The sequence below is a fragment of the Ambystoma mexicanum genome, chromosome 5q, assembly GCF_040938575.1.
Source record: "Ambystoma mexicanum isolate Mex_15411 chromosome 5q, UKY_AmexF1_1, whole genome shotgun sequence".
In the NCBI taxonomy this organism is placed as follows: Eukaryota; Metazoa; Chordata; class Amphibia; order Caudata; family Ambystomatidae; genus Ambystoma; species Ambystoma mexicanum.
The window spans coordinates 649,990,338-650,278,695 of NC_090933.1; the positions used below are offsets into that span (position 1 = coordinate 649,990,338).

General features: G+C 46.3%; 1 protein-coding gene across 1 annotated transcript; it reads left to right on the forward strand.

Moving 5' to 3' along the window:
• The first annotated feature begins 29,864 nt into the window (after nt 1-29,864).
• On the forward strand, nt 29,865-154,979 carry LOC138498618 (lectin-like). The gene is made up of 6 exons (XM_069622337.1): nt 29,865-29,921; nt 73,366-73,438; nt 101,304-101,401; nt 107,160-107,300; nt 152,768-152,879; nt 154,540-154,979. Exons 2-6 carry the CDS (start codon nt 73,378-73,380, stop codon nt 154,623-154,625), a joined length of 498 nt encoding a protein of 165 aa, XP_069478438.1. The 5' UTR covers nt 29,865-29,921; nt 73,366-73,377; the 3' UTR covers nt 154,626-154,979.
• Nucleotides 154,980-288,358: the final 133,379 nt, after the last annotated feature.

Below are 288,358 nucleotides of genomic sequence, written 5' to 3' on the forward strand. Positions count from 1 at the left end.
GTCTTCCGGCCCAGATGCCACCAGGGCCCCCTGTGGACCTGCCCCGACCAATGCAGCCACCTCGGTGGGGATCCCATCCCTGCCACAGTCGGGAGTCGGAGGTCCAGCAGGGGTGGACACACCAGCAACTGGACCCCAGCAGATGGAGGATGTGACGGCATCATCAGGCAGGGCACGTGCACGACGCCGTTGGTGGTTTCCATCAGCCTGGATGCCGTCGTGCTGGCACAGGCAGTTGCGTCGGAGGCAGCGGCAGGCTCAACGTGGGAGGCATCATGGCTCGGGGCCATCAACATCAGGGGTGCAGGCATCGGCCGGAGGGCAGGAGAACCCTGGAATGGGAGTGGCTTCCGTGTGGGAGCGGTTGGGCCAGCAAATAGGTGCGGAGCGGCAGCGGGCAGAGGAGGAACAGCTCACAATGGTCAGGGAGGAGAACTCCATGCGGAGGGCGCTGAGGCGGGCTGAGTGCCTCGAGGGTCTTCGCAGGGAGTTGGAGCTTGACACTGCATTATCCCTGCGGGACCTCGGGGCCAGGGAACATGCCCGCCTCCAAGCCATTGAACAGGAGTTCGATGATGCCCTGGCCCATGACAACAACCAGTGAGCCATCGGACTAGCCCGCTGCCCTTGTAAATAGTTATGTAGTTAGTATTAGGTTTCCTTTGCTTTTTTTATTTATTTTGGACCTTTTGGACAATGGGCCACATTTTTGTATATAGTTTTATTTTATTAGGTAGTATTTTTATGTAGGTTTCATTTCTTCAGTTGGGATCATGGACCCTGGTTTGTTTATCTGTATATAGTTGACTGTTGGATTTTTTTTTTTTTGGATTTACCCATGGAGCAATGGTTTTCGGTTTTGTTTTTACCTTGGATTTACTTTCTTGAACTGTGACTTTGGACACCTTTCCTTTGGATTATGATTTGTCGTTTTTCATTATTTTACGGACATGCTGCTTTTGGTTTTTGATTCCCATTGTCATTTGTTTATTTTTAATTCCATTTATGCTGTTTTTAATACATTTTTTTCATCAAACTTCAATGTGTAGTATCATCTCATTGGTATCATGCATATCATGATATGGGTTTTGAGATTCACTGACACCCATTGGGTGTATGTGAGGGCCATGTGTTCATTTCCAAACTTGCTATTGGGGTTCTATCATGTCATTGCCATTTCTAAGTGGGTGGATGCAATACTCGAGTGGGTGTTTTGCATTTGGAGGCTGACCATAAGGGCCAGGGATCTAGATTGTGATGACATGTTGGCTGGGGGACATGTGTGGGGGCCTGCTGGCAGGTGCCCCGCAATGCTGGGGGGTTGGGGTGCAGGGGGACATGAGTGGGACATGAGTGGGGGCCTGCTGGCAGGTGCCCCGCAATGCTGGGGGGTGGGGGTGCAGGGGGACATGAGTGGGACATGAGTGGGGGCCTGCTGGCAGGTGCCCCGCAATGCTGGGGGGTGGGGGTGCAGGGGGACATGAGTGGGACATGAGTGGGGGCCTGCTGGCAGGTGCCCCGCAATGCTGGGGGTGGGGGTGCAAGGGGACATGAGTTGGTGATCAGTAGTGCAAGGAGACATGTGCCTTTGCTGGGGGGCATGCCCATGTTGGGTGGGCTGCCTGCGGGACATGACCAGGGATGCAGGGTAGTCCCCTGTGGTGTGGGCTGCCTGCAGGGGCCGTGGAGGGTGTACAGGGGACACCTGGGAGGACCCACACTGCCAAATCACATGTAGGACTCCCCGGCACCCCTGAAATACACGTACCCTGCTGAAATCGCGTGTGAAAATTCTCACGCACCCCTGAAATACACGCGCCCAGGCCAATCGCGTGTGAAACTTCTCGCGCACCTCTGGAATACACGCGCCCAGGCCAATCGCGTGTGGAACTTCTCGCGCACCTCTGAAATACACGCGCCCAGGCCAATCGCGTGTGTAACTTCTCGCGCACCTCTGGAATACACGCGCCCAGGCCAATCGCGTGTGGAACTTCTCGCGCACCTCTGAAATACACGCACCCAGGCCAATCGTATGTGGAACTTCTCGCGCACCTCTGAAATACACGCGCCCAGGCCAATCGCATGTGGAACTTCTCGCGCACCTCTGGAATACACGCGCCCAGGCCAATCGCGTGTGGAACTTCTCGTGCACCTCTGGAATACACGCGCACAGGCCAATCGCGTGTGGAACTTCTCGTGCACCTCAGAAATACACGCGCCCAGGCCAATCGGGTGTGTACCTTCTCGAACTTCTCGCAAACCTCTGGAATACACACGCCCAGGCCAATCGCGTGTGGAACTTCTCGCGCACCTCTGAAATACACGCGCCCAGGCCAATCGCGTGTGGAACTTCTCGCGCACTTCTGAAATACACGCGCCCAGGCCAATCGCGTGTGGAAATTCTCGCGCACTCCTGAAATACACGCACACGCTCCCCCAGGCCCGATCGCGTGTGGAACTTCTCACGCACCTCTGAAATACACGCACCCAGGCCAATCGCGTGTGGAACTTCTCGCGCACCTCTGAAATACACGCACACGCTCCCCCAGGCCCGATCGCGTGTGGAACTTCTCGCGCACCCCTGAAATACAGGTGCACAGGTCAATAGCGTGTGAAACTTCTCGCACACCTCTGAAATACACGCGCCCAGGCCAATCGCGTGTGGAACTTCTGGCGCACCTCTGGAATACACGCGCCCAGGCCAATCGCGTGTGGAACTTCTCACGCACCTCTAGAAAAATACGCGCCCAGGCCAATCGCGTGTGGAACTTCTCACGCACCTCTGAAATACACGCGCCCAGGCCAATCGCGTGTGGAACTTCTCGCGCACCCCTGAAATACACGCACACGCTCCCCCAGGCCCAATCGTGTGTGGAACTTCTCGCGCACCTCTGAAATGCACGCGCCCAGGCCAATCGCGTGTGGAACTTCTTGCGCACCTCTGAAATACACGCACATGCTCCCCCAGGCCCGATCGCGTGTGGAACTTCTCGCGCATCCCTGAAATACACGCCACGTGTGAAACTTCTCGCGCACCTCTGGAATACACGCGCCCAGGCCAATCGCGTGTGGAACTTCTCGCGCACCCCTGAAATACACGCACCCAGCCCGTTCGCATGTGAAACTTCTCGTGCACCTCTGAAATACACGCACACGCTCCGCCAGGCCAGATCGCGTGTGAGACTTCTCGCGCACGTGTGTTCCTGAAACCCGTAATACACGTTCCCCGCTTTGCGTTTGCTGTTTGCCAGTCCGGTAAACTGGTACAGGGTTGGCGCAGCCCTTTGCGATGGTTTTGCGATCTTGATGGCTTTTCCTTGCGCGAGGGCGTTCTTGGGGGCGTAACTGACGCTGCTGCAGGGTCGCTGCGCCACTCTGCGCCATGTCTGCTTTTGGAGGCGAGAATCCATGAATACGCTGTGCGTGGAGATTGATTTTATCGCACGCGGCTGGCGCAGTCATTCGCACGGGCACGCTGTGCGCCAGCCGCGTGCGACACTTTTGTGAGGAATTACATGAATCGGCCTGTATATCTTTTCTGACTGATATTTTTACTTAGTCAGCAAGAATATGTGCTTACGTGGGGATTCTGGCATACATTGGCAGATCCAGCATGAAGATGTTTTCTCATAGAATCATTATTGACATTATGGGCAAACAATTCATGAGTATATACTTATGTGTGAATACTTACATGTATTAGTGCCACCAGCATGGCCATTTATAGGTGCAGACAACATGAACATGTTTTTATACACTGCCAAAATACTGCGATGTGGTAGGCAAACACATCATGAAAATGCAGTGGACATGCTCCTGTGCAATGCTGCTGACTTTTTCAAATAAAGTGTTCTGTAAAATGCACCATTTTAACCCACTATTTAAAAAAGAATTTCTTGGGGGCGACCCCCTCAAACCTCCATTGGTTGGCCCGACTCCTTCACTAAAATCTATCGCTACTCATATATTTGGCCAGGGTGAGTACAAAGCCTCCTTCCTCTACATGCTCCCCTTTGGGTGGGCCCAATTATATTAGCTTCAGGCCCCTTTTCAGGTTAAACAGTCCTGGCCACGCATGATATGATATGATATGATATGGCATTTGTAACGCGCCTATACACAAGTGTTTCAAGGCGCGACGAGGCAGGGAGGGGGGAACAAAGGGAAGACAGACAACGATCCTACTAGGACAGGTGTCATTCAGACCGTGCAAGTGCAGGGGTAGGGGGAAGGGAAAAATGCAAGGGGAAGGGGGAGGGGGGAGTGCAATACAAATAGTAGAATAGAAATAAAATAATAAATAAATAGGGCCAGCTGGTGGCAAGTGCAAGGTAAGTGCAGACAAGTGCTGGGGAGGGGGTGGGGGGGCTGTAGTGATACAGAGACAGTCCCGCAGTGCAGGGGTTGCCAGGGAGGCAGTGCAAGTGAAGAGTGACTGGGTCCAGGACCGAGGTCGGTGAGAGTGGCCCAGTTGCAGGATCAGTGCAGTTTTGGTGAAGAATTTAGCAGGGGAGAGGGAGAGAGAAAGCAGAAGCGAAGAGGAAGGTTATGAGGTGCTACCGGAACCGGAGATGGTTCTCCTCAAGTTTCAGGGAGGCAGGAAGGCTGTTCCAGAGGGAGGCACCTGCCGCAGAGAGAGATCTACCCCCAGCTCGTTGCTTCGAGAAGCGGCTGACCCTGAGGGAGTTGGAGACGGATGAGCGTAGGGCTCGGGAAGGAAGATATTTAGGAAGAGAGAGTTGAAGGTATTTAGGCCCCAGGCCCCAGAAGGCCTTGTGGACAATGCAGAGGGTTTTGAACTTAATCCTCGCAGCCACTGGGAGCCAGTGTAGAGATTTCAGTCCTGGAGAGATACAGTCCCTGGGCTTGAGGCCAAGGACAAGTCTCGTAGTTCTGTTCTGGATGAGTTGCAGAGGGCGGAGAGTGGAGGCAGGCAGATTAAGATAAAGGCTGTTACAGTAGTCCAGCTTCGAGAGAACCAGGGCTCGGGAGACAGTGAGCTTCTGGGGGAAGGAGAGGAAGGGAAGAATACCTCTGAGGAGGTGCAGCTGGTAATGTGACTTCTTAGAGACGTCAGATATATGAGGAGAGAAGGAAAGTGTGGAGTCGAAGATGACCCCGAGGTTTTTTGCCTTGCAGGTAGGAGCAGGAAGAGGGCCAAGGGAGGCCGGCCAGAGAGCTGCAGGGAAGGAGGGAGTGGGTGTGCCGATGAGTAGGATCTCAGTCTTACTAGCATTAAGGCAGAGGTCATTGGCAGCACACCAATCCTGGATAGCAGACAGACAGTCAGAGATGAGGGAGGGAGAGGAGGAGGCCGAGGGTAGCCTGAAAATGAGCTGGGTATCATCCGCATAGCACTGAAAGTTGGGGCAGAGGGCGGCGATGCGGTGGGCAAGGAGTGCCAGATACTGGTTGAACAGCCAGGGAGAGAGATTAGATCCCTGGGGAACGCCACAGGTGGAGAAAAAGATGTCAGAGAGGAAGGACCCAAGTTGGACCTGGGAGGGTCGATTGGAAAGGAAAGAGGTCAGCCACGCCAGAGCCTGACCAGTGATACCCAGGTTATCACGGAGACGGTTGAGCAGGATGGCATGGTTGACAGTGTCAAAGGCAGAAGAGAGATCGAGCAGAATGAGAACACACGGAGTGTTGGAGTCGAGGTTTAAGAGCAGATCCTCACGGATGTTCAGGAGAGCAGTTTCCGTGCTTATGGCCGCTCTGAAGCCAGATTGATGGTCATGGAGACTGTCAACAGCTTCAGCATGGAGGTTAAGCTGGGAGATGGCCAGTTTCTCCAGGAGCTTGCCCAGGAAGGGAGTGATGGAGATTGGGCGATAGTTAGCCGGACAGGAGGGGTCGGCAGAGGGTTTCTTAAGGAGAGTGCTTGAGGGGGGATGGGAAGACTCCAGAGGCGAAGGAGTGGTTGCAAAGGTCACCCAGGGCAGGAGCCAGGGAGTCGATGTGGTCCTTGATAGTTTTGGAGGAACAGGGGTGAATCTGTTTAGACGAGACTTTCATAGATCGGACTTGTCTGGAAACCTCGTCAGCAGAAAAAAGAGGAAAGGCAGAGAAGGAGGGAGGAGGGGTGGCTGCAGAAGGGCCAGAGGAGGAGCAGGGAAGAGAGGGGGGGAGGTGATAGGAGGAGAGTGAGGACAGATGTCCTGAGTTTTAGAGATGAAGTGGGAGGCCAGTGCAGTGCAGAGGGCCTGGGAGGGGACAGGAGAGGTAGAGACTGCAGCAGGGTTGGCAAGCTCCTTGCAGATTTTAAAGAGCTCAGCCGAGTTGTTAGATGCCGCAGAGATGCGGGCTTGGATAAGGGCTCTCTTCTTGGTGAGAACAGAGAGACGGTATTGCCTTTGGAGCAGGCGGCAGGCCAGTTTGTCAGAGGATGAACATGAAGCACGCCATTTCCTCTCTGCCACCCTGCACTTGCGTTTTAGGGTGACGAGATCCGAATCATACCAGGAGTTACATTTGGCTTTGGGCTTCAGGCGGATTTTCATGACAGGGGCAAGGATATCAAGAGTATCAGATATAGCAGAGTGGCGCAAGGAGAGGGCTGTGTCAGGGTGGGAGTCAGCCAAAGGGGGAGGGGGGGCGAGAAGGTGGCAGCGAAAGCCGCAACTGACACGCGCTTCATGGGTCGAATGACCGAGAAGGTGGGTGGCAATGATGAGGGTGGCTTTGCCTGTGGGGTAGGGAGGGTGAGGTGGGAGGATAGGAGAAAGTGATCACTCCAGGAGAGAGGAGTGGAGAGAGGGACAGAGAGGGGAAGGTCAGAAGAGATCAGAGCATCAAGAGTGTGCCCTGCAGAATGAGTAGGCCCAGACGGGAGAATAGAGAGTGAGAGAGAGTCGCAGAGGTCACGAAAGAGTCCAGTGGGGGGACAGGAGGCATCCAGGTGGATGTTGAAGTCACCAAGAAAGAGGAGTTGAGTGGTAGAGGACAGGAGTGAGGAGGAGAGGTCAGCCCACTCAGAGAGGAAGGAGGAAAGTTGACCAGGTGGCCGATAGATAGTAGCCACGGTAAGGGAATGGCTAGGAGAGAGAGAGAGTCGGCAGACAAGACATTCAAAAGAGGAGTAGGTCTGCGTAGGAGTGACAGTGGCAGGAATCCACTCCGGGAAGATAAGGGCTACCCCGCCCCTGCACGGTTGGGTCTTGGCAGGGAGAGGATCTTGTAGCCATCAGGTAGGAGTGTGTCAAATCTGGTGACAGAGCTGGCCGTGAACCATGTCTCAGTAAGACCGAGGACGTCAATGTCCAGTTCCTCAAGAAGGCGGCAGATATCAGAGGAATGCCTGATGGCAGAGCGAGCGTTGAGTGTGGCAATGTGGAGAAGGTTGCCATCCTTGAAGGATTTCCGGGGAGGGGTACAGATCAGAGGTACGCCCTGCGGCGGTGTAGAAGAGGGAGGTGAAGAAGGAGCAAGAGAGGGGGCAGGGAGAGAGGGTAGAGGCAAGGTAGCCGAGGACAGATGAGGGGGGGCAGCAGGAGAGGAAAGGAAGTTGATGAGGCGTGGGAAGCGTCTATCAAAGAGGTGAAGGTTGGCCTGAGGACCTTGGACCAGGACAGTCCCATTAGCGTAGACATTTATGATGGCCTTAGAGGAGAGGAAGGAGGCCAAGAGGACATCCCAACGGGTGCCACCATTAATGGGAGAAGAGGAGAAAGGAGAGAGCACAGAGACCATATGAAGGGTCCATAGGTCAGGCGAGGGCACGAAAAAGAGGATGTCGGTAAGAGTTTCCTTGGAGCAGGCACTAGTGTAGGTGTCAGCGATAGGGAGGCCTGGGTTGGAGACCAGGATGTCCTTTTTAAACTTTTTCCTACCAGATTTAGTGAGGAGAGCAGGATAGTCAATAGAAAAGCAGTTAGAGAAGATGGGCGAGATAGAGAGCACCATGGAGTAGGGGGGAAAGGGGAGGGGGAGACAGACGAGACAAGAGCTCGCAGGCAGGAAGTGAGCGGCAAGCCCAGGTTTATCACATTTAGACAGTGAGTGCGTATTAGGTACAAATGCCACCTAAGTTTGAGAATCCTGCGAGGGGGAAGAAACCAAGTTTACCACATTTAGACAGTGAGTGCGTATTAGGTACAAATGCCACCTAAGTTTGAGAGTCCTGCGAGGGGGAATAAACCAAGTTTACCACATTAGACAGTGAGTGCGTATTAGGTACAAATGCCACCTAAGTTTGAGAGTCCTGCGAGGGGGAAGAAACCAAGTTTACCACATTTAGACAGTGAGTGCGTATTAGGTACAAATGCCACCTAAGTTTGAGAGTCCTGCGAGGGGGAAAAAACCAAGTTTACCACAGCTATGGGACACGAGCAGTGGCGAGAGAGTCCAGGCGCCTGGCGTCCCCTGCGGACACCTGCAGACACACAGGGAGCCGCAACCATAGGAGCCGCCCTTTGCCTAAGGGGCCCTTAGCCGGGGTCTGCCGGGCAGGGGGGCTGCCCAGGAAGGGGAAGGATAAGGCGGAGGAAGGAGGGGAAGGGGATGGGGGGTGTGGGCGGGCACGAGGCGGGAAGGGAGACCAGGACCAGGAAGTGGGTGGGGGGAGCAGGCAACACACAACGCGCGCTCAGAGCGCGAATGCCCAAATTACAAAAACAATTTGAAAAACCAGGCAAGGACTCACGGAGGCCCGCGGGGGCCTGGCAAGGGCTTGCCGACGTCTACTGATCCCTCAGGCCACCGGCGACTGCTCTCCAACGCTCACCTGCACAAAGAAGTGAGCGGGCGGAGCAGCCGCCGAGTAGGCCTGGGGGAGGAAGACCAATCAGCCAATTAGAAGGGGGGTGTGGGCGGGCACGAGGCGGGAAGGGAGACCAGGACCAGGAAGTGGGTGGGGGGGAGCAGGCAACAGACAACGCGCGCTCAGAGCGCGAATGCCCAAATTACAAAAACAATTTGAAAAACCAGGCAAGGACTCACGGAGGCCCGCGGGGGCCTGGCAAGGGCTTGCCGACGTCTACTGATCCCTCAGGCCACCGGCGACTGCTCTCCAACGCTCACCTGCACAAAGAAGTGAGCGGGCGGAGCAGCCGCCGAGTAGGCCTGGGGGAGGAATACCAATCAGCCAATTAGAAGGGGGGTGTGGGCGGGCACGAGGCGGGAAGGGAGACCAGGACCAGGAAGTGGGTGGGGGGGGAGCAGGCAACAGACAACGCGCGCTCAGAGCGCGAATGCCCAAATTACAAAAACAATTTGAAAAACCAGGCAAGGACTCACGGAGGCCCGCGGGGGCCTGGCAAGGGCTTGCCGACGTCTACTGATCCCTCAGGCCACCTGCGACTGCTCTCCAACGCTCGCCTGCACAAAAAATCTAAATCAAAAAAGAGCATCACCCTTCTAGTAGGCATCCTGCCCTTAGAAGGATTGTCTGGATGAAATAACCAAAGATCAAGGGGGATAAACAAAGGTTTTTGGACCTCCAGTGATGAAGGGAGGGAAGCCATGCTTTTGAGATGGTTACTCATCTCACCCATGGCATGACAGGGTGGTGGTGACAAAGGCTATAGTATGCTTTAAGAAACCACAAAGGAACTTTAATTTAAAAGTGATAGTGGCAGGTAAAAACTGAGGGAGAATATAATTGGTTAAAACATGGTAAGGTGGAGTCCTTACCACAATGAGTACAGTAGCCAAGGCTACACTGAGGCTCTCAGAATGGGAAAATGACCTCTACAGGAACACCATTAGGATACTGGCTTTTTATGGCACTGGAAGAGGGGTGACCAGTGGATTTCGTTAAATCAGTTCTTCATACATTTTAAAATTTGCCACAGGGTAAAAATAATATGGGTAGGACTCACAGATCCTTAACTCCAAGACCCACCATGAAAAGGGAAGTGCTTTAGTGAGTCCAAAACAAGATTATTGTCTTAAATGGCATGAGTAAAGATCTGGTGAATCAGAGGACATTGGGCCAACTGTCTAATAATGCGGACCATGGCAATACTTTACATGCATCATTTCGCGGCCAACAGCCTTTAAATTCAATTCAAGAAAGGAGTTCTGGTCCACAGTTTCACTGAGCATCATAAATCTTTAGAATGCATTCAAGAGTGTCACAAAATGGAGTGAGTTCATCCATTCAATACTATCTTTTGTTAATTTATTTTCGTTTCTGGGTTTTCATGGTTTGTTCCTGATAATACTGGTATATTGAATGTTTGTGCTTTATTTGTACTTCTGGAATCTTAATCACTTTCTATGGCAAGTCTTCTTTGGTGCGTCATCAGATTGCATTGAATACTACAACTTAAATTAGCCACACTGAATATGGCCAAAAGTCTGCAGTTTCTTTTTAAACTTCTTTGAGAGTGTGTTTCGACTGCTGACATAGCGGCTGAAGTAATGGGGTCTCTTCTGGAAAACCTGTCCATTAACGTGGAAAGAAGTGTCAGCTTCTGTTTGCTGCTGCATGCCAAGTTTTGAGAATCTGTCCTGGTGCATATTGCAGCTTGTACCCGGGAGCTTCCTGATCCAAGCACAGCTGACAACTGGAGGTATCTTTAAGAGTTGTTCAAGAAAGAGAACAATGCAATCAGGATGGTCAGTTCCTTTCATTCCTTCAGGTAATCCATGAATCCAGAGGTTTCTGTTTTCTTTTTTTTTATCTCTAGGATTTTAAGGAGGCAATGTCACTCACTGATTTTGGGGTCTTCATGTTGGAATCATCCAGCTAACAGATTGTTCTAGTCCCTATAGTCTTATTAAAAAGACATTATATCAATGGACTGTGCTTAGCATGATTTCAGTCTCAAGTGGTGAGCTGGAGAAAAGGGGAATAAATGTCTCCTATCCAGGGCAGGGCAGTCATTATACACCAGCTGAGAGAGTACTCCAATGGATAACCGACAAGTTCAATTGCAAGCAGATATCATTTTCTGGCTCACCCCCTTATCTTGCCCAATAGAAGTGTTACCCATCAGGGGCAGAGTTGCGCCCTCCTCTGCCACTCTCTCTACAGCTGTGTTCACGGTAACTTTCATTCACCTCAACTCACTGCCTGTTTCATCAGAGAACTATAACATGCCTGGGCCTTTAAGGCATATCAACAGGGAGATACATGATATGATGTGGTTTTCTGCTTGTTACTATGGAGAAATTGCTAACTCTGCTTGGGTTCATTGCTCAATTGGGGTGCACATCATCATATGTTGTGGAAAGTGCTCCAAGAAACATCACGAAGAAGAAGCAGAAAATAATTGCTGAATTGGGGAGACATTATTCAAAGAAAAGCCACCATCTCTCTCTTCGCTCACTCCTCTTTCAGGGCTCTTTTACTAAAGTCAATGTCAGAGACAAGCCAGTGGACAATGAACTCAAGACATTGTGACTAATCACCTAAGTTTATCATAATGAATCTTCCAAAGGCTTAAACTATAACCAATAGAACACAACCTGATCCTCTATGAACTTACTCTCATGATGGACAGACTAAGAACGAGGAAGCCCTACTGGGTATTGTTCCTGTGCAAGGTAGCGTGATCTATATGACTACTCTCTAATGTACCTTGGAGATTAAGAAAGGAGAAATGGTGTTCTGTATTTTTCATATCCCTCAGAGCTCTTTCTCTCAACTTAAAAGTCATTTGTCTACCAGAGAGACCAAGCAAGATAACCTAGGGAAATGATGGAGGTTTCCAGGCAACCTTCCTACCTCTCGCCTACCAGTACCTGATCCAACAATGATATGATATGATATGGCATTTATAATGCGCCTATACACAAGTGTTTCAAGACGCGACGAGGCAACAGAGGGGGAACAGAGGGAGGGCAGAGACAACAATCTTACTAGGCCAAGTGACATTGCGATTGTGCAAGTGCAGGGGAGGGGAACAAGTGCCAGTGGAGGGGGGCACTGCTGTACATGGTATCAAAACAATAACACGAAGTGCGACCAGCAGGTGGAAAGTGCAATGAGTAAGTGCAGGCAGCGGGTGTTGAATAAGTGCAGCTAAACGTGTAAATGTTTAAAAGTATGTACTTGATAGAGTGAGAGAAAAAGAGAGAAAGAATGAGAGAGAGGAAAAGAGATAGAGGGACAGAGGGAGATAAAGAGAGAGAGAGAGACATTACATATGCTGATGGACCTTCACACCCACCCTCCATCATCAAACATTCAATCTTTGGCTTTGCTATGGTATGCTATGCCATATTGTATTATGCCATGCAATGTTCACAACTGTATGCATGCTTTGAAAACTTTTATCATGCATGGGATACTAAGTTATTAACTTTTTGTGATGTTTGTGACTTCATTCTGTAACCAACCAAACAATAACTATCATCCTGTTAGCCTGTCAACAACGTGTCTAGTGAGTCAGTTTTGGAGCAAACAAATTCATAGAATCGGGCGTATAAAAGGTGCAAGGTCCGCGTGTCGAGAAGGAGGCTGCGTGAGCCGTGGCACAGAGAAATCTTTGCGCGGCACGCGTATTCATGGATTTCCAGAGGCATCAGTAGCCGTCACGCAAGTAACAGCAAGCTGTGTGACTAACGTCCCCAACACGCCTTCATGTACAGTAAAAAGCAAGTGAAATGCCTAACACGGCGCAAGTCTCCACTCCTTTCCTGGACCAGCATACAGCTCATCCACTAGCTAAATCACGCAGAAACACCCCGCTATCCACAGGAATACAACATTGAAAAGGCGTGCCCTCCCACTCAAGGCCTGCCCCTACACTAGCAAAATCATGTGCTAACACCTCTCAATCCCTGGCCGCACCCCAGCATAATTGCACAAAAACACCCCACAAACTCTGAGCGCACCCCATAGAAAATGCGTGCCCTCCTACACAAGGCCAGCCCCTACAGCAGCCAAATCGCGCGACAACACCTCGCAATCCCTGGCCGCACCTGAGCGTATTCGTGTGAAAACACCCCGCGATCCTCGGGTGCACCCCATAGAAAATGCATGCCCTCCCACGCCAGGCCAGCCCCTACATCAGCAAAATCGCATGACAACACCTCGCAATCCTGGGGCTGCACCCCAACATAATCGCACAAAAACACCCAGCGATCCGTGGGCCCACCCAATAGAAACATTGTGCCCTCCCATGCAAGGCCAGCCCCTCCACCAGCCAAATCGCATGACAACACCTCGCAATCCCCGGCCGCAACCCAGCGTAATCACGCAAAAACACCCCACGTTCCCCAGCCGCACCCCAGAGAAAAAGTGTGCCCTCCCACGCAAGGCCAGCCCCTACACCAGCAAAATCATGCCCCAACACCTCGCAATCCCCAGCCACACCCCAGCCAAATTGTGCCTGTGCACCTCGCAATCTGCGGCATGCAGCCCCTTCATATGGGACACCCTTGCCCCTATAATCCATGACACCACCCTGCAGGCAGTCTCCTCCAGATGGGATACCCCAGCCCCCATCACCAGTGACCCCACCCTGCAGGCAGTCCTCTCCAAAGACGACACCCCCAGCCCAGCCCCCATCACCCATGACACCACCCTGCAGGCAGCCCCCTCCAGACGGGACACGCCAGCCCCCATCACCAGTAACCCCACCTTGCAGCCAGCCCCCTCTATATGGGACATCCCAGTCCCCATCACCCGTGACCACACCCTGCAGGCAGCCCCCTCCAGACGGGACACCCCGTGACTGTTTTTTACAAGGAGGAGATCCAGAAAGTCAGAAAAGACCAACAGTGAGTTTATAGAATCAAAAAAGTCATAAAGAGTAAAGGTTATGGAGCCAGGAAACAGTATCTAGTCAAATGGCTAGGGTGACCTGTCAAATTCAACACTTGGGTGCCCGTCGGATCCCTAGAGGCCACAGGCGACATGGAGTCTGCACCTTTCTATATTATGCTCCCCAGCAACGCTTCAGCCAAGACATTCCCAGGGAACAAAATATCCAACTTTACTGTGAAGCTGGCCAAACCCATAAATTTGCAAGGGCAATGGATGGTGGCGCTCACTGAAGTTCAGTATGTCTGATTGTGGGACACCTTTGCCCCGGAGGAAGCCATGTTTATCATAAAACAAACAAAACCTCTTAGGCTCTGGCCAGGCAGGTTCCCCGAGGGGCATTACTGAAATATACAGGAACTTGTAAGAGTCATCAACAAAGCCATATAAACCATACCCGAGTGCAGCGATACAACGTTACACCTAGACCCGCACCAGTGGAATGTCTTTTTTACAGGGTCTGGACACATTTTCAACAGCAGGAAGATTGTGCAACATTTTGGGAAGTTTGCAGCACATTGGAAGTAAAGAACCATGGGACAATACCTGCGCCATCATTAACAGGGGTTTTTATAGCTTACTGTTTTACAACAATATCGTGGAGTATCAAAGGGTGCGGGATGGCATCACCCCACTGCTTAGAACTAGGCAGAGTAAAGGGAAACACAACGATATTATAAACATTTAATACAATAAGCCTGATTACGTCCCTGTGTGTAAAAACCATTTTGACACCATCAACATACAGATGAGAGGCCACCAGAGGGAGTTTGTATCATTTAAATACAGAAAAATCTCGTTACCTTTGCACATCAGACCGCTCCTGCTGAAAGACTAGTAAAACAACCTTATAATGGCTGTGGTGAAGAACTATGGAAACCCCGGGGCCTATATGGAATATTGCATGAACCTGGCCGGTTATGGCGATCAGACGTATTTTAGTGGAACCCCCGTAATGTATGGTGCAGGATTTGGTGGTATCTTTAGAAGTCTTTCCAGGCGTGCAATTCCCTTCCTACATTGCAGATTTGAACTGGCTAAACCACACCTGAAAATGGCAGCCACCAATATTGCAAAATATGTCATGGGAAGCATGACAACGGTGGTTGCTGAGCATCTCGTCAAACAGAAAAAGTAGGGCCAGGATGGATCAAGCCTCATTTATGAACCACAGAGGACTGTTAAGAGGAAGAGGTCAGCGTCCCTGGTGCACGGCCCCCAGAAACCAATCCAAATAAGCAGATCAAAAGCCTGATGCAGAAAGTCGAGTAAGAAGAAGCATGTCATCACTAGAAGACACAAGGGTGGGATATCTTTTATAAACAATGACCTTCTAACACCGATCCTCTTTGGAATGTGTGAAATCAGAGATCAATCTCTTCACTGTGCCCCGACCCAAACAATCATCGATAACAGTCGCTACATGGAAATTCTCACCTCTTGTGGCTCTATCATCTTTGTATTGGTGTCGACTGACATGTATCTGGATTTGAACGACACGCAGCAGTATCTAACCTGTCAAATAACAAAGGCGGATGCGACTAACATTGTGGGTACAGCGTAAGTGGCAACTATTACCTACCGGATAGCCACTATGTTCAACCAGGTGGACATAACGATGGGTGATCGAATGACAACGCAAAGCGATAAAATGTACACCTAGCGGGCCTTTATACAGAGCCTACTACATTATAGCTCCAATGTCCTTTAAAAGCAGCTCTTGGTGGGACTATTATATCACGACAATGCAGGGCATTTCGACAACACCGCTCTCGATGGTGATAACAACCGGTTTGTGAAGAGATCCCTTCATGCCAGAACCAGTGGAGTCGCTGACCTTTTCTTCCAGGATAATCTATTGATCAACAGCGTTGACCTTAATTTGTAACTATCCAGAAACATGGACGCTTTCTGTCTTATGAACCGAGATGCTGAACAATACAAACTAGTCATCATTTCGGCTAGTTTATTTGTCAAACATGTAAGCGTCTTGCTGACAATTAGACTGGTGCATGCAGAGGTGCTGCAGATATCTAACGTGAATTATCCTGTGGAGAGAGTCACCCTTAAAGTCTTCAGCATTCCTACTGGTAGCCGCGGCACCAGTCAAGACAACCTGCTCCTGAGCCAGATTCCAAAAATAATCATCATGGGTATTGTTGAAACAGTATCAATGACTGGCACGTACGATCGAAATCTATTTGACTTCAAACACTGTAACATGAACTATGCTGCGCTGTATAAGGATGGTGTCCTGATACCTGCCAAAGCATAAACTTCTAACTTTGGAGTTCCGAACATAATCAGGGAATACATGGGCTTGGTGGCTGTCACAGGAAAGAAAATGTGTGATGCACCGGTCTCAATCATGTGCAACACATACTTTTTGATATTTAATGGATACTCTACAGGTAAAAGGATTTTTGCGTAAGCACAGACGCGCTCTGAAAACATTTAACAGTGTGTGTGCCAGCGTTACATATCCCAAGCGCCTACCCAGGAATCGTCCAGTTAGCCTGGTGGTGAACACCGATCTGCAGACCCATGGTGGAACACATTGGATAGCTTTGGGGTTGGAGGGGGATATGCTTATGGTGATAAATAGTTTGCTGCACTTCCTGCAACACCCCATATACGCCAGAGTTTTAATGAACTATGTGAAAAGCCTTGCAAAGTATTTATGTCACACCACTGTGCCGGTTCAAGACTCTAAAGCCGTGACCTGTGGTCAGCACTGTATATTGTTTATCAGTCACATTTCTGAATGGAGATCGCTGTTGGCTGTTTTGAAAATGTATTCAAGCAATCGCAATCAAAACGATCAAATGGTGGCCAGATTCATTAACAAGAAGTGTCCTTATGTATATAGATAATGCAAAATGTTCACAATGTGTCCAAAATGTAAATTCAGGTAGTCTATCTAGTGATACATGTATCAATAAAATGACCTTTTAAAACAAAAAAAGAATTCATCATGCATTGTGCGTTATTATACATAATAAATAATACGTAATAAAGAACAAGCCGTGTTTTATAACTGAAAACATTTTTTAATAAAAAAGACATTAATACAGAAAGAAAAAGAAAGGTATACCACAATATAGCAAAGAAGAAACGTATACATTCAGCAATGGGTGTGGGTTGCCCACATTTTTCGAATAACCATGTAGGTCTGCCGCGTCTTCAGCATGACCTAGATGTTTCAGAGTCATGCATGATGGGAGTGGGTAAAGATTCTTTAAACCAGCTGGTATTCCATTCCTTTTTGGGGCTGCGGATGCATGGACTGTTTATAGGCGTGACTAAAGGGCTGTGTTGTTGGCGAGGATTTGCTGAAGCACCTGTTTTTAGTCACTCCAGAATGCATTGTCGGGTGACATTACCCACGACCAAAGTCGGAATATTTAAATCAGTGACCGCTTGCATAAACTCTTTACAGCTGTTGGGGGCATTTATTAGAGCAGCGGGGTGGCCGTACGGAGCCCTGCCTTTCATTTCCATGGTGGCCATCTTTGTAAAGGATTTTCCTTTGTTCAACGGGACAGGCGTGGCGTCCCGTTGAAAGAAGGAAATTCCTTTTTTCTAGCACTCCGGGTTACTGCTTTGGTAGTCTGGGGTGTTAATGGCTTTAAGCCCCCGTTACAAGTGCTAAAATGGGGGGTCATTGCCCAGAGCCATTCTTAATGGTTATCGCTTTGCTCAGACCATTAACTTGGACTGCCGGGCCATTACCCTCGGTTCCAGACTTTGGAACAGAGGGCTTAATGCCACATTACTTTTCATTGGTAAACATTGTTCATATGTGTTCACATGGATGGTTTGTTTATACAGCTGGCACAAACACCCTGTATTCTGGCGGTCTAAATATAAACCCCATCTGTGCTTTCTGCTGATGCGGCTAGAATACCTCTCTATGAGTCACGCATTCCTAGGATTCCCCAGGCCTTGTCTTGTCAGATGCTGTAGACCCCTTAGAAACAATAGTTTGACTTTTGCATGCGCTATGGGAAGCACACTTTACTTATAAAGTAATCTGCTTTTCATTATTTACACTCTGTATCAAAGCCATTAACATTTAAGATTGGTTTACATTTTTATATCAACATTGATATAAAAGTTGATATAAAAAAAATGTTGGTAACATTTTCAGGGAAATGTATAGAAACAATGTAAATTGATATTTTATATTAAAGACATAATGTTTATATACAGTTCTATATCAGAAAATATGATTTTTAATATTTTATATACATTTCTATATCAAAGAATATGATTTGTAATATTATTGATATACATTTCTATATCAGAAAACATGTTTTTTAAATATAAAATGTCATATCAAAATAGGATTTTTAATATTGACTTTTTTATAAATCTATGTTTCAAAAATATGTTTTATATTTCGATATTCATTTTTATATTGAAACGATATCAAAACTGCTTGATAGCATTTTCTGCTTTCTATAAAGTGTATATAAAAATCATTGGGGTTCAATAAAATTGCTATAAAAAACTTTCGGGGGGGCTTATCAATTTGATATCAATTTTGTATCTGCTTGCTATCACCTCAGGGCGCAACCCCTCCGTGATGACATCACTGCGTCACTCTACAAAACCGTAGATTCACAGTGCCTGTCTTCAGAGCTCACTTTGCTTTCGGCACTCGATCAAGCAACATCGGCGAGAGCTGCTCCCAGCGGTTCCCATCTATATGTAGATTTTATATAAAATGTATATTCACTTCATATCAAAACTGATATAAATTAGAAAACACTTTATAGCCAATATATATTTGGTATAAAATCGATATCAAACATTTGTGATATCCTTTTTATATCAAATTTATATTAAGTGTATATCAAAGCTCATCAAAAGGGGGAGGGACTAAGACTGGAAGCAGGGGGCGTGTCCACTTGTCAAAATGTAACATTGTACAAAATGGGACGCCTGCTACTACTCTTGTCTTCACCACAAAAATTCCAATAGTCTATTTCTGGATTTGTATACCCCGCCCCCCCTTTCCCATAAGGCAAAGCACTTACCAGACCACTTCCTGATTTTTTCTGTCTTCATGCTGAGATTGCAGGAAGGCCAACTGTGCTCGCCTTCTCTGGGAGGAGATCTGCTGCACCTGCTTGGCTTCCCAAGGGTGCCATGCAGCCCCATTTGGCTGCGATTTACTATTTACCATTTTACCATAACAATTTGGCACATATTTATTTATGCCGTGCTCCACCCCAACACAATAAGTGCTTCTTGGTTTGATATTTTCACCTGATTATACCAAACTAAAAGAAACTAAAAATGGAAATGTCCATATATATATATATATATATATATATATATATATATATATATATATATATATATATATATATATATATATAAAAACACAGAAATATTACATTTGCCAGTGCCTTCTAAAGTTGCTAAACATTGACAGTCGTATAGAAAACGCAGAAACGTAGGCCGCAATGGTAAATGACATGCCATCTTTGCGGTCCCCTGTGGAATTGACATTGAAAAGGAAGGAAATCATGTGGGAGTATATGATTAATGACTTTCCTCGTTTGTGGGGTTCTCTGGTGGTCTAATAGAAGAGAAGGGATGCAATTGCTAATTCCGACCCAGTGACTCAACCATGCTTTTAGGAAGGTCGGATTGTGCGAAACTAACAGTACTATAGCTTGAACAGGAGAATAGCTGCAAATACACCAATAAATGAATCAAGAGTTGGCCTGTCTTTTCCTCCCTTATCACTATCCCCCACCTGTAACCCTCTCTATCCACTGGCTCCCTGCCCTTGCAAATGTACCCTTTAGTCTATCCTTTGCATTGTATCCTTCACACCGGCATCCCATTCTTGTACAGTTCACTGTTTCTTTACAGATATGTTTCTGCTATCCAAAAAACAGGCCATACGCTTGTAGATACAAAGCTCTTACTGCAACTTAATTGACGTGGTCTTAGGCCAAAGGTCTTCAAACTGTGGGCCTGAAGGATGGCCATGGGTGGCCCAAGGCTCTTGAAATACGGTTAGTGCTTTCCATAGAAAATATTAGCAGATGTGGCATCTGCGGGCCCGGTTATACTATTTGTAATCGGGGAGGGGGTCCACAAATATATCTTAACTCAAAGGGGGGCTCAGCATTAAAAAAAAGTTGGTATACCACTGTACTAGGCAATACCAGGACCTGCAAAGTGACCAGCTTTTGCAAATGGAGCAGGAATAAAATTGCACATGCAACACAAGTCGGTGAGCTAATGGACTAATCTATGGTGTCTCCAAAGGCACAACATCTACTAATTGCAGAAGTAAGATTTGAATTTAGAAAATCTATTTGATCAGTGATAGTAGCTGGAATATTTGACAGAAGACTGTGGAGAATTATTGTGTTGCAAAATAAACTGCTTTTACATGTGTTCTTTATTTAAGGATATTAAGATGCATAGCAAGAGCCCATCCTGTGCACAGTAAGGAGAATAATGCGCCGAATGAACACTCGCAAGGCAAACATGAAGGCAATAGCAACAAGACAATTCAAAAAGGCTCAGGGAAATCGTAGTAAATTAATAAATGCGTCCTTGCAAAAAGTGAGCTGGTGACTATTTAGAGTTTAAAGGTAGACACTGACATTGGCAGAGCAGATGGAAATGGCGGCTTTCTGTCGGTATTTCTTTCCTTTGCTAACAAGAAGTGGAGGCAGTCTGTACCACATAAAACGCCAGGGACAAAGGGCCCAACGCCATATGTCTTTAGAAGGGAACTGCATGCCTATACACTGCCACCATGCAAAATATACTCTCAAATAAATGGCAAAACTCATAATAGATTGGCATTGGGCACACAACATATGAAGAAGAAATATGTTTAAGAGACGGTACGAAAGGTCGTAGGCAAAAAGGCCTCTTATATTAACATAATAATATGTGCAGTGACTGTTTTGTAAACGGAAAGTTTAGAATCTGCGAATTAATCATTCACTTGGCTGTCCACCCTGGTTTTAGCCCTTTTCTTGACTGCTGTATGCCACCTTGCCGTGTACATAACTGTTAATATTGACAGATTGTGAGAATATCACCTGAACGGGCCTTAAAAATAATGCTTTTCTCTCTTACAAATTGACTCTGTTTGTAGAAGGGGTGCTCCAGTGCTATGTCTCTTGTAAAATCCCTTAACAAATATAGGATGGAATACAGCTGGCTTTTATTTATATTTTGGTTTAACCAATGAACCACCCCCGCCTTCGGTGGCCTTTCACTCTAAATTGTTGAAGCGCCGGCTTTCCACCAGTTCATCTTTGCAGCACAATGCTCTCTTGCATGAGTCATCAACATGGCGTTCCCAATGGCGTATTCTCACACTATCACTGGTGAGGAAATGACAGAATACAGTGCTTACCAAGTAGCAGAGGAATCACCGGAAAACGGATGCAGCCAATCTTCCTTCACTGATCCCCTTCCTTCTCTGGAACAGAATACATGCGGGGATGAAGCCAACGTGTAGCTAAAAAATCTAACAGATTAGCCAGACCAAGCCGGTCCACATACAGGTGTTAAGTGCCAAATGCTAACATTTGTATTTATATTTTGTATTTATTTGAAAGACAGGAATGCCATTTTCTTTTAAACTTCTGTTTATTACATTTTCAACATACAACATATGGTGACATCGAACAGGTTCTCAGTCCGCATTCCATGTTTAGAGTAACACATGTTCGTAGTACCTATTGTATATATATTTTGCCAAGCAGTGACTTGTCTGCCTCCTCCATCCAGCGGGATCACGTGCCAACAGGCACACTCGCAATCCTGTGGAGCACACTCCACTTTGATCCAGACCGTGATTGATTCCACGTGAGGCCGAATGAACCAATCCACCATGCGCTAAAGCACAGAAGCCCAATAATAGGACCTGAAATCGGGCACCGCTATGCCCCTCTTTGCCCGCAGGTAACTTTAGGGTAGGCAATGCAATCCTCGTTGAACACCCCTTCCATAACAGTTTGGACGACATCATGTGCAGCGTACGAAAGCATGCTACTGGTATTGGCATATGCATCATTTGAAAGATGTACATCAGTCAAAGCAATCATCTTCACTAGCGCCATCGGCCTCATAACCAAAATTGGGAACACATGTCAGAATTCTGCCAAGTTGCTGAATGCCACAATCATCTGTTCATTATTCTTCTGTAACACCCATTGCCGGTTGGCGCTTCCCATGATACCAATAGACCTGAATCCCCACACTGGGAATTCCATATGTAAGTGCACAAGGTCTTCCCCCATCTTTACCGGTAAATTTACCACCAATCCCGAGAGCGTCCCAAATTCTTCCACTGCTGCCAGAACCTGCTCCAGATTGACCACTGAGTCTCGGACACACAGAAGTACATGATCTGCATACAGGGATATGCAGTGCCTCCCACCCTCCCCCATGGGCAGGCACACTGCATCGTGCCTCTTACAGATCACCCGTGCAGGTGGTTCTAAGACCAGTTCAAAAATCATTAGGGAGAAGGGGCAACCCTGCCGGGTTCCCCTATACACCCGACAAGGGCTGGAAATGGTCTCATTAACCTGGACCTTAGACTTTGACCCCTTGTACAGATGTGTGACCCAGTCTATGGACGGAGATCTCAGTCCCATCCGACCCAACACCATCCACTGAAAATCCCATTTATTAGAGTCAAAAGCCTTGTAAGAATTCAAACTGACTACTGCCATTTTATTTCGCAGAGTCCCTATATTTGTCCAGAATTAGGAATAACCTTCTAAGATTCTGCATTGTGCTCCTGTTCACAATGAATCCACTGTGGTCAGGGTGCCTTAGGTCCTGCATCACCGAACTCAGGCGTTCAGCCAAAACTTTACACAAGATTTTCACGTCCACATTAATCATAGATGAGAGCCCATAAGAGGTACACACCTTGTCATCCCTGCCCTCCTTGGGGAGAGAAAACCACCAGCTCTTCCAACATGAACACAAGGAGCGCATCACGTAATCCTAGCTCCTACAAATACCTCCAATATTTTAGGTAGAAGTAGCTCCTTTTAGTATTTATATACGGTAAGTGTCAGACCATCCACCGCAGGGTTTTTACCCTGGCTAAGACTCTCTATAGCCCATTCCACATCCTGCATCCCTATCATCCCCCAGTTGTTTGCCTTGCTCTTCTGTTAGTCTGTACAAATCTGCCTACTCCATCCATGCAGCCGATCAGACTAAATCACACCCTCCTTTTTAGCATACACATCACTGTACAATGTGTGGAACACTTCACTGATAACATCTCAGTCAATGACCAAGCGGCCATCCCCATCCCTGAAGCCTTTGCACAAGTGCTGTCCACTCTCCCTCCGAAGCAACAAGGCCATGGGCCTACCCACTCTATTCCCTTCAGAGTGTTGTCTGGCCACATATCCAGCATAATAGTGATTGCTCAGTCTATCATGCGCTCCCTGTAACTCACCCACTGCATCTGCCAATTGCCCTGCACCGCCTTCTCACTGGACAGTCTCTGTTCCAGGGAAGCCACTGATTGTTGGAGAGCTAACACCTCAGCTGACAAGATTCTACGAACCCTAACCTTGCTGAAATGCATACCCCCTTGATGAACACCTTCAGAGCTTCCCACTCAGTGCATCTACATTAAGTTGAGCCCACTTTTTGTGATCCAGATACTGTTGGATCTTTTCCTCCAGAGAGGACTTAAATGCAGCGTCCATCAGAATATTGTTGTCAAATCTCCACCGACAAGTGGCCTGCTGGTCCTATGCAAGATTCCCAGGAGCAAGGGCGCATTATCCGAAAGGGTTCTACCCAGAAACTCTGTTGTCACTACCCTATTCAGCTCCTCTTCCCCCACAAAACCCTAGTCTATACATGAGTAGGAGCCATGCACAGCCGAATAATATGAGTAACTACACTCCTTTTCATGATTCGTACTGTATAACTGATGTTATATTTGCCAGCTCCTTAGACGCCATTCCCAAGGGCAGAACCACTGCACTTCTAGTGTCCATCTCTCTACTAAGCACACAATTAAAATCCCCATCCACACTTTCCAATCAGTACAATGTTTTATTATCAGGCCCTGCATTTTCTGAAAGAGTTTAGCCTGTTCCACATTAGGAGCATAGGTACCCAGTAGCAGTATGGAGCGTCCTAACAAAGAACCCACAATTCCCACATACCTCCCTTCTACATCCGCAAATGACTGCCTTAACAACAGTCTAGCAGAATTCCTCACCCTAAGCAGGACCCCCCTGGCATAGGAACAGAAGGAGATCCCCACAACCCACCCCCTCCATCTTGCCTCTAGCTTTCCCAGTACTTGAGTATTCAGGTGGGTTTTCTGTAAGAATGTACTTTACTCCTTATCTCTCTATTGATGTTTCCCCGTATATTCAGCTTACCCATAAAGTAAACACCATGTAATATAATCCACACATCTACCGAAGAAGTCACCAACTTGCTCACCACATGCCTGAAAAAGAACCAAGAGACCAACAAGAACTCAAAGAACAATCCCATCTCCCACCCTGCATCCAAATCCCAAACCAGCGGATGCCAATCCTCTCCCCAAGCCAACTGTCACAGCATGTCCACTCGGAAAAACCTTTAACAGAGATTCCACCCCACACACCCAGGCCCACCCCCCCAAGAGGACCAACTAATATGGTCAGAGGCAGAACACTAGGGTGAGCAAAAGATCTGCTGCAAGACGACAGTGCCCCAAAGAGCAACCCCTGCTTTCCCCCATATGCAATTAACAAGACATTGTACCTGCATGACCCTCTCCCATGCAGATGTAGCCTGTGTTTTCCGGCCACAACCTAAGCCAAGGAGCATCCATTCCTGGCCCAGGTCAGGGACAGTTCCCATAGAAACCACCCACACCACTACTCAGCCCACTGCGTAGGGAGGGGTGCTGCACCTGCTAGAATATAATCAATGTTAACAGCAGATGGGCTACACCCTAAGTTCTTGGATCACTAAGGGAAACAGACACCAGATAGAATTTTATAGGGATGCCAAAGGGGACCCCTCTTTATTTAATGAAACCACTTATACCCTTAAGGTGAGTCTGGAGCAACAGACCCCCTTCCTAAACTCAGGTACCAAACTCTTGGAGTGTGAGGTCAAAGGATGGCCTCTGTGGGTGGTCCCATCTCGCTAGGTGGCCTCATGTAGGCCGCCATACTATCCCACTTCCTCACACCAGAGTACCTCCCCTCTACCCCCTATTTTAAATATTGGCCATCTGTACATATTGGGCCTCATTACAAATCTGGCGGTCCGGAAATAACGGTGGCGGTAAACCCGCCGCCACGTTTCCGGACCACCTGATCCCGACTCCTGCAGGCGGAAGGTGATGTTCCCGCCAGGTTTGACCTGGCGGGTTTAACACCGCCCGCCTGCAGGCAGACGAGGAAACACCGGCAGCATTACGAGATGCTGCCGGTGTTTCCATGATCCCCATTCCCATTGAGTCCGATAGGACTCAATGGGAATGGTGATTAACACCATTCTGCCTCCGTGATTCCCGGAAACCCGGGGTTGTAATGCCCCGGTAATTCCGTGAATCACGGAGGCGGAATGGTAATATGAGTCCGGCGGTAACCAGGCGGTTTTACTGCCTCGGTTACTGCCGGACTCGTAATGAGGCCCATTGTCCTATACCTACTTAACTTTTAACTCTACTTAACATACCCCCTAAAACCCCACACACTATGCTCCCCCTACATATCACTAATACTACATAATAGTTCTTAAATATATATAAATATACATACACAAACTTATATACATTGAATTACAACATTGAATTACAACATATATACTACATAAAACCTTGCCACTAAACGAGAAGATTTACGTTCAAAATGTATTAAACTAGAGAGAATATCTAAGAAAGAAATTGATAAGTATTGGGAGAAAGTTTCGCTTGAAAACTATGTTGCAAATGACAGAGTTCCAAGGGGTTTGAGGATCCTCATTTTTCCGTACTTCAACAATGAGTTGGATAAAGATCTAGCTGAAGGCTGGGAAGCCAATTTAAGCAACAGCTCAATGAAAATGATGGACTTATTGATAGAACATGCGACCAGGGAACATCAAAGAGCAGTAGATGGAATAGAAATTATCAAAAAAGAAATTGCGGCAATGAAATCCAATGAAGCTACTAAGATCAAAAATTATGATAAGATGTATGAACTACTCCAAGTCTACCAAGATGAGGTTAAAATTAGGAAACTAAGAAAATGTTACAGAGATGAGCGTGACTATAAGGAAGATCGAGTGTACACATTTCAGACCAAGTATGATCTAAGTTCAAAACCATCTTCAAGGAACTCAACCCCCAACACTTCATCAGCCAGTTCAGATGCAGACTCTGAACCATACAATCAAGCTAGTGAGAGTGCCAGGTCACAGGAACAAGGTGGGTATATGAACCAAATTAAGCGGTACAAGAATAGCAATCACAACTTCTCACAGAAAACAGTCCGTTTTCAATTACCAGTGACCACGAATATTCTGACCCCTGTGCAAGGAGGAGAGGAAGCAGGGGGGCAGAAAACAGCAACAACTCAGAAATCCTTCAGAAAAACAAACGACACACAAGGGCCAGCTCCAAGGAAAAGAGCGGTACCAAGTAACGGAAGATTTGGTTCTAAATCTTTCCAACATAAATATATCTCGAGATGAAAGGCTACTTCTTAATACGGGTCTCTCTTTTTCACCTGCATGCAGCTTCAGTCAAGTGGATATTCACATCGATGTGTTTAAATTTATTAGAAAATTGAAATTTAAAAAATTCTTTGCGACTAAAGCTCCCGTTTAAACCTAAGGAACAACATACACCAATCAGGGACATGTCAATTAAAGACATTGAAGATACCTTTCTAGTACGATCACTGGTAGAGGATGACCAGTATCAAGTACTGCATTTGTTGGATGACTTACAAATTCAATCCGACACGTTGACAGTGAAAGAACTTAAAGCCCAATCGAAATTTGTACCACAATTGTCACCTGATAATGTTATTGATACATTCTACAAAGCAGTTTCACAAGAGTTTTACAATCTAAATCAAGAAAAAACCAAAAATGTGAGAAGAACCAGTAATTTGACAACTGGAGAGAGAAGAGCACTTGAGTCACTAAAATCAGATACACAAATAGTGATCAAAGAAGCTGATAAGGGGGTAACATTGTTATAATGAACAGAGACGACTATCTAGCAATGGCATTTCAACATCTCACAACCTCCGGTTGCTATGTCATAAGAACAGATAATTACAAACAAACAGCACTGGAACAAGTTGAAGCTTACATCTTGATGTGGCACAGGAAAGGTCTTATTACCGATGAGGAACGTGCCTTCTTATCAATCAAAGAACCAGTGACCCCGACCATGTACTTTTTGCCAAAAATACATAAACACTATGACAACATACCAGAGGGACGCCCAATCATGAGTGGGATTGGGTGGACCACTGAGAATATATCGGAATATCTTGATTCCTGTCTCAAGCCAAGAGCCAGCTTACTACATTCGTACCTTCAGGACTCTACAAGTCTCATACGGAAACTACAGAGTTTTACATGGCACAACACCTTCCTTCTAGCAACTCTAGATGTGAAGGCACTATATACTTCTATTCAGCACAAATGGGCAATGATTGAAATTGACTACACTTTCAGGAATGAATCAATTTCCTACTACAATCATATTCAGTTGATTAAGGAACTGTTGCAGCTTACATTTGATCTTAATGTGTTCACTTTCGACAACCAGGTATACCAACAAACCAAGGGAGTGGCCATGGGCACGAAGTATGCCCCAGCCCATGCCAACATTTTCATGGGCATGCTTGAAGACAAAGCTGTTTATCCGGAACCGTTCTACAGAGATAAAATCAAGATGTGGACATGGTACATTGATGATGTTTTTTGCATTATTTATGGGAGCATCGATGACTTTCAGGACTTTGTGACATCTTTAAACTCGAACTGCTTTGATATTCAATTCACAGGGGACTGCAACCAATATGAAATCCATTTTTTGGATCTAACAATACACTCAGACAGCCAAAAATTACAGACATGGACATACAGGAAACCAAACGAAGTGAACTTGACACTACATGCTAACAGCTGTCATTTTCATCCGACTATACACAATATACCATTAGGTGAATATATTAGAGCCAGACGTAATTGTCAAAAAGAAACAAAATTTGAAGAGGAATGCACTCTACTGTAACAACGCTTCAGGAAAAGAGGTTACTCTGACAAATCCGTAAGAGCTGCATATAAGAAAACAACATCTATGAAGCAACAAGACCCTTTGGAGCACCGACCAAAGGATAATTCAGACTCAAGCAGGGCAATAAGTTTCATCACTCAGTATTGCTCTGATCATCATAAGAATCAGAGAATATTGAAAAGACATTGGTATCTATTGAAACTGGATGACCACATTTGCATTTTGGTGGGTGACCGCCCATGTATGATGTACAAAAGAGCAAGCACTCTCAAATTCATTCTCAGCCCATCTCTCCTGCCAGATATCGTAAGGGACAATCAAGTCACATGGTTACATAAGAAAGAACTTGGTTTCAGGAAGTGTGGCATATGCCCGCAATGTAAATATGCACATGATCAAACCACGGTTTTTGTAGACATCAATGGTAAAAATTGGACCATCAAACAGGGGATCAATTGCAAAACAAAATTTGTGGTTTATGGTATTATTTGTGTATGTATGAAAATATATATAGGGAGCACAAAAAGAGAGTTGAGAATCAGAATACGCGAGCATCTGGCAAAAATTGGTAGCCAGGACCCATCTATCCCACTAGCTGAACATTGGCAGAAGATGCACCAATTACATAATAAATTGGAGAATAGATTTATCGGTCTACAACAGGTTACTCTTAACAAAAGAGGTTGGGACAGGTTGAGAATCCTAAGACAAGCTGAGACACGAGCAATTTGCTATTTCAATTCAACAATCACAGGTCTCAACAGTGACAGTGAAATGGTGTCATTCCTGTAGTGTTAGCCCATTGTAACTTAGCGACTCAGCTCCTGATTACCTGTAGCATATAACAGGCTAATGGGTATGGTCACTTTGCCTGAAGTTTCCTATAACAGGTGCATTTTTCAGTACTCATATTACAATGTATCAGTACATGGTGATTTTCTTAACGATTTCCAGATCTAGGTTTGACAATTCTGAGCACTACTGTATGACGTGATTGGGTGTGAGCACGTGTTGGGGCGGTGATTAGAGTTGTTTCCTACACATTAAAAAGAACATTGTTTATCTTGCTGAGATATTTCCAATATTAGATTTCTACAAATTGGTTTGTTGAAATCACAACGTTTGAAATAATCAATCCAGGGTAATTATAGCCACTTTGGCTTTGGTTGTGAACTTTAGACACCACTCAATAATGGCGGACTCCATCTACAAGATGGACGATAGCCACTGACGCTCTTTTTGCGTCGGTTGCTACTGTAGCGCACAGCTTAACGCGGATCACCATGGCGACGTGACTCACGTTGCCATGGTCACCGTGCTCAACAAAGTTATCAAGATGGCGTACGCAGACGGCTCTGTACTTTGCAGACGCGTGTGACTTTTTCTGCTCGCAGGAATCGGGTAAGCCTAGGAGGCTTTAGACTGGCATTACTTGTATCTTAACAGTTGATTCTGTTTACTTTGCAAATTCTGATTATTCATAAGCAGGGCTATACGGGCTCAAGATTTTTCATATGTAACGCCAGTTCTCTAGTTTGGTCGTAGTCTGTGATTATTTCGAACGCGCTTAATGAAGGATGCCTATCACAGTGCTTGAACGCATTTACAATATGGTCCGTATATGACGGCAGGATGATATTTAAGATTGTGCACACATTAGCTATATGCCCCACACACCCAAGCCCATGGCTAGTTTTATACAATGATGTACTTTATTAAGAGTCAAAACAATACTTAACATGAGTCAAATGCAGGGAGATAATTTTATTTTGTGGATTTTCATTCCAATAATGAGTTTACATTTTATAATTATACCATGACAAACCTGATTTCACATTTATTTAATTTCAGACTCTATACTGGGGATATAACCGCGTTACTACTACAGGGACATCAGTCCTATGGATTGATTATGTGCAAATACGGGTAAGGACACCTGATTGATTTTTTTCAGGATATTATAAGGGTCAGTTGACCAGTATGGATTTGTTACCATGATTTCAAAATAACGATTAATTTTCGATTTTTTCTCTTTTGTTCTGTCTATTTATGTTTTGATCTTTTGAAATTAATATGTATCTATGATGGGTTTTTTGCTTTTTCTACACCCTTGAATCCTCCCTTTCACCAATCCTTGTTTCTCTGTCTACTCGCTATACGCTTATTACTATGATATCTATTGTCTTATTGCAGCATGATGGAATAATGCAACGTGCAAAATGACCTAATAATTGTTTGTACATTTATGTCATGTTTTCGTGTGAATTATATATTTTTTATTACACTATTATGTTATTTATGTATGGTGATTTGTTGTGGAATATTATGTAGCCCAGATTTGAAAAAGGCTCAGCAGAGCCGAAACATGTTATCATACATGGGCTTCTTTTTTTAATGTGTGATTATGCAATATTATTAAATATACACACATTTTGATGGCGCGAAGTCCTGCATTCTTTTCTTTTTTGCACTACATTAAACATTATGTCACAATGGGGTGACTGCTGCAGTCTGTCACCCGTTCACAGTACCTTGATGTCTGTCTCTGATGGTGCTGGCTCTGGGTGAACTGGTGCAGGGCTGCTCCTGCTGCCAAGCCTCAATGGTTGGTGTTCAGAGGCAATGCTTGACTGCGAGCTGGCAAAACTGGCTGCAGATTTTGCCTCACACCTGATGACTCCTGATGGGGCCCTTGCCCCTCTTCTTTCTTCAGGGTGACCCGTCCACCACATGGGGCCACCTGCTTTCACCGCACATGCCTGTGTCTTTATCATGTCCTGGGTGGCCCCTGCCTGAGTGGGGGTTTGCTCTGACTCACCACTGTGCTCGGCGTCCCTTCTTAGTATTGTGGGTGGGCCCTGTTGGCTGGGGGCCATGGCATTACTTTAATAGTTTGGGTGGGCTCAGTTGCCTTGGACCCACCCGACATCACAGCTGCACCCACAGCACGATTTTGTCTTCGGGCGGTGTCCCCGTTGTCATGGAGATGCTGCCATGTTCATCGCCACACTCCCGTGGCCATTTTGGGTTGGGTGGTGTCCACATCACCACAGAGATCTCCCTGCAGCACTTTGAGGCCTCGTTTGCACTTTGGGCCTGCCCCCTCTGCAATGCATCATGAGACACAAGAGGTGGGCCATTGCCTTCACTTTGGCTGCTCCACTCATCCTCCCAGGGCTTTCTTCACCCGGGCCTCTCAATGGAGCAGCCTGGGACTCCCTACACCTCCGCCTCTTCACCCACGTTGACCACTGAGGTCAACCCAGGACCTTATGCTCACTTTTCCACCCTCCTGGCTCCTTCACCTCCTGGACTGCACCTAGCATACGCAGCCCAGGATCACTTCAACGAAGGGTCCACCTCGCTGGCCACAAGGCAGGCCATCAGGGGGCACAGAAGGGCAGCATGGTCTGTGCTACCCCCACATACATTCCGACTGGGGTGCTGTTTCTTCGACCCAGGACATATGGTCTGACCCCCTTGTATTAGTCTCTGCAGGTGCTGCCTGATGCCATTAGTGTGACTTAGGCCCAGGTGACACCCACACACACACACCCACATGCACACACACACACAACCACACACACACACACACACACACCAAATTAAATGCTTTATTATTACTCTGTGTCTGCATTTGTATTGCTAGGTGTTCCCTCAGGGGAAAGCATGTAGCCACACCAGCAGTACACTGACCTTACAGCACCCCATGTAACTAGGTACATTTCACCTTCCACGTTAAATTCTCTCTTTCTAGTCTTCCAAACAATGTTCAACAAATTGTTCACGTCAGTCGCCCTCTGTTGTGCTCAGACCACTTTAAAACAAAAAGTTCATATTGGTCCCCCTCTGTCGGGCTTAGACCTCTTCAATACAAATGTTCACGTTGGTACCACTCTGTCAGGCTCAGACCTTGTCAAATGAAGGTCACGTTGGTCACCCTCTGTTGGGCTCAGACCTTTCACATCAAGTTTGCATTGGTCCCCCTCTGTTGGGCTCAGACCTTTCACAACAAAAGTTCAACAATATTTGCAGGGGGCTCCCTTCCCCAAACATATTAGACTTCAGGTCTCCCTCAATCGGGTGCAGACCATTTCTGGATATCGAAGACTTCCGAATGTGCGTGGCTTTCTCTACAGAACTCTGCAGGAACACTTCTACTGAAAGTTCAACGTTCAGCTTTTTACTCTCCCCTTCTCTCAAGGTAAATTTGTTCACTTCACCTTTACTGTTCATTCACTTTATTGCTATAAACAATTCACCTTTCACAGAGACTTTCGAGTGGGCTACATCCTTTCACCGGACCACTTAGTTACTCAGTATCCCTGGTTACACAGCTGTTTGGACTTCAAAGTTCATTCACAGGTCTGCCTTTCTTCACATCTCATCCACACACACAAGCAGGCAGACTTCATTTGTGATATAATGTTGCCACTTCAATCTTTTCTTAACACAAACGGTCTCTCAGGTTGCTTGCCAACTCACCGGCTGTGTGCATCCTTTTCTTGTCTTTCCAATTTTCCAATTCATGAGTCAAGGTTAGTACCACAGGCTTGGCCTCGCCTCCCCAACTCTTCTATTCACCTGGTAAGGTCGCTGGCATCCTTGAAACACAGTGCAGCCTTCTGCTTTGGGATTTGGCCTTCTCCACATGTCTTTCGCAGCCTTTTGGAGGCAACAACCTCCTGTAGGGAACTCCTAGGTTCTTGACCCGACGCTGTCATTCCTTGATCCGTCGCTCTGCTCTAGTAGGTTTGTCTTTGCCTCGGAAGTGCTGCTCTTACTCATGTTCCACCTTGCTCAGAGTTTGTCTCTATGTTCCGCCTTTTATCTGTGTGTGTAGAGCAAATTGGTATCAGCTGTATACACTTAAAGTCAATTGCCTGACTTTCCCTGACCAGATTAACTGGACATGTCCAGTGCGATGTGTAAGAGTTAGTCTTGTTACTCTCGGTCCCCCTCTTCCTCGGCCTAGTATTTGTGTAGAGTGGGACAGGGGAGTTGGGACATTGGAGAATTCTAAAGAATAGGATGGGTTAGGTGTACACAAAAGAGTGGAATACCGCACCTCGCCATTGGCTGCCTTACCCCCACTCCCTGAAGAACCCTCACCCAGGTGATCCAAAAGTGATGGCTGCATCCTGGCCACCTGGATGACAGGTCCCTGAGGACCAGCGGGTGAGACACCCTTTGGTTTCTCACAATGCGGGTATCATAGTTGAGGACTTTGTCCAGAGGGAGGAAGGCACAGAGAGGATGGAGGAAGGAGTTGGCTTGAGCAGTAGTCTAGTTTGCAGAGCACAAGAGTGGATATTAGAGTTTTTGTAGAGTAGTTAGAAAGAAAAGGACACATTTTCAGAATGTTAAGAAGGTTAATACTAGTGGCATAGACAGTGGTAGTGATGAATTGTTGAAATCATAGGTCGTTGTAAAAGAGGATACCAAGATTGTGAGAGATGGGTAAGAGAGCAAGAAGGTCAGACAAGAAGGAGAGGGAAGCGGGAAGGCTAGGAATGGCATTGGAAGCTGGGAGGAAGATGACTTCTGTTTTTGAAGTGTTCAGCATAAGGCAGCGGATAGAGCCATCCAGTCACGAAGTGCAGTGAGACAGTTCATAATCTGTTAGAGTGATAGCAGGGGTGAAGGAGGGAAAAGAGAACAATATTTGAGTGTCATCAGCAAAAAGATGATGGAGAAAACCAAAGGATTTGATAGGTCTTCATACGGCAGTGGTACAAAGGGTGAAAGAGATGACGCAAATGCAAGATGTGTTGGCTCTGTGAGGAATGGCTGCGATTTCAATAGGAGAGGTAGGGGAGAAGTAGTTGACTGTAGAAGAGGTGGAAGAGATGTGGTTGACAGAAGGATGGTTGGGGAGGGAGGGAGAAAGAGAGGAGATGTGGGAGTGTCATTAATTGTAGAGATTTTAAAGAAAAATGAGTGAGCCAAGTCATTAGCAGAATGGAAGGTGTTGGCAAATATTGGAAGGTAGATTGGAGTCCAGCAAGGTAATCTTTGTAGGCTAGGAGTAGGGACGGTGTCCACAATTTGCACCAGCAGTGTAGGTCAGGGTGCATGTTTGTTTTGAAAGTCTGAATTTCTGAGGAGTCAGAGAAAGCATGGTCAATGGAAGAGGCATAAATAGGGGTAAAAGATCATAGAGGTCTTCACATCATTAAGGTAAGGGGCAAGAGAGGCCTGCCTGAATTTCCTCTTCGTCATTGAAGAAGATGGATGAGTTGTAGGAGGTGGAGGCACCGAGAAGTTAAAGTGAACAATGTGGGGATCAGAGGCATAGGCTACAATGGAGAGGTCTGAGGAGGAGAGTGAATGAGAGAGAAAGGCAAGGTCATGGGAGGCCCAACCGGAGTTCCCACCTTGGACCGTATAAACAAATGGTGAAACAGACCAACTCAGACTAATGGCTGTCGACTCTGTAAACAGACTGCCTGCACGGAAACACTTAACCACTTAACACTTTTTTGCTCTGCTTTGATGGAGCGAAGAATCCTACATTGTACATTGTACATTATCTCAGGACTGAGGGGGTATCATTGGGAGATTCTTTTTGGGCTGGATTGATGGGGGGAGACTCTGCCTTGCTAGTTTTAGGTCTTTGTACATTTTTAAGAGAGATAATGGGATTACTTGAGGAATTAAGTGGATTATTTTATGATTTTTTAAAACAAATCTGTTTCATGATGTCTTGATGTACTCTGTGTATCGCATGTATTGTATGTTTTAACTTGAAGTTTTTTCTTTGTGATAAGCCTGTTCTGTATTATTTTTTTATTTTACATTGTCAGGTCGAAACACAATAAAAAACATAAATAAAAAAATGGCCAAGGAGTCTAAGTTCCATGTTACCCTTGTGAGCAAATAATGAGAAGTGTCATAAAAAAACAATGCTAGATTTATATCCTCTGGGGCCTCATGCCACCAAGACCATGAGAACATTTCCTGATAGCTTATAGGTTTCCCAGAAAACCTGTCATCTTGAGTGAGCTATCAAATCCTCACAAGTATGAGCAAGCCCGCAGGCCCCAGGCAGGTTTGGGGAGGTACCAAATAAAATGTGTTTGTGGGTCAAAATAGTGCATTTTACAGCATAATTCTCCAAAGAAATCAGCTAGAACACCTTAGGAATTATAGTCAGTTTTGAAGAGGTATTACGAAGGTAGCACAATACAACAAATGCCATTGCTTCGACAGTACACAACTACATTTTTATGCAATTAGTTGTGGCCATCATAATATGATGTTACTGATAGAAACAACAGATGTCCAAAAGAAAGAAAAAGAAAAAAAACACACACACACACCCCCTCTTCTACTCCTGCATTTTAAATACTATACTCACCTCTCGAGGCCATCTGACACAGGCCAAGTGGAGAAGTGATATGTGTTTGCAAACTGAGTGAGGTTTCCATTCATCTAATTTGCCACTTTTTTGCAAACCATTTTTATTGTAAAATAGAATCTTGAGTGTGCAGACTAATAAAATCCCACACTTCCAACCCGATACCTTTGGTGCACATGCAATAATTCTTCTGTGTTACCCCTTAGATTTCCTAAGTCAACGTTGACAGATGATTCCATGTTGCTAGGATCATATTTATCCAGTACAGGTTGTTTTCCCAGCAGTACTTTGCATGCTGGCGTTGGGTGTAACTATGAGCCTAAAAGCTCGTGCATGAACAGTGACACTGGACAAGATATTGTACGCTTGGTGACCAGGGACCAGTTGGCAACTCAATATAACATGATGAGGAATAGGAACATTTTAACATTAGAACAAATGGAAAAAATATTCTGCTATCAGCCTTTTATGGCCTACAATGATGATAACTCGCAGCTTACGACAGAGGGTCTGGATTGTATTAATTGCAAGGAAGAACGAATTATTCACCATCACTTTTTTTTCTAAGCTCCGCTGCAATAAGAAACATTAAAAAGAATTACAAATCCCAGCATTCCTCCTTTAGCCCTTTGTTCCTGTCACCAATAACTCATGGTTCCCTCCCATAAGAACTTCCCCACGAGAATTCATCCTCTTTACTTCTTCAGCAACATCATCTTGCGCCCTCCAGACATCCCTGCAGAAGGAAGAGCACCTATCAGTGTTGGTGTTGTAGCCTCAGCCAAGATAGAGGACAGACAGGGCCGGATGAAGATTCCTGGGGAATGCGGCCCATCACACAATGATGTTTCGGGGCCCCTTGTCTACATCTTGGAAAATCTTTCTGTGGCAGCAGTGTGGTGCATAAATTATAATTTCTTAATGCAAACTCCAATGGGTGAGTTCCCTGGTTTTATTCTGAGTGCGCATAACATGAGGCTCACCTTGCAGTTCATTAATCTTCAAGCATATGCACTGCCACAGGCCAAAGAGCTAAAAGCGGGGGAAAACATGTCTGTGACAAGTTCACACCTTTTAAATAGGTCAGTCTTTAGCTGGCAAGAATAGATTTAAAGTGACACAGCATTTAGTTTGTGAAGACTGATGCTTCCTTGGAAAATGTGTGCATACCATCAGCCCCACCTTGTGGCTTAGTTCTTAGATAAGGAAATGGAGGGAGGGGGTGAATAGCTGCAGATTATCATTCGACAGGTTTATAGGCCTCTGCAAAGCAGAAAATAAGAAAGACAGCCAGCCAGAGGGGCAGCGTTTGGGGGGAAGGTGGTGGGAAGAAGAAACCCTAAATCAGGACTCTGCAACATTTGGCTTTGCAGATGTTTTGGACCCCGACACCAGACCCGGGTCAGAAGGAAACAACTGAAGTGCTTTATCCTTCCATAAAAACCCAAAAAAGCAGTAAAAGATAATTTTGGCAATTGGTAGTTTCCCCACATTTCAGCCAAAACTCAAATGCACCCATTCTCTCTACCTTTGCAAGCCAAATGTAAATTCTGCAAAACATAATCTCAGGTTCATGGCCCCTGGCTTCCGATTACAATATGTGATCTGTTTCTAATCAGTAAGGCACACAGTACTCAGAGCATACACTTAGTTTAAGGCAACCAAGGATCTCTGAGTGCCTGAAAGGACAGGAAGTGGTGAAGGTGACCGAAACTCCCCTGGTCTTTTCAGGCACTAAGAGAGCCTTGATGGGCTTTCCAAGGGAAGCCACAGACAAAAGACCCATCAAGACCTCCCGCACCCAGGGAGGAAGAAAGAAAAATTCATCAAGAACAGGGCTTAAAATTAGGAAAATGCTGACCCATGTGTTCCTTACCGCAGCTGCAAATGCAGCCTGCGAGAGAAGTCCACAAAAAGACATTCAACAATGTACACTGCCACCAGCCTGTCAGATGAACTTGTAACAGTAACTAAATGTTACCGGAAAAGCGAGACAAGCGAGACGATTGGGCTCATAATACACTACACATTTGCTGGTGGGGGCTGCCTGATTTACCTCCAGCAAAAAGCTGGAGGTAAATCAGGCCCCGACTGCCAAAAAACAGCCGGTATTACCGGCACCAGTATTACCGGACTGGTAAAACTGGCAAATCCCTCATGGAATGGGGATTTACCGGTCTTCCCACTGACTGTAAGATGCTGGTAATAGGCGGCGGGAACAGTAATACTGTTTGGCGGATTTACTGGTGGGATACCGGCCAACCTGAAATGTTTCCCTCAGTACTCCACTTAAGGTGGGGTCTGCTGATCTCGCAAAATAAGATACAGGTGGGACGAAGGGTGTCCCCCTGTCCTGGTAACATCCTAACCCAGGTAAAAAGGGAAGCTCAAGGAGCTCCCAGCAACACTGCTCAGAAAGTGCTGAGTGCTGCAATAATAAAACGTAGATGCCAGAAAATATGGAGGAAAACATAACTACATTGAAATGCACCAACAAGAGGTAAAAAGGGGTTCCCATGATCAGAGAAAGAGAAGGAGTGAATGTGGATAAAGGTTCCCGCTCACTCAGGAGAATCAGTCCCAACATCCAATAGTCCAGCAAAAATGCTGGCGGTCTCCCAAAGTGCGGAGAATTTCACTCAATAATTAAAATCTACCTAAGACAAGTCGACAATAATAGCAGTTATTAATACAATTGTGACTGTGGTTGGAGTTTGGAGCTTAGTGGGCCAGACAAGCAGCTGAAGACAGGACTTGTTTGGTTGTAGCCATTATTTGGGCTTCATGAACCACAATGAGTAATAGGACTGCATTTGACTGCTGTTGAATTCCTTTACGTATTTGATTTGATTTTGAAAATAGTACACCTTCCCCATTGTAACATCTTGAAACTTATATTTGCATGGATATATAATATATTCAAAAACATACCAACAAAGACAGATAGAAAATAAGATACCACATTTTTAAAAAAATATTTTTTTATTTATTGTGTTATGGCTTCATACAATACAATTCATTGACACCGTTCACATTGTCATAAAAATAGAATAAATAAGTTATTTATACAAAAAAGAAATGTGGATCAATAAAAGTTCAAATTTACAGAAAGAAAAAAAAAACATAATAGAGAGAGAAGAAGAAAGGAAAATGTAAATGTGAATAGGAACCAGGGAATGATATCTAGTCACATTGCATTGTGATTTTCATATTTTTTACATTTAAGTGAAAATGTAAAGTGTCCAAGATCCTCAGAATAATTAATCATTACAACTAAGGAGGGACATGTTCAACTACATTGGATGCATCACTTTACTTCAAATTTCATGTAGCTTTGTCAAAAATCTAGTTACATTTTAAGTAAGAGATGTCAATTGTCCCTTCATTAATTGATTCAAAAAGATGTTCAACACCACTGCATTAGTAGTATTCACAAATGTTGAGAAGTAGGTTAGTCTCAGTTCCCGGGGGCCTTCTCACTCTAAAACCAAATGCCAAAGGGTCTCTATTTGATTGCTGTCATATAGCCAGCAGGCATGGGTTGTATGCTTCAATCTCGTTCCTGGCACTTCCAAAGAAGTAACACGATTACATTTAAAGCACAATTAATTTTGATATCTCTAAGAACATGTATATTTGAGCAAATAAGGAGGAACATCACCCTGCTGAAATTCACATATTGCAAAAACCTCACATATGAGGATGATCTCTCTATCGTCTCCCTCTAATCCAAACCATACTGTTTGTTTTTAACCGCTTTAGGATTATTTATACCATTTATTTGAGTCATATCTAGTTCTTTGTTGAGATTGGTCACATAATTGGCAAAGTTCCCCAAAAATATATTGTCACTGGTAATCAAGAACTGGTTTAAGTCACAAAATAAAGGGTACTGAGGGAGATTTAAAAACCTCTCATACAGTGTGAATTGTGTCCACCGTATAAAGAGCTTTACAGAGGGTAAGCTCAGTTCATGACTCAGTATAGCAATTGGCAAACTTGATGGCATTTCCAAAACTGACTTCCAGAGCAAACCTTCTAGTAATTAAAAACCTCCTAAATTATTTTACAATTTCAGTTCTAGTCCATAGGTTAAAAAAGGCACTACTTTCATTTTGTAATATTTTATAAGTGGTAGTAGGAAGAATGTACATAATTTGTATTTAATCCTTTTTAATTGTGCAGCAGGTGGTTTGAGATCACTTCATAGATCAGTCACCAAATTATTTTCCGAGGTAGAATTGGATAAAAGCAATCCCATGTATGTTAAATCCTTCCATCTTTCTCGGCACCACCACTACCACCAAAGGCACCACTGTATCTATCCTCCTCTATACAGCTCTCCACACCTACTCGTAATCTCAGCTGTGCCTCTTTGACTACCGTGTGGTACTGCACCCTCACTATGCTTCCTCTCGCTTTTGCTCTTTGTCTCTTCTAGCTCCATTTGCCTGGAACTCTCTACCCCCAGGCATCTGAGAAATAGTTCACACATGTTTGTTCAAAACCAAACAAAAAGTCTACCTCTTCACCTCTGAGTTTCCCTCTTAAAATACCTCTCATCTGCCTTCTATCAGTAACCTACGTCAAGTTAGAAAAGGAGGTAAGATGTGTTTGTGCACTTTACAATCATTTGGATGTCTAAAGGCAAACGTCCAAACTATAACCTGCATAGAAAATAAGTTGTTATACAAAATCCTGATATGAATTCTCTTACCTTTAAAGATCCAGAAACCTTGAACATAGAGAGAGCACTTGAGGAAGACACAGAAATGTCCCCAACTACAATGCAACCCTCAGTAACTAAAAGACATATCAACTGAAGGATTATAAAAACCACATTATTTTTGAGCAGCAAAGCAAAGCCTTCCTCGACTACCTCAATGGGAGAAAAAGCACCAGAGAGATTCTCCTCTCCAAAATCTTTAACCTTTCTCACCCCTAGTCTCTTCCTACTTACACCTCTGCTTAAAGGAAGTTTACCTCTCCTCTTAAAATACATCTCCTCTGCCTTCTAGCTAACATTTTTCCTTTCCTTCTAACCTGCCTCTGTCCCTTACATTTTCTGCATCCACTTTAACACTTCATCCATCATGGTCACATCCCTACCACAGCTAGCCGTACAACCCACCTGCACTTAAAAATATCTAATGTTAGTTGTCCTTAATCTATATAGGTGCACCTATGTATTGTCCCCAGTGACTGTTCCATTTACTCACCTCCACAACCTGCTCATAATGTCACTCAAACTCACCCCATTGTAAGAAGCTCACTGCTCCCCATCAAATCTGATCTCTTATTTATTGTATGCTCTTTTGTAATCAAAAGAGCATTGTTCCTCCGTGGTTACAAATATATAAATACATACATAAATAAATACATAATTGTTCCATCCCAATATGCCACCTAACGTTGATCTTTATTCTCTTCTTAGTAAAAATTTTAGATTTTGAAGAATTGACAACTAGGCCATGAGCCTTAGCATATTCCGCAAATGCTTTGAGCTTGCACTGAAGACCTATTGCTATTAGATCAAAAAATGTCAGGTCGTCAGCGTAAGTCAACCAACCCAGTCTGATGTGACCTATTTTACATGATTATGTACAGTGAAATAATGTAGAAGCCAGGATCCAGCCCTATCATAATCCTCTGGTTGTTTTAAGGTGTCTCGATACGTCCACTTCCCTATTCCCTATCTAATTTGTAAAGAACTGTTCTTGCAGAGTTTTACTAGCCACTTCAATAGACCTTTATGGATTTTCCATTTGTTCTTTTGGTGAGCTTATTCCAGAGAGTTGCTCTGTCAACTCTGTCGAAAAAGCTGCAGAGAGGTCAATGCTGGCCATAGAAATCTTTTATTAAGACAATTATTTGAAATGTTATGAATAATGGCCAGTATTAGCCCATTTAGTGTATTTCCTAAATATTTTTTAAAGTCAATCTGGAATTTTGAAATTCTGTTGGTGGAGGTAGCCCAACATTGAACCTCCTTAAGAAGTACAGAAGCAAAGATTTTACTTGTAATTTCCATGAGTGAAAATTGGACGATAGTTATTAGGATTTCGTCAATTGCCTTTTTTAAGTATTGGAACCACATGCATCTTAGACCAGGATATTTTCTTGTGATAATCAATTTTAGGTTTTTGGGAGAGAATATCACAAGCCAGTTCATTAGGGCCTCCATAAGATATATGAAACTGTTTTGTAAGACGAGGAGTAATTATATGTCCTTACAAAGTAAACCACCCAAATGTTTTCACTAATGGGGTTGATAGTTAAACCTTTTTGTGTAGTTACAAGCTCCCAGAAAGATACATTGGATGTAAAACATAAAGCATTTAATATAGATTAATTATCTGAAATATGCATGTGGACATTATAGGAATGCAACCAGTTATTTAAATTTCGCTTTAGTTTGCATTTCCCCATGGATTGTATGCAATCCTCTAATCGCTGATCACAATTCTTTTTTCATAACTACTTGATTATCATGAGTGTGCAAATTAACTTTATTTTTATAAGCTATACCTTTCCTGGGGACATCATCAGGGAGCTCATTTATAGCTTACTTGTACTTTCCTGGTATTAAAAAGGCTTCATTAACCTAACCAGGATTACCACCCAACTTTCGGCTAAGTAGTTTAGAAAATGTGACTACTGTTTTGTGGTGACAGACAATCCTTTTTTCTTTGTCATTTGGCACTGCCCAAGCTAATTGACTCTACTTTTTCAAAACTGCAAAACAGAAGGGTTACAGAAGTTGTTAAACAGGCGTGATTGCTATGCTGGGTATGAGTAATAACAAGGGATGCACAATGATTTAAGAACTTGATATGCAAATGTAGTCTATTATTGGGTAACTATTTCCATGTCTCCAAGTTGGTGAGTGGTATGACAAATCCTCTTGTGAGCATTCTATGTAGGGCTGTCCCCGTGATTTCATAAACAACTCTCAGTGTAGGTTGCTATCCAGCACTTGTTTATTTTTGGGATTCAAAGCTCTATCATTGGTCCCTCCCAGAAAAACTCCAGTAGCTTCACAGTAACTATTAAGATCTCATGCTAGAATTATTCTGTCCTGATAACCCTCTGCATACCAATGTGTTAACATCTTGTCCGGATCCTTGAATACAAATGTATACAAATATGCTCCCGGGATCCGGTATATACTTATCAACAATGTTTCCTCCATTGTTGTTAATGATAGCATGTATACTGTTGCTACGTGGGAAAAAGGTATATGCCCTCATATCCAAGGAGTAATGCAAATTAATAATGAGTCATCCTCTCGGGTAACCCCTTATTCCTTGTTTTGATAATTTTTCAAATCATTGATAACCATTTCAATTTAAGCCACAACACAGTCAGGTTTCTTGATGAAAAATCAAGTCAAAATCAGAAAACTTTGGAAAAGAAGGAAGTTCCCTCCTCTGCACTTCCAGGACAGCAACTTGCAACTATGTAAGCTAAAAATGTGCGATTTCTTGTTGAGGGCCCTTGAAAATCTAAGGTTAGAAGGGAGCCACACCTGATCCGATTTGTTATTAGGGTTGATACCACTGAGTGCCAAGAATGTTACTTACATGGCAACCATGTATTCCCCCCTCCTTTACAATGGTTAGGGCTTTTTTCATTGTTTTCCAATGAGCTGCTCTGAGGTAAGTCTTCCAAATGTGGGCAACTGTGGGAGTAAGATGTTATACGCAAGTCGCTGCAATGGTATAAGGACAAACCCATTTTTCGAAAATGTGTCCAGGTGGTCCCATATTAATCTGGCCACAATTAATGAGTAAAAATGGACCCTCACAGAGTCCAAACGATTTTAGATGAATTCTACTGCAGTAATGTCTTTTGAGTTGATCAATCTTAAAGCTGGTATGTTGGCAAATACTTTAAATGATTCATCAGGATGAAAACTTTGTCCCCCAACACTGCTTCAAAGCAAATTAGTCTGGAAATGACTAAATCTGCCAACATGTTTTAAGCTTCACCCTTTGCGTTTAGAAATTGTCCGACCAGAGTTAGTGGCCCTTGTTTCGCGCTGTTAAGTATGCCATTACTGCTTTTCATGCTAATTTGACATCCTCTGGGATTCTAGTTTGCCTGGCGCTATTGGAGATTTACGCAGATCCTCTTGTTTTTATTTATTTATTTATTTATTTATTTATTTATTTATTTGGGATTTGTATAGCGCAAAACCACTGACCCTAAGGCTTAAGGGCGCTGACAAAATACAGAACAAATAAAGAGACATCCAGACAGGATAAATATAGTCAGAAGAAAGAAACCAGAACCATGATAGTATTAGTTAAATAAAAAGGTTTTAAGACCCTTTCTAAATACTCTGCTAGAGCTTTCGTTTCAATGGAGTTTCAATGGAGTAATCTCATCTGGAAGTTTAACACATTCTGAAATATCCTTCTGACACAGGACCAACTGTTGTGTTCCTATTACTAGCTAAAGATTTCGGGGCAGATGTGTGCTCTTTATCTTGTTGCTCAATGCAATTTAGTGATGTTAAGAATTTATTTATGAGCTCTTCTGATTTAAGTTCCTTGACTTTTGTTTTTTTTCTCTTTCTGCCTTTTGTTTAGTAGTCACTTAGGGGATTGCCTCCTTGTAGAACTCACAGTTAGGAGATCTCTGCTCATATTGTCCATATTTTCGGATTACTGGAAAATAGGACCAGTGTAAGACTTAATCACGCAACCTTGTTTATGTGACACTTGCTCCTTTTCTGTAAAAGGTTTGTCTTCCAATCCCCCACATGGTTACCTCAGCCTTTATCCAGGGTCAGAGAGAGTCCCAACGGGAAGTTCTTTTTTCCCCAACTCACCTCTTCTAGTCTAACCCTTCTTTTCAGTAGGGTTTCTAGTAAGTGCGTATTTTTCCAAACTTCCTTTAAGCAGAGGTGTAAGAAGGAAGTGACTAGGGGTGAGAAAGGTTAAAGATTTTGGAGAGGAGAATCTCTCTGGTGCTTTTTCTCCCATTGAGGTAGTCGAGGAAGGCTTTGCTTTGCTGCTCAAAAATAATGTGGTTTTTATACTCCTTCAGTTGATATGTCTTTTAGTTACTGAGGGTTGCATTGTAGTTGGGGACATTTCTGTGGCTTCGTCAAGTGCTGTCTCTATGTTCAAGGTGTCTGGATCCTTAAAGGTAAGAGAATTCATATCAGGATTTTGTATAACAACTTATTTTCTATGCAGGTTATAGTTTCGACGTTTGCCTTTAGAGATCCAAATGATTGTAAAGTGCACGAACACATCTTACCTCCTTTTCTAACTCGACGTAGGTTACTGATTCCCACCCTCCTCTCCCGCAGTTGACTGCAGCTGACTGCACTTTCTTGTGCACTTCAGCGTTGTGCTCCTTGTAGGAAAGGAGTATTTTAAACTGGCTCATCAATTTTGGTCATCTGACAGGATACATGCTTTTCGTAGGTTGCAAGATTAGATGATGAACTGACTGCACTTTTCTCTGTACTTCTGCGCTTTCCAAAATGGCCTCTGTGTTCGCATAGATAGGTCCTGCTGCCTTAGGCACGCACCTTCTCCATAAGTACCTCATACTCTGAATATACGAATTTATGAAATGTACCCTGAAAAATATGCCAATATCCAAATGTGCCCATATTTAAGTCTAGGAAAACGATGTGGTTGTCAGTAGAATGAGAAAGTCAGGCTCAGTGAGTTGGTCAAGTGTGCTTGTCCATGTCTTCTGAGAACAGTTGGATAAGGATACCATCTGGACAGGTCTCAGAGGTTTGGGTCCAAAGGTAAGAACTAAGTCTGATGTCAGAAATGGCCGTCTCCAGAAGAAGAGAGACTCTGAAGTGGCAGGCAGATACCATGTGTTAAAGGTGACATATGCAAGAGATTCAGATTTTGGAGGTTAGTGCTTTATCATAATGCCCAAGGACTAGGTCAAGACTAGAGGAGCAGTTGGATGCATATACCCTAACTGCCACCCCCCCCCACGGCCATTATACTGGAATAGCAGGAGAAGAGCTGCATGTGGGACCCCCTATGTTGTCCCTATACTGCATCGAGTGTGCAAGAGACAATATGCACTCAGACAACCATACTGAATATACCCTCGCACTGAAAGAGTGGAAGGATGTCTGCACGCACCAATGGATATTATGTTATGCTGATTGACATCTGACAAGTGCAGAGTGATGTCATGAAGAGTATATACAAGGACATACTGAACCAATATGAAAATACTTAAAAATGACTATGTAACTGAAGCAACAAGAGAAACATGTATGAAATAATAAAATAATATGAAATAATAAAGTAATTGTGTGTAAAAGAAGATAAAATAACTTGTGGACCAAAATGTGTAAATACGCAGTAACACAAGGTAGACGAGATGCATAGAAGCTTGCAACAGATGAGTACATAACGTGGCAAGGACCGCCATGATAGGAAAATGGACGCCAGCTTGTGCAATGATCCATTCTAACTACCTCAGAAACAGACCAGGACTGCAGGGACACGAGACGCTGGAAAACAGCTTTGTGTGCAATCAAAGAGGAGTCTATGTTGGCTTGGGTTCAAGAATACCATTTCAAGGAATAGCGCCAAAACACAAAGGGAGGCAGAGGGATAAGCCATGAGCGTGAGACATGGTTCTCTTAGATTAAAGTAGATCCAATTATGTGCAAGAGCCAAGAATTGGACATATAACAGTGGATGAGGCTCATACAAGATGGAGTGAGCAAGTTTCTAGAGGTCAAAAGAGCAGTAACACCCAGCATAATTGAATCAAATAGCAGTAAATAGGAGGTTGCAATGGACACATTTGCGGTATCCTCACATGTGATGCAGAAGTCAAAAACAAGTGCTATTCATCAAGCTGCAATTGAAGATAGTGATGTCCTCATTCTCCCTTGAGTGTTGCAGAACATAGAGCAACTGCAAGGTCAACTACAGACAGGAAACTTTGACTTATGTTCAAGCTGATGAAAGATGATGGACTACTTGGGAAAGTGGGGAGTAATCTGACGTGACTCAAGCACCTGGGATTCGGTTTGCTTTACGTGCTGCTAGCCGAGCCGAAAGTCCAAGGTTGGGTGGGGATGCCAACTAATCAGTGGGTCTATGGGGCAACCTGCTATACAATGTTGCATAGACCAATCTGCTGCCATTTTGTCCACTATAATCAGCATTATACGTATTTTAGATGTAGTTCAAGGTGTGTTTTACAGGTAAGAGACAGTCAATGAAGTTGACACTACCTTGACATTATCACCTCTGCAACCATGGGTTAGTCACCCCTATCTCATCATTCTACACCAATTACTTTTTTCTACCTGTACCCCTTCTCATCTTTTTTCTCATGCTCATGTCCTGTGACTGGTCTGCTCTTACAATATTTGCTGCTGTTTTGAACTTAGCCATTAGTAACATCTGCTGTCTTGAACTTAGATTTTATTAACATTTGCTGCTGTTTTGAACTTAGCTGTTAGTAACATTTGCCGCTGCTGTGAATTTAGCTGTCAGTAATATTTGCTGCTGTTTTGCACTTAGCTGTTAGTAACATTTGCTGCTGTTTTGAACTTAGCTGTTAGTAACGTTTGCTGCGGTTGTGAACTTTGCTGTTAGTAACATTTGCTGCTGTTTAGAACTTAGCTGTTAGTAACATTTGCTGCCGTTTTGAACTTAGCTGTTAGTAACGTTTGCTGCTGTTTTGAATTTAGCTGCACCCAGTGACTACCCTGTGCTACCCCTTGCTGCTTTTCCCCTGATCCAGTCTACCCCCACCCTCCCTCCATTACTCTCCCTTTCTTACCCATACTCCATGATACCTATGGCACTCTCTGTCTCTCCCATTTTCTCTAACTGTTTCTCCATTGACTATCCTACCCTTCCCACTAAGTCTGGCAGGAATAAGTTCAAAAAGGTTATCTTGGCTTCTAACCCTGGTCTCCCTATCGCTGAAACCTATTCCAGTGTTTCCTCCAGACAGACCCTCACCGACATCCTCTTTGTCGTTCCTTCGCCAGACCTTTGGACTCCTCATATGGTCTCTGTGCTCTCTCCTTTCTCTTCAACACCAATTAATGGTGAAACCCGTTAGGAGGGACTCCTGGACCCCTTCCACTCCTCTAAGGTCATAATTAATATCTACCTGAATGGCACCGTCATGGTGCAAGGTCCTCAGGCCAACCTTCTCCTCTTTGACAAATGCTTCCCATGCCTCATCAATTTCCTTTCTTCCTTCTCCTTCTGTCCTGTCTCTTCCTTCTTCTGCTTCCTTGCCTCCCCACTTTTTCCCCCATTCGCTACCTTGCCCTCTCCTCCTTCCTATTCTGCCCCCCCTTGGGCTCCTTCTACACCTGCGCAGGGCATACCTCTAATTTCTACCCCTCCCTGGAACACTTTCAAGAATGGCAAACTTCTCCATATCGCCACTCTCAATTCTTGCTGAGCTTTCAAACACTCTTCTGACATCTGCCGCCTCCTGGATGAACTTGACCTCTATGCCCTTGGTCTCACAGAGACATGGTTCACGGCCAGCTCTATCATGAGCCTGGACACTCTCCTACCCGATGGCTACGTGATCCTCTCCACACCCAGACCCAACCGTTCCGGAGGTGGCATAGCCCTGATCTTCCCGGAGTGGATTCCTGCCTCTGTTATTCCTATGCAGGCCTGCTCCTCTTTTGAATACCTTGTCTGTAGGCTCTTTCTCTCTCCTGGCCATTCTCTTACTGTGGCTACTATCTATCGCCACCTGGTCAGATCTCCTCCTTCCTCTCTGAGTGGGCAGACCTCTCCTCCTCCCTCCTGGCCTCGACCACTCAACTCCTCCTTTTTGGAGACTTCAACATACATCTGGATGCTTCCTGTCCCTCCTCCATTCTCTTTCGCGACCTCTGCAACTCTCTCTATCTTTCTATTCTCCCCTCTGGCCCGTCTCATTCTGCAGGACACACTCTGAATGCTCTGATCTCCTCAGACCTCCCCCTCTCTATCCCTCTGATCACTCTTCTCTCCTGGAGTGATCACTTTCTCCTTTCCTCCCATCTCTCCCTCACTATCCCTCAGGCCAAGCCTTTTCCAATACTTCCACTTACTATCTCGGTCATCCAACCCATGAAGCGTGTGTCAGTTGAGGCTTTCACTACCACTTTCTCTCCCCCTCCTCTACCTCGGCTGACTCACATCTGACACAACCCTTTCCTGGCTTGACTCCTCTATCTCCGATACTCTTGATGTTCTTGCCCCTGTCATGAGGATCCGCTTGAAGCCCAAAGCCAAGTGCAACTCTTGGTAGAACTCTGACATAGTCACCCTTAAGCGCAAGTGTAGGGTGGCTGAGAGGAAATGGCAGGCTTGTTGTGCATCCTCTGACAAACTGGCCTGCTGCCTGCTCCAAAGGCAATACCGGCTCCTTGTCCGCACTAAGAAGAGAGCCCATATCCAAGCCCGTGTCTCAGTGGCATCTAACAACTCGGCCAAACTATTTAAAATCTGCAAGGAGCTGGCCAACCCTGCTGCAGTCTCTTCCTCTCCTGTCGCCTCCTTGGCCTTTTGCATGGCCCTGGCCTCTCATTTCCTCTCAAAAACCCCAGACATCCTGTCCACCCTCTCCCCCCCTTCCCTCTCTGATTCCTCTGGTCCCCCTGTAGCCACCTCACCTCGCTCCTTCTCATGTTTTCCTCCATTCTCCCCGACGAGACAAGTCCGATCTATGAAAGTCTCGTCAAAACAGGTTTTTCCCTGTTCGTCCAAAACCATCAAGAACCACATTGAAACCCTTGCTCCAAATCTGGCCAACTTCTGTAACCATTCCCTCACCTCTGGAGTCTTCCCATCCCCTCTGAAGCACTCTCTTGTGCATCATCTTCACAAAAAACGCACAGCTGACCCCTCTTGGCCGGCTAACTATCTCTCAATTTGTATCACTCCTTTCCTAGGCAAACTCTTGGAAAAGCTGGCCATCTCCCAGCTTAATCTTCACGCCGACTCTGTTGGTTGTCTCCATGACCATCAGTCTAGCTTCAGTGCTGCCAGAAGCACGGAGACTGCTCTCCTGAAAATCTGTGAAGACCTGCTCTCCAACCTTGACTCTAACATACTTTCTGTCTTCATCCTACTCGATCTCTCTTCCGCCTTCGACATGGTCAACCATGCCATCCTGCTCAACCGTCTCTGTGATAATCTGGGTATCACCTATCAGACCCTGGCTTGGCTGACCTCTTTCATATCTGATCAACCCTCCCGGGTCCAATTTGGGTCCTTCCTTTCCTCCATCTCACCCTCGACTTGTGGTGTTCCCCAGTTGTCTAACCTCTCTCCCTGGTTGTTCAACCAATACCTGGCACCCCTTGCCCATTGCATTACCGCTCTCTGCTCCAACTTTCAGTGTTATACGGATGACACTCAACTCGTTTTCCGACTTCCCTCCACCACCTCCTCTCCCTCCCTCCCTCATCTCTGACTGTCTGTCTTCCATCCAGGAATGGTGTGCCGCCAAAGATCTCTGCCTTAATGTCAGTAAGACAGAGATTCTCCTCATCGGCACACCTGTTTTCTCGTTTCCTGTCACTCTCTGGCTGGCCTCCCTTGGCCCTCTTCCCGCTCCCACCTGCGAGGCTAAGGACCTCTGGGTCATCTTCGACTCCACACTCTCCTTTTCTCCTCACATCTCTGACGTCTCAAGAAGTCAAACTATCAATGGCACCTCCTCAGAGGTATTCTACCTTTACCCTCCTCCCTCCATAAGAGTACTTTATCTAAAGCTCTGGTTCTCTCTAACTAGACTACTGCAACAGCCTCTTTCTAAATCTGCCTACTTCTACTCTCCACCCTCTGCAACTCATCCAGAACAGGACTGCCAGATTTGTCCTTGGCCTAAAGCCCTGGGATCGTATCTCTCCAGCCCTGAAATCCCTTAATTGGCTCCCAGTGGCTGACCTCTTTCATATCTGATCAACCCTCCCGGGTCCAATTTGGGTCCTTCCTTTCCTCCATCTCACCCTCGACTTGTGGTGTTCCCCAGTTGTCTAACCTCTCTCCCTGGTTGTTCAACCAATACCTGGCACCCCTTGCCCATTGCATTACCGCTCTCTGCTCCAACTTTCAGTGTTATACGGATGACACTCAACTCGTTTTCCGACTTCCCTCCACCACCTCCTCTCCCTCCCTCATCTCTGACTGTCTGTCTTCCATCCAGGAATGGTGTGCCGCCAAAGATCTCTGCCTTAATGTCAGTAAGACAGAGATTCTCCTCATCGGCACACCTGTTTTCTCGTTTCCTGTCACTCTCTGGCTGGCCTCCCTTGGCCCTCTTCCCGCTCCCACCTGCGAGGCTAAGGACCTCTGGGTCATCTTCGACTCCACACTCTCCTTTTCTCCTCACATCTCTGACGTCTCAAGAAGTCAAACTATCAATGGCACCTCCTCAGAGGTATTCTACCTTTACCCTCCTCCCTCCATAAGAGTACTTTATCTAAAGCTCTGGTTCTCTCTAACTAGACTACTGCAACAGCCTCTTTCTAAATCTGCCTACTTCTACTCTCCACCCTCTGCAACTCATCCAGAACAGGACTGCCAGATTTGTCCTTGGCCTAAAGCCCTGGGATCGTATCTCTCCAGCCCTGAAATCCCTTAATTGGCTCCCAGTGGCTGCAAGGGTTAAATTCAAGACCTCCTGTATTGTCTACAAGGCTTTTCTGGGGCCTGGGTCCAAAATACCTTCAACTCTCCCTCCGTAAATACTTTTCCACTCAAGCTCTTTGCTCCTCCACCTCCAACTTCCTTTAGGGTCAGTCGCTTCTCCAAGCAACGAGTTGGGGGGTGATCTCTTTCCTCGGCTGGGGCCTCCCTGTGAAAGAGCCTCCATGCCACTCTGAAACTTGAGGAGAACCATCTCCAGTTCCGGAAAAGACCTTCCTCTTTGCTTCTGCCTTCGCTCTTCCTCTCCCCTGCTGATCTGTCTTCTTCGGCTCTGTGCACCTGGCTACACTTTGATTTCATGCCCGGGTCCCTGCCCACCCAGACAAACACCTGCACTGCCTCCTGGCAACCCTTGCACTTGGGTCTGTAGCTGTAACCCTGCAGTCCTCTTATTTGCACTTACCAGACACCCCTTGTCTGCGCTTTAAACCTCGCACTTGCCACCCTGCTGGCTGCACTACCAGTTGTTGTTTTTATCTCTTGCCCAGCACTTTCCACCTCTCCCCTCCCCCCTGCACTTTCCCCCTTCTTTCTCCCTTGCACTTGTGTGTTCTCAATGTCACTGGGCTTATTTAAATCGTTGTTTTGTCCTCCCTTGCTCCCCTCCCTTGCCTCGTCGCACTATGAAACGCGTGTTTATGAGCACGATACAAATAAAATATCATAGCATACCAAGTACTAACCCACATACATTCCATAAGTAGATATGTTCCCCTAAACAATCCCTCCCGCCAATAGGTTTTACAGTTTGTCACATAGGATGATGTCATAGATGACACATATTGGAGTTTAGGACCTCTGTGTAATCAAGTGTGTGTGTGTGTGTGTGTGTGCGTGCGTGCGTGCGTGCGTGTGTGTGTGTGTGTGTGTGTGTGTAAGCATCAGTCTGATGTCTGCGGGTGTATTAAATTATTATTAAATTCAGAATAAAGTAGTACTTTGCCATATTATTTGAGTCTGTTCGGTTATTTGGTCTGAGATCTTTATTGGTAATTCCATCTAGCACAAGAGTCGCTTCAAGGTGCTAGAGCACAGAGCCTGCAATGGGAAGAATATAAGGGCATGTATTGGACCATGTTAGGGGACTGCACCTGTGACCTACCCTATTCAGTATTTTCACACATTTCAAAACTCAGGTCATCTAATCAAGGTCATTTTTCTATAATGACAAAAATGTTCGAGTCCTACCACTCTTGCTCTCCTACAATTAGAACTAACCCTCGTGTCTTCCTACCCCTTGGGTGCGCTGGTGCGTCACCTAACCAAGGCACAGGGACAACAGAAGGGAAACTGCCCTCAAACTAGGTTATTGCAGTGAGTGCATTCTACCTTTTAAAAAAAAACACATAGCGTACCATATACAGCATGTGTGTATTGCTTGACAAGTGGAGTGGTACCAATTGTATTCGTCTCCTATGTCAAGCAAAACTAAAAAGTCTAAAAAGTGTTGCTGGGCATTATGCACCTGGTGCAGGATGCCAACAACAGATGACCAAGCTTTCTCGGATTTCAAACCCCTAACACTAGCACAGAGTTCAGAGTTATTTTTGATTTTTGTTCTCAGTGTAGTGGTGATTGGAGTAACAACGGAAAACACCCCCTTCTGTATGATGTTGGGGGGTATATCTTCGGCCTCTTATCCAGGTTGCTTGGTATGTTTCTTTTTCGTAGGCCGAAGTGGGCCTACTGGTTTCAGTGGTGTGAACAGCGTGTACCACTTTCTTCAGGGCCAAGTCGGAGCAGTAGAGTCTCGAAATACTGCTGCAAAATTAATTTACCTTGCTGCTTATAGCACGGTTGAGGAACCCCACCTGTAGATGGAGAGACAGTGGGGTGCGAGGTGGATTGGGAAAGTACAGAAGTATCATCAGACTTTGGAAAATGTCTAATATCCTAATTGCAACGTATTTGAAAGTCACAACAGTAAGGGTCTGGACGACGACTTACCCTAGCAAAATTCATTCCCACATTCTATCGGTCTCAAAAGATGGGCCAGGTTCACTTGATAAAACGCTTTCTTTTTGTTCGGGCGCCTTGCGTGGTGCGCTGCGAATAACCTGAGAGGTTCAAAGTTTAAGTGTGAATCTCTCGGTTTAGTTGGCAAAAGGTATGTGTCTAGTTCACGTTATTTAAAAAAAATCAGTGTTTACATAAGGATGGGCGTGTCCGTGGGGCATTGCTACCATCACATCCATTTTATCAAGTAATAGTCCTGAGAACCAAATTTATCTAGAACCCTTGGTGTATGCTAAACACAAGGGTACATCTAGAGTCAAAGAAGATCTGAATCAAAAAAAGCCCACTTACCTGACGAGGTAAGGAGCAATAAGGCGTCTACTGCCTCGCGTGTCTGTCTGCGGTGGACTGCGGTTAAGTTATGTACAAGAATTCGCCCTGTTAACAAACGAAAACTAAAACAAAAGTCACAGAAGAAATCAGACCTAGACTCGAGACTCATTAGAGGGTAGGAAAGTTTCTCGTGAATCCTGGCGCTGGGTAGCATCGGATTATAGATAAGATAAGAGATTCCGAGTTGCTTACCTATGGGTTTCGGGTGCACAGCGTAGTCTGCAGCCTCGCGGCTGACTGCAAAAGCTGCTGACTAATGCTTCACCTTCATTTTTGCTTATTCACATTGCTTTGGTGATCCTGACGTAGCGAAAGCTAAGTCCTGGTATGCGGGCACCATTTTGGACTGGGAGCAAGTGTAAGTATGGAGAAAATGGACTCTCACTGAAGTGGGCTATGCAGTATACTAGCTCATCTTGTTTGGCAATGGTCTGTTGCATAAATCAGTACGGAACCAACTCACATAAACCCCTTTTGGATGACAACCGCTACATGGCACAGTGCAGACAAAAGCTAACTTGTACAGAGGGTGCAAACAAAGTCAAGGAATATTAAGATGAGTGCAGACAAAATCTTACACAGACGATGCATAAATTGTGAACCACGTGGAAAACACATATGAAAAAGCATACGAACATTTTTCTGCCATACCAATGATGCACATCAAATTGCAAGGGAATGCAAAGGTATTTGTGTCAAGTAATTGTGAAACCTAATACATCAACATTTAGAACAGATCGCTTTTGTCACGACTCTGGGCTCTCCACTTGACACCAGCCTTCATTCCACAACATCCATTCATATACACAGAGCTTGGTGTATCCTCGAGGGACACATACCCTCCAGAAAAACCGCTGGGTCAGAGGACAGATAAAGGTGGGTTGAGTGAATAGACTTCAGAACTTCCTGTTTCCTCCAACATGGAGGAGGAATGGTCCAAGACAGAACACAGGGCTGTAGTCCTGTCTTTTGGGTGTGGCTGGGTGTGGCTGCTATATAAGCCACACCCAGGCATGCAATCCTTACTTCGCGTTATTCTGCTTGATGCAGCGTGACGCTCACCTGCACAGCTCCTGAAGATACTTACCCAAGGACCTCGTGCTACTCTCACCTGTTCCGCTCCAGCCTCGGATGAATCGCAGTTGCAGGAATACTCACGCGACTCATTTTCAGACGACCGGCATCCAGCTCCTGTTATCACAGCTTCATCAACCCGGCACAACTTCAGGATTCGCTCCACTCCAGCTACGCGACTTCAGCAGACACCTGCAAAATAAAAAAAACAGTAAGCGCAGTTTAACAGAACAGCATCACGCATACCTTAAGAACGCCGCGTGAACTTACGAACATTACATGGCGGTGAGTACGGTGGTGGATCCGATGGGCATCATCAGCATGGGTCGGCAAACACCTGCAAGGCAAAGAACAGGTCATTATTAACAGAAGGCAAAGCACGTTACAGGGGCGTTATCAAACCTGTTTCGCTGCCGCCTGCATTCATTTATTCCATCATACCGCCACCGGCAGGCCTGCAATCGTAAGAACAAAAGAGCGTTAGGAGAACTATAAGCACATACAATTAAACAGCATATTGAAGCAAGTAGGACATAGAAGACAAACAGAAGGTATGAACATTTACTGAGGAGATTCCTCACAACGTAAAGACTTACCTGAATGAACATTCATCCACGCTGCAGCAGGACTGAGCTTGGGAGATAGGAACTAGTGACGTAACTGGTTCCAACGCTGAACAGACTCGCGTCCCTGCCTGAGTTAAGAGCAGGACGGCGAGCCATCCTTCCACATATATCTGGTGAGTTAACCAGCAGTCAATCCTGGTAACACTAAGGGTGGCATTAGGGTGGGAGCAGACACAGTCCCACACACACCTGTATTCTAACCTTGTCCCGTATAAGCATTCATAGGAGCAGCTCCAGTGAATCCAAGGTCCAGAGGGTCTAGGCTATCACTCCGCCGAGGAGAGGCTCCGGGTGCTCCTGCAGAGTAAAGGTGAGTGTAACAGTTTTTGGATATTAGGAAAGGTGTATTATGAGAACTATAGTCCATAAGTGGTCAAGCCCTCTTGTGTCTGGATCAGTCTCTCCTCCTTTTTGGAATTCAAGGGGTAAGCTGCTTCTCATAAAGTTGCTAATGATTGACAACTTGTGGGTTTGTTGAGACCTCCACTATCTTTTTTCTGTCTGAATATCCATAGATGTTCCCTCTTGAACAGTAGTTTATGGATGTTGCCACCTCTTTTTGCAACCTTTATTTTTTCGATGACAGTCCAGGTAAAGTCAGTTGGACCATGGTGTTTCTGGATGAAGTGTTCTACCATAGGTGCAGCCAATTTTTTGGTGCAGATGCATGATCTGTGCTCGGCTAGCCTGGTTTTATGGGGCGTGTGGGCATCCCCACATACAGCATTGCACAAGGGCAGGCGATGAGGTATATCACATTCTTGCTGTTTCAATTGGTAAACGACTTTTGTGTCCATGGATAGTTCCACCCTATATCTATTGTTGTAGGTCTTGTTGTGTTCACACATGCACTACAACTACCGCACAGTGTGTGTCCTGTTGGCATAGTCTGATCACATAAGGTGTTGGGGTGGGGATCTTGTTGATCCTTATAGGTATGTATCAAGGAGTCACGTAGGTTCTTCCTTCTATTTATGGCGAAATGTGGCGTCTCTAGTTTTTGTTCTCCCATGTTTAAGAGAGGCCACAGTCTGAGAACTTCTTTCTTAATGTTATTCACCAAGGGTGAGGAACTGAAGACTGCAGTGATGATGTCGTACTTCTCTTCTTTTCGTTTAGGGTGCTGTTCCAGAGTGATATCTCAGGGGATGTTCTTTGCCCTCTTCCAAGATTGTTTTATGGTCCGTTTCGGGTAGCCACGTTGTAATAGTTTTCTTGCTAATTTGCCAGATTGTTTTCCATAATCGGTCAGGCTGGAACAGTCTCTGTGGTATCTCAGAAATTTGCCGAAATTTTCCAAAGTCTGATGATACTTCTGTACTTTCCCACTCCACCCGCACCCCACTCTCTCTCCATCTACAGGTGGGGTTCCTCTACCATGCTAGAAGCAGCAAGTTAAATTCATTTTGCAGCAGTATTTCAAGACTACTGACTTGGCTCTGAAGAAAGTGGTACACGCTTTTCACACCAATGAAACCGGTAGGCCCACTTCGGCCCAAGAAAAAGGAACTTAACAAAAAACCTGGATAAGAGGCCGAAGATATACCCTCCATACCTTCCGACATCATACAGAAGGGGGTGTTTTCCGTTGTTATTCCAATCAACACTACACTGAGAACAAAAATAACTCTGTGCTAGTGTTAGGGGTTTGAAATCCGAGAAAGCTCGGCCATCTGTTGTTGGCATCCTGCACCAGGATAAAGCCCAGCAACACTTTTTAGACTTTTTAGTTTTGCTTGACATAGGAGACAAATAAAATTGATACCACTCCACTTGCCAAGCAATAAACACATGCTGTATATAGTACACTATGTGTTTTTTTAAAAGCTAGAATGCACTGGTGACGCTGTTGAGCAGCCCAAGATGGCTGCCTAGTCTTTGAGCTCCGTGGGGCTCTGGCCAAAATCCACCATCAACTGCGGCATCATCTCTTATTGCGACCCAATACTTCGTGGATCCGTGTGGGCGAGCTTTCTGCATGTGCCACAGCAATCCTGGTCTGAAACGGTCCCGGGATCCGGGCGAACCGGCCGTCTTTGCCGGCGGGCAGCCTACGGACTGCGCCTCTGCGCGCACCTGGCTCCCACCTCCAGTCGAGTTTTGTGCCCGGGAGGTCCACATCACACAATATCAGGAGGCTCCTTAATGTCCTGGCACGAATCGATTAGGACGTGAGCGCAGTTGCGGTCACCCTGGATGTCCAGAAGGCGTTTGACATGGTGTCTTGGAGGTATATGTGGCTGCTTCTGGAGACCATGGGCATTGGGTCTAGGATGATTGCATATATCAAACTGCTGTACACCTCTCCGGTCGCCAGGGTCCGCGTCAACTCTCAAACATCTGCCGTGTTCCCTGTCTCCAGAGGCACCCGCCAGGGATGTCCGTTCTCCCCGATCATGTTCGCACTGGCCATTGAGCCTATGGCGGACTTTGTCAGGGAGCGCCACTCGCGTAAAGGGTTACGGCTACAGGGTACCCCCGAGATTATTTCACTTTATGCGGATGACGTACTACTGTTGGTCGCAAACCCTGACCTCCACCTTGACCCTATTTTGCGCGACATCACTCGCATCGGTACATATTCTGGATTCACCATCAACTATGCCAAATCCGAACTCTTCCCCCTCACGGGCTCCATGATTCAACCTGCCACGGAGTACCCACTACGGTGGTCTCCCAACAGGATTAAATATCTGGGAGTCCAGGTGTCCTTGACCAAAGAAGCTCTCTTAGCCAACAACTACCTGGCCGTGGCAGAACTGGTGGAGTCCAAGATAGCGCGTTGGCGCTCTCTCCCGTTGTCATTGGTGGGTAGATTATCACTGGTTAAAATTATTTTACTCCCCAAACTATTGTACACATTCACGAATATTCCCATATGGCCCGGCAAGAGGTACTTTGCTGATCTGCACAAGCTGTGCGCCCAGTTCCTGTGGCATTCTGGTGCGGTGCGGAAAAAATGGGCTGCCATGACTCTCCCCTACGAGAAAGGTGGGTTCACTGCCCCTGACCTGATGCGGTACTGGATCGCTGCGCAGGCGCAGTTTGCCACCTACTGGCACCCTGGGCCTCCCCTTGCCCGCATGTCAGGCTAGAGGCCCTTGCAGCCTCTGGCACCAATACAATGACCTTGATCCTACATCAACAATATCAACCAGACTCGCCCATAGACCCAGTCCAGACTACCATATCGGCTTGGAAACGGATATTTGCAGCAGGTGTGGAGGAACGCCCATACTACAAGTGGCTCCCCGCATGGCAGTTCCCCGGATTAGAACCTACAAACGACATGGCTTTGGCACGACATTGGCGGTCCCTGGGGTACCTGGCCCTAACCGACTTCTACCCGGATGGGCTATTCATTACACCACAGACCTGGAAACCGGGTCACTCGGGGTCACTATTGGAACTGCTGCAATATTACAGATTCCGCGCTGCATTCCACGATATGTGGCCTGAGTTTCCCCACGAGCCCCCTGATTCCCCTGGGATTCTGTATATCGCCAACTCGGGCGGGGCCCGTGGGGTGGTATCATCACTATATAAACTCCTTCTCGCAACTGCTACACTGCAACTGTCTAGGGTGCGGGACGACTGGGCCACCAAACTGGAGGTAGAACTCACGGACCAGCTGTGGGGGAAAATGTGTTCTCACACTAAAAGGGTCTCCCTGAATTTCCGATACCACACCATACAGTATAAACTGTTGGACAGGCTCTACTATACCGCACGTAAACTCTCCAGGTTCGCCCGCCCCGACCCACGGCTATGCCCTCGTTGTGGCGCGAACGATGCAGGCCACTTACACATGTTCTGGGACTGCCCACTGCTAACCCCGTTCTGGGTGGAAATCCTGAAAACTTTGTCTGAAATCTGTGATACGGTCATCGAGCCTGACCCGCTGGGGGTACTGTTTGAGGCATGGGGGGACGAGGGAGCCAGAGGGTGTGCTGTGTAATTGCCAAGAAATGTATCTTACAAGACTGGAAACGCTCTGCCCCCCCTACCTTTCGGAAATGGCTGAACCTGTTGACCTGGTCTTGGAATTGCGAGGAGGAGTACATCAGCACCCTCCCGCCGCTATCCAGCCCCAAAAACATTTGGACTGCCTTTAATAGTTACCTGAATGGCCTTGAAGCCGGCTCCTCTTTGGATGACTCACCGTAATCAATGCTACTGTGTGCTTTGTTACTTTATGCCCTATGGGTCCGTGATCTCCATGCTATCACTACTCACTAATCATATGTGCCACCGAACTCTGTTCATATATCCAAATTATCTCTGTGTTGCTGCTCTGATGTGTGTGTTTGTCATCTGCCTCTGCCAACAGAAATAAAAATGTAAAAAAAAAAAAAAGCTAGAATGCACTCACTGCAATAGTCTAGTGTTAGGGCAGTTTCCCTTCCTCTGTCCCCTGTACCTTGGTTTTGTGTCGCACCAGCGCACCCAAGGGGTAGGAAGACACGAGTGTTAGTTTTAATTGTAGGAGGGCAAGAGATGTAGGACTCGAACATTTTTGTCAGTATAGAAAAATTACCTTGATTCCATGACCTGAGTTTTGAAATGTTTCAAAAGAATATAAGGGCTCCAGCAGAGGAAGCGGGCAATCTCCCAGGTTAAGGGCTGAGGCTCCTCTGGTTATATTTTGGTTTTGCCCTGCTCCCTCTTGGCAGCACTCCTAGTACCGTTCCTAAGCATACAGGGTCTGGTCCAGAAAACATTGACTGAACATTTCTGTGGCTGGGGTCGCACCGTAGTCATCCAGTGTCAGAGTTGAAACATCTGACCCTCTTGCAGGCTTGGGACTTGATTGCTGAGCTACTGCATTAAACACTGACAATGGGCACAAGTGGCCAGAGAGCATGTTTCCTGGACTGACTCGCTCAACAAAGGCTTGCCCATCAAACTTACATAACACACAAATAGGAAGCCAGTAAAAATAAAAAAAAGAAAAAAAAACTATAAGGTAGGATTAGGACTCGTCTATCAAATAACAGGGGTAAGGGTCATGCACAGCTTTAACCTGTTCCCCAAGCACTCGTCATGCCACCACACATGCCATCATCACAGGTGACATTGCAAAAGTCAAAGGCATCACTGGTGCCATCGCCAGAGCCACCATTGATGAATTCATGTGGCAGAATAGACTTACATGGTGGAAAGAAGTGAGGGATATGGGAGCCGTAGAAAAGTAAACTCAAATGCCTTTTGTGATCAACATGTCAAATCTGAGTATGCACAAGCCACCTAGCAGACAAAAGGGACGTTATTCTAGAAAGAGAGTCAGTATTTGCAGAAGAGTTCAAACATGGGGCTTGCCACGTCCCCTGTGCTGGACTGGTTTATTTACTCATTAGCATTATAGTGCCTGATTGGTAGGTGACTAGGAGGTTTGCCTGGAGCCTGTTAATAAGAGCACTGCCGTCTAAGAGCTCTTGGAAGACACGGACCTTCTCCCCTTACAGCTTTCTCTCTACAGTGTAAGGTAAGGGCACTCTTTTCTTTGACGTCCTTGTGGAAAATGAAAGAGGTTTGGTTTGTTTTTCTCTTTTCAGAAGTTCTCTACAGGCCAGCAACCCACCCAACACTTTAGCTGCCCTGCGAAATCCCTGTCTTTCAAACACGTAGTAAAGTGTCAAGTACGGAGATCTTTTCGCCTTATTTTTCACTACATGATTGAAAAAGTGTAAATGCCTCCCACAATGAAAATTTACTATGGATTCTTATGCAATTCGCCTGATTTTAACAGTCGCTAAACTTAAGAGAATGCCATAGGAATTCATTGGTTTTCCGCCAGCATGCTGTCATCCTGGCTGACAACCTGGGGTATTTGGGTGGGTGTTGGAAAAGCAGGCATACGTGTTAAATCTATTGCGTTCTCCAAATCCGCCTGCCAAATTAAAGATATATATTTTTTAGATCAGGCGGTAAAAGTATGCTGCCAGTTTTAACACCATTATTTTCAGATCCGTGGTACCTGGGAAAGAACTCCCTTTGTACCCACTATTGCCCACCTTTGCTTCATCCTAGGTTGCGGCAGACAAGCACCTTGCTTGACTCACCTCAACAGCTCACTTTGCATGTTTTTACGGATCTGACTTACAAAGAACATACTTCCTGCAGAAATCTGCAAAGAAGAAAGACAATTCCAGTATGTTACTGTTTAGGACAACCAAAAGGGTTTTGTTTTTCAATGTGTTCCTGGCCAAAACGGAACTCCTGCTGATAGGACCGAGGGAAATCCTAATTAAACTCAACCACCAATACACAACATTCACCATAGACAATATCCAAATCCTAGTCTCCCAATCGGTGAAAACTCTAGGTGTTTACCTTGAAGCCACCCTCTCCATGTCCAGGCCAGTCAGCGCTATCACATCGTCTGCAGCTTCCTCCACAAAGCGGTTGAACGCAGCCAGACCCTTCCTGACCACTGAGAACTGCCTATCCATTGCCAGGGCCACAGTTGGCTCAAGACTGGATTACTGCAATGTCCTCTTTGCAGACACATCAGTAAGAAAACCTAAAGAAAACCATTCAGAACAACGCTCTCTGAGCAGCCACAGGCATCCCCACTGGAGAACACATCTCCACCGCTAGAAAGCAGGCATACTGGCTACCCGTCAAAGAACGTGTCCTATTCAAAACACTCACCATCAGCCACAAGTGCATCCCCCATGCAGCCCCACCCTACCTCCCCCAGAGAGTGAGCAGATCATGAACCTCCAGACCTACCAGAACTCCCTACTCCCAAAAACTTGCTGTACCCAGAGTCAAACGTGCAAGAGCAGGGGGGGCAAGCTTCTAATTCATCTCTGCCAGGGATTGGAACTCCCTACCTTTGACCCTTAGAGCTGAACCTTCACATCTCACATTTTGCAAAGCCCTCAAAACATGGTTGTTTGTTTAAACCAAGACCTCTATGGTAAATCTTCGATCTTTACAAGGTATGTAACTAAGCCGTGATCTCCTGTAACAGCGCCACGATGCCCCTGGGCTGCCTTGGAGCTTTATAAATGTAAAATTATGAACAAATAAATAAATAAATAAATAAATAAATGCACTGCGGCATAAATCGCCTAATAATGGCGGAAAATACTACACACATATACACAGCGGGAGTTTCTAGCTTCCCATCCAAACATTGGAACTCTCTCCCTCATACCCTAAGAGCAGAGCCCTCCTGCTGGGCTTTCCTATTGGGCTTTCTGGAAACCCCTGAAAACCTGGTTGCTTGCCTAATCTTCCTGACACTCACTACACCGCTCAGCATAGCATCACCCTACCATCGGTTTGTTATCTATGCACTCCTATGTGCCAATTGCAAGTAACTGGTTTTCATTGTAACAGCGCCTTGATGCCTACGGGTTGCTGCACGCTTTATAAATGAAATAAATAAATAAAACACTGCATATGCTTCTAACATTAGAATCTCTTGGATATATTATTCTCTTAGCACAACGAGGCCTGTATTATCTGTATACATGTTTTGTAATAATTTAAGAAAATGCATGGAAAGGTACAATAGCTGTATATCAAAGCATACACCAGTATTGTTATTACTGGACAACTGTAACATGACATACCTCTCAACTCACATGCCTATAGCGGGTGTCACCCGCCGAGCAACTAATTCACTCACCCGCCAAGACATTATCCGTCCATTCAATTCAATGGACTCTCATCGCCTAAAAGGCAGTTTTGTGTTTTCACCCGTCCTGGGGACCGAAAAGGTTGAGATATATGCGTAATTCAATCAGAAAATGGCGTAATTATTCATATAACACAGTTGATACATGATGTCACAATGTTTGCTGCCAGAGCCAGCACATTGAGTGAAAGACACCTCCCCCAGCAGAATCTGGGCTGCCACTAAAGGACATATGGCCTAATTCATAGAGCATTTTCCAATGAGGTTTTGCCATTAAAACGCTTCTGTGAATTAGGCCCTTCATTTGTACCCACTGTCTGCTGCAGCTCCTGCCTACAACCATGCCACTCCCATCAACTTTGAAGCCCCCTCTAGGCCTCCCCACTGCTACCCCGTTTGCCCGCACCTACCTGAGCCACTCTGCTGCCTGCCAGGCCCTGCCACCTTCTTAATCCTGAACGTTGGCCACTATAGACAGCGACAAGCAACTCACTCCTGAGCCCCTGCTGTGCATCCAAGGCATCCACCTTTCTTATGGTGAACCTTCCCTTTGATGAAGGGGTCATGGCCACACGCATCACTTCATCCCAGGGAATCTTGTCTTTCTTTTTTGGAGAGCAAACTGATATCACCCATGCAACATGCCACGGTGCTAATAGCGTTACTACCTGCATTGGAAGGTGGGCATTAATCCTTGACTTTATCCTACTTGGGCTGGTGGGGCCAAGCCAGCTCACCAGCTTGGGTAGTAATGCTATATTAAAACAGTGGCAATTTATTCAGATTCCTTTTTCCCAAACTAATTTCCTTTGTCAAGTTAGTCATTTGTTGATAAATAAGGAGATATTTTTGGTGGTATGTGCAGTTAGGGTGCTGAGGGGCTAAGCACAGGAGAGCAGGCCTCTAGCTGCATGTCTGCACTTATTTTAAACCAAAATGCTGGCACATTAAATACATTTGTATTAAACTGCTTCAAATGTTTGTGATAGATGTTTATTTACAACATATTACACGATGGCAAATAGTGTTTTGTTTTCCCAATCCAGCTGAGATGGCAAATAGTGTGTTTTGTTTCCTATCCAGCTGATTCTTGTATCCATATTGCAGGAACTAGAAGATCTGGCCAATCCTTCTGCAGTCTCCACCTCTCCTGTGCCCTCTCAGGCCCTCTGTACGGCTCTGGCTTCTCACTTCACCACTAAAACTCAGGACATTCTGTATTGAGTCTCTTCCTCTCCCCCTATCTCCATCAGCCCCCCCTGGCCACATCTCCCTCTCCTCCTTCTTTCCACTCATTCTCTCTAAGAATACCTGACAATGTTTCTAGACAAGTCCGATCTATGAAAGTGTTGTCCAACCAGGTGCTCCCCTGCTCCTCAAGAACCATCAAGGACCACATTGACACCCTTGCCCCAGCCTTGGCTGATCTCTACAATTACTCTTTTTTTCACTTTCCCCTCTCTCCTCAAGCACTCCCTTGTACACCCCCACCTTTAAAAGCCTTCTGCATATTCTACCTGTCCGGAAAATTATCGCCTGATCTCTATCACTCCTTTCCTGGTCAAACGTCTGGCAAAGCTAGCCATTTCCCAGCTTACTCTCCACACTGAATCTGTTGGTTGGCTACATGACCATCAGTCTGGCTTCAGAGCATCCAGAGGAATGGAAACTGCTCTCCTGAACACCCATGAAGATCTGCTCTCCAACCTTGACTCCAGCTTTCCTTCTGTCCTCATCGTCCTTGACCTTTCCTCTGCTTTTGACTCAGTCAATCACACCATCCTGATCAATCGACTGTGAGAACCTGGGTATCACGGATCAGGCCCTATAGTGGTTGACCTCCTTCCTCGTGGACCGACCCTCACATGTCCATCTTGGGACCTTTCTCTCCAACACCTCTCTCTCCACATGTGGTGTTCCCCAGGGCTCTATCCTCACACCCTGCCAACCTGATCTGTACCTTCTTCTTTCAGTGTTATGTCAATGACACTCAGCTCTCCTTCAGGCTCGCCTCAGCCTCCTCTCTTCCCTTGCGCATTCCTGATTGTCTATCCCCGATCCAGGATCGGTGCGCCACCACTGATATCTGCCTTAATTCCAGTAAGACAGAGATCCTTCTCATTTGGACCCCTTCTCCCACCTTCCCTTTCTTACTCTGACCACCTCCTTTGGGTCCTCTTCCTTCGCCTTCCTGTTAGACAAAAAACCTTGGTGTCATCTTCGACTCCCCTCTCTCCTTCTCTCCTCACATCACAGACCTTGTCAAGAAGACCCAATACCAGCTGCACCTCCTCAGAAGTATTCTTCCTTTTCTCAATTTCCCCCAGAAGCTCATTGTCTCGAGAGCCATGGTTGTCTCTAGGCTGGACTACCGCAACACCCTCTTTCTCAATCCACCTTCCTCTACTCTCTGCCCTCTGCAACTAATCCAGAACAGGACTGCAGGACTTAGCCTTGGCCTCAAGCCTAGAAACCATATCTTCCCAGCCCTGAAATCTCTCCAATGACGCCCGGTGGCTGCATGGATCAAATTCAAGATCCTCTGCATTGTCCACAAGGCTTTCTGGGGCCAGAGCCCGCACTTCATCCAACTCTCTCCTCCAAAATACCTTCCTTCTCTAGCCCTTCGCTCAGCTACTTCCAACTCTCTGGAGGTCAGATGCTTCTACAGACAGAGAGTGGGGTAGATCTCTCTCCTCTCCAGGTGTCTCCCTCTGGAATGGCCTCTGTGTCATTCTCAAACTTGAGCCAGATCACCTGAAGGTCCGGAAGCAGATCAAGACCTTCCTTTTCTTACCTGACTTCTTTAACTCACTCCCCTGCCAACCTACCTGCCTGATGCACTGACTGGTTGCTTGGCTACCCCCAGAGTCTCACTGGATCAGGCACCTCCCTGATCAGTCTCCCTTTCACTGCCTCTGGGCCTACCGCACACTTAGGGGCTGTAACTGTAGCCTCTACAGTCCCCTGCCTCTTTGCACTTACCCAGAGCCGCACTGCACTGGCTGCACTTACGTAGAGCAATACTGCCCAGATTGCACTTCCTCCTTCCCTCTCCCTGCCACTCTCCCTTCCCCCTGCACTTTGCGTTGTTGCACTTGCACAATCTGAATGACATAAGGCCTAGTAAGATCGTTTGTCTTGTCCTCCCTCTGTCATCTCTCCCTTGTCTTGTTGCGGCTCGAAACACTTGTGTACAGGCGCGCTATAAACGACATATATCACATCATATCTTTTGCATCAGAAGGAGCACGGGATCGAGTATTAAAGGGGATTATGTGGCCTAGTATTATTTTATGTTATGTTGATTTGCAACATGCACCGCTACTACCGCAGAGGCAGTCTCCAGGCACTCTATATTATAAGAAATAAATTACCCTCCATTGTGTGTTATTAAGGATATTGCAAGCCAACTCAGATTTCTGTGGCCTCTATTTGGTGTATTTGGTCATGGAACCCCTCCGTGACTTGCACTATCCTTGCAACCTGCAGTAAGGAGCACTCTATTTCATACATACCACAATGTAGTTGTGGCATCACTACTCACCTGCAATAGAAAACAGGCATCACTACCCAGATCTGGTAACTTGTTCTAGTTGGGTTGCGATATTTCAATGCCTGCTGCTTTATCCAGCACAGGGCAGAGTTCTAGCTGCCCCTGGAGCACTTCATTAAAGCCATAATTAGCACTTCAGATTCATTTCTTGTAAAATAACTTTCTGTGGCACTTTATTGCCATTAATTGATAAGGAACTCTTTATCACAGTTTTTATTGTTGTGTGCTCTGATGGAGTTAACCACAGTAGAGCAGGCCTGTATTTGCATGGCATCCCTAATTTTAAAACCACACAACTATGTTTACATGCACTGCTTAAAATAGTGTAACCTCCTTCTGTTACATCGTTCTTTTCTTTGGTCACAGAACTCCTTGATGACTTGCAATTGCCTTGTGGCTTATGGTACTTTATCCCATAATCAGTCTTTAAGTTATTAAATCACTACTCTTATCAATATAGTCTATTTGTGACTTCACAATTAGCCAATTATATTGTAATCCTATAGTTGTGAGGTCATTGAAGACTTGCTGATGGTAAGTGAAGCTCATGGGGGTTGACCACAGCTCTCTGATGAACATGACACAATGTCAGGAATTGCACTCGTGCATTAACTCAAAGCCACACTTTACCAAATCAAACAATAGTCCTTTCAAGTACTACAGCATTTAGATAACACACAGGTCCTGTTGGATGACTAACTCAGTAGGGAGTGGCCTGGGTGGGCAGCAAGTGACACCTCTGCTTGGAATGTTGATGTGGATGATAGTTGGCTTACACATGCACTACTATGATTTGATGAACTTTAGGGGTTCAGTGGGAAATGGCGATTGGGCAAAGTCATGAAAGCATCTGAAAGAGGTCATGGGGTCAATAGGTGACAGTTCTCAACAAACAGGGATGAAATGTTGGGAGAGTCAAAGTATCTGTATACAGTTGGGCCACTAATACAGATGAAAGGTGGTCATTGGGACATTGCAAAATAAGAACTGGGTGCTAGGGTAAATAAATCAACAATTGCATGTTATAGATAATTTTACTACATATGTAAATTACCTGCACAGCGCTCAGATGCATCTGTGCCTATACTGAGGTTTATAAAAACCTCAAATACTTAAATAAATGAATACATACATACATAAATATATAGGATACATGCCTTGAATCTGGGATGGGACCAGAGTAGGGGTTAAAATAAGATTTATGGTACTCAAAATGTGACTACTCACTCCTTTGATAGATCGTTTGATTGGATTAATCAATTGGAGAGTAGCCAACAGCCTGCGCAAGAGGTCTTACCACAGTTCTGACTGTCCATGTTCCGTTTTTAGTTTTTAGAAAAGAGTATTAGATGATTTATCCTCAGGCATAGCACAGTGCTCTCATTTTACCCAACCCACAGAGGTACCGGAAGTGACAAGCCACGACCACTCACTCACTGCTGGGATATCAGAGAAAGGGACTTCACACAGTCTCTCCCCCAGATGAAGCGAGCTTGTCTATTAAGGAGCAAAGGAGCAGCCTGTTCATACAAATTGATTTACAGCAGGCGCTCACAGCGCTTCTGCAACTAGTCAAGGCTGCAGGCATTCTTACTTGGGATAGATAAGTGCTCATATTGGTAAGATCGCAGCAGTTGCGAAGCTGCCCACAAAAGGTGCAGCAACAACGCATAGGCATCTTGCAGCCAGGATCTTGAGTGGACGTCCACTCAGCATCAAATTGTGGGGTAAGAATTACTTTTTATTTTTTCAAGCCAACCTATTTATTTGTCTGACATAGAACATATTCTTTACAAATAATCTGCATTCGGAAGACTTGCACCAATGGCATTTGAATGCATATGCAAAACGTGACATCGTTTCTGGCTTCCTGGCACAGCCCTGCACCCACCCACGGGAAATTAGGTGTTTTCTACGGAGGTCTACATAGGCCCATGATCCACACTGCAACTACATTCCTTGGGCCTGAATCGCAAGACTTTGCGTTGATGCAAATAAAGAGATGCCCGTGATCACAGCAGATTTGAACCTGCTACCGTAGGCCTGATTCATAAAGCATACAACTGGAGCAAATCTGGGGATGGCTGTAGCATTTCTGAGATGCTCACATTCATCCCAGGGCTGCTGCAGGCATCTCCAGCTTTGCCCTCGTGTTAGGCTTTGTGAATCAGGTGTCCTGTTGCAGGTGCAAATTGAGAAGCACAATGGCGCAATATGATTTGATCCAGTGCAAATCTTTATGATCACTCCCCTAGCTTCCTTCAGCATCTTGCAGTTTCACACAGTTAGACAGTAGTGGTGGTTAGAGGCCCGCCAGTCTGTATATTCACCCATCCCTGCTAACACCAAGGGTTCTCCTTGGTCTATGGCTTCATATTTTCTCTTCTGTGCTATTTGTTTAGGATGTTTGATGTAATCGTGTTTCCTTGCAGACCAGCACTTTCACATCATTAAATATGGTTGCAGTCCGCCAGATCTCTGGGATTAGAGCATTCTCAATGTTGATTCAGTTGTTACTGCAATGTTCATTGAAGCTGTACTTTTAAATTGCCCCTTCTGGTTTCCGTCTACCACACTGAAGATCTGTATCACTAGGTGGGTAACGATTTGGCATAAAGGCTGGCTGGAAACCTGTTTGGAAAAGGCATCCGTTGACCAGAGGACCAACATAGCCATCCGAGAGACTGATCCATGTTTGCAAACTCAATCTCCTGGGACTGACTGTGGGAATGTGATAGCCTAGAGCAGGGGCCTGCCACCTGTGGCTCTCCAGATGCTTTGGACTTCAGTCCCCATGGTTTCTCATCATTGACAATACAGGCTAGGGCTGATGGAAGTTGTGGTCCTAAACATCTGGAGACACAAGGGTTGCCGTTCCCTGGCCCAGAGCTTTGTTTTTTTTTTCTTCAAAATGGTGCTATGCTTAGCTCATGAAAAGCGTTAAGGCACAGGACAGTCAGTGCACAACCAAAGGCTGTCAGCGCTTCAGGCACTGGGTTAGAAGCCATTATTCGGGAAACACTTCCAGGGGAACTGCTCTGCTTTAATGACTACCTACAAGTGAGCAGAATCAATCACTTTCCACGGAATTACATTTTTTTTAAAAAAAGCTTCAAGTGCCTTACTGTGGCCGAATAGGATTGGACACAAGGGCAAGGTCCCTTTCTTAGATCTGAACTTGCAATACAGCAAAGCTCTTGCTGCAAATTCAGTCCAGACTCTACTGCTTCCTGCAAAGGGGGGTTATAAACATATGATATTGGGAATATAACTGAATTCCACCGAAATGCTCGAAAACAAAATGCATATTTATAATGTATATTATGAAAAAGTTACCACAATGACCTACCGTTTTAAAAACTCCCATGGGTTCCCTCACATCTCCCGTGCCAAGATATTTTTTGGTGATTTTGGTATTTCGCCATTCAATGCCTTCTAACGTTTTCTGTTTCAATCAACAGAAAATTATAACAAATTTACAAGAGTCCAACGGCCAGATTCTCATAAACAACACCAAATAAAAAAAGTGAAGTGGAAGCGCCTTCATTCTTTGCATTTGTTTGAGCAACGGGCAGGTCATCTTATCCGCCAAGGGGACCGGTGCGGTTAACAGAGCGGTACAGACACTGATCATCCAACTGGCTACTTGTCTCCTTCTGGTCCGACCCATCCAACTGCTGCTCATAGAACCTGCCCACAGGGAACATTGCTAGGATTCCATAAGAGGCCCTGCATCCCTCAGGCAGGCTGGAAGATACAGAATAGAAGGCATACTCCTCTCTCAGCTACAGACACACAACAACACAACAATGCCAGAATCAGGAGATTGGTTGCTAGTTAGGGAACAGTGACAACTGGTGATAGCCAAGCAGAGGAGGCCTGGTAGGTTAAACTCACAGGGGGATATCATGTTGGAAAGCACTGTGTGGGACATACTGTACTGATGGTTTAAGGATGATGATGTAAAGGGGAAATGCAAGTTATGCACTTTTATGACAGAATCCCTTCTAGTCCCTGCTAATTATAATAATAGAGGATGATTTAAATTATCAGTCAGAGCACATAAGGCCATCACCTTTCAACGTATGCCAGGGGTCTGCAAACTTTGGCTTTCCAGATGTTTTGGACTACAGTTCCCATCACGCACGGCCAGCATAGCCAATGGTAAGCGAGCATGGGAGTTGTAGTCCAAATCATCTGCACAGCCCCAGGTTGCAGACCTCTGACTTGTGGCGATACCCTCCTGCGGAGCAAGTTTGTGTCTATTGTGCTCCTTGGTAGCTTTTCAAACCCAGCAGCAGGAACCGATAATCTAATCTACTTAATTTTAAAGTGACCCAGAAAGACAGTGATAACTTTGGATCACTTGGATTCTCAATCTACTTGAGTCTTAATTTCGGTTTGTCCATCGTAACTGAGCAAAGCACATCTGAGCATTTTTATCCATTTATTTAATAATTCGTTTAAATTTAGCACTCTTTCTGCACGTGTTCACCATGACGTCTGCGGGGTGCTGTTATGTCTACACATGGGTGGGTGTGTTTCGCATTTTTGTTGCCAAAATGTTGTAAATCCAAGTTGCATGCATAGTTGATGCATAGAGGCGCATTTATTGGGGGGTTATTTATTCATGCAGATTCAGGCGGTGCAGCCTGGACATTTTTTCTTATCGTGGCATGGCATCTGAACTGGCAAAGCCAACAGGAGTATGTTCTATTGTGGGACACTGGCATGCATTGGCAGAGCCAGCAAGAACATGTTTACTTATAGTATAATTTCTTGCATTATGCGCAATGCAAGCATGAATATTTTCTTATATGGGAATATTGGCGCAGTCAGCATTGACATGCATGGACACAGCCAGCGGGAACATGTTTTTTACACTGGTATTTTATTTCAAATGTTTCATGTACATGGGCTATCCACATGAGTTTACACAATTTCCAGATTTCCCATTAATTCAACAGAATCGAATTAAGTTCTATGACACTACAACTTTCACAATAGCAATTCCCACAGGTGTGCGATTAGAGGTCAACAATTGATTCCATAAATCTTCATGAGCCACAATTTCTAGTTCTTTGAAATATGCTTTGAAATAGTAGATTCTCTCATTCATCAGTTGTGGTCATGCCATTAACAGATGCTTTATAGATTCAGGCTGACCAATGATTTTAAAAAATCTTCATACATTATTCGCTTCTGGTATTTCTTTTCCATTTCACCTTTAACTTTCTGGTTTGAGACAGATTGATTCTGGATCTTAAATAGACTGCTCCATACTTTGGTTCAGGAAATGCACCCAGGTAAGATTCAGGTGTTCCTTGCTTCTTCAGGCCATGAGGGTTCTGTTTAATGGTAGCATATCTGAGGCATGATTCATGCGTGGTGATCCAATCCCATTCCCAATGTTTTTGTTTGGCACAGGTTGGATTATCAGTCAATAAATCAGGTGAAATGTCTGCACTATCTAATATATCCACAGCTAATGGTTTCCACATTATTACAAACCAATGATCTGAGGTAACAAATAGGACAAGAGAATATGTATAAGTGATCCTGACTTTGATTGTACTAAACATTTCCTATAAAGGAAGCATACTCTCCATGCATACCTTGCATACAATGATATTAGTCCTAGCTCATACCTTATGATACACATTGGCTGAGATGTAGGCAAACTCAATATCGACTTCCAAAATGGGCCATCCAATTTGAGCCAAAACAATTTGGATATTGTATCTTTGGTCTCTGCACCATATAAAACTACAGGGGTCACTTTCTAAATATAATAGACAAATATATGAGAGTTTCCCGTATCTGTTGTGAATGACCTGGACCAGCGAGGTAGCAGTCATCATTTTCCTTTTAGTTTCTACGTAATATGGGAGATCAGATGAGTGATGATTTATGTTTATTCCCAGGTATTGGTATTCATTTATGACCTCAAGTTTGATTCTGTGCAGATACCAATCACAATGACGTTTGCGATTTTTTCTTTTCACACCACATTGCTTCATTTTTGTTTTTTCTATATTCATCAGTATGTCATTCTCAAGAGTGTAGATTTTTAGTGCCTTTAGGAGATTATGTAGGCCTCTGGGTGTCTTGGACAAAAGGACCAGGTCATCCGCATAGAATAACCAAGAAATTGACCATTGTCCTAGCCTAGGGGGGGTCTGATATTGTTTGCCTAATTTAGATCCCATGTCCAATATGTAAAAAATTAAATAAGGCTGACGCCAGAAGGCACCCTTGTTTCAAACCTCAGTATGTATGAATAGGGTCAGACAACTTGCCATCAAGTGTGAGGTGAGTTTGTACTGTGGTGTTACTGTTTAATTGTGATATTAAAGTTAGAATCGACTCTGGGCAATCTGCTTGTAGAAGCTTATTGATTAGCAGACGTCTGGATACCGAATCAAACGATGATTTAAAATCTACGAATGCCATGTATAGCGGCTGACTTCTTTCGGTGTAATGTGATTGTATCGCAGTAATTGTAATCAGGCTGATGGCTGTACCCATCCCGGGGACAGAACCTGTTTGAAAGGGATACTGCAGGTTCTTAGCCCATGTCCAAATGTAGAGCTCTTTCAATATTAATCGTGTAAATAGTTTACTGGGGGCGTCCAACAAGTTATTGGGTGGTAATTAGATGATTTATTTGTCCCAAAACACATAGTTGATTGTTTTCTTCTAACCGGCTCCCATATCTGTGTCCATCACTAGAGCATGTGCCCGATTTCCTCTTCTTCCCTGCTTCTCCCAGAACTCTGTTTGCACTTTCCATTCTCACTTAAATGCAGGATATAGCCAACCCCCTCCATTTCCGAACCTCCTGCAGTCCTCCATTGTCTCTCAAAATGTATTCGCTTTACTCATTTAACACATTTCCAACTCTGTAACTCAGGGTTTCTGCATTGCCATATTACTTAAAAGAGGTGAAGGAACCATCTGGAGTCATGTATCAATTTGCTATTGAGTATAATTATATTGAAAACTGTTGTGTGCTCATAATGCAGAACGTATCTGACTATACATAATGTCCTCATTTCTTTTTAGCAGGTACCCAACATGTTGAAAGCAGCTGGGAAGATCTTCTTGCTATTCGTGATGCTTATTTCCTGCAGTGCAGGTACTGTTGCCTGGTCCTATTGACATTGCAATACTTTCATTACAAAGATTTTTTTGATTTATTTAGAACTTCAGTTAATCCAAAGCTCTCTTGACTGTGAAAGAAGAGGCAAAAGACCATGAGCCAAAAGACAATGTAAAGGTCTTGCCAAAAGACCTGAAGAAAAAATATAAGATATGTTTAGGGGCAGTAGGTTCTCCCTAAAGAGTGCATGAAGGGCCGTTTACAATATTTAGAGACTCCTACTGGATCCTGAAAGAATTAGATATACCTTGAAATATGCATCATATGGCCAGACAGGTATATGGGATGCTTAGAGGTTTCATGTCGATCTTAAAAGTGAAACAAAAGAGCCTTTTTGGAGGGATAGGTTTCAGGAGATAAGAACATTGGCAAATGCAGATCAGGTGCATTCCAGTTTTGCGCCTGTTTACTCTGTTGGTTTCCTATGGCCCTATTGTACCCCATCTCTAAATTACACCCGCTTCTTATCAGCCAAACTTTCCCCTTCTCTATCCACTCACCCACATATCCTCTCTCCCTCCCTTCCTTCACTGTATTTACTTGCCTTTTTCTTCCACTCTATATTATGCATCTTGACTTTACTCCATTCCTCCTTGTATGCACTCTCATCCTTCCCTTCTGTTTTGGCTTTCAACAATAACTCAGACTAACTGCTGCCTGACGTACTGCTCTTACCATCTCCCTCCTCTTACCTGCACTGGTACCCCTCAAACACAATGCTTCCGTTATTCCAGGATTTCCAACTTCATCCATCTGCCTTGCCTACCTCACACACCTCCTCCGCTCCCCCTTCTTATCACTCTTTTGCTTGCCCACTGGAATGCAACATCCCTCTGCAACATTTCTTAACATTGACCCTACTCCTAGCCTACAAAAATGCCCTTGCTGTCCTCAACTCTGCCAAATAAGCTTACTACACAAATCTAATCTCCTCCATTCACAAGAAACCCCACAAACGTTCATCTGCCCTCCTACCTTTGCTCAGAGCCCTGAAGCCAATGTCCAATGTCACTGCCCGTTCTTGTGAAGACTTTGCTTCGTACTTTTCCGCTAAAATCTCTAACCTTTATGACACTCTTACAGCCCTCCTCTCTCTCTGCCCACCATCCTTCTGTCCACCAGCTCTTCTTCATACCCATTATACTATTGCCTAATTCTCCCCTACCTTTCCTACCAAATTTGCACCCGTCCTTTGCAGCAGCAACCTGTCTTGCATTCCTATCAACTCGTTTTCTGCCCAAATGGACAAAGACATTTCAATCACCTGACATTATCTGATCCTTATAACCTCTCTCTCTGCTGTCTCTTCCCTGCCTCCTTCAAATCTGCTACTGTCCTATCCCTATTGAAGAAGCACTCTGATGACCCAAACATCTATTTTCTTTTTCTCTATTATTCAAAGGACCTTGAGCAAGTGGTCTTCAACTAAATCACTAAGTACCTTGAAGATAATGGCTATGGAGATCTACATTCATCTGGCTTCCGTAGTAAACACTACACTAAGGCTGCACTCATGCATGTCTCCAACTCTCTTCTATACTCATGCTTTTGACACTGTAGAACACTCTTCTTTCCCCCTGACTCTGCAGGATCTTAGGTTTTGCAAATCTGCTATTGCCTGAATTGCTCCCTACTATAAGGTCAATCCTTTAAAATCTCCTTGAAATCAGATTTCTGACCCCACTGCTCTCCATATGGGCATCAACCAGTGATCAGACCTTGGACCTCTACTCTTCACCCTCTATACCTCTGCCCTAAGAAGACTTATGCCATCTTTTGGCTGATACCACTGACATCTTTTTCTCCTTTCCCTCCTTCATCCCGGGCATCTTGGAACAGATTACCAACTGTCTAAATGAAATTTGTCATTGGATGGCTTTCCACTGCCTCATGCTGAACTCTTAATGAACCAAAGTAATCTTTTTTCCAGCTTTCAATGCCATCCCTTCTTTCCGCTCGCCTACATCTTTCCTGCCTGACCTTCTTGCTCCCTTGCCAAAGGCTTGCAATCAGAGCATCCGCTTCCATTTCTTACTAACCAGTCTACAAAAACTATAATCTCCACCCTTGAGTTCATCCTCGCAGTTTACAAAGCTATCAATGGTCTTGCTCTCCAGTACCTTTCTGATTGTATCTCTGTCCACTCACCATCTTCCCTCCACTCCTTCTCTGCACTCAACCTCACATCCCCTTGTCCCCTCCGCTTCCTTTCGCTTCCGCTCTTTCTTCCAACCCTCCTTGCTTCACTGAAACCCACTGCCCATCACAATTAAATGCATCGCTTCAAAGCTTGGATTAAACTTCACTTTGTTGCTTAAGAGGGCATTCCCCCTTCCCTCTTCCACATCTCCCCTACATGACAGCACCATATATACATATTTTCTGTTTGTTTTGTTTTGTCCCTGGTCTATGTCTCTCTAATGTTACATGCTTATAAACTGGCTCACCATTTGTTCTGATTTCATGGTGACTTATACGTTTTGCGCCATTCAATGACTCTGCACAAAACATTCCCAAAAATATATAGATGCTGAATCTTCTTGATAAGTTAGGTGCAGTTTCATGAAGGGGGAGCAAAGTTATACAATGGGACCCAAACATTTCAAAATTCGAATTGGCTTGAAGGGGAAAAAAACAAGTCATTTTAGTTTAAATGACTTTTGTTTTTTTCTCCGTCTGACATTTCTCATTCAAACAAATCATGGACAACTGGCCATGGCCACTGCTTACTGTATGTTGATTCATGGGATAGGCAACATGGCTGATGGCCATGCCTCGGACAATCTGGCCCCTGGCCATGGCCACCAGCAACCAACTATGGGGTCTGCCTACCCTTCCTTTTTCCCTACATTGTCTTCCCTTTACTTGCTCCAACTGGTCTCCCTCTATGCTCTCAAATGCCCACCTCATAGCACCTAAACCCTTACCACATTTAACTCATACCTCATCTCTTTCCCCTAGGTTGCATTAGCACTGCCTTTGTAACTGAAATTTGGGCTGTTTCTGAAAGTCAAATCTGGGTGTGTTTTTGTTACTGTAATTTGGGCTGTTTCTGAAAGTCAAATCTGGGTGTGTTTTTGTTACTGTAATTTGGGCTGTTTCTGAAAGTCAAATCTGGGTTTGTTTTTGTAACTGAATTTGGGCTGTTTCTGAAAGTCAAATCTGGGTGTGTTTTTGTAAATGAAATTTTTATGTGATTTTGAAAGTCAAATGTGGGTGTGTTTTTGTAACTGAAATTGGGGCGTGTTCTTTTCACATTACTTTCACCCTAAATTGTAACCTGCTATCCCAGTGACTGTTCCTTACTGCTTTTCTTGCGTATTTCTCCTGTTGCTTTTGCTTTCTCATGGCATTATATGTTTCTCCTATCTACTCTAACTGCTTCTCTATTAACTATCCTTCCCTTCTCACTAAATTTGGAAAGAAGAAATTTAAAAATGACATCTTGACCTCCTACACAGGTCTCTCCATTGCTGATACCTATTCTAGCTCTTCTGCCAGACAAACCCTCACTGACATCCTCTTTTTCGTGCCCTCGCCAGATATATGGACCCTTCATATGATCTCTGTACTCCGTCCAGTCTCTTGCTCTCCCATTAATGGTGGCACCTGCTGGGAAGTCATCATGAATTTCTTTGACTCCTCCAGAGTCAAAATTAATGTCTACCTGAATGGTACTGTCATGGTGCAAGGGCCTCAGGCTAATCTCCTTTTTGATAGATGGTTCCCTCGTCTCATAAACAGCTGTCCTCTTCTCTCCTCCCTTGGCTAACTTGCCCTCCTTTCCTTCCACCTCTGCCCTATCTCAAGCTCCCTCCTCACCCCCGCAGGGCGTACCTTTGATTTTTACCCCTCCCCAGAAGGTCTTTAAGTCTGGGAACCTTCTTCATCTTGCCACTCTCAACTCCCGCTCTGCTGTCAAACGCTCCTATGACAACTGCCACGTCCTAGAAGAACTTGACCTTGATGTCCTTGGTCCTTTGACCCTCCCTCCCTCACTGCAACAAGGTCCTCTCTGCCTCCAGATCCAACTGGCCTAGAGGGGGTGTAGCCCTGATCTTCCCTGAGTGGATTCCTGCCTCTATCTTCCCCACTCAGACTTACTCTTCTTTCGAATGCCTTGTCTGCAGGCTCTCTCTCTCTCCTAGCAACTCTCTCACTGTTGCTACTCTCTACCGGCCACCTGGTCAAATTACCTCTTTCCTCTCCGAGTGGGCAGACCTCTCCTCCTCCCTCCTGGCCTCTACCACTCAACTCCTCCTCTTTGGTGACCTCAACATCCATCTTGATTCTCCCCATTCTTCATCTGCACTCTTTTGCAACCTCTGCGATTCTCTCTTCCTCTCTATTTAATTTTTTTTTAATTTAAATTTTATTTTTATTTATTACATTTGTTACACGCCCAGACCCTTAGGTATCACAACAAGGTTACAGACAGCTTGTTGGGAACAATAGTTGAAGCACAACTATAGCAATGTTTGAAGCACAATTATAGCACGGATACAGGCAAACATACAAAGAATTTACAAAATAATAATAGTGCAGTACACAGGCAGTAATTATTTACAAGTAAGAAGGTAGCGCCTTTCTTAATATTGGTTAATTAACCACGTTTTTAACAGTGTTTTAAAGCCTGTGAATGAATCCTGGCCATAGGCCATGACTCGGACAATCTGGCTACTGGCCATGACCACAAGGGACTGACAATCGGGTTAAAGTGCCCATGTCCACCAGGGGCTGGCTATATGGTGAGGTTTTTCAAAGTTGGGATAGGTTTCAATGGGAAAATAAATTCTGCCTGTGGCTAAAATTCCGTCTGTGGCTACAGCCCAAAGTGCTGCACAGGATTGCATGAACAGATTGCATTGACTATCGCTGCATATACTCAGAGACAATGCTAATCAGCAGATAATTACCAAGCATGCTGAACCAGGTGCCCACGTGGTCACCAGGTCACCACTTGAAATCATTACCCACCCTTATTGACAACCATAGGACAAGATATTGGGATTAGATGTTGGACTAATTTCCACAACCTCATAGCAATGACAATACATATAGCATCAAGAATGGTTTTGAAGACTGCTTTATTACGACAACAGTTACTTAATGGATAACCCAGTGCTGAGGTGAGCAGGGCTCACTGTGCTATTCAAAAACTATCCCTTGAAGAAGGAAGGGCACCTTCACAACAAAAAAAACATTGCCCGCAGCAGGGTAATCTGTTTAAAGTACTAGACAGTACTACCTCCCTGCCATTACTTGATACTCGTGTACTCTGATTTGATTATTGGGGCATTCAGCATGGCTGAACCCTAGGTTTGAATGGGAAGAAACATTTTGCTTGCGGCTACAGCCTCAAGTGCTGTACTGAATGACAACAAACCTGCGCGAGGAGCATTAGCAAGGACCTCAAAGCATGGTTTTGCAAATTTGTTTTGTGTTTTATTTTTCCAAATTGTCCAAATGTAAGCACAAAAAATAGTGATATAGGTTTGGTGCATGGACTATGGGCCTGGCCCTCAGCAATGGTGAATGCCTACTTTAGTTTATTATTAGGGCATACAGCATGGCCGAGGCTGTAGATTTAAATGTGAAAAGAAATCTGCCTGTGACTGCAGCCTGGTGTGCTGGACAGGATTGCAGCAAAGTTGTGCGATGAGCATCAGCAAGATCCTGAAAGGATGCTTTTGGAAATCTGTCCTGTGTTTTACTTTTTCGAAATTGTCGAAACCTAAGTATAACAAATAGTGATATAACTTTTCTGCCATGGGTATAGTGCCTGGCCTTCGGCAAGGACAAATGTCTTCTCTGATTTTCCTATTGGGGTATGCACTGCTGATAACGATTCACATAATTATGCGTTGCAAAAACTATGTTCGTTAAAGGAGGTTTATAGTTGTTTCAAATATGTTAAAAGGGGAATTATTAATAACTTATATAGAGTGATGTAACATTATGAAACATTTTCACTTCTGAAAATGTATTCAATTGACAGAGAAAACGTTGTTAAAGGGACTTTACGGTTAGAATGTATCCCACCCTTGGGACTCCTCTGCCCCAGCAGTTAGATAGTGGCCTCCCACCTTGGGATCCGTTGGCACATCCTTCTTGGGCTCTCATCAGCACCTGTCCATCAGTGCTACCCCCTTTATTTATGCACTTCTATCATTGCACAATGCTTATGTGCATTTTATAGGAGCACTATGTAAAATGTGATGGTTTAAGTATGTGAAATGTAAATGCAAATGATGTGTAGAACATTGTTAAGTGGCACGGAAGTTTAATATGTTCTTTCATTGTGTAGGTCAGCCATGCGGTGGTGGTGGCTCTTCGGGAGGAGGGATGGCAATAGTGGATGAGATATATGTGATGTCATCTTTGATGTCACGGGTGTTAGTCCTTGCAGTGCATAGTGGTAGCGTGAGTGATGGTTGCTTAGCTTGCCATAACTGGCGAATTTCTGGGGGTTTCGGTTTTACCTGTAACCATAACGTCCCTGTAACAACGTTTCTCCATTTAATTGCATAGGCTTTTACTAGAGCAACTTAACCATAACGTCCCCTTAACAACCTTTTTTGTCAGTGAATTGCATAGGCTTTTAGTAGGACACTTGAACTGGGTTGCCCAGCCCTTTAAGAAGAGTAGCAATACCCTGGAGATGGATGGGGATGCAGATTTTATTCCTACATCAATAATCAAGACGACTCAGGTAGTTTGGCAGAAAGGAGTCTGTGTTAATGTCAAAGATCTAAAACAGGGATTACAACGAACATCAGCACTCGCCCAATCCTCTTACTCAACTTATTTTAGTAAAAACTGAGATTATATCATGCAAAATCGTTATCAGTGATGTGTTGACCTGCGTCACTTACCCATGTCACCCTGCATGGCAAACTACAAAACCTATTGGAGGGAGTGATAGGTTCTAAGTGAATATCTAGGTATAAGTTCTATATCAGTATAGAACAGTGAAGCAAAGTGATAGGGTACTTAACATCAGGTGGGGCAATTAAGCCCTCTCCTCAAAATGGCCTCTATGAACATCACTAAATACACAACGTTTCATTGGCTACACAAACTATAGGACCCTTAATTATGTGGTCCTCTACAATTGGTAGGCTTCTAACCCCCATCAGTACTTTTCCACCTACGTCTAGCAGCATGCAGACTGAACATCCAGGTGCTGGTGAGCTTGTTTTAACACCAGCTTCCCACCAATTAATGTATCAATCCATCATCACCTCAATGGTCCAGTGTCAATTAGTGTTTTGAAGATTGGCCTTGAGTTTGTACTGTGCTCTGAGAAATTTAGAGAGTGTGGGCAAATACTGCCCTCGTGCGTAGGTGTGACCACCTTGATCGGCCAACTTCATTTTTCCACGTGACTGGAGACCATGGAATCGAACCTTTTAGTGTATTTAATATTATTTTCGAATGGTCCTCTGATGTCTTTTGTTTTGCTCAAGCCTTCCGAACAGGAGTCTCTGTTCTTCCACACAATTTGTATCCAATGTCAGCCAATTTTAGTTTGATAATACCTTGGCTTCTTGGCTCATCCAACTCCTCTGCTAAGATTCATTTGTAATTCAATTTGCTTTTTAACTGCGACACGCTGAAATGAGGCCTTCTTGCTTCATGTTCAGGACTGCTCATAATGCGCAGTGGAAACATCCATCCTTTACTCGTTCATCTGCATCTCTATATATATATATATATATATATATATATATATATATATAAATATATATTGGCACTTACCGGAATCTATTCACTATAAAGCTTGAGGCTAGGTTTTTAATAGTACAACTTAAACATAACATCCCTTTAACAATGTTTTTGTTAGTGAATTTCATAGGTTTTTAGTAGGGCCCTATATCCGGAACGTTGCTTTAGCATAGTGTTTTTTGTAAAGCTGATAACTGTTTGGTACTGGCACGGAACAATAACGTCCCGTTAACAACAGTTTGTCACTGATTCCTGGCTTCCCTCATGATCAACATGTGGAAAAGCCAATTTCTCTGGTGTGTCTCTGGTCACAGCTATACCGATGCATAGGGCATCCTCTGTGTGCTGGTAACACTGCCCCTGTCGCCAGCCTTATGGATCCATACGGTAGGCTATCGCATTTCAAGTACTCCTGCCTACTATGTGGGTGGCTCTGCAAACCTACCGATGTATAGCTGCATCAAGCCTGGCTGTATGTGGCCCACTGGTAAACAAGCAACAGCAACCTGCAGTGTAACGTGGGCCTGTTAAATGTCGCATTAATTTGATTGATGTGCTGCTTGCCTTTCCATGACCCGTGAAACAGACACACCGTCTCTGCACTGAGCACTTTGACGGAAAGTGTCAAGAGGTTTACTGCGGGTTTTACAGTTGAAGAAAACATGTAACTGCAGGTGGGACAGTTTGTAGTGAGTCTGCAAAATGGCAAAGCTGGTGCGGCTTGTTGACACACATACTAGTGCATCTAAAGGCAAGTGAGCAAACAGCAGAATGTTCAGAGCTCAAACAATGTCAGTGGTGGTTAGAAAAGTACTGTAGCTGCATGGGTCGCACTGAATAAGGGTCTTCCTGCTCCACATAGTGAAGCTGTGCTTTCGTGTTGTTGTAAACATTCTTGTATTCCAGAATGTATGCATCTCCGTGAATGCTAGTCCTAAGGCTAATGATGTAGCATAAAGTGTTTGTACAACATGTGACGACAACTGAAATGGAAGCACAAGAGACCAGCAGGCAGTCTACCGTCCTTCCAACAATTAAGTAGGGTAATTTCATGTACAGCATTTTCCACATCTGCTGCGGGCAACAACAGGGGCACTCCTGTAGGCCAGCAGAGCTCTAAAACATCCTTGCAGACCATATGCCGTGCTGCACACCCTTACCCAGCAAAGGGCATTGTATTGTGCATGTACTGCAATGTGCTACTCTACAGAGAGAAGGTACGTGGAAGAGCGTGGGAAGGGTCCATCTGGGAGCATGACAATGACTGACGCCTGTGTTGGTGAGGGTCACCCAATGATTCCATCTCTGTGCCTGTCCCCTATGGTATCCATGCAGGTGCTGCCCCTTCCGTACTGGACCTTTCCTGCCATTCCTTCTGTGGCATGTGTTAGAAACCCAAAATGAACTGGGAAAGGAAAAAAGGGAAATAAAGAAAGCACCTTTCAGAGATGAACAATGGAAGTGCCAATGAATGGATGCAGAGTGGGAAGCGTAGCACTGTGCAAAACACTGTAGTTGAATCGGTTGGAAAGGGGTTTGCTGCAGAAAGAGGTTTCTTTTACGTGTGGCAGAGCGTTTTGAAGAGTTTCAGTGCACAACACTTACTACAAAAATTCTTCCACTACTTTCAAGAAGGGTACCAATGCAATTTGGATGGGGTGTGCAGAAATCGGGATGGAAGGCATAGTAAGATGAATGTTATTGCTGGGGAAAACTGTTTGTGCTCTGATACGTCATGTTCCTATGTGTGAAGTACGCCTTTGGGACATGTTGTACAAAGGCACAAATACTATTCTTCGCAATGTACCACACTTTCTCCATTTGCGGATCAAATGAAAAATGACTCAGCCACATTGGTGCCTGCACAATGCGCTAGAAAGTTATGCAGGAGATCGGAAGCAGGCGCATGACCTGGGCAAGTGCCTCCTTCATCTCAAACGGCACTGAAACTCGTGTAACATGCTGTGCAATTTTTCCTTCGCAATGAACAAAAATAATGGCGGCATGATTGCACGTCACCAAAGTGTCACACAGACAAACCAAAATCAGTCACTTCATTGTAGGTACTCCATAGCACAACACATCCACATGATAGATTCCAAAATGAGCAGCCAATGCACAGTGTTTTCCATTCACTTTCAATCAATGTATTTCAAACTCCCTCAAAACCCACACACTGTGGCTCGTGAAACACACAGCCATAACCGCACCCTCTGCATTTCTGTCAACAAATATACTGTGTACCAGTCTGTGCGTACACACCACACACACAAACCTTATTGACCAATCCCATAGCCTCTACAGGCCCATTTCTATGGCCGTCATCTGCAAAAGGGGCGTATCTAACACATGCCACCCTGCAAGTATCGCAATAGTCGTTGGCTTTTCGTGCTGTGCGCACGTGGGAGTGGGGGAATAACTTTCAACCAGGGTAGGGAACATCGTTAGTTGTGTCAGCTCTGAAAAGAGCCTTTTGTATGTCTATTTTTTAAAGATGCTTCCATAGAAACAGCTTTTTTTTTTTCGTTTTTTTATAATTTTTTTTGTGTTTTGTACATCAGCTCTCATTGTTACAATATGATCTTCAGTGCAGCCTGTAGATTGTGAAACAAAATGTCGTTGCCAATTGCCAACAAAGACATGCCATTTCCTTCGAAAAGGTGTATATATCAAGAACAAATTTTGTCATTCTCACAGGAGAACATCCCCGCAGCACTCAAGAAGTCACACATGCTTCTGTTGATGAGACCCCTTCCGACCTCTGGCTGGCTGCAGGAATCTTTGGAATAATTCCACTCTATTCTTGGTGGTATACATGAGAAAAGCACCTTGGCAGTGGGAAAAATGCGCTGCACTGCTTTCATCATCTTCTTCAGTTGATGGTACACATGGGAATAGCGCATGGAACCCAAAAAGAAGGCTCCAAAGTGCATGACCACAACATGTACAGTTGCGGAAGTTACCATGCGTCGCCATTCTACAAGCACTCTGCACAAAACAGCATGCTTCAACACTGCACCACAAAGCCTCCACTCCCTCCAAACCGAAATTGCCACAAAAGTTTTCTAGGAGGGCATACACAAACCGATCTTCCACAGAGGCATCACCCACGATGAAAACTGTGCTTCTTGCCATGTTTGCCAGCCGCATTACACAAAGTAATGGAAAAAATGATCGCCGCCCTTTCCTGTGATGCACACCCTGATTGGACATTCCCCACAGTCCCATTTCCATTGGTCACCATGGTGAGAAGCGCAGAATGTGGCACGTGCCTTTCCCCAAGTACCGCGAGGCCCATGCCCCAGTGAAGCAAGAGGAGTCCTTTTCCCTATTGGTGCTGTTGTCTGTGATGCACACCCTGCGCACCTGATTGGTCAAAGGCCAAAGTCCCATTTCCATTGACCAGCATGGTGAGAAGCGCAGCCATGCACCCAACAGTCTAGGCCTTGCCCACACCCACACAACATAACAAAGCCATGCAAGCAAACATGTAGGCATGTGCCACAATTCAGAAAGGCAACATAGGTACCAGCACTTCTACCCAACCTCCGCACCCTAAAGCAGGAATGCAAGCACACATCTTCCACTTACCATAATGTACAAACATACCACAGGTTTCGGCACCACTACCCACTTCCATTCAGAAACCATTGTAATAATGCCAACCAAACAACACAATCGTCACAACATTGGTCCTGCTCTCCACACTGCACTGTGTGCATACAAGCAGTACTGCATAGTGCACTGCAACTAATCCACACAATGCACACTAGGCAAGCACATGTAAGAACCAGTGCACCTAGTGGACACAGTACACGACTGGTCACTGCAGCATCTCCACCCATACACCGACAACTGTACGATGTTCCACCAATCACCACACCCATGCAATCAACAATGTGTGCAATGCAGCCAAACCACACACACAAAGCGACAATGTGGCACCATCTTTCAACCAGTGGACATACCTTTTCAACCAGTGGACATACTTTTCTGTGCAAGGGCTGCAGCCATGCATTAAAGGGGCTACGGACTTACCACACACAGCACACCATTGTACACCCTATCTGTAAATGTGCATGTCTTGTGGAACGCACTCCCCTTCTGCAAATGTGCCTGCCACCACATATCACAGAAAGACATTGCCACTGCAGCTGGCATGCCATAATGAAGGCTGCCTGTAGTGACCACACAAGATTGTTGCCTGTCGAGGTAACCGCAAATTGGCGTAGTATGCACGGATACCGCTGACACACCACTGTCTTCTTCTAATGAGATGTATCACTTGCAGCACTTCTCACTCCCCACCCTTTCCATCCCTTCTTCCCACCACCAGATACCGTAAACTATGTTTTCCAGGCCCTTTAATCTCTTCCATATTTACACTATTCCATTAGTACACCCAGTGGACACAGTACATGGCTGGTTACTGCAGCATCTCCACCCATGCACCGACAACTGTTTGATGTTCTACCAATCACCACACCCATGCAACTAACAATGTGCGCAATGCAGCCAAACCCCACACACAAAGCGACAATGTGGCACCGACTTTCAACCAGTGGGCATACCTTTTTTAACCAGTGGACATACTTTTCTGTGCAAGGGCTGCAGCCATGCATTAAAGGGGCTACGGACTTACCACACCCAGCACACCATAGTACACCCTATCTGTAAATGTGCATTCTTGTGGAATGCACTCCCCTTCTGCAAATGTGCCTGCCACCACTCATCACTGAAAGACATCGTCACTGCAGCTGGCATGCCATAACGAAGGCTGCCTGCAATGACCACACAAGATTGTTGCCTGTTGAGGTAACCGCAAATTGCCATAGTATGCACAGATATTGCTGGCACACCACCATCTTCTTCTAAAGAGATGTATCACTTGCAGCACTTCTCACTCGCCCACCCTTTCCATCCCTTCTTCCCACCACCAGATGCCATAACTATGCTTTCCAGGTCCTTTTGCCGCCGCACTGCCCTTGGAAACAACATGCCGGTGTTATCGAAAACTATTCACGCATAACACGTCACTGTACACTGCAGTGCAATAAAACTTTTGACCGTGTGGCGAACAGGGAAAAGGGACGCCAGAGCGGAGGCAGATATGAATACTTTTAGTGGCCAGACAGTTACATACAAGAGGCCCAGCCATGAACACAATGCATTAGGGGCTTGGCACACACACCACAAAACTGTCCTCTGGGGACACCATACGTGGCGCGTTTCCCAAAATCTTTGACGCACAGCACGCTTCCCTCCAGCCAACCACCGACAGCGTCTAATGTTCGCAGACATCACGGCGTACCGCAGGCCAATGAGACTTCGGTCCATGGAGCAAACAGGGAAATGGGTCTGCGGAGTGGACCCAGATATAACTAATTCTTTGAGACGTACATTTCAGTTATTTGCCACAAAGGTACTAGTCGGATTTCCACCAAACACCCAAAAGCTTGCTTTCTGACCAAGCCCCTACTCCTGCTGCAAATCTGGTGAAAATCCATCCAGCCATTCGGCCTGTAGCTGTGCGCAAAGTTTTTCCCCATTCAGTCTATGGAGAAAAAAAATGTTGGGGCCCCTCCTATAACTTTGCTCCCCCTGAACAATACCTCACCCAACGTGGCGAAAAAATTCAGAGCGGGCCACATACTATTGTCCTCCAGGGCGAGCAAAGTTATAAGCCTCCGAAAGAGTGCTCTTCCTATGAGTTCAGAAACTTAACTGTAACTACACTGCTGCCACTCTCTAGAGAGAGAGAGAGACAGAGAAAGAGAGAGAGAGAGAGCGAGAGAGAGAGAGAGAAGGAAAGAGAGAGAGAGAGAGAGAGAGAGAGAGAGAGAGAGAGAGAGAGAGAGAGGGAGAGAGAGACAAAGAGACAGAGAGAGGGAGAAAGAATTAGGCAAATAGAAACATGGAGCGAGAGAAGAAAAACAATTGAACAATTGGTGCCAAGAAGTGACTGCATTCATAGTGGGCACAACACAAGTCTCCTAAAAATAAACATATAGTGAGGGGGAAATGTAAGAGAATAAACGTTCACGGAAGACATCATGTTGGGGTCTGTTTGTGATGTGGATGATAAATGCTGCTAAACATTTAACAGCCCATTGTATAACTGGTTCCTCTGTCACTCCTGTGTAGATGCAGCCTAATGACAGTAGAAACAGCACAAACATATGCAAAATTCATAGTCTGCTGAAATCATTACATTTCTTATTGTATATAATAAAGCCACGTGCATATTGCACAGTAAAAGGACACGTTAATCCACCTGTTATTGAGCAGGTGCTATTGTGAGGCGTATTCCATAGGAATCTTTTGTTTTATGACTGTATGACAATTTGATGCAGGTGTAAAACCATGAGCTCTTACAAGATTTTGCAGGAAAACAAATCGAAGATGCTATCGCCGCTTTGCTGACCTCCTACACACCAGAACGGCAGAAAAATAAGCTGGAGTGGAAATTAACTGCATAAATGTAATTTTGCGCTTTCATTTTCCCACCACTAAATTTCAAACAAGCATTGGCAAAACCAATAGTCTTGGTGTTTACTGCTGTTCTGTGCATTTCGCATTTATAGGCATCAGGGTACAAGGAGGAGAGTGAAAAGTTTCAAAGGAGGGCGTGAAAAGGGGTGCACGTGAGCAAGAGAATGAGGGGAATAGAGCAAGGGAGGGAGCCATTGATAGAGGGTGATAGAGGAGCAAGAGGAAATATGTGTGTGCTCTAGCACCTTGAAGTATCTAGATGAAATTACCAATACAATTTCTCAGACAACATAACTGGACAGACTCAAAGGAGATGGTAGAATACTGCTTTAATATCAAAGAAGTAAAGCAGAGGGAATACACACTCATCAAATTAATTTATGCAGATCACAATGGGCCTCATTACGACATTGGAGGTAGCCATGTCGCAATTTGCAGCATGGCTACCCCCATTCCGGGTACCGGGTCCGGGTTCCCTGAATGGGGAAATACCGGGACATTCTGACCTTGGAGGGCCCGGTATTTCCCCATTCAGGGAACCCAGAGCCGGTACATCCCCATTCCCATATGAGCTCCCATTGGGCTCAGTGGGAATGGGGAGGATGCAAACAATGGGCCCATTAATGACGGGCCCGTTGTTTGCATCCTGGTCTCCTCGCGGCACCCGCTAAGGACGCCTGCTTTTACCAGGCATCCTTAGCGGGTCCCCCGAGGAGACCTCATAATGAGGCGATAGGGGGTTAACGGGGCCGGCAGCTCTACCGGTGCCGTTAACCCCCTACCGCCTTCGTTGTAATGAGGTCCAATGTCTTTACGTTTATACAATGCTAGATTCGTCATCTATGACGTCATCCTATGTGGCAAACTGTAAAACCTATCGAGGGGTGAGATTGGGTTATGGGAGCATTTCTACATATAGATAGTACATGTGTTAATCCCTCATTGGCAGTCTCTTGTCTGTTAGACACACCCTGAGCTACTTCTATACAAGTGGTGTACTATAGTCATCATAGCAGAGAATATGTCAGCGTAATAATACTTTGCAACATTGTATGTAAAAGTGCATGGCAGGCTTTTCTGATTGGTTGGCAACCCAAATCCAACCTTGGACATTCGGCTCGCTAGCAGCACGTACATGGAAACGAAACCTAGCGGCTTGGAGATACGTTAGCTTTCCCTGTGTTTTCCCAATTAGTCTACTCTCTCATTTTGTAAGCCTAAAGCCCGTGTCTTCTGTTTGAAGGCTGGCCTTTCCAGTCTGCATTGTCTCAGAACATTCAAGGGAGTGTAGACACACATCTTAGCTTCAAGCCTACTGAATAGCCCTTGTTTGTGAACTCTTCGTCACATTTTACAAGACCACAGATTTGTCCATGTAGGCAGTGCATTTAACAGCATTTAACCTAATAAGAACGAAGTTCAACCTTTGCCCATGGTCTGATCATGACTTCATAAAATTTGACTTACCCATTACCACTGTTAAAAAGAAAGTTACACAACTACAGGAGAAAATCCTCTGTCGCAATCTATGTACACTTACCCCAGAGGCCTTAGCCCCTCTTTTTGCTCCACATTTTTACAATCCTGTTCATTACAACTCAGCAGCTGACTTGTCAGCAGCATACAACAAGGTGATGGTTGAAGCAGTTGTGAGTGTAGCTCCTCTGAAGGTAAGACCAGGTAAAACCTCACACTCCAAAAGTTGGTATTGATCTAAGATACAAAACCTGAAACTCAAAAAAAGTAAGATCACATAAAGAGGTGATATGTGAAGCTAAAAAGTGTTTCTATAAGCAGAGGATTAGCAAAGCTGTCTCAGATAAAATTGAACTATTTAAGATCCTTAAAGAAATTGAAGACCATTGCCCTGGCATCTCTACAGTTGCTAAAGATTCAAACTGGTGTACTCAAATTGAAAATGCTATGGCCAAAAAGAAAGCCGTAATCAAAGAAGCCATTAAATCTAGACATACCCATCTAAACCCTCCTCCATTGTTAGGCGATGCTGAATTCCAGCCAGCCGCATTTAAACCCTTCACCTTTGTAGAGGTGAAAGAAGTAGAAGTCATATATCTCTTATCCCAGTTAAAGCCTACAAGCTACAAGGGCGATGTTTGTCCAGCCAAAACTGTTAAGGCTTGTGCCCAACTGTTTGCTCAATTAATCACAAAATTTGTGAATTCTTCATTTAGTGATATGTCAGTGCCTATTGATGTTAAGCAAGCTTGGATCACCACTCTCCTTATGAAGCCTTCATTAGATCCCTGCTTGGCTGGCAATTACCACCCAATTACTAACTCTTCTCCTGAAAGTGCAGGATAAAGTAGCATATCAACAGATTCAAGCTTTTCTGACCGAACACTGCATTCTATAAACAATCGGGTTTTCAGAGTGCACATGGAACTGAATCCACGTTGTTGGACTTGAAACCAACATCTTACAAGCTATGGACAAGGGTAAAACCTCACTTCTGATGCTGTTAGATCTAACAGCCACTTTTGACTTGGTAGATCATTCCATCCTTGCAAGCAGGCGGTTTGAACGGGTATTGTTCTCTAAGAAAGCAATAAACTGGGTACTTTTGTTTTTGTCAGAATGGGCGGCCAAGGTCTTCCATGGAGACAACATGTCAGAGGGTCTTATTCTGAAATGCAATGTGCTGCAGGGCTCCTGTCTATCACCTACCTTGTTTAATTTATTTATGCTTACTCTGTTTGATCATCTAAATGCAGAGGGCACCTGTTACACCAATTACGCTGATGAACTCAGTGTCTTTTTCCGCTTTTGAGGCTTGTTCCTTGCTTGCTGGGGCCGAGAGCTAAACTGTTCAGGAGAGCCACTGATGTCCCGAACTTTGAACTGATCATCTTGGTCCGAGGCTCCTGGGTCCTCCTGATCACCTTGATATGGGTCCTCAGATGCATAGTCAATAGGGATTCCAACCCTTCCACTTAGTCGTCGGGAGCCTGACAGAGGGACTTTCTTGAAGAGCGATGAGTTGCGGGTGGTGGAACCACCAGTCCCTTGTGCCGTGACCATAAACCCTTTCTTTTCCATGATAATCAGGGGCTCCTCATGAAAGAAAGTGGTGTGTTTGTGGGTCTTTGGCTGTCTCACTGCAACAATGTCTCTGACTTCCAACTGCCGTTCTCATGCTCTCCGGCGCTCATCTGTACATGCTTTCATGCACTCCTTCACAGCGCTGTCTCACTCCCTTACTTCTCCGTCACCCTTGGTCGATCATCTGACAACTTGGCTTGTGGTGGTCTTGTCCGGACATCTCTTCCGAACATTATTTTTGCAGGGGTTTTCCCCGTGGTGCTGTGTGGTGTGCTCTGGTAGTCCCGTAATAGCTGATGCTGTACCTGGTCATATGGCTGTCCTGTGAGTTTGGCGACCTGTAAGGCTCACTTTAGGTTGCCCATAAATCTCTCGATCATGCCATTCGCATGATCGGGCCACAAAGGTGTGATCTTTTGATGGTGAAACCCCATGTATTCCACAAACTTTGCAAAACTGTGCCCACTTAATGGGGGCCTGTTGTCCGTCTTCAGTACCTTGGGGACACCATATGTGGTGAAGATGCGGTCTAGTACAGGCACCAAGTGATGGGCTGCCGTTGACGCTATGAGCTGAGCTTCAGGATACCTGAAGTATTTGTCCATAATGGCTAACACATACTTCCCTCCCTCGATAGGGACGAAGAAGTCGGTGGCCACAGCCCCCCACAACCCGTCGGGAACTTCAGACATCCTCCGTGGCCCCGGGTGTCTGTTTGGAGTGATGAGGCAGCAGGTGGGGCATATTTTTAGTAGATCCTCCACCATGGTGTCCAGGTGTGGAAACCAGACTTTCTGGCACACCATGCGTTTGGTGGAGTCTACTCCCTGATGGACCTCATGCGTGAGTTCAACAATTTTCTCCGCAGGGGTGTTGGGATCACTATCTTGCAGTCTTTCAACAGCAGGTGCTCGTCCGAGAGTGCCAGATCTTCTTTCACTTGCAGCAGCTGCTCTACCTCTGTTAACTTTTCTTCTCTTGCTGCTCGCCCTCTTTCTTTAGCTCTCCTCCACAGGCCTCAGTGAAGTCCTTCACAAATGATATGACAGGCCACATCAGTCTCCACCTCTCGGGCTAGCTGAGCTGACTCGATTCCTTATGGCATGGCTTGCTGAATGAGGTACCTGAGGTACCGGTCAGCTACCGATGGTTCAGGGACGCACCCAGTTCTGGGGCGTCTGTAGAGAAAGTAGGCAGGATTATCGCCCTTCCCAGGTCAGTGGACAATCTCAAACATGTAGTCCTGTAGGCTCAACCCCCACCTTAAGATGCGGGGCAGCATTTTGACTTGGGGGTTTCCGTACAGGAACTAGAGCACCTGATGGTCAGTCACCACCCAAAACTGTTTGCCATACAGGAAAATATGAAAATGTTTGCATGCCCAGACCACTGCCAGACCTTCCTTTTCTGCCTGGGCATAAGCTTGCTCAGTGGCTGAGAGGCTCCTGCTGGCATATGCAACAATATGAGTCTGAGAGGGGTTCTTTGGGTCCACTTGAGCCAGGATGCCTCCAAGACCCACAGGACCCGCGTCCACAGTCAGTTCTGTCTTCCGCCAAGGGTCATAATAGGACATGTTTTCAGTCCGGGCAACCCTCTCTCGGATGATTTCGAAGGCCTTCTGGCATTTGTCCGACCATTCGAACACGGCATCTTGCTTGGTCAACGCTCTCCAGGGTTCGCTCACGGTGGCGAAGTCTTTGATATATAGTGTGCAATAACTTCTGAGGCCTAGGAAGGATACATTTGCGGGGGGTGCCATTTCATTCAATGCGGCAACCTTTTCCGGATCTAGCGTCATGCCATTCTCTGAAAAGAGGTGGCCAAAGAACTGCAACCGGAATTTGCACTCCTCTCGGTGAAGGGTGAGATTTGCCACTTCCAGCACTTTGCATACCTTCGTCAGGGTTTCAACATGCTTGTTGACATCTCTTCCAAAGGCAAGGATGTCGTTGCTATAATTTATGCAGTTTGGGATGTGTTTTATAACGGTATGCACTTCGGCATGAAAGATTTCTGCTGCAGAGGATACTCCAAAACTCAGCCTGTTATACTGGAATAACCCCAGGTGGGTGACAAACGTGGTGATGTTTCTGCTTTCTGGGCTCTGCACCAGCTGATAGTATCCTTTCTTCAAGTCCAACTTGGAGAAGACTCGGGCTCCGTTTAGCATGTGGATCATGTCAGTGATGCGTGGAGCCATGTGCCTCTCCCTTCGTATTGATTGGGGCACCTCATGTCGACACACAGCCAGGTGGCTTCGGATCCTTTTTTTTGGCACCGGCACAATGGATGACACCCACTTGGTGGGGCCAGTGGCCAGCTCTATTATGTCTTGCTCCAGCAGTTTTTGTAGTTCATCCTCCACAGTTTTCTGAATGTTGATCGGAATGCCCCTGTAGTGTTGCGCTATTGGCTGCACCGAGTCGTCAATGTGTAGTTTCACTTGCCTGTTTCTCAGTCTTCCATTACCCTTGAACAGATTAGGGTAGAGGTTCATGATCACTTCGACAGGGTCAATGTACTTGTGGACCATGATGTTATATAGCACATGTATGAGTCCCATGTCAACGGCCGCCTTAAAGCTAAGTATGCAGCCACTTTCATTTTCTGTCGCTAGGACATGTATGGGCACCCTTTTTCCTTGTCCCTTGTAGTGGCACAAGCCCTCAAATTGTCCTATGCATTTGAGTGAAGACTTGGCTCCCTATGCGTAGATGTTCACAGTAGCTGGGGCGAGTTTCGGGCTTTGAGGTAGTTCTTTGAAGATCTTCTCGCTGATCACATTCACCGTTTCTCCTGTCTCAATGAGAAATTCTGTCAGTCGTTCATTCAGTTTGATGATTAGTGTTGAGCTATGCTCTGTAGCCACGGGATTACCCATTGTATACACATATGCTTTCTTCTTTTGGTCGCTCCCTGATGAGCTAGCTTCTATCTCTGATGTATATATTTCTACTTAGTAACGCATGAGGCGCCTCGACCGGCGTTCACGCCTCATGTGGGTGACATACCACCTCCATTCCCTTCTGTCTCTTCTCTGCCTTTCCTCACTGAAATCTTGGTCTTTGGGTTCGGGATCAGTGTGTTTCTGCGGGCGCTGCAACGTCATACCAGGGGATTGTGGTGCTGGCGGTGTGGCCCTTGACTTGAACTTCGGAGGTGTTTCTCTCGTTCTCTCCCTCCCATTGTCTCTGGAGAATCTACATACCGACTTGAAATGGCCTTCTTCCCCGCATGTGACACATCTCTGGCCAACGGCTGGGCACGTGCCTTCATGTGGGTATTCAAACCCACATTTGCAACAAAATGGGTCCTCCATTCTTCTTTCTTGTTGAAAGCGATGTACCGCCTCAGCAGGCGTTGGGGCATTGAAGCTCTCCACTTGCGAGTCGACAGCCCTTTCAGCTTGAGCCAGCGTAAGTATCTCATCAAGGGTGCAGGACTTTTGTAAAAGTTTTTGCCTAAAAGTTTTTCGATTTGCACCCTGCAATGATTTTGGACCTCAGAGCCTCTGTGTTTGAGTAGTTGGCAAAATCACAGTGTTTCATTTTTATTCTCAGCCTCATGACATGTGCATCCATTGTCTCACCTTTGGCCTGCTTGGTGCTGTGGAACAAGTGACACTCATAATCCACATTCGTGTATGGGGTAAAATTTGCAGACAAAGCGTCCCTCAGGTCTTGGATGGAATCAATGCTATCGGCCGGCATCTCATCAATGATGTCACGTGTGGCTGGTCCCACATCCAGTTTAAGGAGGCATTTTTGCCTGTCATCTTCAATGGGTCCTGTGGCCCCCATGTACAACTCGAAGTCCCTTATCCACCGGGCCCATGTTACTGGTGTCAGTCACGTCGAAGGCACCTGGTATCTGGGCTCCGAGGGCATCAGGCAGTCTATATGGAGCATGGTCTTGTGCTGGTGGACCTTGAACCTGGGCATGTGCCTGTGCGCTCTGTCCCCCATCCGGAGCCGACATCTTTACTTAATTCTGTGGGCTTTTTCCTTTCAGTAGCCCAGTAGCCCCACAGCCACCTTTATGGCACGAGCACCGTGTCAGGGTGGGGCTGCGACCTCACACCCCTCTGTGGGCTGCATTGATGGCCGCCTCCACAGGCACGAGCATCATCACTGTAATGTGTGTTTGTGTCCCTTCTCATCTCCTGTCAGAGTCCTGATTCCCTGGTCTCTATGATAGAATGCTCTATCCTCAGCATTCTATCACTGCCGCAGCCTGGGATCATGAATTACCTGACAGAACGCTGCACAAATGTTCCGATTCACTGCTGCAGTCCGGAGCAAAACAGTTGCTGATACGACCACTCGTGGGAGGGGCACTGGCTCCTGCGTGCCTGCTTTGTATGACACGGCCATGCTCCTTCCTCTGTGTGTGATGCCTCCAGGCATCCACTTGAAGTGCGGCTAACCCCATCGCCAGTGTGAAGGTCTCTGGTGAGGCCTCACCTGCGCTACGCAACAAGAACACACAGGGCACAGAGCGGTTGCATAACACGTCTTTTCTTTATTCAACTACAACCTATCCTGTTTAAACCCCACCCTTCTATGTCACTAACCCTCCCAGCCACATGCATCCCTGATCCCCGAACGAGTGTCAACATGACGTACAGTAAGGACACTGAAGTCATCAATGTTACCTACAACCAAATACATTGTTGGATGGCGCTTAATGGACTAGCCTTGAAAAACTCCAAAACTGAGATTATAATTTTAGGCACAGGCCCTAAACTGCACCTGCTAGATCAGCCCTACACACATGTCCAAATTGCAGACTGTCTCCTCCCCACCCTGAAAAAAGTAAAAACTTTAGGCGTTACTATCAATCAAGAGCTCTCAATGAAGCACCACATTAGCTGTCTGGTGTCTAGCACTACCTACTACATCAAACCTGCAAGTAGTACAGAATAACGCAGTGAGCGCTGCACTGGCTTCCCATCACAAAGAGAATCCTGTTTTGCACACTCTGCATCACACACTCTTGCATGTATGGCAAGAGTCCATCCTTCCTGGCCCCTCAGCTGAAATGACTTCCGGACAGATCCAGCCGGAGATCAATCAACTCAGGGCTACTTCTGGTGCCAAAAGCAAAACTGGTGCTGGTACAGAGGGTCTGCTTCCCATTTTCAACTCCTTATCTGTGGAATGCCCTCCCACTTGACCTGCCCTAGTATCCCCTCTTTTAAACGAAACCTGAAAACCTTTCTTTTAGAATAACATCTCTTTTTGATGAACTCCTCTCCAGTTTCTCGTCCCAGTCCTGCTGATTTTTGCTTTTTGTTGTATGTTATGTTAGCACTCTTATGCCTCAGGGCTTTCTGTCTCTGGCGCTTTAGAAATAAAATAATATGTAATAATAATAATGTATTCAATTATACCGGGTGCAGTTTCTCCTCTTGGTCTTTAGGGACTTGCTCACTCTATCCCATATAAACTTCATGCCCTTTTTATTGTCCAGTACTTGGCATCTGTAAATGTTCTTGATACTCCTAATCTTTGAGAAATATGTCCTTTGCACGTGGCCTGCTCGTTAGATTCACTTGTACTCCTCTATTTTGCAAGGGAAAACAATTTCTTCATCATCTTTTCACTTTAAGATCCTGGGCTCGTGTTTTGAGGTAACTGGGTTCATTGACATAAGCCGCCGTTCATCTTCTTCTAATGGTCATCCTAAACATTGAATGTATACCTCTCATAAGCAAGCTTCTATATGTTATTTCTACCTTGCGTTTCAGCGTAATTACAGGTATTTATAAATAAGTAACTTTATTCTTCTTTGTGTTCATAATTACTGTGTCATAGAGAGCATGTTTCTCTTCGTACTTCAGTTACATTGTAATTCTTAAGTATTTTCTTATCATTTCAACATAGGTTTTTACACCCTTTTTATGAAATTCTTTCACTGTCGACAGACTTCGTTTGAATGCACATCCATTCTGTTAATGGCTGTATTTCAACAGCTCAGCAAAGTACATCCTTCTTGGTAACTTTCCAGCAATATGTCAGCTTGCGGGTACACTCTGAAGTGTTGTTTGAGTACATATTGTCTCTCATATATTCAACGTTGTACAGGAATATTGCAAGGATTCAGGCAAGGGCTCCCCATCATGGCTCTTTGTCTGTCATCCCAATATGATGGTGACAAGGGGGCAGGGACTAGGGAGAAGTCAGGTACCTCCTCCTCTAAATGCACAAGAAAAGGTGAGAGTGAGAGAGGTAGTAATAAAGGAAAAACGTGAGAAGAAGGATGAGGGGGATAGAGAGAGGGGTTTGGTGGGTGGGTGGGGAACAGAGGGTGTAGGCTGGGTGGGGCTAGAGAAAGAGGAGGGTAGGGTGCATGGGTGGGGTAAAGAGAGAAGCGTATAGGGTTGAGTGCAGAGACAGTGGGTGGGAGTAGAGAGAGGGAGCTAGGGATAGAGAGAGGGCATAGGGTGGGTGGTGTTAGAGTGGGGGTAGGGTGAGCAGGTGGGGGTAGGGAGAGTGGAGATTGGGTGGATGGGTAGGGGTAGAGAGATCTCGGGGAGAGCGGGTGGTGAGAGAGAGAGTGGTGGTAGGGTAGGTGGATTTGGTAAAGAGAGTGTGGATATTCAGAGAGAGTGGAGGTTGGTGGGGGGTAGGTTGGGTGGTTAGGTGTAGAGATAGTGGAGTTAATTTGAGTGGGTGGGGGTATAGAGAGTGAGGCTAGGGTGGGGGTAGAGAGAGTGGGGGTTGGAGGGGTGGAGGTAAAGAGAGTGGGGGTGTCTGACTTGGTGGTGGTAGAGGGGTTGGGGGTTGGTGAGAGGGTGGGTGTAGTGAGAGAGGGGGTGGGGTGGGTGATTTCAGTTGGTTGGGGTCAGAAAACATGAAGAACAAAGCAGCATCAGGAGTACTCATCAAAAGTAGCCAAAAATAGCTTAAACAAATCCCAACAAGCATACCTAATGGGGGAGTGGCGGGTAGGAAGGGGTAGAGAGAAAGGACATGGGTGGGTGGGTTGGGGTAGAGTGACAGCCTCAGGAGGACTACCGTCAAAGGAAGACCAACATAGCCCAAAACCTGCACTCACTTGTCATTACTCGTACAACCTGGGATTTAGTAGCCCAATTGTGGGTGAAAGAGCCCAATTGTGTGGGAAATGGAAAGCCTTGCACCCAACTTGATTCTTACAAAGCTACTGATTGGACCAAATATTGTTAGGGAACTCCTCATAGGATAGTACGGAAGAGGAGTTTTGAAAAAGAGCCTTTAGTGAATTGGCTTTTTCATGCCGTGGCATTGCCTGTTGCTATGCCAACCTGCTATTTTTAGTTCAGAAACCCCCTTCCCTGTCTCTCTTCTGTTACGATGGTTTCGGCAATTTTGTGGCACCACAAAAAATTCTGAAAATCAATGAACCCATAGAGGAAGATACATAGGACAAAGTATGATTGAAAGAAATGCATGGAAAACAACCTTATTGATTGCAGGTATTAGGATGTGTAAAATGTGTAGCAGTTAATGAGAGAATACACTGATGGATTTGGGAGCAGAACCCTGAAAGAAAATCAGGAGGCTTCCGGATTGGGGGTGGAAGGAGTTCTGATAGAGGGAGCCCGGTAGACTACCTTATTTTGGGTAATGAAGGACAAATGTGCTTTTAACTAAATTTCAGCTTTGTCTTACAGCCTCATTTTGTACTAAACGCAAATTGGATGCAGAGGACCATCCGCATTAGTGCTTACATACTGTGGTTTTCTCTGCATGCAATTATAAAGTATTTACTCTTGTAATTTTTCCCTCCCTCTCATGAAAAGTAAGCACTGCCTGCGAATGTGCTTCGCAGGCCGCATTTGCTAATAGCATCCTTTAGAATCTGCCTGCGTTTGACGAGTTGCAACACTGCAGCAGATTCCATAGGAATCCATTCATTTACAAATGCATGAAAATATCCTGTTGTGTGAAACAAAATGCTCACACAAGATGGAGGAGGTGATCACGGCAGAAATCTCCTAGGCCCCCCTCTTCTGCCTTGTGTCAGCACGGAAATGAGCTAGAGTGTAAAATGACAGCGTACAAGCATTACGCATTGCATTTGTGCTTTCATTTTGCACTCCAACCCATTATAAAAATTATAAAATCTTAAATTTTATTTCGCAACGGTTAATTCTTTATTTAACACTCCGATTTGTAAATGTACGGGGTCATTTTGCAATGAGGGGATTGCAAATGAAAGGGTAAATGCAAGGAAAAAACATTACGCCTCACCTTTACATCTCCATTTCCCTCTCCCACCCAATTTAAAATTATGGTGTTTGCTAGTTTTTTTTCAATGTCATATTTTAAAGACTAGCAGCGCTGCTCCATTACCATTAACTACCACACCATAATTCTAGGGGGTCATTTTGAAAAAATGCAAATTGCATGCAGGGGTTAACCTATGTTTGCATTTACATGCATGTGAGTTCCCTGCATGCAATTCTCAAGTTTTGCATGGCAGAGTGCAAAAGTAAGGTGTACAACAAGAAAAAACAGGTTTAATCATCACTTTTCCTTTAAATTTAGCAAAACAATTTATACTTCAAAGGCGCCATTTATTCATGGATTACTACGGAATCCACCTGCAAATTAGCGGGTCCTAATTCGTAGTGGATTCCATAGGAATTCATTTATTTCATGCCTGAATGAAATCCATTCCCCTCCTCTTCCTCATGTCAGCAAGAAAATGGGCTGGGGCAGAAAATGGGGGACTAGAAACAGTGTATCTTGCTTTGCACCTAAATTTCCTGCAGCGCCAGGTGTAAAGTGCCCAGCAGAGTCAGTCCAAGAAAGAGTCAAATAATTACGATGCCAAGAAACTAGATAGTCAAGTAAAATTAACTAGGTGGAAGGAGAGAGGAAAGGAAGAATAGTCAAATGATAGAGCCATGATAAGAACTCCACATTACATGCATTTTATGAAAGTCAGCACTGCAATTGCCAATTTGTCTATCCTTTCTTCAAATATCACATACAACTAGGACCCTGATAATTGATATCTATGAAAAGAATCAGGTTAACACCAGATTTCTGATGGCCAATGTGCTAATAAATACAAAGTGTACCATTTTGCACAAGCCTGGAGTGTTAAGTGCGGCATAACACCATGCATACAAGGTGTATGCATGGACTTACACCTTTTTTTAACACTCTTTTTGACAGGTGGAGCAACAGCACAGTGTGACATATTTAAGTTTCTGCTAGCTCCATCTGCTACGCCTGTTAAAACGGACGTATTTGCATCAGGAATGGATTTTCATGGTGGCATACATACTTTGGATTCCTATGGATGGAATCGGCCAGCGTTTAGCACCTGTTCAAAGCTGCATGGATTCCATAGGAATTGCCCGCCCATGAGTGGCAATCAATGCAATCATTTCTGTGCATTGTTTGCACTTCGTAGAGTACACAATCAGAATTGCTTGTAAAGAGACTGCAGTACCAGGGACATCATTTCACCAAAATGCCCGGGGTTGCGGAAGTGACATCATATGAACCATGTCTTCTGATGACATCATGTGAAGTTGACCTCTGATGACATCACAGGAAGTGATGTAATTTGACTCCACACTGAAGTAATATCACGGGAAGCGAGGGAGCACAACCTTTCACCCCTTGACAAAACAGGAAGTGGTATCACATAGCATTGTTCCTAAGTACAGTACAACACATATGGTAACGATATCACTATAATGGGGTATACATTTCATACAAGAATGACTCCCCAAATGTATTGTTAAGATCATTGTGTATAGGCCCATATTACCAAATTACTGTGAGTGCAAGCAGACGTCCATGACCAAATGATAATGATGTGTTATTATATAGCACTTATGCTTAAGCGCTTCATAAAGAATACATGCAATATCACCCAACCTGTGTTGGTACTCATTTATCGACCTCAGAAGGATGAAAGGCTGAGATTAGGTGTTTAAGAACAGGCCAAATCAGTGACTTACCCCCTGAAATGTGCCCTAAAAAAACCTTTAATGAGTCAGCAATTATTTTATAGAATTCCAGAAAGACAAATTATTTGGTAGTCCTATTCTTTCTTATTTAGGGTCACTGCTGAAAGTGTTAGACATGTGGAACCCCTGTTCTTTTTTTGTCTTTTTTTTTTTAAGAGATCTGAACAAGAAAGCCAGCCACTCAGAAGCAAAGAGTCACGTGGCGCTGGCCACAGCCCAGGAGCATGCATTAAAAAAAATACATGAAAATATTTTTTTTAGAGTTGTTTTAGGGGTAGCAAGGGAGACCTCATGGGTCACTAAATGATGTCTCTGTGCAGTACACGTAAGTGCACATGTGTGTGGCCCCCTTCTGTGCAATAAGCAGGATTTTAAAAATAAGCCACAAAGAATTGACTGGAGTGCATTGCAGACAGCACAACGGATAGAACATTTCCTCCTGACATGACAGACGTATGGAGGGTCATAATAACCCATGTATTGAATTGAATTGAATTGATATTTTATTTATATGGCCCTTGTACACAAGTGCTTCAGAGTGTGAAACGTATCCTTGAACAATTCTTTTAATTTATACAACAGGACAAGACGGACCAAATAATTGCCCGAACGAATGGTCGTGCAACAACAGTAATAATTACAGGTACATTCCCAGCCCCAAAACCTGGGTGGAAGCCGAGGTAAGACATTTAAGTCCCTTTCATGGACGAATCTCCCTCCTTGTTCTGCCTGTCTGTACTCGATGCAAGTGGACGCTTTGCCAAAATCCATTCTCTCCACCTTGTCTCAGACACACGATCTTTCTTGCTTTATTATTCCCAATTTGTCTTATTAAAATTGTATATCTCTTGCTCTGGTGTACCCACTTCTCTATCAGTCCCGTCCTCGCTCAGGATGCCTTCACCACATGTCTGTGCTGCGCTCTAACACCCTGTGGGCCCTGCTCCATGCTGAAAAATAGATGAACAAATCTATGTGAACGTGGATGTGTTAAAGAATTAACTTTATGAAGCCATTTTTCTCTAGGGTAAATGATTCTTTTGTCATGATTCCTTATGTTTCCTTCATGCAGTCTGCCAATTTGACTGCACCCATTTTGAGCTTGGAGTTACGGAAACAAAATGGGTAAAAGCATTGCGTAAGGCTCACATGCATTTAGTTCCCGGTACTTCATATTTTACCGTATTTGTATGGTGATGATGAGGGACGCAATGTGACTTATGTTTTTGCCGCCTCTCTGACTCTCCGCCATACAATGCTCCATCATTTGCAAAGGCATGCAGTTTCATGACGGCACGAATGCTGGGTATCCCTACGGAGTCTGCCGGCTTTTCGCACCAGCAAAAAGCAGGCCATAGGGATCCAATGTAAACGCTGCTTGCCGTGCATACATGGCAGACGGCGTTTGCTGAATTTGCACGGCGGAGTGCAAAAGAGAAAGGCAGAAGGCAGGCTACCCACATGCACTCAGCCCTTGTTCCGCTCTCTTGTGCCCTCTGCTGTGTTAATGACGAAAATTTGGCGGCGGGACCCGTTTTGGTTAAAGTGTAAATGTAACAGAGCTCCACCGCCGAATTAGAGTGAACCCGAAAATCAGCCCTTTAGTGTACGTGCCACTTACACTCAGATTGCTCAGATGTAACTTCTTTGTGCAGGTCAGTGCAGGTAACACATTGAGTAATGTTTGTGAGTACCCATCAAGTTACAACTTTATTCACCAACATTTGCAGTGCTCGAATTTTGCTGCTCTTGTAGTTATGTATGTTGAACATGCGCACATCCTTACCACTACAGACATGTTTGTGAGAATCATATGTCCTTTTACACATAAAGCATATGTTAAGGCAGCATCCATTTGCAATTTTCCAGGTCCCATACTCCTAGGAAAGTCTTTGTATGCCTTTTATGACTGATTCAGATTCTTTTTGAGACTGTTCTCACTGTGGTTAAGAGTGGCATTGCCCTCTGCAGGCCTATTGCTCTATCCCTGCATTTCCTTTTGAGTTTCCGAATGGTTAACTCATGTAATGCAACTTTTCCCTGGCAAGGTCTGAGCACCATAGTCCAGGAGGGATGCATTCCCCCCTGTATTTCCACAGGGTGAGTAACCTTCACTGCTTGACTATGAGAAAACCCCAGATCGTTGTCAGTTTTATGGTTTACAAGAAGTGCAGATTAGCAATTCCTCTTCTGATTCCAGTGGGCCGGATTTACTGTTTGAAAGGGATCATACAATTATTGTGCAGTTTGTACGGTGACAACTGAACATGTTTTTTTATTTCGACTCCCATATATATGTTGGGGAATGGGTACAGTATATAATGAATTTAGGGGAGAGTAGGGGGGCCGCGGTGAGTCTTTATGTAAATATGTCCTATGTAAACTGCTTTAGATTAAAGTGCTATATAAAAAACAGATTATTATATATATGGGGTGAAAAGGATGTCAAAATGAAAATAAAGTCAGCATTTTCAGTGGTCGCAGTAAAATCGGTGCAGTGATCACATGTGTCCGTTTGAAATTTGTACTATGGAAACATTCGTGCAACACAGTTGAAGTCACTTACAGTTTGGTAATGACGTCCTGTAGACATGACAGGCCGCGGCCATTTTAGGTTGGTATGACTCTGCTATGTGGATGCACCAGGGAGGCAGCATCCTGAGCCTACTCGGAAAAGCCTGTGAAGATTCAAAGTGATGATATCGACTGATTGAGAGGCGGCCACGTTATTGAAATGGACGCTGCAGTCTGATCGCAGAATGGGACCTCCACCTAAATGCACATGTTTCTTCCCATGCTCTGCCACCTTCCCTTTGTGCCAGCACTTCTCTGAACTGTCTCTGTACCTTTTATTCATCGCTGTCATTGGCTCTAGGTAACGCATTGTGTGGTCAGCGACCATCAAAATGAACCGGGTCCCTGGTGAAGTTGGGGGCACAAAAGGAATGTGAACAAGGGACCAAAAGAACACAGACAACGTGATTATGCAACACCTTTAGTTTAAACACAGACAGAGGGGTTGGTGGAATCCCTGGAATTTAAACTGTAGTTCAATAAGGAAATGTGTTCTAAAAATGTCAGTATGGATAACTCTGGGGTTGTATAGGTCCTCGTTAAAGGACAGGGGCTCTCCCTTAAGTGTCCCTGTCTTCAACATAGTCTATCAAGCTGAGAAACTCAAACTATTAGTGCAGCAGTTGCGATATTTTCTTCAGAACTTGAGAAGGTTAAAATATGTAAACCTCTGGGAATCATCTTTACTTCCTGATTTTTTTGTAAAGTGCTCAAGTTGCACCATTTGAATAGTTCTTTCATTTGTAATTGCTCAGGTTTTTTCAGTTTGCCCAACGTTGTAATTCAAAGTGATGTTGTTTTCAAATGCTGTGTTTGTTCTTTTTTACATTTAGTTCCAAAATTCAATTCTACAAATTCCAAGCAGTTTTATATATATTCAGTAAAAAAAACTTTGTTAAAGGGACGTTATGGTTAAGTTGTGCTACTAAAATCCTATGAAATTCAGTAAAAAACTTTGTTAAAGGGACATACGGCCTGTGTTACAGGCACGGCCACCGCCAAACTCATAATGAGGCCCATTGTTTTGATTTTGCACCAAGAATGCAAACATGTTCATTATGTGTTACCTTATGAATTAATATTAAATTCATGAATAATACAAATATTGTGAACATTCTTATTTCCTCTAACATCATCCCTCCCATAATGTGACACTTGGTGTGTGTCTTTTACAGTCACTAGGGCCAATTCTCAAAACTGTTTTGGGCGCAAGATATGGGATGAGCTAGTGAATCTCCTTCACTTGCACCATTATAATGCTCTGTTAGACCCACTATGCACATTTGCTCAAATTATGGGGCATTGCTGTGCATTTTAAAGTGCATCACAAATTCACAAATATGATGCCCTTTAAAATGTCCAGAAAAGAAACACAATCTGCTTCACCTGTTGGGAACAGGAAGAACAGTGAGATGTGCAATATCTGACATGGTCATTTCTGACCTTTTGTGGCATTTTCTTTTAGTGTAACAGCCGTGGAATGAAACACTGCTGCCACACGTGCATTTCTACCCCACAACAGGGATAGAAATGTGTTCTCATTATTTTTGCATTTCACAATGATAAGTTGTTTTTGGGCATGTCCCTGTGAAACGTGCACCCAGAGTCCACGTTGGTACAGGGAGCCAGTTATATCCTACACTAATGTTTGCAAGGGTGCTGGCTACCACATTACTTGGACTGCTGCTGCTCAGCCCCTGGAATTGCACAGGTTATCTTTGAGAATATGATGACCTAAACAGTTCCCAAACTAATGCAAATAAAAGAGTGCATCCTCTGGAGATGTTTTACTTGCGTTTGTTTTTGAGAATTTGGCCCAGTGATTGTACCCTTCACATCTTACTGAGAGTGGTATTTGATTTGCTTGTGCTCTACCGTCTCCATTTCAGTGACAGAGAAAGATGGTTTGGGGCATTTGCACTAAAATATATACAAAGACTACAGGACTAGAAATCCTTATTCTGTCTTCTACAGCTTCCTATTTATACTCAATGGTGTTAGGTCGTAAAGAAGCAATCAATCAATCAATACATATTTTGATATATACATTACATGTATATCAAACAACATTTACAAAATTGGGAAAAATCTTATCATCATCAAAATATCATACGTAAGATTGTCTTAATAATAATTAATACATTTGTTTACAAAATAGTGTCACAAATAACTAGAAAAATATGTGCAACAAAGCCTTTAAAATATTGAAAGATGATTGCATACCTGCTCTTTATAAAGAGAACGCTGGTTTGTTCCAAGGTAGAGAAACCGACTGGATGAAGCACTACTGAGAGTGTGTGTTAACAGGTCAGTAGGAATTGTAGAGATACATAATTTTCATTTGTGTACCTCAAGTTTAATATATCAGGACCATACTTGGCTTTTTTGTATCTAGTTATGAAGAAGAACTGATACAGTAAACGGGTCCGCGTGAATGGAAGGCCTTAAACTGGAAGGGTGCTAATGATAGAATATCTCATTCATGCCACATTGTAGATAATAAGTAAGAAAGGTTCTGCAGTACGCTTTGGTACTGACGATAAGGGGAGCTTGATGCCTGGTGTAAGTCTATATTTTACAGACATTTTGAATGGTAAGGTGATTAAGAAGGAACATGCAAATATATGGAGTCATTCCAGGTATAAAGAAATACACATTTTTTCAGAAATAGTTACGTAAAAGAATTACATTTTTTGTCACTCCAAAACCTCCCTAGAGAAATGAATGTTGAAGGTTTGGCCCTTAATCAGAAGACCGCAATAGAGGAGCACTACTAGTCTTGGTGTGAAAGAATATTTTAAATATTACCGCCTGATGAAAGTCTGGTGCATTAAGTGGACTACTGAGGACATAAACCTGCACTTGTCGGGGTGCTTTGGGGGTGTATCTTTAGTTGACACCCGGTAGCTGTACAGTAGCAGAAGCACACTTGAGATGTAATTAGACATTGTTGCCTTAGGAGATACATTGGTGATTCACAATTCTGATATGTGGATCGAGATTAATGCAGTTGTGTAATGTTTCGATATTCCAAAGGATTTATTGCACACATTTTTCTAGTTTTGTATGACATTTTTGTAAAAATTGTATTATTAAGACAATGTTGTGTTTTCTTGATAATTCTTTTTTTAACACTTTTTTTTAATGTTGTTTGATATGCATTTGAGTGTATATACTCAAGTATTCACTGGTTACGTGCTTCTTCATTTCCATATAACGTTGACTACAAATTGGAAGCTGTAGGAGACAGAATAAGGATTTCTACTCCCATGCTCTTTGTATATTATTTGCTGTATATACTGGTTTTACTGCGGGCCTCAACAAGTGATTCTTCTTGTTGTTAAGATATTGGGGCATTCCCAATTATACATGATATGCTCACAATCTGCCCCTTTCCAAGTGATTGACATTGAGCACATTTGCACTAAGTAACTCTTGTTACGACGCCCACGGGCTGCTGCACGTTCTGCAAATTTTAATAAATAAATAAGTAGTACTTGGCACATCTCAATTTCACACAAAGTGAGAATTTGAAGTTCTCTTTGTAGTTGCGTCCAGTGGCACTTGTAGTTCAGCAAACTCCATCTCTCCCAGTGAATATCACTTGACTTGAATGCATTTGGCACTACACCCAGTTAACTGTGACAGAGAATTTACAGGCTTGCACTCCCCATCTATCACTGGTTTAAAGAGTGGCTTGAATTCTGCATACCATTGCTCCACCTGCAAAAATTAAATACATAAAATTAATTGATTATTACTTATGATATGCTATTTCATAAAATATTTATCTCTTATTGTACAGACATTGAAAACTTGCCAAATCCGAATGTTGCACCTATGGTAACATGAATGTTTCCTCAGATCTATTGCCAGAATCTTCAACCTGGTGGCCATCTTGCATCTGTTCATTCTTTAGAAGAAAACAATTTCATTCAGCAACTGGTCTTGGAAAAAGCAAAAAGCAACGTCCATATATGGATTGGTGCCAGTGATACTTATAAGGTAAGTTTGTTTGATTTTAGGAAGTAGTCTCTATGCTTTTGCCACATTGAAAAGAACATATGTGCCCTTACAAGCAACTCGTTTTTTTAAAAACAAAACCAAACATTGGCACAAATGTGAAACAGTCATGTTATTAACTTTGGATTTTTCTGAATTTTTAAATTTCACAATACAACACTGCTAGTGGACGGTATAATGTCACGTCTCCAAGCTCCAACGGGTACAGATCAATTATCGATAGTGTTGTGTAATGTTAATTTCCTTTGTGGTGATATTGTGAAATCTATGCAGTGGAACCAATGTTGATGACGTGGCTGTGTTGTCAGGGGGGCCATCAGTCTGGGCGATGGTCATCAGAGCTACTGTATTGGAGAAGAACATAAGCAAGCTAAAAAACACATTATGCCAGTAGAAGGTGGACTCGTTTTCAAAGGATGCTCAGTGTGTCTCCATCCTTCAAAGAGGCCCAGTGGTCATTCCCCAGCACATTGGCTGGCCACTTTCACCAGCCCTGCATCTGAATGAGTTAGCTCTTATGTGGACCTCAAACCAGGGCCCTAAACTCACTCATTCAACCAACGTAATTCACGGTGGGTAGGCGGGCTTCTGTTCAGACTGGGAGGATGTAATGCTTCACCATATTCTTCTTTGAACCAGGTGCATTATGACACATGCAATCATGTTATAAATGTCTACTGAGTGAGGCAGAGTGAATTCTTCGATAAGTAGGCTTGTGCCTTAAGATTTTTGTCTATGGACAGCAAAGGGTGGATTACTTCAGAACTGGACATTAACAGGCCGATTCATGGAATAATTAGCGCGGCGCAAGTGGGCAAAAACGTGCGAATCGCAGTGGAATAGCGAAAATCGCAGTGCAAGTGCGAAAATCGCACGAAAAGCAGCGCACGTCGATTCATGGAAGTCCGTGCGCGAGAAAACCAGCGGATGTGCGATAAAAAGTGCGCCGCGCACGTTGGCGCACAGGCCATCTAACAGCGTGCGCCAGGTCACAGCGAAAATCGCACAGGCCACAGCGAAATTCGCACATAGCGCGGCGCACGCAACAAAAGTAGGCGGAACACGGGCGTAACACTCGGAATGGGGAACAACTTGCAAAAACGTGGGCGTCACGGGGGAAGTACAGGGCACAAGTGCGCGGAACGCCCACACGCTCGCCTACAACACGTATTCATGGAATAGAATAGGGCAAAAAAGCGCACGCTCAAACCAGCGCACAGGCACAAACACGACCGCCACAAGAAAGCAGGCGGTAGCGTCTCTGCGGCTGTAAGAAATGTGCACCAAAAGGTGCGCCAACAAATAGCACCCATATACTGCCATGATGAATGTCCTATACTGTGGCCCTCCAGGACAAATGACGTGCAAAGGGGTACCCACAAACACGGACACGCTGACAAAAAATACGTGTGCGTGTATACCAGGGTGCGCGGGAAGTGTCACACGCGATTTGGCTGGGTACGTGGATTTCAGGGGTGCGCGGGAAGTTCCACACGCGATTCCATCAGGGTAGGTGTATTTCAGGGGTGCGCGGGAAGTTCCACACGCGATTCCATCAGGGTACGTGTATTTCAGGGGTGCGCGGGAAGTCCCACACGCGATTACAGCATGGTACGTGTATTTCAGGGGTGCGCGGGAAGTTCCACACGCGAATAGCCTGGGCGCGTGTATTTCAGGGGTGCGCGGGAAGTTCCACACGCGAATAGCCTGGGCGCGTGTATTTCAGGGGTGCGCGGGAAGTCCCACACGCGATTACAGCAGGGTACGTGTATTTCAGGGGTGTGCGGGAAGTTCCACACGCGAATAGCCTGGGCGCGTGTATTTCAGGGGTGCGCAGGAAGTTCCACACGCGAATAGCCTGGGCGCGTGTATTTCAGGGGTGCGCGGGAAGTTCCACACGCGAATAGCCTGGGCGCGTGTATTTCAGGGGTGCGCGGGAAGTCCCACACGCGATTACAGCAGGGTATGTGTATTTCAGGGGTGCGCGGGAAGTTCCACACGCGAATAGCCTGGGCGCGTGTATTTCAGGGGTGCGCGGGAAGTCCCACACGCGATTACAGCAGGGTACGTGTATTTCAGGGGTGCGCGGGAATTTCCACACGCGAATAGCCTGGGCGCGTGTATTTCAGGGGTGCGCGGGAATTATCACACGCGATTTGGCTTGGTACGTGTATTACAGGGGTGCGTGGGAAGTTACACACGCGATTAGGCTGGGTGGGTCCTCACAGGTGTTCCCTGTACACCCTCGACGGCCCCTGTAGGCAGCCCACAAAACAGGGGACTACCCTGCACACCTGCTCATGTCTCCCACCACCCCCACCCCCCACCATCCAGGGGCACCCTCCACCAGGCCCCCACTCATGTCTCCCACCACCCCCACCCCCCAGCAGTGCAGGGGCAGCCTCCACCAGGCACCCACTCATGTCCCCTATCACCCCCACCCCCCGCCACCAGGGGCACCCTCCACCAGGCCCCCACTCATGTCTCCCACCACCCCCACCCCCCCAGTCACCAGGGGTACCCTCCACCAGGCCCCCACTCATGTCTCCCACCGCCCCCACCCCCCCAGTCACCAGGGGCACCCTCCACCAGGCCCCCACTCATGTCTCCCACCACCCCCACCCCCACCATCCAGGGGCACCCTCCACCAGGCCCCCACTCATGTCTCCCACCACCCCCACCCCCCCAGTCACCAGGGGCACCCTCCAGCAGGCCCCCACTCATGTCTCCCACCACCCCCACCCCCCACCATCCAGGGGCAGCCTCCACCAGGCCCCCACTCATGTCTCCCACCACCCCCACCCCCCACCATCCAGGGGCACCCTCCACCAGGCCCCCACTCATGTCTCCCACCACCCCCACCCCCCAGCAGTGCAGGGGCAGCATCCACCAGGCCCCCACTCATGTCCCCTATCACCCCCACCCCCCCCCGCCACCAGGGGCACCCTCCACCAGGCCCCCACTCATGTCTCCCACCACCCCCACCCCCCACCATCCAGGGGCAGCCTCCACCAGGCCCCCACTCATGTCTCCCACCACCCCCACCCCCCTGCCACCATGGGCACCCTCCACCAGGCCCCCACTCATGTCTCCCACCACACCCACCCCCCAGCAGTGCAGGGGCAGCCTCCACCAGGCCCCCACTCATGTCCCCTATCACCCCACCCCCCCGCCACCAGGGGCACCCTCCACCAGGCCCCCACTCATGTCTCCCACCACCCCCACCCCCCACCATCCAGGGGCAGCCTCCACCAGGCCCCCACTCATGTCTCCCACCACCCCTACCCCCCTGCCACCATGGGCACCCTCCACCAGGCCCCCACTCATGTCTCCCACCACCCCTACCCGCCCAGTCACCAGGGGCACCCTCCACCAGGCCCCCACTCATGTCTCCCACCACCCCCACCCCCACCATCCAGGGGCACCCTCCACCAGGCCCCCACTCATGTCTCCCACCACCCCCACCCCCCCAGTCACCAGGGGCACCCTCCAGCAGGCCCCCACTCATGTCTCCCACCACCCCCACCCCCCACCATCCAGGGGCAGCCTCCACCAGGCCCCCACTCATGTCTCCCACCACCCCCACCCCCCACCATCCAGGGGCACCCTCCACCAGGCCCCCACTCATGTCTCCCACCACCCCCACCCCCCAGCAGTGCAGGGGCAGCCTCCACCAGGCCCCCACTCATGTCCCCTATCACCCCCACCCCCCCGCCACCAGGGGCACCCTCCACCAGGCCCCCACTCATGTCTCCCACCACCCCCACCCCCCACCATCCAGGGGCAGCCTCCACCAGGCCCCCACTCATGTCTCCCACCACCCCCACCCCCCTGCCACCATGGGCACCCTCCACCAGGCCCCCACTCATGTCTCCCACCACACCCACCCCCCAGCAGTGCAGGGGCAGCCTCCACCAGGCCCCCACTCATGTCCCCTATCACCCCACCCCCCCGCCACCAGGGGCACCCTCCACCAGGCCCCCACTCATGTCTCCCACCACCCCCACCCCCCACCATCCAGGGGCAGCCTCCACCAGGCCCCCACTCATGTCTCCCACCACCCCCACCCCCCTGCCACCATGGGCACCCTCCACCAGGCCCCCACTCATGTCTCCCACCACCCCCACCCCCCACCATCCAGGGGCAGCCTCCACCAGGCCCCCACTCATGTCTCCCACCACCCCCACCCCCCTGCCACCATGGGCACCCTCCACCAGGCCCCCACTCATGTCTCCCACCACCCCCACCCCCAGCAGTGCAGGGGCAGCCTCCACCAGGCCCCCACTCATGTCTCCCACCACCCCCACCCCCCTGCCACCATGGGCACCCTCCACCAGGCCCCCACTCATGTCTCCCACCACCCCCACCCCCCACCATCCAGGGGCACCCTCCACCAGGCCCCCACTCATGTCTCCCACCACCCCCACCCCCCAGCAGTGCAGGGGCAGGCTCCACCAGGCACCCACTCATGTCCCCTATCACCCCCACCCCCCGCCACCAGGGGCACCCTCCGCCAGGCCCCCACTCATGTCTCCCACCACCCCCACACCCCCAGTCACCAGGGGCACCCTCCGCTAGGCCCCCACTCATGTCTCCCACCACCCCCACCCCCCCAGTCACCAGGGGCACCCTCCACCAGGCCCCCACTCATTATCTCCCACCACCCCCACCCCCCAGCAGTGCAGGGGCAGCCTCCACCAGGCCCCCACCCATGTCTCCCACCACCCCCACCCCCCAGCAGTGCAGGGGCAGCCTCCACCAGGCCCCCACTCATGTCTCCCACCACCCCCACCCCCCAGCAGTGCAGGGGCAGCCTCCACCAGGCACCCACTCATGTCCCCTATCACCCCCACCCCCCCCGCCACCAGGGGCACCCTCCACCAGGCCCCCACTCATGTCTCCCACCACCCCCACCCCCCACCATCCAGGGGCAGCCTCCATCAGGCCCCCACTCATGTCTCCCACCACCCCCACCCCCCCGCCACCAGGGGCACCCTCCACCAGGCCCCCACTCATGTCTCCCACCACCCCCACCCCCCACCATCCAGGGGCACCCTCCACCAGGCCCCCACTCATGTCTCCCACCACCCCCACCCCCCCAGTCACCAGGGGCACCCTCCACCAGGCCCCCACTCATGTCTCCCACCACCCCCACCCCCCACCATCCAGGGGCAGCCTCCACCAGGCCCCCACTCATGTCTCCCACCACCCCCACCCCCCACCATCCAGGGGCACCCTCCACCAGGCCCCCACTCATGTCTCCCACCACCCCCACCCCCCAGCAGTGCAGGGGCAGCCTCCACCAGGCCCCCACTCATGTCCCCTATAACCCCCACCCCCCGCCACCAGGGGCACCCTCCACCAGGCCCCCACTCATGTCTCCCACCGCCCCCACCCCCCACCATCCAGGGGCAGCCTCCACCAGGCCCCCACTCATGTCTCCCACCACCCCCACCCCCCTGCCACCATGGGCACCCTCCACCAGGCCCCCACTCATGTCTCCCACCACCCCCCAGCAGTGCAGGGGCAGCCTCCACCAGGCCCCCACTCATGTCCCCTATCACCCCCACCCCCCCCGCCACCAGGGGCACCCTCCACCTGGCCCCCACTCATGTCTCCCACCACCCCCACCCCCCACCATCCAGGGGCAGCCTCCACCACGCCCCCACTCATGTCTCCCACCACCCCCACCCCCCTGCCACCATGGCCACTCTCCACCAGGCCCCCACTCATGTCTCCCACCACCCCCCAGCAGTGCAGTGGCAGCCTCCACCAGGCCCCCACTCATGTCTCCCACCACCCCCACCCCCCTGCCACCATGGGCACCCTCCACCAGGCCCCCACTCATGTCTCCCACCACCCCCACCCCCCACCATCCAGGGGCAGCCTCCACCAGGCCCCCACTCATGTCTCCCACCACCCCCACCCCCCCAGTCACCAGGGGCACCCTCCACCAGGCCCCCACTCATGTCTCCCACCACCCCCACCCCCCCAGTCACCAGGGGCACCCTCCACCAGGCCCCCACTCATGTCTCCCACCACCCCCACCCCCCACCATCCAGGGGCACCCTCCACCAGGCCCCCACTCATGTCTCCCACCACCCCCACCCCCCCAGTCACCAGGGGCACCCTCCACCAGGCCCCCACTCATGTCTCCCACCACCCCCACCCCCCACCATCCAGGGGCAGCCTCCACCAGGCCCCCACTCATGTCTCCCACCACCCCCACCCCCCACCATCCAGGGGCACCCTCCACCAGGCCCCCACTCATGTCTCCCACCACCCCCACCCCCTGCAGTGCAGGGGCAGCCTCCACCAGGCCCCCACTCATGTCCCCTATCACCCCCACCCCCCCGCCACCAGGGGCACCCTCCACCAGGCCCCCACTCATGTCTCCCACCACCCCCACCCCCCACCATCCAGGGGCAGCCTCCACCAGGCCCCCACTCATGTCTCCCACCACCCCCACCCCCCTGCCACCATGGGCACCCTCCACCAGGCCCCCACTCATGTCTCCCACCACCCCCACCCCCCAGCAGTGCAGGGGCAACCTCCACCAGGCCCCCACTCATGTCTCCCACCACCCCCACCCCCTGCCACCATGGGCACCCTCCACCAGGCCCCCACTCATGTCTCCCACCACCCCCACCCCCCACTATCCAGGGGCACCCTCCACCAGGCCCCCACTCATGTCTCCCACCACCCCCACCCCCCAGCAGTGCAGGGGCAGGCTCCACCAGGCACCCACTCATGTCCCCTATCACCCCCACCCCCCCGCCACCAGGGGCACCCTCCACCAGGCCCCCACTCATGTCTCCCACCACCCCCACCCCCCAGTCACCAGGGGCACCCTCCACCAGGCCCCCACTCATGTCCCCCTGCCCCCAGGTCCTGACGATACTCAATCATGGCAGTAATGGGCAGCATACCCAGCACAAACACCCAGGCAAGGATTGCATCCACCCACATAGTGAATGCAATTACATGATACAACCCCAATGGCAAGTATGTAAATGAACACATGTCCGTCACACACACATACACAACGGGTGCAAGTGAATGTCAAAACCCATATCATGACATGTATGAAACCAATGAGAAAATACCACAAGTGAAAGTTAAAAAAACATGTATTAAAGATGAAAAATAAGTAAACAAATCAAACATACAACAATGGGGATAACAAAATAAATGGTCCATGTCCGAGAACAAATGTAAAAATAAAAAAAACAAAGTAATCCAAAAATAAATGTTGTCCAAACAATGTCATGTGGAAGGAAAATAATGAAAAACCATTTCCTCATGGTGAACACAATAATCAATAAAAAAAATGTTTCTTCAAAAAGCTAACTATATACACGAATATTCCAGGGTCCATGAGCCCAACACCATAAATGAAACCTACTACTACCTAATGAAAAAAATATATACAAAAAAGTGGCCATTGTCCGAGCGGTCCAAAAAAATAAAAATGAATAAAGGAAACATAACACTAACTAACTAAATAACTATATACAAAGGCAGCGGGCAAGTCCTGCGGCTCACTCGGTGATGTTGCTGGCCAGGGCATCATCGAACTCCATGTCGATGTCCTGGAGGCGGGACTCTGTCCTGGCCCCGAGGTCTCGCAGGGATAACCCCATGTTCAGCTCAAACTCCCTGCGAGCTTCCTCGAGGCACTCAGCCCGCCTCAACGCCCGACGCATGGAGAACTCCGCCCTGACCATGGTGAGCCGCTCCTCTTCCGCCCGCTGCCGCTCCGCACCTATCCGCTGGACCAACTGCTCCCACACGGAAGACACCACCATCCCAGGGTTGCCCTGCCCTCCGGCCGATGCCTGCCCCTCTGATCTTGATGGCCCCGAGCCATGATGCCTCCCACGTCGAGCCTGCTGCTGCCTCCGACGCCACTGCCTCTGCCAGCACGACGGCATCCAGGCTGATGGAAACCACCGACGCCGTCGTGCACGTGCCCTGCCCGATGATGCTGTCACATCTTCCATCTGCTGGGGTCCAGTTGCTGTGTTGTCCACCCCTGCTGGACCTCCGACTCCCAACTGTGGCAGGGATGGGATCCCCACCGAGCTGGCTGCATTGGTCGGGGCAGGTCCACAGGGGGCCCTGGTGGCATCTGGGCCGGAAGACGGCAAGGAGAACGACTGGTGTATAGCCTGCACAGAGGAGGAGAGGGCCGCCAGATTGGCCAACACATGCAGCAAACCCCCGAACATGGCCGATCCCAATTGGGCCACGTCGGCACGGTGCACTTCGTGATGACGTGCGTGCTCCTCCCGGGAAGCATGCACGGCATCACAAATCACAGCCGTGCGCATCGCGACCCCAATCAGGACCTTCTCCACACGGCCAGGGGTTCCCACGTCCGCAGGTGGAGGGGAGTCAGGTGACATGGACATCCCCTCTACCTGCGGACGGGCCTGGGACGGGGCATCCCTGCTGGTGCATGGTGGTGCACTCACAGGGTCAGGGACAGCGACATGCACAGGCCCCTCCACGGTGACCTGTGCTGCCTCCTGCCCCTGGACTGCACCACTTGCACCAGCAGGGATGCCCCCACCAGGCCCCATGTGTGCCCCAGTGGCGGCCTCCTCCTCCTCTGTGCAAACCACCAACCTGGATGGCTCCTCACCGTCTCCCACCGTAGCAGGCCCCTGTGGGGGCTCACCCACCCCTTCCGCTGCAGCCGTGGGGGCATCCCCGCCGCCTTGCTCCACAGCGCCGTCTCCGCCCTCTTCTTCACTAGCCGCTGCGTAGAGGGAGACAAAGAACACAAGCATCAGGGTACTGTACAATGGTCCCCTAGACAGGAAGCAATAGCAGATGAGCACCACTGTCAAAGTACACTTCCATCATGACCCTCCACAACACATGGGTCAGTCCAGGCAAAACACACACAGTAACAGGCATGGTGCATGCCATGGACATTTCCATGCATGTCCAATGGACTCTTGAAACATTCAATGATATGTAACTCACATGCATCATGGCTCATGCCTATCACATGCACACACTTCACCTCAGTCACATCCATCTGGCCCCAAACACACCAAACACAGCGGATACAAGGGTAATTTGGCTGCTTCACTGAATCTGTGCATTGTCACACACATGTGTCATGCATCCATGGCATGCACAAGTCACAGACACGCAGGTCAGGCACACAGACATGGCTACCATATATGTACCTGGCATCAGCACCCATCCCTCACCCCCACCCATGTCCAGGTACAGAGACTGGCATGCTCTCATGTTCAAAATCTGCATAGGGCTCCCCATGCGGCATTTGAACACATGCAACAACCATGTGGGTCACACATCACTGGTCGCACATGCATTACTATGATGTCCCTGCACACATACATGCATACATGGCCTATGGCACACATACAGGCAAGTATCATAGAATCAGCACACCGCAACATGCCCTGTCTCACACAGTAATGCTTGGACACTTACCGCTCAACTCCAGACGGGCCTCCCTCTCAAGGATCTGGGCGTGGAGCGCTGGGTGTACGCGTTCCAGGACCCTCATCTGGATGGAACTCATGCAGCCCCGGCCCCCCTCCACGAGGCGCCGGGCCTTCACAAGGGTCCTGGACCTCAAGTCCTCCCAGCGCTTCTTGATCTTCAGGACGTTGCGGGTTGCCACCCCCTCCGCGTTGATGGCAACCACACAGTCGGCCCAGATCCTCTCCCGTCCTTCCTTGCTGGCGCGGGACGATCCAAAGAGGGCATCATACTGCCCCAGGACATGCTCCACCAGAACACCAACTTCGGTGGCAGTGAAGCTGGTGCCCCTCGGCCCCTCTGGCCTGGGGTTGCCACTGGTGCCAGATGTGGAAGTGCCCGACATGGCAACCCCAGAGGCAGGTGTGGGTGGGCAACTGGGTCCTGGGGCTGGGCTGTGGAGCGATGTAATCCCAGTCGGGAGTCTTCAGTTCCAGCAGGGGTGGACACAGCAACTGGACCCCTGCAGATGGCTGATGTGCAGGCACCAAATGGCAGGGCACGGTGGCAGCAGGCAGGCAGGCAGGCAGGCAGCAGCAGATGGCACGTGGGAGGCTGCTCGGGGCACTGGGGGGGCAGTAACTCGGCCTTCTGGGCAGGAGCGTGGTCTTCTGTGTGTTTTCGCGTGGCCAGCTTGATACGGAGTGATTTGGCACGTGAAAATCCTGCACGTCAGCGTGAAATCCGAGGAAAGGCCCTTAGCGCGTAAGCGCGTCAGCACGCATACGCGATTCTATTGGACCAGAGTCCCTCAGCGCGTAAGCGCGTCTGTGACGTGACCCGCACGGGTGTTCCCCACTCAGCACGTGATGACGGAGCACACGTGGAAATACTGCACGTCAGCGTGTAATTGGACAAAAGTGCGCGTACACGCGATTGGCCTATGTACGTGTATTTCATGGGTGCGCGAGCACTTACACACGCAAGTACGTCAGCGCACCTGTATCCCGTGGTGCGTGGGAATTTCCACACGCTATTGGACTGGGAACTGGATTCCAGGGGTGCGCGGGTCACACGCTTACCTAGAACACGCGCAAAGCATAAATTTGCGCACTTTAACAATAACAAGCTCAGACGCCAGGATTAACATACCGTTCCTAGCGGCAGTGGCAGTGGGCTACCAAAGGAGGAGGAGGAGGATAGTCAGGGCCAGAATATTCACACCCAGAACCAGCCTTTTCGGGATGCCTGATGACCAGGTGTATGGGAGGTACAGGTTTCCACCACACATAATACTGGACCTGGTGAGTGAGTGGGAGGATGACCTCACATCACCCACCCTGTGCTCCCAAGCACTCAGCCCCCTGGAGAAGGTCCTCAATGTACTGCACTTCTTAGCCACTGGATCATTTCAGCGGACAAGTGCCATAGTGGGTGGGGTGTCACAGGCCACCCAGTCACGCTGCCTACACCAGGTCTTGAACATCATCACTGCACGCCCATCAGTCCGCAGGCACATATACCTGCCCAGAACACCTGCAGAAAGGCATGCTGCCGCCCTGGATTTTTACGGTGTGGCACGATTCCCCAAAGTGCTAGGTGCCATCGACTGCACCCATGTGGCTCTACGTCCCCCCAGGGCATCTGAGCACATCTATAGGAACCGCAAGCACTGGCATTCCATCAACGTGCAGGTAGCATGTAATGCCAAGGGAATCATCACCTCAGTATATGCCAACTATCCCGGGTCCACCCACGACAGCTTCATTTACCGAATGTCCACCCTAAGCCGGGACCTAGAAGCTGGGCGGCATGGCGATACATGGCTGCTTGGTGAGTATGTATGCCACTGCACATGCATGCATGTTGGATACTGAGCAAGGTCACAACCCCACCAATGATACCAATCACCACCTCCACAGGGGACAGTGCCTACCCTCTCAGCCCCCACATGATGACGCCAATTCGGAACCCCACCACGCCACCCGAGGTAAGATATAACACAGCCCACATTACGACCCGGGGCATAGTGGAGCGCACATTCGGAGTGCTAAAGTCACGCTTTCGCTCCCTTGACCGTTCTGCCGGCCAGCTGTTATACGCTCCCCCAGTAGTGTGCAGGATCATAGTGGCAGCATGTGTCCTGCACAACGTTGCAACACGCCGGGGCCTGGCCGTGGACATGGTGGTGGCCCCACATCCCCAACCACATGCACAGCCGCTGCGCATGGGAGGGGAAAGGGCACGGGGGAGGCAGCCCGTACACAGCTAGTGGCTAATTACTTCACATAGAAATCACACCCCTGTGGAGTGCACACTGCCCTGGCACATTCCATCTGACAATCAATGATGACTCAACCTGACACTGATCCTGAATGTCTGGAGAATGAACCGTGAATACCATATCAGCCTGAGATTGTTCACCTGGAAGTGTCACAATGTGTGCATCCCTACCCACACAGACACCACCAATGCAGTTTTGTGGAGTTACACATTCAAGCAGCTAAAAAGAATACCCACTTGCAAAATGCAACAAGAGGACAGTGCCATGTCAGCCAACCCAACCCCAGCACCGCCACACAACACACCGTGCCATGTCATGCTATTTGCAGGTAAACAAAGTAATCCCCACAACATGACACTAGTGTCACTATGGACAGTGTCCCTATTAGAAACCTGCAACACCTGAAATGCTCACAGCAGTGCCGGACCAACAACATACTTGAGCACGTACTACCATTAACATGACATCACAAATGTTACATATTAGTAGTCTCACCACCTGCAAATGCCTGCACTCCCACCACTACCAACTGTGCAGTGTTGGCGCCATGTAGAGTTGTAGGTGCACTGCTGCCAACATGGACCCCATCTCCAGACTAGAGGTCCTTGTGTAGACATGAGGAAGGGACCTGCAAATTGGGAGGTAGACACAGAAGATGAGTTACACATCAATGCAACATGCAGTGTACAACACAACAGCAATATGCACTAGGAATGTATACACAGTATTGACTACAGACTGCCCACACAGCTCATGGGAGTCCAACGTCACTGTGTAATTCACTGTCACTTGGGCACACCCTTTGCAAGCCCATGGAAACGGGAAGCAGGAGGGGTGTGTGTGACTCAAACCCAAGCATCTGAACCAAATACATTACAAGCCTGCATGTGCCCAGCCACAATGCAGCGTATGCCCACAGGAACCACAGAAGCCAACAAATCGTCCCAAAAAAATAGGGAATAAAATAAATAAAAATAAAAATAAAAATAAGAAACAATCAAAAATGGCCATTGATGGGCCCGGGGGGGTTGGGGAGGCCACCCAGGAGGTCCGAGGACAGGATGCACACCAGAACCCACCTGCGTGGATCCTGGGAAAATAAAACACCTCCATGGGCTCATGGCCCACACGGCTACCCTATTGTGGGAGTATCACTGCTGTCGCTATTATCACCCTGTGCAGCTGCATCCGGAGGTGGTTGCACTATGGGAGGCAGCCCACGCAAGGCCCTAGTCTGCTCCTCCATGGCTGCAAGCATGCGGGTGTGGTAGGTCTGGTTCTGGAGGATGAGTGTGCGGAGGTCCCCATGCAACAACTCACGGGATGCCCGGGCCTCCGCCCTCGTTGCCTGCATCTCAGCTGAGAGCGTACGGGTGAGACGCTCCAGCTGCTGTTCTGTCCTTTGGTGTGTTGAAGCCTCAAGCTCAACAAGAGTCGTCCTGAGGTGAAGGAGCTCCTGCCTCAGGGCTTCCCTGTGGCCCTGGGACTCAATGGAGATGGCCTCCTGCAGAGTCGCCAGTGCCGCCCGCCTGTCCCTGTTGGACCCCAACATGTCCTCCCTGTGTGACTGGCAGATGGAGTCGGTTGCCTGCTCTAGTCGCTCCATCAGCCTTTCTGGGGGGACAATGGAAGTGGCCACCCTATCCATGGCCTGAGCCATCATCTCGGATGATGCAGCCTGTTGGGTTGCCATACCGTAAATGGATTGCTCCCATGCGGTATTGCCAGGTGGCGTACGGCCACCACGTCGGCGGGCACCACACCTGTCTGGGGCAAGGCGAACTGCGCCTTGCTGTGCCGCCACTGCCTGAGGCTGCAGGACTGCATTCCCCCTCTGATCTGCTGGCCCAGGAACAGGATCAGATGTCGCGGAGTGTGACCCTGCATCCGTAACCACCAAAGGCGTAGCTGCCAACACTGACATCCCCATGGAGGGTTCTGACCCTGGTGCAGGTGGGTGAGACAGAACAGAATCCCTCCCTGGAACACTCACCTGCGACGGCACATAGGTCTCATCCGAATCAACACCTGAGTACAGCTCGGGGGAGGTGCAGCCAGAGACACCCCTTGAGAGCACGACCTGCAGCACTTGTGGGTTCTCACCCACCACCACACCACGTCCCTCACTGGTGGTTGGTCGGTCCTCGGACCCCTCCTGGGTCTGCACCATCTCCACAACCCCAGCAGTATCAGGTGCGTCTTCCCCTGCAAAGACATGAAAACAAAGAAATGGAAACAGGCATTAGCACCATGGCACACAATGAGGGCTGAGAAGCAAGAGAACCAGTACTTGACTGACACATGTCCCACATGACTAAAACCCTCCCATGCATGCACCCTCACTGCGTATGAAGTGCAGGCAAATGGCACACACTGATGACACCAAGATGGAAGATGAACACATTTTCTGCATGCTGCCTGGCAGTGGCATCACACATTGGCCTGTGATTGCCAGGTGAAACAAACATGCCATCACACAGATGGCATGTACCATTGCTATTGAGTGAAGATGGAGAGGAAGGCAGCACCTATTCATTCAGTCCAGTTCCCGCATGTAATTGCTTTTCTAATTCTAACAGGTCAGATTTTTCACCTGGAGCTGCCAGTCTGAAATGGTCCAATTGCACAGGGACATGTGTGTACAAATGATATCCAGGTAACAAAGTCACTCCACTTTACCATAGCCATGTCAGACATGTGACTAGTGGACAGCGACATGGCTAGTAAAAGTGGGGGAATGCAAACAATCTGACTGAATGAACAGTGAAAAATAAGCAACTATGTTGTGGCAAGGTGACACTTCAAGGGCAACTGGCGTGCAGTTGGGCTAGATGTCTACTGTTGGCAGAAGGGATACTGCTATGGCCAAATGCAGCTGTGCAGGAAGTATTGCATGAAGCACATGGCTGACCCATACGACTCAGGCGCACACACTCTCACCTGGCACACAAACAGAAGCCCTCACACACACACCATGCACATGGATGACACACACATGCATCTGCACTCACCGGACAATGCCTCGTAATCAGCCAGATCTCCCACGCCTTGGATCTGTTCCTCCGTGACGTAGGTCCCAGCGACTGACTCATGTGGAGTGAGTTCCATGTCTACTACTGGAGACCCACCTCCAGTCACTAGAGTTGCGGCATGACTTGAGGCCAGCTTACTCTTTGCCCTGCGCTTTAGGTCATTCCAGCGCTTATAGCAATCATTGGCTGTGTGCCTCACGATTCCAAGGGCACTTACGATGTCCGCAACGGTCTGCCAGTGTGCCTGGCGTTGTGCAGGTGTGGTCTTGGATCCTGCAACAATGACCATCTCGTTGTCATGTGCGGACACATACTCGACAAGTGCATTCAGTTCGTCATCCGTGAAGTTGGGCTTCCTGGACGGGCCGGACTGTGTAGCCGTGTCTGGGGCATCAGCCTGTGCCGGACGAGCACTCTTCCTCTTCCGCTTGGAAGGTGGTGGTGATCCTGAGTGTCCTGCGCCACTCTGGACACTAGGGGCAGGAGCCCTGGTGGACTCTGTATCAGGAGTGTGGGATTGCACACTCAGCATGGGAGTTGGTGCAGGCATTGGCTCTAGTGTGATGGTGTCAGGGGGAATGTCAGCAGCATGGACTAGGACCGACACTGTCCTGGCTGGGTGTGTGAGGGCTGGGGTGGATGGAGCCGCAGCTGCCCCTGCAGCCTCTCCGCCCTGCCTCCTTGGTGCAGCAGATGACCTTGCTGCCCCAGATCCACGTGGCATGATGGCATCAACGTGCACCAGCGCACGTGTCGTAGCCCTGCTGACCTGGAAGTCAGCCATGGAGGCAGCCAGGTCTGGTGCCACAATGGGCTGGTCCAACAAGGGCTGAGCATGGATGGTGTCAGCCACATCAGCCTCAACGGGAGGGGAGGAGTGGGGGGATTATGGGTGCCCGTGACTGGTCCTCCACACATGGGGGGACAGGCTCACCCTGCAAGTTACGACCACGTCCCCTACCGGATCCACCACGGCCACCACTTGTGGCTCTTCCACCTTTGCCACCCTTACGGAATCCTCGCCTCCCAGCCATGGCACTGATGTTAATGTGCGTATGGGAGTGGATGTAGACTATTGTCCTGGGCAATTGGGGGTCAAAGGGGTTGGGTACCAGATGGTAATTGTACCCTAGTGCTCTAGCAAGGCTGAATGTAACCCCTGGGGAAAGATGACGGGTCACGCAACGCACAGGAGGCCCAAAAAAGGGAGATGACGTGCACGCAACCCCTCCTAGACCACGTGTGCAGAAAGAAAAACCTGCACTACGCTGTGGCACCCAGTAACACAAGAATGAACGTATGCGTGTCACATGCAGCCTAGAATGACCTCTGAAGGGGTAGGCTACACACGGGGCAAGCACAGATGTTAGATACGTGCGTGACTCAGGTAAAAGAGCGTGAAAAATGAGCGCGTTTGGTTGGCAACACCCCCGCCAAAAGAAGATATGTACGCTGTCTGAGGAGACAGGACAACAGTAGAAGGGAACACTGTTTGAGGGAACAGGCCCAGGTAAACCAGTACAAGAGAAAAAATAGAAAAAGCTGTCAGAGGTAACAGGGAGTACGAACTTGAAACGCCGTGAAGTAAATCGCGTGTGAAACGACAAGAAGTACAGAATTCACCCACTCGCTCTCCACGAAAAGCAGTACAAGGAATTGGTGTTCTACACGTACCTTATATGCAGGCCCACACGTACAGCGTCACTTACGCGGCGTGTACGTGCTAGGGCCATTCCCACCAATTACACGCTTTGTCACTTCTGCGTGTAGGTCCATTTGCACCAATTACACGCTTTGTCACTTCTGCATGTATGTCCATTTGCACCAATTACACGCTTTGACACTTCTGCGTGTAGGTCCATTTGCACCAGTTACACGCTTTGACACTTCTGCGTGTAGGGCTATTTCCACCAATAACACACTTTGACACTCGGACGTGTCACGCAACTTTTTCCTACGCATGCACGTGACTTCATAGACGCGCATACGCGTTTACGCGCTAAGGGCCTTTCATCGATTTACACGCAGACATGTGGGATTTTCACCTGCAAAATCACTCACTACGTATCAAGCTGTCCACGCGTTCACACACGAAAGACCACGCTCCTGCCCAGGAGGCCAAATTACTGCCCCCCAGAGCCCTGAGCACGCTCCCACCTGCCATCTGCTGCTGCCTGACTGCCTGCCTCCCACGTGCCCTGCCATTTGCTGCCTGCACATCAGCCAGGGGTGCTGTTGCTGTGACCACCCCTGCTGGAACCAAAGGCTCCCGACTGCTTTTCCGCCGCCCCACAGCCCAGCCCCAGGACCCAGTTGCCCACCCACTCCTGCCTCTGGGGTTGCCATGTCGGGCACTACAACATCTGGCACCAGTGGCAACCCCCGGCCAAGGAGGCAGAGGGGCACCAGCTTCAGTGCCAGGGAAGTTGGTGTCCTGGTGGAGGGTGCCCCTGCACTGCTGGGGGGTGGGGGTGGTGGGAGACATGGATGGGGGCCTGGTGGAGGGTGCCCCTGCACTGCTGGGGGGTGGGGGTGGTGGGAGACATGAGTGGGGGCCTGGCGGAGGGTGCCCCTGGTCGCTGGGGGGTGGGGGTGGTGGGAGACATGGGTGGGGGCCTGGTGGAGGGTGCCCCTGGATGCTGGTGGGTGGGGGTGGTGGGAGACATGTGTGGGGGCCTGGTGGAGGGTGCCCCTGGTGGCTGGGGGTTGGGGTGGTGGGAGACATGAGTGGGGGCCTGGTGGAGGCTGCCCCTGCACTGCTGGGGGGTGGGGGTGGTGGGAGACATGAGTGGGGGCCTGGTGGAGGGTGCCCCTGGTGGCTGGGAGGTGGGGGTGATAGGGGACATGAGTGGGGGCCTGGTGGAGGGTGCCCCTGCACTGCTGGGGGGTGGGGGTGGTGGGAGACATGGATGGGGGCCTGGTGGAGGGTGCCCCTGGTGGTGGGGGGGTGGGGGTGATAGGGGACATGAGTGGGGTCCTGGTGGAGGCTGCCCCTGCACTGCTGGGGGGTGGGGGTGGTGGGAGACATGGATGGGGGCCTGGTGGAGGGTGCCCCTGGTGGCTGGGGGGTGGGGGTGGTGGGAGACATGGATGGGGGCCTTGTGAAGGGTGCCCCTGGTGGCGGGGGGGTGGGGGTGATAGGGGACATGAGTGGGGGCCTGGTGGAGGGTGCCCCTGCACTGCTGGGGGGTGGGGGTGGTGGGAGACATGGATGGGGGCCTGGTGGAGGGTGCCCCTGGTGGCGGGGGGGTGGGGGTGATAGGGGACATGAGTGGGGTCCTGGTGGAGGCTGCCCCTGCACTGCTGGGGGGTGGGGGTGGTGGGAGACATGAGTGGGGGCCTGGTGGAGGGTGCCCCTGGTGGCGTGGGGGGTGGGGGTGATAGGGGACATGAGTGGGGGCCTGGTGGAGGGTGCCCCTGCACTGCTGGGGGTGGGGGTGGTGGGAGACATGGATGGGGGCCTGGTGGAGGGTGCCCCTGGTGGCGGGGGGTGGGGGTGGTGGGAGACATGGATGGGGGCCTGGTGGAGGGTGCCCCTGGTGGCTTGGGGGTGGGGGTGGTGGGAGACATGGATGGGGGCCTTGTGAAGGGTGCCCCTGGTGGCGGGGGGGGTGGGGGTGATAGGGGACATGAGTGGGGGCCTGGTGGAGGGTGACCCTGCACTGCTGGGGGGTGGGGGTGGTGGGAGACATGGATGTGGGCCTGGTGGAGGGTGCCCCTGGTGGCGGGGGGGTGGGGGTGATAGGGGACATGAGTGGGGTCCTGGTGGAGGCTGCCCCTGCACTGCTGGCGGGTAGGGGTGGTGGGAGGCATGAGTGGGGGCCTGGTGGAGGGTGCCCCTGGTGGCTGGGGGGCGGGGGTGGTGGGAGACATGGGTGGGGGCCTGGTGGAGGGTGCCCCTGGATGCTGGGGGGTGGGGGTGTGGGAGACATGAGTGGGGGCCTGGTGGAGGGTGCCCCTGGTGGCTGGGGGTTGGGGGTGGTGGGAGACATGGGTGGGGGCCTGGTGGAGGGTGCCCCTGGATGCTGGGGGGTGGGGGTGGTGGGAGACATGAGTGGGGGCGTGGTGGAGGCTGCCCCTGCACTGCTGGGGGGTGGGGTGGTGGGAGACATGAGTGGGGGCCTGGTGGAGGGTGCCCCTGGTGGCTGGGGGGTGGGGGTGGTGGGAGACATGGGTGGGGGCCTGGTGGAGGGTGCCCCTGGATGCTGGGGGGGGTGGTGGTGGGAGACATGAGTGGGGGCCTGGTGGAGGGTGCCCCTGGTGGCTGGGGGGTGGGGGTGATAGGGGACATGAGTGGGGGCCTGGTGGAGGGTGCCCCTGCACTGCTGGGGGGTGGGGGTGATAGGGGACATGGGTGGGGGCCTGGTGGAGGGTGTCCGTGCACTGCTGGGGGGTGGGGGTGGTGGGAGACATGGATGGGGGCCTGGTGGAGGGTGCCCCTGGTGGCTGGGGGCTGGGGGTGGTGGGAGACATGGGTGGGGGCCTGGTGGAGGGTGCCCCTGGGTGCTGGGGGGTGGTGGTGGTGGGAGACATGAGTGGGGGCCTGGTGGAGGGTGCCCCTGGTGGCTGGGGGGTGGGGGTGATAGGGGACATGAGTGGGGGCCTGGTGGAGGGTGCCCCTGCAATGCTGGGGGACGGGGGTGATAGGGGACATGGGTGGGGGCCTGGTGGAGGGTGCCCCTGCACTCCTGGGGGGTGGGGGTGGTGGGAGACATGGATGGGGGCCTGATGGAGGGTGCCCCTTGTGGCTGGGGGGTGGGGGTGGTGGGAGACATGAGTGGGGGCCTGGTGGAGGGTGCCCCTGGTGGCTGGGGGGTGGGGGTGGTGGGAGACATGAGTGGGGGCCTGGTGGAGGGTGCCCCGGGTGGCTGGGGGTTGGGGGTGGTGGGAGACATGGGTGGGGGCCTGGTGGAGGGTGCCCCTGGATGCTGGGGGGTGGGGGTGGTGGGAGACATGGGTGGGGGCCTGGTGGAGGGTGCCCCTGGATGCTGGGGGGTGGGGGTGGTGGGAGACATGAGTGGGGGCCTGGTGGAGGGTGCCCCTGGTGGCTGGGGGTTGGGGGTGGTGGGAGACATGAGTGGGGGCCTGGTGGAGGCTGCCCCTGCACTGCTGGGGTGTGGGGGTGGTGGGAGACATGAGTGGGGGCCTGGTGGAGGGTGCCCCTGGTGGCTGGGGGGTGGGGGTGATAGGGGACATGAGTGGGGGCCTGGTGGAGGGTGCCCCTGCACTGCTGGGGGGTGGTGGTGGTGGGAGACATGAGTGGGGGCCTGGTGGAGGGTGCCCCTGGTGGCGGGGGGTGGGGGTGATAGGGGACATGAGTGGGGGCCTGGTGGAGGGTGCCCCTGCACTGCTGGGGGGTGGGGGTGATAGGGGACATGGGTGGGGGCCTGGTGGAGGGTGCCCCTGCACTGCTGGGGGGTGGGGGTGGTGGGAGACATGGATGGGGGCCTGGTGGAGGGTGCCCCTGGTGGCTGGGGGGTGGGGGTGGTGGGAGACATGAGTGGGGGCCTGGTGGAGGGTGCCCCTGGTGGCTGGGGGGTGGGGGTGGTGGGAGACATGAGTGGGGGCCTGGTGGAGGGTGCCCCTGGTGGCTGGGGGTTGGGGGTGGTGGGAGACATGGGTGGGGGCCTGGTGGAGGGTGCCCCTGGATGCTGGGGGGTGGGGGTGGTGGGAGACATGGGTGGGGGCCTGGTGGAGGGTGCCCCTGGATGCTGGGGGGTGGTGGTGGTGGGAGACATGAGTGGGGGCCTGGTGGAGGGTGCCCCTGGTGGCTGGGGGTTAGGGGTGGTGGGAGACATGAGTGGGGGCCTGGTGGAGGCTGCCCCTGCACTGCTGGGGGGTGGGGGTGGTGGGAGACATGAGTGGGGGCCTGGTGGAGGGTGCCCCTGGTGGCTGGGGGGTGGGGGTGATAGGGGACATGAGTGGGGGCCTGGTGGAGGGTGCCCCTCCACTGCTGGGGGGTGGGGGTGGTGGGAGACATGGATGGGGGCCTGGTGGAGGGTGCCCCTGGTGGCTGGGGGGTGGGGGTGGTGGGAGACATGGGTGGGGGCCTGGTGGAGGGTGCCCATGGTGGCGGGTGGGTGGGGGTGATAGGGGACATGAGTGGGGTCCTGGTGGAGGGTGCCCCTGGTGGCGGGGGGGTGGGGTTGATAGGGGACATGAGTGGGGGCCTGGTGGAGGGTGCCCCTGCACTGCTGGGGGGTGGGGGTGGTGGGAGACATGGATGGGGGCCTGGTGGAGGGTGCCCCTGGTGGCAGGGGGGTGGGGGTGATAGGGGACATGAGTGGGGTCCTGGTGGAGGCTGCCCCTGCACTGCTGGGGGGTGGGGGTGGTGGGAGACATGAATGGGGGCCTGGTGGAGGGTACCCCTGGTGGCGGGGGGGGTGGGGGTGATAGGGGACATGAGTGGGGGCCTGGTGGAGGGTGCCCCTGCACTGCTGGGGGTGGGGGTGGTGGGAGACATGGATGGGGGCCTGGTGGAGGGTGCCCCTGGTGGCGGGGGGGTGGGGGTGGTGGGAGACATGGATGGGGGCCTGGTGGAGGGTGCCCCTGGTGGCTGGGGGGTGGGGGTGGTGGGAGACATGGATGGGGGCCTTGTGAAGGGTGCCCCTGGTGGCGGGGGGGTGGGGGTGATAGGGGACATAAGTGGGGGCCTGGTGGAGGGTGCCCCTGCACTGCTGGGGGGTGGGGGTGGTGGGAGACATGGATGGGGGCCTGGTGGAGGGTGCCCCTGGTGGCGGGGGGGTGGGGGTGATAGGGGACATGAGTGGGGTCCTGGTGGAGGCTGCCCCTGCACTGCTGGGGGGTGGGGGTGGTGGGAGACATGAGTGGGGGCCTGGTGGAGGGTGCCCCTGGTGGCTGGGGGGTGGGGGTGGTGGGAGATATGGGTGGGGGCCTGGTGGAGGGTGCCCCTGGATGCTGGGGGGTGGGGGTGGTGGGAGACATGAGTGGGGGCCTGGTGGAGGGTGCCCCTGGTGGCTGGGGGTTGGGGTGGTGGGAGACATGGGTGGGGGCCTGGTGGAGGGTGCCCCTGGATGCTGGGGGGTGGGGGTGGTGGGAGACATGAGTGGGGGCGTGGTGGAGGCTGCCCCTGCACTGCTGGGGGGTGGGGGTGGTGGGAGACATGAGTGGGGGCCTGGTGGAGGGTGCCCCTGGTGGCTGGGGGGTGGGGGTGATAGGGGACATGAGTGGGGGCCTGGTGGAGGGTGACCCTGCACTGCTGGGGGGTGGGGGTGGTGGGAGACATGGATGTGGGCCTGGTGGAGGGTGCCCCTGGTGGCGGGGGGGTGGGGGTGATAGGGGACATGAGTGGGGTCCTGGTGGAGGCTGCCCCTGCACTGCTGGAGGGTAGGGGTGGTGGGAGGCATGAGTGGGGGCCTGGTGGAGGGTGCCCCTGGTGGCTGGGGGGCGGGGGTGGTGGGAGACATGGGTGGGGGCCTGGTGGAGGGTGCCCCTGGATGCTGGGGGGTGGGGGTGTGGGAGACATGAGTGGGGGCCTGGTGGAGGGTGCCCCTGGTGGCTGGGGGTTGGGGGTGGTGGGAGACATGGGTGGGGGCCTGGTGGAGGGTGCCCCTGGATGCTGGGGGGTGGGGGTGGTGGGAGACATGAGTGGGGGCGTGGTGGAGGCTGCCCCTGCACTGCTGGGGGGTGGGGTGGTGGGAGACATGAGTGGGGGCCTGGTGGAGGGTGCCCCTGGTGGCTGGGGGGTGGGGGTGGTGGGAGACATGGGTGGGGGCCTGGTGGAGGGTGCCCCTGGATGCTGGGGGGGGTGGTGGTGGGAGACATGAGTGGGGGCCTGGTGGAGGGTGCCCCTGGTGGCTGGGGGGTGGGGGTGATAGGGGACATGAGTGGGGGCCTGGTGGAGGGTGCCCCTGCACTGCTGGGGGGTGGGGGTGATAGGGGACATGGGTGGGGGCCTGGTGGAGGGTGTCCGTGCACTGCTGGGGGGTGGGGGTGGTGGGAGACATGGATGGGGGCCTGGTGGAGGGTGCCCCTGGTGGCTGGGGGCTGGGGGTGGTGGGAGACATGGGTGGGGGCCTGGTGGAGGGTGCCCCTGGGTGCTGGGGGGTGGTGGTGGTGGGAGACATGAGTGGGGGCCTGGTGGAGGGTGCCCCTGGTGGCTGGGGGGTGGGGGTGATAGGGGACATGAGTGGGGGCCTGGTGGAGGGTGCCCCTGCAATGCTGGGGGACGGGGGTGATAGGGGACATGGGTGGGGGCCTGGTGGAGGGTGCCCCTGCACTCCTGGGGGGTGGGGGTGGTGGGAGACATGGATGGGGGCCTGATGGAGGGTGCCCCTGGTGGCTGGGGGGTGGGGGTGGTGGGAGACATGAGTGGGGGCCTGGTGGAGGGTGCCCCTGGTGGCTGGGGGGTGGGGGTGGTGGGAGACATGAGTGGGGGCCTGGTGGAGGGTGCCCCGGGTGGCTGGGGGTTGGGGGTGGTGGGAGACATGGGTGGGGGCCTGGTGGAGGGTGCCCCTGGATGCTGGGGGGTGGGGGTGGTGGGAGACATGGGTGGGGGCCTGGTGGAGGGTGCCCCTGGATGCTGGGGGGTGGGGGTGGTGGGAGACATGAGTGGGGGCCTGGTGGAGGGTGCCCCTGGTGGCTGGGGGTTGGGGGTGGTGGGAGACATGAGTGGGGGCCTGGTGGAGGCTGCCCCTGCACTGCTGGGGTGTGGGGGTGGTGGGAGACATGAGTGGGGGCCTGGTGGAGGGTGCCCCTGGTGGCTGGGGGGTGGGGGTGATAGGGGACATGAGTGGGGGCCGGGTGGAGGGTGCCCCTGCACTGCTGGGGGGTGGTGGTGGTGGGAGACATGAGTGGGGGCCTGGTGGAGGGTGCCCCTGGTGGCGGGGGGGTGGGGGTGATAGGGGACATGAGTGGGGGCCTGGTGGAGGGTGCCCCTGCACTGCTGGGGGGTGGGGGTGATAGGGGACATGGGTGGGGGCCTGGTGGAGGGTGCCCCTGCACTGCTGGGGGGTGGGGGTGGTGGGAGACATGGATGGGGGCCTGGTGGAGGGTGCCCCTGGTGGCTGGGGGGTGGGGGCGGTGGGAGACATGAGTGGGGGCCTGGTGGAGGGTGCCCCTGGTGGCTGGGGGGTGGGGGTGGTGGGAGACATGAGTGGGGGCCTGGTGGAGGGTGCCCCTGGTGGCTGGGGGTTGGGGGTGGTGGGAGACATGGGTGGGGGCCTGGTGGAGGGTGCCCCTGGATGCTGGGGGGTGGGGGTGGTGGGAGACATGGGTGGGGGCCTGGTGGAGGGTGCCCCTGGATGCTGGGGGGTGGTGGTGGTGGGAGACATGAGTGGGGGCCTGGTGGAGGGTGCCCCTGGTGGCTGGGGGTTAGGGGTGGTGGGAGACATGAGTGGGGGCCTGGTGGAGGCTGCCCCTGCACTGCTGGGGGGTGGGGGTGGTGGGAGACATGAGTGGGGGCCTGGTGGAGGGTGCCCCTGGTGGCTGGGGGGTGGGGGTGATAGGGGACATGAGTGGGGGCCTGGTGGAGGGTGCCCCTCCACTGCTGGGGGGTGGGGGTGGTGGGAGACATGGATGGGGGCCTGGTGGAGGGTGCCCCTGGTGGCTGGGGGGTGGGGGTGGTGGGAGACATGGGTGGGGGCCTGGTGGAGGGTGCCCCTGGTGGCGGGTGGGTGGGGGTGATAGGGGACATGAGTGGGGTCCTGGTGGAGGGTGCCCCTGGTGGCGGGGGGTGGGGTTGATAGGGGACATGAGTGGGGGCCTGGTGGAGGGTGCCCCTGCACTGCTGGGGGGTGGGGGTGGTGGGAGACATGGATGGGGGCCTGGTGGAGGGTGCCCCTGGTGGCGGGGGGGTGGGGGTGATAGGGGACATGAGTGGGGTCCTGGTGGAGGCTGCCCCTGCACTGCTGGGGGGTGGGGGTGGTGGGAGACATGAATGGGGGCCTGGTGGAGGGTACCCCTGGTGGCGGGGGGGGTGGGGGTGATAGGGGACATGAGTGGGGGCCTGGTGGAGGGTGCCCCTGCACTGCTGGGGGTGGGGGTGGTGGGAGACATGGATGGGGGCCTGGTGGAGGGTGCCCCTGGTGGCGGGGGGGTGAGGGTGGTGGGAGACATGGATGGGGGCCTGGTGGAGGGTGCCCCTGGTGGCTGGGGGGTGGGGGTGGTGGGAGACATGGATGGGGGCCTTGTGAAGGGTGCCCCTGGTGGCGGGGGGGTGGGGGTGATAGGGGACATAAGTGGGGGCCTGGTGGAGGGTGCCCCTGCACTGCTGGGGGGTGGGGGTGGTGGGAGACATGGATGGGGGCCTGGTGGAGGGTGCCCCTGGTGGCGGGGGGGTGGGGGTGATAGGGGACATGAGTGGGGTCCTGGTGGAGGCTGCCCCTGCACTGCTGGGGGGTGGGGGTGGTGGGAGACATGAGTGGGGGCCTGGTGGAGGGTGCCCCTGGTGGCTGGGGGGTGGGGGTGGTGGGAGATATGGGTGGGGGCCTGGTGGAGGGTGCCCCTGAATGCTGGGGGGTGGGGGTGGTGGGAGACATGAGTGGGGGCCTGGTGGAGGGTGCCCCTGGTGGCTGGGGGTTGGGGTGGTGGGAGACATGGGTGGGGGCCTGGTGGAGGGTGCCCCTGGATGCTGGGGGGTGGGGGTGGTGGGAGACATGAGTGGGGGCGTGGTGGAGGCTGCCCCTGCACTGCTGGGGGGTGGGGGTGGTGGGAGACATGAGTGGGGGCCTGGTGGAGGGTGCCCCTGGTGGCTGGGGGGTGGGGGTGATAGGGGACATGAGTGGGGGCCTGGTGGAGGGTGCCCCTGCACTGCTGGGGGGTGGGGGTGATAGGGGACATGGGTGGGGGTCTGGTGGAGAGTGCCCCTGCACTGCTGGGGGGTGGGGGTGGTGGGAGACATTGATGGGGGCCTGGTGGAGGGTGCCCCTGGTGGCTGTGGGGTGGGGGTGGTGGGAGACATGTGTGGGGGCCTGGTGGAGGGTGCCCCTGGATGCTGGGGGGTGGTGGTGGTGGGAGACATGAGTGGGGGCCTGGTGGAGGGTGCCCCTGGTGGCTGGGGGGTGGGGGTGATAGGGGACATGAGTGGGGGCCTGGTGGAGGGTGCCCCTCCACTGCTGGGGGGTGGTGGTGATATGGGACATGGTTGGGGGCCTGGTGGAGGGTGCCCCTGCACTGCTGGGGGGTGGGGGTGGTGGGAGACATGGATGGGGGCCTGGTGGAGGGTGCCCCTGGTGGCTGGGGGGTGGGGGTGGTGGGAGACATGAGTGGGGGCCTGCTGGAGGGTGCCCCTGGTGGCTGGGGGGTGGGGGTGGTGGGAGACATGAGTGGGGGCCTGGTGGAGGGTGCCCCTGGTGGCTGGGGGTTGGGGGTGGTGGGAGACATGGGTGGGGGCCTGGTGGAGGGTGCCCCTGGATGCTGGGGGGTGGTGGGAGACATGGGTGGGGGCCTGGTGGAGGGTGCCCCTGGATGCTGGGGGGTGGGGGTGGTGGGAGACATGAGTGGGGGCCTGGTGGAGGTTGCCCCTGGCGGCTGGGGGTTGGGGGTGGTGGGAGACATGAGTGGGGGCCTGGTGGAGGCTGCCCCTGCACTGCTGGGGGGTGGGGGTGGTGGGAGACATGAGTGGGGGCCTGGTGGAGGGTGCCCCTGGTGGCTGGGGGGTGGGGGTGATAGGGGACATGAGTGGGGGCCTGGTGGAGGGTGCCCCTGCACTGCTGGGGGGTGGTGGTGGTGGGAGACATGAGTGGGGGCCTGGTGGAGGGTGCCCCTTGTGGCGGGGGGGTGGGGGTGATAGGGGACATGAGTGGGGGCCTGGTGGAGGGTGCCCCTGCACTGCTGGGGGGTGCGGGTGATAGGGGACATGGGTGGTTGCCTGGTGGAGGGTGCCCCTGCACTGCTGGGGGGTGGGGGTGGTGGGAGACATGGATGGGGGCCTGGTGGAGGGTGCCCCTGGTGGCTGGGGGGTGGGGGTGGTGGGAGACATGAGTGGGGGCCTGGTGGAGGGTGCCCCTGGTGGCTGGGGGTGGGGGTGGTGGGAGACATGAGTGGGGGCCTGGTGGAGGGTGCCCCTGGTGGCTGGGGGTTGGGGGTGGTGGGAGACATGGGTGGGGGCCTGGTGGAGGGTGCCCCTGGATGCTGGGGGGTGGGGGTGGTGGGAGACATGGGTGGGGGCCTGGTGGAGGGTGCCCCTGGATGCTGGGGGGTGGGGGTGGTGGGAGACATGAGTGGGGGCCTGGTGGAGGGTGCCCCTGGTGGCTGGGGGTTGGGGGTGGTGGGAGACATGAGTGGGGGCCTGGTGGAGGCTGCCCCTGCACTGCTGGGGGGTGGGGGTGGTGGGAGACATGAGTGGGGGCCTGGTGGAGGATGCCCCTGGTGGCTGGGGGGTGGGGGTGATAGGGGACATGAGTGGGGGCCTGGTGGAGGGTGCCCCTGCACTGCTGGGGGGTGGGGGTGGTGGGAGACATGGATGGGGGCCTGGTGGAGGGTGCCCCTGGTGGCTGGGGGTGGTGGGAGACATGGGTGGGGGCCTGGTGGAGGGTGCCCCTGGATGCTGGGGGGTGGTGGTGGTGGGAGACATGAGTGGGGGCCTGGTGGAGGGTGCCCCTGCACTGCTGTGGGGTGGGGGTGATAGGGGAAATGGGTGGGGGCCTGGTGGAGGGTGCCCCTGCACTGCTGGGGCGTGGGGGTGGTGGGAGACATGGATGGAGGCCTGGTGGAGGGTGCCCCTGGTGGCTGGGGGGTGGGGGTGGTGGGAGACATGAGTGGGGGCCTGGTGGAGGGTGCCCCTGGTGGCTGGGGGGTGGGGGTGGTGGGAGACATGAGTGGGGGCCTGGTGGAGGGTGCCCCTGGTGGCTGGGGGTTGGGGGTGGTGGGAGACATGGGTGGGGGCCTGGTGGAGGGTGCCCCTGGATGCTGGGGGGTGGGGGTGGTGGGAGACATGGGTGGGGTCCTGGTGGAGGGTGCCCCTGGATGCTGGGGGGTGGGGGTGGTGGGAGACATGAGTGGGGGCCTGGTGGAGGCTGCCCCTGCACTGCTGGGGGGTGGGGGTGTTGGGAGACATGGGTGGGGGCCTGGTGGAGGCTGCCCCTGCACTGCTGGGGGGTGGGGGTGCAGGGGGACATGAGCAGCTGTGCAGGGTAGTCCCCTGTTTTGTGGGCTGCCTGCAGGGGCCGTGGATGGTGTACAGGGAACACCTGTGAGGACCCACCCAGCCTAATTGCGTGTGATAATTCCTGCACACCCCTGTAATACACGTACCTGGCCAAATCGCATGTGAGAATTCCCGCGCACCCCTGTAATACACGTACCCAGCCGAATCGCGTGTAGAACTTCCCGTGTACCCCTGTAATACACGTACCCAGCCAAATCGCGTGTGATAATTCCCACGTACCCCTGTAATACACGTACCCTGGCCAATCGCGTGTAGAACTTCCCACGCACCCCTGTAATACACGTACCAAGCCAAATCGCGTGTGATAATTCCCGCGCACCCCTGTAATACACGTACCTGGCCAAATCGCATGTGAGAATTCCCGCGCACCCCTGTAATACACGTACCCAGCCGAATCGCGTGTAGAACTTCCCGTGTACCCCTGTAATACACGTACCCAGCCAAATCGTGTGTGATAATTCCTGCGTACCCCTGTGATACACGTGCCCTGGCTAATCGTGTGTAAAACTTCACGCGTACCCCTGTAATACACGTACCCTGGCTAATCGCGTGTATAACTTCACGCGTACCCCTGATATGCACGTTACCCGCTTTGCGTTCCTTGTTTGGCAGCCCTGTAGACTGGTCCAGGGTTAGCGCAGCCCTTTGCGATGATTTAGCGATTTTGATGGCTTTTCCTTGCGCGAGGGCGTTCTTGGGGGCGTTACTGGCGCTGCTGCAGGGTCGCTGCGATACTCTGCGCCACGGCTGGTTTGGGAGCCTAAAATCCATGAATACTCTGTGCGCGGCAATCGGTTTTAGCGCACGTGCCTGGCGCAGACAATCGCACGCGGACACTCTGTGCCAGCCGCTTGCGACACTTTTCTGCGAAATTCTATGAATTACCCTGTTAATGTTATTTCTCTAAAGAAGGCTTTATCAATTCCTGTCATTTGTCTTGGACAAAACGTAAAGACTGCATCTATCTCAATGTATAGTGTAGCACTTTTTTTGCAAAACCTGCAACCAGAATCTATATGCTTACTTCCCCCACAGTGTAGTCTGCCAGTCTATTGGAAATTTAATCTGCCTTTGTTTTCAATAGATGTGCCTTTGTGCACTGTGCCAGTGTTCCTGATACTTGGAACATGTGTGTTTATAGTTGAAAGCTACATCCCTCACACTCCACGATACTGGTCTTCTGGAAGACCTGTGAACCGAGAATGAAAATATCATGCAGCCCTAAATACCTTCTTCGACATTTCATTGTACTGACAAACTGTACCATACGGGTGTCCAATAAGCAATTTTCAATCTAATGCTTTCATGGTTGACACCCTGAAGTCTGAAACTGCATCTCCATTGATGCCATCTTCTGAGCTACTGGGAATTATGGAGATTGATCCTGATCTTCCAAAGGTTCCCGAAACAAGGATGATATAGTGCCCAATTAAATCATTAGATTCAGGAGGAAGGAACATGTGTTCTCAGCTCTTGAAACCCCTGATTATTTGGGCCCTATCCCTTAAAGAGTGGTAATGTCTGCCTTTTTTGAGGGCCTGGAGCCCATCCTTGCAACCTCACCCTTACTGCTGCCATGTCCAAATCCCATCAAACCAGTTTTGTATCACCTGATGAGAGTGCGGAAAGGCGGGCAGTCTCCATAGTAGGAAACAAAGTTTCACCCTCTGCACTGAAGTAATCTTTTCCTGCTTGACCTGATTGCTTTCACCTGTGCTGGAAGAAGAGTATTTAATACCGATGGCTGTGTGCAAAGTGCAAACGGCAAAGTGCACAAGGTAAGTGCAGTCTGCACAGACCACATAATCGAAGTAGGTAGGAAACCTCCCTTGCAGTGTCACTTCTAACTTTTTATATTTACACTTTTCTATCCTTCTCTTCGTTTCCTTGTTGCTTGTATTATGCATAATTTGTGAAGCAAGGTATCAACACATCGCACTCAGTCCTTAGATGACCTTAAAAATACACTTATCTCAGTGAACGTTATGACTCCCTAAATGAGAGGTATCTCTGGGAGCATTACACGAGTTATGGAGGTGAATGGATTAAGGGAATTGTAATGAATCCGATGGTGTCATCACTCCTTTGCCAGGGATAGCCTCTTCCCATATGGGCAGGGGATGGCAGCCGCTGCCTGATCCTGACCCTTGGGGCGGCTATATGAGAGAAGACCACATGGGGGGTGGCAAACCTCAGGGGGATGACGCAGCATCATCGGATGAAAACACATATCCCCCTTTCCCTTTAAGGGATGTCACCTCAATACCTCATGCCTGCATGGCATATTGTGGTAGACCCATTCAATCAACCATAAAACATGCTAATATCATTTTTCAGTATTCTAGAAATTAAATACCCAAAACTGCGTATTATTCCCATCTCTATGTAAACACTGGGACGAGGAGGGTGAATGGAGCAATGAAGATCTGTGAAGCAGAGAAGCCCAGGACACGCACTAGTGGTTGCGAGCACCTGATAGGTGCCGGGACATTTATAACTCCAAACCAGCATGAAACAGAGAGACACTGTCAGAAGGAGCTTCATCCTCTCAGTGCCAACCGAGGGACTGCTGAGCAGCAGAGGGGACTGTGGAGCCAGAAGGATGAGGAAGGCTACAGAGGAAGAAGGACTGCAGAAGCAAATATATGTCTTCCTGATGGCCACAGGAACTGGAAAGCAGTTGCAACAGCGCCCAAAAATGGAGAGTGGCTCAACAGCAAAATGGGAGCCATGAAGGACATGCCAGCCACTAGGTGAAACCGGTGAGCCTGTGAATTGGAGATGGGACACCCGAGAGCTGCTTCACCTTTACGGCACGAGGACTGAAGAGAGCCACAAAAAGCCAATGAGGGAACTGGGAAATCGGGGGACTTCAGCAACGCAATTGAGGAAATAAAAGAGCAAGGAAAGTGAATGAAAGGGATTTGAGATCCAATGTTTGAAAAGAAAGAATACCAGAAGTGAATATAAGAAATAGGAACTGTCAAGTTTGCAACTGTATTAAGTGAATTGTGCAAAGAAAACCCTGGCAGGATAGTATACCAGGCAAAGTCAAGATTGCAAATGGATAAAGTGAACTGTGTGAGAACGCCCTGGCAGGAGAGTATACCAGGCAAAGTCAAGTTTGCAAGTGTGTAAAGTGACTCACATGAGAAAGCCTTGGCAGCAGAGTGTACCAGCCAAAGTGAAGTTTGTGAATGTAAAAAATGAACCACATGGAAAAGGCCGGGCATGAAAAGTTCACCTGGAAAAGATGCATTTGTGAGTCAAATTGCATAACGTGTGGAAAGGCCCTGGCAGTGGAGCATACCAGGTGTCCTGCGAGGCTGGAGCCCATGTCCAGGTTGTTTGGCTTTCAAGTTGTTTTGTTGAATAAAGATTTCCAAGGAAGACTCATACCTTTAGGATTGTGAAGAACTGAAAAGACCTGGGGAAGGGAGACAGTCTTCCTACAAGTGGATTACAATGCTAACAGGAAGTAGATATCCTCTTGGGCTATAATGAACTTGTTAATTTATCGTATTGGTGAAGAGAAACCTGGGGAAGGGATCAATTCCCTGAAAATTTGAATACTATCTGTTGGGAACTTTTGTGTTGTCGTTACACCTTTCTTTTGAACTTGAACATTTGTACACTTCCAACGACAAAGACATTACCCTTAACACCTTAGAATTACCTTTAGAATGTCAGGGCTAGAATAGGATTTCGGGCAGAGGAAATATTTTCTTTGGACATCTTGACACAGGACAGACCTTTAGTTTTGGTTGAGGTGGGGAGATACCTTCCAGAGTAGGGATAGTGAGGCATTTTCCACCCCCCTTCTACTTTGTATAACTGTTTCCGACCACAGCCATGAGTTCTGTGTGTCTGTCTCTCCTTCCTGGCTCCTAAAATATGGTGTCACCTGTGGGATCCTGGCTCAGCTGACACAAACTTGGGAACCCATCAGAATCCCATATTTTTGCCAATTTTTCTGAGCTGTTCCTCAAATTATGCTAATAACTGCACAACTACAGGGAGAGGAGTTCATAGTTGATTTTGCTGTTCATATAACAATCTTTAATATTAAACATTAGTAAAGAAGTATCTTTCCATTGAATGCCAGCAGCTCCTCATTCAAGGATGCCCTCTATCAAATACTTTGAGGTTATCAGACTACACAATAAAAACCTAATCATAAAGTAAACCTTTCTGTTAAAACCAGTGGGAATCTCTTGCTAATGGGCACCCTGGGAACTAAATCAAGTCTCAAGAGACCTAGTAAAATCCATATAGAAAAGGAAAATATTGAAGGCTATCCCAGCAGTTCCGGTGGGGGGAGGATTTAAGAACCTGTTATTTAGGACCATTATAAAGGGGGAACTGCAGAACTTATGTCAACTTTTAAATCCCCTAGGGACAGTAACATTTCATAAATTTAAACACAGGCTATTACAAAGGGTTGGGCAAAAAGACAACTTGTAGAAACAAACATTACAAGACATTAAATTAAAATCCTGGGGAGATCAATATAGAATTAATTGCCCAAGTGCAGTAGACCATATCCTTATCTCTAGGTAAACACATTCTACTTGAAGTGATAGACACATTAACAATAGAAGAATATATTAATTCTTTACCACCCTTCCTGCAAAAGGCTGTTCTTCAATTAAATGAACCCACCATGGCAATGGCTTGTGAAAGTGTCCAAAAATATGCAGAAGCTAATAGACAGTTAAGATCAATTCAATGAACTGAAGAAGTATAAAAAGATCCTACTAGTTTCCGTCTTCCGCATCACCCAGGAGAAAGGAGAAATAACAGAGACAGACATCAGGACATCCCAAATGAATCTGGATTGAAAGACGTCGAAAAGGGAGGTAGGAGGAATATAATTGGTAAAGAAAGAGGAGACATAAAGGTAGAGGAGGGGAGAATATTTAAACCACACATGATCACCTGTTTTTCCTGCTGTTAAGCTGCACAATTAGCTAAACAAAGTATAGACATTGGGCCTCATTACGAGTTTGGAGGTAGCCATGGTGCTATTAGCACCATGGCTGCCTCCAAATCCGTGTCCGGGTAGTCGGAATGGGGACTTACTGGGTCATTCCAACCTTGGAGGACCCGGTAAGTCCCCATTCTGACAACCATACCCCATTCCCATTCGAGCCCCCATAGGGCTCAATGGGAATGGTGAAGGAGCTAATAACGGGCCCGCAAATAGCAAGCCTGTTATTAGCTCCCTGGTCCCTTAGCGTGTCCCGTTAAGGGCAGCTGGTAAAACTAGCTGGCCCTAGGGGGACCCACTAAATGACCTTGGAATGCGACGGTAGGGGGTTAACAGCACCGGCATCCTTACCGGTGCCGTTAACCCCCTACTGCCGTACTCGTAATGAGGCCCATTGAATAGAAAGGAAAAACCAATGGAAATAGGATATAGCACTGGGAAAGAATGGTAGGTATCAAGCTTCCCTAGGGGGGATTTTTAGAGACCAGAAGTAATTACTACTGTGGAGTTACTACTTTCAAGGCCCATGATTCTGCAATTGTTGACGGCATACAAGTATGAGCCCTAATTTACTCAGATAGTAGGCAAACAGCAGTGAGAGCTGACTTGATCCCAATAGTGAAATTAAGTAAAGGACCTCCAGTAAGAATCACATGTATTCCTGGTGATGAAGCAAGCAATGCGCAGAAACAGATGTTAAACATCATCAAAGAGATACGAAACCTGACAGCCTGCAACAACACACCCACTCCCTTGCAGAACTATGCAATGACCTTGCAAATCAATTCAGAGCAAAATCATACAAATTCAACAAATTATAAATACCATGGCCAAGGACACAAACAACAAACTGCTTCAAACCAACCTCAACAGAGGAATTCACTAAACTAGCCTCCAAAAGGGTTAAAAACCTCAGAATATCAATCAGAAATGACTTAACCCTACAACCCCAACTCGATGTAAGAGTGAAAAAATGCATCTTCCATCTATACATAATTGAAGGATAGTACCATTTGTGACCTTCCAACACAGAACACTTGCAATCGTCTCCCTGGTCATATCAAGAATAGATTAAGCCAACAGCATCTACCTTGGAATGACTAGATTACAAAGCAATTACAGTGAATACAAAATGCAGCAGGAAGAATACTTCACAGACTCTCCAAGAGAGAGCACATCATGCTAGCACTAAGATCCTTACACTGGCTACCAGGTAAAAAAGGATTTACTTCAAAACACTTTACATAACCCATGGAGCAATCCATGGTGAAGGTGCAGAATTCCTACAAGAAAAAAACTCAGTCTGCAAACCGAACCTTGCGATCCAGCCATGACATACCTATTGGACCCAAACAATAATAAAAAATGAAGTATGGATGATCAACCTTCTCTAACATCTCACTCAACTCTGCATCTCAGGTGATCACTAAAAACCTCGCTCTTTAATTGCCCAACCTAAAAATCACAAAAAACTGTCTCTTTAAGTTCCCAACCTAAAAACTAAGCACAGGTGTAGAGAAACACCCAACCTCAGTACAAAGAGCTACACCTCGAGTTATGGAGACTGCTTTGGAAAGAAAGAAAATGTAATATCAACCACCGTGTAAGCAATTTCAGCACTCTTACCATTAACGATACTAAAACTCTCAATTGCTCTGCAAATACACTGCACAACTACCACAGACATTACACACACAACTACCACACCACAAACTCGAAATGAAATAGCAAAATGAACACTTATTCCAAGAATTCACCCAACCACAACAGGCTCAAACTTCAACATGATGCCACAAGTATACTAAGCAACCTTCACATACTAATACACCAGAACACCCACTGACCCAGAACACCTAGAAGCAACACACATTGGGCCTCATCAGGGGATGGGCGGTGCAGTAAAAATGTGGCAGTAACACTATTACTGCTACATTACCGCAGCGCCCAATCCCGAGTTTGGGGGAAACTCAGAGGATTCACCTCCAGCTCTGACCTGGAGGTTAATGTGCCGAATTTGCACCCATTTTTGGTGCAATTACTGTGGCACAATTACTGCCACAGTAATTGTGCTGAAAATGCCCCATTAAGTCCTATGGATTCAAAGAAATGATGACTTACACTGCCACCACAACTTGGGATCCAGGACTAATAGAGCCAGACGAAGCTGCGGTAACAGTCATTGCATTGGGTGGTATCCCGACTGGATAGAGTCCAACTTGTGATGAGGCCCATTGACTGGTTTTTCCAAACTTAAACTACCAACAGAACAGCAAAAGCACTCATGCGCCCTCCATTTCCCTCACTAACGAAACCTCCCATTGCCCTTATTTCTTTTAAGATCCGCCAGAAAACCTGGATACCATGAAAATGACAGCAGTGCGCAGTATACATTTAATTAACATAAAAAACATCCTGCAGCATAGATAAACATTCAGAATGTGAGGGAAATGGCTGCAGATATTTTCAGCCAAGTGGGCAATGGCAAATGCTTTGCAGCAGAGATAAGCACCACAGCCTTTCCCTGGATGATACTCATTACCCTGATAACTGGAATACAATCTGAGTGTTATCAGCCTCTGAATGAAAGATGCAGCCAAATGATGCAATGGGCACAGCCGGACGGTAGACATACAAAGTAATGTGTGGAACCAAGAAGATCCATCAGGTGTACCACAGTGTAGGGGAATTAAACCACATGAAAATAGGCAACTGAAACGTATTGATCCCGATGGGCAAAAAGGGAGTTTTTCCAACGTGGGACTATACTCCCAAACTCACTTCCAGCTAGTCGACCCATGAGAACCTGTTGCCTGTTTGCATCAAACATCACTCTGTTTTCCGAAATGTGTGCATTGACCCCTCTTTCATAAAGACATGTCCTGAGATCATAAATGCTTGAAACCATGATGGTTCAGTGCCACTTGCTGGATAAAACGCTGTCTTTTTTGGGGCCAGTAGATGGTGCTGCTCTACAAATTCTCCCATATTTACCAGCCATCGCCCTCCACAGGAGCTTTGCAGGAAATGGCCAGTTTGATAATGGATGCACAAGTAGAGGTTCCATTGGATCCAAGTCTTTTTATATTACAGAAAAACTGTGGTATCCCTTGAGCTAGGCGTGCGCTCATGTTCAGTACCCACAACATACTCTCTCATTGTTGCAAATCTATTTTCAAACCACCTTCCAATGAAGGGAACTGACTTGAGTGTGCAGCTTACCTCTAGAAGGTGTGGGTACTGAATGCAATGAAGAAGTGCACTAATATTGCTCAGGCTGTGTACACATCTGCGTTTTTAACAATGACAGAGGCATGTTCATCGGCGGTGGCTGGCACATTAGGTAGACAGGCATTTCCCCATCTCCTTTCACCCGCTGTATGAGAGACAATGGGTCTCATTACACGGATGGCGGTAAGGGATTACCGGCACCGGTAAGGGCACTGGTGCCGGTAATCCCCTACAGCCCTACTACGAGGTCCCTCAGAGGGTCCCGTCCTTAACGTGTGGGCAGACCACATGTTAAGGAAGGGACCCGCTGGGGGACTTCAGAGTAAATAACGGTACTGCTAACAGCGGTACCGTTATTAGCTCTTTCCCCATTCCCATTGAGCCCTATGGGGGCTCGAATGGGAATGGGGAATGGTAATTGGCATGGGGATAAAATGTGCCCTAGTTATAATGATTCGTTGAGAAGGATTCTCGGCATATAGCAGATAGCTTTATCAGACCAGGGGATGCAATGATTGCATGCTTCCTATTCAAGGGTTTCATAATCTCCTGGGACTCCCTGTTCTCTGCAATATACAAATAGACACTCATTGTCACAGCTTCTAGTTCACTGACAGACAAAATGTCTAATGGATGAAACAGATGGACAGCATTAATTTCTGCCAATGAATTGGATAAAAAGGACATTTATTAAGAAACCTATTAATGTAGATTTAACAATAAATCCACAAGCGTGGAACCAAAACTTCAAATCCAGAAATTGTCTGTGTGTGTTTGTGTGTGTGTGTGTGTTTAATGTTTTTCTAGGGGCACGGGACGTTTTCTGGATTGTGTCAGGCAAAGTTTGTATGCAGTACCCTTTGGGAACAATACACACAACTATGACTACAGGTGTAAACAAACCAACCTTTGGTATAAGTATGTACTACACAGTTTTGGTAGTGGGGCTGAGCAGCCAGGCTTATCTCAAGAGGGGAATGTGAGCAGTAATAATGTTACACAGAGGTCTACAATCACAGGTGTTCAAACAAACTCTCACACACAAGGTTTCTTGGTTAAATACTTAATTAATTTATTTAACAGTCAGTTATAAAACATTCATTAGAAGGAGGCAATCATATATAACACACAAATATACTTCAGTACTGTACACTCTTAAAAAAGGTAGGTAAAAAGGGAAAAGTTATCATAACATAAACGACTACAATTATTCTTAGACAGTGAAAATACTTTGAGTTCACCAGAAGAGTCAATTCAATTCAATAGGCTAGCCAAAGTCAATGGGCTAAAGTCTTGGATAGGATAAAGCGGTTCTGGTAAGTAACAGTAAAGTCTCTGCAAAAGTTCTCAGGAGTAGTTTGTGAAAAGAAGAATCATATGTTGGGTCACAAGCTGATTAGGCCTGCGAGTTGCAAATGTTTCAAGCACTTTCACTGCGAGAGGTAAGTTCTCTCAGTCTCGCTTCACAGTACCTTACAATGAAGAAAAAGAGGCAGCTGATGACTTCTGTTCCTGGCAGTTCCTGCATATCTCGCTGTTCCTGGGCCTCAGTTGTGGGGACAAGAGGGAGGACGTCGGGGGACTCCTGCTCGGCACTGCGATGTCAAAAGCTCGCAACTGGCAAACTTCAATTCCGGTGGCTGTAAGCAACGCACGCAAACTGGTGTTCCTCTCCCTGGTCCAACGGTTTCCTGCAGCAACTCTGAGGAAATTCAACCAGCTCCGAGATGTGTGTCCAGGTGGCTTACTTTTGGAGTTGATTGCTCCCAACAACTCAAAGGGAGAAGTTGTCCTTGCAGGGGCTTCTCTGTCGATTAGAACTTTGCAAGTAGGCACTGCAGCAGAGCTTCACAGGGCAAACCAACGGTCCAGGAGTTGCAGCAGGAGTCCTTTTCAAGCTCTTCTTCGGTTCCTTCGTCCAGTGGCAACTCTGCCTTCCAAGCCAAGAGACTTGCCTTTTATTCAGTTCTCTCTCATTAATTCCAGCCTAGCTGTAACTCACCCAGCAGTGTGGCTATCCTTGCCGGACAGTCAGCAAGCCAATCACCACAGAGTGCATTTGGGTCTCCTAGGAGACTAAGCACAGGGAGTTTGGGGCACCTCCCTCACTTCCTGCCCACCCCAGACACTCGGGCGCCAGAGGCGGTCTTCACTCCTGAAGCCCGCCAAAGGCAAATGAACAAAGGGACCAAACCTGGTTTGGCACGCAGAGAAATACTCGAGAAGGACCTTTCCAAAAAGAAATGGCGAACAAAGAAGACCGGGACCTGTTTTTTCAAAGGAGGCTCAGACGCCATCTTGAAAAACATGGCTCCCGTGATTTAACGTTACCGGAGCTGCGGACAGTTCGCGGTCACGAAAAATCATGGTAGTTTGTTGTAAAACCACTGCCATCAGCCATTCTGAGAGGAAAGGGTAGCATTTGACTGCTACATGAGTAACTAGATACAGGGGATACTCAAGTAACGCCTCAAGCACTCTATCGTAAGATAGGGTGTGCTGAGCTAGAAATGAAAAAGACTAAGTGAAGTCAATTTCACTCCACTGTCCTGGGAAACGGTAGTTGATCCCAGAGAAGGTATTTAAACCTTGGGAAAGCCTGAAATACTTCCCTGTGTCACTGCACTGAGGGTGCTGTGTGACACAAATGAAACAGATGATGCCTATGGAGTTGGTTAGACTCCATAACCAAAGGAAACACAAGGGTAAAACACATACCAAAATACATGAGAGAGTGGGACAATGGGTCACACTCTCTCCAAGTAAAAAAAATCAAGTCCTCAAAATCCAGCAAAGTTGTTGCGGGTCTCTAAGGTGAAGGGAATTAGCACATTTTTGAGAATTCTTGCTAACAGATTGCATAATTATTTGTTTGAGGTGTCTAGTGGTAGCATGGCCCTGCACTAGGCTATATTTTTGCCCTGTTTTGAATTGATTCACTCAGTTAGGTTTGGTATGCTTTAATATGCTACGCCATGTTATGTTTGTAAGCTGTAGAAACATGTTGTATAATATCTTGTCCTGTTGGGATAAATGTGTTCTTTTCCATAATCAAATGCAAGTTAACTAGAATTAACCTGAGTGTTGATGTATTTTTTGAACTTGTTTACTTGCATTTGTATGTACTCATTCTCTCTTTTTTGGGGGGGTGGAGGGAAGAATATGATGTTGGTTTCGTTTTATGCTAGCTGGTTAGGTCACGTTATATGATGTTGAGGTTTCATTATAATGTTTTGCTTTAAATGGCTAATGTTCAAGCAGCTTGAAGCAGCCTTAAAACTGCATGTTACACCCACCACCCCTCTAAACACGCACATAAAACAGGAACAGAAGGTAGAGCTTCAAATCTAATCTGTTGACTTGACCCCACTGCCCTGTTTTGACCAAACATTTGCTTGATTCCATCTATTAACAGGACACAGCAACTGCAGCCCAAGTTGAGCAGGTTAATCAAAGGCTGGATTTTGGAGATTAACTCCCATAAGTGCCCAGCCTGAGTCTAAGAGGATTCCTGCCTCACCCATCACTATAACCAGTCCTATAAAGGCCTGAGCAGGACTCAGGAACCTCTAGGAAATCCATATCCGGGCTTCTGCTCCCATGGACACCGTAGGCGAAATCCTACCACCAATTAAATATGACAATGTTTCCATCCAGCTTCCCCATCGATAGCACCTGGCTGTTCAGGATTTAGGGGAGAAAGTAGAAGGGCTTTTCCCATTGTGTTTTCTTGGGCATGGTTCCAACTTAACACTGGAAGGCTCAAAGACTGACCACAGCTGAGCCAAAGACAGTCTTTGTGTGCTTAAGGCCTTGTTTCCCAGAAGTGCATTTACAAATGCAAGTTAACATAACATAGCTTAACATATATTGTAATACACCCAATACTTTTGAAATTGTCACTTTTGAATAGCGCTTGAAATTATGGTATCTTCTCTGCAAGATTCTATTTTTTAATTCTTTTTCAAAGAAAGTTGAACCTTTGAATAGGTAGGCATGAGAGTTTCAATTGTATACTCCCTCGACCAACTCAGCGTTCCACCAGCTTGGTAAATAAAGATACATCTTTGCAAAAATTGTGTTCTGTCACATTTTCCCTTGGACAAGGGGCTATTTTGAACGTGTACAAGCAAGCTCTTTGCAATGATGGAAAAAGCAGTTCTGTCTAGATGAGAGCATGGATTTATAGTACTACTGGGGGTGAGCATCCAGTTATAAAAGGTAATATTGTGATCAGTCTGGACACTAACATCAAAATGGTTCTATCCCTGACCATCTGACAAGCAGAGCTGAATATACACCCTGTATGAGGGCTGGGAGAGAATTGCATTTATTGGCAGATGGTTAAGACAAGGCCCAGATGCTGGAGGTAGATTCAGTAATCCAGAAAATCAATGAAAAGACGAGTGTAGCATTGATCGTAGTATCAATGTTATATTTTAGACACCGGACTATGAATGACCTCGCCAATGATAGGCTATATCTATTGACTTTTCAGATTAATTAATGCTTAGTTTTTATACTGTGTCACCCTATTTGTACACCAATTTGGGCATACTTAAAAGCTCATTGCCCTTTACCCAGACAGAATCCAGGATGAGGAGGCATGACTGCATTTGTTCTTAATGCAGACTCTACACAACAGATCTGCAACAAGAAAGTTATTATTTTTTATTTTTTATTTTATGATTTAGTTAAATTAATAACTTTTTAATACATCTCATTGTATCAAGAAAAAAATGAGCAAATTCACTGAGATCCATATATCACATTGCACAGTTCATGCTTCAATTGCTGTTATTATCTCGCAAATTTCATTCCTCAACCTATAAAAATAAAGTATCTATCCCTCGTGATACACAGACATGAATAAGTCCCAGAGCTCATTGGGATTTACTATCATCAGAAGTCGAGAGGCTATGATCACTTTCCGTCGAAGGGCCACCATTGCACCACTGTCAAAAAGCAGGTGTCACAGAGATTCTATGATCGGTTTGCCACAAAACTGAGAGTCTAAGATTCCTTTCATGTTTGCTCCTGCAGCCATAGTTAGTTTGTATTGGCCAAGATTCATTTCAAGTGGGTCCATTCTGAGTTCCCAAACCATAACTCGGACAGACATTTAAAAGCTCCCAATAATGAAGATTTCGTGTGATCTAGTTTGGCATGGTACATCTCATACAGCAAGCCCATGAGAGTATTGCATGGGCGAGCTCCCAGTAGAAGATTAAACTCGACAACATGATACATTTGCATAGAGGCATTAGGCCAAATTCCAATAGGAGCATTTCAAATGACACTTAAGGCGTTAATAGTGATAACCATTTGAGGGTTATCGACTTAATTCGAGAAATTGCCTCAATTGACTCATGAGCCCATGCCTCTGCAGCATAGCAAATGACAGGTGCAATCTTAATCAATTACAATTTGACCATGGATCCCACTGAGTATCCCCCTCCCTCGGAAGCAAGTGCACGAATGACACCTAAAATATGAGCACTGCCAACTTTAAGCTTACTCAAATGGGAGGAACCTGCTAATTTAGCATCAAATACAATGCCCAAATAGGTGCATTCATTCACAACTTCCATAGTGGCCCCTTTAAGGATCCAAGCAACTGATGCTACTTGTTTGTGTGATGGTTTAAACACCATCATTTTGGTTTTTGTGGTGTTTATTCTTAGGGAGTTGACTTCAGAGAAGGAAAGGAGGTTGTCTAGTGCAAGCTGTAAGCCACGTGTTGTAAGATCAAGGAGGACAATATCATCGGCATAGCAAACCACTGTACTTCTTGGTTACCCAAGCGAGGTGGTAGATATTTGGAGTAGTTAGTGCTGCCCCATGTCAGAAAGATATAGGTTAAATTCGCTGAGCAGCCAATGTACAGCTCTGTTTGAGACCCAGTTTTGTGTTTATCCAACAAGATGTGCCACCATTGCTCTCGAGCCACACTTTCACTTGTGTCTCCTCATGTAAATTCAGAATCATTTACAGTGGGCCTGAGGGGACCCCCCAACTAGAAAGCTTTCCTCATAGTCTTCCAGGGTCGTCTGTGTCAAAAGCAGCACTGTAATCAAGAAATGCCACATTTATTGAGCGTCTCTGAATCTGCCAAGCCTGTTCAATTATAGTTATGAGTGCTAGTACATTGACTGAGGTGGAGCTTCTTTGAGAAACACTATAGGGGCTCAATGGGAATGGGGAATGTTTTTTTCAATGGGGACGGACTACACCGGTAAGTCCCCATTTAACGAGACCGGTGCCGGTACCATTATTGGAGGCAGTCATGGTGCAAATAGCGCCATGACTACCTCCAATCTTGGAATGAGGCCCACTGTCTCGCCACAACTACGGGAGAGAGTGAGTAGTACCAATACAGACATTGTTCCACAGTTCAACATCAGTTTTTATCAAGAGATTGCACAGCCTGTCGGGGCCCAGAGCCTGTGAACATTTACTCCGGGTAATCAATCTGGACACTTTGCTTTTCCTAAATTGCCACAGTCCATGCTGTACTGGAATTATTGATGGATCCATGTTGGTTCCGCCGAGCATATCATTGATATAAGCAATCCAACCAGCCTCAGGAACACCATTGATTGTGGAAGAGCACTGCTTATTCTGTTTGTTGATGATTTGCCAGAATTTTCTAGAGTCGTTTGTTTGTACACTCCAAACTAGGTTCTTCCAATTTTCGCATTCCTGTGTCAGGCGATGTTGATGTAGCCACTTGGTATAATTTGCCCTTATTGTTCTCGGTTCAAGGGCCCATTCATTGTGTTTAGCTTTGTGTATAGCCAAGCAAGCAGCTTTCTTTGCATGCATGGCTTTTCCTTAAATCACTAATCAGTGTGTCATAGCAATGCTTATGGTTTTTCATGCCAGAGGCCTGTCTCTTGTTACTTGCTTTTTTGGGGAAGATTGCTTGTTTTATGGCTGGAACACACTCCTCATATTTGGCCAATGAAAGATTGCCTTTAGGCACATCAGAATCTCATCGATTGGAGGGGTTTGCAGTGCTAAATTGGCCAAATATTTAATGTGCTAGCACTAAGTCAGCTTAAAGTTTAGTGGAGGACCATGTTATGCTAGTAATAGCATTGTTTAAAGAGACTGTCTCCGCGACTAGGTTGACAATTTTATGTTGTTCTATATTAAGGCTCAGCACGATGGGCAGATGATTGCTGTCATGGCTTTGAATTATAGCCAGATGTGTTATCAGTGATGAATTATTTGCAGCAAAAACATATTCAATGATATTGGAGATGGCAGCAGTAAACCTCATGAACTGCAGGGGGGAATCAGATGGTCATGCTCCATTCATCATAGTAAACCCTTGAGAGTATGACAGGGTTGCCTGTCAATGCCAAAGGGACATATATGTTTGAGCCCCATTCTTTCCACCCTACCAGAGAAAGGTGGATCATTTGACATCTCATCTTGGTTATCGTGACTCGGGATACGAGAGTTAAAGTCACCACACAAGATTACGGGGGTGGTGATAGTGGCAACTTCAAGCCATTCATCGAGCTCTTTAAGGACTGCTACATGGGCTGCAGATTACGGAGGATCATATATTGTAATGATGAGAATTTTTTTCTGCTCAGCCGCATCCATGAGAGTCATCTTACTGACCAAGATATTCAAAGAAAGGCAATGAACTTCCATAAACAAATGTTTTTACACCAGGTAGCATGACAACCTTTGGTCTTCCCTTCATCCCCTTAGAGGCCGGTTTTTGAATAATGGTCCAGCCATCCATAAATATGAGATTAACCATCCAGGTATCCTGCAGGGCTATTATACGAAACCCATCAACGTGGTCAAACAGACTGACCTCTGGTGTTCCAGCTCAAAGAAAGTTATTTAAACATTATTTCAAAATTCTGTGTGAAAAACAGTATTTTTGACAAGCCTTTTGTGTTTGCAAATCTAGGTTAAGAATAGTAATTCCTGAATTTTGCAAAATAACTCTTATATAAGCCAGTTATGCATGATTGTTTGAAATGAATGTTAAACAAGCATTGCCTGCCTTCTGTGGACACATCGAGTCATATGAAGGTCATACATGGATTCTGGTAAGAATATCTGTTATCCCCAATTTAATGGTGCATATTGAGTACAGATAGATGCAAGTTGGCAGATTGGCTGACCAGGTATCCCTTATACTGCGTTGCTACCATCTCTCATCGCTTTAATGGGGTTTCAGGGAACCATACATGTGCAGTGTCTATATGCCCCTGGTGGATCCTAATCCTCCAATGATTCTTGGTTCCTTTCTGGTGTGTAGTGTGTGCTCACTGTGGGCTGATGGCGGCAGAATAGAGGACTGGGCTGAGAGGGAACCAAGTAAAGACATGATGTGTGTAAGGTGTCAATGTCTGCAAGTGTATATACATGTTTGTGTGTGTGTGGTTGCACATGTGGATGTGCCTGGACTGAGTTAGATTAGCTATGGCACTTCAATTAGTAGCAGTGCTCACATATATTAATGGCACGTGCATCATGAAAGTGTTCTATTTTGCTACTAATTAAATATTTTGGGTAGCACTATCATGACAGGGTAGTGTCAATGCGGACATATATTTGGGCACTCGCGTCAACAAAAGGGTGCTTTACAGGACAATGCTGGCATACGTTGTAGGCACACATATGCAAGAGCATTAGACTGGCATTACAGGCATATGTATTGTGTGGCCAGGTATCATGAACATACACTTTAAAGTGCCAATGCTGTCATAATGTGGACAGAGGCATCATGAAAATGTAATTAGGTGACCTGGCATCTATTGATTTTTTCATGTGTTAACCCCACACAACTGACTGCAAATTGTTTTACATTGTATCCTTTTTTTTGTAAAATAAATGCTGTAAGAATACCCCATTTGAACCCATTATTTTAAAGATGTTCCTGGGGGAGAGAACCCATCCTCCCAAGCCTCCGTAGGTTGGTTTGGCCTCCCTTGCTATGCAGTCACTCATGCTAATTATAGGGAAATATGTACTCCCCTCTAGAGAGAACATTCACCAGTCACCAATGATTTCATATTCTGTAAAAAGGTGTACATGGGTTGCAACCATTTGTTAATAGGAGAAAGCCTAGAACTGCAAGTTCTGGCCTCCACATGAAGGCAAATTTACATTCGATGAACAGCAAGATTACATGGTCTTGCTTCACTCACTTTCTTAAGCCTTCTGTCTATTTTATCACATATAGAGGAATCTTGTTTTTCCTCTTAATTTTAAATAATCGTTCAGGATGCTGAAGGAATGCACTTTTCTGCCTAGCGAACATCTGTTTCCAATCATTCTCTCTTTCAGGACAGAACTTTCATGTGGACTGATGGAACAGTTTGGGATTTTCAGAAATGGTACCCTGGAGAACCGAACAATGCAGGTGGACGGGAGCCTTGTCTGCAATTTAATTTTGGCAGTAAGTTAACTAGCACGCATGTATCTAGATGAGCAAATCTAGCAGGTATTTTTCACGGCCTCCTATGGATCACCCTAAGTAAATTACCCATATGGTTGTCAAAGGAAGACAGTTGACCATGATGGACCATGCACGTTTGTCCAACTACTACACTAACTATGTAGCAATGTAACAGGCTACTATGTTTTATGAATTATTTTGTTTGTCACAGATTTGAGAAAATGTTCCCCTACCTCAAAGAATATACTGTGAGCTAGACAAGGGAAACAAATCATTTTTCTTCAAGAGCTGCCAACAAATGTCCAAATAATTTCCAACTAACAGTTGGTCATAACGGGGAACAGCGTTGTGGGGGAGAAGGACACAACTGCTTGATGGATTTACACTAAACCTGGATTAGTAGCAGGGGTCTGGGCCAACTTGATATGTTCAGCAGTTTTTTATTTGTTGGGTTCACTGACAGTTCACAATGCCAGTTTGTATCTAATTCATATCCAAATAAGGAAAGTGATTGGCTAATGCCAGACTAGATATATCTGTCTGGTAGCCATCTTGGTTCCATAATCTTGGGAAAGAGTACATGGACTTTGCACTGCCCAGGAAGTGGGCTGCTATGAAAGGAGTACATAGCAGCGCCCTGGGGCATGTCCTGATCCTGCCTATGGTGAGGGGTGCAATGTTCCCCGTTTTTTTGAAAAAATACTGATATTGGCTGTCAGTTTGTTGGGAGTGGCTTATGGACCCTGCGGTCATGGGTTTTGCAAAATATAAGGAATTCTGTGAAACTTTCCCAAAAATATACAGACTAATATTTTGTGAAGTTTGTCTGGATGTAGGGGCGTAAGGCTAAAGATTGATGGCCCCAAACAAATATTTTGATATTGTTTTCTGTAATGTAGCACAAGGAATTCTGGCTTAACACCACACACTTGTCTGGAAATACAGCACAAGGGGGCACCATGCACTTCACGTATATCATGAAAAGAACAAAATCACAATCACCCCGTACTGCCATGCCATTCATTAGGGTTTGCCCTGTGGATTCTGTGGATGTGGGTAGAGCGTGTTTCCATAGAGGAAGTGGGTTTCCATTGGATGATTCCTGCGAGCTGGAAAAGAGGTGTCATTGCATGGACAGAGAGAAATGTCATTGCCCAATCTAAAAGTGGGGGACATCAGGAAATAATATTGACTAAAAGAGGTAACACTCAATACGGATATAGAATGGCAGTTGATTTCACTGATGCAAAAACATGTGCCTATCCACCATACAGTCATGATGATGTATCAGCATCCCAGAGGGTCTTAGTGGATATCTGTATTCCGATGTATTGGAAAATCATTAGAGTTAATGTATTTGTGCATGATGTGCTGTTGGGCTTAACCCATTTGTTTTTTCAGGTGGAGTAGATCATATGAGCCTACGTTGTGTGGTCCTTGCTTGTCATTGTACAAGGTCCCCATGTTCAATCTGTCTGTTCTTGACCTTTTACCATGCTTTCCTTTACCTTTTTAACAGACTATGCGTCAGAGTCACAATGCGTTTTTGATACTTCTTTGCTTTTTTATGTTCCTTATTTCTTTCTGTATATAAATTGTATTCCTGTTAAATATAAGGTCACCAGAACTCTGAATCGTATTTTTTGTTTATCCTTTGCAGATCCTGGAATTTGGAATGACTCACAATGTAGCGGGTCATTGCCTTTTGTTTGCAAAGTGAACAACCCCTTACATTATGTGGGTTAAGCCCACAGCTCATCAATGCCCGAAAGAATGAATGAAGCAGACAATCAATTGTTATCCATCTCAAAATCACCAGTAATCAAGGATATTATAATGTATAGGAAATCGCAGAACTTAAACTGAAAAATAAAATTATTCTTCTCTCTATCCTTAGGAAGAATAGCTAAACTTTGGTGAAGGAACCCTGTAATTCATCACTCAATGTCACTCTGTTGAGGTTTGCAGAGCCCATGACCCTTGCAATCGTTGTTGATATTTTTATGCTAGTTTTGTGTCTTGATCCATCATTTCAGTCTTTGTCAAATGGAGATGTGACCAATGTAAACTATAATAAAGAATAAAAACGAGTGAAATGTTTGTTTTGGAATTGTATATATGGATGATATCATACAAGAAGAAAATGTAGGCACTCCTCCCTTGGTGTTTGTGGCATTGCACTCTGTGTTAATGGAGTTAGGAAGTGGATCTGTGGAATCAAGACTCTTCAAATGCTTAAGTCAGAAGGTGCCTTAACACTAAGGTTTCTGACTAGCCCGCAAGAGAGCAATAATTAGCGCCTTGGAATTTTTCAGGGCTTAGACGTATACCTAGTTGGACAACACACTTGTGAGCTGGAGAGCCCACTAATTTGACAATCACGTCCATTCCTTATTTGAAATCATAAAAGATTTTTAGAGAGAGTGAACAAAAATCCACATTAGGCCTGAAAGACCTTGGTGGCCTAGACATATTTTGGTAACTAAGTCTTAGCTTAGTCTGATTTCTGCTCCCAATCTATTCCCTCTCAAACTTCCTGGAAGCTTCCAATGGGCACAATTTAAATGCTGAATCAGAAATGTATTTATCAACAGAATCATTTCACCATAGAAGAGGAGAAGTGAGGTCCAAAATCCCTGAATAATTCCATTGAAACAATGCAATGTGGAAAATATGAATTTCATATCTGGAACTATCACTCAGGTGTCCCACTCCATAGAGATTTAACTTGCACTGCATTTTGAAGATTGTTCTAGTTTAGGACTATTGACCATTAATTGGGCTTTCAGTGACCTCTCTTAAATCCATATCCACTGCTTTAGATTTTATTGTGATTTATCTTTGCACATATGTAGTACCTTGGTTAATTGTATTCCCTTTTACTTGTTCTCTTGACCTGGTACACACAGGTAGATATTTTTCACTTTATTTTCCCTGAGGCTCATTTTCCAATCATGTGCTTCTGTTTTAGTGTAATCTAGTCTATGGTCCCAATTCATGGAAATAGGGTACTTGCCAAACTGTGCACTGGATATTCCTTGGACTTCATGCATGCTCTGCACGTCTTGGCGAGTGGCCGAGTGCCTTGCACGAGACTCCACGCAGTGCGTGGTCGAGGCCTCCGCACAGGGCAGAGAAGGGGCAGAACTCGGAAAGTGAGGAAGACTAAGAGGAAAAAGTGGCTGTTACGAGGGATGGGTGGCAGGCAGTTCATAGCATGCCCCAAAATGTGTACAGCAACGCATATTCATGGATGTGACCCCGCAACCTTTCACTTTTGAAATGCCCACGCAAATCTCACAATCTCTCCTCCACCCGAAGGCAGGGGTAAGTATATTTGCGCATAGGATTTGCATCGCAGAAGTGCATTTTCATGTCGGCTTTAGGGGTGGGTGCACACAGATGGGGTTCGGATCGGGTTTAGGTGTGCACATACGCTGAGTAGTGGGGTGCTGGGAGGGTTTACAGGGGTTTGCATGCTGATAATCCAAGTTATACCCAAGCTATGAAGTGTCATACTCCGGCAACTGTTACGGGGGACCCTGCACAGGCTCCCCGAGATACAAGGCTGCCTGTGGGGTACCCCACGCAATGTTTGAAGGGTACGTGTATTCACACCAAAGTGAGCATGCAAATGTAGCTGTTCTGGTTGTTTATGGTTTGCGTGTGGGCATTTCAGGGGCGTTCCGGGCGTGACTTGCGAATACGGTTACTTTGCACAGTAAATTCCATGAATATGCAGGGACGCACATTATTTATTCTGCATGTAGGCTCGCACAGTGTAGTTCTCGGCGCATGGCAAGTGCGGAAGAAATGTACACTTTTCCATGAATCAGGCCCCATGTCTGGGCATGAAATAGGAAAGCCAAATAGAATGATATGTTGGCCCATTGACTGGAATTCCATTCAGGTGACATGTATGAGGTGCGTTACTATAATGCTTTAGGGTTTTCCCACATCTGTAATTTTCTTCAGCCAAATAAAAGCAATCCTTGCACTACCCGTTTTAGTACATGTTTAACATATCCATCTCTCTGTCGGCCTGTCTCTCTCTCTCTCTTTCTTTATCTCTTTCTCTCTCCCTCTTTCTGTCTCTCTCACACACAGTGGGTAACTTATGTGATTCGGTCTGCAACCATTCAAAATAAACACAATAAAATACTTACATTTGAAAATACAGAATAAACAGTTTCATTTTAATATAACCTTCGCAAGGCTGGGTGAAAAGGGAAGAGTGGTGCGGTAGGTAGACCAGTAATGCCTGGCTGAGATTTGGTGTGTATAAGGGTGGTATATGGGATTTACCACACGCCCATTTAAGAAGTTAGCATAACAAAATTCAGATGGCGTAGAGATAAGCAGGGTAGGACTGAAGTAACCCATTATGTGTATACAAGACCAATTGCATGGGACTTTATTTTTGATTCTCTGGACCAATCAAATTTAAGTTTTCGATTTTGTAGCAAATACGTTTTAATAGACTGCCACAATTGCCATTCAACGTTGTAATTCAAGATTGATCTATTCTGTCTTTTTACTTTCAATATTTTTGCACAAAACTGAATCACACTGTTAGAGTAACAAATTAACTGTTATTAAGCACTCCAACATATAATAGGCTTGATCACAAGTTGGGTGGAGCGGTAAAAAAAACACGGTAATGCTGTTACCGCTGCATTACCGCTCTGCCCAACTATGAGATGGGCAGAAAGTTGGGGATACACCACCAGTTCTGAACTGGGTGTAAATCCACCGACTTTACACCCAATTCCAGCGCAGTTACCGTGGCGCCATTAGCACTGCAGTAATTGCGGCAAAAATGCCCCATTGGACCCAATATAAATGGGGACTTACTGCTGTACCACAACTCGCAATCCGGTGCTAATAGCGCCGGACGGATTTGTAGTAAAACTATTTGTGTTGGGCGGTTTTCCGGCGGATTTACTCCTGGGATACCGCCCACTCGTGATGAGACCCCATTTAATCATCAGAGCGGGTGGAGCAATTAAGCTGAAAAGTGCAGGGCAGCTAGTCCTGGACATATCACATCCTTCAATTACATGATGTCTATTTGAAGATGGCAGCTGCCCTGAACCTTGAGAACGACAGTAATCTTTTAACTAAAGAAAAGAAGATAAAGAAGAGATAATATCTAACAGTTCCAAAAAATCGTCCCTGTTTTACACTTTCAATACATTACCAACATAGTAGAATTTCCTGTAGAATGCCTAGCACCCACTGATATCTTTACCAAGTGAAAGACTAACACATATATTGACATAGTCACTATTTAAATTAGCAATTTCCCCAGAAAATGTGTCATGATTCAGGAAGAAAAATGCAACGAGACGTATGCACCAACAAATATTTTGCCCAAATGTGAGGTGAAAACAACTGCACCAGAAATATGAAAATAAAAAACCTATTCTCAGGAATACACATCTAAGATGTACAAGCACAAAGAACATATGCAAAATGAGGGCAAGAAATGCACAGAGTGAGACCAAAGCATGTGCATCAGCCAAAATAATAAATGTAAGCAAAAGTGAGCAAAGATGTTCCAAAAGCCCTATTCACAAAACATGAGCTAATTATTTGCACCAAAAAAGGCTCTTAACCATTTTTTGCAAACAAGTGGAGCAAGAAGTCCAGGAAAGTGTGCAAGTTCTTAGGCAACTAAATCAAGTGAGATATGCACTCCAGCAGAGCAATATACCCATTATGGAAGGCTGACATATTCTACAGGTTTGAGATATTCGAAATTGCTTATCCATGGAGCATCATGCTCCGGTGTCAAGGAGGCAAGGAAGGAGGATGATGAGGCAGAAATATACAGGAGGCAACCATCCACCATTCTATTGGCAGATCAGGAGGTGATGTTCAACCACTGTGACGCTCCCCAAAGAAATAGTGGGAATGTGAACATAGCACGAGGATGGTTTTCCTGCATTCACCCTGATCCCCATCAATGAAGGGCATCCACTACCACCTTGCAAAGCAACTGCATTGAAATCAGGCCAGATGTGAAATAACACCAAAATCCCTTAACACACCTGTCTTAAAATACCCAGGAAAAGGTGACCAACAAAGAAAGTATTTCCCACGCTGTCTTCTCCATCATCAGATGCCTTTGTAGGTGTTATTGACTGGAAGGGCAGCGGCTGTGGACTAGGTAGCAGGGATGCACCACTTGGCTTAGAGCTGCAGCTGGATGCTGTCATCATTGCTGTAATGAGGCAGAGGAGAAGCAATTTGCTGTAGCCATCTTGCCCATGTGCTGTCACTTGGACATGCAATTTGTCTACTAGTAGTAGTGTTGCAGGCTGTCTGGCTTCTGTAACAAGAACTACCAACGGGTGGATGCACTTTCACCAATAATGACCCAATTTAGACCAGTTGGAGATCAGCAATGTCCTGCCAGCCAGCTTCTGCTTTTGCATCGTCACCTCCAAGTTGTTGTATGGGGCCCTGCCAGTCCGATTCGTACCTGCCTGTCTGGGTGACCGTCTTGCTGTTTCAGGTATTGAGGTCACTGTCTTTATGGGTGTAGGTTGTTAGCCCCTGGACCCATCGCCCTGAACAGACAAAGGTCTGCCACCTGCCCCCAGAGTGCTAGGCCCACATAGGATGGCAGGTTCTTTCCCTCTTCTGTGCACATGTTTGCTCTTACTGGCTCCTCCTCCATGTCCTCCTTTCATTTCCTTCAATTTCATTTAATTGGATTTTATAAAGTGCTTGGGACAAAGTGCTGAACAAACACTGCAGTACAATCTTTACATATATGGTAAAACAGGTTTAAGAAGTCATTTCTATTAAAACATTAATAAGAGGAAGGAGAAGAGATAATACGTTTTTCTTTAATAAAAGAGTAGAAAATAGATTTTACAAAAGTAGAGTTTTCAAATACATGTAAGGAATTTTGTTGTTTTGGAGCCATTAGGGAAAAAGCCCAGTAACGTGACTGGGCACAAAGAGAATCCGAGGCAGCAAGAAGAACTTGAGATGCAGCATTTAGAGAACGTGAAGAAAAATATAAGAATGATGATAACGAGGAGCTAAACCATGGGCGCATTTCAACACAATACAAAAAAGTGAAAAAGAATACTCAGAGGAAACTGAAGCCTACAAAGAGTGCCAGAGCAGAAGTTATAAATAACAGTGAAGAAGAAAGGAATAAAAGAAAAATGCAGGAGTTAAAGGTGGAGTGATGGGGCGGGAGAGCAAATGCACAAATACAAACTAAAAGAGCAGAGCAATAATTAAGATGTGAAAGAATAAGGAAAGTAATTAGAATTTTCATATCATCGAAAATGAGAAATGGCCTAAGTATGTGGCCTAAACTGCGATCCAACAAAGAAACTGCGGAAAAGTAAAGACCGCCCCACAAAAGAGAAGACAGAAAAATGCAGGAAAAAGTGGATATTGGTCTTGTAAGCATTAAGATGTAGAGAATGTGGAAAGAAAAAGAGTGATTATAGAAAATACTGTAACCCCTTTGCTTATAGAATGAACTATTGACATAGTCAATGGTTTGGGCTTTTGTAGAGTGACATTCTTGCCTGTGTTAAGGTATGCAGAGGGAAGGAATATGGCAAGTATGGAAAGTAGATATTGAAAGAAATTACACAAAGGAGCACGCAGGTGGATGACAGGGGGTCAGCATGGGGAGGCTATGAGAAGGCGCATGACATAGCCCTCATCAGAGTGCAGAGCCGACAGGATGGTCTGATCTGATAGGGCAAGGAACAAGTTCCTAAGACCATGCAACATCCCCCACAAGGGAAAGGGTAGCTTCCGACACCTGTGTGCAGCCTCGAGCATGGTTTTGAATTCCAGATGTGCGATCTCAGCTCTCCATCCTTCCAAGGTCAATGCATTAAGTAACTTTATATTGGGCAATGACCAATTCTTTAATAACAGTGCTTAGAAGTTTGAGAAGTGGAAGAAATTGGGCATGAAGGAATAGCTAAAAAATGCCATATTATTTTGTCTCTGGCATTTTATACAGTCCTCAAGCACAGCTTCAGATTTCAAAGGGATAGGCGCATCCTCACATGTTTTTGAACTGCCATCATGGGTCCAGGTACTGCCATCAAGTACCCAGGTACTTCCACTATATATCAGTAATGGGGTAACATCAATAGTAATTTACATGATCGCAAAATGTGTTAGGTAATACTATCAAACGCCCATATAATCCCATTAAAATGAGGGATTGACATGACATGCAGGCAGAGACGTTTTTATGGGAGGGCAAAAGGGGCCCTACAAGGCTGCCTGATCTAAAGAAATAAGATTCCTTTGTTCACCAGACTTAAACAGCACACATCAGGATATTTGATGGCATGGTACTGAGGCTCTAAACCTATTGCCTGTCTGTTTTGGCAAGTACAATCTGCATCAAACAATTAATCATGTATGTGCTTTCTGTGTTCCCAGTGTTATATATAGTTTGTGCGTTTGTTCCTCGCGGCACAACTCCTGTAGCATTCTTTCCTTCTTGCAGGAATTATGTTGATCAAGTGCAATAGCCAAATTTGAAATACATATTGGTAAATTGAGTGCCACAATGGTTCAAAGGTTAGCTCAGTGTGTTAAGCACTCATTGCAGAGATATGTGTTCCTATACAATATTAGAACAGCACATTCCTGTAAGGCTGTCCAAGCCTTTCCTATGTCTGAAGTGTATACCTGCCTGCGTATGTACTTGGTCTTGCAGCACAACAGGTGCTATTATCTGCAATGTACCTGCACCAGATCGAGGTTGCTATAAAAATAAACATGTCATCCTTACGGTGAAGGTCTAGAAATTGGTTTGTTCAGATGGGGTGTTGTAAAACCTAGACAATTACCTCCAATGATGTGCATAAACTGTTAGTCCAAGAGATGAATGTGTATCCAAATTTGGAACCAAAGCATTCATGGTTGTATCATGGCTTTGTCAGCAGACAATACAGTGATCCTGGTCAAATCATCACTCTCGTACATTACAGTCTTCTGTGAAGTTTGCCTCCTCGCATGCTGGTGGCATCGTATAGCCCATTACTTGATGTTTCTTCTTATGTAGGCCATTTGAGTGGAAGGAGTGGTAGACAGAAGGGAGCGGACCAGATGGTGCAGGACTCGGGCAGCAAGTCTGCTCATTTGACACAAAAAAATGCTTGTCATTTTTGTAAAAGTCAAAGGTTTTTCTGCACATTTATGAATAACAGTTTCACAAGCCAGTGTTTTGGAACTATGTAAAGCTTTAAAATACAAAACACTATCCCAGATTAAATCAGAAAAATCTCCCTGATTGGTATGCTGGTACTTTTATACTTCTCTTGATGATGGAGAGAATTAAGCTAGAATCATCCTGTGTTACACCCTTCTATAATATTTTGTTTTAAAAAATGGTCATGTTTGGTAATGTGATTGCTGTACTTTCCTAGTCAGTTTTATAAAATGAGATTATTTTAGTTCATGGTAAGAACTGGTAATGAAAAAGTTCAAATGCAGTAATTGCAGAGCTGGCACACATCCCAGATTCACCCCGTAACCAGTGTGTGTAATGTTGTGCATCTAATTTAATATTGTATTGTCTAGCTTCCCAAAATGGGCAGTCCCTAAACCTTTCAAAATTGTCAGCTCTTCAGAGAGATTTCCTTCTCAGGGTATAATCTTCAAAAAACCCTCACTCATGGTTTCACTGGCTATAGTGTTGCTTCCACTATAATAGTGAGCATTGATATATTGCACACCACAGGCACTTTATTCTTTTGATCTTTAATGGCAACACTATTTGAAAACCACATCCCATTTATAAGCTCAGTCTGTCTGGATACAGACACCTTCCTGTTAGCTTCTAATCTGCATCCACTATCCAAGCTATGGTATGTGTAGCATTCCCCTTCATACCAATTGGTCTCCTCTATCCATGCTTGAGCACGGTTGCATTATTTAAGGCAGCAAATGTGAGTTCTCTGCCTATTCTGGGTTACATGTACCTTTTAAATACAGTCCTGCATTAATACTACAGGCTGGATACCTTCCTGGATTCTCTTGATAACAAGTCTCCTGAATCTATGCTAGAACAGAAGTAACCTCTTTGTAGACTGATAATGTTGGCCTTCAAATGGCATTTGTTTATCATTCTGATTTGAGCAATAATGAAGAGGGTAAGGGGACTTAAAGGGAGTAAGCATCCTTATTTTGAATGCTGTGAGGCAGCAAATCAACCTATGGGTTGTGATTGCGGCAGAGGGAGTGGGGGCAGATATTCTTGATCACTTAATTCCTTTGGTTTGGTGGAGGGGGGCCCCAAAGATGTCCGTGCCCAGGGCCCCAAAAGTGCTTAAGATGGCCCTGTATGCAGGTACTGCCATCGAAGGCTCCGGTCACAAAAGGTCAGGTATTTCAACAATATGGCCGCTATCATAATATACCCAATTCCATTGTGCCAGGGATGGCGTTATATGAGCAGGTACCAGGAAATGAGCATGGGTGTGGGGTGGAGCACAGGGATGATAATGAGGGGGAGAAACCTAAAGAAAAGGGCATGGTAAGGGCCAAATAGGTTTGCAGGGCAGGGGTTGTGCAGACTCTTAGGCCAGAAGCAGCCCCATAGGACCATGGAATGTCACCATATAACATGGCGGTAGGTGTTGGCACCATATGTGCAATTACTGATGTAGTATACCAGATTGTGTAATCATTTAGCAATGTGTCCTAATAGTAGGACATTTGTTATACGAGGCATGTACTACCATCAAATAATCAAGTGCTGCTCGGAAACGTCCTGGTAATGTCACAGAGTGCCAGGTGTAGGCATTGGATACCCATGTATTCAACCAATCTGCCAATCTGCTAGGTCATACCTTTCTATGCTCAGGCTAGGAAAGTAGGAAAGTTGGAAAGGGGGAGGGATTGGGGCATGCTGGAAAGTACACCCCTCCTTACCCTGCTCTCCATTCTACTCTCCACCTTATACTACACACAAGAATAGACACAGACACACACATACACTCTGCAGGCAAGTAGAACCCCACTTCCTCACACACACTAACATAAACAGAGCTCTAGATTTCTCCCACCAGCTTGTCGCACAGTATCCTCCAGCAACACACACCCGTTCTGGCTAGCACCTTGTTATAGGCAAACAGACATCTACATCCCATCCCTTTCCCCGCTTATATATGCACCTTCCCAGGCTGTCGATCTGCAAACAATGCTATTGCAACAGCAAAGCAAACTTGCATTTTTCCTTCTTCTACTAACAAAACCCAGCCCATTTTATTGAATTTGCCAAAGTACCAAGAAATCAATCAAAATGTCAGAAGTGTAATATATACATTCCATTAACATAATAGTAAGGGAGGGGTTTAGTCAATTCTTCAGTGGTAAATAACATAAGGTAGAGGAGCACATGTGTCAGTGGCTGCTTATCGAGAAAGCTGAAGCCACATATGGTCATGAACTGCCTTCAAATGCCTAGGTGAGTCCACATCTTACCTACAAGCGTCCTCGGTCCAGATTCCAGGAAGATATGCTGCAACAGCCCAGGCACTGCCATTATATATCTTTCAACACAATTCTTGTGATGTTGTCGCAACGCTGATTGAGGGTGCGGTCATTATTTCTCAATGTTTTAAAAATAAAAACTGTATTTTCTGCAACAATAAAATATTCCAGAATACCCAAATAAATGTCCAATAATAACCTAAAGATTTCCCCAAAGGCATTTTTCAGTCTTGATCCTCCATTGTTCAACATAGTTTCTCAAAAAGGTTTGACTTTGCAGCTGCAGGCATTTTTGTACAGTCTCGCAATCGCCGGAAACCCATTTAAGTTGGTTTAGGCACTCTAGAGGCACTTCAATGCTTTTCATCCTGGACCAGGTGAATGCAGGGAATGCTATCGCCCTGCTGCTTCTGAATTTATCAGTGACTTTTGACACAGTTAATCATGCATCTGTCTACAAAGATTCGAAAAACTGTGCATTGAAGGTCTTGCTAGGGTGACCAGACATCCCAGTTTTGCTGGGACCGTCCTGGTTTTTCCCGGACCGTCCTGGAATTTGGTGCTCTTTTCGCCTTTCTCGAGATTATATTTCCATTGGAAACTGCAGTGGTCCCGTTTTTTTGCAGTAGGTCTTCATAGCTGGGAGGCAGGAATGCACAATCTCGCACAGAAGAAACGCTGCATTAGTCTCGGGAGGATAGCTCAGGGGCAACGTGCTCACCTTGGAAGCAAGACTTCACGGAGCACCACAGGTTCGATCCACGGGTCGGCGCTTAGAAACTTCTGGGTATTAAGTGGATTATAAATAACCTATCATTTTACACCTTAAGATAGTGTTAGTTTGTGATAAATTAATTGTAATATGTGTTTATTTGAACAGTAACACTTAAAGGAATAGTGCGCTCAAAAATGTTATTGTCCTGAGCATTCGGGCATGTGGTTTTAGGCAAACTGAACGATCGTAAAAACATTTCCTATGCACCTTACCTTAGTTTTCTGCACTTTTACACATGCAAAATCAGGCATCGGGGCGTGGCCATCTTGTGCTAAACGTATCCGTTGCTGCATCGCCCTAAATTGAACTGCCCTTGCGGCGCTAAATCATATCCCCCGCCCCTGAAGCAGACATTACTATTCCTAGTGATATTCTCCACCTTTTTTCAAGACGTTAGTGGGAAGCATAGTCAAACACACCCAGTCATCACCTACATCTTAACGTTAGTTGACACAGAACCCACAATATCAACACACACATCCTCTCACAACACAGCGTGTCCCAAATCAGAATAGAAAACACTATTTTTAAAGGAAACATTAATACTCTGCAATTTATAATGTGCTTTTATTTCACAATAAACGCTCGGAGAACATCCGCCCATTTCCATATTCAATAAAAATGTTAATGTCTTTTCGAACATCAAATCTTTATCATGAGGCACGCAGTGTTCCTTTCGGTAGAAGAAGCGCATTGGACGCACGTTGAATCGCAAGTCTTCGTCATCAGCTTCTTGCTAGACCACCGTAAACGATGTCAGGTTTCTCCTTGTTGCCGGTCCTGCGAAAGGGCATATCGTTCCGGGGCGATCATCCCTCACCAGTGTAATTGTAAGCTAGCCATTTAGGTGTATCTGCCACTGCCTGCTGAAGAACCCGTACTGGGTATCTGGAAACTATGACAGAAATATATCTCAGTAGCCGTTCTTTATTCTAATGTATCCATTTACCCTTTAATTCTGCACCGGGTGAAACCTAATAATGAACACAAACCCGAAACAATGGACACACAGAGAAAACATTGTGAAAAGTTGGAGTCTACGATGTGCTTGAGAGGTTCGTGTTGGGGAGTATGTTTAGCTTGCAATGTGATGCGGATGCGGAAGCTGACGATAGAATTCGAACAACACATAGACAGCATTATAACAGAATATTAGCAACAATCTTGGCTTTGGTGGAACCTGGGGGAACCCAAACGTGGACTCCATGCATTTCAGTGCTGGACTGCCCATGTGCCCGGGACAAAGACAAATACATACAGGTTGTGTTTGTGTGTTGTCACAATATGCCCCAACCAACAACCCATTATGATATAAGCCAGCAATACCAGTCAGAAAATGAAGCCTTCACTCGTTCGCCTATAAACTCGTCTACAGTAAAACTTACATTACATTTGGTATTTCCATTCTCTTGGCTTAACGCAGAGTGTCCGCTCAGATCAACGGTTTTGATAAAATGAAATTACATGTTCCTTTGTCCAGTTTTGAAATGGTGAACCTTATAATTTTTGTGGCTATTACACACCTCCCGTCATTCAATCCATATCAAATCTGCCCTTTCTTCCAAGGACATACAACAATTGAACCTTCTTAGGAGAGCGTATGCAAAGTTTCCTTTTGGTGAAGGAAATCCACAAATCAAACACATACTGTATAGGATGCGTCGGTGTGAACAGCCCACAAGCAACATCAAACGCAATGACCTTCACTCCCATGGGAGCGATTAGTCCGGCCGACCAAGATGGCATTTGAAATATGTTCGAAAAACAAACAAATTGTTTGCTGGCATCCACCAATGGCGCGCTATCGTGAATATTATTTTTTCTCTTCTATATTGATAGTGATTTAGTTATTTTATGACAACAGTTCCAGTTAGTGACCTCCCCATTGTCACATCTGCGTGCGCCCTGCTTTCACAGAGGAATGTGCTCTGCTAACTTGAAACACTGACAAGTCATAAATCCAAGTGCCCTTCCATCTCCACTGAACTACCCGTGCACTAACAAATGTTGGAGGAGAGGTGGTATATCCCTCCCCCCTGCACCATTCTCGTACCAGGCAAATGATGTATAAGCTAAGGTGGGGGATATCTCCACCCCTCCTGTACCTATTTTCATCACCCATGTTTCATATAAGTGTATTAACGCTGTGCTCGTGTATTCTTTAAACTCCATTTTGTTTCCTTCCAAACACCTTCTTTTTCAAGGCCCTCTCCCCCTCTGGTGAACTGTTCACTCTCCCCCTCCCAGCCCCATGCACAGCCAGCCCCCACCACCTCTGTCCTCTGTCAGTTTAGCACGTCTCCTGTTCTCATGGAAATGCAGCTATTCATTTTTGCAAGTAGCGAGTATCGAGCCCTGACAAAATGTGCTCATCCATGAATGTGAGACCAAGGTCTGCTCCAACCCCTCCCTGCCAGGCCGCGGCCCCCTGAACCCATGACCCCTATTCCCTTTGAACGCCTCTGGTCACCAGACCCTACCCCTGCCCCAACTCAAGTTCACCTACCATATACCTAATCTAGAGTGGTCATATATTTTGGTAACACTAACACCTATCCCCACTGTGTTTGAAATCGTAAGACTCCAAAGCCGCAAATCAATAAATCTGATAAGGCATTCCGAAAGCAACGACCCGTAACACATGCCCCCATAAAAAAAATATAGGTCAGAATGCACCTGTTTCCCACCAGCAGCCCCCTTTCATGCAGTGTTTTGCTTACAGTCATTAGTTCTTGCATTCCAAGTTTGTTATTTAGCTTAGGTCTCATTCCTTAGTGGGACGAGCATTTATTCTGTCTATTTGGACACGTGCATGCTTATGCAACTGCAGACCTTGCAGTTGCTTTCCTGCTGATATCCATCAGACCCTCCCGTGCCCTGATCAGTGAAGGACCCACAAGAGCTGGCCAAAAGTGGGAAGGGGGAAAACACAGAGTTACACTGTATGTCATCCTCCAACAGACACATCTTGCAAAAGAAATTGACAAAGAGGATACATTTGAAAAGACAATTTGGACTTTTAATAGCTTTGAAATTCAAGTTGCATAGATTTCCATTGGTCATGTGCAATGTACAAACATTGTGGAACATGCACATTGCTGCTAATCATTTAAACTGGGAAGTCAACTGTTCAAGGAGGTCCACTTGTGGTGGACAGGGCAAGTTTGTAATGTTTTGTGGCAATGTATGTGTCCTAGGAACAAAGTCATGATCGATTCCATGAGTATTCATGTCCAACCCAGTCAAAGTGAGATCTTTCACAAAATCGAATTCTGTTTCCTTGTATATTGGCTTGACCACCCATTTTTTTCTTCTTTTTCCACAGGCCATTGTGTAACGAAGCATCCCAAAGTGTCCTGCATTTCTCGATTGTTCTCTCCCGGTGTTCTCGTTATGCTAATACTGCTAGTACTGTTCAATATTGCATACCGTCTATGCTGAGAACACCTCCAAATCTCTGGTGTGACAGAATTCTGTGAGTCCCTTCAGGTCTCTTGAAAGAGTTTTATCAAACATGAACTTCTCAAGAGCTTTATGTGGAGGTGAAGATGGAACCAACCACTTCTTCTTGCATTCCTGTAAAGCTCCATGTGCACATTGGTGAAAGTGTTGGTTTTTTATGCCATGAGTGAACATTGGAAAAGTGGTACATCAATGAGCGCCATTTTCAAGTAGAATTTCCACAGACCCTTCACAAGTTTTGGAGCTCCACCAAAGATGGTTGCTAACAGACTGGGACCACTGTAAAATATTTTCAGAACTCTTTTTTTTTTTTTTACCTGCAGCTGTTATTTTTTTATTGATTGATTCGGCAACGTGCCATACATCAAATGGATGGTGAATGTTTGGAAGCTGCTCACGCATGACCTTGGCTATTAGGGTATATCTGTCAGTGGCTACAAGGTCTATTTGCATTCCCCTTGATTGCATATGTTTGAGGGATTTTATGAAAAAATGTTTCTCCATGGCCACTGAGGATTTACATTCGGACACCTGCACGACCACCGAACTCACAATTATTTTAGTTTCCATGGGCCTCATTCCGAGTCTGGCGCTAACCAATGGCGCTATTAGCGCCTTGGTCGGCGCCGGACCCGTACCGGCACCGCCCTGGTGGAATGGGAAATTACCGCCCTATTCCGAGTTGACCAGGGCGGTAATTTCCCATTCCCCAGGGCTCTTCCCCATTCCCAAATGAGCCCCCATAGGGCTCAATGGGAATGGGGAAATTGCAAATAACGGTGACCGTACTTTACGGTCACCGTTATTGGCTTAAAAGCCCCTTTGCGCCCTCGTTCCTAACGCCTGCTAAAAGCAGGCGTTAAGGACGAGGGCGCAAAGGGAACTCGGAATGGGGCGGTAAGGGATTACCGGCACTGGCCTCATTAACGGTGACCGGTATCCCTTACCTCCATACTCGGAATGAGGCCCCATGTCTTGAAAGTGGTATGTGCAGTACTTTGCTGAAAATCCGGGGCTGTCACATTGTCTATCATGAGCTAGCCTGAACCGTTTGCCAGAGAATGTCCTTTCAATTGACATTTGTTCAATTTTCCAGGCTTGACTTATAGCGGGGAATAAAAATTCTCTTTGATATTTGTAATATTGCGTTTTAGCAAGAAACTGAACTCCCACAAATTGAAAGAAACTGGACAATTTACTAAAAGTAGAGCCACTGAAAAGTAGAGCTGCTGAACACAGCAGATTTCCAGCTGCCACTCTGCCCAGCATCGTTTGAGCGGACCATGAAAATGTATCATGGAGGTCGGCACAGTTGGCTTGCATTTTCAGGTTAGTGCCTTAAAATGGACGTGTCATATTCACCAATGGTTCCCCGCATATTTTTCCCCTCAATGGATGCACACATTTCAGCATCAGTATAATCTCTACTAGGCAGCTGTCGAATACAATGTATTTTTGCTCCTTTATTAGCCAATTGTCCTGCATGATTGTAGTTTGTGACTCAACTATCGTGGACAATTCGCCCAAACTAGACAAACTGTATTCGAGGTCTTTGGCAAGTTCCTCGGTCAATTGCGTTGAAGCTTCAGTCTCTGTTAGTTCAGCTTGTGATATTTGCACACAAATTGGAGAAACCGTCAATAACACATTTCTATTGGGTGGGCCTTTATTTGCGGGTGTAGATTGTGTCAAGTGGCCCTCGAGGAATTCTAATGCATCTGCATATATTCAGTTTCATCTTAATCTTGTCAAGTTCTCACATTGTAGCAATGGTCCAACACTTTGCTGGCTTCGCTGGTCACATTCAATTAATTTTCTGTCCATTGGACATAAGCATCCCGAGTCTGCCTCAAATCGAAGTTGCTCCATTGTGAAATTTGTTTGGTAAACAACATCTTTGGTTCCTTTAGTTGTCTGTGTCTTTATACTTCTTTTCCTTCTGGGCCTCTAAGATATGGGTTGTAAAACATGTTCAATGTAAATCACACATACAGTAGATAGCACTTTAAAGAAAAAACATCTTATGAAGAAAACACCAGCCCAGAACACTTTGAGAAAATTATTTTTTGTATTTTTATTTACCCTTGTTTTCTTGATTTTCTGTGAAACCATGGTATTCTCTGTAACAACCGCACCAGCAAGCTGGTCCACCACCTCTGATCCATGTGCCTCCACTTCTAATTCCCTGGGCCTCATTCCGAGTACGGCGCTAACCAATGGCGCTATTAACGCCTTGGTTGACGCCGTACCCGGACCGGCAGCGCCTTGGTGGTTGGCGGAATTACCGCCCCATTCCAAGGTTGGCGGGGCGGTAATTCCCCAATCCCCATTTACCCTTCCCCATTCCCATTCTTGCCCCATAGGGCATAATGGGAGTGGGGAAGGCGTCAATTACGCCACCGTAAATTACGGTGGCGTAATTAACATCAAGGTCCCTTAGCGCCATGGTATTTAACGCCTGCTAAAAGCAGGTGTTAAAAGCACCATGGCGCTAAGGGGACTCGGAGTATGGCGGTAAGGGATTACCGCCACCGCTCTCGTTAGCGGTGGCCGCTATCCCTTACCGCCATACTCGGAATGAGGCCCCCTGCCTTGTATACATTGCTTGAATAAAATATTAATAAATAAAAAATCAAACATTTTTGAAAATCTTTTATTGCACACATCGCTTACATGCATACCCTCGTAATCAGTGTACGTCATTTAGTCAAAATATACTTTTTGAATTTCACCTGATTGATGGCAAGTGTACTCGATCAGAGATCACTGTGCCAAACATACTGATTGTAATATTGCCCTGAAACATTTTGCAATGTGTTCTGCATTTGGGAGTTAGAACTGAAATGATAAAAGTTTGAAAGACTGCATGTTTATAAGAATGTCACTGTCTAATAGTATCCTATGTACGATTTACTTTCTTTCAAGGGAACTGTCAGTCTCATACCTCATAGTCTGGACCAGCTCCAAAGAATGATGTAATTGTAGTCGAAGTATCAGCATTCCCCTTTAACAAAGTACTTGTTTTAGTATGGATGAAAACAGTGAAATGGAACACAGACAATGGTACATATAAAGAGAAACCGTTAAATGACACATAGTGTAAACAACCAACAGGATACATAAACAATTTCATATTATTTGAAATTCCAAGCATAATACATTCTCGTAATTGAAAACTGAAATAAAATTTCCTGATAGGCGTTAGAATTTGTTGTTGACTCCGGAAAAGAAATGGATGCAGAACCTTGCGCCTTCATTTTCAGTGCATTGTCATGAAGTGGTAAGAGGGTAAATTAGATTTGCATTAGATATGTGGGAAGATCCAAATCTTGATAATATGAACTTCTGTAAGTCTGTAGGGCTCACAATTGGTATACTGGACATGTCAGTGGTGTCGTCACTTGCGAGGTTCTGTGCTCCAGTCAGTATGCTCTACTAAAAAAATTGACATGTCAAGCACGCAATTACGAAAAAATTATGCTTCTTTTGAAGGACACTATGGCATTGTTTTCTATGGTCATAATTACTTTCTATGATGCTCCATAAACCAGGGGAAGATGTGTAGTAAAATATGGTAAATATGCAATTCATCATCTGGGACTCACCTGTGGCAGCGTGTGCATCAATAGAGTTGGAATTGTATTTGGAAGCAATTTACGTGATGTTCTGAGTCGATGCGTTTTTGTGTACTTCGATTGGTCATACACATCCGGGTTAAAGTACAGGCTGCAGATTCGGAATCGATTGGCCCTCGAGTCTCCCAAGACATCTTCGACTCTACTTTCAAGCTCGTCCACCGGAAATCTACAACGTCCAACCCATTCTCTTATTTAATCAATATTTGTGGGGAATTTATGCATGATAATGCCCATACTTTTGACATGGCTCCTAGAACGGCAACCATAAACCATACAATCAGGCATTCTTGAAAAATCTGTATAAAAAATGTACACATAGTTACATAAAAATTCTACTGAATGCATGAGATTGATGGGATTATATCAAAGGTTCCTCTGCAATTTTTCTTTTGGTCAAAGAAGCAAAACATGTGTAGCATAGTAAGATATACACCGGGATAACTTTCATACATAATTGATTGATGCAACGTAAATCTTAATGTGTTACTCATCCGTTGAATGTACTTTCATGCATCAAAAGGTAACATGCTTATAGACATGGTTCAAGATAGATGCAATTCTATCACAAATGACAATGATGACATTTGCTATATATCGATATCAGAACCCTTTAAACAGTAGATAATGGTAAAGTCATTGAGATGAATAAACATTACGCTACTAGGTACATTCTTCGAAATAGATAGAAATGTTGAGATGAGAAAGAGAGATGATTAGATGACCTGCCCTTACCTTGACTAACAAACAATTGGATTCAGCAAGCAGGGTAGTTAGTAGCAGGAGAACAGGTAGCACGATCATGAGTTGAGTTCCAGTGCTCACAGATGTTCTCAGGATAACTATCAAGGGGTGTATAAAGAGTTAGAAAATTGGGTGTGTATGTGATGCAGAAAACACTGCTGAATGGAGAAACACTTATGTGGATTGTAGGGGCGTGGCCTGCTTCAGGGGAGCCTGCCCGGAGACACAGGGTCTGACTATGCCATGTGAGCAATGGCCCCTGCGCGATAGATACCTTTGAAGTGTACATGGTGTTTGGCACCTTGGCCGTTCCCACCCTGACAGCCCCCTTGGGAGGAACAGCCACAGATGCGAACAGCCATTGATACTGGAGGGGGGATGGAGGGTCATGAGGGATGCAGAAAAGGTTCGGAACACTTCTGAATGGAGACACACTTATGTGGATTGCAATGGCGCGGCCTGCTACAGGGGTGCCTGCCTGGAGACACGGGGTATGGCTAGGCCATGTGAGTAATGGCCCCTGCGTGGAAGATACCTTTGAAGTGTACATGATGTTTGCCACCTTGGCCGTTCTCACCCTGCCAGCTCTGCCAGGACAAGGGAGCGTGTCAGTGATTCAATGAAAAATTGAAACGACTATTCATGAAAGATGATTTTTATTTTATTGTGTAGCTGATGTTGATGGCACAAATGTACTACAAATTGTATACTTGAGGTTGCAGCACAGTGTGGGAAAATCCACTGTACTGACCGCTGTCACTGGGGAATTTGGCTCGAATGGCACCAATGACACAGGCGGGTATTACTCACCGAACGCGGTATCCAAGCCTCTCATGAAGCCACCATGTAAATGAACGATAGGCCACCCGCCTGTAACACCTGAGAAACATACAAACTGTATTTAAATGAACATGTTAAGTGTACAAACCTTAGTTGAAAATGCGATCTTGTATCCTATTGGAAAAGTTGCCTGTACAAATGTTACTTCATGGATCAATCAACTTGGGCTTTAAAGTGTAGACACATTACAAAAGTGAACACCCATGCAATCCATATGGTTTGGGGGACAGAGAAATATTGTTTCTTGGTTGTATGTGAAAGACACTATGATTTCCCCAAATCGCGAGACATGTATTGAATTGCCAGACTACATTCATTTGGCAGTGATAGATCAAAGTTACGAGAATATTGGAGACAAACATGAGATGTTAGTGGCCTAAGTTACATCACATCCATAGTGCACTTACTCGTTACTTGGATTGCGAGGGCGAACTGTTGTGCTAAATTCGTGCATAAGCACCATCATAATCCTCAACATGGACCTTGTGAGGCAGACTGCCCTGAAGTCATGCAGCTCGGTAACGCCTTGCGGCTGTGTCTCGTTTTCTGATATGTAGGCCAAGCATCCATAGTTTTCTCTACAGCAGTAGTTCTCCTCCTCGGTTGGCATGACCTCGCACCGATTGCAGGTACACCATGCGACTAGGCTCTGACTCAGGATCCAGTGATTGGTCCTCCCAACTTTCGTCTGATGCCCCATCATTCCCGCATCTTTCTCTTTCAACTAATTCCGCTTTGGAATACTCAGGCTCCTACCGGTAGGGCTGTATTGTTGCCATTATACGACAAAATTCAAATCAATAGTAATGCTACTACTAGTATCTGTTTGCACAGGCTACGAGCAATCAGATAGCTGAACAGAGCAGAAACGAGGCACAGGAAATGCAAAAAAAGACAGTGAAATGATTGAAAACGCAACTCTTATGTTGTTAGATGAGAAGCTGTCTGTTTATACTTATTGAGGAAAGACGCGTCCTGCCATTCCCATGGCGACGCGTCATTAGCTGGCACACAGAGAGGTGCATTTGAATTGTGAAATGGGCCGTATGTGTCTAGTGATGTAAGCTTCAGGTGCGGGGGGATATGATTTAGTGCCTTGTGGGCAGTTCAACTTAGGGCGGTGGAGCAACGGATAAGATTAGCACAAGATGGCTGTGCCCCGATACGTGATTTTGCATGTGTAAAAGTGAGGAAAACTATGGTATGGTGCATAGGAAATATTTTTACGATCGATCACAGATTGCTTTAAACCACATGCCCGAACACTCAGGACAGTAACATTTTTGAGCGCACTATTCCTTTGAGCCCTATTCTCGTTAGTCCTACTTTTATGTTATTTACTCTGCCCAGGTGTTTAACTTTTTTAATCTGATCACCCTAGGTCCCACCATCCAATAAACTGCATCCCTTCTGAGAAACTGAGTTGAAGCTATTGCTCTACCCACCTTTGGATCAGACGTGCATGCCTCAACTCGGGGAGTCCCACATGAATCTGCACTTTTCTATTCTCTTTTTACTGTTTATATTTTTCTCTACTGAAATAGATCAAGATTGTTGCCTCCAACGTCTAAAAATATGCTAATAATATGCAGTTCATGGCCAGGTTTTCTGATCCATTTGAAAGATAATTTTTCATCTATCCTTGCCTTTGTGACATGATCAAATTGCTGAATAAGAATCTCCTACAGTGAAGCAAAATTTCACCAAATCGGGGATCTTGATTGTGGGATCCCCACTTTGATATCAGTCAGCCTTCTGATTGCCCAGACAAACTGAGCAACTGTTGTCCTCTGGTTGCTAGTGTTATAACCCCAAGGATAACCATGGACAGGAAACTGACCCAGGCACTATAGAACACAGAAGTAGTTCCACCTGTTTCCAGGATCCTTATAAACATTATCCTGCCACTTCGGGGAGAAAGAACAGAAGACAGTTGCACTTGTTCTCTCAAAAATAAATGAAACCAGTACACTTTAATCATGGGCTTATGATGTTTCTTTTAGAACAACTGAAACCACTGCAAAATGCTGTTGCACAGGCTTTCGTGGGAGGAAGATGGGGGATCACATTATTCCCCCAAATAGTTCTGCACTGGTTCCCAGTAACTGCCAGTCCATAGAGTTTTATATGGCATTGGGACCGCCTTACTCCTCAACAAATTGTCTCTCCTCATCGTCAACAGGTTACTAATATCTGCATTTATGTTCCAGAAGATAGAACCTACATTTTGTAGACAGATCGTATAGCTATTTTATTTCGCCTATCTGGAATTCAACTGCATTTCACAACCAAGACACAATTGGTACCTACCAATAAAATGGAGACAGGAGCAAGCAAGGAGAAAAAAAACATCAGGCTTCTGCAGAAGTGCATGCTCAATGGGTGGAGGGTGCAGCTTTATTTTTATAAGCAACACGATGAACAAGGATGATGCATGACCACATCAGCATGTGTTGCACACTCAGCATAAAACAAACATACATCACAAGGTGTGATTACAAATAAGCTTTTCGGAGAACTTACCTTAGATCTACTACTAACTGGGCAAAACTCGCACTGGATTCATTTAAATAATTTATAGTGCTTTTAATGTAATAAGATACTTATGGGTTTCTAATTTTTAGTCTGATTGCACTTGTTCTGGATATTACTCTTTGGTTAGAGATCTTTTGTATTTATTAGTACATATATAGGTGGTTGCATAATGCAGGCAAGATTTCCTACGTTGACGATGGGGATGCCTCCAGTTATGCATCTTGGTTGTCATAAGGGTCCTTTTAACACCTTGCTATCTAAACCTAAACATCCTCTGAATGATAAAATTGTTCCTCCTCGATGTTCTACTCCAGTTGGTGCGCGCGGTCGGAACAGCATGAAAGCGGTTCCCAGAAGGCCGCCATTACCTGATATTAGGGTTTTCTGTAAAGACAGACATGCCTCTTCTGCTTCTAGTGATATCAGAGTTTCTGCACAAGTGCGTTCCACTCCTGGTCTTGACTTTAAGGGTGTGCCTTGCCCACCTTCTACAAGAAAAGTGATTTGCACAAATAGCGCACATTTAGTGCACCCCAGTATCACACCCCGTGACAATTCTGCATCTCGAGTATCCCTATCTGATAGTATAATACTTCATAATTTACCACTGACAGCTCCAGGTGGAACTAAGGCTGACACATCAATTTGCGCGATTAATGATGCCGTAATGGTTAATCTAGATATGGATCCTTCGAGTCTCTCTCAACAGTTGCTACCTGGGAGAGTATCGTTGGATTTGTCGCAGTCTCCAGTTATGTTCTCTGATCACAATTCTGGGTGTTCGGAAATTGATGACTCATATCATGCACCGACTCCACGTCGCATTCCTATGCCAGCAGTAGCTACTGGTAAAGTGGAGGCGATAGTGGATTCGGGTAACTTAGTGGCACTCACTTTATCAGCAATGCATGTGTCCCTACAATCCTTATCTAGACTTTTTGATTCAGTTATCTCAAAGATGGGTGAGCATTCCTCTAAATTGGATCAAATTCTAACATGGCAAGAGAGTGCCTCTATGATTCTCCAGCAAAATAAAAATAAAAATTTGCCCCTTGTCTCAACTGACACTGGTGAGAAGCCAGTTGTCATCAAAGTATCTTTGGGTTCTCAAACTTCCTTTGAAGCACCCTTAGGACCTTGGGTAAATAATGTTGCCACGACTGTTGCAAAATCACTTACACCGCCAGTAGTGCCCTGTATTGCAGGTATTATTGTGGACTCTATGGCGCAGGCTAATTTGAGTTCAGCTGAGCCGACGAACCCCAGACCTTGTTCTAGTGCTAAAGGTGACCCATGTGTGCCTTATACCATCTTTACTCCAAAAAGACTTATGCCTGGTGCGAAATCGACTCAAAATCCCCAGTGTAAAAAATCTAAAAATTTGCCAGCTGCAAAGAAAAATGGCAATACTCATACAAAAAGCTTTCTCCGTCGTGTCGCACTACCGAAAAAAAGTGCCCTCATTGCATCATCTGCAGTTGCAAAAAAATACCATCAATTGGCTTTGATACGTAATCCTGTCACCACTTTACAAACATCAAACACTATGTCTGCGTATGCCCCACTTGATGCATTAGTGGATCTAGCAGAAGACATGGATTGTCAAGCCGAGATCACCACTCCTATGACCACAACCATGCCTAGAACAAATGATGTCTCAAGTGGTCAAACTGCAAGTTTGCATTCAGATATCCATCGACAGGAGATTCGCCGAGCTGTTGATGCATATATGTCTGACCACATCGGCATAGCCCAAAAAATTGCTACTCAACCTGCGGCTCTGCCTCCGAAGATTCCCTTAAGTGCAATCAACCTATCTCTACCAAATGCTGGTGGGAGCTCTACAAAAGTAGCTTCTTCCACATTTGCGCCACCGGTACTAGATGTAAAATCAATACCGCAAAATGAATCACGGGGAATCACGAGTGCTGTTGGACAGTCACTCCTGGCTGGAATTGCCCCCGAAATTCTAGACTTGTTGCAGGCTGCTTGGCGTCAAGAGCCTAAGCCCAGTGTAATGCCTGCATTGGCTCTAAGAAATAGAGGCTTAGAGCCTGTGGCCTATAATCCTGCAACCAAGCCTATGGCCAAGCGCCCTGCTAATTTTAGCCTGGTGCTTAGCTGCAGGCCAGACCCGAGCCCTCAATATGTCCTAAATCGCAATTCCATTCTGAGCATTTTTTCTGATGTGCCATCGCTGGAAGACATTAGCTCGTATGACTTGGCCTTGGTTGACTTTTGTAACATTCTGAAAACAAATGTTGTGCGTATTTGGATGGACTCACGTATCGTCCAAAACGCTATATGGGGGGCCCAAAAACAATTGTATGATTTAGGTTTCGAGGTTTCATTGGATGCTACTGACCCAGGGGCCCTAAATCAGCAGAATCTAGTTCCCCATGTCCACCACAAAAATCTTGCCTATGAGCGGCGAGATGAAGCATTGTGTCAGACGTTATTAACCCAGCATTAGCTAGGGCAAGCTGTTGAGTCTTGCACTTTTTCAATTATTAGTTGGAATACCAGGGGCCACTCCAAGCTTTTGAATAATGATCTTAGCTCACTGGCGAACTATAAGCTAGTTTTACTCCAGGAAACATGGCTGACTAGTGATCCCATTTGGGATGCTCATGATGTGATTTCTCTAGTGGCCAATAAAGGTCTGAGTGGCAGGCCTTGTGGTGGGCTCTTAACTGCAATACAGGCTGATACTAATGCTAGCATTTATCCATGGGCCTCACCTAATGCTTTTATTCAAATGACAAGACTTAAATTATCCACAACATTATATGCGATTATTAATCTCTATTGGAATCCTGTGGGGATCACGGCTGAATGCTTCTTGAAGGCCTTAAATGATATGTTGACTGTGATCCTATTGGATGGATCAGTCCAAAAACTTCTTATTGCAGGAGATTTTAATTTGGATTGTATTAATTCAACTAAACAAAGCCATTCCATTCGTATAAAACAATGGGAACAATTTCGTAAACATCACAATCTTTTAAGGCTGAACGGAGCTTTCCACTCTGATATCCCGCCATCTTCAACATGGTCAAGGGGCGCATCGGTATCCACTATTGATTATATGTACACGAATGCGTCCCTGTTTCATGATGTTGTGGATTTTAAAATTGTGCACTCTGAATTGAGTGATCATAAACAACTCTTAGCGGTCTGGCAGTATAACAGCAGTTGCAGTTTGCAAAGAGACAGAATGTTGCAAAGTCAATTTTGTGTGAACAATGCTGGTAATAGACTGCGATGGACTGAGAAGTCAGTTGAGGCCTTTCACTCTCATTTGACACAGGCAGTTGCTGCCACATCCCTCATTGCTAGTTCTCCAAATATTTGCTACTCTGACATGCTACAAGTGTTACGGCTCCAAGGCCCTAGGTGCTCATCTAAACAATCATCGAAACAATTTACTGGTGCTCAATTTTCACACGTCTTTGATAAAGAAACGAGAGATTATAAACGCCTCTTTAGACAACAGAAGAGAAATGTATTGAACCTCCCAATCAATATTCGTCAGAAACATCTTTCCAATATTAAAACTAAGTATAGAAATTGGGTGAAGGCAAGGCGTGCGAAACTTTATCATATTGATAGCCAGTTTCTTTTTGCTGCTGTCCAAGGTAAGAATATTTCTAAAACCTGGTCGTATCTCAATCAAGTGACCTCAGGCTATCAATCAATAATCCAAGCAAATGAAGTACCAGAGCATGCCTGGATTGCTTATTTTGCTAATTTGTATAAATTACCTGTTCAGGATATATGTTTAGATAGTCTTCACTCTCTTCCTAGATTTCATATAGATTTTGATCTTGAAGACATTCTGTTTTATATCAAGAAGGCTAGTAATTCAGGCGCATGTGGTCCTGATGGCTTGTCTAACAAGATGTTTAAAGCCCACCCACAAGTGTGGAGTCGTATCCTGTTTACCATCTTTAGTCTCATCTTGAAGTCTCAAAAATTACCGTTGACATGGACACATTCTATTATTGTTCCTATTTATAAAAAAGGAGATAGGAAAGAGCCATGCAGCTATCGCCCCATTGCACTTTTAGATGCGCCAGGTAAAATTTTTTCTCGACTGATCCTAAGAGACTTCAAGAGGTGGATTTCGCAGGCTCAGCTTAATGATCCATTTCAATCAGGCTTTGTGACTGGCTTAGGTACCATTCCTAACATCATTACGCTTCAAATGCTCCTTTCTGATCTCGCAGTTCAAAAGCAGACCGTGTTTCTAGCCTTTGTCGATTTTCGGGTGGCGTTTGATTCAATTGATCGTTCACTGTTACAGCACAAGTTGATTGGGCATAATTGTCCTTCTTCTCTATTGTCTTTAATTAGTTTATTACACTCTAATACTACCATGCAGGTTCGTCTCAACTTGAATGGTGATCTGACTTCAACATTTCGAACATATAGAGGGCTTAAACAAGGGTGTATCTTGGCGTCGTCCATTTTTAACTTTTTTATCTATGACTTGGGCGTAACTTTGAGTCAAATTGAGAGTGATGCACCTCGATTAGGAAGGCATAATGTTCCTTATCTATTCTATGCCGATGATTTGATTCTCTTCTCAAAAACCCATACAGGTCTGCAGAAACTCTTACATAGCCTGGAAACATATGTAGATACAAACCATTTGACGATTAACACTAAGAAAACTCAAATAATGGTTTGCAAAAGGCATGAAAAGTGTAAAGTTAAAACCTTCTGCTGGCGTTTACACAATGTTCCATTGGAACAAGTAACCAACTACAAGTATTTGGGCACCTTGGTAGTGGATACTCTATCAAGTGTTGACTTTGACATAGAGATCCAGGGCAAATTACGGTCCTTAATTGCACAAGCAAAGATACTTATGGCCAAGTTTGGTAAATTTACGTGTAAACATATTCTCACCTTCTTCTTACAGAAGGTAATACCAATCTTGACCTATGGGTCTGAGGCTCGCAGTCCCAAACCGGTGGAGTGGTGGGATAGAATTGAATCTTTGTTTTGGAAACAGGTATTACATCTGCCCATTTGTACACCTTTACCATTGATTCGATTTGAATTGGGATCCCTCTCATTGTTTTCTTTTGTAATTTGGAAATATTGTGCCTTTTTTCGTAAATGTCTTTGGTCTCTAGAGCGAGCAGACATTTTGGGAAAGGTAGCTTGTCACCTTTTAGAACAAAAGCAGACCTTTTCAAAACAATGGTGCACCTTTACTATGAATGCAATGTCTGATGCTTCAGTTGACTTGGAGCTTCTCTTGAACAATGAAGCTCGTGCCAAAAAGAAAATTCAGCAATACGATTGGATCCTGACCCAAAATAAATGCCTCAACTACAAGGACTTTAATCGAGCGTTATTTGGCCACAAGCAATGTAGAACAATGTCTGATTATTTGGCTAAATTTCCTTGCTCAAAAACTCGACAGAAATTTCTCCGTTTTCGACTGAACCTTTGGCCGACATTAGATGTTCAGGCACGAAGAAATCAAATTACACAATCCGAAAATGTATGTCGCTTTTGCAAGGTTACTGATAAAAGAGAGACGCTGGAGCATTGCCTAGTGTTCTGCACAAACTTGGCCTCTGTTCGACAAAAATGCTTTGGCAACTTCTTTGAAGACCAAAATGCTCATGTTAATAAGAACTTATGGCACTGCATTTTCTCTGCAACCGCCCTAAAAACCAAAATAGCAATTGTGCGATTTTTAGATGAAATATTTAATGTACACCCAAGCTAGTGTAAGTGAGACACACTAAATTTGATTTTTAACTGCAGAGAATGAACGAGTTGTAAAAAATGTTTTATGAATTCTAGTGTTTTTTGATATTGTGATAATTGATATTGCAACCGCCCTAAAAACCAAAATAGCAATGGTGCGATCCTTAGATGAAATATTTAATGTACACCTAAGCTAGTGTAATTGAGACACACTAAACTTGATTCTTAACTGCAGAGAATGAACAAATTGTATAAATGCTCTATGAATTTTAATGTTTTTTTGATACTGTGATAATTGATATTTGAAAGGTTGATTTTATTAACCACATAAATAAAAAAAAAAAAAAAATAAATAATTTATACTAATAGCTCTTCCTCTCTTTCCTGATACAGCATGACCGCAAACTCACTTCTGTCTCTGACAAGTAAAGAACACACATGGCCTTCGCCTCATAACGGTTCACTTGGCTGGTTTTGCAATGGCACAACTGAAGTGCATGTGAGAAGCAGCATCTCAAAGCAAAACTGTGTATAAAGGGCACAGTGGTTACACAATGGTTGCTTGAATACACAATGGGTCTGAGCAGCACAGAGAATACTAAGTCCCCCTTTGATCCCTCTTCCTTGTTAGGGTAGGTAGGGTATTGTTCATAGATTCACCATTTGACTCTAGGACAATGGGACCAGTGGGCAAATCTAAGGAGAACAGAATTCCTTCCAACTCCTCAATGTTTAGGTCTGGAGGCTTAGGGATATCGGATGGGATCTGATACTTAGACTGGAATTCACAAGGGTAGTGCTCGTACAGATGTATTGTTCCTGGAGCAGGCAAACAATGTTTACCTTCTGAAGGAAAGGGTACGTGGAAGCTGGAATGCTGCCACAAGAAAATAAGGAGCGCGCCAGAGTCATAGACAGGTGCTCGCACACAGGTTCGTTATTATCAAATCAGGGGTTGGGAGGCAAGTAGAGGCTGCAGTGTTCAACATGATAGTAGCATAGCTATTCATCTTATTGGACTGCATGGATCATCTTCTCATGACAAACTTTCTACCACAAAACCCCTCATAACAACACAATCATAGCAAACCAAAGCAGGTATTGGACTATTTTCCAACCTAACGGAAAAAGCATTGTTTTAATTTCTTTCCACCATAACATTGGTGTGTCTGTTAGGCAGAATTACATGCAGTACCCTTTGGCAACACTACACACAATTAAGACTACAGGTGTAAGCACAATCTCACCTTTGGTATAGGTCTGAACTACACAGTTTTGTGGTAGCAGGGCTGAGCAGCCAGGCTTATCTCAAGAGGGATGTGAGAAGTACAAGGTGGTACTCAAAGGACTTGCAATCACAGTGATTCAAACAAACACTTACTCAAGGTTTCTTGGTAAAACACTATACATGTATTTACACAGTCACTAAGAAAACATTCCACTAGCAATAAGCAGCTCAATATCATACTATAATACACTCCAGTACTGAACCAATAAGTCTCTGAACAGGTTAGGCTACCCAGAGGTGAGAGCAAACTGACACTTGAGTAACTATAAAGGGGAGTAAAAGACATAAGTTATGAGAATCAAACACAAATACTTTCTTAGGCAGAGCAAATAGTTTCAGTTCACTACAGAAGGCAGTTCAGTTCAATAGGCCTGGGCCAAAGTCAATGGATCAGTGTCTATAGGATAGCACAGTTCTGGTAGTAAACAGCTAAGTCTTTGCCAATGTTCTTAGAAGTAGTTTGCACGAAAAAGTGTTATAGGTTGGACTCCAAAGTTGGGAAAGTTTCACAAATTCTCAACCGCGTTTGCACAGTACCTTGGTAATGAAGAAAAGCTGAAACAGAGGCAGTTGTTCCTGGCAGTTCCTGTAGATCTTGCTGTTCCTGGGCCTCAGTCGTGGGGACAAGAGGGAGGACGTTGGGAGGTTCCTGCACTGCATGGGGACGGATCCACAAGCTTTGGCAAAACGTCGGTTTAAGGTGCGAGTGCCTTAAAGTCCACAAGCTGGTATCCTTCTCACTGGCTATCCGGTTTTCAACGGCACTCTGAAGAAAATTCGACCAGTAGGGAGATGGTTTCCAGGTGGCTTGCGAGTTGGTTGTTCCCACCAGCTCAAGGGAAGAAGTCATCCTTGAAGGGGCTTCTCTGTCGAGGGAGTTTCAGGCAATTCGGACCTGCAGCAGGGCTTCATCCGGCAAACCAACGGTCCAGGAGTTGCAGCAGTTGTCTTCCTTCAGCTCGTCTTTGGTTCTTTTGTTCCAGTGGTCGACTCTGCCTTCCAAGTCCCAGAGACTTGCTTTTAAACAGTTTGCTCCAATTCATTAAACCTTAGCTGTCACTCACCCAGCAGGATGGCTGCCCTTGCTGGACAGTCAGCCAGCCAATCACGCCAGAGTGCATTTGGGTCTCCTAGGACACAAAGCACAGGGAGTTTCGGGCACCTCCCTCCTTCCAGTTCACCCCAGACACTCAGACACCAGGTGCGGACTTTAGTCCTGAAGCCCGCCAAAGGCTCATGAGCAAAGGGACCAAACCTGTTTTGGCATGCAGAGACAAACACTAGAAGGACCTTTCCAAAAAGAAATGGTGAAAAAAGTCAATCGGAACCTGTTTTTACAGAGGGGATTCAGACGCCATCCTGAAAACAAGGCTCCGGTGGATTTTAGCTACCGAGCATTTAAACGGGTCACATTCGGGGACATCATGGTAATACCACTGCCACCTGCCATTCTGAGAGGAAAGGGTAGCATTTGAGTGCTGCCTGAGTTTTCTAGGCATAGGGAATACTAGGTATTCCCTCCAGCACTCTGCTGTAAGGCAATGTGTGCTGGGTATAGCAATTTAAAGAGACTAGCAAAGTCAATTTAGCTTTACATTCACTTGGAAACAGTAGTCAGTCCCAGAGAATGTATTTAAACCTTGGGAAGTTTGAAAGACATCCTGTGCCACTGCACTGAGGGTGTTGTGTGACACAAAAGAAAAGATAATGCCTATGGAGTTGTCTAAAACTCCATATCCAAAGAACACAAAAGTAAAACACACATCAAAATACATGAAAGAGTGGGAAAAAAGGCTCACACTCTTTCCAAGTCAAAATAAAAGTTAAAAGTCCTAATATTCCAGCAAAGTTGCTGGGGTCTCAAAAGGTAAGGGAAATTAGCACATTATGAGAATTCCCCCTAACAGTGTCCAAAGGCAAAGCAGCAACCACAGCATTCTGGGCAGCATGGTCCTAAATTGCATTGAAATGATGGGGTACGTAAGTGCAGAATTCGCTTTTGATTAGGGTGTAAGCTCCTCCCTGTAAGGCCAGAATCATGATCCTGCTTCCTCAGCTCTTTCGGCTCCTCCGCCAATTCTTGCAACATGACGGCCATATCATTTGCTATGATTTCCAAAACAGCTTGGAGCTGAAAAATAGACCAGCCCAGTATAAAGACGTTCTTCTTTGGTTATAAGAGCAACGGGATACGGAAGTGGTCATGCAAAGGGGTATGGGTTTTACTTTGTCTCTGGATTGTTCAATGTCTTTAGCATTATTTATTGCTCGTGTCGGATGGCTCTTCTGATTCTGAGGGAAGATACAAAATGACCCAAGACACAATTTCTGGTCCAGCCTTGTGGCAAATGTTTATATGCATTATTTCTGCAACTCCAATACAAGCCCTGATATGACGAGCAGAGAATATCCAGAAAAAACAACACCCAGTTTTATGGCAGAGTCAAGATCCCAGTAGGTGGAATAATGCTTGACGGTGTAACAGGTTTTGAGTGATTGCTCTGGTGGAGAGATATGTAAAGTTGAAAGGTGGGGAAGGATCCTTTAGGACATTGTATATGGCTAATCCCCCTTTTATGCACATGGTTTAATACACTCTGTCGGTCCACCGGGCAGAACGATTAGTCACTCGCTTCGTCCCAAAGGGCATATAGATCCCCCTCATCCCAATATAGCGTGGCTTCATAGGTTGCTGCTCTTTCACAGCGCTTTTCCTTCCCTCTGGAAACAGAGTGGGAAAGAAATGATATCCAGAACCCTCAGTACCACTTTGTCGGTTGGAGTCAGGGCTGACTAGCAGAATAATCTCCCAGGTGTTCTGTTCAGGCTGAAACTGCTGCCAGTGTAAGACCGTCCCCATGGTGAGCAGGCAGGTGTGCACACACCCAGCAATCACTGACATTTAATTCCAGAGGGGTAAGGTGGCAAGTCCTAATAAGTACATTCTCTCAATTTCTTGGATGAGATGATGGTCGTAAAATAAGAAAACTTTCCCTAGACCTCCTTTCGGAGTTTGGGGCTCACTGGGACCAGACAGAGGAGCAGCGGGACAGCAGCGCTCATGATTTCATCAGGCACTAGCAAACACTCCAGCTTCAAAATATGGTCCGTGTTAGGCTATAGGCGTGTCTCCCCTCACTTCCCACAATGCCACTGTTCTGTTTGCACTGAGGGACTACAATGCTTGCAGTGTTTTTTCAACTTCCTGCTGCTTCGGCCAGTTGACGTCAGCTTGAGCACCTAATGCTTTCTCCCCGCTAGCTCTCAGTCGCAAGCCTTCATTTTCCAGTGTACAGCACCGCTCTTGAGCACCTAGTGGGAAACCCATGGCACTATTTCCAGATGATGTACTCTATGCTTGCCTTAGTCTGACCCGCTACTCTGTTCTCGCCATGCCCAGGGGCAAGCAGAGCAACTCTTCCCAAAGGCCCTCAGAACCCCAGTGTTAACCTATTAGGAATGACTTCCCTTCACAGATTTCTCCGAGTCGGGATACCTTCTGCCACTGTCTGAGTGCTAATAGAAGGGTTTCTTGCTGCTGGGTATCAGGTAGTATCGCTGAATACCTACTCGGGAATGTGTACGAGGCTACCTTTTAACTTCTATTGAATGCATGGCAGCTCCATGGAACAATAACGACTTTAGTTCTAGCAGTTGCTGTCCCTTCTGCCCAGATATGGACAGAACCAGTTTACATTTTATGTTTTTATGTCACCAATGTGCATAGCTGTGGACCTTATTCTTGGTACCGATTTTAAAATATTTGAATGTCAGGAAATGTAAAGATGCTCTTTATTGTTTAATTACCTGTAATGCACCTTGGCATTGTTCCGTGTGAACACCTTTATAAGGGCTGCAGCTACGCACATAAGCTACGCACATATGCACGCAAAGTATTATTATGTCTGCGTCCCGACTGCGAATGATTTTTACGATTTTTATTACTTTATTGTATTTTTTAAACTATTGCATGATGTATCAAATACTGTATACTTTAATGAATTTTGTTATGCTATTTGAATAAAGTTTATACGCACGCACACAGATATACAGTCTGAATTCCTTGTAGGAACCTCACACCAATGTATATTTGGAAACATCAAGGAAATTAGAATGCCTCCTGCGTACCCTTGTTCCTGGATATGTGACACACAAGCAGAAGGGTCTACTTCGTGCCTCTGACTCTCCCAGCGATAAGGTGGCATGCCGAGAGGGCAGCTGTAATAATTGCCTACCAGTAAGCGGGGGTGCCATCTGGGTGCCTTTGCGAATTTTGGCAGGACCCAGGAATCAACCTTTGCTTACCCACCCCTTCAGGGAGATGGGCTACCCCTATTATGTGACAGTGTCTGGGCGTTATGGACAATTAACGAGGCCGGCCAGATTGTATGAAACAGTCACTGGGTCTTACCGTTCTGTGGATCAGATGCCGCACAACAGGACAGTGCGGATAAACGCAAGCCATTCATTTGGGGCGGAAGTTGTCCTTGGGTCTGTATGAGTCATTCCATGTCCATTGAGTGCAGGCTGGAGTGGTGCCTGTGGTCCCGGGTACTGAGTTGGAAGGCGTGGTGTTGTTACTGCACGACCTGCCTCTACAGGTGGTCCTTTTGCCTTCCTGGCATGGGAGGCAAGCAGCCAAGTCTTCTTGCCTAGAACCTTGATTGCTGTATTCATGGTCAGTGAAACGGTCTCGGGTTCTTGCCAGCAGGGTTTCTGTGAACCATCTAGGGTGAAGTTACAGATGTGCACGACGTGGCCCTCCTGGATACCATGCAATCATGCCAGCTTTGGTACTGGAAGGGCGTCCCAGATCTGTGAATGCAGCCAATGCAGAATAGTAGCCAAATGATTGCAAAAATTCAACACACCTTCATCAGTGCCAAAGGCAGTTTATTAACCCGGGGTGGAGCGGAGGCTGGGAGAGGCATTGGCCTTACCATTAAAATCGCAATGGGACTGAGACCTGTACTTTTGCTGGGCATACCCCACATGTACATGGTTGCCAGAGTTAGCGCATCCACCCAACGTACATTTGTTTGAGCACAGATCTTAGCCAGCTTATTTTTCTACATTCCCTCTCTCAGTTTTTCACAAACTCTGAGGTCTATAGGGAGCAAGTTTATGATCAATCCCCAAAGCTTCACAAATTGTCTTCATCACATCATTGCAAAAATGTGTGCCTCTGTCTGAACTAAGAATGACAGGTACGCCCCAATGGGGGGAAATGGCCCTTACTATCAATCAATCAATAGTCTTTATTTTGGCAGATTACGCCATAAAAGATTCACATAAAAGAATGAAGCAGTCTTGTAAACATAGTCCGAAAAACATTAAAATACTAATTACAAGAAGTAAAAGTAAGGCAGTGGCAAGTGCCATGTCCACATAGTGGATCGAGTAAGCGTCTCTCTTGTCTGGACGTAAAGTGCGGTTCACGACTCAAAGTGGAAATTCCAATAACCATTAATTCTTGACATAATATGCATTAGGTACCGAATTAAAAAAAAAAAACATTTCCAATACTCATCTGATAAAATAAATAATAAGTACAATTAACGTCCCCCAGCTGTTGTTTCCAAAAAAAAAAGAAAAAAAAAAAGAATGCAAAATGGAGGCGAAGAAGGTGAGTTAGTTAAATTTAGCTTTTACAATGTATCTGAAATAAAGTGCAAATGCCAAGGAAGAATGCCCCTGAGTAGTCGCTTCATCTCTGGAATCATCTCTCAGACAGGAATCACTCGATCCAGCTTGAAAACATATTAATGAGAACTAGGATGCGCTTGTACTTTTTAACAGAATTCATATAAACAAAGTCCATCTGCATTTCATAAAATGAGGTGGTACGGGGAGAATGAGCACCTGCTTGTACCCTTAATGACTTCCCCACATTATGTAACTGACATATGTGACACGGTTGAACACATCTTCCAGCTCTAGCACCCAAGGGAGAAGGGAGAGGCAGAGGTACTGGAACACCTTCATGTTGGCAGACTGTATGGGTAGCTGGAGATAGAAGTGCTTTGGGTCATCAGGAATATACAACCCTTTCTGTCCCACTTTGCAGAATATGAGAGCATCTACTTTGCCCAGGAAATCCATACTTACCAGATTGGCAGGAGTAGAAGCGCTAAGAAGGAAGGAATGGACATCTGTAAGAGGCCCTAATGCTACTAAAGTTTTCTGGGAAGGGGTAGAAGCGCTAAGAAGGAATGCATGGAAATTTGTGAGAGGTCCTAATGTAACTAAAGTTTCCTGGGAGGGACAGTTTGTTTGTTTGTTTGTTTGTTTTATTTATTTGTATAGCGCTCCAGACGCACATTCATTACTGTTCCCCCACAGCAACAGTGTTAATTGTAGCACCAGATAAGGGGGATGCTGGAAAATCTATGTACTTTAGGGTGCTCCGAACAGCACCTTTGTCAACCGGAAATGTTGTCAACCTTCCCCCTTATTGGGCTATTAAGTATTGGGCAGAGCAAGGGAGAGGTATAGTCAGGGCCAGAAAGTCAGTATCCTCCTGAATCCCCAACAAAGAGGTTGCTCTGGGGAGGGTACTAATGTTTTAAATTTGTAGGCGGTGGAGCGGCAGGCCGGAACTGAGTATTCAGTGGTGTTAAGCTGAGGGCGTGGTGCTGGCCAAGCAGAATCAGAAGCAGTGGAAAAAGGGGCTGTGGGAGGTTGATAGTTTAGCTGGAATCCTTGTCCTCTTCCTTGACACTTTAATGGGCATCCACCTTTCCAATGGCCCATCTGCTTACAATATGCACACTGCTGTGGGTGTAATTGGGCTCTTTGGGGACCCAGTGATGTGTTGAAAAGGCACTGGCGCATCCACGTCCTTCACCTCCTCAGCCCCATTCTCTTCCCATTGTGGAGGAGAAGCCAAAGACAGGTACTCCAATAGTTACCTGCTGTGCCATCTGCAAGGCCAGTATCAGCCATCTGTAAACTCTGGACTTGTAGAGCCATCAATTTCTGCTCAATTTCATCTTTCCATTTACTATGTATGCTAGAATAATTTCTCACTTGCGCCAGTACACCTTGTTAAGGATTCCAATCAGACACACACCCGGGTCTCGCCTAGCATGTAGTGTGCAAATGAAATAGTTATTTTTTTGTGTCTATAAGTTCAATATTCTGAATGATATACCACTCATATCACACCCGTCTCAAAATACCCCCCAGTTCACACTGGACCAGGAATCAGGCTAGTTTGTAAAGGTAAAGATTTATTTATTTATTTAATATTCAAATCACACATAAGTTTTTATATATATATATGGGCAGCAATCACCAAGTGGTGACAATACAATTCAAAAATAAGTACAGCAAATGAATTCACTTATAAAAATGCAGAATATAAAACACAGGAAAAAGAACAGTTTTTATTTGTGAATAGATAGCGTTTAGGTTAATATTTCCCCCTGCAAAGTTCTTAAGGTACACATGAGCAATCCTACACAGATGTCAGTAAGCAGCAGGTATTCAGGAATGAAAGACAATGTCTAGAGTTTGAATGCAATCTTCCCTCCCCAAACAAGAGAGAAAACCGTTTTTGAAAATTGACACTTTTAAAATGACAGGTGAAATGGCTTTGTGAAATAATGCAAAAGGGTGCAAAAATGCTTAAATTGATAGAAATTCTTATGAAAGCAACACTAAACAGGTCCTAACACACATGAGCTACAAGATAAACAACAGCACACAGCTTAGATCAGAATGGTAGTGTAGAAATACTTTGAATCAGAAAAAGACACGTGTAGAACTTTTGAAAATGTAAATTCGCGGCAAAATGTCACTACGCGACTTTTGACAAAAACGGGTCAAATACACTGTTCCACGGTGCGGTTTCTGGTTGTGGATGTAGCTAAGTGTCTTAGGTATCAGTGAGAGTTGACATTAGGTTTCTATCTATAAACTTGAAGAAGTTATGAAAGTTTTAGAGAGCAAAAATGAAACAGAAATTCGGTTTTAAAAATGACAGATTGGTTTTATTACACTATATTAATGACTATGAAAAAGAGAATGCCACCCATGAATCTCCACAGTTACTCACGGCCGCTCGTAACTCTTCAGGTGTGATACTCTAGTTTCCGTTCTGTATGGGAATTACTTTATTTAATCCAAATCACTAAGGGGTTATGGTTCAATAACACAGATGAGAGAAAATCAGCGCAAGAATGGTTCTGACAAAATTAGAGTTCTGAAGTTACAGATGGGATGGGATGAGATTGGGATAGGACAATGCAAATATACTATGGGTCACTGTTATTCCTGTTGATACTTACAGTCCGTTGTATTTCAATTGGACCGTCAGGGTTATGGTCATCGGATCGGGTGAGGTCTACCAGCAGCAGGGCACTTCTGGAGGGATCAGTCAGCCAGGCGGTTCTGGTCAATTTGGACGGCACCTCAACTGGATTTGGAATGGATTGGCCCTTCTGGTCACTGGACACGGCAGATTAGCAGGATGCGAGTTTCAGCAGGCAAGCCTTAATGGTAGCAAGCCAGACTGGATCAGAATTAAATTCTCTTAAGTTTGGAATGGTTGAATTAGGGCCTAGCTAAAAAGAGTTCAGCAGTGCTAAGGCGTGGTTTCTGCAAATAAGTCTGGAATCAGCTGAAAGCTGAAGAGTTCTGGAACAAAGTGCTGTGCGGAAATCTGGATGCGTTCAGGAAGCAGTGTGTGTCCTATGTGAGGTGAAGTTCCTGTATTTATCTTACCAAGTGACATTACAAAGTTTATGGAGTGGGACGAATTTCAAAACACACCCCACGCCTGTGAGTGGCCACAGGCACTTGCCTTGTTCTGGTTGGCAGTCAGAAAAGAGCTGTCATCTTTGTGATGGGATTTAGGAACTCCCACATTGATTTTGACCAAAACCTAACTTTTGCACACATGTACATTTCTAAAATTATGTCCCCTAATATAACCGGACACATTCATTGTATATTTTATGGGTTATGTTCACATTCAATCCTCATCTCTGTGAGAGCTGTTTTTGTCTTTCTATGGAATTTTATCAATTATAATCATAACAGTTTGGCCTAACAATTTCTAATTCAATACACATCTGGGCGATGATCCCTAGAACATCGGTATACAATATCATATTTGCAACCGTAATAGTTTTGCCACAATCAGGGTTTTCCTGTAACTTTGGTTCCTTAGGTAGTATAATGTTTATTAATGTCTTCAAAGCATGGGCCTAAAATTAGGTTAACATCTACCAATTTTTAGATTTGTCCTCCTTCACGTTGCACAGTTAAAGAGGTTACAAATTTTACCACAAATAAAGATTTAAACACCAAAAGTTCCTTTGAACAGAGTTTTTTTTTCTCTCCTTTCAACAAACAACAGCTGTCAGATCCCTTTGATCAGGGTGGGTGTAGAGGGAAGTATCCTGCCCCTCCCCAGCAGAGGTCAATCCTCAGCCTGTCCTTTGTTCTTGGCTCAGCCAGAGACGAAAGTCTGATGAGTCCATTGTGCTCCTTGTTGTCAATATGCGGGAACCATTAAGGTTTCCTGTAGCAAGGGAGTGTCAAGTTTGAAGTTTCACTCTTTCCCAGGCTGGGCATTTTCCAATCAGAATTAAGCAGTTAACTCAAACTAGTCATTTTAAGATTCACCTACAATCTTTCATTTAAAAGATATAAAATGAACAGAGTTTATAATGGATTTTGACAATTAAAGGAATTAAGCCCTTCACAAAAAAAACATGCTTTAAACAGGCGAATTTTGCAATTTCTTCAGGAAAAAGAAACACCTTTAAACTGGGTTTGACATCTAATTTTCTTATTCAGCTGTCAAGCAGCAAAGGCCCGGTTTTCTCTGATTGCACTGGATGATCAGTGTTTCCAGCACACTTTTCATTTCAATAGCTCACTTGGAAAATAACTGAAATTAGCGCCAGAACAGCACTTTGAAGGTTGCAATTGATTAGGAAAACTGTATTTTAAAGGCATTTTCCGATTTTAGCCCACTTCTGTGGCCTTGCTTCATGTGACAGGTGACAGCACCCACTGACATTCAGTGAGTCTTGTTTTTACTCCAACTTTGACTGTGTGTTGCAGGGGTTTGCAGCCTTTTGTGATTTATGAATCATGCACAGTTTTGCAGATTTGGTGCGCACAGCGGTTATCGCATCCATTTTTGGCAGTTTCTTTCCCCCATTGGCAAAGGGGTGCAGTGGCATGGGTAAAAATATTCCACAACCTATAAAAGTGAGGCACCCCCATCATACACAAGTGTTCTTAATATCAGCCATGACATTGGAATTCTAGCCTTCTACAATCTGGGCCACTACAGAGGGCGAGTATTATTAACAGGGTTGTTAAGGTCAGAGTTCTGTTTAAAGCAATCCTTCACATGTTCTAGAAATTCTGTAACTTCTGATTTATTTATACAACATGCCTTGATGCGATCCCAATCCACCACAGCTGGGCATAGCTTTTCTACTTCCTTCATTATTGCCTCTAGCTTGTCAGGAAACAGAAGGTTAGCTGGAGCAATTTCCTGCCCTTCTTCACCTTTGATCGCGGGTAAATCCCTCTGATCCTCATCCTCACTCCAGCTGGCATTCTGCATAAATGTGGCCAACTGATCAGAGGAGAGAAGCCTTCTAATGAGCTTTCTCATGTCTGGCAATGAAGGGGTGTATGTGGCTACAATGTCCTTTCATTGAGAGGCAAGTTCTGTAGGCTGCAGATGCATATTAGAGAATGGAGAGTCAAGATCCAGGGTATCCTATGGGGCCATGGCTGGTGGATGGTGGGCAGTGTATACTTTGTGGGTGCAGCCACCTCCAGCATAGGGTCTAACAGGTTGGTAGGGGTTCTGCCAAATTCCATCTCTTCTAGATCACTATCAGATTCTTCACTGCTGTTTCAGGGTCCCCCTTTGTAACTTTATCCCATAAGTATTCTTCAACCTCCCCCAGCATTAATCCTTTACTTGATGACCTATGTATTTTACAAAACACATAAGCCTAGCCATCTTCATATCTTCTATTTTGTAGAATGATACCAAAAATGGGACTATCAGGGGTGTACCTTTGTGTTTTAGTGCTGACACACTTAAGGGGTAGTGCTCCTTTGGGAGGGTGCATCAGGTGATGTGCTAACCTGCCCAATTACAACTTTTCCTTGCCCCTGATTGCCTGTTTACACCCTACTTGCTCCTGGTTAGTCCTGATTAAGGGGGTGGTGCAGCATTCATCATGCCTAGTTGAGACTGAAAGACAAAACAGACATTTCACATTTCTGTATTTTAAAAAATGGCTCAAGAACTTTCCTTTTACTGACTACTCTGACTCCTAAAATTGTGGGCCTTCTGAGTCCACACTGACACAGTAAAAACACCCACAGTGCCAAGAGGTGCATTCTACCCCACATACGATATGATATGATATGATTTGATATGATATGGTATTTGTAACGCGCCTATACACAGGTGTTTCAAGGCGCGACGAGGCAGGGAGGGGAGGAACAAGGGGAGACAAAACAAACGATCCTACTAGGCCAGGTGTCATTCAGATCGCGCAAGTGCAGGGGTGGGGGAGGGGGGAAAAGTGCAAGGGGAGGGGGGAAGTGCAGTAAAGGTAAGTGGCGTAAGTAATAAATAAAAAAGGCCAGCTAGTGGCAAGTGCAAGGTAAGTGCAGAGCAAGTGCTGGGGAAGGGGGGGGGCTGTAGGGATACAGAGACAGTCCCGTAGTGCAGAGGGGTTCCAGGGGATCAGTGACTGGGACCAGGACCGAAGGCAGTTTAGAGTGGTCAAGTTGCAGGATCAGTGCAGTTTAGTGAAGAATTTAATTAGCTGTTCAGCAGGGGAGAGGGAGAGAGAAAGCAGAAGCAAAGAGGAAGATTTTGAGGTGCTTCCGGAACCGGAGGTGGTTCTCCTCAAGTTTCAGGGAGGCAGGAAGGCTGTTCCAGAGGGAGGCCCCTGCCGCGGAGAGAGATCTACCCCCAGCTCGTTGCTTCGAGAAGCGGCTGACCATGAGGGAGTTGGAGGCGGATGAGCGAAGGGCTCGGGGAGGAAGATATTTGGGAAGAGAGAGTTGAAGGTATTTAGGACCCAGGCCCCAGAAGGCCTTGTGGACAATGCAGAGGGTTTTGAACTTTATCCTCGCAGCCACTGGGAGCCAGTGTAGAGATTTCAGTCCTGGAGAGATACGGTCCCTGGGCTTGAGGCCAAGGACAAGTCTCGCAGTTCTGACTCCACTAATACTAATAGAAACGTATTCCGTGCTTAATTATTGACCAGACAATAATTTTCAGCTTCAAAGCAGCAGAACCATATGTCTTTTTGTCTCCAATCCTTAATGAAATTCCAATTCAATCAAATGTTCTGAACCTTTCTGTCCAATGATCATCTTTTGGAGCTTACATTGATCTAATAGTAACACAAAAACCTCCATTGAAAATATTAATATTCATATCTTCACTAGACAAATTATGAAACACAAAGTTCACTCTTCATTAGTTGAAACATTATGCATAAACATAGCACAATACAATTATCAATCTCTAATAGCAATATGTGCAAAGCAAAAGGGACTAATATGCAAACCATCAAAATCACGTCTTCTTATAAACTGCATACAGTAATCCATCCGTTCCCATGAAGAGCCTAACCCAAAGAGCATTGCACTGAACACTCTCTGTTGGTCAGGATAATTTTCAATAGCGTGATAAACTCCAGCTCAGAGGTAACATGATGCAAACTGTAAACATAAGGGCCCGCTATCTGCGCTGGTATTCACAATGGAAGAAACATACAATACTGTGAATGGTCGTACTAACAATAGAAATGAAAAGAAAACAGACCTCCGCAGATGATCGTGTGTGGTCATGTTCAAAAGAAACACCAAATAGATCATCCCTTGATGACTGTGGATGGTCATATTAAATTTAAATCCAAACAAAACAAGCATTGGCAATGCCAACAGTTTTGGCTTCTGTGTAGTCATGTGAAAGGCATATGTCAGGCAAAGACCATCGATGGTAGCAGTTGCAAAATGGTGCAAGTACCTGGATATAAAAGCAGTGCCTGCAAATACCTTTTATTTATAGGCAAGCCAAAACTGTTGGCTTTGCCAATGTTTGGTTTTAACTGGACTTCAATGAAGGACACACATAGTGCTTATAAATCGAGTGACTGAAGGCAGAACTGGTTAAGACATGTTTTTTCTTACACTGGTAGCACGTTTACGGCTCCAATTAAGTCATTAACTCTCAGAAGACTGCTTTGAAAAACAATGGCAGGTATTTCCAGCACAAAGATGGTAAGGCTTGGAAAAGTTAGCTTAACGAGACCTTGGGAGGATGTGTTTTGGGGAGGGAGGGGCAGGAATTGGGTGAGAATGGCCATAGGAATTAGCATGGCCATGGGCAGTACTTTGGTGGGTAAATAACCAAACATCACCTACAAGCTTTTCTGTCCCTCATTATATGCCATGTTTCCGTAGCTATACTCCAATGCAATAGTTTCAGTTTATAGATGGTGCGAAAGCGCTGCCTGATTTTTTATTTTTTTTATTTTTATTGGTTAAACCTTTAAAAAATGTGTACAAACATCAATCCCATCACATTATAACTCATTAAGTCCTCTAATTCCTGGTCGACTCTTATGTCTTTTTCATAAATCAATCGTTAAGATTGAGTTGTGTCCGCTTTCAGCAAGCTTTTAATCTCAGCTTCATATCAATCCCATTAAACATTTCCTCCCACCATTCGTCAGGTGTTTCTCAGTCCATGGGCCCAGATGAATTGATCGCACGTCTCTCAGTTTTCCACAAAACAGTACCAGATGTTTGAGGGTCTCCACATCACGTGAACAGAATCTACATGCTGTATCTAAGGATGTGTTACTTTCCCATACTCTAAGCCGCTCTTTAGTTTTAAAGGCGTTCAATCTAAACAGCATGAACACTCTCCTTACATTCGCACTCGGGAACAGACCTATATACCTTTGAAGTTCATTGAACCCCCTTGCTTCACTCGGTACAGCAACCATCAGGGTATTGGCAGTTCTTTGTGCGCAGGTCACCTCCCAGTCAGCACGCCAGATTTTTAGCTTAGCAGCATTAGGATTGTCGTGCAATATTTCCAAATGAATGTCAAATTCCACAAGAAGGTCTTAACAGCGTTTAACCCACACTGAGACCATGTTGTTTTCGTCGGAAGATGCGTCATGTAAGATTTGAAATTGCGGAATTTTCTCACGTGTTCGTGTTTTACGGTATAAAGATAGAAGGTTCCAGCAAATTCTAGCATGCAAGGAGGTTAAAGCCAGTTCGTACCTTATACATGCCGTGGACACTCCCTTTGGTAGGCTCAACGCTTTGGACCAAAACGTGTTCTCCAATGTGGACCGTAAGGAATAAGGTCAACGCAGCGCGTTTTCGGAACCGTACGTTAGTATTGGAGAAACTTTTTGTTGGTAAAAATCTCGTACTGGGATTAGAGAGAACCTTCCAAATCTTTTATTCAAAAAGAGTGCTTGGTTGGCAAGTTGATGACATTTCGATGATCCATGGGCCGTCGTTCATGCTAGAACTTATCTGCATACCTAGATATTTTACATTACTTGACAAGCCTAAGGATTATTGGCCCAACTTCCATGTAGCTTTACTTTTGTTTTCATTTCACACTGTTCTCAAGTTGTTAAGCACCATGATTTCACATTTGGAGGTATTGCTCTTCAGTTGGTTCGTGGTCACGTATTTTTGCACTGCATCTAACTTTCTCTGAAGGCCAATAGGTGTTAAATGTAGTATAATCAAGTCATCCGTGTATAGCAACCAACTAATGTGGGACATGTGTAGCTTAGGCGGAAATGATCGCACAGAGTTTATGGCATCCCCAATGTCTGATACGAAGAGGCTAAAGATTGCTGCGGCCAATGGACATCACTGCTTCACTCCCTTGTGCGTCTTAATCTCCTTGGACAGCGTTCCCGCTTGGTCTAATCGAATTTGGATCGAGGTTTCCGTGTGTAGATCTTTAATTACATTTAACAGACCGGCTGGGCAGCCCCATAATCGCAGATTATTCCAAGGATTTTGCGGTTGATAGTATCAAACGCATGGGAGAAGTCAATAAAAGCAAGGTAAACTTTTGTGTTGGTACGTATGGCCTCCATCTTCAGAAAGGTTAGAATAAGGAGATTCAGCGAGCATCCAACATTTTTAACAAACCCAGCTTCTCTTATGTCTACCCGGTTTGCCTTTGTGGACCATTCAATCAGTTTTCTTTGTAGCACTGTTGCATAGATTTTGGCAAGAACATCCAGCAGTGCCACTGGACGATAATCTTTGGGACAAGCTCTATTTCCCTTCTTGAAAATAGGTACAATTATAGCCGATTTCCAGGACATAGGTGTCTGATGTTGTAACCTTATCCTTTCAAACAATTCCAGACACACATCGGCCCAGAGATCAGGATGTTGTTTGATTGTAAAGTTCGTAAGGCTGTCTGGTCTGGGTGCCCTGGAATTGTTTGATTTTGTTATTATCGCCATGATGTCTTCTTTTGAAGATAATGTGTCCCAAGATGATTCAATTAGGGCAGATGGAATTGGGGTGACATTACGTTTGCTCTACAGGGTCTCAAAATGTGTCTGCCATTCTGCTTCCGTCACCATACAGGCTTGGAGTGACATTTGAGGTGCTTCAAGGTTGTCGATAGTACGCCAGAAAGCTCAGCTGTTTTTGTTTTTTAAGCACATTAACATCTCCTCTGCGTCGTGCTGTAGCAAAAGATGTTTATGTCCTTGGAGCCAATTTTTGTAATTTTGTTGCACCAGCCGATTTCTGGGTGTTCTTACCTGGCTCAGGAGCATTTTGTTTTTAAGGATCATTGATTGCATCAGACGCTTCCTCTTCAGCACTTCTAAGTCAAAGCAATGGGTCTTTTTAAAGGACTGATTTTTAAACCCTATATTTTTTGCTTTGAACTCAGACAACAGCGGTGCATATTCTACTGTCGAGCCTCCCACATGAAATTGTTCAGATAGATACGCAACCTCTGTTGTATCCAACCGCAATCTGATTCTACTTGCTTCCACATTGACCCGCGTTGACCACTTTAGACCAGACTTGTAAATAGTCGTTAGGAGCTCCATTTTTAGCATCTCATGATCGCTATTGTGCATTTGAATGACCTTTAGAGATTTAACTCATGATTAGAGGGTGTCTGATGTGAAGATGTAATCAATGGTGGATAATTGGTTGCCGCATTGCCATGTTGGACCGGGTGGAACATCTCCTTGGGTGCATCCATTTAGCATCAGGAGGTCCTGTGCTTTTAATTCTTCAAGCCATTCTTTAGCAAATCTTGCTTTTTGTGATTTTAAGGGCGTAGACTATGTTGATATCGCCACAAATTATTATGTTTAAAGGTCGTGTAGATTCAATCAGATCGTCAATGATTGTTGATATTTGGTCTATGAAGGAAAATGTTCCTGCCCTCTCATGGTTCCAATATATATTTCTTATATGTATAAGGTCTGAACAATCCTTTGAGGAGTCAAGTTTCCCAATCTCCGACACCTGAATGTAGGGTGAATGATTTGTTGACTTTAATAGGCAGTAGCCCGATGATCGCCTAATAAGCGTTACCAGACCCGCCATAGGGCAACCCTTCTCCAATGTGATGGCAGGGTTAAGAGCACATTCGAATTCTGAGACCACCGGTAGGTTACTCATCCAGGTTTCTTGCAAGGGATTCCCTGCAGCCAATTTGAGTTGAGCAAATGTACAAAGCCTCTTGTATTCCATGATATAAATGTACATGGCAGATTACTATCCTCAGTCTGGCATTAGCTTCGTCTGTTGTATTCAGCAATTTTGCGAGCCAGTTCCAGTTACCCGTTTGATCCTTAATGACGGGGCTGCTTACGGTATGTTCACAGCAGTATCACGGCTATTTCTACCATTTATGGTAATTATGATGTTATCCATCTTGCTGATCATAGCCTTCGGTTGAATATCAGCAAACAAGACTTTCAGCGAACTAGGTTTTAAGATTCCATGTCGTTTCTGAGAGTCAGAGTTCTGCATGTGAGCTGCCTTCTTGATGTTATTTGAGCAATCAGAATGCTCTTTCAAGAACAGAGAGGGAGACGTACCTTCACTTGTATGTGTGAATCGATCAGGTGTCATAATCTCATTAGACTGTTTGAGAGTGGTCTCCTTAATCCTGTAGATATCGAATCCCAAAGACAATAAGGCGTCTGATGCCTCTAAGATCGCTCCTGTGATTATGTTTGAGGCTAAATGCAGAATCACTTTGTCATTCGGCATTTCGTCGGGGAACTGTACGATTTTTAGATCCTGAGAACCCAATGCTCGTAAGTAAGGAATATGATGTAATAGTTTTATCGCATTAGTGCGATTCAGGATGAAATTATCGCAGGAGTCAATTCTCTCTAGCAAGATCTTGGGTACAAAATTGTTATCTTCATGAGGTTTGTCTTTATAAGTGTTTGTTGTTTCATTAGAGTTTTTTTTAATTTTATTTTTTTATTTGAAAAACTACAGTTTGAAATTGTGTTACAAACTTTTGTTTCACAACAGCCAAATTAACTTTCGAACCACCACCAACAGATCAAATCAGAAACAAACACATCAAAACAATCTAAAAAGAAGAGAGAACAGAGGTGAAACAACAAAGGAAGGAAAATTTGACATTAAATATCTGTTTTCAAAATCATATCAAAATAGTTCACAGTTGCACAAACAAGTTGTGTGCTGTGACCAGAGATGATCCTAGCCCACCACGTCTCCATGTCATCATCCAGAGGTGCAAATTGACCCAGATGCAACGATCGCTGGATAATTGTTCGCTGACATTCAACTAGTAGATGTTTAGTGGTTTCTATCGAAGATTCACAAAAACGACACAGATTGTCTTTTAAGGATGGCTCCCTTCTTTGCCATAGGACTTCCTTGGTTTTTAGGATGTTGACTCGAAACCTATGATAGCGGGATGGGCAATGTAAAAGGTAGCAAGCTGGTTCGTTAAGTTTCCTAGAGTCATGATCCATCACTTTTGTTGACTTCAGCTTTTTTCTTTCGTCAGTATTGATGCTCCATGCCCAATAATCAAATTTCTTTTTTGCATGTTGTGGCCGAATTAGGAGTTCTTCGTTGCTGATGTTTGCTGCAGATAGATACACCACTAATTTGCAAAACCAAGTATTGAGAAGATCTGACTTTTTTGGCATCTGGTTGAATGCAAACAATTTGTATGCGGGAGCCGGAGCCTCCAAGGACATTTTACGCAGCGTTGCTAATGAGTTCCATACCATTTTCATGTGTAGGGAGTTAATGGCTAGTTCATATCTCACAATAGCATGAGGGTTGGATTGTGGGAGCTTCAAAACCGTCCGCCAAAAGTGACCTTCTAAAGCATGCCAGGTTTGCTCACTTATATTCCAATCTGCAATAGCCCCGAAGATCATTACTGGCACCCCTTTTTGCTGATAGAATTTAATGACAGGTTCCAGAGAAAATTTACCGTAGTTCCTGTTAATTTCTACCGCTTGCAGTGTTCATTTCTTCATCTTTGAAGTTAGTTCTGTCACCCATTGCTGTTCTCTGATGGAATTATTGAATTGTATACCCAAGTATCTTATTGAGTCAACAGATGAAATAATAGCTTCTGTAATTTTCCACCTAAAGGATTTATCCTTTTTTCCTTTGACATTTCCAATTGAAACAATCTTTGTTTTTGTGGTGTTTATGGTTAGTTCATTTAGATCCATATATTTTTGCAGACCTGTTAGTAGCCTCTGCAGCCCAATTTGCGTTCGGACCATCAGTACCAAATCGTCCGCATATACGATACATTTAATTGCGGTTTGGTTTATTTTGGGGAGAAGCATGGAATTTGCATGAGAAAGGTTGGTAAGTCTGCCAGAAACAACTTAAATAGCTCTGCGGCTAAGGGGCAACCTTCCTTGACACCTTTTTGGGTCATGATGGAGTTGGTAAGCAGCCCGTTATTATTCAACCTCACTTTGATTGAGGTATGGGCATGTAACGCCATTATTGGTTCCAAGATAGATGCAGGACAGCACCACTTCCGTAGTTTTGCCCACAACAGGTTGCGATTTACACCATCGAAAGCTTGTTTCAAATCGATGAAGGCAAGATGTAATTTGCCATTTGATTTCATGGTTTCAAATTTTAAGATTGTTAGGATGAGTAAGTTAACATCAACCCCAACACCTTTTGTGAATCCGGTTTGCCATATGTCATTTATTAGCAAAGTTTCTGCCCATTTGGCAAGTTTGATGCGCAGGTTTGAGCCAAATATTTTACCGATCGTATCTAGCAGGGCAATTGGGCGATAGTTGTTTGGGTCGTCCCAACTGCCCCGCTTATGATTCGGAACGATAATCGCAGTCCTCCAGGAGTCAGGCAATTTTTTTGCCAATCTGATTTTAGTGAAGAGATTTCCAATAAAAGTTGCCCACTCTTTTGGATATCGTTTTAGGTCGATATTTGAGATCAAATCTAGCCCAGCAGCGCGTGAGTTCTTTAGCGTCTTGATAGCAATAATAAGGTTGTCGTGTTCCATTAGCACGTCCCATTGTGTATCCACATAGCTAGGCGTTGTCACATCATTACCATCTGAGTTTTGGAAGGCCAAAGAGAAATGCGATTCCCATTTGTCTCCTGAGATGGTGTTTATTACATATGGGATGCTTTTGGAGAAGTCCATATTCAGTATCTTCCAAATATCACGAGTGTTCTTTGTCATGATTAGGCGTAACAAGTGTTCCGCACGATCTTGCTCTATTATTTTTGCCTGCGACCTTGCCCAATTTCTATACCGCGTACGTCTAGCTTTTATTGCTTGTTGAGCCTCGGATTTTGGTAAGCGTTTCTTTAATCGCCTTAAATCTTTCCGCATTACCTTTTTCTCACCGTGCAGCACCTTACAATAAATATGTTGGTGAGACCGACCTTGATTTTGAGACCCAACTCCAGGCAATTTGAAGGCAGTCAGCAGGGCAGTATAATCTGCCCCATAATTAGCTGGAATGTTCATAAGCTTTGTGCTGAGCCCTTGGATCTGGTTCCCGCGTAATCGTAGACGATTTCCACCTGAATTTACTTCCAAAGTGATGTTACTTGAGCAATCTGGCAAAGGCATTTCCATCACCATGCAGAGTTGTAACAGGCAGTGGTCACTATATATCATTAGTTTTATTTCTAATTCAACAATCTTGGTTGCAAGATTACTTGAAATCCATATGTAATCAAGAATGCTGTTTGTGGATTCACGATGCCATGTTGGCTTAGCAGGGATGTCTCCTTTAGTTGTTCCATTTAGCATGTGTATATCACAAATCGACATGGCAGTCTGCCAACAGCTCTCTCTATCGTCAATCAAGGCGAGAGGGACCAACTGATAATTCCCCGACAAATGTTCAAACCTGAACCACTTGCAATTCAAGTCCCCGCAGCAAATCACTGATATGTTGGTGAAGGTCAGCATTGCGACGTCGATTAATTCAGCAATTGCGGATATAAAGATGTCTGACCTGATCTTTGTCGGGTTCCAGTAAGTGTTTATAATCAGAAGGTATTTTCTCGCGTTAGCTTTTTTGACCGTTGTTTGCATGATTGTACCTTGTACATATGGATTGGGATTTTTAGACTCAAGCACGGCCCATGATCTTGATATCCTCACCATGGTTATAAGGCCAGAGTTTGGACGGCCTTTCGCATTTTTTCTGCTGAATTTAAAATTACAGTAAATCCATCGCAGATGGGAGGTGAGCAGAGCCAAGTTTCTTGCAAACATATAATAAAGACATTTGCTAGCGGTGTTTCAAAATCATTAAATAAGTGCTTGTATCCACATGTGTTCCAGGAAATGAAAAGGATTGCATTGCCAGAGTTGTTCAGTCATGGCTAATGTTGGTTTCTAGGCCCATTATCTTTGGTATTTTTTACAGTAGCTTTTCTTTGCGGGACTTGATGTGATCTTGAGGACATTGTGTCACACATCGATTGTCTTAGCGCAGCCGCATCAACTGGTTTCAATGGTTTCTTAGATCCATCTTTGGAGCATTCAGGTCGATTTGAAACTTCAAAATCTGGTTCAACCAGTATTTCAAAACCAAAAAACAACAGTTCATCACTTGCATTTAGAAGGGTGCTGCGTACAGTAGCTGAGTTGATATGTAACAAGACCTGGTCTGAACATTTTTCAGTAGCATACTCCACGATTCGTATATCATCAGAGACAATAGTTCGCAGCGAAGGTACACACTTGAACAATTTCAAAATGTTGGTTCGGTTTAAATTTACTTCAGCTTCGTCGCTTTGGATGTTTTGTAGCCGCAACTTGCGGCAGCCGCTTTGCTCTCTGCGGTTGGTCAACTCATGCACTCGACTTTGAAAGTGATTCCGTAGGTTGCTTTGATTTGAAGTAAATTTAGGATTCAACTGTGACACTACTGCTTGTGCCTGGAAAGATTTTTCGGAGCCTCTCAAACCTCTTTGCCTGTGCGCCATCGTTGGTTTTGTTGGTTTTGCCGCGTCCTTATTTGGACTTGCATCAGAGGACTGAGAGGGGGCAGCACGGGAGCAGGACAAACTGTCTGCTACATCGTGCTCATCTTGCAATGAATAGGTGGACAGATCACAAAGATTTGTTGATGTAGAGACAATTGTTATGTTACTAGACTCCGACTCAGAAATTATTCTTCTGCGTTTCAAGGCAGGTTTGAGTTTGGCCTTAATTGGAGGAGGGCAAGCCACTCTTTGCAAATCAGCGTCTGTCTTTGACTTTTTGTTGTTTTTTTTCCGTTTAAATAGGCTCTGTCTTGGTGGCGTTGAAAGATTCCTTATAAACGCTTTAGTCTTTGAAGTGCCAGCTGGTTTAGAGCTTTTTGAAAGATTTTTTGATGATCCACAACCTTGTTTCCCGATTGATTTAGTAGCAACCAGTGATGGCTCAGTTGACATGGCTTTGGCAGGGCCAGTCAAAATACCAAAAGATGAAAACTTGCCATCTGGGGCTACAGGTTTTGTTTGACGTTTGTCCAAGAAATTCTCAGTGCTGACGCCTATTATAGATATAGAAACAGTTTCACCTCACTGATGATGCCCAACAAGGCTGAAACACGTGTATGGGGTTACTGATGGTACTCTTGTTCAGAGGAGAATTGCCTAGCATTTCGGCGCTGGACTGCCCCTGGGCAGGACAAAGGCTGATATGCGGGGAAATGTCTTCTCTGTGAAAGGGACAGTGAGCTAAAGACTTGGTAGAGTCTCTCCCAGGGGTTATTCACCCAAGAACAAGTCATTGGGCTGTGTTCGTGCTGGTAGAGAGATTCCCAGACCCCCCTTTGTTTGCATAAATTAACTTTGGGTTTCACCCTAAGTTAACAGGGCGATCCAGACGTGGACCCCTTGCTCACTGTTCTTAGAGAGGCAACAGTTTCACCTCACTGATGATGCCCAACAAGGCTGAAACACGTGTATGGGGTTACTGATTGTACTCTTGTTCAGAGGAGAATTGCCTAGCATTTCGGCGCTGGACTGCCCCTGGGCAGGACAAAGGCTGATATGCAGGGAAATTTCTTTTCTGTGAAAGGGACAGTGAGCTAAAGACTTGGTAGAGTCTCTCCCAGGGGTTATTCACCCAAGAACAAGTCATTGGGCTGTGTTCGTGCTGGTAGAGAGATTCCCAGACCCCCCTTTGTTTGCATACATTAACTTTGGGTTTCACCCTAAGTTAACAGGGCAATCCAGACGTGGACCCCTTGCTCACTGTTCTTAGAGAGGCAACAGTTTCACCTCACTGATGATGCCCAACAAGGCTGAAACACGTGTATGGGGTTACTGATGGTACTCTTGTTCAGAGGAGAATTGCCTAGCATTTCGGCGCTGGACTGCCCCTGGGCAGGACAAAGGCTGATATGCGGGGAAATTTCTTCTCTGTGAAAAGGACAGTGAGCTAAAGACTTGGTAGAGTCTCTCCCAGGGGTTATTCACCCAAGAACAGGTCATTGGGCTGTGTTCGTGCTGGTAGAGAGATTCCCAGACCCCCCTTTGTTTGCATACATTAACTTTGGGTTTCACCCTAAGTTAACAGGGCAATCCAGACGTGGACCCCTTGCTCACTGTTCTTAGAGAGGCAATAGTTTCACCTCACTGATGATGCCCAACAAGGCTGAAACACGTGTATGGGGTTACTGATGGTACTCTTGTTCAGAGGAGAATTGCCTAGCATTTCGGCGCTGGACTGCCCCTGGGCAGGACAAAGGCTGATATGCGGGGAAATTTCTTCTCTGTGAAAAGGACAGTGAGCTAAAGACTTGGTAGAGTCTCTCCCAGGGGTTATTCACCCAAGAACAGGTCATTGGGCTGTATTCGTGCTGGTAGAGAGATTCCCAGACCCCCCTTTGTTTGCATACATTAACTTTGGGTTTCACCCTAAGTTAACAGGGCAATCCAGACGTGGACCCCTTGCTCACTGTTCTTAGAGAGGCAACAGTTTCACCTCACTGATGATGCCCAACAAGGCTGAAACACGTGTATGGGGTTACTGATGGTACTCTTGTTCAGAGGAGAATTGCCTAGCATTTCGGCGCTGGACTGCCCCTGGGCAGGACAAAGGCTGATATGCGGGGAAATTTCTTCTCTGTGAAAAGGACAGTGAGCTAAAGACTTGGTAGAGTCTCTCCCAGGGGTTATTCACCCAAGAACAGGTCATTGGGCTGTGTTCGTGCTGGTAGAGAGATTCCCAGACCCCCCTTTGTTTGCATACATTAACTTTGGGTTTCACCCTAAGTTAACAGGGCAATCCAGACGTGGACCCCTTGCTCACTGTTCTTAGAGAGGCAACAGTTTTACCTCACTGATGACGCCCAACAAGGCTGAAACACGTGTATGGGGTTACTGATGGTACTCTTGTTCAGAGGAGAATTGCCTAGCATTTCGGCGCTGGACTGCCCCTGGGCAGGACAAAGGCTGATATGCGGGGAAATTTCTTCTCTGTGAAAAGGACAGTGAGCTAAAGACTTGGTAGAGTCTCTCCCAGGGGTTATTCACCCAAGAACAGGTCATTGGGCTGAGTTCATGCTGGTAGAGAGATTCCCAGACCCCCCTTTGTTATTATAGATATTGCTTTCGATTGAACTACAAGAGGTCCTGCACAAGATTCAACAGCGATATGAGAAACTGCAGTAGGAACACTAGGCAAAGACTTCGCTCCTTCAATCGTGATTTCGTTGTTAGTATTTTTTTTGTTTGGATTGTTTTGTCCCACTTTATCGTTAGAATTTGGGGAATTTCTCACAATTGTTAGATTAGGATTATGAGATGTAAAGCCCCCAACTGGACACGTGTTTGTGCTGTTATGACAGGGAGCGACCTTCTCACATAACATGTGGCATTGACAGTGTTGTGATTGTTTCATCAAGTCAAGTACGTCATCGACAAGTTTCTCATGTTTTTGGCTATTTCGACGGGCTAGGTCATGGTGCCGTTGTTGCCATTCAATTGTTTGTTCCACTTCTCCCTGGATCATATTTTTGAGATACACGTTTGATGTTTCCACCTGGCCCATTTTTTGGGTTAGATTCGCTAAAAGCGCACCTTGGTCTTGTATCTTTTCACATAGAGCTTCATACAATTTGACAAAAGGAATCATCGCCAAAGAGGAAGCGGCTAAGACATTGTTGTGAATTTGCATCGCGGCAGCCGCCGAGATACTGGCTTTCGCCGGGGTTTGCCCGCTTTTATCTCCCCCGCTTGGCGAGAGACTTGATAAGTCATTCGATTGAGCATATGTTTCATTCATCAAGTGGCCTTTCCTTGTCGTCTCAAGGCCAGTAGTTGTTTTGTTCCTTTTGTTTTTCATTGTCGGAGTGCTTGTAATGAGTTTTGTGTGCTCAGATATTGAGGATGAGGTCCGCATTTCAGGTTTTCGTGTATTCGTATTCACAGAGTTTCCATTACTTGTCTTGGAGCCAGAGGGCATTGTTAGTCCCAATGATGATTGACCAAGCTGTTGGGTGATATCATCACGCTGTTTGTCCAAGGTGGATGTTGTGGCCAGACCATGTCGGCAATCAAGCTCAGGCCGGTTGTTAGCCGTACTCAATATCGGGTTCTTTACATGTTGCAATCGTGGGTTTGGAGTCAGCAATGATGATTCACTCAGAATAACCACAGACTTATGACTAGTAATTTGCTCTTGAAGGTCAGAAGACAGGAATGAAGATGACTTGGCGATTTTATTTACATCAATCTCAGTGTGCTTTCGATTTGCTGATGCATGAAAGCGTAGCATCTTGTCATCAAACGGTGCCATTCCGGAATGAGTTGCATGAAATTGAATCTGATGAAGGTTTGTTGGTGATATGGCGTCTGGTAGCTCGTGAATAGAGGCTTGAGCATTGCCTGACAGACAGACCGTCGCCTTGAGTATAACAGCTTCACCTATTTTGTCGTCATGCTGAGCGGTGGCTCTTACAGATCCATTAGGTTTGGTCACAAGAGCACAGGTAACACTGTCCTTGGCCGGTTCCTGTCCCGGCACGCTGTGCACATGGCCAGTCAGCTCAGAATTATCTGAACATTTTTGGAGAATGTTGGTTTCTAGACTTTATAAGGGAATTTCAGCATGCTCATTTGATGCAGAGACACCGTGAGACGCTGCCATCAAGTCGGCATCCATAATTTCTCATGGAGAAAAGAACGTTTCCGGAGAAATGGGGCTCGATGTAATTTCGTGAGGTGTACAGATCGATTGTGAATGTGATAATGGCGTTAAGTTGGACAAAGATAACAGCCTCAGTAGTGGTGGCAAAGGTGCAGACTCCTGGGTGGGCTCCTGTTGCAGGTCAAGTGCGGGGAGACCATTGCATTCATATATACGGGGGATACCACAACGTTATTAAGTGGTTCAATGTTCACAGCGGTTGCGTCCGATGAGCCAGTTTGGTCAGGGTGCAGAGTTGAACTTAATCGAACAACCTCTGCCCCCGCAGACAATGGAATCCCCCCCCTGCACTCAACACAGGCGCTGTGAGCGTATCTAGCACGTTGGATAAGCCACTGCTAGTTCTGACAGGTGATTTCCTTGAGAGCTCACTTGGAGTTGCCAGAGTCGTCAAGGTAACAGTTTTTTTGCTTACCTTGTCGTTCAGTATTGCAACCTTTTGTAAGGCGGTCCAAGGATTCAGCATGCAACGCTGCTGAAGTGTTTTATGGCGAGTCTGCGGACCAGTTTTCTTGCTCGTAGGGTCAGTCATGGTGCGGACTGGGGCAGACTGGGAAACTCGCAGCCGAACTCCGCGCTGACACGGTGTTTAAATAGTAAACACAAAGGTAGGGCTCTGGCAGCAAAGTCACGTCGTGCAGCTCCTCCAAGAAAAAACAAAAGCAGACTGGGGCAGACTGGGAAACTCGCCGCCGAACTCTGCGCGTTTCATTAGAGTTATCAACTGACTCTGTGAATTGTTTATCCTTATTCCGTTGTATTGGATGCTTTGATGATGATATTGAATCATTTACATGAATCTTCTCGTGCTCGGCACGTACAACCATAGATACCAGATGGTTAGTCTTCATAATAGACGAGGAGGTTCTTTGTGGATTATCCCCTAATTTCTTGTAAGGTGAGGAACACAGGGCTCAAAGGCGCTGACTCAATTGCCGAATCGGCAGGGTTCTCAGCAATGATTGAGCAAGTTCTATCACTGTTGCATACAACTCTGTCATTCCTCAACCCTTCAGAGGAAGGAAGCAAGCTTGTCATAGGTCGCTCATCAATACTGTCGGATGACGTCGTAGGAATAACATTTCTCAGAATTTCAGGAGATTTAGACACGTCTGATGTGTTATTCTCAACGGACATGGCGGTCGTCCTCTCAGTGTGGTCGCATTCAGAATCGTTGTAATCAAGCAAGTCCAAGATGGCGTCCGAACTATCCTGCACAACATCATCAATCTGTATGACTTCCTTCTCAGATAATTTAATTGGTGGAACATCCGTTGTTATCTTGTTCTCAAGCGCCTGCATTAAGGGGCGTGTGTGGCTCGTATCCACCTTCTCAACAATCTGAATCACTTTAATGTTTCTTAGGAATTTTCGAGCCCCAGATGCTGAATCCTCTTCCTCCCTGGAAGATTTTTAGGTTTCTTTGTTTGGAGTTTGGGGTGCCGTATCTGTTTTGTTATATTCTGAGGAGTTTGAGTTCCACCATTAAAGATGGCAAACACTCCAGCGGTCTTGAGATTGTCGGACACAGCCGCCACTTCCTCAGTAGTAGTCCTTGGCACAGGATTGTGAAGTAATGAAGATCCCGCTACTTGGTCGTTGAGATGTTCAAGATTGGCGGTAGTTCTTGCCTGGAGAAAAGCACTATTAAAAGAAGTCTCAGCCACGTTACCCGGCGAGACGTTACCACCTACAGTATGAAGGGCGATACAGCCATTACTTATGGGCGGGGAGCAATGAACCGATGGTTTTCTCTTTTCCTTATTGCTCCCCAGGCTTAGGGTTATTACTTCCTTGGTCATTTGCATCGGTCTGTTAACATCGTTTGATACCTGACTGGTTGCCAGAAAAACGGGGTTAAGATTTGAGGCGTCAGAATCCAAGCCCAGATCAATGACTACCGACTGTGAACGTACAGTCAGAGGCTTAATTGGCTCTTGAAGGTCTGTATCTGGAGCGATTGAACAAAGAGGTTGTAGTCTCGGTGGTACATCCCTGTGGTTATTTCGTAATAAAGCCAAAGCCTCTTTTGCGACTTCTGCAAGTAGCTTTTTGTCAAGGACGTCATTTCGTTTTTGGTCATTCACAGATGAAAGTAGTGTCGTCAACTTGTGAGTAACCTCATCTTGTTTGTTGGTTTGTCTTGACTGCAACTCTTCGAGATGTATCAGTTTGGAGTTCATTAGTGCTACCAAAGTCGTTAAGTCCTCATAGGCTGTCATTAATGGACTCATATAATTTTGTAAACGGCACCATTGAAGAGGTTAGCAGTGCTTGCAGTTCATTGAATGGCACATGGTCGCATGAAGACAATGGAATGCCTAAACCGTGAGTTGAGTCTTTAATGGGCTGTTTGTTCTGAAAAGTGGCCACGTTTGACCTCCTTATTTTCGGAAATGGGCGATCCGCAAATTAAGAATCTGATGTTGAAGTTTCATCTGAGGTCGAATCAACACTAGGTCTCAGATATGATGTATTTATTACACTATGTTGATTTTGTACTTGAGTGCTCAGATTGCTGTTAGATCTTTTTTGTGAGTCAAGCACAGTCGATGAAGAGGTCTGAGCTGACTCATGGTTACACTGCCCTTCACTTAGTCTCGAGCGTCTGTATGTAACACTCGCCCAGATATCCTCGTTAAAATTTGAGAGTTTGGTGTTGTTTCTCTTTAAAGATGTTCTGGTGTAGGACTCATTTTCTGGAATTGGGTTGTGAAGTTGCTTTGGTGTACGGGCTTTGTTTATTAGAAGCCGGTTCTGTAATAGCTTATTTACCACTTCTAAAGAGTTTCTCCGCTCTGAACTTGCTTCAACTGAGAATGTGGTGCCCTGCAGCGCAGCAGAGCTAAAGACTGTAGAGGCACCATTAGGAGTTCTATGTGAGCTATTACAAGATGAATTATGGTAATCCTGCATAGAAGCATTACCAAAAGCTTCCTCTTCCTCTTACAGTTAACAAGCACTTGGAGCCGCGGCGATGAGGCAGAGCTCGCCGCCATATTCCGACATCCGGAATCAAATGGGGCATCACCTTCACCGCAAGCAGTGAACGCGACCGCTCCACCAGCCGAACGAACAGCCTCGATACTGCCCCGCATGCTATTGCCCCCTGGCAAGTCGCAGACTAAGTCCGGATGGTGCAGTTCGCACACGTCATCAGACGCTGCAGGCTGCCCAGCCGGTCTGCGGCTAGAATCAGCGAACACGCCCGATGCGGGGCTCGCCCCTCCCGGGCCGGCCGCCATGGGCTCGCCGCGCACGCCGTCAAAGGCAGCCACCCGTGCAGCCAAGACCCACAGGCAATGCAGCACCACTCCACCACCGCCAGAGACATCGAGCGGGACCGCGGAGATACCCAACCCCCCAGAAAGACCAAAACCAAGCTCCATCGGCGGCCAGGACACACTCACCTCAGTCACCACATCAGTTCCCATGATAAGTCGAGTAGTTTCAATACATGTAGTATCCATGCTCGTCTCATGAAAAACATTTAGATCAGTGTCAGTATCAAGAGCAGTAATATGTTTCAAGTTAGAAGCTGGAATATTGCTCTGATGTACCTGTATGATCAGTTCTTCTGAGTCCGAAGCACAGGAATAGTAGCGACTAGCTTGGGATTGTCTAGATCGCTCTGCCATAACGTCCTCATTCCTGGCGCATCGCTTTGTTTGCGCTCGAGTTCGCGGGGAAGGAAGCGTTGTAGTAGCAGTAATCATTATGTAAGTTTGCAGGTCAAGCAGATGTCAAAAACTTTGCCTCTCCCCCGCCACTCGCCAAACAGCCAAACAGGATCACCTCGCCCTTTCTCCTGAGGGCTTACCTAATACCCAAAATCAAAAACTAGCACAACAAATAAATTAATCACTGATTCTCCAATATATACAAGCCTAAGAACTCGTGAAAATATCAAACAAAACATGCAAATAAAAGTTACTAAATAAGTGCATAAAATACTGAATATCAACTAAAGACCTTGAATGCAGATGTAAAAAGTAAGTGTAAAAGAAAAATTACCACAGAAATAGAATAAGTAAAAAAAATATACATGAGGTTGTCACAAATAATAACAATTGCAAAAGAGTACTACTAATGGTAAAGACCTTGGAGGGAAAAGGTAGCTAAGACCATGTCAGGGCTAACCTTCAGAAGCTGATTATTAAACACTAACACTTATAGACTACAATTACCGTTGTAAATCCTTGTGACCTTGTGGTTGACAGTGAGACAAACTGTGAATGAGCACAAACACTTGCACCTAGAGAATTCGAACTTTCTGTAAATAACAATACCATAAATAACATGTCATTATTGAATCTGCTTGAAAAAAAGAGATATCATGTTGCTTGCTGTGATAATGTGTTATACTATATCACATTCCCCTCACGCTGCTCCAAAGAGTTTTCACATTGAAAGTGTGGCCACAGCTCCCAAAACGAAGTTTGAAGAGTCCAGTTAGGGCAGACACCATATCCAGATTCTACTTTAGGACCAGCAGAGAACATCTGAGACTATAAGACCTAACTGAAGTTTACTTCCTATTGAGTTGTAATCCATACCACTTTAAATCTTTGCTTTGTGGCATTTATACATATTTGCTTGAGATGCATGGGAGTATAATGTGTGCAAAATACATTCTTTTAGTGGTAATGATGCAAACTTTAAACAAATTCCTACAACTAATTACTCTGGGGCTTACAAGACCCACATTTATTAAGTTGTCTGCACCATGGATGTACAATTGCAATAATCCACTGAAAAAAACATTGACAATCTGAAAAGATGGATAACCACATTGAGCAGCCTGACTAATGTAAACAAGCAGGTGCAGCATTTTAAACGTAGGAGAAAATATAGGATGGGTGAATAATATTGAATGCTACTGAAGTAAATAGGTCTGCCATTTATTGAATTCACTTCTGCCTTTCATGGAATTGGCATCGCTTCTACCACACTCCAGAGAGTCTTTAAGACATGTGGACTGGTAGCAAGGTTAGGCCTCTGCTGTATTTTCTCACAGAAAACCTTTCCCAGAGACAAGAATGTTCTAAGAACTCACAGTTTGTGTCCTTGGCATACGCAGATGGGAGCGTGAAAGCTGCAAAGACATGCTTTAACATGGAGGAGATGCAGGCTTGGGAATAGCATATTTTACCAAAATGTTTGGGTGCAAGGTAGGGAGTTTATTGTATCTAGTTTGTTGCTGTGTGGGTCAGATCTCACTCTTCCCACTAACTGCTTGGGTTAGGTCATCTGCGATGGGATGCACATAGAATGTTACATATTGTGGCAGTAGCCAATAAGGGTAGGCCAATTTCGGTTGTAAATAGATTTGTATAGGCAGGAGCCTAAAGGATGATTAGAATAGCATACAACTAATGTCTAGAATGCATACAAATGTATTCTAATTGTGTGCCATTCAACTTTAACTACTACAGCCCTATGTGGGTGGGTCTAGTTTTTAGGTTTTCAGCCTCACAAGAATGGCTGACCTCCCGGCCATCACTTTGCACTAAAACTGTGTTCTCTTGCAATTTGTGCGTCTCTGTACTGTTTCCTGAAAATCCACTACGGTCTACACCTGGTGATCCCAACTTGATCTCCAGCTCCTCCGCAGGATGCCACAGGGCCACGCCGCTTGTCCCGGGCTGCAGCGCCTGCCTCCAGAGAGCAGTTATTGTGCACACCAGACGGAGCGGTGGGCAGAAGCCGTGTTTCTCAAAAGTCTGTCTGGTTTCTGGATTAGGAGCACCAGGCCAGGGCTGTGCAGGCTATTGATGGGGGCACGATACCGGGAGGGACTCAGAGGACACATAGTAAGTGAGGGCATGTTTTGCATAAAATACTGTGATTTTTATATTTTTTATTGCATATGTGTTTGATGAATTATTGTGTGGAAACTCCTCTTAGCTGGGAAAGACAACGCTGTATATGAAGTGATCGTCCTATGATAAAAGGGCAGGACATCCCTCTGTTCTAGAGCGAAGGGAACTTGAGGAGATTTTGAGTACCCTCGTCTTGAGGTAAAGAGACAGAGTAAGGATCTACATCATTGTGTATATAAAGGTGTTTTTTCCTTGTTAGGTATCGTTAGAAACTGTGCAAATATTGTGGTTTTTGATAGGTATTGGTCGCAATTGTGTACATAAAAGGTGTTTGTTGGTAAGTATTTATTGTTAGCTATTGTGTAGATGAACATGTTTGGAGTCAGACATTGTTTGCAATCATGTTTATCATTAGTTGTTGTTAGTAGTTATGTAAATAAGGAGATCTTCTATTAGGATGATGAGTTTTTGAAATGGGAACAATTGAGGTTTTGTTAAGGGAACGGCCATTAGGGCGGTGTTAGCAGACTTTCTTTTGAGCACGGTCAGAGCCTTGTGACAGTATGGATATGCCATTGGAGCATGTGTGTAAAGTTCTTCCACAGTATAAAGAAAAGATTCTAAAGTACCACAATGAGTGGGTTCAGGGAACTGCAAGTAACATGTCTAGACCATATCCTGAAGAAGGCATGCACGATAAGAGTGTGTTAGAACATGTGCATACATACTGCCTATCAACCTATATGGGGAAACAGTTGAAAAATCGGCAGGGCATTCTAGATTTATGGAAAATGTTTATGGAAGAAAGTGTTTATGGTGTGGAGGGGTCCACCCAGGTGAGAAAAACACCCATATGTGTCCTATCCTTTACAGCCTGCCATAAGGTATACCAGTTCACTCCTCCAACAGAAGATGTGATGGGACATTAAGGATGCCTGGGCACACTGCCAGAAACCCATTGATTTTAGAAATTGAAAATAAGGCTTGCTGCCAATTGGAGGCAGCATAAAAAAAGGCAGAGCAGGAGCTGGCACAAGCATTGCAGGGCCAAAATCAACAGCAGGGGTAAGGGGAGGGGCAGTGCCCATCTGTAGCCACAGACCAATGGAGGGAGGCACAGATTCTTTTTAAGATCGATAATAAGGTTTTCAAAGATCCCCAAATCCCTTAGATGGCTGCAAACGAGACAACCCACAAGTTAGGGGCCGTTACTGGGAGTCTGCAAGGTATGAATGAGAACTGTAGTATAGCAGACTATGAGTCAGTATATACAGAGGGAGAATTAGAGGAGGACGAAGATGAGTGGGAGACAGATGCCTCAGAGGAGGTAACACCATGGAGGTTCTGGCTTCGATTGCGGGTCGGCCGAATGGCATTAGTCAAAACCAAAAGCAAAGTGTGGGGATTCTAGCCTGGCAAGGAAACACAGGAACTTTTAGCTAAGGTGTGGGGAACACAGTTGTTGGTGTTACAGAAGGGACTGGGGTACCTCATTATGTGTCCTGGCTTCACATGGATTGGGAAAACCTAACACATGCCTTGCCCTTCCTTACAGCAGGAGCTGGCAAGCGGATTTATGCCCTTGAGAAGCACACAGCAGGCATTACTCTAGCTGTGGGGGACATGGAAAGTTTGTTTGCTTCCCTGTTAGGGGAGCATGAAGACGGGATATGGAGAAAGGCAGGGCACAGGGGAGTAACATTAAACAACACAGCTCATGATGGTGCTCTGTTTAATAACTGTAGTGCGCACATATGGAATGTATTAAGAGACATGTACCCAGACAGGGCTGACATCAATTCTGTTATGAACCACACAATGAAAACAAATGAGTACCCCACATTTTACATTCAGCAGATTCCGGAAATGTGGCGGTTAGAGAAAGGGGAAGCTTGGGACAAAATATTTTCGTCTTTTACCACGTGTTACGCAAGGGTCTCCATTCAGGCGTACAGGCAGATTTGAATAAGGTGGTTGGAATCAAAACGATATCATGGCAAGAAATACAGGTGCACATCACACATTTTTGTCAGCAGAAACAGGAGAAGAATAAGGATCAGAACAAACACAGATGGAAGAAGTAAAGTTGGTACAGCAAAAAACTAGCAAAAATAAGCATGGAAGGTGCAGTAATAACTAGCACCACAGAAGACCAACCTGAAAAAACCACACACATTGTTGGTTAGAGGAGCATAGTGATGTTAGGAAGAAAATAGGAGGTTTCCAGAGAGGAAGGGGAAGTTTCTTTAGGGGCAGAGGGGGAAGTATGGGAACCATGAGCCCCTGACTGGGGCTGAAATGTTGATCCTTGGGGGAAGAAGGGTCATTTTGCACGAGAATTCCTAAGCAGGCCGATCATGTCCTTTAGCTACAACGTCGCAGCATACAGCCTGCCTTTAACCCACAACCCCAATCCACCCTGTATGCCTCAGGGCCAGTGCAACAACAACCCATGCAACCTCAGGCTTCCAATTCTACCCAGCCACTTGCTCAGGCATGGGATAAGAACAACCGGCCACAGGGCACAGTCACTCACTACACGGGAACAAGCATGTTAGGGGGTAATACTTTCACGTTCCCAGGATTGAAAGTTCACCCTCAATAGGACAGGCCACAGGGAGGAGCATTGGCGTGCCCAGTACTATCAGTAACTACTGACCCCGAACAGGAACCCCGAGTGGGAGTGAAGATAAGGGATGGAACATTCTCTTTTTGGGTTCACTTTGGGGTAGGGACATCATGAGCAAGTTAAATATGGCCATTTTGTTCTTAGAGGAGGGATAGTCTGCTCCACACCTGGCATGTTTCATGCTAGGGCTGCAGCAGTTTTGCAAGCCTTCTGCAGCACCTTAGCACCCTGTGGAGCATACTGCTCCATCCAGATGTGTTCCTTTATGGAGTGTCTGTTCTGTTAGGTCTGGTGCCAGGGATTAGAGACACAATTCTGCTCATACCTGCCAAGTTCTTGCTTAGACTGGCGGTACAGCAGGAAAGGGCACCAGGCGTCACTATCACGTTATATTTGGAATCATTAATCACCAAGGCAGACATTGTAATCCTTTCTGGTTTGGATTAAGATGATTTTGAATGCCACACACTTTTATGCATTGACCCAACACACGCATTGTTCCACCTTCTAGGAATCCGACAATCTGGTTTCAGACCCCAACACGGAACCGAAACCGCTTTGGTTGACCTTAAGATACAAATTGACGAGTTGAGAGACCAGGGCAAAACTGCACTGCTGCTGCTCCTTGACCTCTCAGCAGCTTTCGATTTAGTCGACCACGAGATTCTGTGCAAACATCTCGAGTCGGCCGCACACTTCTCCCATGAGGCTATAGGCTGGATTCAGTCCTTCCTCAGTGATAGAACAATGCGCGTCTTCTCACCATTAGCGGCTGCTGACCCCACGCCCATCGCCTGTGGCGTGCCTCAGGGCTCCTGCGTCTCACCTACATTGTACAACATCTTTACAAAGCCCCTTTTCGATGATCTCGACGGTCTGGGTATCACCTACACAAACTATGCAGATAATACTCAGATCCTCATCCCGTTGTCGGGGGATTATGACAAGGATTTGGCCTTTGTAAACAGAGTGTACCTCATCATTCAGGCATGGATGGCCTGACACGGACTATGCCTGAATGATGACAAAACAGAACTCCTCATTCTTGGTACCTCAGCCAATATCAACAAACTCGGCCAAATTTACTCATCATTCGTAATTGATAACAACACCATCACTGTGGCCAAGGAGGTAAAAACTTTGGGTTTTTACCTAGACTCCTCACTATCATTTAACAAACAGGTAAACGCAATGGCCTCCGCCACTGCTTATACTTGTAAACTCATCCGAGCTGCCAAACCACTCCTAACACCTAATAACTGCACTACCTTGGCCAGAGCATTGATCCTATCTAAGCTGGATTACTGTAATGCCCTTTACGTAGGCAGTAACAAACATATCATAAACAAGATCCAAATCCTTCAAAATAATGCTCTAAGAGCAGCTCTAAGTATCCCCAAGAAAGCCCACATCTCAGATACCAGAAGATCTGTTAACTGGCTTTCCACGAAAGACAACATTTTCCTTAAGTCTGTCTCACTGACACAAAAATGCCTTCATGACATGGCCCCGAAATATCTGATAACAAGATTCTCTAGACAGGTTTCATACCGCCCCTCCAGAAGTGCCAACGCCAATCTACTACTAGTCCCAAGATTCAAACGGTCCCTGACTGGAGGGAACAGCTTCCCTGTTAAAGCAGCTACTCACTGGAACTCACCACCGCCACCTCTAAGGAAAGACATCCCTTACTTTCAGTTCAGGACATACATTATACAATGGATGAAGGACCATGACAAATAATACTCCCTGGTGGCTCCTCATGCCATTATCAGTGCCATCACCAATTGTATTATTGTTCAGTGTACCCCCGCTACCTCCTGCTACTATATAAACTGCACTAGATAAAATGTCTTTGATATCTGTTTACCCATGTTACCACTGTATCCCTATTGTAACTCCACGGGACGTTATTTAATTTGCTGTATGTAACTAAGCTATACAACCCTCTTACTATGTTCGCGCCTTGTTATCCTTGTGGTTATGTGCGCATTATAAATAATAAAACAAACAAACAAACAAACAGCGATTGAGGGATGTGTCTGATGAATGACTGTTTAAGAACACCCGAAGACGAGGGGAAGATAGTATTTAAAATCTCCATACCCTGCCAGGTAATAGTGGAAAACAGAGAAGTACTGAACACCCTGCTCCTTGCCAACACATTACCGTCACACTTGCAGGAAGATCTAGAAAGGATGCCCAGCCAGTTGTGGACCCACGTCCCACACGATGTAGGCCTTCTAAAAAGCATAGTGGCGGTTCGTATTAAACTAAAACCAGGTTCAGTTGTTATTGTTATTTTGCATTTATATAGCGCCTTATATGCCATTGGTATGGTCTGAAGGCGCTGGTAGGTTGAACGCCCTTTGGAACCGAAGTTCAGATCAGTAGAGAGAGTAGAGAGAGTCAAAAAGGTGCGTGTGAGCACCGAGTATGTGTGCAGCTCGTGCGGTATCAGTGTAATAGCTGCTTCTTAGCCGTAGGTGTGCTGGTTGAGAGATCAGGAGTATGTGTTTGTTCTGGCAGGATTTAACCATACCGGATGTGGCTGCGTTAGGCCTGAGGAGAACGCCTGGCTGGGGGGTGAGTAACCAGCAGTGTTTACTTAGAATGATGTGGAGTGAGCGGCGGATGTTGGTATGAGAACAGTTATACCGAATGGTGTCATAGTATCTCTGTGTTCTAGTTGAGTGGTGATATAAAGGAGAGAGTAAGCGTGGTGATGTGATATGATGGGTTGTACGGTCTTTCAAACGTTCTCTGCATTCCAAACCATACTATATATGTCACCCAGTTCTATGCGCTCCAGTCCGTTCCATGCACTCCTATCCACTCCATGGATCCTAGCTGCTCCATACACTCTGGTCCGTTCTACGCACTCATGCATTCCGGCTTGCCCCTCGCGCTCGAGTCCGCTCCGCGCACTCCAGTCAGCCCCACGCATGTACTCTTGTCTGCCCCACGCATGTACTCTTGTCTGCCCCACGCATGTACTCTTGTCAGCCCCACGCATGTATTCTTGTCTGCGTCACGCATGCACTCCTGTTTGTCACACGCATGCACTTCTGTCTGCTCCACGCATGCATTCCTGTCTGTCCTATGCCCTACGCATTCTGCAGCTCTACGTATTCATCCATTCTACGCACTCATCAGTATTGGATGCAATCTGTGCTTGTTCGTTCTATGATCTCGTCCGCTCTACGCAACACGTCCGTTTACTCTGGCACTCGTTCGTTCCGGCATTCAACTGCTTTATGTCCTCAAATGCACTATGCATTCACCTGTTTTACGCACTCATCCCCTCTACGCACTCATCCCCTCTATGCACTCATCCCCTCTACGCACTCATCCGCTCTACGCACTCATCCCCTCTACGTATTCATTCCCTCTACGCACTCATCTGCTCTCCGCACTCCTCCGCTTTAAGGATTACACGCATTCAACAGCAATATCCTGTTCCATATATTCATCTCTACACTCATCTGTTCTATGCCTTCGTCCGTTCTGTACACTCATCCTCACTGTACACGTATCTACTCATCTGCTCTATCCACTCCATCAGCTCATCCGCTCTATACACTCATCAGGTCTATACATTCATCCGTTCTATCCACTCATCCTCTCTATCCACTCATCCGCTCTATCCACTCATCCGCTCTATCCACTCATCCGATCTATCCACTCATCCACTCTATCCACTCATCCGCTCTATCCACTCATCCCCTCTACGCACTCATCCTCTCTACGCACTCATCCCATCTGCGCACTCATCCCCTCTGCGCACTCATCCCCTCTGCGCACTCATCCCCTCTACGCACTCATCCACTCTACGCACTCGTGCCCTCTACGCACTCGTCCCCTCTACGCACTCATCCCCTCTACGCACTCGTCCCCTCTATGCATTCATCCCCTCTACGCACTCGTCCCCTCTACGAACTCGTGCCCTCTACGCACTTGTCCCCTCTATGCACTCGTCCCCTCTACGCACTCGTCCCCTCTATGCACTCGGCCCCTTTAAGCACTCGTCCCCTCTATGCACTCGTCCCCTCTACGCATTCGTCCCCTCTATGCACTCGTCTCTACGCACTCGTCCCTTCTACGCACTGGTCCCCTGTACACACTCATCTCCTCTACGCACTCGTCTCCTCTACGCATTCGTCCCCTCTAGGCACTCGTCCCCTCTAGGTACTCGTCCCCTCTAGGCACTCGTCCCCTCTAGGTACTCGTCCCCTCTAGGCACTCATCCCCTCTATGCACTCGTCCCCTCTACGCACTCGTCTACTCTACGCACTCGTCCCCTCTGCGCACTCATCCCCTCTGCGCACTCATCCCCTTTATGCACTCATCCCTTTTACGCACTCATCCCCTCTACGCAACTCATCCCCTCTAGGCACTCATCTGCTCCCCACACTCATCCGCTTTAGGCACTTGTGCTTTACACGCATTCAACAGCAATATTCTGTTCCATATATTCATCTCTACACTCATCTGTTCTATACCTTCAACCGTTCTATACACTCATCCTCACTGCACACGTATCCACTCATCCGCTCTGTCCACTCATCCACTCTATCGACTTATCCGCTCTATCCCCTCCTCCGCTCTATCCACTCATCCACTCTATCTACTTATCCACTCTATCTACTCATCCGTTCTAATCACTCATCCACTCATCCACTCTATCTACTCATCCATTCTATCCACTCGTCCACTCTATCAACTCATCTACTCTATCTACTCGTCCGCTCTATACATTCATTCGCTCTATACACTCATCCGCTCGGTTGTATACGAATTGTTCGTTTTACAACTGTTCGAATTACAATTGACCTTTTCACAATTGACGAATTGTGAAGGTCAATTGTAACATATATGTGGGGGGAAACCCCCCAAAACCCCCCACCTAACGCCAAACCCCCCAAAACCCCTATATATATATAAATATATATTACCAAACAGATATATATATATATATATATATATATATATATATATATATATATATATATATATATATATATATATATATATATATATGGTCAATTGTGAAAAGGTCAATTGTGACCCTTTAAATTCGGTCAATTGTTCATTCGAACAATTGTAAACGAACAATTTGGGTAATACCATCCGCTCGATACACTCATACGCTCTATACATTCATCCGTTCTATCCACTCATCCGCTGTATCCACTCATCCGCTCTATCCATTCGTCCGCTCTATCCACTTGTCCGCTCTATATATTTATCCGCCATATACATTCATCGGCTCTATACACTCATCTGCTCTATACCCTCATTTGTTCTATACACTCATCCGCTCTGTACATTCGCCAGATCTGTACATTCATCTGCTCCAGCGATCTACACACTCTCCGTACTTCCATATTCATCCGTTATCCATACTCATGTGCTCTACATACTCATCCGCTCCACATACTCATCTGTTCTACACACTTATCCGCTGTACGCTCATCGGTTCCGGACATTCATCTGTTTTACGCTGTTCTTCCACTCATGCATTCTTTCACTCAGCCCATTCCTTTGTTCTACCTGATTTATCCATTCTAATTAATTCATCCGCGCCATTCATTTCGTTCACTCCGCATGCATTCTGCTCATTTCAGGAGTTTAAATCACTTTACTGTTTCTGTATGATTTACTCTTATTAATCCTTTCACTGCTTTGATCTACTTTGTTTGTTTAATTCTGTTTGCCCTTCTAGTTTATATTAGGGGTTGTTAGCTGTTAGTTTCTCGCATCAGGTGGTTTGATGGATTGGTGTCCTTGAGTTGCTGTTGGTCTGTTTGGGTTAGTTTGGTACGGGTTGGTTTTAGGGGAAGAGCCAGGTTTTCAGCAGTTTGCGGAAAGACATTAAATCATCAGTTAGGTGGATGTGGGGTGGGAGTGACTTCCATAGCGTGGGGGCCAAGGCTGAGAATGATGATCCGCCTAACCTGATTGAGTTTGTTTTCGGTATGGCTAGGAGACCGGCTGAGCTTGATCTTAGGGTGCGTGGGGGGTGGTAGGGTTTTAGCTAGCCTTGAAGATATTGAGGTCCGGTTTTATGCAGTGCTCGATGGGAGATGCACAAGGTTTTGAAGGTCACTCTTCGGGCTACTGGAAGCCAGTGCAGCGTCTTAAGGGCTGGGGAGATGTGGTCCCTTGGGCCGAGCGCAAGTAGCAATTTGGTTGCCGTGTTTTGTGCTCTTTGGAGTTTATTCAGTTGGTACGCGTGAACTCCGAGGTATAGGGGGTTTGCGTAGTCCAGTCTTGATATAACGATTGATTGGACCGCAGAGAGTCTGTTGGGAAAGGAGAGATATGGAAAGATGCGCCTAAGGATTTTAAGGTGGTAGTGACAGGACTATAAGACGTTGTTGACTTGGCGCAAGAGTGTTAGGTCAGAGTCTAGGGTGCATCCAAGATTTTTCACTGAGTTGGAGAGGGTCGGTGAGTTGCCCATGGCGGATGGCCAGGGTAGTGCGTGCGGAAGGAGTTCGGGGTTGCCACATACCATGATTTCCGTCTTGGAGGGATTTAACAGGAGGTGGCTTTGGGTCATCCAGAGTTCTATGTCGACGAGGCAGGAGGCAAGGTCAGGTCGGGAGTTGGGTTTTGAGTTCAGGAGTTTTAGAATTAGTTGAGTGTCGTCGGCGTAGTTGTAGCACAGGATGTTGTGTGAACAAATTATTGGTGGGAGAGTGATCAAGTAGAGATTGAACAGGAGGGCGGATAGGCATGCTCCTTGTGGGACTCCCGTGTCAACTGGTCGGGCTTGGGAGGTATAGGTGGAGAGTATCGTTGTTTGGTACCGATCTTTGAGGAATGAGGCTATCCATTTAAGAGCAGTTACACAAATTCCTTGGGAGTGGAGGCGGTCTAGGAGGATTGAGTGATTGATTGTGTCAAAGGCGGCGGATATGTCAAGAAGGATTAGTGCTGCGCATCCCGCAGAGTCTGCCGTCATTTTAAGGTCATCCCAAATAGAGGTTAGGGTGGTTTCAGTTCGTGACGGGCTCTGAAACCTGATTGAGCGGGGTCTAGGAGATTGTTGGCTTCGACAAAGGCATTTAGTTGGGAGTAGGCAGTTCGGTCAATGAGTTTGGCAAGGAATCTGGTGTTTGAGATGGGGCGGTAGTTTTTGGGCTCGAGAGGGTCGAGCGAAGGTTTTTTAATTAGAGGTTTGACGTGAACTGTTTTGAATGCGTCGGGAAAGATACCAGAGGAAAGGGAGGTATTTATGATGGATCTTGCATGTTCTCCTGCGCAGGTGGAAGCGAAAATTTCTTTGAGGGTTGTGGCTGGGCAAGGGTCTAGCGGTGAGCGAGATGGTTTGCGGGCAGATAGGAGGTTGCGAAATTGTTCTGGTGATATTGGACTAAAGGATTCGAACGTTCGTTGCATAGTGGTCACAGCTGGTGAGCCGGCTGGTATGGGGGGAGAGTTGCTTGGTGGATGTAAGAGAGCCAGTTTGGTGGCTAGAGTATTTGTTCTTTCGAGAGCTGTGGTGTAAAAGTGGAGGGAAAGTGAGTCACACAGTGATTGTGAGGGGGTCGGGACGGTCGTGTTGCAAGTCGGATTGGTGAATTCGGAGATGATTTTGTGGAGTTCTTTGCTTGGGTTTTTTCAGTTTAGGATTCGGGAGTTGTAGTGGGCTTTTTTTGTTTTCCGGATTTCTGCCTTATACTGGTTAGGTGTCGGGCCAAGGTGGCCCTGTTCTCCTGGGTTTTGTCTTTCTGCCATTTTTGTTCTAGATATTTATATAGTTTTTTAGTGATCTTCAACTTAGGAGTGAACCATCTGGGGAAGAGGCCACGGCGGGTTGATGGTTTGCAGGAGGGTGTGAGCCGCATCAGAGGTGCTTTGAGCCATGCGTCAAAGGCGTCGGGGGTTAGTTGTTTGTTGAGTTGGCAGGTAGGTGGTGGAGACTGGAGGAGTGCGTCGGCCAGGTCCGGGACGATTATTAGTTTTTTCCAGCATTTGCGTAGATTCGGGGGTTCAGATTCGAGTACGGGAAGTGGGTCGGGTGAGTAAATGGCGAACGAGAGAATGAAGTGATCGGACCAGAGGATAGGGGTGGGGGGCTTTAAATGAATCAGGGTGTTGGAGCTAAAGATGGCATCAAGAGTGTGTCCTTTATAGTGAGTCGGGCCATTTATGTGGGGTTGGAGGTTAATTGCGTCCAAACCGTCAACCAGAGAGTGTGTCATAGGGTTGGTGGGGATGTCGAGCCATATGTTGAAGTCTCCAAGAAGGTTGAGGTTGGGATGGTTTAGTTGAAGGGTGGAAATATAGTCGCAGAGGTTGTTTGCGAATTGTCTTTCGTAGCCAGGGGGCCTGCAAATTATTAGAAAGGTGTGTGAGAGCGATGGGGAGAGGGATAGTCTAACGAGGAGAGATTCGCTGGAAGTAATGGAAGGTTGGTTGTCGATGATTGAGGCATGGAAGAGAGACTTGAAGACGAATGCTACTCCTCCTCCTCTGGAGGGACGGTTCAGTGGGATGAGGGAGTAGTCAGGGGGGAAGGCTTCATTAGCGATCGGGGCGAAGTCGTCAGAGAACCAAGTTTCGGTGATAAAGACCACGTCTGGTTTGTCAGAGGCGAGGAGGTCAAAGATGCAGTGTCTGTTTTTCGCTACGGATCGGGCATTAAATAGGATGCAATTTACATCGGCAGGCGAGGTTGGTCTTGGGGCTGGAGTGGAAGGTGGTGGTGGCGGAGAGAGTGGAGACTGGGGAGGGAGAGTAGTAGGGGGGGTGATGCTCGATGGGAATAGTGGGCGAGCAGAGAGATTGGCGGGCTTCGGGCGGGATTGGGTAGCTGCGTGTGTTAGGATGATCGGGTTTGGTTTGGGGGATTTGAAGGTGGGGTGTGGGCGGTTAGGAGTTTCCGTTGCAGTTGTTGAGAAATCGAGGGAGAGGGGTTTTAGGAAGGGTGAAGCCACGGGGGAAGGAGGTGATTGCAGGAGTGAGGTGATGGGTCGAGACAGGGGAGGTGAGGAGTGCTGCGAGATTGAGGGGGACCATATACATTTCCTCTTCAGTTCCTTTGTGGCGATTGGAGTATGAGAGAGGTTAGGGGGAATGGAGGAAGAGAGGGATGCAGCCTCAGTTCTTGCTAGGGCTAGGCGTGCAGTTCTTAGGGAGGGGAAAGGGTGCGGTCGGGGGGGAGGGTGGCGGGGGTTTGTGGGCAAGGCAGAGGGTTGATGATTGCAGGGCACGGGGTACCTGTTGTGATAGTGAGGGGAGCGGGCATGCTTAACATTGGCTGGTCTGTGGAGGGGCTCGGGGGAGGAGTGGTCTTAGGGTGGTTGGCTCACCATCGTGCCCCTCTGGCTTGGTGTTTGGAGAGGGGAATGGTAGGGAATGCCAAGGGTGGTGGAACGATTTGGGCAGTGGGGGACGGGCAGGAAGGCAGAAGGGGTTGTGTTCATGTTAATGTTAAAGGATAGTTATACAGCGTGCTATCACCACCGTAGTGGTCCTCTGGCACTCTGGTGGATCTAAAAGAAAGGGGGGTAGGTTACAGTGCATTAATAGGACAACGTTTGGAGAAAGAGCAAGGGATCTGTAATGTGCTGTTGGCAGCTTCAGTTCGGTTTACACAGTTTGCTGAGCTTTTTGGTGTGGTGTCCGGTCGGAGTCTGTTGTGTGCTGTTGTGTGGCTCTGTGTGGTGTGATTGTTGTTGCAGTGTGGTGAAGTACGTGAGGATTGCTGTAGTTTGGGGGTTATGGTTGTGTTTTGTTAGGGTTTGAGAGGTGGGTGAGGAGGTGTGAGGTTTTAGTTTGGTTGGTTATTGGAATTGTTGCCTGGAGAAACACACACTCATATTGTGTGTCTTTTGAGATTTAGACAAAATTTAGACAAAATTGCCCTGAGTGAGATAATACCCCATGTGAAGAGAAGAAATGAAGGTTTTTTTTCCACCATAGAGGCCTTTTGGCAACAGGGCATAATACAGCCATTAGAAACACCATGCAACATGGGCATTTACCCTGTGAAAAATGTGAAAGGGTCAACGTGGAGGATGGCACAGGACTTGTGCCCATTGAACAATATTGTAGAGGCAGAGTTCCCAGTAGTTCCAAATCCTGCCACCATTCCCTGAAATGTTCCCACGGAAGCCGTCTATTTTACTGTAATAGACATAAAAAAATGAATGTTTCTCTATCTCATTACACCCTCAGTCCCAAACCACTTACAACATTTACTTACAGTGGACATAGGTTTCAACACACTCGTTTGACCCAAGGGTACTGTGAGTGCCCCAGTATTTTTAACAGGGTTTTTCAAATGGATCTAGGGAACTTACAAACACAGAGCACAATGATTCAATATGTGGATGACCTCCTGGTCTGTAGCACACCAGAAGAGCTGTGTAGGAATGACTCAGTAGAACTGTTGACTGTATTGGCAGAGAAGCGTTACAAAGAGGACAAGGATAAACTGCAGTATTGTCAGCAAGAAGGTGTGTACCTATGGCTGATAGTATCATCACCAGGCAGACAAATAATCCCAGAAAGGGCTGCAGCAGTGCATAACACACCACAGCCTACCACGGTCAAACAGATGCAGCAGCTTTTGGGTTTATGTAACTATTGTTGAGCATTAATTTTTCACTATTCGACATACACCAAACCCCTACTACAAGAGCTACAGGAAGTTTGGACAGACCACATGATCAAATCATTTCAGTAGCTCAAAAAGGCAAATAGTACTGCCCTTATTCTAGCCACCCCAGATTATAAAAAAAACTGTTATTTTTGTTTCCCCTTTCTAACGAGCAGGTGATGACAGCTGTCCTCATCCAAAATACTTCACTGGGACATAATCCCCTGTCTTCTTTCAGCAGTATCTTGGCCCTGTAATGCATGGACACTTCCCATGCGAGCAGGCTCTTACAGCAGCTGCATTCACCATACAGAAATCATCTATCATTACCATGATATGATATGATATGATATCGCATTTATAACGTGCCTATACACAAGTGTTTCAAGGCGCGACAAGGCAAGGGAGGAGGAACAGAGGGAAGACAGACAACGATCTTACTAGGCCAAGTATCATTCAGATTGTGCAAGTGCAAAGGAAGGGGGAAGAGGAAAAGTGAAGGCGGGGGAAGGGAAAGTGCAGTGCATGGGATAATAGAATAACAAGATAAATAAAAGAACGGCCAGCAGGTGGCATGTGCATGGTGAGTGCAGACATAAGTGCTGGTGGGGGGACTGTAGGGATACAGAAAACAGTCCCCAGGTGCAGTGGTTGCCAGGGAGGCAGTGCAGGGGCGTGCATCAGGCAGGGCTAGGGCCCGAGATTAGATGGGTGGCCAGGTAACCAGTGCAGTCTCAGAAACAGCCAAGACTTTAGCAGGGGAGATGGGGAGAGAAAGCAGAAGCAAAGAGGAGGGTTTTCAGGTGCTTCCAGAACCGAAGATGGTTCTCCTCAAGTTTTAGGGAGGCAGGGAGTCTGTTCCTGCAGGAGGCCCCAGCCGAAGGGAGAGATCTACCACTAACTCGTTGCTTGGAGAAGCGACTGACCCTGAGGGAGTTGGAGGCGGATGAGCAAAGAGCTCGAGAGGGAAGATATCTGGGAAGAGAGAGTTGAAGGTATTGAGGCCTCAGACCCCAGAAGGCCTGGTGGATGATGCAGAGGGTTTTGAACTTAATCCTCGCAGCCACTGGGAGCCAGTGCAGAGATTTCAGTCCTGCAGAGATACGATTCCTGGGCTTGTGTTAGGGAGAATTCTCCAGAATGTCCCTCAGCAGCTTTGCTATATTTCTAGGATTAATTTTTTCACCTGGTAAGAGTGTGAGCCTTTTTGCCCACTCTTACATGTGTTTTGCTGTGTGTGTTTAACATTTTTGTGTTCATAGACTGTGGAGCCTCACCTACTCCACAGGCATCATCTTTTTACTGTGTGTTACACAGCACCTTCAGTGCAGTGACACAGGGTTGTCTTTTAGACTTCCCAACTCAGACTCCATTTTCTGGGACTGACTACTGTCTCCCAGAACACATAAAGTTGCCATTAACTTTATTCGCCTCTGTAAAACCACAGACCCAGTACAAACCATCTTACATGGAGTACTGCAAAGGGTTGATACTTATCCCTTTTTGTCGGTTCCTCTTGGAGCATTTTTTCGCTCCCTTTTCATCAAGACTTGGCTGGTTGCAGTGGTAACCATCCTATTTTTCCTACCGCGGTTATCTTAAATAACCTTGGTATTGTTTTAGGCTATCTTGGTAGCCTCGAACTTAAACCCGCTAGACCATATATGTTTTATTACGGTTCCGGCTGGGTTTATTCACCATTTCTTTTTGTAAAAGTCTTTCTCGTGTTCTACTCTGTGCGCCAAACCAGGTTTGGTTCCTTTGTTCACCGTCTTTTCTAAACAGAAGCCCTCCTTAGGCACCTGTATGTCTGGGGGGGACAGGATGTGAGGGAGGGGTTTAGGACTCCCTACAAAGGGTCTCCTTGGAGACCCATGTCACAACCTGAACTGATTGGCTGTGGTGACTGTCCCAGCGGGACAGCCACCCTGCTGTGTGATTGACAGCCAGGCTGTGTGAGTGGGAGAAAACTGCATAAAAAGCAGGTCTATGGGTCTGGAAAGGCAGAGTCGCCACTGGAACAAAATAACCGATGAGGAGCTGACGGAAGAGGACCCCTACCACGACTGAACCGCCCAGTGAAGCCCTGCTGCAGGTCCGAATCCTCGAACTCCAACGACAGAGAAGATCCTCCAGGAATCTTCTTCCCCTGAGCTGGTGGGACCAACCAGTTCGCCCAAACTGCAAGCCAGGACTCCCTCCTCTGGTCGAATTCTCTGTACAGAGCTACAGTGGGCCGGATAGCCAGGAAGGTCGGACCCTGCTTGGGTTTTAAGGAGCGCCTCTTTTATTCGTTGCTTTGCTCTGCTGCTGGTTTCTTCCCTGGGCAGTGCAGGACCCTCCAGTCTTCCTACTTCATGTCAGTCCGACAATCGCTTCAGGAACCGTGAGCCTGCAGAAACTGCCAGGAACGTCCGCCTCAGCTACAGCTTCTTCTCCATTTAAAGGTACTGTGCAAATCCAGTTGTTCGTTTCGTTCAGCCGTGGTGAAAGTGTGTGAAATCTTTCTCCAATCCGAGGGCTCGTCCTCTACTCTTTAAACTAACTTTTCTGCCGACCAACTTCGTCCGGACCTCTTGGCAAAGACTTAACCACGAACTACCCTGAGCTGTGTCATCTTTAGCAACAGACTTTTGTCCTATTGACTTTGGCCCTAAGCCTTTTTGATTTGATTCCATCACTGTAGTTCCTCTTTCTAGATTGCCCTGCTTACTTACCTGTTGGTGCTGGTCAATTTCGGCCTAACTTTGTCTTTCCCTCCCTTTTAAATTTCTGCAGTGCCATTTTGCTCCCACTTCATTTTGTGAGCTTAACATGTCTGGAACCTATTGGGAGTGTTGTGGTGAATTAAGGGTGTGATTTGTAAACTGATTTACTTTAGTGAAATGTTATACAACTGATGTGTAAATAAATGTATATTCTTTTACTCAGAAACCTTGAGTCAGTGTTTGTTTGAATCATAGTAATTTCTGTCCTTTGTGTAACTATTGATACTGCTCACTTGCTCTCGAGATAAGTCTGGCTTCTCAGCCATTGCTACCACTTTTACTGTGTAGTACAGGCTTGTACCAAAGGTGAATTTTGTACTGTCACTTGTAGTCTTAATTGTGTGTGGTGTTCTCAAAGGGTACTGCATATAATTCTGCCTAACAGCTTGAGGCCAAGGACAAGTCTCGCAGTCCTGTTCTGGATGAGTTGCAGAGGGTGTAGAGTAGAAGCAGGCAGATTTAGAAAGAGGCTGTTGCAATAGTCCAGCCTAGAGAGAACCAGAGCTCTAGAGACAGTGAGCTTCTGGGGGAAGGAGAGGAAAGGAAGAATACCTCTGAAATGGGGTCCATCTGGTAGTGTGATTTCTTAGAGACGTCAGAGATGTTATGCGAGAAAGAGAGTGTGGAGTCGAAGATGACCCCAAGGTTTTTAGCCTTGCAGGTGGGAGCAGGAAGAGGGCCAAGAGAGGCCGACCAGAGAGCTACAGGAAAGGAGGGAGTGGGTGTGCCGATGAGGAGAATCTCAGTCTTACTGGCATTAAGGCAGAGGTCATTGGCGGCACACCACTCCTGGATCGAGGACAGACAGTCAGAGATGAGGGACGGAGAAGAGGTGGCCAAAGGTAGCCTGAAAATGAGTGTCATTCGCATAGCACTGAAAGTTGGGGCAGAGAGCGGCAATGTGGTGGGCAATGAGTGTCAGGTATTGGTTGAACAGCCAGGGAGAGAGGTTAGACCCATGGGGGACACCACAGGTAGAGAAGAGGATAGCAGAGAGGAAGGATCCAAGTTGGACCTGGGAGGGTCGGTCAGAGAGGAAGGAAGTCAGCCACGCCAGGGCCTGACCGGTGATACCTAGGTTATCACAGAGACAATTAAGCAGGATGGCATGGTTGACGGTGTCAAAGGCAGAAGAGAGATCAAGCAAGATGAGGACACAGGGGGTGTTGGAGTCAAGGTTGGGGAGCAGGTCTTCACGGATGTTCAGGAGAGCAGTTACTGTGCTTCTGGCAGCTCTGAAGCCAGACTGATGGTCATGAAGACAACCAACAGATTCAGTGTGGAGATTGAGCTGGGAGATGGCCAGTTTCTCTAGGAGCTTGCCCAGGAAGGGAGTGATGGAGATTGGGCGATAGTTAGCCGGGGAGGCGGGATCAGTAGAGGGTTTGTTAAGAAGAGGGTGCACAAGGGAGTGCTTCAGGGGGGATGGGAAGACTCCAGTGCGAAGGAGTGCTTGCAAAAGTCAGCCATGGCAGGGGCAAGGGTGTCAATGTGGTCCTTGATGGTTTTGGAGGAACAGGGGTGAACCTGTTTTGATAAGACTTTCATAGATCAGACTTGTCTAGAAACCTCGTCTGCGGAGAACAGGGGAAAGGCAGAGAAGGAGGGAGGAAAGGTGACTGCAGACCCTTGCTGTGCCCTGTGCCCTGTGACCCTTTACATGGAGCATGCAGATTTCACAATCTTAGAAAAATCAAAATTCACTCTCACCACCCAACGAGCATCAGGGTCCACATTGTGAGCTGTCACACTGTTAATCCAGAAACATGTATTGCAGAACCAGTACAGACAAATGACACAGTACAAGATTGCACTACATAGGAGGACACCAATGACGAAAGTTCCTGCACTCTTTGTCTATGGTTCATCGATGACCGATCAGACCACTGGGGTCAGGCGTATGAGGCAGCACTAGTGAGCCTTGAATTAGGAGAATTCCATGTGTTAGCTAAACCGCCATTGCCCTAGCACTACTCTGCCCAAGCAGTGGAACTCGTGGCCCTCATAACAGCATTGGAACTATCCCAAGGATGCCCCACTACCATTTACTCAGCTTTTAGCTTATGTCACATCCACAGTGCACTCCGGCCTATCCAGATGGTGGGGGCAAGGGTTTAAAGCAGCTAGAAATTATAGTGCCAAAAAAACACCCTTGCCCTGGCCCAGTTTATTGAGCTGCAAGTTCAAGATCCCTAGCAGGAGAAAGAGTTATGGATGAAGAGGTGGTGATCCCTCTCACCTACCTCATATGGACACAGGATATTTCAGGGAAACCAGTTATGCCCCGATAATTGCTTACCATAGCTCTCAAGCAGTTGGACTTCCCAACACACATGTCCAAAGAAGACATTGCCACTGATTTGCAAGAGGAATTGTACATTCCAAATCTCCAAGAGCTAGTTGCTGCTTTCATATCAAATTGTATTACTTGTCAAATGCACACCGCAGGTTGCACTCTCAGAATGCTTAAGGCAGCATTGCCCTGCCCTTCAATTAACAGGTGCAATAACTTTTGTTATCTAATTGTTGTTGTTTGCCTATTCTCAAGATGGATTGAAGCAGGTCCCTGTGTTCACCTGATAATAAGTCTGCAGAGTAATTTCTGTGTTGTGAAGTGTTTCCCTGATCGGGGATTTGTGACGTTATCAGGTCCGACAACTACACTCATTTTTTCAATTAAATGTTTAAAAGAGTATGCTATTTGCTGGGACTAAAGCACAAATGATGCACTATTTATCCCCCAAAGGCCAATGGAATTGTTGAAAGCATGGATGGCTTATTGAAACAGAGACTTGCTAAAATATGTGAGACATTGCATAAAAATTGGCTGCATTGTTTGCCTCTCGCTCTCTTTGCACTGCAAAATCAGCCATGGTCTGACCATCACCTTATCCTGCATGAAATAATCACAGGCAGAAGAATGAATACTCCTCTCACACCTGCAAGCATAACCTCAGGTGAATGCAATTCTGGCCAAATTTTAGGGGAAGGGTTCCAGGGGTACCTTAGGGAGCTAACCGGATCTGTCAGGTGTATGTTTCGTCAGGCTGAGCCCCATTGCAGCAATCATGATACACATGTAGGTGAGCCGGCGCAACAAGAGTCATCACAGTGTCTGCAACCACAGCTCTTCCCAGGCAATCTAATTTTACTCAGGAATGTTGTGTGCAAGTGGAAGGACTTGAGGTTTGAAGGACCCCTCAAAGTGATCTACTCTAGACCCACAGCCGCCAAAGTCTCCATGAGGAAACAATGGTTTCACCTCAGTGACGCCTACAAAGGACAAGAGTTTCTTCACATGCCTCCAGCAGCAGGAGGAAGAAGAGGGGGGAGTACCAAGGGGAGTATAGCTTTAATTACTCTTTTTCATCCAGTAACACGAATGATATGATATGATATGTTAGTTATTTATAATGCGCTTAATACCCAAAGGTTTCTAAGTGCGGATCCGAGGATCGAACCTGTGTTGCTCTGTGACGCCTTGCTTCCAAGGCAAGCACGTTGCCCCTGAGCTATCCTCCGAAGACTGGCTTCATTACTTCCCTTTGGGTGACAGGACATTATTGGCTCACCACTGTATCAGAAGAATACAGACAGAATCAGGCAGTTTATGTCTTATTTTGTTCTTGTCTTTTGCATTTTCGTTTTTTTGATGTTATACTTTAGGTGTTTATCATTTAGGAAAGTTGGGTTTTACAAAGTTACTAATGCTGAACACGATGAAATGCAAGTGAATGCTAATGTTTCCATGCCTAGAATTAAGAGAGATATTATTGTTCCAAGAGTTATCCCAGGTGGATCTGATAATGTGCATCACCATGCAGAGGACAACCTGTGGTACAGCCACATGCGGGGAGTGGAGAGAGAGAAATCAAGCAACTCCGGTTTGGTTTGCTCATTGATCCCCCAAGCATCGGCCACCCCTAGGCTGTTCTTATCCAAAGAAATGCAACCAGATGCAGCACAATGTTTAGTTCATTTGGCTTTATGCAGAGTGTGAGGCACTGTTCAGACACACAGGTCTCAGATACAGTAGTGGGTGGCAGTCAATACAACAGTATTTGATAACACCCCCTCATTCTCCTCCCTCCTGCCCATAAAACCAGAAGAGGTCTCTAAAGTGGTCCACTCTATGAAGGCCTCCTCCAAACAGGTGCTCCCTTGCTCCTCCAGAACCTTTAAGGACAACATTGCCTCTCTTGCCCTGGCCCATGCAGACTTCTGCAACCACTCCTTCACCTCTGGCTCTTTCCCTCTATCCCTCAAGCACTCCCTTGAGCACCCTCCCTTAAAGAAGCCATCTGCTGACCCCTCCTGCCCTGCTAACTATCGCCCTATCTCTATTACTCACTTCTTGGATAAACTCTTCGAAAAGTTGGTCTTCCCCCAACTAACCCTCCACACTGACCTTGTTGGCTGCCTCCATGACCAGTAATCTGGATTCCGGGCATCCAGAGGCACAGAAACTGCTCTCCTGAACACCTGTGAAACCATGCTAACAAATCACAACTCAAACTCTCCTTCTGTTCTCATTCTCTTCGATCTCTACTCTACCTTTGACATGGTCAACCATTTCATCCTCATAAAGTGACTCTTTGACACCCTGGGCTTCACTGGCCGGGCACTGGACTGGCTGACCTCTTTCCTCATTAACCACCCTTCCTAGCTGCAAATGGGCCTTTTTTCCTCCTCCCCATCCTCTCTACCTGTGGTGTCCCCCAGGGATCTATCCTATTACCCCGGCTCTTCAATATCTATCTCGCCCCCCCTGCTCATCTGATCTCCTCCTTCTATCCTCATTTCCTGTGTTATGCCGATGATACACAGCTTTCCTTCAAACTTTCCTCTACTTTCCCCTCTTCCTTCTCTCTTATCCCCAATTATCTGTCCGCCTTTCAGGCATGGTGTTCAGCGAACGATCTCTGTCTCAATGCCAGTAGGATGAAGATTCTCCTCATCAGGACACCTGTGCCCTCTTTTACTCCTCCGCTTTGTTCACCCTCTTTGGGCCCTCTACCCACTCCATCCTGGGAGGAAAAAATCCTCTGGGTCATCTTCGACTCTGCTCTCTCCTTCACCCCTCACATCATGGACATTACCAAAAAAGTACCACTTCCAGCTTCACCTCCTCTGAGGCATTCTTCCTTTTCTCACCTTCCCCCAGGAGCTCAATGTCTACAGAGCTCTGGTGCTTTCCAGGCTGGACTATTGCAACAGACTCTTTCTCAATCTCCCTTTCTCCTCTCTTCGCCCCCCCCCCGCTAATTCAGAATAAGGCTACAAGACTTATCCTTGGTCTCAAGCCAAGGGCTGGTAACTCTCCAGCTCTAAATATCTCCAGTGGTTCCTGGTGGCTGCAAGGAGCAAATTTAAGATCCTCTGCATCATCCACAAGGATTTCTGGGGTCTGGGACAATGCTATCATCAACTTCCCCTCCCTAAATACTCCCCTGCTAGAGCCCTTTGTTTCTCTAATTCCAACTTTCTGACTGGCAAATATTTCTCTAAGCAAAGAGTGGGGGGCAGATCTCTCTCCGCGGCTGGTGCCTCCCTTTGGAACAGCCTCCCTGCCCCTCTCAGATTTGAGCCAGACTGCCTTAAATTCTGTAAACTGCTCAAAACCCAGGCCTTCTCTACATCTTTCCCTCTTCCCCTTCTTTGCTAATCACCCTGCTGCCTCTGTGACCGGTGGCCTGATCCTCATGAACTCCACAGGCTCTCAGGCCCTTCCTTCCAGTCATTACCAGCACCCCCTCCCCACTGCATTACCCTGCGGGCCCCTGCCCGGTGGCTTCACATACCACCCCTTAGAGCTGCCTGTGTTAGCCCTTAGCCTGAGGTGCTCCTCCTGGCTCCCCTTAGCACTTAGCTCTTGGGTCCTCCTGCGGCACCTGTCCACTCCTCCGTCCCCCCTTTCTATCCCACTCCCCTGCACTTCTCATGAATGCACTTGCACCGGCAAATGCCACAAGGCCCAGGAGGACCATGAGTGTATATATATTATTGATGCATTTTTGTTTCTTGCCACTGTTATTGTTTCCCCTGTTGCCTTCCCATTTAGCCATCTGGTGCTTTGAAACACAATTCTGTTGTATAAAGCGCCTTACAATAAAATGTAAAAAATGATGTACAATCGAAAAATGGTAACATGAGAAAATGGTTTGAGTGCACTCATACAAATGCATCGAAAGAGAGGGCACATGATACCTGAGAGATGGGAAAAGCAGGTCAAGAAGAATGATTTCTTTTTAATAACATCCCCGAAGCCTACCGGATTGAACAAGTCTCACTGTGGAAGTAGACCTTATTTACAAACGACAGGTGCTTTCTTCTACAAAGGTAAATGGGCCTCAGGGCTGATTGGATGCAGAGCAGGGGGGATGTTTGGGCTATATCAAGATGTGCTTACATGTATAAATGCAACTTGTTTTGTGACATGGGGCAAATGTGTGAAAAGTCCAACTTGGATAAATCAAAATGTACCCCTTACTAAAGTTATGAGACTCACAATTCTTCTTGTGTTTCAGGAGCAACGGCACTGTGCTTGTGGGGGCAAATTTGGACTGCAATGTAACAGTCAACCTCCCTGATATTTGAGAGGGGGCCGCTGACCTAATGGATCTATATTGGGTGTGCGGTGGACTGACATACACACAACTGCTGCCGTCCTGGGGAGGCGTTTGCTCCATGGCACCCTTGCATGCTCCCGTCTTGGTAGTACATGTTGTCAACATCACAGCAATCCGAAAAGCATCCAATGACCAAGCTCATGTAGTTATTTCATTAACGGGCTTGCCGATCTCTGAGCCTGGGCTGTGGCTGCCGAGGTAACCATGTAACGCAAGTGACAAGCTGAATGAGATACCACCAAAATACAAATTGTTCAGCCGTGCCAACATGATTTTTGCTTCATTTCTCACTCCTGGGGTGCAAGCAAGAGCAAATGCCAAGTGGCTGCAAATAACGAGGTGGGAGCTCATTCAAATGGACAATGACACGGAGAATGGGTTGAATGCTATTAGAAAGGAACTTTGGGCCATAAGACTAACCACCTTGCAGAATAGTTACTTATTCAACATGTTGACTGGCATGGAGGTTTGGGGGTTGTGCCAAACTGGGCACTTCTTGCTGCACGTACATACCCTCCAACTATGCTGGAAATAGCAATACAAGCACTGCACACCCTGTGCACCACCATGGAAAATGAGGGTGGGGTGCAGAACAATCACTGGTTTACATCGATTTTCTCATGGGTGCCCTCATGGAAGAGTAATCTCAAAGTGCTGATACCCATCGTTGTTTTGCTGCTTGTTGTTTATTGCATTTGCCAACTGCTCCTGGGGTGCTGCAAGAGACTGATGGTTAAAGTATGTCACTCACTATACACTCCATTGCTCTTATCCCACTTGTGAAACATGCCCACACCCAAACTGAACAATTGGACAAGCCTTGCATGATTCGAATCTCACACCCAATTGGACTAGAAGGAACACTGGTGGAATGCCCCAATGGTCCCGAAAATTATTTTGAAACATATGTTGATCCTGCAGGTGATATGGATTGATGTTTCTTGCAAGGTAGCTCAGAAGACTATACATGGGATTTGCGCAATGTGATGAAAGTGTGGGTACCGAAGACGCCTTTTGACAAGATGGAAGATAAAGGTGGTGTAGTTGATGAATCAAGTAGAGAAGGGAATGTGAACATGCAGGAGCAATGTTTTAAACGTAGGAGAAAATATAGGCTGCGTGAATTTTATTGAATATTCTTGAAGTGAATAGGTCTGCCATTTATTTAATTCATTTCTGACATTTATTGAATTGGGTATAATTTCTACAGCGCTCAAGAGAGCCTCTAAGACTGCCAAGTGTGCGGCAGCGTGGACCGGTAGCACAAAATATGAAGTCATTTGTCCTAAGGGTTAGGCCTCTACTGATTTTCTCATAAAAAACCTTTCCCAGAGACAAGAATGTTCTAAGAACTAACAGTTTGTGTCCTTGGCATACGCAGATGGGTACGTGATAGCTGCAAGGACATTAACTGCTGGGCTTTAATGCTTTAATGAAGTCTATGCAAAAAGGACAAGCATACTCGTCCTTAGCACTTAAGGGGTTAATGTGGAGGAGCTGCAGGCTTGGGAATAAATGCCTGGGTGCAAGGTAGGGAATTTATTGTATCTAGTTTGTTGCTGTGAGGGGCAGATATCGGTCTTCCAACAAACTCTGTTGTAATTAGATTTGCATAGACACGAGCCAATAGGATGGTTAGAATGTGCTTACACCTAATGTCTAGAATGTATACAAATGTATTCTAATTTTGTGGCTTTCACCTTTAAATACTAAAGTCTGAAGTGGGAGGGTCGAGTTTTCTGTTTTCCAGTCTCACAAGACTGGCTGACTATAACGCTCACCTGATTCCCGCAGAGACGCCGGTCTTGACTGGGTGAATGCCGTATCTTCAAAGGTGATGTGTAACACACGGTTGGCTCTTTGGGCTGGACCTCTGTGCACTGTATGTCTGACTCGAAGAGTAAGATGTCTGCAGATAGAAAATATGGGATTAATGAACTGGGGTTATTGGGTGCCTCTCTCCTCTTCCCTTTCTCTTCTCCTGTAGAACCCCAAAGGTTAACGCCCTCACCTTAGGTAAGTGAACGCCGAGCTCTCCATCTGCCTCGGGGCAGGGTGCCGTAACCAGTTTCTTCACTGGATAAGGGTGCAGGCCTCTTGACCTCAGAGGACTGCTGTCCGTCGTTAACTGCACGAACGGTAAGTTCTGGGCACTTCAAATGTCTTAAAAGTCTTTTGTAATGATATCTCTTGTTTTGCAGGGTTCCGGCGATGGCGGATGGCGGGCTGATGAGAGTTGAGGATCGAACCCGCGTGAGGAATAGAAGCGCCTGGAAGCACGTAAGTAAGCGCTTGTAGCCTGCTTCACGATGCGCACTAACTGTCCCTTTTATCTTGCAGGTACAAGTTCGGAGCTTTAGAGAAGCTGAAGGGTACTGGAATACCCACTGGATTCGGCGTGGGAAGGAGTAATGGCACGTGAGTAATAAAGTTGCCCAATGTCTTTAAACGCACCTTCTTTTGTCTTTCAGATGCGGGATGCAACGCCGAAGGCCTCCGGAGCGTGCGAAGAGCTGGTAAGCTTTTGTCTTTCAGATGCCGGAATGCAGTGCGAAGACCTCCGGAGCATGCGAAGAGTAGGTAAGCCTTTGTCTTTCAGATGCCGGAATGCAGCGCGAGGCGTTGGTGACAGCCGATGGACCAGGTAAGAGATGCGCTGCCACTGAAGACCGTAGTGCTAACCTGTTCTTTCTTTGTCTTTACAGGTGCTGCTGAAGACTGGATTCCAGGATGGTAAGCCTTTGTTCCCTTAGGCCCAGGATCAGAAGCAGAAGACACGATGAGCGTTCTGCTGCAGAGAATGCAGAATAACACAACGCAAGATTCATCCATCGGGTGTGGTTTAAATAGCCTCCTGTAGTGCTCAGGTGTCTCCTTCCACAGCCACGCCTAGGTAAGAAAAGAGTTCCTGCTTTCCAGAAGAGTTCCAGTGTTCTGAACCTAGGGAGTGGCTCCTTCCCCACCCAACAGGAAAAGTAGTCCCAAACAGAAGAGGATCAGGGGTTCAACTGGCAGGTAAGTAAGCAGCATGGTCTGCTGCAGGTAAGTCCACCCAAGCATTATGAGCCCGGCGCTTACAGCGCTGGGACTGGGCATCTTTATGAGCCTGGTGCCACTGGCGCCAGGACAGGGTCCAAAAGGTCCCAATTGGGACTTACTGGCACTCTGAACCGGGGTTATGGGTCTGCTTCCAAGGGAGTCGGGCAGGTCCTGATCTTTTGGAAGCAGAGATCATGACACTGACCTCCCGGGCGTCCCTTTGCATTTGCATTAAAACTGTGCTTTCTTGCAATTCATGTATCTCTTTATTGTTGCCTGGAAATCAGTGATGGTCTACATCTGTCACTATCATGAAAAAGCATGGGTATAGGAAACTATGTGACAAATTAAAGAGCCTGTGTACAATGAATTAGCCCTTTGGGGTAGTGTTCTCAATTACCTGGATCACCTAGAATGACCTTATTTATTACACTTCCAGTAATCTAGTATATGTACAAACTCATTTGAGTTGAAAAGATGCAAAAGAAAGAAACTTGGAGGAAGAACTATGAGCTTACTAGGGCTAAAACAAAGAACAATCAGTGCTACTCAAAGATATAGAGAAGGACTTGCATAGAGGATCAGTGCCCTGCATGTAATAGTATCCAATCCCCCTAATTAAAATAATCTTAACACGTGATGATCTGTAATGAAAGTCCACTATCAAATAGAAATTATGAGTGTGTATTCTTCTCTTGTTTATTATATTTGTTTGTGTAAGGTTTATTAAACACCATAAGCACAATAAATACATGATAAATGGGCTTGCTCTAGTGACCACTGTGCAGCAGGCCTGGAGGACTGACAATCTCTCTACATGGCCTTCATTGACTACAGTGTGGCCTTCGACGCGGCCCACGGGAATATATTGTGGGCTACATTAGCGAATCGGAACATATTTATGAGACTATTGAAGATGATTATCAGCCTGCATGAGAACATCCGAGTGAGAGTCTGCTTGAGTCAGCATGGAGCCTTGACCTGCTGAATTAATACATACATGGGTCTTAAGCAGGGGTGCATTCTTGCACCAACCCTTTTCAATCTATATCTGTTGGATTTGGGTGTTGGTATTACTAATCCAAAATTAATTCCCCCTAAACTAGGCAATGCAGTCTTCAATGGTTGGCTTACACTGATGACCTGGCATTTCTAGATCTCACCTCTGGAGGACTACAGTCCTCAATGGACTATCTGTACATCTACGCTAAGCAAAGCCCACTTAAAACGAACATTGCTAAAACCAAGATCATGATATTTATACCAAAAAACAAAAAGACCCAGCAAAGAAAATGAACACTGAATTCAGAGTGCATCGAAGTAGTCAGTTCCTATAAATACCTGGGTATCTCTCCCTTGATGGGAGGCTGAATGGCAAGCTGCACTTTGAGCAGATACACATTACAGCTGCTCAGGTATCAGGTGCCAGTTTCTCTTTTGCATCCAAGGCTGCTGGGCAATCTGTTGGAATATTGATTAGGTTATATCTTACAAAGATTTTTCTGGTTCTGCTTTATGGAGTGGAGATCTGGGCACTTGGGAGAATTTCTGAACTGATTAAATTAGAATCTAATATCCTGAGGAGATTCCTGAAACTTCCCTGCTATACTTTGAGAGAGAGTTTATCTACCTCGAGTTTAGTTTCTAGTGCATTAATGCAAGGGTAGACCTGAGTTGCACTATGCCCCATTGGAAACTGGTGAATGCTCCTGATGGCTCTTTAATTAGGCTTCTTTATAATGTCTTAAACACTCGGAAAATCCTTATGCAGGCTAGCGATCTAAGTAAAATAACAAGCATTGCTGAATGATGGTCACACTTCCACACTGGGGATCCTTCGTGCATGACAGATCTGACAGATTCACAACTTTGGAATCGTAATTCAAGGCTTACTCTATTCACTATGCATGTAACAAATGTTGATAGATTTATCTACAAAAGTGAATGCAGAATTGTTTTTGACATATTACAATGAGCATGAGGCTCCCTAGTTGTGCTAGTAATTTCTTGGGTAATGACTTTAATTGCCTAATTGGGGCTACTTGAAAGTCAAACTTAACACTGTACACACCTTGGAAATCACTGGGGCTTGGACCTTGATTCCAAGAAATGAGAGACTTTGTTGCTTATGTGGAGACAAATGTATGGAGATTGAGAAACATCTGTTTAAGGTTTGTTACTCACTGTTTACCTTAAGGCAGACATTTCTAGTGGCTGCTGATTTGGCAGGGAAATACTCACATGAGGATTGATTGATTGATTGATTGTTAATTTATATAGTGCCTATACACAATGTGTTTCAAAGCGCTTCAAAGTAGGGAGGGAACAAGGAAGAATACAGTGACATTATGAATCCTTGATACATTCAGAATGTGAAATTAACTATCATAATCAGCCTGGCAACATTTCAGATAGTGCAAGAGCTTTTGACAATGATACGGAGGGGACGGGGGTGGCAAGGAGAATGAGACAGACATGCGGCTACAGTACTATGCCTGACGACAATTGAGGTAGTGCCAGAATTTAACATTAGCTGGGGGAGGAGGGTTTGGAGTAAATGGAGAAGAAGAAGGACAAAACAAGCACTATCATACTAGGCCTGACGACATTTCAGATAGTGCTGGAGGGGGATAGGAAGGAGAAAACAAATAAGGGAGAGGGAGGAGACAAACAAGCTGTTATCAAAGAGGTCAGGAGATATTTGTGATAGAGTAAGACCTATTGACATTGATAAGGAGGGGAGGGGGGTGGGAAAGAGAATGAGACAGACAAGCATCTACATTACTATGTCTGACGACAATTGAGGGAGTGCTGGAATTTAACAATAGGTGTGGGCGGGAGAGGGGTGGGGGGGTTGGAGTAAAGGAGAAGGAGAAGAACAAAACAAGCGACTATCATACTAGGCCTGATGACATTTCATGGTCTATGTTCATGGGTGGGACTAATGATACTTGCATATTATATATGATGACATTTTGGAAGCAGATTTGATTTATTTTTAACATTTTAGTATAACAGGATTATTTGGTTTTCTTTTATGGTATGAAACTGGAGAATTACTACACTGAGACTTGTATGTTTGAAGTAATGTTATCATTTGATTAATTGATGTTGGTTGTATTAATAATGATTTAAAAGTTGAATTTGTTAACTGTATAATACAACAATAAAAAAGAAAAAATGAATACATTTTAAAAAAGGTAATCCCTTTACGACTGCAGGGAGCCCATGGAAATTAAGAAAAACTCTTTGGTAGCAAATGTATATATTTTTAACTCGTACCATTATTCAAAACCTCAACAAAAAGTGAAGGAATGTAATTAGTAATCACACCACAACAAAATACTATGAGATAATCCAACAATATGAAAATAAACAATCCAAGTTTATGCAAAATAATTAAAACATGAATTAATTGGTGAAGATGCAAATTATTGTTACACGTATAAACCGAGTTTATGAAAATACGCATTTTGAGGCTACTGAATCAGGTACCTCATATATATTAACACCATATCTTAGAAAATAATAATATACAATGGAAAAGTAAAGCAATAGAGGTCAGGCAAATTAGCTGTGAGCATCTCTTAACAGCTTGTACATGGTACGAGAAATACATGCTTTTGCGGGAAAAAACATTCTCTGACTTTTCTTTTCGTTGCCATAAGTTTAAAGGTGGCATGTGAGGTGCAAGACTCTCTTCTGCATCACACGTTATTCAAAGTTCAGCTTTTTTAAGAAATTGACCAATTCCCCAAATCATTGTAAAACATTTCATAGAAAAGATACCGTGTGGTTTCATCTCTGTTGTTTGCTGTAATGAACACCCTGCAGTATCAGGGGGTTCTAGAGCGACCCCTCTGTGTGCCTTCTCAAATATATAACTGGCACTCTTTCACATTCCCCATAGATGGATGGTAAGAGCACACCAATGATTATGACACACTTTATTGAACTCTTCAACACATAAAGACAACTTGATTGCGGTTAGGTGGAAGGTCTTCCATTAGGGGGGCGGGCGGTGAGCACAATGATGGAGAGGCTTTTAATACATATATAAATGCAATCCTTGATCATTTTAGTTGTCTTTCTAGCTTGTGAAACAATATTGCTTGAAAAGAAAGTTTAAAGGTTAATAGCGACCGCAACCTTTAAGCTTTTAACTCTAATTCCTGTAATTCTTCTGGGAATATCATACAGCCACATAAATGACAGGTTGCATCTGCTTTGTCTAATGTTACAGTGAACCCTTGTGCACATGAATGCCCAGGCACTATGAACGCGCGTCTCAGCAATACACGTCAGAGGTTAGCTGTCTCACTTTGCCTATTGGGCCTCTGCATTTTTCACTTGCCATGATTTAATATTTCTACTACTTCAAATCAGCTGATTAATGTACACTGACACAAAGAAGAGACGGTGAGCAACAGTGAAGACATTTTAGATTGCCGAATTTGTGCCGAATTTGTGACGCCGGAGTACCTGCTTGCATCAAGGTTGGCCATGCTGTATGCATTAGAGCATACTATTAACAGCTTTATGTGTGCAAGTGACATCTGGATATCTACTTTAGAAAATAAGAACATTCTCAATGAAAAGCAAGGTGCTTATAAATCAAACAAACATGGTTTGTTTTCTCAATGGCTACATTATGAACGGGTGTGACACTGAGTGGGGATAGCTCAGGGGCAACACGTTTGTCTTGGAAGCAAGCATGGGTTCTGTTAAGACGGATTTCTGAACTCTGACCTGGTGGGCAGATGTTCAGAAGGCCAGCCTAGCTTCTTGGAACAGGGTAACCTCTGGACAAGCCAGACGAATCAAGGTAGCTATGGTCTGCTGTCAAGACTAAATCTCAGGAGGGGTGAGGGTGACTGAAGGACCTCAATGAGCACACAGAGCAAGGACACTTACAAATTACTCCCAGAGAGGTGTATATATAAAAAATATAAACACATGTATTACAAGGCCTTTGTAACTCAACACATAGTAAAATAATCGCAGCAATACTATCAACACAACACAACCAAAACAAGATATATACAAGACCATTGGTGTCTAAAGGGTTAAAGGCACGAAATATGTTCACAACCTAGAGGGGAAGCTAAATAGGCAGTGCAGATAGTCTTTAGTTCCCTGCAACATCAAACACACACCTAACTAAGAGGCAGTCAAAACCCTGAGATGAGAGGAGCCTTATGCTCAACAGTACATGCAGTGCAGGTGCACACAGTTGTTCCAATGGGCAAAACGGGGTCTTTTCAGCTGTCTCTAGCAGCTCAGGAAGGTGGGTGAGGCGATGAAGAATAGATTCCCACTATTCGAGGAGGGCCTCCACTTGAAGGCAGAGGTGATTCCAAGGTTCGGGAATAGTTCACTAGTTCGCACTAGCAGTGGAAAGGAGAGGGATCCCCAGGGGCCACTTGTGCATAAAAATGGATGGAGGCGCTAGGGGCCACCGGTTATGGTTAGGGTTACTCACGGCCCCAGGTGCCCTCCGGACCAAACTTCGGCAGTCGAGTCCACTTCGGTTGCAGGTTCAAATGTAGCAATATGACGGCTCTGCGGGTTTTTAGTTCTGAAGATACAGTGATGATTCCCAAACGGGACAGTGGCCATTTCTCCGCTCCTGATGGATGGATCAGGCCAGTTTCACTGCAGCAGGCTTCAGGGGTAAGAGGGTCACAAATGCAGCGCACCTGCAAAGATCGTTGCCGCAGCTGGGCAACACAGTAACGGCATTTACGCCGGTCCTGGCGCACTCGTCTCACTACATACCTGGTAATGCCAAGTATTCGAAATTCGGTGTGAGGGTGCCAGGGACACAGAGCTAGCAATATACCAGGTTTCAAGAGCCTCCTCGAAACTACAGCGGAGAAAAAGCAAAGGTCCTGCGTAAGATGGTCAGCCCACTGGTTGGCCTAGGGACACTTCCGAGAAGGCTTACTTGCAGGTTTTGTTGAAGGTGCCGCAAATAGTTGGTCCCACTATTCTAATGGGTCGAAGCGTCTTTGCAGACCTTCTAGGACGATCAGATGCAGAGGGGTCCCACGGGACGACATCGGGCTCAGGCTGTCAAACCTTCCAGCGGTTCACCAGTGGTTCCTCGACTCAGCTTCTTAGTTTCAGGATACTTGGATCCTATCCTTCGTTGAGTGAGAACTCCAGAGATTGACATAGTAGGGGTGTTTTTGGCCTCCTCTTATCCAGAGTCTCTTTCGCGCCAAAACGAAGAGGACCCAATGGGAGATCTGCTCACAAACACACAATCCATATGTGGACCAATCACGGACCACAGTGGTCCCAGGCATTCACATCACTCCAGACTCTATGGCACACAGGATGTGTATTGAGGACAGACACCCCAGCCCACATCCTGGAGGTACACACACAGGGCATGCAGAAGCCGGCGAAAGCTTGGCATTTCGCTGGAAACTACATGACCAAATAAAGATTGACCCGGGTCGGCTCGACCTGGGGAAGGCAAAGGGGCAAGATGGCCAAAGGACAGGACAAAGAACCTTGTGGCATGGCCATTTTGGAGCCAGGCCACCTATTTGTGCCAAACGCGGTTAACGCGGTTTAAATGGCAGGAATAGGTTAAAATTATATGAATAGGTAAGCTGCCACCAGCCCTGTCCATGACACATCTGTATATTTCCTAAAAAGTCCTACGAGAGTATCTAGGGTCTTTGGAAATGACTATGAGACCCAAGTGCACTGTACTGTAAGGTACATTGTGCACTTGTTACATGTTGCAGAAAAGTTGCAACATTGGAGAAGGACTAAGGGAGTATCCCAGTACTGACTGTCTTAAGGGCATGTCAGTTTCCCCATAAAAAGTGAGCGAAAGCCCAGAGGAGTGCAGCAGAAGGCTGTGCTCCCCAGGCAAAGTCAGACTAAGGTGTTTAAACAGCAGCAAAAAGTGTGGGGGTGTACAACTTGAGGGAAAATTAGATATAAAATGAAATCTTTCCTAACAGGTTCCAATCCCGATCTGTGTTTAGAAACTAATCTCTGGTATTAAGCACGTTATAAAAGAACAATTATAATGATTATAAGTGGATATAAGGCTCCCATGTTTCATATAGTCATGGCTCAACCAGTTATTCTGTATTGTCTTTATGAAAATACACCTGCTGTTTCAAGTGACTAGTTACTGAAAAGGTGTACACTTATCTGAAACAAATCAAATGCACTATTGAACCTTTCAGCAGCGTTAACCTCCACTGCAGTATATCAGCAGGGTAACAGAGCTTCTTCTGTAACATCGCTCGCACAGCAACTCAAGCAAATTAATAAATATACCTCACCGCCTGATGTCCGAAAACAAACCAGTGCTGGCACATCAGCCTGCTGCTGAAGCGTCATCTTGCACCAGGGCTTATATGGATCCCTGCACTTTGAAACTTAATTCTAGACAGCGCTGTTGCTGCAAGTCCAGGTCTCCTCCAGGTATAATGCAGTGTAGGAACTACTTACTTCCAAGTCTTGCTCTAGTTGGATGGTGGTTCAGCCACCAATTGGCAACTGTTGTGTACAGGCATGAGGACATTCCTGGACTGAGGTCTGAATTCCAATTATTCTGTGCTGTGTTAATTTCCTGCTTGAGAAGTACTGCAAAATGATAGCACAGAATGTTGTGTAGCCAGTGCTTCCCACGGCATTGGCAGAGGACCTTTAGCATAAAGGCCAGTTACATCCATGACCCCAACCTTAAAGGATATTGTATGTAAGCGTTTGAGCCTTGAAGAACATACCTGGCAAAAAACACAGGTGGACGCATCAGAAAAACGAACAAGTTAATTTGTTACCACAAGCCATCAAGCATTAAAATGTGCGTTTAAGTAAGCTCATTGCATTACAAAACTGGACAGCAGATATTCAATGTTATTAGTGAATACTTCATTTATAGCCATGCTTTCATATATAGTCAGTACTTTGGACTGACCACACGGTCGTGCCTTTTTCTATACAGGGTGAGCCCTCACGTAATCTCTCAGCTCTCTCATGTCCCCCTTCCCGTCGCTGGTTCATCATTCCTATCACCACTGTCGCTGCTGGGATCATGGAGGCGTTGGCCCTGGGTTTTTTGGTTGACCTCGATTCTCTGGCTGTGGCCTTATTGCCTACAGCTGACTTTCTGTCTCCCCTGAAACCCTCCAAACCTCAAGCCCGCACTTCAGAGCCTTGGTTTACGGAGGTCTTGGCTGGTCTGCGCCAGCAGCGCCGTTGTGCTGAATGAAAATGGCAGCTAGTCTATTGCCCACTAGCTCATTTGGCTTTTTGCAAGGCGCGTCAGTTTATCCACTCGCCATCTTCAAAGCTAAGCAGGTTTATTTCTCTGGAAGTATTGAAGCTGCTGTTGACTCCTCTCAGGAGCTGTTTAAAGTGGTGCAGGCTCTTTCTGCCCTGCCCTCGGCTAATCTAGTCATTCCTTCTATGCAACTTTGTACTTCATTGGCTAACTTCTATGAAGTCAAAATAGGAGCTATTCACCAGAAGATTTCTGATTCTCTGGGTTCGGATATGCAGGAGACAGGGGCTTCTGTGGACGCACCGGCACCAGTTCTTTGGGAGGTATTTTCCACCTTCTCGGAGGCAGATGTTATCTTGGGCACCTGCAGTTTGAAGTCCATTTCCCCCGGCGGATCTTATTCCTCTTGGAATTTTGAAAGAGATTATTCCCTCTATTGCTGCCTTAGTGTCGTCAGCAGTGAACTTTTCTCTTGTGCATGGTCATATACCTACTTCTCTTAAACACGTGTTGGTGATTCCGCTTTTAAAAAAACCTAATCTGGATCCTCTTCTTCTTCCTAATTTCTGGTACATTTCACTCCTATGAAGCTGGTTGAATCGTTGGTTACCCATCTTCTCTGCTCCTTTCTAGAGGGCTTTCAATGTTTAGATCCTTTCTAGTTGGGTTTCAGACCGGTCCGGGGCACCGAATCCGTCCTGATCTGTGTCTTTGACGATCTGGCTCATATTGTCGATTGGGGGTGGGGTGGGTTGGTGCCCTGATCATCTTGGATCTCTCTTCAGCCTTTGACACTGTTGACCATTCCATCTTGGTCCAGCGACTAGCCCCAGTGGGGATCTATGGCCATGTTCTGAAATGGTTCTCTTCTTTTCTTGCTGATCATACCCAGTCCCTCTTCCTTTCCACTTTCATCTCTGTCTCTTGTCCCCTGGCTTGTGGTGTCCCTCAGGGATCTGCTCTTTCTCCTCTTCTTTTTAATATTTAGATTCTGCCTTTGATCTCCTTGATACAATCTTTTGGGTTTCAGTGTTATTCTTATGCTGACGACACCCAAATACTGATGCTCCATGATTTGGCGCAGCCATTGACAGCGAAGCAATGCCGATGCTGCCTTTTGGCAATCTCAGTCTGGATGGGTACCAACTGGCTCCGGCTCAATGGCGACAAGACCGAGGTCCTGGTCATTGGGGTTCCAACTGAAACTTCTCTCTGGTCTGCCGATTTTTGGCTTGCCGAGCCTGGCCCTGTGCCACAGTCAGTCGCTGTAGTAACAAATCTGGGAGTGAAGTTGTCAGCCTCCCTACCCTGCTCCCTCAAATAAGCTCTATCTGTCAAGGGGTTTACTTTAAGCTTCACACTCTTCATAAAGTTCTCCCCTTTCTTGCTGTGGGACTTCACCCACTGGTGGTCTTGTCTCTGGTTGCTGGCTCACTGGATTATTGCTATTCTTTATACCTGGGCCAGCCAGCCTATCTGCTGCAGCGCCTGCAGATTCTCCAGAACTCTGCGGCACAGCTTGCCAAGGGTGCCTCTTGGTCCATCTCTGTTTCAGGTGTACTTAAATCACTGCATTGGCTCCCAGTGGCCAGCCAGATTAAGTTCAAGGCCTTGTGCATTGTGCACTTTGCTTTGTGTGGTATTGGCCCTGAGTTCTTGCAGGAGACATTTTGCCAGTATGTGCCGACTCGCTCCTTGGGGTCGGCAAACACAGTGTAGAGGAGGTCCCAAATAAAGCCTGTACTCCAATCATCCATTTTGCAGTTCCAGGAACGTTCACACCAAATTATGTGACATATGATGAGCAAATAAACCAGCAGAGAGCTGCAGTGGGGCTCTGCCCAGTGCCTATTAGAAGAGCAACACCTACTGAAGTACCGATACCCAGAAAACCATGGACAGTAAGGTATCCATTAAGGAAACCCTACCAGCAAATAAAACGAAATGAAGATTGCCTAAGTACTGTACCGGAAGAACCCAAAAAGGCCTTAATGGAAGATGAATGGTGACGTCACAAGGGCCCGGACTGACGTGTAGATAGAAGAAATGACAACCAAAGAATGACACACACAGACGAAACACCATGAATAAAGATATTGTGAACCTAAAAGGGGAGGACGATGTTGAAATACAAAGAAGTTCAAGCTGTAAGCAAGATGAAGATATTCAACTAGTTTACACCTGTAAATATGCTTGGAACTGCAAGAAAGCTAAGAAAACAGTGCGGCTTGCTATGCTTAGTAGAAGAGTAGTGCGGCAAGCGCCATTATACATAATCTAGCTCAAGTGAAGCACTTTATTACAAGTATAGTTCTACTTTGCACAATAAGGAATCAACCCAGGTTACTAGAGGCCAAACAAGAAGAGATTCATATTCTAACAAAACGAGAAGAGACGGCTGAACCGAAACTTGGCAGATGCAACTCTTGCCAGGAGAGCCAAGGTCATACCAATAGAAGGAACAAACAGTAGCTACATCTAATTGAAACTAAGAACAGAATATCCTGCCTCTGAAGGTCGAGATAAGAAGACGTAGGCAGGTGGCGAGCTGAAACAAAAATCAAATACACAAATTGAGAGAAAAGAGATGAATTCCTGGTGTCTGAATCACATGACCAGCCGAGCACGGAGAAGCAAGGGTTCACACCTACGCTTGGCACTCGACCAGGCAAAGATATCAGAACTTTTCCAGGCAGAAGATGCAGTTTCGAGGCCCACCACAGTGAACTAATTGACACATAGCCACTAAAGTGATGATTGATTGAAGTAAGGTCGGGTGAATTTAGGGGCACCCTGCACCTGGCTGACCATTCCGCGTGCTGCTAAGCAAAGTAGAAAATTATGCATGGGGTTGGTGCCAACCCAATCACAATAGACCAAATAATCTAAGGTCCTATAGTTAGTAGAACCAATGGGACGTTGTACTTTTAGTGACGTCTACAGTAGTCATTTTTGAAGGAAGGGCTTAGACGCCCACCTGACAGCATTTACCCAATCCCCTCACTCCGTTACCATATACAGATATAGTACCTATAGTAAAGTTACCTTTTCCTAACCAATAGAAATGCATATTCATTTTTAAGTGTTACACGTCAGCGATGATGAGTTTTGAGTATAAATGTTACAACTTGTATGAAGTTTGTTGGAGTTGAAGGGAGAAGGACGATCGCATCACGGCTGATATCCATGACTCCCCGTGTTCTGTACTTGTCATTAAATGGACTCCCTTTGCCAAAGCATTGAGTTGTCCTTATTGATTTGTGTTTGAGTAATACATCTGCACCCTCATCCATCTCAAGGGTGCAGCTATGTCGTCTTAAAGTACTTCTGAGCAAACCTCGGCTCTATGCGCCGGCCTGGGGTCTCGCAGTACACTTGGTAGCAGAGATTGGATGGTTATCGATTATCGATTATTGATTAGAATAAGACACCCATTGACCATCGACATGAAGTAACTCTAGGTCTTCGGCAATATCACGAGTCCTTTGCCATTCGGCTGAGTAGACTGTGAAGCCTGCCCGTGGACAGTAGTAGTGTAAGAGAAATCTGCAGACCAGGGTCTGAAGGAACCCGTGTTTCCCCACCTAACCCCTTCCCATTCCTACGGGCAGCTGAGAGGGCGAAAAGCCGAAGAAGGCGGTAACAAAGGCGGTGATCCTGAGGGTCCAGAGAGGAACCATGCGAACGGGGAGTGAAAAAGATTGAGTGTTTTGGCACAAAGGGAAAAGGTAACGGAGAGAGGGGGGAAAAACAAAATATAGTTAGAAGTAGAGAAGAATGTATATATTTAAGGTGAAGGGAATAATGACTCTGGAGTACCTGAGAAGTAACTGAGGAAAGGTACCGGGGAGGACACCCGAGAAGGGAGAGGTTACCGGGGAGGACACCCGAAATGTGAGAGGATTTGCCTTATTCCTACGCTTTTAATACAAGCGGCTAGAAGAAACATGTACCCAGAGTCCCAACAAAAGGGGGAACAAATAGACTACCACAGCGATTAAAGACGCCATGAAAGGGGTACGTTTAGACTCCATGTCAGGGTAATATTTAGAGGAAAGGGAATAGATCTAAGCATGGAAGACATAAATCCATTGGCACACTTATGCAAACAGTTGCCGAAACATGCCCCTAAGCTAAAAAAATACAGTACAGAGTGGGTTAAAGGAACCACCCACAAAATGTTTGTGCAATGGCCACAAGGTGGGTCCTTATCTAAAGCTGTCTTACAACACATGACGACATATTTGCATGCCACATGCACGGGCAAGAAGTTAGACAAATGACCAAGCTGTTCTGGACCTTGGGAAATGTATGAACAGGGAAAGGAAGAGGAGCCGCCAATAGATTGGATACTTAATGTATGCACAGAGGGGGGGTGAGACACCTACTGGGCCATCCGCCCCATCTGAAACGAAGGTTGACGAAAATAAAGATGAGGGATTATACCCGCTGAGAGAATTTAAAGCAGCCACGTGGTATAGCAACCTGGCATATGAGTCGCCTATGCAAAGTAGTGATGAAAATCAAGGAAAAAAGGATATCACCTCCACAATCCCAAGGGACAAGGAGAAGGAGATCAGACACAGACAAGTGCATCTCTCGACAAGGAGAGAGAAGGCAAAAGATGGAAAGGAAGTGAAGATAGAACTGATGAGATAGCATTCGCAAAGAATGAATGGATGGGAGGGCACATTTTATTGAAACTCGATGTTAAAGGCATTGATGATGCGAAACAAAAGGAGGGATTAGACAATGTACAGAGGAAAGAGAACAAGAAGGAATTGAGAGACGAGAGAATAAGGAAAAAGGATAGACAAAGGCAGAACAGTTATATCACGAAGAGCAAGAAAAACAGCTCGATCGCAAACAGAGAGCAGCCAATGATCAAGAAAAACAGAAGCAGCAAAGGTCAGAGGAAGAGCAAAGAATACAAGATAAAAGAATAAAAAGACGAAGAGATGAGGAAATCCAAAGGGCAGATGAATGAAGAAATGAAAATAAAAAGGAAGAAGATAGGGTCAGAGAAGAGGTGAGGAAGCGCAGAGAATTCGATGATGATATAGAACGTAAGCGAAGACAGAAAGCACGCAATCTTGAATATCTGGAGAGAGAGGTCAAAAAACTTGATCCTGTAGTAGATTGGGAAGATACAAAAGAATTTGCTCCTACGTACGATTCAGTACCAGGCACGTCTAGGGCGAATATCGAGGATGGCTTCGACACCAGAAGCATCAGAGAAACAATCGATAGAATATATGATGAAATGGGGCTAGAACAAATACCCCAAAGGGAGGGGGAAGATGAGCGCCTGGAGAGCACTCAGCTGTACGACACTGAGGATTTCTCCTGTGGGAATAGAGAGATATCCCTGGATATGCTAGAAATAAGTAGAAATAAGGAGGATGCAAGAAGTTGTACGAGTTGGGGACAGACCATGTCCGACTTGGAAAGAGAGGAGCGCGAGGAAAAGGAGGAAGAGAGACGGAGCGAAAGACCACTCTCAAGGGAAAAAGGAATAAGATGGTCAGACACTAGTGAGTCTGAACTGAGGGTATCAGAATCAACCACGCAGTCAGACCGACACAAAGAAGTATCTCACGGTCAGAGGAGGGTGTCATCACCGCCCTATGAAGACAGGCTCAGGACATTGCCAGGCAGATGGTAATGTGGGAATATTACCCCTGCAATAGACAGGAGAACAATGTGAAAAGAGAGAGAGGGCTATGCATCCCAATTTCTGCTACTCGAGAAGGGGGTGTAAGACCACAATATATTCCATGGCCACACATGGATCGAGAAAATTTGAAAAACAAGCTTCCAATGCTGACATCGGGAGCCGGAAAGTGGATACACGAGTTAGAAAAAATGACAGGAGGAAACACATTGGCTATAGGGGATATTAAAGGTCTCCTTATTGTCATACTTGGTGAGAGAGCAGACGATGTGTGGAGAAGGGCAGGCTACCCTGGTGTGACCACAATTAATACCGCGCATGACGGAGCTCCATTTAACAACTGCAGAGCCACGGTATGGAAAGCGCTGCAAGTGCTTTACCCAGACACCTATGATATGGGAGCTATAATGACACGAAAAATGAAGGAGTCTGAGGATCCGTTAATTTACATACAGAATTTTCAAGATGCGTGGGTACTCGAGACTCATGAATCTTGGACGAAATCTATACCTGTATTCTACCATATATTGTGCCAAGGACTGCCAGAGCCGGTGCAGAAACAGCTCAAGAAACTGGTAGGAATTGAGGCTAAACCTTGGGCGGAAATACAGCTGACTATCTCACACTATTGCAGGTTGCTGCAAGAAATGAATCGCAAAGAGGAAGCTGCACGAATGGGTGAGGAAGCGAAATTGGTGCAGAAGAAATTGTCAAAGTATGCTCTTGAGGGAGCCATGATAACTAGCACAGCAGAATCGAGCATGCAGCAGGTCAATAATTTTCAGCAGAATAATCAGGGCAGTACTGGGTTTTACCCCAGGGGAAGAGGATTTAGAGGAAGGGGATGGCAGAGCAATCAGGGAGGTTTCCAGAATAATCAAGGAGGTTTCCAAAACATGCAAAATAGCAATCAAGATGTGTCAAATGGGCAAATGATCCAACCACCGCCGGTATGTTGGTTGTGCGGGATTACAGGGCATTTAGCACGCACATGCAGAAACCAAGGCATGATGCAGAACGGCCAAGGTATGGGAGCAGGTATGGCGAATCCACCTGCAGTTTTACAGCAGGGAGGTGCACAGAATCACACGGTTCAACAGCAAACGCCAGGAGCACAGCAAAACTCACAACCTCAGAATTTGATGAGTTTCCCACAAGGGCAGTCTCAACAGTCGCCTATGCAACTGTCAAGCTTTCCTTGTCTGGCGATGCTATAAATAATCAGAGTTTCACAGGAGCTACAAGTCGTGTTCCCTTCACAAATGCACTTCCAGACTCTATAGGAGAATGTGAAATGAATGTGCCTTTACTATATTCACGACAGACTCCAGTAAACATTCTGGGTCCAGATTTAATGACAAAATTAAACATGACAATCTCGTTCATGGAGGACGGTATAGTATGTTCGACTCCAGGAATGCATTATTCAAACGTATGCTTAATGATTAGAGCATACTCAGGATACACAGCCATGAGGGCTATACCATTAGAACCAGAAATATTCGTGAATGGTATGCGCGTTATAATGGCAGGGCTGCCAGGCCTTGCAGACAGAATCATGAGAACCCCAGATGAGTTTTTATTTAGACCAAGAATACCTATGCACGAAGAAAAGGGACAAGTATTTACCTTGAGGGTACACACAGCTGCAGTACGAGGGAGAGTAGCCTTGATTGATGGTTATGACGACGAAGGCCGACGATGGTGAGCAGTAATCGCCATTGAAGAAGGATATCGATTGACTGACATCACTGATGATGATCTGTTTGAAGAACAAGCAGATATGGGAGAGACAATGGTGGAAATGAGTCTAACTTTTTGGGTAAGAATGATCAAAAGAGAAGTGCCTCAGAGAATGAAATGAAATGATATTTTGATGACGACATGGCCCCGGTGCCTGTCTCAGTGTGGACCACAGGACCCTATGACATAGGCCTATTGAAAGGGGTCAGATAAGTGAAAATTAAGCTAAAACCAGGAGCAATTTTACCCAAGGCACGACAATATCCCATGTCCAGAGAGGCAGATGAAGGGATTTTTAAGACAATTTCGGCTATGATGGATCAAGGCAGCTTAGTGACGTCAGAGTCGTCATGTAATATGTCAGTTTACGCTGCGAAAAAAAGTAACAGGGGGTCTTGGAGGCTAGTACAAGATCTGAGGCCGATAAATTATATTGTTGAGGCTGAGTTCCCTTTAGTCCCTAACCCGGCTACAATTCAATGTAATATACCTGTTGAGGCAAAATATTTCACGGTGATTGACTTGAAAAATGCATTTTTCTCAATCCCGTTGCACCGTGACTCACAAGATCTGACGTCATTCACGTTCAGCCAGATGAGTCTGAAAAGCACGAGGCTACCCCAGGGATACTGTGAGTCTCCATCTATTTTTAACAGAGTCCTGTAGATGGACCTAAGCAATATTGCATTGGAAAGTGTTGTCCTGCAATACGTGGATGACATATTAATCTGCTGCGTGACACGATTCTGTTCAGTTACTAACTATACTGGCTGAGAAAGGATATAAGGTTGACAAGGAAAAGTTAAAATATTGTCAACAAGAAGTGCTGTACATAGGCCAGCTGATTTCGCATGAAGGAAAGAGAGTGACCCCGGAAAGGGCTGAAGCCATACTGAACACGGCTAAGCTACACACGATAAAACAGATGCAGAACTTTTAGGCCTATGCAACTATGTCAGAGCATGGGTCTTCGACTATAGCTCTTACACCAAGCCTCTACTGCAGGACCTATAGAAGGCCCAGGTGACGAAAGAAAAGATTGAATGGTCAGAGACCATGGAGGAAGGATTTGCCAAACTCAAAAGGGCTATTTGCACAGCACCAGTTCTAGGGATTCCCAATTATGCCGAGGGATTCTACCTGTTTTCACACACGAATGGCAGCGTTGTGACGGCAGTACTCACACAGAGAACCACATTGGGGTACAAGCGCCTGGCATACTATAGTGGAAACTTGGATCCAGTGATGAAAGGCCATTTCCCTTGCGAACAAAATTTAGCTGACGCAGTGTTCGCCACAGAAAAGGCTACAACCATTGTGATGGGATGCTCCATGACGTTGTTCGTCGAGCACTCACTATTTGCTATTCTAGAGAAACCAAAGGGCAGACTGACATCTCAGAGAGATTCCGCTTACGAAGTGATCATATCGAATCCATCGATTAAGATAGTCCGATGTAAGATAGTCAACCAGCTACGTTTATAGCAGAGCCAATCAATGAAGGAGAGCCAATCCATGACTGTGCAAACTCTGAAGAATTCTATGACAAAATTCCCAGGGTAAAAGAAAATGCCTTGGCAGAAGGAGAAATCATCTTTATTGACGGTTCTTCGAGGATCGATCAAAGTGACGGACAAAGATATATAGGCGTTGCTGTGATGAAGCAGCCAGCAAATGGAGAATTTCGAGTACTCCTTAGTGCACGAATACCATCTCATTATTAGGCACAGCCTGCAGAATTATTGGCGTTGATACTCGCCATTGAGAATCACGCAGACCAGGAAGTAACAGTGTACAGTGACTCCGCCTATGTGACGTCGACAGTGCATACAGGCTTAGCACGCTGGAAAAGGAGGGGCTAATACCGAGCAGACGGCACGCCAGATCAGCACGCAGCCTTGTTGGACAGGCTGATCAAGGCACTACAGCTCCCAGTGGGCATAGCGGTCGTGAAATGCGCCGTCCACACGACGGGGACAGATTTTATCTCACGAGGAAACCAAGCAGCAGACACGGAAGCCAAACGTATGGCATCCAAAAGTGAGATGATTATGGAGGTGGAAGTCATCCATACCAATGAAAGAATGATGGCTGCATGAACGACACCTGAAGCCTATGACAGTCTTGAGCAAACACAGCTAATGGAACTCCAAGGGGAGGCACCACAAGAAGAGAAGAATCTTTCGAAATGTTGAGGGTGTTCTTTAAACCCCTCTGACAGCTTGTGGCGATAAGACAGCACTGGTAAACCAGTGATCCCTGTAGCCCTATTAAAAATAGCGCTGGAACAGTTGCATTATCTGGCACATATGACAAAAGAGAATCTAGCTGCAACACTCGCTGAAGACTGGTTCATTCCGAATTTAACCGAGCATGTTGCATTTTTTATAGTAAACTGTATTAATTTGCCAACAATTCACAGCTGGGCACACATTAAAATTAATGAGAGGAGTTATCCCCAGGCCAAATGTGCCTTTCAGCACTTGCATGTCGATTACGTCGACATGATTCAAGTATGTAACGGGTACAGATACTTAATTGTTGTGGTGTGTCCATTCCCTAAATGAATAGAAGCAGGTCCATGTACACACCCAGACTCTACCTATGCAGCAAAATTTCTAGTGAGAGAGGTGTTCCCCAGGTGGGGCGTGTGCGAGGTCATGAGAGCAGATAATGGCCCTTACTTTGTTAATGCAATATTCAAACAGATTATCTTGCTGCTTGGTATAAAGCACAAGTTCTCGTCAGCGTATCATCCGCAAGGTAATGGAATCTGTGAGAAGCTCAATGGCTTATTAAAGGAAAGGATAGCCAAGTTGAAGCTTACTCTAAGAAAGGGATGGTTGCACTGCCTTCCTTTGGCACTATATGCACTTAGGAACCAACCCGGTTCCGACCATCATCTTACGCCACATGAGATAGCCACAGGAAGAAGAATGCATATGCCTCTGACACCCCAAGATAGAGCTAGATGTGATGCCCAGTTTACAGGAGAAATTCTAGGATCTGAAATGCAAAATTACCTGAACTGTATGACTTCTAGCCTTACTGTAATTTCAGACCAGCTGCAGCTACGAAAAAAGGGTTGAAGGGCAGCACGGAACACAGAAGGAGATACTACTACCGACGCAGCTCAAGAACTTTGTGTACCATCTGTTTTCCCTGGAGACACCGTCCTTGTAAGGAACCATACAAGGAAAAAGTGGGATGAGCCAAGATTTAACGGCCCCTTCACAGTGGAGGACTGCACTCCTTCCGCAGTGAAACTACAAGGCAGGAGAGCTTGGATTTTTCTGGGCGATATCAAACCCTAGATCAGAGAAGGCCCCCTGCCTGCACCCCAATGAGAGGAGTCTACAAGCGATGGGGAAGAACCACAGCACGTGCAGACGAGATCCATGACGAAGAAAAAGGACGCATGACCAGCCAGACAAAGATAAAAGAACTATTTGTAAATTGTGACTTAATTTGGACACTTCCTCTAAGCAAAAAGGGATAAGGACATAAAAACGGACACTCTGTGCATCCTAGTTGCAGGGTGAAGAAGAAAATTGCACACATAAGCCACATAAGCCACAACATAATCCGTCACTTTAATCATTGGACTAAGGTACACCTAAGGCCCTGATAAAAAAGTATTATGACAAATTTTGATTGAGGACACATCAACTGGAAGAAAATACAGTATCCAGACTCATTCCACACCGAGACCCTATTCGGAATTACTTATGGTGTCCCACAGTAGCAACATCACCAAAGACGTGGTCACGTACTTTCACCTAGAACTAAAATCATACCCTTCACTGGTGGGTAGGCTCACCAGTGTCACTAACTTCCTTCAGGATCCTGAAAACAAAACAACAATAAAAAGACTGCTTACTTTTTTGCCGAACAGTTCCTGTTACGTCCTGAATACAGTGAGGAGAAAACAAATGTCTCAAATACAGACAGAAATAAATGAGCTTATCAACACATTGTTCTTTCGTATAATCGAAGACTGTCCAAATCTTGTCGGAAGAACAACAGACACACTCACGTTTCTTAGAGATCCAGCGAATACAGAACATCTAAACCAACTCCTAAACAAAATTGTGATCTTAGTTGCACTCCGCACGAACAGACAGTGCAGACATTGTTTACATTGAAGAGAAAGCTTAAAAAAACTCAGCAAGACAGGATGGATGTCCCTGTCACTAAAAGATAGCTGGTTGGCTCACAATGTCCTCTTTCATCTAGTCACTGACTTTCCAGAGCTAGTGGGGAGACCGATCGATGTTGACGTCCTCACATTCATCAGAGATCTTGCATGGAATCGTACTAAAAATAGAACTCTTGAATCATCAACAGAACTATCTGAGGAGATTCTAAAAAGCTTTCCACCGAGGGACAGATCGAGGAAGCAGTGTCACGGGTTTCCCATTCTTCCATTTATTGTTATTCTTTCTCTATTCTTCATATTGACCAGGATACCAAATGTCTTCGGGACTGAAGCAAATCCGAGGCATGGACTGGGAGCTGACCTACTTTGAACATGCACAGTAAAAGGACTGGCTGAAGTGTTATTTGATTTGATTTCTCCCATAGTGTAGCAAAGGAACTGTATCCTCAAATAAGAGACAATTCACCGCCCGCAAGAGGAGGGACACTTGTCGGACACCTGAACCTCTTAAACACAGAATTTGACAGACAATATTGGTTAAAGAAGTATAGTAAAGGGTAGACAATTGACGAATTATCGAGATGGGGATCCAGAGCAGAAATCTGGTCCTCCCACAGGAGGAGAGATGCCCACGTTTCTCTGGAAGTAAATGCTGCCGCCTGACCTACAGAGGCATAATGTATTTGTGTATCATATTCATCATTGTTTTACTGTCGTTTTATTGGTGCACAAAGCAATCCAATTCCAGTGCACCCACCTAATTACGCATGCATGAAACCCACAAAAGCACCCAGACCTTACATAGTCACTCCGGTCCCTAGAAGATCTGATGGTGGAGTGAATGAACTTGAAATGGATGTGATTAGCAATAACACACACACACTTGTGGTAACAGATGAATTGAAAAGCCAGAGACAGGGTCGGCAGAGCGTGAATGTGACAAAATGATTGACAACCATACGCATGCAAACATGGAATGCACACACAACAGGCCTAGTGTTAATGACTGCGGAACCACATTCTGAGAGATTATCAAACATATGAAGTTCCACTACAAGTGAACCGAGAAGACACACAGGAAAAACTGGATCAGTGGAGAAGCAAGTAAAAATAGAAGAGAAGCCCGCAGGAATAACATTAATGAACTTTCCTGATACAGCACTTATAGAAATGAAAACAAGCCAGGGGAAGATTCTTGAACAAGCAAAACTGATAGCAGATTCAATATGGCCGTTCATAGCTAGAGCCAGGAAAAGACAAGAGGAGTCAGTGAAGGAACCCACAGAGACAACATGGACAAACCCATAAGTTCCAGTGAAAGGGCCAGGCACCAGTTCCACAATACAACCATATACAGGACCAATGCCAGAGTGGATACGTATATTTTTAGCCCGAAAGAGAAAGATGTACGAGGACAAGAAAGAGCTGCCAGACTCTTGTCTACTCAAATGGCACATATGAGGAAGCCGGCACCATGGACCGGGATACTGAGAATCCTCCAGCAAAAAAGAGCCATAGAGATGCGTTCAGGGACGTAGTGATAGCAAACTACATGAAAACCTTAAGAATCAAGAGAAGCATGCATGGAGACGACAACGAACTAAACGACTACCTTGACAGCACAGCACATCTGGGAAACAACATTTGGTACCAACACGTGAAAGAAGTTGGAAGACGAAGTTCAGAAGGGGAATGCTTTGTTTGTGCACTCCTACCATAAAGCATGGGGAAGTCCAAGATCTTCGTAGTTGTAGAAATCGATGTCCAGACAGCACACTGGGCCTCATTACATGGTAGGAGGTAACCATGCCGCTATTAGCGGCATGGGTACCCCCTTACTGCATTCCGGGTCTGGGTAGGCGGTATGGGGGACTTACCGGGTCATTCCGACCCTGGAGGACCCGGTAGGTCCACATGCCAAATACCATTCCCCATTCCCATTTGAGCCCCTATAGGGCTCAAATGGGAATGGGGAAAGAGCTAATAACGGTACCGCAATTTTCAGTACCGTTATTAGCTCTGAAGTCCTTCAGCGGGTCCCGTCCTTAACGCCTGGTCAGACCAGGTGTTAAGGACGGGACCCGCTGAGGGACCTCGTAGTAGGGCGCTAAGGGATTACCGGCATCGGTGACCTTACCGGTACTGGTAATCCCTTAGCGCCTACCGTGTAATAAGGCCCACTGTCTTTCACACGTAGCCATGTACAAAACTAGAGGCCAGTTCATGGGAAGTGATGCTTCTCTAATATGGGCAACTGAAATAGCCTACCCAGGTGAAGATGATTATGTCCAAGATATAAAGACGAGAAATAGCGCCCAGACTAGAAATCATGTGATAAGGTATAAAAGCCTGAAGTTAAAGGAGCAGAAATTAGAAGAGAAGCGACCCAGAAGCTAAATATTTAAGGAAAAACTCCAGAAGAAGCCCGAAATTGGAAAAACAGAGGCCAAATGCAGATTTGGGCAACAATGCTTTCACCAGATGGATGGGAGAAAGGAGTAGTAATCTGCAGGACCTGGATGGTCCTCGGAGCCTGCAAGGAAGCAATTGAGAATTCACAAATGCTATGCAAGCCATTGTGGCCAAAGCTCACGAAACTACTGACATGGGTCGAAGACAGAGGAGGACCTTTACAGATAGTACCATTGGAAAGCTCCAAATCGTGCTTCAGGAATAATGGCACAAGGAAGATGGGAGAGAATCAGAACTGTGGACGAGTTTTTGATGCTGCAGGAATGGTGCACAGAACTGCAGTAATTATGGACCATTATTGGGCATGCGGATCCAAAGCATACATCAGACTACCGAAAAACTGCTGAGGCATATGCACAATAGTGAATGTCCACGTTCCGGCTTTGGTAATCCCGAAAAGTGACCTGAATATTGACAGTTTCCCTAAAGCAGATGCTCGCCTGAGGAAGAAGAGATCTGTGGAACTGCTAACTCGAATGAAGAGAGAGAATTACTTTTCTGCTAAATCAGAAGACGCTTTTCATGCAATCCCATATGAAAACAGACTGTTCAGCCTCACCTCATCAGTGTTCACAACAATTTTCATGACAAGAATCCAAGTTGGAATAAATACTAAATGGTTGCAGGTAATCAGATGGGAGTTACTGCAGACCATCAACACGACAATAAAAGGATTTAATGCGATCAAGGAAGAGTTTAGGGCATTCCGACTGATGACTCTCCAAAAAAGATATGTCCTTGACATGATCACAGCTATGGATGGAGGAGTTTGTGCAAAAATCGGAGAATCATGTTGCACATTCATACCTTCTCACGATGAGGAAAATGGAACTCTAACTGAAGCCATAGGTATGCTGACAAAACTACAGAACCAGATGGTTGATGAAACTGACGAAGTTGATGATGACAGCTGGTTTGGATCACTGTTTTCATGGGTCCCACAATGGATGGCAGATGCATTCAAGTTCTTGGGAGCCCTGCTAGTGATGATGTTACTAGGATTTTGTGTTATCAAGATAATAATCTCTCAGTGCCAGAAGACTGCAGAAAAAAAACATAGGGATAAAGATCATGATTGATGTCAAGCCAGGATGGAAGCCCAAAGACCTGACTGATGAAGAAATAAGAGACTTTGTGAAGGCCAGCATTCACGCACCAGAAGGAACAAAGTTTCTCTATCCCAGGAAGCACAGAAATTATGTGGGAAGATGGGATTACTGAAGCCCAAATGGACAGTGTCAACTGATGACATGGAATAAAGACGAACATGTATGGACAGCAGGAAGCCTGAAAGGAGTAATAAAAATCTGGACTCCAAAAAGGCACTTCTTCAAACTGTCATGTACAGATCCGGAGGACGAAGAAGGGATGAGCCCAGGCGATGGAGTGAAGATGAATACAGAGGAATAAAGTAAGATAAATCCACAGACGGAAGTGAAAGTGGTTGATGAATCGCCCAGAGGGTGGAGTGTAGAGGAGTTCCCAAATAAAGCCTGCACTCCAATCGTCCATTTTGATGTTCCAGGAACGTTCACACCAAACTATGTGATGCAGAGGTGTTGCTAGGGGGGGGCTCAGGGGGCTATAGCCCCTGGGCTTTTAGTTGTAGCCCCGGATAGAATCTCAAGAGCTACAACCAAAATGCTAGCTAGCACCCAGTCCCGACAGTTCCGATATTAGCGTAGCCCCGGGTCTTTCCCAGACGTAGCAACACCCCTGATGTGACGTATGATGAGCAAATAAACCAACAGAGAGCTGCAGTGTGGCTCTGCCCAGTGCCTATTAGAAGAGCAACACCTATTGAAGTACCGATACCCAGAAAACCATGGACAGTAAGGTATCCATTAAGGAAACCCTAGCAGCAAATAAAACGAAATGAAGATTGCCTAAGTACTGTACCGGAAGAACCCAAAAAGGCCTTAATGGAAGATGAATGGTGACGTCACAAGGGCCCGGACTGACGTGTAGATAGAAGAAATGACAACCAAAGAATGACACACAGAGACGAAATGCCATGAATAAAGATATCATGAACCTAAAATGGGAGAACGATGTTGAAATACAAAGAAGTTCAAGCTGTAAGCAAGATGAAGATATTCAACTAGTTTACACCTGTAAATATGCTTGGAACCTCAAGAAAGCTAAGAAAACAGTGCAGATTGCTATGCTTAGTAGAAAAGTAGTGTGGCAAGCGCCATTATACATAATCTACCTCAAATGAAGCACTCTATTACAAGTATAGTTCTACTTTGCACAATAACTGAATCAACCCAGGTTACTAGAGGTCAAACAAGAAGATACTCATATTCTAACAAAACGAGAAGAGACAGCTGAACCGAAACTCGGCAGATGCAACTCTTGCCAGGGGAGCCAAGGTCATACCAATAGAAGGAACGAACAGTAGTTACATCTAATTGAAACTAAGAACAGAATATCCTGCCTCTGAAGGTCGAGATAAGAAGACGTAGGCAGGTGGCAAGCTGAAACGAAAATCAAATACACAAATTGAGAGAAAAGAGATGAATTCATGGTGTCTGAATCACGTGACCAGCCAAGCACGGAGAAGCAAGGGTTCACACCTACACTTGGCACTGGACCAGGTAGAGATATCAGAACTTTTCCAGACAGAAGATGCAGTTTCGAGGCCAACAACAGTGAACTAATTGACACATAGCTACTAAAATGATGATTGATTGAAGGAAGGCCGGGTGAATTGAGGGGAATCCTGCACCTGGCTGACCATTCTGCGTGCTGCTAAGCAAAGTAGAAAATTATGCATGGGTTTGGTGCCAACCCAATCACAAAAGACCAAATAATCTAAGGTCCTATAGTTAGTAGAACCAATCGGACGTCGTACTTTTAGTGACGTCTACAGTAGTCATTTTTGAAGGAAGGGCTTAGACGCCCACCTGACAGCATTTCCCCAAGCCCCTCACTCTGTTACTATAGTACCTATAGTAACGTTGCCTTTTCCTAACCAATAGAAATGCATATTAATTTTTAAGTGTTACACTTCAGCGTTGACGAGTTTTGAGTATAAATGTTACAACTTGAATGAAGTTCGTTGGAGTTGAAGCGAGAAGGACGATCGCATCACTGCTGATATCCATGACTCCCTGTTTTCTGTACTTGTCATTAAACGGACTCCCTTTGCCAAACCATTCAGTTGTCCTTATTGATTGGTGTTTGAGTAATAAATCTGCACCCCCATCCATCTCAAGGCTGCAGCTATCTCGTCTTAAAGTACTTCTGAGCAAACCTCAGCTATATGGGTCGGCCGCAGGTCTCGGAGTACAACAGCTTGTTTTTTGGATCAACGTGTGAGACGCAACTGCGTGGGGGGCCGCTCCTTTTCCATTGCGGCCACACGGTTGTGGAACTCTCTGCCCACACCTCTCTGTCTTACTGAGGATCATCTCAGCTTTAGGCCCACTGTGAAAACTTTGCTTTTCGCAGCCTAATTTCTAATTTTGGTCTTCGGCTTTCATTCTCTGTCTCAGTATAGTTTTGCCTGAGCGCCATGAAGCCCCTCGGGGGGAGAGTTTACGCTTTATAAATGGTTTAACTTAACATAACATAACATAACATAACATAATATGCTATGTGGTCAGGCATTCCCAACAGCAATGTGTGTTAAGAATGTATCTGGTAGTTGATCTATACCCTGAAGATGTGTAAAGGTAATGAAATCCACGGAATGGCAATTTGGTTATTTACAAAGTTGCCTACAAAATGTTTCCATTACAGCAATCTTACAATTGATGCTGAGACTCTGACACAAACCCTCTTGTCACATAAATATTGAAAGTGCACTCAAGGAATTGGAGGTTGCATTGAAAATATCTTGCACAACTGAGTTTTCTTCTATGAGAGTGAAATTATTATAAGTGCTTGCTTTCTTAGATCTACAGGTCTACTATGCATAAACACCTTAACTGCAGTGCTCTCTGTTGTTTTGTATCTGAACCTGCTTCTGGGAAGCAGGGCAGGAGAATAGGGGCATTTCATAGCTGACAGATCCAGAGACTGCATCTACACGCATCCTACAAGCCTGCTTTGTTGATACTTCTTCCCCCATACCACAACGGATGCCTCCTTTCATGCTCTCATACTGCTTACACTTCATCAGGTACTTTGAAACCAGAGCCACTCCTCTAACAGCCAGTCACAATCAGCTACATACCACAGCCTCACTGAGAAGCACTCACCGGCTTTCCTTATTGCTGATCTCAGAAGACTCTGCAAGCAGCACAATCTATGCGTTTGTCCCATCATCGGCCAGCAAAGCATATAATACAAGAGTCCCCAAAACTAACACAGCTGTTTGGCAGCTCCAGTCATACATAGGGGAGGTTGGCTGACCAGAGGTACTGAACAGTTAGCCACAAGGAGAGGCAAAGGGTCCTAATGGACAGGTACCAACCACCAGGTTGTCCTGCTTCTGTACCAAAAGACGATGTCTTTTCCCAAAAAGTTGACTTCTGGAAGTAGTTCTTCACAGAAAGAATGAAGAAGTGGACATTGAGGCTCTGTAATAATAGATAACTTGGTAAAGACCCAGAAGTGAAGAAAGCTCGGCAATAGGCAGAGTTGGAACCATCTCCCATTCGGCTAATGGCCATGCAATTGTTCTCCCCGGAGACTACAGTAGTATAATATAGCTGATAGAGATCCATAGTCCGCCAGAGGTATCCATTGTCAGGATACAGACATTACCAACTCCCTGAAAACTCTGTGACCTTGCAGATGATGCTACAGTTAATTATTAGTAAATAACAAACACTTTCACTAAATGTTTCACTGTTTTACAAATGTGACTTTCCCTTACATTGCATTTATCACACAGTGCATTAGGAAGCAGCAGCTGGCCCATGCATTTGATGTCAGGTGTCCCTCTGCATCTATGTGCACTGGGATGTGCACTTGCTTGCTTCTCCATCTCTCACGTCTCCGCCATCTGTAGGTTCCCAATCCCGAACGTGAGTCTGCAGCAGTTTAACAATGACAGTTGGAACAGTGACGGACCATGCCCTTTCTGTAAAACAGAACCCTTAGAATTTTGAATCCTGCATCCTAAATTAACATTGTTAGAAATGACCAACACACCCATGCTAGTAGAGGAAGAAATTCACCAAGTGGTGGAATGGAACGAAAAGGGATAGAAAAGACAAAACAAAGTTCACATGAATTAATAGAAGAGAGTAGTAGGAGGAAACATAAGGTTTGGTGGAAACATTGCCATAGTGATAGGTGTTCAGTCAGACTGGGGACAATTTCCATTAAAGTTGCTAGGGGAAGATAATGCTTGAATTTTGGCAGGTCAGGCCTTGGAAGTACAGAGAATCTGTGAGGGTCACAGCAAATGCATACATAGCCTCTATGAGAAACCAGAAGATGTCTCACCCGCTAGTCCCCTCAGATCTCTCTCTCAAGTGGCCAGGGCACGGCCATCGCCTTTGGATCCAGACCCTGGGGCTGGACCAGTGTGGGAGGATGTAACGTAATTGTTTATATGTAAAGTTATTATACACAAGTGAAGTGCTTCAAAGTGCTACAAGGCGGGAAGGGAACAAGGGAATACAGAGTAATTCTTAGGCCTTGAAGTTTCTGAATGATCTAGCAAGAAAGACTAGCAATCTAAGTCTGACGGCATTACTAGTAGTGCAAGTGCATGACAAGAAGGAAGGCGAGAAAGGGGAGAGGAGAGGTAGAGGCGCAAACAATCCTTAAACTACCGTACTAGGCCAACAACGTTTCAGACAATGCAGGTGAATGACGGAGAGTGAGGTGATGGGGGGAAGGGGAAGAACATACAGGTGATATGGGGGAAAGGAGAAGAACATACAGAAACAAAAAACTACCGTGCTAGGCCTGGCGAACTAGGCCTTATACATTCTAAGGAAGTGTAAGTGGGCAGAGAGGAAGTGGGAGGGATGGGGGGAACAAGTGCGCCCAGTCCAGCAGGGCCCTGGGTTAAGTGCAGAGAGGTTAAACTTCTCGTGGAATGAATTCCAGAAGTGCAGCAGTGGTGGGCAGAGTGCAGAAGCCTGGAGGCAAGTGAGAGGACTGGTGGACACCGGATGGCGAGATGCAGTATCCCTCAACCTGTATCACCTTTACCCCATCCTACATGGTAGGATACTTGGGAATCCCCCCTGCACCCTCTTTTCCCTTCAAAAACACTTCCACATGGACAGCCCGCTCTGGGAGAAAACAGACTCACAGCAGAGCAGTGTACCTGACATGTCCCGCTACTATGGTCAGGGAAAGTCAGGCAATTACTGCCAAATCACTCACACCTGACTTCCAATAAACTTCCCCACACGGATAAAAGGCAGAGCACGAGAACACACTCTGAGTGAGGCACAGCACATGAAGGAACTGCAGTTTCGAGTCAGCAGTTGAACGAGGGGCGAAAGACAGGAAACCAAGAAGGGTTTGCAAGGAGGGAAATACCCTTGACCTTTTCGGCAAGAAACTCTTACTTTCAAGAAACCTTTGAAGCAGAAAGCATAAGGCCAGGAAACCAGACTGAAGAATCCTGCATTGTGTGTCAGATATATTGAAGGCCCTCCTGTGTAACCGACCAAGGTGGGGAGGAGCGGCAGCTGCTGGATTATGGTCCTTGGCTCCAAGATCAAAGAACCATCAGAGAGATCAACACAGCCGGTGAGATGGGGGGATCTATGCAAGACCAGTCTGTGTTGACGTCAAAGTTGCAAGCAGCAACATTGTACAAAGAACGCTGGAACGAACATTGTTAAACGCGTGAGATGAAAGACACGAGTAAAGCTAAACTACTGATGAATGTTTGAACTTGAGAAGTAAAGATATGATACTGTTGACAGAGTGGTCCGGCACTGTGAGTGTGCTCAATCGAAGGTCTCTGTAAGGTATCCCACCAAGAGAAACGAAAGCCAAAAGATTGATGAGAATATTGTATGAAGTGAATCAAAGTGGTCCTGTGACGGTTTAAGCAAAACCATCATACATTCAAAATTCTTCGATTTTGATATCAAGAGGATATCAAAGAGGATCCGAGTCCTAACGAGGGAGACCAAGAGTAAACATTGTGGTACAAAGTGGTCCAAGTCTGAAGGAAGGAGACCCATTATGATTACTGGAAGTGAGAACTTGTGCATGTGAAGATCCTGCTAGAAACTGAACTTTCATATTTGTTTGTTACGACAGGCCCTCTGCAGTAAGAGACTGTTATTGGAAAAGAGACTTTGGCTGAAGGACCTGCTTTGAACTGTATCCTTGTGGCAACGAAGCCAGAGTGTGTGTGGAGTTCGAACGTGCCCCCTTTCCCTGAGCTGAAAATATGAGGAAGGGAAGCCAACTGCTCAACCAACTCATTGAAGTTCAATAAACACCCTTGAACTGAGATCACTTGTGTCTGTCTTCACAGTTTGAAAAAAAGAAAATGGCCACCGCCATGGAAAGGGAAAACGGAGTCCGTTTTCCCTTTCCATGGCGGCCATCGGGAGCGGACGCGCTGGGAACACAAGTGTTCCCAGCGCGTCCGCTCCCGAAAAAGGATAAAAAAGAAGGTAAGTGGGGTTGGGAGGGCGGGAGTGGGACGGGGGAAGAGGGGAAAAAAAGAAAAAAAACATACCTGCATGCCCGGCGGGGGACGAGGGAAGCCCCCAGCCATGTGGATGGCCCCGCTCGAGTCTCCACACGGCTGGAGGTTTCCCTCGTCCCCCGCCGGGGACGCAGGACCAAGAAGGTAAGTTGGGGGAGGTGGGTGGAGGGAGGGAAGGGAATTAAAAAAAAAAAAATAGACTTACCCGAGTCCCTGGCGGGGGGCGAAGGCAGCCTCTCAGCCGCGGGGAGGCTCGGAGCGGGGATGGCCCCTCTTCGAGCCTCTTCATTGGCTGAGGGGTTGCCACTCCCCCCGCCGGGGACAAAGGCCGTGGAATCCCGATGGAGGGATTCCCGGCCAGGTAGGGACCTGGCAAGAGCCAATCAGAATGCTTGTTGCATTCAGATTGTCTCTCGCCGGGTACTAACATGCCTTCCTTACACCTCTCTTTGTCGTAGGGATGCATGCTGATGTTGTGGAGGCCCTGGGTGTGTTTGCTCCTAACCGGGAAGTAGCTGATGCGAATTGGGGTGATAAGACCTTTTGTGGATGTGGAAGATGATACTTGACCAGACCTCATCAGAGAGAATGGACAGGAGAGGAGGCTTCCCAGGATAGGTGGTGACTGTTCTGGCAGAGTGCGGATGCAGCAGAGATGGACTCCATCAGTAGAGCATGGACTGGTGATGCTCTGGGATCTGAGGGGAAGGGTCGTACACACAAGGGACATATGTTCCCCGAAAGGCTGTTGGGAAGGAGAGGGAGCTGAAGAGATGTAGGAGGAAAGAACAGATCAGGTACCCACAGGCCTGCAAAGTCACCACATGTTTGAGAGAGTTCTCTGCAAAAGATGCCCCTAGTGGAAGGTGTGTGTGGGAGGAAAAGAGAGGCCAGGGGTTGAGTGCAGGGAGATCAGAATGAGGTCCACTGATGGGCAACTCATAGTGAGACATTTGTTGAGCTGCTTGTGGCCTATGTGTTGTGCCTCATCTACCTATTGCTAGGTTATTAGGTTATTAAGTTCTTTTATTTAGTTACATAAGTCTTTTATTTAGTTACATAAGAAGTCCAGTATCTTACAGGACAGGAACTCACTGGTGCACACCACCGAGGCTACATTTCCAGCTGCCTCTGGTAGAACACCTGGGTTTAACCTTCTCCTAATCATACATACAGTGTTATCACTCACACTATCCTCACACATTTAAAGCATTTGTCCACCCAGACATCCACTAAAGACATACACAACCTCACCAAACACACATAAAACCCCAGCCATCCACACACATACCACTGTAAGGGGCCTTTTAAAAAGGCATCAGAATCAGTGTAGCAATCAAGGGCAAGTAGAAGCCAAATGCCCTCCACCATTCACCAGGAAGAGGATGCCACCCTGACATCCAAACCTCATGCAAGTGAAAAGCTTGATGACCTAGCGCACACGTATGCAAGTTCACAACACAATATCTATACTTCAACATCCATAGCAATACATCCCTAACATGACACACACACACGGATTCACACATGCGACACCTCAACCAACAAACTCATGAATAATGTGCCTATCAGTGCAACGTCCCTAAACAATACATCCATACCATTTGTTAAGTACATAGTGCCTCAATATCTTATCACAATACATCCATTCCAAATAACACTGCACAGTGCATCAACAACTAATTTCAATACCATCAATATCATTTGGCATGTACACCGTGCCTAAATAACTAATCACAATACATCCATAACATGTAGAACTACATAGTGCATCAATGACTCATTTCAATCTCACCCAAAATATATGGCACTTAAATCATTATAACTCATCTCAATACATCCATAACAAGTGGCACTTATTATAAAACCCATAACCTTTGCATTACCTGAGTCATTAAGTCATTAAACTAAATCCAGAACATTTGGCGCTGCCTAAAGAAATCCTCAACAACTCATTACACATGCCCATAACATCATACATATGTACATATTTATCCAGTGCTACAATCCATACAATCATAAGACCCGGCACACATGCACCACTCGAATACAATACATCCTCAACACAATATTAAACTATGCATCCATAACTAAAATTTGTTTTCATCTAAGTCCATTTTAACAACATCAACTGGCCACTGCAGTCTCATATCCCTCAACCTTTGACGACAAATAAAAAAAACATGCATTATACTCTACAACCCTGAATTCCCAACACATATGTGTTAAAAGTCTTTGTCAAACATTGTTTAAAATTGCATGCACATATTAATACGACTTCCGTCTGTACCTACATAAGTAGACAATGCTACAATGACTTTGAAAACTACCATTGAATAAATACTCCCACCAGAGAACTAATCCTCCCTCACCGTTATAGTTATTAAACACAATTTGAAAGTGCCTTTGCAAACAATGGAATCCATGACACATCAACTGTTAGCATTACTTCTACTGTTCCGTGCTCCACAGTTCTGCCGGGAATTCGTAACCTGCCCTGGATGCATATATCCAGGTGACTCGTACTGCTCAATGGCTGACCAGTCCCAACAGCTACATTTCATTACGGGTCCATTTATCCACACCCTACCTTCCTTCTGCAGGCCGCCCTGGGTACTCAACAAGAATATTAAGTTGCACATGGGCTACCTTATTCTGCAGGCCTCCCTGGTTGGCGGGGCTTTCTTTGGGGCAGTGGGTCCTTGGATGGCTGCTCCACCCAATGCAGCTTATTTCTTAAAGATTTCCCTTCTTCTTTAGGGTACATTTGAGTCTGTTTCCTTGACCCCACAATGGACCAGCTTGTCGCCAATGTTATAAGGAGACTTCACAGGACACTTCATATAAGTTAATGCAAAGTACATTTATGTGATTACAAAAGAAACCCAAGTATTTTACAGGACAGCAACCCACTGGTGCCCACCACTCACGCTACATCTCTTCTCCAACTGCCTATGGTGGAGGAACTTTGCTTAACATTCACACAATCACACGCAAACATTCCTCATCACTCCCACTGATCACACATATTGAAAGCATTCATCCACCCAGACATTCACTAAATATATAGACATGCATGGAGAGGAGTGGGAGCGCAGTATGGAAACACGGCTGTTTGGCTAAGGAAACCTTGGGTGGTATGGGATGCGTATCAGGAATCGCTCTTTGGGGATGCACATACTTCATAGGGCTAGATGAAGGGGGTCAAGGCAGTGTGGTATAGAATAGGTGCTGTACATTGTAATGCAAGTATTTGTTTGCCTGATGACAGGATTTTGGGTGGTTGAAATGAGGCAATGGAAGGCAGAGTTTAGGGTGCTTCGGACAAGATCAGTTTTAGATGTCGGCTACAAGGGAGTGATGGGGTGGGTCCATAATCTGAGCTTGTTAAGGTTTCCCATACCACAGCTAAATTGACCCTGCTGTCGGCTCTGCAGTCCAGGTGGCTACAACTGTGGCAGCTGCGGTAACACCAGCGGTGTGTGTCTATGCTTGTTTCCTCCTAGTTCCTCTATCATAGCTTCCAGGAGTGTGGACGGTTTGCCCTGACTAGCATGAAAGATTCTACCTATATCCATTCAGCTTATTTAGGGGTAGGTAGGTATGTGAATGTAATTTGAGTTGTTAAGGACTAAAAGCCCAATGAGGGCTCCTGTGTTTGTCATCCTAGGTATCCTAGCACAGGTGCAACCATGCCTATGATCTTTGATGCACATTTAGTTGCAAAAGGTTGTGGCCCCCATATGTCCCCTGATAGGGTGAGTTGGGTGAAGCTGAAGGGGCTGGGAAAGCAGTGTGGAGGATTGCAATGAAATTGCCAATGCGAAGACGAAGCGATGCATCAAGCTGCATGTGGACATCTATATCTGGAGTAAACAGGCTTTGGGTCTCCACAATGACTTGAAGGTCAGGTCACATCTTCACAACAGAGCAGGTAGGGACTTGGTGTTGCGTCATTTATTTGCATTACCTGCGGCATGACTTTAGTGCATTTTCATATAGGTTCTTGAATGCACTTCCTTTTATGGATTTACCACATCTTGTCTGAACAGCCTGTATGTCCCGACAAATGGTTGTGGCTTCACTTTATTGATTATTGGCATTATTACTTAAATACTCTCTTTCTCACTATGTAATGCAACATACTGGTGTGGGATCAGACCTTGGTTTCCATAGATAGGAAGGATTGGATAGTTCACACAGCTCTTATGCTTGTGCGGTGCTCAGTGGTTTCTCCATTTGGTCTCATGACCTATTCTGGTCTCAACTGCATGCCTGTATCCTTTGACGAATGTCAGGTTAGCACCATTTGTGCAGGGCATATTCGCCAATATAGGGCTTTGTGCCTAAGGTAGTGAGTTTGAAATTGCGTGGAGGTTGGGTTGCACCACTTCATCAGCTCTAGTTCAAGTTGGAATGTTTCCAACACTGTAATATTTATATAATCGGGGATACAGATTACATGCAATTAGGGTGCCAAGGCTTCCATCACATACAGAACAGAGTACTCCCACCTTGCCCTTTCCTTCCCCTATGTTTCAACCTCAACGTTTCTTCTTGTGTAGTCTATTCTGGACGTGGATGCTTCTGACCTCTTGGCCTGGCAGTTGCAGTATCGATAAACAGGTGTTTGCTTGATTATAGAAATTGAACATATTCTCCGACAAAAGGCGGGCTCAATGCTTCAGGGGTTAATTAGGTGAGTTTTTGGTTCATCACTCAGCTGTAAACTACAATCTGTCATATCGACCTATTTGACTTGGTCTGCGCTTAACTAAATTCCTCTGAACCACGGACAGCTTCAGAATTTACCTAAACCTTGGACACACTTCATTTGCTTTGCATGATTGCTTGGTTCCAAGATTGGAATATTTCTTCTGTCCCTGTTTGTCTTGTTGCCCTCTTTCCTTTACCTCTGCACTCATTCCAATTAACTTCTACTCCACTTGTAGCAGTGGTGGTTTGCACTCTTTTCTAAATGATGAGCACTCTAGGACTTCTGCAGAGGTCAATTGGCACAGTAAGAATACTTCTCAACATAATATAAAATTAACCAAGAACAAAACAAACACCTAACAATAATTTCCCACTTTCAAGGTGCCAGGAATTCTATTTTGACAATACCAACATCCTACCCGCACAAACCTTTTGTGTGATTCACAAACATTCACTTTTGTGCAGTTTATTTTTTGCTTGGCAGACCCGGAATTGATAGTCAGGAGTTGGACCTGCAGTACGAGTTACAGGGATACCTTGGCAAAAAAGCCACCTCAAGCCTTGGCTGAGAATATCTTGAGCCCCACAATGCGGATGACACTCAGCTCATTTTTTGGCTACCTTCGGACACCTCTTCTGTGTCTCTCATCTCTGACTGTCTGTCTGCTATCCAGGAGTGGTGTGCCGCCAATGATCTCTGCCTTAATGCCAGTAAGACTGAGATTCTTTCTCCTCATTGGCACAAACTCTCCCTCCTTTCCTGTCGCTCTCTGGCCGCCTTTCTTGGCCCTCTTCCTGCTCCCATCTGCGCGGCTAAAAACCTTGGGGTCATCTCTCCTTCCATCACACGCTCCTTCTCTCCTCACATCTCTGACATCTCTAAGAAGTCACACTAGCAGATGCACCTCCTCAGAGGTATTCTTCCTTTCCTCTCCTTCTCCCAGAAGCTCACTGTCTCCAGAGCTCTGGTTCTCTCTGGGCTGGACTATTACAACAGCCTCTTTCTAAATCTGCCTGCTTCTACTCTCTGCCCTCTGCAACTCATCCAGAACAGGACTGCGAGACTTGTCCTTGGCCTCAAGCCCAGGGATCGTATCTCTCCAGGACTGAAATCTCTTCACTGGTTCCCAGTGGATGCGAGGATTGAGTTCAAAACCCTCTGCATTGTCAACAAGGCCACCTAGGGCCTCAATACCTTCAACTCTCTCTTCCTAAATATCTTCCTTCTCGAGCTCTCCGCTCATCTGCCTCCAACTCCCTCATGGTCAGTCGCTTCTCCAAGCAACGAGTTGGTGGTAGATCTCTCTCTTCAGCCAGGGCCTCCCTCTGGAACAGCCTCCCTGAAACTTGAGGAGAACCATCTCCGGTTCTGGAAGCACCTCAAAACCTTCCTCGTTGCTTCTGCTTCTCTCCTCCTCTGCCCTGCTGAACTCCTAGCATAAATTGCACTGGTTACCTGGCCACCCTCTGATCTCGGGAACAGGTCCCCTAACCCACCAGTTGCACTCCTGCACTGCCTCCCTGGCAACCCCCGCACTTGGGGACCGTTTTCTGTATCCCTACAGTCCCCCACCAGCACTTGACACCTGATGTCTGCACTTACCTTGCACTTGCCACCAGCTGGCCGTACTTATCTAATTGTTTATTTATTCTATTTATCCCATGTACTGCAATGTCCCCACCCCCCTACAACCCTGCACTTCTCCCCTTCTCCGTTCCCCTGCACTTGCAAAATCTGAATAACTCTTGGCCTAGTATGATCAATGTCTCTGTATTCCCTCTGTTCCCCCTCCCATGCTGTGTCGTGCCTTGAAACACTTGTGTATAGGTGCATTATAAATGCCATATCATATCATGTTATATCCACCTCCAACTCTCTGACGGTCAGACGATTCTCCAGGCAGAGTGTGGGAGGCATATCTCTGTCTTTGGCTGGGGCCTCCCTCTGGAACAGCCTACCTGCCTCTCTCACACTGCATCAGGACCACCTAAGGTTCCGGAAGCAACTCAAGACCTTCCTTTTCGCTTCTGCTTTGTCTCTCCCTCTCCCTTGCTGATGCCCCTGTCTGCTGCACAAACTGGTTAACTGGCCATCCACTGAACATACGGGACAAGACACCTGCACGCCCAGTTGCCCTTGCACTGCCTCCGGCCCTCCAACCACTTAGGGACTGTATCTGCAACTCTACATTTCCCAGACTCTTTGCACTTATGATTCACTTCCTAACAGCACTTACGCATTCCTTTGCACTCTCCCCTCCTGACCCCTCCTGGCACTTCTCCCAATCCCCCAGCCCACACTTGCACGATCTGAATGACACAAGGCCTCGTAAGATTATTGTTTTGTCCTCCTTATGTTTTCCTTTGCTTGTTTTGTCGGACCTAGAAACACTTGTGTGCAGGCACGTTATAAATAACTTATCATATCATATGATATCATTATTATATATGCAACAACATGATAGTCTGTTAAACGACAATAGTAGCTTTTTTTTAAAGCATACACTGTAAACTAAATCACTTCTAAGAGCACACAATTTTGGCAGATAAGGCAAAATAAAAAAAGATGATTTGCTCAAGATCACATAATTTAGTTAAGCAAAAAAGCTGAGATCTGAACCCAGTCAGCAGTGTAAGGACTTGAACATATATCTTCTCAGCTCTGGCCTGATTGGTAAAAATATATAGTAAAACAACCCGACAAATATGCAAATACTTATGTGAAGTTCAAGAACAAACAGACATCACGTACATGCACTTCACAGGTTAAAAAAGGTGCAAAGGATTTATATTGTCTTAAGAGAAAACACATATTCCTGTAGCCATCTGTGTGGGGGCTTTAGAATGCAGAAGAGGTGAGGCCCCTAACACATCAGTTCTTATCACTTAAACAGGATTACAAATTTCGCAGGGAGGGGGGAACATGCAAACAAGGTATTTGCGATTCCCTAATCCTAATACTAGGGGCAGTGGCAGATGCAGTGTTAGGTGCCGAATACTTGCTTACTATGTTGAAAAATCAATAGTATATATCAGGGTCCATTTTCTGTGGTGGGGGCATCAAAACTGTGCTTTGTGCAAGTTAGTTTCTCCCAGTGTGGTCAGAATAGAAGGAGAGAAAGTAAAGTGCAGTGTGTTTTTGTGAGAGCCTGAGTCTGCCAGGGCTCTTTGTTTCCTGCTGAAGTCTGCTTTCTACTTCCATTGCTTCTACTTCCTGGAGGACTCAGCTTAAAACACCCCGCACACGCGGAGCATGCGGTGTGCGCAGTGTGTTTTGGCGAGAGCCTGAGTCTGCCAGGGCTCTTTGTATCCTGCTGAAGTCTGCTTTCTACTTCCATTGCTTCTGCTTCCTGGAGGAGGCAGCTTAAAACACCCAGCACATGCGGAGCGCGCGGTGCGCGCAGTGTGTTTTGGTGTTTGGGTGTGAGGGTGCGAGGTTGCCTGAAGGAAACAATTCTGCCAAAATCTGGCCTGCGAGGTGATCGCCCCCCCTCCACACACCAGACTTCAAATGCATCGCTGGAACTCTGCTTCTACTGCCTCTATTGCAAAGCAGAGTGCGGCGACTGATCCTGAGATCACGATGTTAGTCAATAGGCGTAAGTAACTATAAACAAAAAGGCCATCGACATTGACATTGATAATGACACTACTAATGACATTGCTAATGACCAGAGCTGTGTTACTGCTAGCACAGAGGACACCAAGTATTTAATAGTGAGACCAGCATCGAGCCAAGTGAGCATATTGAACTCTTCTGAACAACGGCTACCTGGCTCGGTGAAAGCTCTACAGATGGCTGCAGATTCTTTGCCTCCCCATTCTCACACGAGCTCTCCGCCCCGCCGATGTTACCTGGGATTTGCAACCAGCACACCAAACACGCCTAGCGTCAGAAGAGAAGACATCCCAATGACTAATTACAATGAAAACTGCATTGGTATGGAGGATGAGGTATTTTGCCACCTAAACTGGCAGCCTCAGTCAACAAACGGGAGCGATGAGCTTAGCGCACATAACAAAAGGAGAGATTCCCTAGAGGTTGTAAATAAAATTTTGCATAACATAACTCAAATGAATAAAGTGTGTAATACACATAAAAGAGTTGACGTTATGACACCTGAACGGGAAAGAATTCATATGACACCTTTGAGAGAATTGACAGATCAAATGAATCACATTGACATACCATTACGGGGCAGGCGGTTAATGTGAACATGTCCTCACCATTACTTTGCTCCCAAGCTCGTCTTCCTAACCTATATGGACAGACTCAAACCTCAAGATCAAAACTGGGCAATTTAAGAGCAATGCCTCAAATATGTACATCGAATGAAGAGAGTTCTGACTCTAGTTCCTCTCCTTCTATGTCTCACACAACAAACTCCTTGTTTGTCGAACGTGAATATCCAAAGGCTAGATGCTCTAAGGCCCCCCAACCGCGGAAACAACAGCTTCGCTTTAAACAAAATCTGACTGAAATCCTAATTAAAGAGTTACAACCACTAATGATGTCCTCAATGTCAATTGCGAATGCTCCTTTGCTAAAGCTATACGAGCAAATTAACGACAACGTCAAAGATTTAACAACTCTGGTGGCTTTAATGAATTCCAAATTGGTACATCTGGAAAAGGACTTCAATTACTCAAAAAAAACCTATGGGATTTCAGAAACCAAATTTGAGGCCTTATTTTCTATAATTAACGACCAAAAGGAAAACAACAGAATGGACAAAAAACTTTTGGCTGGGATCGCAAGAGAAGCACTGAGCATCCTACAACATAAACCTTGAGTGGGCTTGGAAAACGGTGGTGCTCAATCACAAGAACTGATTTACACCCACCTTAGCCGAATTTGGGTGCAGAAATAGTAACTTGGCTAATTGTGCTGAGAAAAAACACTAATCCAGAAGAAGATTTCCATTTGCCATCATTAAGTACCAGCCAAGTCGAAAATCGGCCACAATGTGGCCCCTGCACCCCACCAAAATCAGCTGAAAGTCCTAAAACAAGCCTTACGGAAGTGATGAATTTGGTTAAAACAATGATCCTACAGCGTGGTGTGGATGTGATCCCCGTGCTTGAACAGGTGGACTCCCTAACCACAAAGGATCATGATCCAACAAATAAAAGCGAATCCTTTGCAAGCATTTTGGAAAGCAGCAAAGGATTAGCTAACCTTGCAAGTTTGGATCCACCAAACCCAACAACCTCAACACTGACACCAGGACTAACTATTAACCAGGGGTGTTCCATCCTGCCTACGATACCATCAATTGAAAAAAATAACCAAATATTTCTGATATTTAAAGGAATTTTGGAGCAAAAAGCAGACAGCAGTCCCAAAAACTGCCACAAATAAATTAAAAAAAAAACGAGTAATAAAACAACGCAGGTGCAACGACTCCAGAAAATTCCTTAGAAACCTTAAAACGGTATATGTTACCAGTCATACCAACAATCGAGTTGAGAGAGTGTGTATCTCAAAAAAGGAGCCTAAAATTGGTCCCATGCCTAAAGACGTAGAAATGGTTGTGCAACCCTCAAATGATAACAAACAATCCTCAATCGATCTAATGGATCTGTCAGTGTACAAAGACGACCGTGATGATTCGGTAGTAGAAGTCGCGACCGCAAACCAACTCCAACATACAGAGCTGGAGAAAGAAACGGTGGCACCAATGGAGGCCAACGATTGTGCCCAACCAAAACTGACAACGCATCCCATCGAGTTAGAAATTGACTCTTCGACGAACAAATCTTCTTCAGCTGGCCCCACCAGAATTTGCTTATTAAAAGCAAAGATTGCCACGAAAGGTGACATGTATAATGAACCAGCCAGCCCCATTTTTAAAACGATGGAGGAGAGGTGTAAGGAACTTGAAGGTGCAACGCGACCTTCCTGGCCACATAGACCGTCGGAGCAGCCTCTGAAGGGTTCTTTTCGCCCGGATCTCAAACACCCCGAGAAGGCCCTGGATGATCCCCTAAATCGGCACATGAGAAAGAAAACGGAAGACATTCAACGCCCAGGTGAGGTCAAAAATGCCACGAGACTAGAGCAAATTGCAAAAAACAAAATGAAAATTGTCAGAGAGCCAAAGCTCAAAGTATGAATAGAGCTCGCTTGGAATGCATCGAAATCAGTGATAATTTAATACTAAATCGTACAAATGTGCTACGATTATTCCACTGTGTCCCATGTCTTAGAACCATGAAATCAGAGGACATCAAAACAGTGGAATTTCCAGAAGAAGATCATCAAATTGTACTGGACATTGTGCTAGAGGCGGCATCAGCTCTGATGTCTCTGGGATTCGATATATCAGAAGTACTAGAACGTGACATTGATAAACAAAAACAAAATTCCACAAATACAGGCCCAGAATCAACAGCTGGAAATGTCCACTTAATAGGAATCTCCAGCCATGATAGGAAGAACAGTGTGGCTCGCCTAAAACTAGGCGAAACTGCACATCCCGCAAAAAGTAGGAATGACGCATTGCCTTCACGTAATACACCTGCTTCATTTAAAAATCTGTCTGAAGATGACAACTTTCAGATTACAATAAATGGGAGCTATGCTTTAGCTCCTAAACACATGAACTCTATGGCTCCAAAAAGAGTGGAGGACAGTCGTAACAAATGGTGCTGGCTGGCCCAAGCACTAAACAGTTCGACAACCCAATAGTGCCATGCAGAGGAGGACCTGGATCTCGTCAAGATTGGATCTTGGAACACTAGAGGCTTTTCTGACCTGTTCCAGGTTCCCTGGATGGATGGCCTGGACGTGGCCTGCCTACAAGAAACCTGGTTGGACGTCTGCCCAACAATTGATGACTGTTAGGTTGCAATCAATCCGACCATTAAAAAATCTAAAGGTCGCCCTATGGCCGTTCTATTAACGTTCATAAAGAAAAGCTCTGATTATCGCCTTATTCAATCAGTGAACCCTTCAGCCTTCATTCAAGTCAACACAATTGGGTCCACAAAATCTACAGACTCCAATATGAGTTCCATCTACATCTTCAATTTATACTGGAATCACTTGGCGGCAGGTACGGTGCACTTCATAGATCAAGTCTCAATACTAGTGGACGAAATTTTTGAATTGGACGAGACACCAAACATCATTATATGTGGTGAACCAAATATCAATTGCTTCCTGACAAAACAGATGGATGTCAAACCCACTAACAAACCTAACAGTATAGCAAAAAAGTGGTTGTTAGAGATGGACTTAAGAAACGTCACCATGTTAAATGGAAACACCATTAATGATATACCGACCAACCCAACATGGAAGAGGGGTGCTCAAAAATCTATCTTATACTATTTCTTTGTCTCAGCTAAAATACAACAAGCAACTACATCGCTACAGGTCACACCCACAATGCATAGTGATCATGAGATGATAATAATGTCTCTAGTAAGACCTAGACAGAGGGAGTGTAAACCATGGAATCATCGGATCAAAGTTGAATCACACCGAGTAAGGCTGAGACTCGACACAGATGAGGTTACATACCTCACAACAACATACACCGAAAAAGAACACAGTGTTGAATGCAGCCATTTGCTGCAACACTTTGTGGAGATAAAACAGGGCCTAAAAAATCCAGGTCACACAAATAAAAACAAATTTGACAGGGCAGTTCTAAGAAAAAAGCGGGAAATGCGCACCACGATTAGACAACTACAAAATAAAGGGGACAAAACCTTTATAACATCTAAACAAGTAGCCAATCAGAAGTACAAAAACTGGCTAAGGGCGCACACAGCCTTTATGCTGCAGAACGATGCAGAAGAAATAATGCAAAAGATGGGTCCAAAAAATTTGTCTAACTTTTGGAAGAATCTGAATAATGAAGGTGCTCCTCAAGCTGCCCTGATAACCAACATGTTTTCTGAAACAACATGGTCCATTCATTTCACAGAACTGTTTAGTAAAAAAGGTCAATGGACGGAGCCAATAATGCCAGCACTCGAGAAATGGAATCTGAATTTCGAGTTGGAAGACATTCAACAGATCATTAGACAAGCAAGTGTGTTGAGAGCTCCTGCATCTGACGGTCTTACTAATTTCACAATAAAACAAGAGCCAAAATAATTGGCGGAATTATGCAATGAACTATTTACAAGAATTTCTGTGCAGCGCACTACCCCGAAATCCTGGAAAAATGCCATCATTATTCCCATATTCAAAAAGGGAAACGCGCTGATCCCAAGAACTATCGGCAGATAGCCCTTTTGGATGTGCTTGGGAAGGTATATGCCACGATGTTGGAACACAAGTTACTCCATTGGTCCATAGAGAGCGGGCATATGGACGTGTGACAGACTGGTTTTGTGAAGGGAGTCGGTTGTGGTTTAAATCTCTTGCTAATAAACCTGTTGAAAATGGAGGCCATAAGAACAGGAAAAAAGGTCTACCTAGCTCTAATCGACTTTTTGCATGCCTTCGATACCATTGATCGGGAGCTTTTATGGACAAATATGCAGAACTGGGGCTGTCCTGTGAGCCTGCTGGCTGCCATTATTAAAGAACTCCATACTGCGACCACCATCAAAGTTCGGCTAGATCGAAGTGGAACCTTAATGGACCCCATTAACACCTATTGTGGTGTAAAGCAGGGTTGTCCCCTAGTCTCTATATTTTTCAATCTGTTCCTGTCTGACATTGGCCTCACACTAGAAGGCCCTCTATCATTCTCACCTAAAATCCATGGGTCAACATTAAGTTTGGATGTTATATGCTGATGACCTGATCCTGTTGGATAGTACTCGGTTTGGTCTTCAGAGGAAATTAGATGCACCCCAAAGCTATGTGAACAGCAATGGCTTACAAATAAACAACGCCAAGAGTGAAATCTTAACACTACAAAATCTACACACAGGTCAGCATGGATCAAACAAAAAATTTAAATGGCACCTTGGAACAGAATGTTTAAGCACAATCAAAAATACCAGATACCTTGGTATGCAAATCAGTTCAAACATAAATGATGGGCCATGGGTGGAGAATGTTAAAACCAGGTGCCGACAGTTTGCTTGTCAAGCATCTGTACTGAATAAAAAATATGGGAAGTTCTCTCTGAAGCCGGTAATAATGTTTTATCAGCAGAAAGTCATCCCAGCGCTAATATTTGGAGCTGAGAATGCCTTTGGCTGCCCAGAAGATCTTTGGTCGACCTTGGAAAATATCTTCTGGGTAAAAGTTCTCCATCTACCCATTGGCACTCCTACAGTTTGTATTCGACATGAATTAAGTCTAATCTCGATTCAAGCGTGAATCGGCTGGAACACCCTAACATTGTTCAGAAAAACCGTTATGAAGGATGTGCCCTTAGTTCAAAATTTTACACAATCCTGGAAATGGAAACCCAGAGTGTCTTTTATCATAATGGCACAAACGATGTGAGGACATTCTTGAAATGCATGCCACCGATGTGAAAACTCTTCAAGAGAATCCAGACGCGGTAAAGAAAGAAATATGGGAACTGGATTGGATTCTAACTGGAAACAAAAGAAGATGCCTTGAATCAATGAAAGAAGTACCTAGCGAAAGTAGAGCATACAACAGCCTACAAAACTTTGTGAGCCTATTCCCAGATCCCAAAAGTAGAACTATCTATCTACGATTTCGCTTAAACTTGTTTAAGGCAAAAGATAGAGCTGGCCACTGGACAGGGTCTGGTGTGACGAACACAAAGTGTCGACTATGTATCATCAATGAAGAATCTTTAAAACACCTCACGCTATTTTGCCCAGCCCTCAAAATGCAAAGAACCATACGCCTAGCCCAATTGATGTAAGATTATCCAACGAAGGATGCAGAAGAGTGGTGGCACCTAATGTTCTCTGGTGCAAATAAAAAACGAATCTTTGCACTGACTCTCTTCCTGGCTGACATAGAGAGATGCCGAGAAACACTGATTCTGAAGGTACAGTGCCTTGACCCAGTGTGTCCCTCACCATCTCAACATTAACAAGACAAATCCGGCCCAGTTGTAGTTTGAAAGCCTGGACACATTTTAAAAACAGAGAGAGATGATGATACACACTGATCTCAAGACTGATAAGTACACTTTTGTAAATGATGGAATAATGACATTGCTTTGCTTTTGTTTTTTTTTTTCTTCTTTTTAAAGGTTTGTACAAGCCAATACAAATAATAATAATAAAAAAGAAGAATAGAAGGAGAGACCTAACCAGAAAGTTCTGTGGGCTCCCAAACCCTATGGCAGCCTAGATGATAGCTGAAAAAAGGAGTAAAACATACACAGCAAGGTGAGAGGCAGTAACTTCATAGCACTGTAACAAATACTACCATCAACCAAATAAATGGTACTCATTGTATTGACTGCGTACGAAAAGGTAGAGATGGTCATGACAGAATTTAGACATGTGCATGCAAGTTGAAGAAAGATCTGTAGCATCTGCATATGTGTACCTGTCTGCATGGGATGAACCCATTTCATTGGCAAACATATATTTCTCTTCTACCTCCCAGGAGTAAGCTACATTGGATGTAAGTGCTCAGCAAGAAGATTCTACAGCCCACTAAAGGCAGTATTGCAGAAGAACCACTCGCCACTTTTCCCACCAGGCACACTCGCCACTTCATGCACATTTTTCTTTCTTAAACATATGCTGCAATAGAGTATCAAATCACGTTCTGTAACTGGAAATGTTGGCACATAAGTTTGAATTCATGTACACAATATACATTCAGGATTAGAAGTGCCAGTATTCAATATGATATGCACCAGTGCACCAGAAATGGTTATGCCACATCTGACATAAGAACATTTGTACCGAGGAGAGGGATAAACAAGGAGAGGGGGATAGGCAATGCGCTTCATCACAAGGTTGGCAGCGCGGGGTAAAAGTGGCAGTAATTCCATTACCATCACTTTTCCCGCACCACTAAACTACAAGTTTGGTGCTGGGGTGGCCGGATTTAACTATATAACTTTTATTTGAATATAACGTTTTATCTGAATTTTTAAAACTGTTTCATAGTTTTACTGTAAAACTACTTTTTAGGACGTGATCTAATTTCTATGCAAGATTTGGACGTTGTTTTTAGGAATTTCTATGTCTATTTTCTGTAAATTGTGTGAAATAATATTTGTATACATGTATTCATTGTACAGCACTCTAAAAATATCTAACTTAGTCTGTGAGGAGACAAAATCAACCTGTGTAAGGTGATTTTCCTGTGATTTAGCAGAATATCCAAAAGAATACCAATTAATTGTGTGTGTGCAGGCAGAAATTCAAAGAAAGTGACACATGGTTTTGTTGTGAGAAATTAAAAAGTGATAGAGCAGCTTGACATGTTGTGGTAGCCAGTAAAATATTCATAGGTTGACAAAATGATGTGTTTGAAGGCAGAAATTCCCAGCGGGTGACCTAGACAATGTAAAGTGATATTTTTACGAGGGTGCACATACATTATACAGCTAACAATTGACATTTTTGAGGCAAGGCAACTCATTAAAGTGAGAGAACTTCAACAGAATATAGAGGAAAATGAATTCCTTGTAAATGGCAAACAAGTCACTGTTTTTTACATCAATGAATAGAAATTCACAGAATACTGAGATTCTTTTCATGAGAAGGTATACATTGAGAGAGTGATGAGTCTCTTCTGTGATAAGGCACAAAATCATGAAGTGACAACTGCTTTTTTGTGGGAGCATACAATCGGAGAGAGCTGTAACTCATTTGTCTATGAGAAGTCAGGAAATCACAGTTGTAACAAGTGATTTTTCCTTAAGAAAGTAGACCATAAAGAAATGCCAACTGATTTTGTACATAAGAAGGAAGAAAGGTGCAGTGAGTGGACACAGGCAAACCTGCTCTCCTCCTGCTACTCAACCACTCCGCAGCATTTGACTTAGTGGACCATGGCATCCTCACATCTCACCTTTTCAACGCAGCCCACTTCTCCCTCAAAGCAACCTCTTGGATCACCTCCTTTCTAGAAGGCCACGCCATGAAAGTGTACTCCGACCAGGCCAATGCTCCCCCGACCACCATAAGCTGTGGAGTCCCACAAGGGTCATGCACTGCACCGACTCTATACAATCTCTTCACTAAACCCCTCTTCGACCTACTGGACTCCCTCGGCATAGCTTACACAAACTATGCCGATGACACTCAAGTCCTTCTTCCTCTCACTGGAGACTATGCCCGAGACACAGAAGCCCTCCTCAACATTCACTCTACGATCCAAGCATGGATGGCGATAAATGGCCTCTGCCTTAACGGAGACAAAACAGAGATCATCATCCTGGCCCCCAGCGAAATCCTATCCAAGCTCAGCCAAGACTACGCACAAATAACCATCGACAACACCAACATACCTGTCTCCACGGCTGTGAAGACCATAGGAGTATACCTAGATGCTACTCTCTCCATGACGAGACAAGTCAACGCCATCTCCTCCTCCTCCGCATTAACCACTAAACTCATCTTCGCCATAAAACCCTATCTTACCACTCCCAACTTCCTCTCCATCGCCAGAGCCACCATAGGAACCAGGCTAGACTATTGCAATGCCCTCTTAGCCGGCACCTCAACTAAAAATCTAAACAAGCTCCAAACAGTGCAAAACAATGCGCTCTGCGCTGCTATGCACATCCCCAAATTCGACCATGTGTCGCAGGCCAGAAGAAATGCTCACTGGCTCCCAGTTATAGAAAGAATCGACTTCAAAGTACTCTCCCTTACACACAAATGCCTCAATCACACCGCTCCCTCCTACCTAGCAGAAACCATCATGAGGAAATCTTCCCTTCGTCCTATAAGGACCCCCCCATGACAACCAACTCCGAGTTCCCACCATAAGAAGTGCTAAAGCTGGAGGCATTGGCTTCCCACAAAGAGCACCTAAGCTCTGGAACAACCTCCCTAACTCTCTCAGAGCGGAACCATCGCTGCTTTCCTTTCGGAAATCCCCCAAAACCATACTATTCACATAATCACCTCCCACCTTCCCTTCTGACATGAACGACACATATCTTAAACGCCCTGATGTCTGCACCGCTTATGTATGTAACTAAAACATATTACTGTAAATTTAACGCCTTGTAA

Excerpts from the sequence above, each read along its gene's own strand:
- LOC138498618 (XM_069622337.1), top strand. The coding sequence starts at position 73,378 with ATGTTGAAAGCAGCTGGGAAGATCTTCTTGCTATTCGTGATGCTTATT. Across the intron at positions 101,402-107,159 it reads AAACCTGGGTGGAAGCCGAG|ATCTATTGCCAGAATCTTCA; the intron begins GTAAGACATTTA and ends ATGTTTCCTCAG. Across the intron at positions 152,880-154,539 it reads TCTGCAATTTAATTTTGGCA|ATCCTGGAATTTGGAATGAC; the intron begins GTAAGTTAACTA and ends TATCCTTTGCAG.